The 288,358-nt window shown below is 42.5% G+C and overlaps 1 protein-coding gene across 1 annotated transcript; it reads left to right on the forward strand.

The window, feature by feature from the left end:
- Window positions 1-5,209: 5,209 nt before the first annotated feature.
- Window positions 5,210-240,398, forward strand: LOC106607558 (glutamate receptor ionotropic, kainate 2). Its single transcript, XM_014204602.2, has 17 exons — window positions 5,210-6,172; window positions 64,366-64,533; window positions 66,173-66,430; window positions 74,215-74,396; window positions 74,982-75,035; window positions 88,611-88,784; window positions 144,758-144,901; window positions 149,008-149,115; window positions 177,162-177,275; window positions 187,419-187,538; window positions 187,936-188,022; window positions 188,855-189,078; window positions 196,296-196,414; window positions 200,947-201,164; window positions 201,644-201,869; window positions 233,150-233,403; window positions 238,420-240,398. The coding sequence occupies exons 1-17, from the start codon at window positions 6,052-6,054 to the stop codon at window positions 238,582-238,584; spliced, it is 2,736 nt and encodes a 911-aa protein (XP_014060077.1). The 5' UTR covers window positions 5,210-6,051; the 3' UTR covers window positions 238,585-240,398.
- The last annotated feature ends 47,960 nt before the right edge of the window (window positions 240,399-288,358 follow it).

The raw sequence follows: 288,358 nt of genomic DNA on the forward strand, positions 1-288,358 counted from the left end.
CCGACTGAGGCGTGGGAGCCTGACAAACATGCTGAAGCAGGACGAAGGGTGGGCGCCGGCCTAGCCAAATGAGGCAAGAAGACCTCTCGAGTTAGCTAAGGTGTGGAAGCTCGAAGAGCTAGCTGAAGCACCCCCGGTTCCATCGGCGACAACACCTGGACCCGACGTCACTAACCAAACCAAAATCTCCCTGATGCTTCCTTTAGTGGTAACAGCATTCTGTGAGGATCGACGCTGGAGAGGAGAAGCAGGTACAGGGAGTGAACATTTAATAAACAACAGACATGAAACAGAACAGAAACAGCGTCGGGACAGCGGAAAAATACCGACATCAATGCTAACACAGGGAACAAACTGAGGAGCAGACAGATATAGAGGGGTAATCAACAAAGTAATTGATTCCAGGTGAGTCCAATATTGCACAGCAGCGCATAGTGATGGTGACAGGTGCGCATAATGAAGGGCAGCCTGTTGCCCTCAAGCGCCAGAGAGGGGGAGCTGGAGCAGGCATGACACTTACTGAATGTCTTACTGACTGTTTTACTTTCACGCCTGTGCATTGTGCATATTTGAATGTCATATCTATGATATTGTTTAGCCTATTTGTGTGTTACACGTGCTACGCCCGCTCCCTGGCAGGTCATCAATGTAAATAAGAAATTCTTCTTAATTGACTTATACAAATAAAGGTGAAATAAAAAACATTTATCTGCTCAGTTATGTGTTAGGGAAAATATAACCTTGCGCATTTGAAACGCTGATGAATTTTCATCTTTAGCATTACCTCTAGCATGTGTACTAAACAGAATACAGTAGCAGTAGCACTAGAAGGGCCCATTCAGCGTGTTGTGTTGCTACCGTAAATGATGAGCATGTTCTCTTTCAGGGTCTTCTCACCATTCACAGTGCATCAGTCTCCCATTTCCATGGTTTTCTTGCCTCTGTCATCACTGTGTCTCCAGCAGCTCATAGAGCGAGAGAGAGCGGGAGGGAGGGAGAGAGAGAGCGGGAGGGAGGGAGAGAGAGACAAAGAGATGGAGGGAGAGAGGGAAAAAGAAAGGGGGAGAGAGAGAGGGCTTTCCATGCATGTTATCTTTCCCTTAAAGTGGGAGGCTAGCGTCCCAACTCGACAACTTCCGATTAAATTGCAGAGCACCAAATTCAAATTAAATTACTATAAATATTTAACTTTCATGCAATCACAAGTGCAATACATCACAATAAAGCTTAACTTGTTGTTAATCCAGCCACCATGTCAGATTTCAAAAAGGCTTTACGGCGAAAGCAAACCATGCGATTATCTGAGGACAACGCGCAGCACACAAAACATTACAAACAGTTAGCAGCCAAGTAGCTTAATCACGAAAGTTAGAAATAGCAATAAAATGAATCCCTTACCTTTGAGGATCTTTGTATGGTTGCACTCACAAGACTCCCAGTTACACAATAAATGTTAGTTTTGTTCGATAAAGACCCTCTTTATATCCAAAAACCTCAATTTTGTTGGCGAGTTTTGTTCAGTAATCCAATGGCTCAAATGCGGTCACAAGAGGCAGACGAAAATTCCAAATAGTATCCGTAAAGTTCATAGAAACATGTCAAACGATGTTTATAAATCAATCCTCAGGTTGTTTTTAGCCTAAATAATCAATAATATTTCAACCGGACAATAGCTTCGTCAATATAAAAACAATTAAAGGCGCGCTCTCATGATTGCGCACTAAACAGGTTGGGGACTTTCCACTGGCCTCTCACTGAAACTGCTCCTTCTCCCTCATTTTTCAGAATAAAGGCCTGAAACAATGTCTAAAGACTGTTCACAGCTAGTGGAAGACATAGGGGACGGAATCTGGGTCCTATCCCTTTAAATGGTGGATTGTCTTTCCATGGAAAAACACCCATTTCGAAATAATAGCACTTCCTGGATGGATTTTCCTCAGGTTTTCACCTGCCATTTCAGTTCTGTTTTACTCACATACATTATTTTAACAGTTTTGGAAACTTTTGAGTGTTTTCTATCCAGATCTACCAATTATATGCATATCCTAGCTTCTGGGCCTGAGTAGCAGGCAGTTTACTTTGGGCATGCTTTTCATCCAAAATTCCAAATGCTGCCCCCTATCCCCCAAAAAGTTAAGAAAAGAAAGAAAAAGAGGAATTATTAGGGAGAGAGAGAGGGAGAAAGAAAAGGTTAGAGAGAGAGAGAGGAAGGCTTTCCATGTATGTTAACTTTCCCTTACCGTACCATAGGCTAAAAACCCTCCAAAACACATTATGGAAACTGTTTTAAACCCACAGTTGTTATTGGCCCAGTCACAATAGAGCCACTCCAATATTACAGTATTAATAAGTGGATTGGTACAAACAGACCTCATTGAACCCCTCTTCTAAAGCTACAGCCATGCCTGGATTTATCTACAGTCATCAGAACTACAAAATCCTAAATACACTGGGTTTATCTAGGCCCTCAAACGATTAGAACTACACAACCCAAAAATATACACTTCATTTGTGTATGCCCAAAAGCATTTAAAACTAGAAAATCCTAAAAGACATACTGGAATCATGTAGGCCTAGAAGTACAAATCCCCAAAAGACACAGAGGCATGCAGACTTCACCCTACTAGAGACCACAGGGCTAAAACTCAAAGACCACCCTCTGCTACACTCCATGTAATTCTACTTCATAAACATCATAACCCCAACCTTAACCCCACCATCAATCCTATTACACTAGCTGGATGGATGCACATTGCACAGATGTTCTCCAAATCTGGTTTTATGACGACATACCTGAAGTACCTCCATTACATGACAGAGGCCACTGTTTCACCAGAGGGGATTTACCAGTAGCAGATTTAGCATCATTTTCTCTCCATCAGTCGATGTCTTCTTACCTCGGCTCAGTAAGCATTCCTTTCACGCTGGGTGCAAGGCTCGGCAGGCTTAGCGAAACCCAGCTTTTTTCCATAATTATGCTAGTAGAACAGATGGTGGGATGGTGATTGCCTCGTTGTGTTTGATTTTCTCACATTGCAGTCAGAGTATCTGTTTTTAGACCCACGCAACCCAAAGCACATTCCCAACCCAGTGTTGTATGAACATTGACACTGCAACCCACGATCGTGTGTCTTTGGCAAACATATTTTGCTATCTAGATGTTTATATATTCACAATATGCTTGAATAGAGACCCATTGACTTTCCCAATGCTCTAGGGTTAAGAAGAAATGCCTTGGTTGATGTAATTATATTTGCATCTGATTAACCCACACTTGTTGCACCTTGGCTTCTGTTTCAAGGAAACACGCGCACTCTCACATGCGCACAATCACGCACACACACTCTCTCACACACACTCACACACACAGTGTAGTCTCTTTCTCTCTATCTCTCTCTCTCACACACACACACAGGCCAGTCATTCACTTCTTAACACTTGATACCACATACAATAACACTGTTCATCCAAAAAGTTATTTCATATATCCATCCATTCGGTGCTGAAGATTACGTCCGTCTCATCGCCACTCAACCCGTTCGTAGCAGGGCCTATTTGTTGTACTTACCGCGGCTCATCATCAAACCTGGCTGAATCTGAATCCACACTTGCAGGGCCCGGGAGCTGATAATGCGCACACTGTAAAATTCGACAAACCTTTGCGTGTACACTCCATGCCGATTGCAACTGTTTGAACTGCAGTTGTTGGAGTACTCACATAGAAACGTGATACTTGAAATAGACAGTAAACCATGAATGCTTAGCAATTATTGTGTTTCTATATCTACACAGATTGTAATCGGTTGTCAGGGATATATCTCTATTTGCAGTTAGTGCGTAAGGCTTTGGCTTTCTATTGCTGGAGTCGGTTGTGACATGGTTAATACACACGGAGCGAAGGCTTTTAAGTCTAAAGTGAAGTTATTTGCATATTGGTTAAATATTCGTGCCTCCGAGCACGTAATATCGATAGCTGTGTTATGGACTTGCTCCTCTCTGCCAATTTCAACTCTAACAATTATCTCAAGTCTTCCCCCTCTCAAGTTTGTACAATGAAATAAACAGTTATTCAACATTTGGTTAAAAGGCATATTTGTTTTTTCATCAAATGTCAGCAATGGCAACAGTAGACCAGCAATAGTTTCATATGCTGTAAGTCTGCGTGGCATGTTTCATAATACAACATTGGAAGCAGTTTTTATTGATTGGATTCTGAAGCCTAGAAGGAAAATATGCATTGTTCATATGACACAGCCCAATGATCAGAAAATAGCCACATTCCTTGTAAGCAAATGTAGCTACACTAATAATGAACAATCATAATAGCCTCGTCTCGGAATGTGTTCTATACTTACAATTTAGTCGCTTACTCAATTCATTGGATAAAAGCTCTTTTTTTACCCGCATGGCTTGTTCAACCGAATACCACATTTCTGAAAAGTTGGAAGGTAAACACATTACAAAATGGTGGTTGATTTTGCCTAATGAAGAGCTTGACTTGCCGTGGACCACTAACTGCCTAAGAGAAAATGTATGCTTGCTCAAAAAATGTGGTCGGAGGAGCCTTATGGGTGGTGTGACGCAATTTTGGGCCCTCCGGAGTCACGCAGAGGCCAAATTGAGCTCCACACCGCATCACCATGGCCTCTCAAAATGTGTAACAATGCAGAGGCCTCCGAATACCTCCCTAATTGACATGACTGGTTGACGGTAGGTGAGGGCAGTAGGTCCTGTATAAACACAAACTCACTTCCTTGACATCTTCCTTAACAACAGCTCTGCGCTGCTTCACGTATGAAGTATGAAAGCCCTGACTTCTGCGGAGGCCATATCACCGTGAATGCTGCATTGCCAATGTAGACGTCGGATTGACCTTGTTACAGAGCCCGCCACCAAACCTGGTTCAGTGCGGCGCTGTCCATGGTGCTGAAATTCACAGAGAGACAGCGAGTGGAGCTGAAATGACTAGTCAAGGGGCCGCTAGCGTTTTTCCCCACTTCTCTTCAAACAATGCTCAACTGCTTGTGTTTTAAAAGTATCATGTTTATTATTCAATATCACCACGTTCATTTACTGATGACAAAAAATAGACATAATACATGACGATCCAATTGATTTTGTCGCAAATTGGGACAATCTGTGAGTGAAATGAGGGTACTCATTGTAAAACTTAATGGTGTATGTGGAAGTGTTACTCTCCAGCCTATGAATAGGCTATAACACAGCAATGCAATTATTTTTGTGAAGGGGTAAACTGTTGCGGAGCCGCAAAATCCACCAGTAATGTCTCGCAGTCACATCATTACACTGTTTAAGATCTGGTGGAACAGTTTTGGTTTGTGTGGCTACTTGCAGAGCGATGTAAAAACGCACAGCACAAGCGTTACATAATTACAACGGGTGGGTGGATGACATTAGCCGAAGGAAATCATGCTGTTGTAAAATAGCAGCTCCTTTGGGATGCAGATAGGATCTGTGGCACACTGTTGTCGGCGGAACCTGTGACAATATCTCTTTTTCACACGCACGCACACACATTCTCTCTCTCTCTCTCTCTCTCTCTCTCTCTCACCCTTCCTCTTCTGTAGGCTCACTCTATCTGGCTCGCGCGCTCGAACTAACCTTGGTTCAACGTCAGAGGCTGTGCAGCAGTGCAGTATAATGGGAGCGTATGCAACCCAAAGTGCCTCATAGGCTGCTATCGCGATTCAGCTCTGCTTGGCGCTCTCTGCTCCTCTACAGACATACCTCCCGTGTGGATATCCGACTCCTCGTGTCTCACCTGAGCCAGGCGCCAGCCCTTGTATGAGCCTCCACCGGATTTGTACCGCCCGACATGGATGTCCCGCCATCTCGTGAACCGGAGGATAGTTTCTTGTCTTAGCCAAGTCGGGAATCAGGCCGGGACTGCTAATGGGTTTAGGGGAAGCTCGAGTGACCATGCCATGATCCTGCGACTGGGCTGCCGTCACCCTGCCGAACGACTGTAAACCAAATTCCGGGGGACTCAAACGCGTACGGGGGATCACCACTGTGCATTTTACAAACAACATGAAGATTACCTCCCGGCTGATAATTAGTCTTGTTTTCAGGTTCAACCTCAGGCTGCTGCTCTTGCTTCTGCTGCTGTTTCTTGGATACTCTCGCGGGATGCCACACGTTTTAAGATTTGGTAAGATACGTGTTGTTTGTAGAGACAAGTATTTGTGAACCTCTCATACACTGCAAAGAGGTTACCCTGAATTTGACAGTAATTTACAGGCAGTTCGGTGAATATGGTATCAAGCACGTAAGCCTGTATTATACTGTAAAAAAAAGTAAATGCTACTGTTATCGGAATTAATTATATTTAATTGAGGCGATGGGTTTGTATTTCTCAGTATTTTACTGAAATTACAAGGGGTTTGTGCAAGCAGATTGGCTGCTAACTGTTAACACATTACAGCATTTTGATGAATATTTGGTGTTCTATATCACTTGCACTTCTAGAGGCATTAACAAAGGCTTCCAAATTGGCAGCAACTACAGGGCAAAACAGACAAAAAGAACATCGAAAAATGCTCAACAATTTAAGGTTTAAGACTAGCTGCCACTCCAATCTGTCCCCTATCCATTTTAAATTGATGGGGCTCTATAACCACATGTAAGTTAAATTGGTATAGCATTCCCCCTCACGGGTGCAACAAATGTAGCCTCTTACAAGGCACGTCTCAAAATATGCAATGAGACAGAAACAACAATTCCATTCACCAACTAGTTGTCAAAAGGTTTTTGGCAATCAAAAAGATACAGTATATGGTACTGTATTATGTGGGGTGGAATTACAGTACCATTCGAAATACAGACATTTTCCCACAATGCACCATAATTTACAATATGATGCTGTAAAACGTTTCAGAGTTATTTTTTACTTTTAGTAATAACTAAAATAACTGCATAAATTACTGCTTTCCATTACAGTGTAGGCTATCTATTCATAGCATTCAATGGTTCAGGGAATGGCCCTGTTTGCTCTTTATGTACAATACCGTTCAAAAGTTTGGGTCACTTAGAAATGTCCTTGTTTTGAAAGAAAAGCATTTTTTGTCCTTTAAAATAACATCAAATTGATCAGAAATACAGTGTAGACAATTGTGGCTGGAAACGACGAAGCACACAGCGTTGTACGAGATCCTCAGTTTCTTGGCAAATTCTCATATGGAATAGCCTTCATTTCTCATAACAAGAATAGACTGATGAGTTTCAGAAGAAAGTTATTTGTTTCTGGCCATTTTGAGCCTGTAATCGAACCCACAAATGCTGATTCTCCGGATACTGAACTAATCTAAAGAAGTCCAGTTTTATTGCTTCTTTAATCAGGACAACAGTTTTCAGCTGTGTGAACATAATTGCAAAATGTATTTCTAATGATCAGTTAGCCTTTTAAAATGATAAACTTGGATTAGCTAACACAACGTGCCATTGGAACACATGAGTGATGGTTGTTGATAATGGCCCTCTGTACGCCTATGTAGAAATTCTATAAAAAATCTGCCGATTCCAGCTACAGTAGTCATTTACAACAATAATAATGTCTACACTGTATTTCTGATCACTTTTATGTTATTTTAATGGACATATTTTTTTGCTTTTCTTTCAAAAACAAGGACATTTGTAAGTGACCCGAAACTTTTGAACGGCAGTGTATGTTGGTTTCACGCTTTGGCAGTGGCACACTGTGTTGACCCTTTCTTCAAAGAGGAGGGATATGGTGATTTGGATACCTAAACATTAATTTGAAGGACAATGAGATTCATTACAGATTCAAATAGACATTTTAATCACATGCTTTTACTCCAAATTATGAAATTGCAGGCTTTTGCATGACCTCGAGGTCAAGGAAACAAGCATGTTCCCTGAATGGTCTGTATAAGTGCCCTTACACTGAGAAACAGTGTTGGTGGAATAACATGAGTTGAATGGCTGAGTTCCCTTATTGTGCTAACTCTGTCATAGGCCTATGTGAACCTGTTTAATCCAAATAGTCCATATCTATATGAAACAGCTTGAGGCAGAGCACCAAATCAAATCAAATCAAACTTTATATGGCTACTATTGTAGGATATTGGTCAGGCTTATAGTACCAGGGATGTATGAGATTCCGTCACGCAACAGGGTAAGATTTAATTTAGACAAAGGAAGCTTAATCCTTTTATTGGTCATAATTGTCTTTCATACAATTCAATTAAACTATAGGCTTGTCACGACTTCCACCGAAGTCATTTCCTCTCCTTGTTCAGGCGGCGTTCGGTGGTCGGCGTCACCGGTCTTCTAGCCATCGTCGATTCGATCCACTTTTCATTTTCCATTTGTTTTGTCATGTTTTCCTACACACCTGGTTTCCATTTCCCTCATTATTTGTTGTGTATTTAACCCTCTGTTCCCCCCATGTCTTTGTGTGGGGTTGTTTGTTGTAAGTGCTTGTGCACTTGTTTACTGGTGCGCGTCGGGTTTTTTGTACCCATATTCTTTTGTATGTTTATGCTGTTGGTTTTTGGATTAAACTGCTCCGGTTACTACCTAGTTCTGCTCTCCTGTGTCTGACTTCCCTGCCACCAGTTACGCACTCCTTTACAAGGCTAAATGAACACAGCAACTAGCCGACCAAAAGCTCCGGAACCATTTTTTATAATAGCTATCCATTGCTTTGGTGTTCACCTTAAGGCCAGGCACCACAGGCTGAAATTACATTTTTGTATCTACCTATCAATTTTGAGATTTGTTAGTATTTTGGACCAGTATCTGTCAAAAGTTTGGACACACCTACTCTTTCAAGGGTTTTTCTTTATTTGTACTATTTTCTACATTGTGGAATAATAGTGAAGACATCAAAACTATGAAATAACACATATGGAATCATGTAGTGTACGCACTATACACAAGCGTACACATGGATTTTGTACTGTATGTATGTGGTAGAGGTGGAGTAAGGGCCTGAGGGCACAGGGTCTGTGAATGTATTGTAATGTTTTTAAAATTGTATAAACTGCCTTAATTTTGCTGGACCCCAGGAAGAGTAGCTGCTGCCTTTGCAGCAGCTAATGGGGATCCATAATACATACAAATACAAAATTTAGTAACCAAAAAAATGTTAAACAAATCAAAATAGGGAAAAGGGGATACCCAGTCAGTTGTACAACTGAATGCCTTCAACTAAAATGTGTCTTCCACATTTAACCCAAATATATTTTATTGTAACATGTGCTCAATATGGCACACACACCTGTCACCATCGTTACGCGCACCTGCGTGTTGTCAGGCTCACCTGGACTCCATCACTGCCCTGATTACCTTATGTCACTCCCTTTGGTTCCTTCCCCAGGCATCATTGTTCCTGTTTCATGTCTGTGCGTTGTCCGTGTTTCTTGTTTTGTATTATTTCCGTTTATTTATTAAAACACTCACTCCCTGAACTTGCTTCCCGACTCTCAGCTCACGTTGTTACAGAATGACGCCTCAACTAAGGGAAGCATCATGGAGTGTATTTATTTTTTTGTTTTGGTGGGAATGACGTCGGGTCCGGGAGCCGCTACAGGCTCTTCATGCCTCAGACAGATCGCCAGGCTCCCCTGCCTCCGCCGGTTCGTCAGGCTCTCATACCTCAGCCGGATCGCCAGGCTCCCCTGCTACAGCTGGCTTGTCGGGCTTTCATGCCTTCACTAGATAGCCAGGCTCCCCTGCCTCAAACGGCTCGCCGGGCTTTCATGCCTTCACTGGACAGCCAGGCTCCCCTGCTTCCACCGGCTCGTCAGGCTCTCATGCCTCAGCCGGATCATCAGGCTCCCCTGCCTCAGCCGGTCTGTGAGGTTCCCGCACCCCAGTCGGCGACAAGTTCCCGTGCATCAGCAGGGGTGACCAACCAGCTTCACCTGGAATGCTTTTCCTACAGTCTTGAAGAAGTTCCCACATATACTGAGCACTTGTTGGCTGTTTTTCCTTCACTCTGTGGTCCAACTCATCCCAAACCATCATAATTAGGTTAAAGTCAGCTGATTGTGTAGGCCAGGTCATCTGATGCAGCACTCCATCACTCTCAATGGAGGTGTGTTGGGTCATTGTCCTGTTGAAAAACAAATGAGATGGGATGGCGTACCCCTGCAGAATGCTTTGGTAGCTATGCTGGTTAACCTCTTACATCTAGACGTTCCGCTAGCGGAACACCTGCTCCAATATCCAATAATTACATGCATATTCTAAAAATATTCAAAAAGCATAACAATTATTTTAAGAATTATAGATACAGAACTCCCTATGCACTCGATATGTCCGATTTTAAAATAGCTTTTCGGTGAAAGCACATTTTGCAATATTCTCAGTAGATAGCCCGGCATCACAGGGCTAGCTATTTAGACACCCAGCAACTTTAGCACTCACCAAAGTCAGATTTACTATAAGAAAAATGTTATTACCTTTGGTGTTCTTCGTCAGAATGCACTCCCAGGACTTCTACTTCAATAACAAATGTTGGTTTGGTCCCAAATAATCCATAATTATATCCAAATAGCGGCGTTTTGTTCGTGCGTTCAAGACACTATCCGAAAGGGTAAATAAGGGTGACGAGCATGGCGCATTTCGTGACAAAAAAATTCGAAATATTCCATTACCGTACTTCGAAGCATGTCAACCGCTGTTTAAAATCAATTTTTATGCAATTTTTCTCGTAAAAAAGCGATAATATTCCGACCGGGAATCTGCATTTAGGTAAACAGACGAAAGAAAATAAAGCATGGGGTCGACTCCGGCACGCGCCTAAGCCCATAGTACTCTGATCGGCCACTTGCCAAAAGCGATAATGTGTTTCAGCCAGAGGCTGCCTCGTTCAGCTTTTTTCCAGGCTCTGAGAGCCTATGGGAGCCGTAGGATGTGTCACGTTAGTGCAAAGATCCTCAGTCTTCAATAAAAAGAGCCCAGATGAACAACAACTTGTCAGACAGGCCACTTCCCATATAGAATCCTCTCAGGTTTTTGCCTGCCCTATGAGTTCTGTTATACTCACAGACACCATTCAAACAGTTTTAGAAACTTTGGGGTGTTTTCTATCCAAAGCCAATAATTATATGCATATTCTAGTGACTGGGCAGGAGTAGTAACCAGATTAAATCGGGTACGTTTTTTATCCAGCCGTGAAAATACTGCCCCTTAGCCATAACAGGTTAAATTAAGTGTGCCTTGATTTCTAAATAAATCACAGACAGAGTCACCTGCAAAGCAACCCTACACCATCAAACCTCCTCCTCCATGCTTCACGGTGGGAACCACACATGAGGAGATCATCGGTTCATTTACTCTGCGTCTCACAAAGACATGGCAGTTGGAAGCATAAATCTCAAATTTGGACTCAACAGACCAAAGGACAGATTTCCACCGGTCTAATGTCCATTGCTCATGTTTCTTGGCCCAAGCAAGTCTCTTATTATTATTGGTGTCCTTTAGTAGTGGTTTCTTTGCAGCAATTAGACCACGAAGGCCTGATTCTCGCAGTCTCTGAACAGTTGACGTTGAGATGTGTATGTTACTTGAACTAAGTGAAGCATTTACAGTTGAAGTCGGAAGTTTACATACTTAGGTTGGAGTCATTAAAACAAATGTCTTGTTAACAAACTATAGTTTTGGCAAGTCGGTTAGGTCATCTACTTTGTGCATGACACAAGACATTTTTCCAACAATTGTTTACAGACAGATTATTTCACTTATAATTCACTGTATCACAATTCCAGTGGGTCCGAAGTTTACATACACTAAGTTGACTGTGCATTTAAACAGCTTGGAAAATTCCAGAAAATTATGTCATGGCTTTAGAAGCTTCTGATAGGCTAATTGACATCACTTAAGTCAATTGGAGGTGTACCTGTGGATGTATTTCAAGGCCTAGCTTCAAACTCAGTGCCTCTTTGCTTGACATTATGGGAAAATCAAAAGAAATCAGCCAAGACCTCAGAAAAAATATTGTAGACCTCCACAAGTCTGGTTCATACTTGGGAGCAATTTCCAAACGCCTGAAGGTACCACGTTCATCTGTACAAACAATAGTATGCAGGTATAAACACCATGTGACCACACAGCCGTCATACCGCTCAGGAAGGAGATGCGTTCTGTCTCCTAGAGACTAACTTTGGTGTCTCCTAGAGACTACTTTGGTGTGAAAAGTGCAAATAAATCCCAGAACAACAGCAAAGGACCTTGTGAAGATGCTGGAGGAAATGGGTAAAAAGGTATGTTTATCCACAGTAAAACGAGTCCTATATCGACATAACCTGAAAGGCCGCTCAGCAAGGAAGCAGCCACTGCTCCAAAACCGCCATAAAAAAGCCAAGCTACGGTTTGCAACTGCACATGGGGACAAAGATCGTACTTTTTGGAGCAATGTCCTCTGGTCTGATGAAACAAAAATAGAACTGTTTGGCCATAATGACCATCGTTATGTTTGGAGGAAAAAGGGGGATGCTTGCAAGCTGAAGAACACCATCCCGACCTTGAGGCACGGGGGTGGCAGCATCACAAAATATAGATGGCATCATAACCTCTTACATCTAGACGTTCCGCTAGCGGAACACCTGCTCCAATATCCAATGATAGGCGTGGCGCGAATTACAAATTCCTCTAAAATCCGAAAACTTCAATTTTTCAAACATATGACTATTTTACAGCATTTTAAAGACAAGACTCTCGTTAATCTAACCACACTGTCCGATTTCAAAAAGGCTTTACAGCGAAAGCAAAACATTAGATTATGTCAGCAGAGTACCCAGCCAGAAATAATCAGACACCCATTTTCAAGCTAGCATATAATGTCACAAAAAACAAAACCACAGCTAAATGCAGCACTAACCTTTGATGATCTTCATCAGATGACAACCCTAGGACATTGTGTTATACAATATATGCATGTTTTGTTCAATCAAGTTCATATTTATATCAAAAAACAGCTTTTTACATTAGCATGTGACGTTCAGAACTAGCATACCCCCCGCAAACATCCGGTGAATTTACTAAATTACTCACGATAAACGTTCACAAAAAACATAACAATTATTTTAAGAATTATAGACAGGTGGAAATTATAGGCAATTAGCAAGACACCCCCAATAAAGGAGTGGCTCTGCAGGTGGGGACCACAGACCACTTCTCAGTTCCTATGCTTCCTGGCTGATGTTTTGGTCACTTTTGAATGCTGGCGGTGCTTTCACTCTAGTGGTAGCATGAGACGGAGTCTACAACCCACACAAGTGGCTCAGGTAGCGCAGCTCATCCAGGATGGCACATCAATGCGAGCTGTGGCAAGAAGGTTTGCTGTGTCTGTCAGCGTAGTGTCCAGAGCATGGAGGCGCTACCAGGAGACAGGCCAGTACATCAAGAGACGTGGAGGAGGCCGTAGAAGGGCAACAACCCAGCAGCAGGACCACTACCTCTGCCTTTGTGCAAGGAGGAGCAGGAGAAGCACTGCCAGAGCCCTGCAAAATGACCTCCAGCAGGCCACAAATGTGCATGTGTCTGCTCAAACGGTCAGAAACAGACTCCATGAGGGTGGTATGAGGGCCCGACGTCCACGGGTGGGGGTTGTGCTTACAGCCCAACACCGTGCAGGACGTTTGGCATTTGCCAGAGAACACCAAGATTGGCAAATTCGACACTGGCACCCTGTGCTCTTCACAGATGAAAGCAGGTTCACACTGAGCACGTGACAGACGTGACAGAGTCTGGAGACGCCGTGGAGAACGTTCTGCTGCCTGCAACATCTCCAGCATGACCGGTTTGGCGGTGGGTCAGTCATGGTGTGGGGTGGCATTTCTTTGGGGGGCCGCACAGCCCTCCATGTGCTCGCCAGAGGTAGCCTGACTGCCATTAGGTACCGAGATGAGATCCTCAGACCCCTTGTGAGACCATATGCTGGTGCGGTTGGCCCTGGGTTCCTCCTAATGCAAGACAATGCTAGACCTCATGTGGCTGGAGTGTGTCAGCAGTTCCTGCAAGAGGAAGGCATTGATGCTATGGACTGGCCCGCCCGTTCCCCAGACCTGAATCCAATTGAGCACATCTGGGACATCATGTCTCGCTCCATCCACCAACGCCACGTTGCACCACAGACTGTCCAGGAGTTGGCGGATGCTTTAGTCCAAGGTCTGGGAGGAGATCCCTCAGGAGACCATCCGCCACCTCATCAGGAGCATGCCCAGGCTTTGTAGGGAGGTCATACAGGCACGTGGAGGCCACACACACTACTGAGCTTCATTTTGACTTGTTTTAAGGACATTACATCAAAGTTGGATCAGCCTGTAGTGTGGTTTTCCACTTAAATTTTGAGTGTGACTCCAAATCCAGACCTCCATGGGTTGATAAATTGGATTTCCATTGATTATTTTTGTGTGATTTTGTTGTCAGCACATTCAACTATGTAAAGAAAAAAGTATTTAATAAGATTATTTCTTTCATTCAGATCTAGGATGTGTTGTTTAAGTGTTCCCTTTAATTTTTTTTAGCAGTATATATAGGCCTAAATAGCTAGTGTCTTGTCAGTCAATGTTTGCATGGTTGCGAGACCGTCTTCGAGTGATGCTGTTCTTCAAAGCATATTTATTTTTATGTTGACAACACACTCTGACAATCTTAATCCCCCCTGAGGCTCCTGTTTAAAAATCAGTCTGGGTCTGCATGAGCCGCCACTATGGCAACGGGATGTGCTATTGTTACTGCTGCAGCTTTCTCCTATATGTCCTCACACACTCACCGATTTACGGTCTCACACACTGTCTGACAGAGAGGCTGGCTCTGCATGCAAGCGTGCATGGTTGCCTGCATCAATAGCTCAGGAGAGATACACAGGCGATAGATCTCCATCTACACAGGTGATTCATGGCCATCTCTTGAGACTTCAGGGCTCAGCAGAGTGCTCGTTGGGACAGACACAACATTTTCCCTATGGACGAGGTCAGAGCGCAAATGCGCCACAAGGCATAATGTGCCGCTGGAAAGACTAGATAAAATGATCTACAAGTGGGAATGCTCGGATCAGCACCACAGCGAGCGGGCCTTGTTAATATTTCAAACGCTCTTTCATAATTTTGAGGCAAGGTTGAAAAAGTTCCACTATGTGAAACCGTTTGTCATTTCCCTTGAGACTATTTATATTTCTGGCTTTTTAAGGCCATATTTATCACTGTCGGTTTATCTTTCTTATCCCCTCTTTTGTTGCCAATACTGTGTTAGAGTGCAATATCAATGTCTGGTTGTGGAGGATATCTCTGTTTCACAAAGAATCTTGAGGAGCTGGGATCAAAAGCAGAGCTGATATGAGTGTTTTCTCTGCTGTTTCAATAGATATGGAGAGAGAGAAAGAAATCTAATGAGGAAACCAGAAGCAATAATACAATTTCCTCGCCTCAACTCTATTACTATAGCTGCTTGTTCAGCATTTCCTGCCTGGCTAGTCCTCTTGGTGGAGTCTGTGTACAGAGAGGTCAGTTCTCCTGTGGTGCTGTGTCCCTCTACTGCCCCACATCTACCTAAACACACACACACACACACACACACACACACACACACACACACACACACACACACACACACACACACTTACATTTGATTTCTACATGGTTCATATATATGTGTGCCTCATGCTGATAGTTCTGTATTTTGCTATGGATAAAAGCATGTTTTATGAATCCCTAATGTGCCAAATAAACAGAATATTTGTCAACCTTGACAGTTTTTTTGTTGCTTTCGATAAAGGCATATACCAAATTCAGCAACTAAATTACCACGTCAATTCCAACACTTCTCACTCTGCCCCTACTCGGATGGTATTGCGCCGTCCCAACCTTCGCTCTCTCTCTCCCGCTACTCTCTCCTCTTCCATCCTATCATCTCTTCCCTCTGCTCAAACCTTCTCCAACCTATCTCCTGATTCTGCCTCCTCAACCCTCCTCTCCTCCCTTTCTGCATCCTTTGATTTTCTCTGTCCCCTATCCTCCAGGCCGGCTCGGTCCTCCCCTCCTGCTCCGTGGCTTGACGACTCACTACGAGCTCACAGAACAGGGCTCCGGGCAGCCGAGCGGAAATGGAGGAAAACTCGCCTCCCTGCAGACCTGGCATCCTTTCACTCCCTCCTCTCTACATTCTCCTCTTCTGTCTCTGCTGCTAAAGCCACTTTCTACCACTCTAAATTCCAAGCATCTGCCTCTAACCCTAGGAAGCTCTTTGCTACCTTCTCCTCCCTCCTGAATCCTCCTCCCCCTCCCCCCTCCTCCCTCTCTGCGGATGACTTCGTCAACCATTTTGAAAAGAAGGTTGACGATATCCGATCCTCGTTTGCTAAGTCAAACGACACCGCTGGTCCTGCTCACACTGCCCTACCCTGTGCTTTGACCTCTTTCTTCCCTCTCTCTCCAGATGAAATCTTGCGTCTTGTGACGGCCGGCCGCCCAACAACCTGCCCACTTGACCCTATCCCCTCTTCTCTTCTCCAGACCATTTCCGGAGACCTTCTCCCCTACCTCACCTCGCTCATCAACTCATCCTTGACCGCTGGCTACGTCCCTTCCGTCTTCAAGAGAGCGAGAGTTGCACCCCTTCTGAAAAAACCTACACTCGATCCCTCCGATGTCAACAACTACAGACCAGTATCCCTTCTTTCTTTTCTCTCCAAAACTGTTGAACGTGCCGTCCTTGGCCAGCTCTCCTGCTATCTCTCTCAGAATTACCTTCTTGATCCTAATCAGTCAGGTTTCAAGACTGGGCATTCAACTGAGACTGCTCTTCTCTGTGTCACGGAGGCTCTCCGCACTGCTAAAGCTAACTCTCTCTCCTCTGCTCTCATCCTTCTAGACCTATCTGCTGCCTTTGATACTGTGAACCATCAGATCCTCCTCTCCACCCTCTCCGAGTTGGGCATCTCCGGCGCGGCCCACGCTTGGATTGCGTCCTACCTGACAGGTCGCTCCTACCAGGTGGCGTGGCGAGAATCTGTCTCCGCACCATGCGCTCTCACCACTGGTGTCCCCCAGGGCTCTGTTCTAGGCCTTCTCCTATTCTCGCTATACACCAAGTCACTTGGCTCTGTCATATCCTCACATGGTCTCTCCTGTCATTGCTATGCAGACGACACACAATTAATCTTCTCCTTTCCCCCTTCTGATAACCAGGCGGCGAATCGCATCTCTGCATGTCTGTCAGACATATCAGTGTGGATGACGGATCACCACCTCAAGCTGAACCTCGGCAAGACGGAGCTGCTCTTCCTCCCGGGGAAGGACTGCCCGTTCCATGATCTCGCCATCACGGTTGACAACTCCCTTGTGTCCTCCTCCCAGAGTGCTAAGAACCTTGGCGTGATCCTGGACAACACCCTGTCGTTCTCCACTAACATCAAGGCGGTGACCCGATCCTGTAGGTTCATGCTCTACAACATTCGCAGAGTACGACCCTGCCTCACACAGGAAGCGGCGCAGGTCCTAATCCAGGCACTTGTCATCTCCCGTCTGGATTACTGCAACTCGCTGTTGGCTGGGCTCCCTGCCTGTGCCATTAAACCCCTACAACTCATCCAGAACGCCGCAGCCCGTCTGGTGTTCAACCTTCCCAAGTTCTCTCACGTCACCCCGCTCCTCCGCTCTCTCCACTGGCTTCCAGTTGAAGCTCGCATCCGCTACAAGACCATGGTGATTGCCTACGGAGCTGTGAAGGGAACGGCACCTCCATACCTTCAGGCTCTGATCAGGCCCTACACCCAAACAAGGGCACTGCGTTCATCCACCTCTGGCTTGCTGGCCCCCCTACCTCTGAGGAAGCACAGTTCCCACTCAGCCCAGTCAAAACTGTTCGCTGCTCTGGCACCCCAATGGTGGAACAAGCTCCCTCACGACGCCAGGACAGCGGAGTCAATCACCACCTTCCGGAGACACCTGAAACCCCACCTCTTTAAGGAATACCTAGGATAGGATAAAGTAATCCTTCTAACCCCCCCCCTTAAAAGATTTAGATGCACTATTGTAAAGTGGTTGTTCCACTGGATATCATAAGGTAAATGCACCAATTTGTAAGTCGCTCTGGATAAGAGCGTCTGCTAAATTACTTAAATGTAAATGTAATTGAGCTCCCTCATTACATACAATGGTAGTTTGCTTGAATGACAAGTTAGTTATATGTGACAGACTGCCTTGATTCCATTTTATGTAGCAAAATTTGAAATTGTGTTTTTCCATTTTTCCATTAAATGTAAACAGAGACACAGAGCTACAAAATGGTATATCATTCACTGCATTTGAGGAACAATGGGAAAGTAATTCTGCTTTGAAAGTTGATAAACTTGTAACCTCACTTTTGGGAAAATGGGCTGTGAATGTTTTGTTGCTTACAGTGGTTCTTCTTTTAAAAGTTACGTCATACTGCAGCACACCTTGCGGGCTACCGCAGAATTCTATAGCACATTATTTAATTGTCAGCCATATCTATATCTAATGCTAGTTAGTGCTAGTTTGACCACCGGAGGGCATCATTGAGAAGCATTTGATAGCTTTCAATATTGGCTGTACTAGAGAATTTAAAACCTTTTTTTGTAAGAACATATTATATGGGATTGATCTTAATAAATGTAGCATAATTAATTTCATTAATATTATGTTGTTTCTATTCCAAGAAAAATGATAAACTAAACCCTCAGGGTTTCCGTTAGGATGGAATGGAATATATGGTGCTGTACAACATGACGGTCGGGAGTAGGCTACAATACTAAGAGCATAACATTTCCACACACTAATTGTTGTCTAACCAATACCCAAATGGAGATTCAGAGAAAATAAAAATCTAATTAATTTATCAAGACCAGTCCCCATGCTTGTCTCAGAACTGCGTGAAACGGTGCTGAAATAGTTAACCATACACGGGTAGGCTATTGTTTCAAATCCTATTATTTCTAACTTCAATATGCTTTTTAAATAAATAAGACCTACACCACTTTTAACAGCACATTACTCAACACTAGTGAGACTCATGTCGCCTACTGTAGACATACAGTATATCTAAAAAATGAAATTCAATGACGTGACTCTCCTCCAATAATTTCATTTAGAGGATTGGAGGATTCTAAATTAATTAAGGGGTATTTTTCGTTAATGCAAATCTGACCTGTGAGAATATCTAAGGGGCTTTTAAGAAATTCTAAATTAATCAATAATAATCGCTTTGTTTAAAAAATAACAATATTTTGGAGATGATTTAGTTTTGAAATAACCTAAAGTGAGCGAGATAAAGGCCATTCTTTAACATGGGGTGAGACATTGTTACTCCGTTAGGATTATATGGCGCTGTACAACATGACCATTTCCACACCCCAATCACAGTCAGAAGACAGTTGAAGAAACTTGAGTGGATTTATGGAAGGCTCTGTAAGACATATTATATATCAGGGTTCGTCAACTAGGTTTGGCCCCGGGCCAAGTTTTTTCTGAGCCAATAGTCGGCAGGCCAGAACATAATAAGTATATAATATTACCACAATTAATTGGCCTACGCTACAAATTTAACACATATGCTTAGTACATAATTCAGTGACAATAAGATGATGATTTTGATCTGATTACTCTCATAAAATCCCTATGTCTATCAGGTTTCAGATAGGACCCAGATGCAGACACGTTGAATAAACAATGGTTTAATAGTCCAAGAGGCAGGCAAGAGACAGGTCAAGGCAGGCAGGGGTCAATAATCTAGAGATGGGGAAAGGGTACAGGTCGGCAGGCAGGCTCAGGGTCAGGGTCAGGCAGAATGGTCAGGCAGGCGGGCTTAGTGTAAGGGCAGACAAGAGATCAAAACCGGGAGGATTAGGAAAAACCACAGACTAGGAAGAACAGGAAATCAGAAAACACGCAGGTAAGCTTGACAAGACAAGACAAACAGTGAACACAGGTATAAATTCACAAGGGATAATGGGGAAGATGCGCGACACCTGGAGGGGGGTGGAGACAATCACAAGGAGAGGTGAAACAGATCAGGGCGTGACAATCTCTATTCAATTATAATTTTTTTGGCTATTTCTTTGTGCTGTGATTGGTGGGGGAAAACAGGTCTACAGTACGTAGCCTACTGTAGGCTGCACTACTTTTTTTAAAGTCAACATTTGTTCAGAATAATTTGCTTGATAGCTAGATAAAATGTCGCTCTCAAAAAGTATCAGGAAGAATGTACAGAAGAATGTACAGAAAGATATATGTTCATCTCTACATCTTTTCCCATTGCCAAGCCAGTGTGTCTTATTTGCAATGAAAATATCGCTGTTTGCAAATAATTCCATCTCAGATGTAATTATGAATCTAAGCATAGAACTTTCAGTGGTATTGTCGCCCCATATCAAGGCCTGACGCAGAAACATTGAATCGTTAACTGCAAGCTGCACACACAGCTTTTTTTTATGACATATTCTGTAACTTAAACGGGTTAAATCTGCAGTTACAAGGAAGAGGGAAACAGTATTGGCCATGTTGGAGAAATTTGAGGCCTTCACTAGAAGCTTGAGTTGTTCGATTTGGACCAGGACGCAGCATTGTCACAGAGGTGATGGAAGATTTCATCAAGCAGCTGAGGGACAATTTATCCACCAGATTTAAAGACTACAGTATGCCCAAGGATATCATTGTGTTTGTACGTGATCCTCTCACAGTCCACTCAGGTGGAGAATATCCCTCCCTTGCTAAGAAAACTATACACTCGCTGGTGGAGGCCACAATTCAAACTGAGCTGATGAAATTTCAGATGTCGAGCCAAGTCAGGTATGCGCTCAGGAGTGCCGAGTCCCTGTGTGCGTTGTGGGTGGCATGCTCAGAGGACTGCAAGGCAATTCCATTGTGCTCCACTCGGGAGCCATGACCAATATGACCAATATATATTGTCCTGCTAATAGCCCATCCTAGAAACGTTGTTTGCAGAATTCACAGCCTGCTACGCTTGTGAAAAACAGGGTTAATAATACACTACCATTGAAAAGTTTGGGGTCACTTAGAAATGTCCTTGTTTTTAAATGAAAAGCAATTTCTTTGTCCATTAAAATAACATCAAATTGATCAGAAATACAGTCTGGACATTGTTAATGTTGTAAATGACTATTGTAGCTGGAATCGTCAGATTTCTTAAATGGAATATCTACATAGGTGTACAGAGGTCCATTATCAGCAACCATCACTCCTGTGTTCCAGTGTAGGCAGTGTAGGTTTAATCCTAGACACATAAAAAGTGGGATGTATACGGAGGGTATGGGGCAACAGAAGAAGAACAGCAGAGGGGCTAATGATCTAGTTGATTGGGAAAGGGCTGAAAAAGCGGGGGGGAAAGTTTGCCAGACTCCACCCGGAGGGGCAGGTCACAAGGGGACAGCCATACACTCTGCCTGAAACGATACCGGGGTGCCGGGGTCCGGTAGCGGTCCGCTTGTCGTCGATACCTGGAGGTGGTCTCTTCCAGGTATGGCAACAGCGGCGGACAAATAAAATCATATTTTATTGGTTAGCAGATGATAATGTGAGTGTAGCGAAATGCTTGTGCTTCTAGTTCTGACAGTGCACTAATATCTAACAAATAATCTAACAAATCCCCATCAAGTACCTAATACACACAAATCTAAAGGGGTGAATGAGAATATGTAGATAAGTATATGGATGAGCGATGGCCAAGCCGCATGGGCAAGGTGGAGTAGATGGTATAAAATACAGTCTATACATGTGATATGAGTAATGTAATATATGTGAACAATATTAAAGTGGCATTATTTAAAGTACCATTGTTTAAAGTGACTAATGATCCAGTCTCAATGTAGGCAGCAGCCTCTCTGTGTTATTGATTGCTGTTTAGAAGTCTGATGGCCTTGAGATTGAAGTTGTTTTTCAGTCTCTTGGTCCCAGCTTTGATGCACCTGAACTGACCTTGCCTTCTGGATGATAGCGGTGTGAACAGGCAGTTGTTATGGTGGTTATTGTCCTTGATCATCTTTTTGGCTTTCCTGTGACATTGGGTGCTTTAGGTGGCATGGAGAGCAGGTAGTTTTCCCCCGGTGATGCGTTGTGCAGACCGCACAACCCTCTGGAGAGCCTTGCAGTTGAGGGAGGTGCAGTTGCCGTACCAGGCTGTTATACAGCCCGACAGGATGCATCTGTAAAGTTTTGTCAGGGTTATGGGCGCTGATGCACCTTCTTCACCACACTGTCTGTGTGGGTGGACCATTTCAGTTTGTCTGTGATGTGTACCCCCAGGAACTTTAAACATTCCACCTTCTCCACTGCTGTCCCTTTAATGTAGATAGGGGGGTGCTCCCTCTGCTGTTTCCTGAAGTCCACGATCATCTCCATTGTTTTGTTGACGTTGAGTGAAAGGTTGTTTTCCTGACACCACACTCCCAGTGCCCTCACCTCCTCCCTGTAGGCTGTCTCGTCGTTGTTGGTGATCAGGCCCACTACCGTTGTGTCTTCTGCAAACTTGATGATTGAGTTGGAGGCATGCATGGCCACACAATCGTGGGTGAACAGGGATTACAGGAGATGGCTGAGCACACACCCTTGTGGGGCCCCAGTGTTGATGGTCAGTAAAGTGGAGATGTTGTTTCCTACCTTCACCACCTGGGGGCGGCCCGTCAGAAAGTCCAGGGCCCAGTTGCACAGGGCGGGGTTGAGACCCAGGTCCTCCAGCTTGATGATGAGCTTGGAGGGTACTATGGTGCTGAATGCTGAGCTGTAGTCAATGGACAGCATTCTTACGTAGGTATTCTTTGTGTCCAGATGGAATAGGGTAGTGTGCAGTGTGATGGCAAGTGCGTCATCTGTGGACCTGTTGGTGTGGTATGCAAACTGAAGTGGGTCTAGGGTGGCCGGTAAGGTGGTGGTGATATGATCTGTGACTAGCCTCTCGAAGCACTTCATGATGACAGAAGTAAGTGCTACAGGGTGGTAGTCATTTAGTTCAGTTATCTTTGCCTTCATGGGTACAAGAACAATGGTTGCCATGTTGAAGTATGTGGGAACAACAGACTGGGATAGGGAGCGATTGAATATGTCCGTAAACACACCAGCCAGCTGGTCTGCGCATGCTCTGAGGACGCGGCTAGGGATGCCAGCAGCCTTGCAAGGGTTAACAAGTTTAAATGTTTTACTCACGTCAGCCACAGAGAAGGAGAGGGGGGTATGCAGTCTTTATTAGTGAGCCGCGACGGTGGCACTGTATTATCCTCAAAGCGGGCAAAGAATGTGTTTAGTTTGTTTGGAAGCGTGACGTCGGTGTCCATGACGTGGCTGTTTATGTTTTTGTAGTCTGTGATTTCCTGTAGGCCCTGCCACATACATCACGTGTCTGAGCTGTTGAATTTCGACTCCACCTTGTCCCTGTACTGACATTTTGCTTGTTTGATTGCCTTTCGTAGGGAATAACTACACTGTTTAACTTCTCTAGGGCCGGCGGGACGAAATCGTCCCACCTACGTAACAGCCAGTGGAATCCTGTGGCGCGTTATTCAAATACCTTAGAAATGCTATTACTTCAATTTCTCAAACATATGACTATTTTACAGCTATTTAAAGACAAGACTCTCGTTAATCTAACCACACTGTCCGATTTCAAAAAGGCTTTACAACGAAAGAAAAACATTAGATTATGTCAGCAGAGTACCAAGCCAGAAATAATCAGACACCCATTTTTCAAGCTAGCATATAATGTCACAAAAACCCAGAAGACAGCTAAATGCAGCACTAACCTTTGATGATCTTCATCAGATGACAACCCTAGGACATTATGTTATACAATACATGCATGTTTTGTTCAATCAAGTTCATATTTATATCAAAAACCAGCTTTTTACATTAGCATGTGACGTTCAGAACTAGCATACCTCCCGCAAACTTCCGGGGAATTCGCTAACAATTTGCTAAATTACTCACGATAAACGTTCACAAAAAGCATAACAATTATTTTAAGAATTATAGATACAGAACTCCTCTATGCACTCGATATGTCCGATTTTAAAATAGCTTTTTGGTGAAAGCACATTTTGCAATATTCTAAGTACATAGCCCAGGCATCACGGGCTAGCTATTTAGACACCGACCAAGTTTAGCACTCACCAATATCAGATTTACTATTATAAAAGTTTGATTACCTTTTGTTGTCTTCGTCAGAATGCACTCCCAGGACTGCTACTTCAATAACAAATGTTGGTTTGGTCCAAAATAATCCATCGTTATATCCGAATAGCGGCGTTTTGTTCGTGCGTCCCAGACACTATCTGAAATGGTAAATCAGGGTCGTGCGCATGGCGCAATTCGTGACAAAAAAAATCTAAATATTCCATTACCGTACTTCGAAGCATGTCAACCGCTGTTTAAAATCCAATTTTTATGCCATTTTTCTCGTAAAAAGCGATAATATTCCGACCGGGAATGTCCATTTAGCTAAACAGAGGAAAGAAAACACAGCTTTCGGTCGACGCGGGCACGAGCCTGAGTCTCACAGTACTGTAACCAGCCACTACCCAAACGCGCTACTTTTTTTCAGCCAGAGCCTGCAAAGCCACGATTCTGCGTTTTGCCGCCTTCTGAGAGCCTATGGCAGCCGTAGGAAGTGTCAGGGGACAGCTAAGATCCTCACTCTTCAATAAACAGAGACAAGAAGAACGACACCTTGTCAGATAGGCCACTTCCTGCATGAAACCTTGTCAGGTTTTTGCCTGCCAAATGAGTTCTGTTATACTCACAGACACCATTCAAACAGTTTTAGAAACTTTAGGGTGTTTTCTATCCATATGTAATAAGTATATGCATATTCTAGTTACTGGGTAGGAGTGGTAACCAGATTAAATCGGGGAAAGGTTTTTATCCGGCGGTGTAAATACTGCCCCCTAGCCCTAACGGGTTAACTTTTTTGGGATAGGGGGCAGTCTTCGGAAGTTTGGATGACTGAGGTGCCCAAAGTAAACTGCCTGTTACTCAGGCCCAGAAGCTAGGATATGCATATAATTGGTAGATTTGGAAGTTTCCAAAACTGTTAAAATCATGTCTGTGAGTTTAACAGAACTGATATGGCAGGCAAAAACCTGAGGGAAAATCCATCCAGGAAGTGGGATATTTTTGATGTGTGTAGTTTTCAATTTAATGCCTATACAGTATGTATTGGGTTAGAATCCAGATTGTAGTTCCTATGGCTTCCACTAGATGTCAACAGTCTTTAGACATTGTTTCAAGCTTGTATTCTGAAAAATGAGGAAGAATGAGACCATTTTCTAAGTGGACTGTAGAATGAACCAGAGCTGTTTTGCGCACGTGACCGATTGCGCGCCGTTAGTTGTTTTTCCTTTCTATTGAAGACGCTATTGTACGGTTGAAATATTATCGATTATTTAGACAATAGACAACCTGAGGATTAATTATAAACATCGTTTGACATGTTTTCGACAAACTTTACCGGTACTATTAGGATGTATTTGTCTGCCTGTTTTGACCGCCTTTGAGCCAGTGGATTACTGAACAAAACGCGTTTTTGGGACATAAAGAGGAACTTTATCGAACAAAATGAACATGTATTGTGTAACAGGGACTCTTGTGAGTGAAACCAGATGAAGATCATCAAAGGTAAGTGATTCATTTTATCTCTATTTCTGACTTATGTGACTCCTCTACTTGACTTGAAAATGTTTCTATGCTTTTGTAAGCGGGGCGCTGTCCTCAGATAATCGCATGGTATGCTTTCGCCGTAAAGCCTTTTTGAAATCTGACACAGCGGCTGGATTAACAAGAAGTTAAGCTTTATTTTGATGTATGACACTTTGTATTTTCATGAATGTTAAATATGACTATTTCTGTAATTTTAATTTGGTGCTCTGCAATTTCACCGGATGTTGTCGAGGTGTGCCGCTAGCGGGACGCCTATCCTAAAAAGTTAAAATCCCCAGCTACAATAAATGCAGTCTCAGGATATATGGTTTCCAGTTTACATAGAGTCCAATGAAGTTCCTTGACGGCGGTCTTGGTGTTCGCTTGAGGGGGAATGTACACAGCTGTGACTATAACTGGCATTTGATTGTAAGGAATTCTTGGTCGGGTGAGCGGAAGGACTTGAGTTCCTGTATGTTGTTATGATTACACCATGAGTCTTTAATCATAAAGCATACACTCCCGCCCTTCCTCTTCCCAGAGAGGTGTTTATCTCTGTTGAGTTTGAGTTTATTTCATTTTTTTACAGGGACAGTGCACATTAATCAACGTTTCAGTAAAAGTGCAGGTTATTAAAAACAATATAGACAATCATTGAGCAGTGAGCACACGCAGAGTAACATAGGACAAAGAAGACATAGCATACAGACAGAGCAACATAGGACAAGCAAGACGTAGCATACAGACAACATAGAACAAAAAACAGCAAGACAAAATTCATAAAAGCAACAAAGTGTTTCCACACCTCACAAGCTAAAGACAACAGACAACATGAAAAGTGGCAATACACAGCTAGGGATTATGTTCACAAATCTGATTGACCTTTAGCCATGTCTTCATACATTTTGTGAAAGTGTGATATGTGGTGCAGTTATGTGTGTGGTGCAGTTATGTGTGTCTGATGGCAGTGTATTCCAGACATGGGAAGCTCTCACAGAGAAAGCGGATTTACTAAAGGTGCTTTTCCTTAAGGGAACTATACAGTCACCTCTCATGGCAGACCTTGTGGATCTGCTGCCATATGTTTGGGTTTTCTGTTTAACAAAAATACTGAGTGGAGGGGGAGCCAGGCCATTTAGGATTTTGAATACAAGACATGCGTCGGTGTATTGCACAAGATTTTCCCAGCTCAGGAGCTCATGCTTTTTGAGGATGTAACAGTGATGATGGCTATTGGGCTTCCTATCAAGCACTTTGAGAGCCTGTTTGTAGACAGACTGAATAGGTTTTAATGTTGTACAGCAAGCTTGGGCCCAACTCGTCAAGCAGTATATTACGTGGGGAGTATCATAGATTTGAAGTACAGTTTTGCTACCTCTGACGTCAAACAATTTCGTATAAATCGGAAATTAGCTAGGTTGAATTTGGTTATTTGAATTACCTTTTTCACATGCTTTTTAAAAGAGAGGTTGGAATCAAGTATGATGCCAAGGTACTTAAAATCAGACACCACCTGGAGCTTCTCCCCTGACACATAGACATCTGGCTCAGTAGCAATCTGTTGCCCTCTTTGTGAAGAACATGTAAAAAAAAAAATTCACATTGAGATGCAAACACGAGTCACTGAGCCACTTTGTAACCTTGACCATTACAGTAGTGAGTTCTTGTGCAGCTTGTTGTTTGTTCTTTGCATGCACATATATCACTGTATCATCTGCATTTGAACTCCAGACCCAGTACAGACAGAAGGCAGATCATTAATGTACAGGCTGAACAGGAGGGGCCCCAGTATTGACCCTTGGGGCACGCCCACATCATAGCTAAGAGTGGGCGACAGCTCATTGCTCACTCTGACACACTGAGTTCTGCCTTCAAGGTATGATTTCATCCATCTCAAGGCATCGGGGGAAAAGTTGAACTTGGACAATTTTGTGATGAGAATCTCATGGTTAACAGTATCAATAGCCTTCCTTAGGTCCAGAAACACAGCCCCAACAACGCCCCCTTTGTCCATCTTGGACTTCACATTTTCCAGAAGAAAGCAGTTGGCCGTTTCTGTGGAGTGTTTCGCTCTGAAGCCAAACTGCATAGAGTGTAATGTGAAGGGGCTGTTGTTGAGGTGGGCAATCAGTTGTTCTGCTACACACTTTTCAACAACCTTTGACACCACAAGTAGTAAACTAATGGGCCTGTAGTTACTCACCTCAGCAGGGTCGCCCGATGTAAAGATGGCCGTTATTATGGCCGACTTCCATACCCTTGGAAACACCCCCAGACCAATAGATGTGTTGGTGACCTTAGTAATGGGGCCAATGAGTGACTCTTTGTAGTTTTTAAGAAAGGTAGAGTCCAGCCCAAACACATCTTTGGCTTTAGAGTTCTTTAGTGAGCTAATCACCTTGTTCACCTTTGACTCAGAAACCTCCCTTATGATGAAGACAGGTTGAGCATCATTCACTAGCACTGAGCCCAATAAACCAGTGAAGGGGTTCTGTGTCAGTACCCTGACAGAGTCAATAAAGTAGGAATTGAAGGCTATTGCTATTTCGACTGCATCCTGTGTTAGATTGTTATTCACCATCATTTCTAGTCTTTTTGCAGTGTATGGTCTTTCCCTGTTAACTTTTTTAGATTCTCCCTGATCAATTTAGAATTTCCCTTTGCTTCACCAATTATGTTAATAAAAAAGTTTGCCTTGGCCTGTCTGATTTCTTTCATAACCTTATTTCTCAACATGGTAAACCTGCGTCTGTCATGCTCTAGTTTGGATCTTAGGGCTATTTTTAGAGCATCATCTCGTTCTTTCATCAATTTCCAGATTTCTCCATTTAGCCAAGGAAGAGTGCTTTTTTGGCCAGGTTTGGATTTGATTTTCTTTAGGAAACCATTTATTGTAGTCTGGATTGTGGATAGAAAAACCTGACTATCAGCTTCCACGTCTGTATAGGACAAGAGACTATTCCAGTTAATTCCCTTAATTGCGTTTTCAAAATAGTTTAATTCATTCTTAGGTATTCTTAGTTGATCCGGCTTTCTAACAGTAGAGAGGTTAAACCTGCTCTTAGACAGCTTTCTGGCTATAAGTGTCAGATTATGATCAGATAGCCCAGTAACCGTATTGAATGATTTAGTCACTCTCTCTGGTTTATTACTGAACACCAAATCAATCTGTGTTTTAGAACAACAAGTCACCCTGGTTGGCCCTTTAACTTGCTTTGTAAGGTCAAAGGTATTAGTGATCCGTTTGAGGGTTTTCCTACAAGACTTGTCTTCATAATTAATGTTAAAATCTCCCATTAAGATTACCTCCTTCCAAAAATCACATTCCCTAAGCATGTTGTTAAACTGATCAAAAAACACACTTTTGGTGGAAGGTGGCCTATACATTCCAATAAGGGTAAAAGACATTTGGGGAGACAGTGTAACGTTCAGGCCAATACATTGTAGTTCATTATCACATGACCACTCAATTTGTTTACATCGGATATGTTCTTTAATGTAAATCATCACACCCCCTCCTCTTCCTTCAATCCTGTCTCTCCTGAAAACATTGTAGCTAGGCACAATCAAAGCAGCATATGGAGAGTTTTTATGGAGCCATGTCTCTGAGAGGCAGAGGAAGTTAAGGTTGGAGTCTGTGAGTAGATGTTGAATTTGATCACTTTTTGGAATGACACTACGAATGTTCAAGTGCCCCCCTAGTAGTCCCTTGGGCTTAGCTCGTGGGTCCCAGATGACTCGAGAGTGATTGACACATTGAAAAAAGTTACATTTTCTGTGTTTTCTGATGGCTGGGTTTAGAACTTTTTGTTTCGTTTTGATTAGGGGCAGTTCGGTAGCGCAATTAACAATCATTCCCACCTGCACTGGATGCGGGGAACTAATTAAAACAGCTTGCGTACCAGAAGCAGAGTCAGGGATCGCATATTGTGACTTGGGTATGTTTGAAGTGTCAAAATCTATCCTGTTGGCGCGATGTATGGAGAAACCTAGTGGCTGAACTGATTCTGACAACATATCCAGAGAGAACCATGTTTCTGTGAAACAGGAAATGTTACAATCTCTGATGTCTCTCTGGAAGGCAACCCTTGCTCGAATTTCATCTACCTTGTTGTCAAGAGACTGGACATTGCGAGTAGTATACTCAGGAGCGGTGAGTGATGTGCACGTCTATGGAGCCTGACCAGAAGGCTGCTCCCTCTGACCGTTATGTGGTGCCGTTGTTTTGAGTCGTCTACTGGGATCAGATCCATTGTCCTGGGTGGTGGTCCGAACAAAGGATCCGCTTCGGGAAAGTCGTATTCCTGGTCGTAATGTTGGTAAGTTGACATTGCTCTTATATCCAATAGTTCCTTCCGGCTGTATGTAATAAGACTTAAGATTTCCTAGGGTAACAATATAAGAAATAATACATATAAATGAAATACTGCATAGTTTCCTAAGAATGCGAAGTGAGGCGACCATCTAAGTCAGCGCCATTTTCATCTGGGCCAAGGATATGCCAACCTCTTCCTCTTTCTCTGGGAAGAGCAGGGGCTGATACCCCAGGGAACACTCGAAAGGCGAGAGCCCAGAGGCAGAGCAGGGGAGGGTGTTGCGGGCGTATTCAACCCACACGAGTTGCTGGCTCGAGGTTGTGGCGTTGGTGGAGACAAGGCAGCGAAGAGTCGCCTCCAGGTCTTGATTGGCTCGCTCCAACTGACCGTTGGACTGAGGGTGGAACCAGGAGGACAGGCTGGTCGACGACCCAATGAGCAGCCTTCCAGAACCGGGACCAGAAATGAGGACCCCGGTCGAAGACCATGTCTACCGGGAGTCCATGGATCCAGAAGACTTGCCAAGGAGTCTTGTTCTGCGCACAGACCGTGCAGGCGGCGACGAACGCGGAGACGTCTGGAACCATGGTAGGCTACCAAAAGCGTTGCTGCACCAAGGCCAGGGTCTGACGGGAGCTTGGGTGGCAGGCAAGCCTGGACGAGTGAGTCCACTCCAGGACAGAGGAGTGGACAGCGTCAGGCACAAACATCTGGTTATGTGAATGCTGCGTCTCACACACATGCTTCCCTATTTCCCAGCTGAGTGCCGTCGCCAGACACAAAGTGGGAAGGATGGTCTCGGGGTCCAAGGGTGTAGGAAGCGAAGTACGGAGGAAGTGAAGTGGCCCGGGCCTTACTGAAAACCTACCGGAGGTCCTGGTACTCCATGGGTAGCCGTGCTTCACCATGATATCAACGAGACCCCGGTAGTCGATGCACGTGCGCAGGGTTTTGTCCTTCTTCTCCACAAAGAAGAACCCTGTGCCGGCGGGGGAGGCAGATGGACGGATACACCCAACAGCTAGGGAGTCCTCGATGTAGGTCTCCATAGCCTTGATCTCTGGACCCGACAGAGAGTAAAGTCATACTCGGGGCAGTGTGGTCCCTGAGAGAAGGTTGATCCCGCAGTCATAGGGATCTTCCTCCGTTGTGGAGGAAGTGAAGTGGCCCGGGCCTTGCTGAAAACCTCCCGGAGGTCCTGGTACACTGCGGGAATGGCGGAGAGGCCCGGGGCAACTTCCGAGCCCACAGAAAGATGTCCCAGGGCAGGCTGCGCTGACTTCAGACAATGGGCATGGCAGAAGGAGCTCCAGCCCATAATGGCACCAGCAGTCCAGTCGATGAGGGGATTGTGTCGCTGGAGACAAGAGACTCCCAATACCACAGGAGCCTGAGGGGACTTAATCAGCATCAATTGGATTGCCTTGCTGTGGTTCCCTGACACTTGCAGGTTGATGGGAGTGGCATTGTGAGTGACCCGGTCTATAGATCTCCCGTCCAGTGCTATAACGTCCATGGGAATGGAGAGGGGCTGAGTGGGGATGCCCAGCTCAGACGCCAGGGTAGCGTCCAAAAAACTCTCATCGGCCCAAGAGTCAATGAGTACCCGGAGAGATTTCGACTGATTCTCCCACAGCAGGATGGCATGTAAAGTGGTGCAAGTAAGGGGAGAAGAAATGTTCTCTGTATGGCCCACCAGAGTACTCGCCCCTTCTTGATGAGACTGGGTTTTTAATGGGCAGGTAGCTAAGAAATGTCCCGTAGATCTAGAATATAGACAGCTCTGGGTGTGGAGTCGGCATAAGCACTCAGCCGGAGTCAATCTAGCCCTGCCCAGGTGCATGGATTTCGAAGGAGGCGTGTCGGCAGCCCTCTGTGATTCCCGAGAGAACCCGGGTGACGTCGGGTTCACCCGGACACGTAGACTCCCCGTGTCTTCCAATGGTGGCTCCTTGCAGGGAGACAGCATTGTGGAGCTGGTCTGAGTCTGCTGGGTCAGTCATGCCCAGTTCGTACTATCAGAACTCAGGATAAGACCCAAATGCAGACAGCTAGAGTCACAGATGTTTATTGACCCAACAGGGGGCAGGCAAAAGACAGGTCAAAGGCAGGCAGAGGTCCGTAATCCAGGGCAGAGTCAATAAGATACAGAATAGTGTCGTGGAAATATTTTCACAAATACCGGAGCATGTGAGTTCAAATAGACTTTTTATTACTTCATAATAAAAAGCGAGCTGAATCATGAATACAACTGCCTTCCAGTCTTGGCACAGAATACTTATACATTTTTCCTCCTTACATCATACTAATAGTAACTCCTCTTAATGGCTCATCCCTTCTGGCATTTAGCCACCGTTATCATATTGCCTTCATATTAGGACATGCAACCTGTAGAGTCACAGAAATAGTTTCATGCATGTAAGACCATAGCAACAGACCTTGGCACTCTACAGAATTAACCAAAACATGTCATCCTGCTGACTCCACTGAAAGGGGAACCCCTGTTCTGGAAGAGACCCAAGAGGTGTAAACATAGTTGGCCATAACAGTTACAAGAATAACCACATGCATGTCTAATGGTGTCAAATGACCTAGAGCACATACACGTACACTAGGTTTTCTGGCTCCTTCTGAAATAAATAATTCCCACATATGTACTGAAAAATTCACAATAACAGCAGGCAGGCTCAGGGTCAGGACAGGCAGAGGTTCGTAAACGGGTCAGAGTCAGGCAGGTACGGAACGGCAGGCAGGCTCGGGGTCAGGTCAGGCAGAATGGTCAGAACCGGGGAAACTAGGAAACAGAACCCTGAGAAAGCAGGAAAATGGGAAAACACACTGGTAAGACCTGACAAGACAAACTGGCAACAGACAAACAGAGAACACAGATATAAATACACTGGGGATAATGAGGAAGATGGGCGACTGTGGAGGGAGGTGGAGACAAGCACAAAGACAGGTGAAACAGATCAGGGTGTGACATTTACAAACGCAACCAAAATGGTTACCTGCATAGTGGAGTCTTTTGTTAAGATAATGTATCTAGCTAGCTAGCTAGCTAAACAATGAACCGTAATCCCAACTCATGATGTGACTACCCTGCATGAATCTGCAGGCAGCTAACCAACCAGGTTCAAACTAGCCAAGCAAATGGCTCTGAGATACGAATAATAAGATCATACACATAACGAAAGGCTAGCGAGCCAGCCAGCTAATGTTAGCTAGCTAACAGTACACTTTAACCTCTATGGGCTAGGCGGGACGAATTCGTCCCACCTACGTAACAGCCAGTTGAAGCCTGTGGTGCGATTTTCAAATACCTTAAAAATCCTATTACTTCAATTTCTCAAACATATGACTATTTTACAGCTATTTAAAGACAAGACTCTCGTTAATCTAACCACACTGTCCGATTTCAAAAAGGCTTTACAACGAAAACAAAACATTAGATTATGTCAGCAGAGTACCAAGCCAGAAATAATCAGACACCCATTTTTCAAGCTAGCATATAATGTCACAAAAACCCAGAAGACAGCTAAATGCAGCACTAACCTTTGATGATCTTCATCAGATGACAACCCTAGGACATTATGTTATACAATACATGCATGCTTTGTTCAATCAAGTTCATATTTATATCAAAAAACAGCTTTTTACATTAGCATGTGACCTTCAGAACTAGCATACCCCTGCAAACTTCCGGCGAATTTACTAAATTACTCACGATAAACGTTCACAAAAAGCATAACAGTTATTTTAAGAATTATAGATACATTACTCCTCTATGCACTCGATATGTCCGATTTTAAAATAGCTTTTCGGTGAAAGCACATTTTGCAATATTCTAAGTACATAGCCCGGCATCACAGGGCTAGCTATTTAGACACCCAGCAGGTTTAGCACTTACCAATATCAGATTTACTATAAGAAAAATGGTCTTACCTTTCCTGTTCTTCGTCAGAATGCACTCCCAGGACTTCTACTTCAATAACAAATGTAGGTTTGGTCCAAAATAATCCATAGTTATGTTCCAACAGCGACGTTTTGTTCGTGCGTCCCAGACACTATCCCAATGGTAAATAACGGTCGCGCGCGCGGCGCATTTCGTGACAAAAGATTTCTAAATATTTAATTACCGTACTTCGAAGCATGTCAACCGCTGTTTAAAATCAATTTTTATGCCATTTTTCTCGTAAAAAAGCGATAATATTCCGACCGGGAATCTGCAATTAGATAAACAGCCGAAGGAAAATATATCACTGGGTCGAATCGGGCACGCGCCTAATTCCATTGTCCTCTGATGGGCCACTTGGAAAAGGCGATAATGTGTTTCAGCCTGAGGCTGCCTCGTCATCGTTCAGGTTTTTCCCGGGCTCTGAGAGCCTATTAGAGCCGTGGGAAATGTCACGTTACAGCTAAGATCCTGACTCTTCAATAAACAGAAGCAAGAACAACAACACCTTGTCAGACAGGCCACTTCCTGAATGAAACCTTCTCAGATTTTTGCCTGCCGAATGAGTTCTGTTATACTCACAGACACCATTCAAACAGTTTTAGAAACTTTAGGGTGTTTTCTATACATATGTAATAAGTATATGCATATTCTAGTTACTGGGTAGGAGTGGTAACCAGATTAAATCGGGTACGTTTTTTTATCCGGACGTGAAAATACTGCCCCCTATCCCAAACAGGTTAACTTGAAATGAAACCACTTCCTGTCAAATTGAGAGACATGTAATATCAAAAAATTTAGCTAGTAAGACTAATTTATCCGTATACATCATTGATGGATGTGTCTCCTATCGGAGGGCATGGTTCCCCTTAGTTTGAAGATGTAATCATGAGACAGGTGTTTTCTTCATCTCCTTAGCTATAATACTCAAATTACACTGATTTCAAAACTTGGTCCTCCAGAAAGTGGAGAGCAACACTTACGCAGTTTTACAACGTGAATTTGTTTTTAAAAAGACGCATTAGACAGGATTACCTACACATACTGACCAGCTCATATAGATAGAAGCGTAATATATGGCAAACCAATCAAAACTCATCTCTCGGCATGTCCAGCCCACTCATTATCATGGCTAGCAGGAAAGTTGCTGACTTTTTCTGTGGCTTAACCTCTCTGGGCTAGGCGGGACGAATTCGTCCCACCTACGTAACAGCCACTTGCAGCCTGTGGCGCGATTTTCAAAACATTAAAAATCCTATTACTTCAATTTCTCAAACATATGACTATTTTACAGCTATTTAAAGACAAGACTCTCGTTAATCTAACCACACTGTCCGATTTCAAAAAGGCTTTACAACGAAAGCAAAACATTAGATTATGTCAGCAGAGTACCAAGCCAGAAATAATCAGACACCCATTTTTCAAGCCAGCATATAATGTCACCAAAACCCAGAAGACAGCTAAATGCATCACTCACCTTTGATGATCTTCATCAGATGACAACCCTAGGACATTATGTTATACAATACATGCATGTTTTGTTCAATCAAGTTCATATTTATATCAAAAACCAGCTTTTTACATTAGCATGTGACGTTCAGAACTAGCATACTAGCAAACTTCCGGGGAATTCGCTAACATTTTACTAAATTACTCACGATAAACGTTCACAAAAAGCATAACAATTATTTTAAGAATTATAGATACAGACCTCCTCTATGCACTCGATATGTCCGATTTTAAAATAGCTTTTTGGTGAAAGCACATTTTGCAATATTCTAAGTACATAGCCCAGGCATCACGGGCTCGCTATTTAGACACCCGGCAAGTTTAGCACTCACCATAATCATATTTACTATTATAAAAGTTTGATTACCTTTTGTTGTCTTCGTCAGAATGCACACCCAGGACTGCTACTTCAATAACAAATGTTGGTTTGGTCCAAAATAATCCATCGTTATATCCGAATAGCGGCGTTTTGTTCGTGCGTTCCAGACACTATCCGAAATAGTAAAGAAGTGCATGGCGCAATTCGTGACAATAAAATTCTAAATATTCCATTACCGTACTTCGAAGCATGTCAACCGCTGTTTAAAACCAATTTTTATGCCATTTATCTCGTAGAAAAGCGATAATATTCCGACCGGGAATCTGCAATAAACTAAACAGCCGAATTAAAATACTCCACGGGGGCTAATCGCGCACGCGCCTCACTCCATTGTCACCTAATGGGACACTTGAATAAGATGATAATCTGTTTCAGCCTGAGGCTGCCTCGTCAACCTTCATGATTTTCCCGCGTCCTGAGAGCCTATTGGAGCCCTGGGAATTGTCACGTTACAGCTAAGATCCTTACTTTTCAATAAACAGATGCAAGACGCACGACTCCTTGTCAGACAGGCCACTTCCTGCATGAAACCTTGTCAGGTTTTTGCCTGCCATAGGAGTTCTGTTATACTCACAGACACCATTCAAACAGTTTTAGAAACTTCAGGGTGTTTTCTATCCAAACCTGAACAACAATATGCATATTCAAGCTTCTGAGTTGGTGTAGGAGGCAGTTAAAAATGGGCACATATTTTTTCCAAAATTCTCAATACTGCCCCCTAGCCCAAACAGGTTAACCAACTAGGCTTGTAACTTTTATTCATATTTACAGACAAGTTTGTCATGAAGGCAAATGAAAGGTCACATGTTCGAGAAGGCATTTCTGCAAAAACAAACACATTTTGATAAAAAATTCAAGCTTACGTTCAAACGGCTCTCCTGTGAAGTAGTGACCCGCAAAAGACGCCTAGTTTCCTGAAACGGGTCACATATTGTCCAGAAATGATGGTTCATCAAATGGCTTTGAAGCTAATTGAGCATCAAACAGCACTAGGTATATGGCTACTTTAGTACCTATTCTATATGAGATGTTGTGTGAATTGCTTTTAGTCATATTATCCTGCAATTGGTTGTGCACACCCACACACGTGCACACACACACATGCACACATGCACGCACACAGTGTAGCTGTAGCATGTTAGGTAATACAAACTAAGCACAGATACATTGCATATGGATGATCTAAATTGAGGCATCATCTGTAGGCCTACATATTTATGATCCTTTTTCCAAAGCTGTTTGGAATATCTCTGTTTGTCTTCCCCATACTAAGTGTTTTGTCATGCTTTCAATGCATGACTCACAGTTCAATTCTATTTCTCTCTCTCTCTCTTTCTCACTCTCAGTTTTACAAGCAGACACGTTTTCTATTCATCTCATCTCTCAACACAGAGCATCTATGGGAAAACGTGATCGCGATGACATTGAGCGAGTGCAGTAATTTCGATAACCAGGGAAACCAGGCTTCTGTAGAGCTCGAGAGTGGTACTTTTATACTATTATCTGTACCATCATTTCACTTAAGTGCCCAAAGCACATCCCCAGGATCTCAACAATGGCTGGAAGCAAAGTTTACGCTGTGAAACCTCATGTCGTTTTAAGGCTTTGCTTTGTTGATAAGAACACCCAAAACTCATTTTGTCTGTTTGTTTACTTTATTTTTATTTCAGCTAGGCCTACATATGATAGTCTTTTTTGGAGTATTTTTGGCTGATGCCATTTGAGATCTGTAATTGATATCACTTGTTAAGTCCACTTCAAATAGTGTAGATGAAGGGGTGCCATTCAGAGGGTGAATGGGCAAGACAAAAGATTTAGGTACCTTTGAACAGGGTATTGTAGTAGGTGCCAGGCGCACCGGTATGTGTCAAGAACTGCAACGCCGCTGTGTTTTTAAAGCTCAACTGTTTCCCGTATGTATCAAGAATGGTCCACCATCCAAAGGCCTTCCAGCCAACTTGAAACAACTGTGGGAAGCATTGGAGTGAACATGGGCCAGCATCCCTGTGGAACGCATTCAACAGCAACAGAGTCCATGCCCCGACGAATTGAAGCTGTTCTGAAGGGAAAAAGGGGGGTGTGCAACTAAATATTAGGAATGTGTTCTTAATGTTTGTACACTCAGTGTACATTTAAATAGGTACAAAGCTGCTTAAAATAGCCTATTCATATGTCGTTCCGCTCTAACCGGGCTTGCAGCTCACTCGCTTTAAGAAATAATTTCCGCGGTTTAAAAATACCCCAGACGAGGCTTTCAAGAACAAAGAGGGGGATCTGCGTTGCATTAAAATGAGGTGTCATGCGTGAGGCTTTTAAAGTTAACTGAATGAGAACGATCGGGATGGATTTCTCTATATGTGTTTATGGGCCTTTGAAGGGGCCCTTTGTGTGTGAGTATGTGTGTGTTATGCATTAGCTATAATGATTAATTGAAGGTCGGCACACTCCCCCTACTACCATTTTGAAATGGGAAATATCTATAAACTGTGAAATTAGATATACTGGAGTGCATGTTTTGGTGATTAGGGTTTTGTTTGAATGTGAATTAGGTAGAGTTGTATTGCTAAAGGATTAAGATTAAGTAACTTCTGGTTAGTTGATAAGTCAGATAAATGTACATGGAAGTGTTCATTAGGGCAGGGGCCAGCCAGTACAAAAATCACCCATACACACATAATCACCAGACATACACCCTGACCCTACACATCCTCCTTAGAGACAGGCAGTAGTGCTAGCTGACACATAACATTGGCAGTACAGTACAGCGTTTCTCAAGACCCAATCACCATCTCTTCAAATACAAATGCTAAAACACCACCGGAGATACAGCTCACCACTATAACTGTGCCTCTGTTCTAGCCATTTTGTTTCCCTCCCTGTTGTGCTGTCTATCTCCCAGAATCTTCTCTGCTGTCACAATCATTCAAAATAATAGATTTACCTTCCTTGAAAATCCATCTATACCACCAAAGATGACAATGTTGTATCTTGAAAAAAAGCATTGGAATTAAAAGTGATATGTTTAACCTATCAACCTGCTTCATTATTTATGTATTACCAGTTGATGAAGAACAACTCCAATTTCATACATCATTGAAAATTTGTCTTGAATGAGTAAGAATAAAAAAGTTAAAATAACTTCTTAGATCTGATGGAGACATTATACATCTCAGTACCTTATCAATTTATGATTTGTATCAATGTGGACGAGAGACAGGGGAGCAGGATCAGAGTATTTTTGCTGAGCAATGCAACGAAGCTGGATCATTCTGGAAATGATACCTGCTCTATCTACACGCTGCAAAGACTCCCTAACTCTTTGCCATTGTACACGATGGCCCATTTCTTGGAGACTTCCTTTGACCATTCTAAAGCCCGCATGGGGCATCCTTGCCTTAATGGCCCTGACTTTCTGGTCTAACTCTTCATCTGACATCAGAATAGCATTCCCTGACAGACATATTGTGTTCTTTCATCCTTCTGTAAAAAAAGCTAACTCATGAAATATGATTATATATCGACTATGAAACAAATAGGACATGGCCTGCTTATGAGTTGTCATGAAAGAAAGTTAGATGAATTCAACTGAAAATGGCAAGAACAGGCGTTCATAGCTAAATGCTTTTGGTTAGCTTGAGAATAATAATTGCATGATTTATCATTCTACGGTATGCATGTATCTATGTAATATAGTAGAATGTTATGAACCGACACTGAATCGTAGGAGCTAACTACTAGCTATGTAAAAGTTGGACAGAAGAACGCCCAGTGCTGCTTACCTGAGATGCCATCATCACACAGTATTTCTTCGTAGGTGTCCGCTATGACTTCCTTTGTGTCGGAAAGAAAGGCTGTATTGGTTGTAGCCAAACTGACACTCAAAAAATTGCCAAAATGGAGGGTGGTCAAATTAAATTGGAGTTTTGTTTTCAAATAAACATTTTGTTCTCAAATTATTTTGGGGTAATAAAATGCATAAAGTTTTGTGCTCTATTACAAAATATTTGATTGCAAATTTCTTTTTTTACTTTGAAGCCTCATTTTTGCTTTCAGAACAATTATTTTTTATTTCTCTACAAAAAGACATCCATTTGTTGCAAGTTGGAGAGGGGGGCTAATAGCTGAACAATAGCCTATTCAACCTTTACTAAAGAATAGTCTAATAGCCGAGCTAGGTGTGAAAAACCCCCGTCCTATCACAGACCAGATTTGCCCTAACGACCAAGAGGGAGTTAGAGCACTGATTATGCTTTTGGGTCCCAATGCACTACTGTGTCTCTAACTGACAATGAATGGGCAATATTAACCAAATAATAAACTGATAATTGTGCACGACTTCAAATGAAACAAGCAGGGAGCAGGTTTCGAACCCTCAACCTTCTTGCCCGAAGTCCAGCGTGCTATCGACTGTGCACCAAAAGCATGCTCAAGCCGCAGAGTTGATAGAGCGCGTCCTCCTGGTAGCTTGCTACTCAATGTAATAAAGTAATGACTTTTTAAATATTTTACCTTACACGTTATGTTGGCTGACAATTTGTTAGCTACGATGTCCTTACGAACCACATATCATATCATTACAGCAGTATGTACCGGTATGTTAGCTATCTACCTAACGTTGCCAGTATATTAACTATAGGCTATCTAACTACCCAATGTTTATTGACTTAATTATTCCCATCATTCTTTGCTTAGCTAAATGGTATCGTCGTTGTGCGTTCTCAATGGACATTTGGGAATTTTCGTAAATTTGTTCTGGCTATCTACTCCGATTTCAGAGCACTCTTGTCTGAGTGTACCAAAGCGCAGAATAATGAATTTACAAGCGCTCAACACCCGTTGAATATGGCCGGTGTCAGTAAACGTCGACAAAAAAGCGTGATTCAATTGTTTCCAGCAGCACAGTTACAGTCACCAACGCTCTGGTTAACATGAAAACTGCCTAACCAGCTCTGCTAGGGCAAGTAAAAGGGTCAGCGTGGTCTCATTTGTGTCTGGAAGTAGCTTGCAAGCTAGCCAACGTTAGCTTGGGTGCTTGACTGCCGTTGTAAGGCCAGAACGCTCAAATCAACCCTACTCCTCAGCCCGAACATCCAGTGTGCGCTCCGAGAGCGAAACGGTCTGAATTTACCCAGGGGGTTTTTCGTTTTTCATGGAATAGAAACCATAATATTAATCAAATGAATTAATCAAGTACCAGTCAAAGGTTTGGACACACCAACTCATTACAGGATTTTTCTATATTTTTACTATTTTCTACATTGTAGAATAATAGTGGAGACATCACAACTATGAAATAACACATATGGAATCAGTTAAGAACAAATTCTTATCTACAAGGACAGCCTACTCATTCCTCCCCATCTGGGAATTGAACCCCGGTTTCCAGCGTGCCCTCCCCGTCTCTGGTAATGCCGATATGGAAGACTATCAAATGCTTCTCAAAGATGCTCTCAGGTGGTCAAACTAGTACTAACTTGCATTAACAGAAAAAATGGCTGACAATTAAATGACGTACCACAGGATGCAGCGGCAGCCCGCAAGGTGTGCCACAGTATGACAGAACTTTTAAAGGAGGAACCACTGTACGATCAGAAAGCATTTTTCTCTTGAGTACATGGGGGGAGAGGAGAGTGTCTCGCTCATGACAACAGCAGGCCCCAGCGAGGGCACAGGAACAGGGGAGGCACTTTTATTATTCTCATATTTATCATGAAGATAATACGGTTTGACCAAAATCATGGTTTTATCTGACCCAAAAAATAGGATGTTCTAAATTCTATGGGCTAGGTGGGACGCTAGCGTAGCATGGCGCGAAATACAAAACAGCAAAAATCTCATAATTTCATTTTCTCAAACAATCAACTATTTTACACCATTTTAAAGATAAACTTCTCGTTAATCTAACCCCATCGTCCGATTTCAAAAAGGCTTTACGGCGAAGGCATAAAATTAGATTATGTTAGGACATAAACTTCACAAGAAAAACCACACAGCAATTTTCCAAACAAGGACATGAATCACAAAAACCAAAAATACAGCTACAATATTCACTAACTTTTGATGATCTTCATCAGATGGCACTCATAGGACTTCATGGTACACAATACATGTATGTTTTGCTCGATAAAGTTCATATTTATATCCAAAAACTCCATTTTACATTGGCGCGTGATGTTCAGAAAATGTATTCTCACCAAAACTCCCAGTGAATGAGCACATCAATTTACAAAAATACTCATCATAAACGTTGATAAAATTTACAACAGTTATTGAAAGAATTATAGATATACTTCTCCTTAATGCAACCGCTGTGTCAGATTTTAAAATAGCTTTACGGAGAAAGCACATTTTTCAATATTCTGAGTACATAGCTCAGCCATCAAAGCAAGCTAAACAGATACCCGCCAAGTTCTGGGGTCAACTAAACTCAGAATTACTATTATAAATATTCTCTTACCTTTGCTGATCTTCGTCAGAATGCACTTCCAGGACTCCTACTTCCACAAAAAATGTTATTTTTGTTCGAAATACTCCATATTTATGTCCAAATACCTCCGTTTTGTTCATGCGTCAAATAGTTCCATTACCGTTCGTAGAAACATGTCAAACATTGTTTACAAGCAATCCTTAGGGTCTTTTTAACATAAAACATCGATAATATTCCAACCGGACAATAGCGTATTCATTACAGAGGAAAAAGAAGGAGCGGCGTGCCAAATGTGCCCGCGCAAGTAAACAACTCACTGGTCCCAGGCAGTCCACTCATTGACTGAGCTCCTATTTTCTGCCCAGTAACAGGAGAAGGATGAAACACGTTTCTAAAGGCTGTTGACAGCCAATGGAAGCCTTAGGAAGTGCAACGTGACACCATAGACACTGTAGTTTTGATAGGGATTCAAAAGAAGAACTACAATTCTCAGATTTCCCACTTCCTGGTTCGATTTTTCTCAGGTTTTTGCCTGCCATATGAGTTCTGTTATACTCACAGACATCATTCAAACAGTTTTAGAAACTTCAGAGTGTTTTCTATCCAAATCTACTAATAATATGCAAATATTTGACTCTGGGCCCGAGTATTAGGCAGTTTACTCTGAAAATACTGCCCCCTATACATTAAAAAGTTAAAGGAAGGTGACAATGTAAAATGTGATCTTTCTAGGTTTACAGGCAGCCTTTGCATTTTTTTATGATCAGAATGCATTTTTCTCTTTAGCCTCTATGGGCTAGGTGGGACGCTAGCGTGCCACCCGTGGTGCACTCCATCAACAGCAGGTGCATTTCAAGAGCGGCAAATTTGAATCCAAATAAATGTCAAAATTCAAATTTTTCAAACATACAACTATTTTACACCCTTTGAAAGATAAACATCTCCTTAATCTAACCACGTTTTACGATTTCAAAAAGGTTTTACGGCGAAAGCATAAATTTAGAGTATGTTAGGACAGTACATTTACAAGAGTTGTGTGTAATGTTTTGTCAAGTCAAAGACAGGGTCACCAAAACCATAAAACCAGCTAAAATGATGCACTAACCTTTTACAATCTCCATCAGATGACACTCCTAGGACATTATGTTAGACAATGCATGCATTTTTAGTTCTATCAAGTTCATATTTATATCCAAAAACAGCGTTTTACTATGGCATTGATGTTGAGGAAATCGTTTCCCTCCAATAACCGGCAGTCAAGTCAGCGTCACAAATTAAATAATTAAAATTAGAAAACATTGGTAAAATATTATATTGTCATTTAAAGAATTATAGATTTACATCTCTTGAACGCAATCAACTTGCCAGATTTAAAAATAACCTTACTGGGAAATCACACTTTGCAATAATCTGAGCACTGCGCCCAGAAAAATACGGCGTTGCGATACAGACTAGACGTCATGTTGGGGAGATCTAAAATCGAAAATACTATGTAAATAATCCATTACCTTTGATTCTCTTCATCAGATGTCACTTCCAGGTATCACAGGTCCATAACGAATGTAGTTTTGTTAAAAAAAGCTCATCATTTATGTCCAAAAATCTCCGTCTTGTTAGCACATGATCTAAGCCAGCCGGACTTCTCGTCATGAACGAGGGGAAAAAATATATTTACGTTCGTTCAAACATGTCAAACGTTGTATAGCATAAATCATTAGGGCCTTTTTTAACCAGAACATGAATAATATTCAAGGTGGACGAATGCATTCTCTTTTATAACGTATTGGAACGAGGGTACCCAACATGAACTCGCGCTCCAGGTGTCTAATGGGACATCATCGTTCCATGGCTCTTGTTCGGTCACATCTCCCTCCAGAAGACTCAAAACACTTTGTAAAGGCTGGTGACATCTAGTGGAAGCAATAGGAAGTGCCAAAATATTCCTCAGCCCCTGTGTTTTTCAATGGGATAGGTTTAAAGGTAATACAACACATCAGGTATCCACTTCCTGTCAGAAAATGTCTCAGGGTTTTGCCTGCCAAATGAGTTCTGTTATACTCACAGACACCATTCAAACAGTTTTAGAAACTTTAGAGTGTTTTCTATCCATATATAATAAGTATATGCATATTCTAGTTACTGGGTAGGATTAGTAACCAGATTAAATCGGGTACATTTTTTTTATCCCGACGTGCAAATGCTGCCCCCTAGCCCTAACAGGTTAATATATGGGGGAGAGGAGAGTGTCTTGCGCATTACAAATCAAATCACATGTTATTAGTAACATGCGAGTCAATATGGAGGGGCACAGGTTTGTCGATGTAATTTGTACATGTAGGTAGGGGTAAAGCAACTATGCATAGATAATAAACAATGTGTAGCAGCAGTGTAGAACAAAGGGGGGGGGGGTCAATATAAATAGTCAGAGTGGCTAATTGATGGCTTGGCCTTTTGGACCTAGACATGGTGCTCCGGTACCACTCGCCGTGTGGTAGCAGAGAGAACAGTCTAAGAATTGGGTGACTGGAGTCTTTGACAATTTTTTGGGCCTTCCTCTGACACCGCCTAGCATATAGGTCCTGAATGGCAGGAAGCATGGCCCCACTGATGTACTGGGCTGTACGCACTACCCTTTGTAGCAATTGCCATACCAGGCGGTGATGCAAAATGAGGGGCCCCCGTGTTGAGGATCAGCGTGGCAGATGTGTTGTTGCCTACCCTTACCACCTGGGGGTGGCCGATTAGGATTCCAGGATCCAGTTGCAGAGGGAGGTGTTTAGTTCCAGGGTCCTTAGCTTAGTGATGCGCTTTGTGGGCACTATGGTGTTGAATGCTGAGCTGTAATCAATGAACAGCATTTTCACATCGGTGTTCCTTTTGTCCAGGTGGCAAAGGGCAGTGTGGAGTCTGATTGAGATTGCGTCATCTGTGGATTTGTTGGGGAGGTATGCGAATTGGAGTAGGTCTAAGGTTTCTGGGATGATGGTGCTGGTGTAAGCCATAACCAGCCTTTCAAAGTACTTTATGGCTACAGACATGAGTGCTACAGGGCGGTAGTTATTTAGGCATGTTACCGTCGCTTTCTTGGGCACAGGACCTATGGTGGTCTGCTTGAAACATGTAGGTATTACATACTCGGTCAGGGAGAGGTTGAAATTGTCAGTGAAGACACTTGCCAGTTGGTCTGCGCATGCTCTGAGTACACGTCCTGGTAATCCGTCTGGCCCTGCGGCCTTGTGAATTTTGAACTTTTTAAAGGTCTTGCTCAAATAGGCTACGGAGAGCGTGATCACACAATAGTCCGGAACAGCTGGTGCTCTCATGCATGCTTTGGTGTTGCTTGCCTCAACGCGAGGATAAATGGTCTGGTAGGTGTCTGGTAGGCTCGCATCACTGGGCAGCTCACGGCTGGGTTCCCCTTTGTAGTCCGTAATAGTTTGAAAGCTCAGCCACATCCGACAAGCGTCAGAGCCAGTGTAGTAGGATTCAATCTTAGTCCTGTATTGACACTTTGCCTATTTGATATTTCGTCTGAGGGCATAGCGGGATTTCTTATAAGCGTCAGGATTAGTGTCCCTCTCCTTGAAAGCGGCTGCTCAAACCTTTGGCTCTGTGCAGATATTGCCTGTAATCCATGGCTTCTGGTTGGTATATGTACGTATTGTCACTGTGGGGACGACGTCATCAATGCACTTATTGATGAAGCTGGTAACTGAGGTGATATACTCCTCAATGTCATTGGATGAATCTCGGAATATTCCTGTATGTGCTAGTAAAACAGTTTTGTATAATAAAACAGTCCCGCTCCTCCGCTCTCTCCACTGGCTTCCAGTTGAAGCTCGCATCCGCTACAAGACCATGGTGATTGCCTACGGAGCTGTGAAGGGAACGGCACCTCCATACCTTCAGGCTCTGATCAGGCCCTACACCCAAACAAGGGCACTGCGTTCATCCACCACTGGCCTGCTGGCCCCCCTACCTCTGAGGAAGCACAGTTCCCGCTCAGCCCAGTCAAAACTGTTCGCTGCTCTGGCACCCCAATGGTGGAACAAGCTCCCTCACGACGCCAGGACAGCGGAGTCAATCACCACCTTCCGGAGACACCTGAAACCCCACCTCTTTAAGGAATACCTAGGATAGGATAAAGTAATCCTTCTAACCCCCCCCCTTAAAAGATTTAGATGCACTATTGTAAAGTGGTTGTTCCACTGGGTATCATAAGGTGAATGCACCATTTTGTAAGTCGCTCTGGATAAGAGCGTCTGCTAAATGACTTAAATGTAAATGTAAATGTAATAGCATCCGCGTCATCTGACCACTTCCATCTTAAGCGAGTCACTGGTACTTCCTGCTTTAGTTTTTGCTTGTTAAGGAATCAGGAGGATATAACTATGGTCAGATTTGCCAAATGGAGGGTGAGGGAGAGCTTTGTTTGCGTCTCTGTGTGTGGAGTAAAGGTGGTTTAGAGTTTTTTCCTTCTGGTTGAACATGTGACATGCTGGTGGAAATTAGATACAACAGATTTAAGTTTGCCTGCATTAACTAGGAGCGCCGCTTCTGGATGAGCATTTTCTTGTTTGCTCATGGCCTTATACAGCTTGTTGATTGCAGTCTTAGTGCCAGCATCAGTTTGTGGTCATAAATAGACGGCTACAAAAAATATAGATTAAACTCTCTTTTGGTTATCATGAGGTACTTTGCATCTTGCGAGCAATACCTCGAGACTTCTTTTTATTAGACATCACGCACCAGCTGTTATTGACAAATAGACACACCCCCACCCATTGTCTTACCAGACGTAGCTGTTCTGTCCTGCCGATGCACGGAAAACCCAGCCAACTGTATATTATCCGTGTCGTCGTTCAGCCACAGTGAAACGTAAGATATTAACATTTTTAATGTCCCGTTGGTAGGATAGTCTCGAATGGAGATTATCCAGTTTATTCTCCAATGATTTCACTTTGACCAATAGAACGGATGGTAGAGGCAGGTTGTGTGTCGGCGTGCAACCGCAGGGTGCATGTGATGCTTGTAATGCTGTAGTGCCTAGGTAGAGGTTAGTTGCATGTCCGCTTACCATGTGCTTGCATACTCTTGCTTGCAGCTCGCTGCCGCCGGCTAACCCTTGTGGTGAATTGTGGAGCAGCTTTATGCACAAGTCTCCCCTTGCCGGTACAAAGCCTCTCCATGACCAAAACTCCTGTCGGGCCTCCTCGCGACGACACATGTTAATTGGTTGTCTTGAAACTCTAGGCTAACCGGCAGGGGATCTCGGGGGAGCAGCAGTGGGCCCCAGAGATGCATCTGTACAGGCCCACCTCTATGTGGACATGTCCTGGCAGCCATCAACCACTGTCCCAATGGCCTTGTTGGTTAGTCTGGTACGACAAAGGGGAGCACACCCTGAGAGAAAATTAAATAACTTCCTTTGCGTATGTATCCACTTCTGACCTCGGTGAAGCCATCAACCAAAACCGGACTAAAGTCTGGCAGCATTGGGGTGTCTGGTGATGGGGGCAGGAGTGAATGCACCGGGAGCCCTTAATCAGACCCCTGCACGCCAGCAGCACAGGGCTATTATGGTCACCAGCATCTGGGACTTGAGTGGCAGCTGCTCTCGGCAGACCCCTTTGTCACTGAGCAGCATGATTTAGGAGCCACACTGCTCACCCAAGCTGGGGAGAGGCCTAGAAAAAGTGGCCTAAAATTGCCCACTCAGTCCATCCCTGATAGGCTTCCGCACCTATCAGGACTTCCACTCAGCGGTCGAAAAATGCTAAAGAAAATAATTCCCTTGAAACTAGCAACATGGAACATCAGAACTCTTTTGGACACCGACGATAATTGCAATAGACCCCATCGGAGAACAGCTTTAATTGCTGCAGAACTAAGGCACAACAACATTGACATTGCTGCCTGAGTGAGACCAGGTTCTTGGAAGAAGGTTCCCTGAAAGAGGAGGGAGAAGGTTACACCTTCTTCTGGAAAGGTTACCCTCCTGGTTACCCTCCTACTGGCAATTAGGAACAGCCTTCTACCCAGTCTCACCGAAACACCTGTCGGCATAAATGAAAGACTCATATCCCTTTTCCCCCTAGCCAAGACGCGTTATGCTACTCTTATCAGTGCATATTCGCCAACGTTACCATCTGAAAATGAGGCAAAGGACTGCTTCTACCAGTCACTAGATGAGGCCCTTCACCGCATCCCCAGGAATGACAAGATCTTTCTGCTGGGTGACTTCAACGCTAAGGTGGGACAGAACAACAGGATATGAAGTGGATTGCTGGGTAGGTTTTGGTCTTGGCCAGGTCAATGACAATGGCATGAAACTGCTAACTCTATGTGCCGAGCACGATCTCATTGTCACTAACACCTTGTTCCAGCAGAATAACAAGTATAAAACAACATGGATGCACCCACGCTCCACACACTTCCACCTGATCAACTACGTCATAGTGAGACGTTCTGACACTAATGACGTCCTACTGACATGTGCCATGAGAGGTGCAGAATGCTAAACTCCAGGTGAGAATACGTCACCCCGAATGCAGAAGTCCAGTAAGAGGCGTCGCTCTGTATCTGGCTTGAGAAAGCCACAGTAAGGGATGAGTGCCATTGCTCTCTCGCTGAAAGGCTGAGGGAGACTGAGCCTCTTCTTAGTGCAGAGGACCCCATGGACCAGAAGTGGGCATCTATAAGCTCAGTGCTCTATCAGGCAGTGGCCCACTCCATTTGCTAAAGAGGTAGGAAATATTGGGACTGGTTCGATGAGAATCTCGGACACCATCATAATCTTATTGGACAATATGCACAAAGCGCACAGGGCAACTCTCAACAACTCCACATCTGCTACCCTTCGAAAGCAATGGTGTTCATTGGGCAAGGAAGTGCAAACAACCTTGCATGCTGTGCAGAACAAATGGTGGACGAATAAGGCACAGGAAATTCAGATTTATGGTGACAAATATGACATGCACAATTTATACAACTCAACTAAAGCTATCTATGGCCCTAGAAGTCGCTCCATTACCCCCATGAAAACAGCTGATGGTTTGACTCTCTTGAAGGACCAAAACCAGATCCTGATGAGGTGGGCTGACCACTTTGAAGCACTACTCAATCAGCATTCTCCTCCATCCTTGAAGAACTGTCTGTCCGTCCACCCGTTCAAGACCTCAACCATTCAGCATTCTTCCAAGAGGTGTTATCAGCTATCCGTTCCCTCAAGATCAACAAGACTCCTGGCGCTGACAGCATCCCGGCAGAGCTATTTAATAAGGGAGGTTACTTCTGCACCTGAACGCTCCGCCAGTAGATCGCTGAAGTTTGGGACCGGGAGATCGTCCCCCAACAGTGGCGGGATGTAAACATTGTCACCATCTACAGTGCCTTGCAAAAGTATTCATCCCTCTTGGCGTTTTTCCTATTTTAGTGCATTACAACCTGTACTTTAAATGTATTTTTATTTCGATTTCATGTAATGGACGTACACAAAATAGAAAAAAATGTTTATAAAAAATTGAAAAAAATCCTAAACGAAAAAGCGTGCATATGTATTTACCCCCTTTGCTATGAAGCCCCTAAATAAGATCTGGTGCAACCAATTACCTTCAGAAGTCACATAATTAGTTAAATAAAGTCCACCTGTGTGCCATATAAGTGTCACATGATCTGTCACATGATCTCAGTATATATACCCCTGTTCTGAAAGGCCCCAGAGTCTGCAAGACCACTAAGCAAGGGGCAGCACCAAGCAAGCAGTACCATGAAGACCAAGAAGCTCTCCAAACAGGTCAGGGACAAAGTTGTGGAGAAGTACAGATCAGGGTTGAGTTATAAAAACATATCTGAAACTTTGAACATCCCACGGAGCACCATTAAATCCATTATTAAAAAATTGAAGGAATATGGCACCACAACTAACCAGCCAAGAGAGGGCCGCCCACCAAAACTCACAGACCAGGCAAGGAGGGTAATAATCAGAGGAGCAGCAAAGACACCAAAGATAACCCTGAAGGAGCTACAAAGCTCCACAGCGGAGATTGGAGTATCGGTCCAAAGGACCACTTTAAGCTGTACACTCCATAGAGCTGGGCTTTACAGAAGAGTGACCAGAAAAAAAGCATTGCTTAAAGAAAAAAATTTGCAAACACATTTGGTGTTCGCCAAAAGGCATGTGGCAGACTCCCCAAAGGTACTCCGGTCAGATGAGACTAAAATTTAGCTTTTTCGCCATCAAGGAAAACGCTATGTCTGGAGCAAACCAAACACCTCTCATCCCCCCGAGAACACTATCCTATGGGGGATGTTTTTCATCAGCAGGGGCTGGAAAACTGGTCAGAATTGAAGGAATGATGGATGGTGCTAAATACAGGGAAATTCTTGAGGGAAACCTGTTTCAGTCTTCCAGAGGTTTGAGACTGGGATGGAGGTTCACCTTCCAGCAGGACAATGACCCTAAGCATACTGCTAAAGCAACATTCGAGTGATTTAAGGGGAAACATTTAAATGTCTTGGAATGGCCTTGTCAAAGCCCAGGCCTCAATCCAATTGAGAATCGGTGGTATAATTTAAAGATTGCTGTACACCAGCGGAACCCATCCAACTTGAAGGAGCTGGAGCAGTTTTTCCTTGAAGAATGGGCAAAACTCCCAGTGGCTAGATATGCCAAGCTTATAGAGACATACCCCAAGAGACTTGCAGCTGTAATTGCTACAAAACGTGGCTCTACAAAGTATTGATTTTGGGGGGGTGAATAGTTATGCACACTAAAGTTTTCTGTTTTTTTGTCTCATTTCTTGTTTGTTTCACAAAAAAAAAATATTTTGCATCTTCAAAGTGGTAGGCATGTTGTGTAAATCAAATGATACAAACACCCAAAAAATCAATTTAAATTCCAGGTTGTAAGGCAACAAAATAGGAAAAATGCCAAAGGGGGTGAATACTTTCGTAAGCCACTGTGTAAGAACAAGGGTGACAAGTCCATCTGCGGCAACACCCGGGGAATATCTCTTCTGGCTGTTGCCGGCAAGGTCCTGGCCAAGGTGATGCTCCACAGGCTGGTGAACAATATCACAGAGGAACTGCTGCCAGAGTCACAATGCGGCAACAGAAAGAGCAGGAGTACGGTCGGCATGATATTCAGGGCACGGCAACTTCAGGAGAAGTGCAGTGAACAACATCAGGACCTTTTCATGGCCTTCGACACTGTGAGCAGGGAACTACTATGGTGCAGTCTACTCAAATGTGGCTGTCCAGACAAATTTGTCAACATCCTTTGCCAGTTCCACGATGGGATGATGATGACCCATTTTTCAAGCTAGCATATAATGTCACATAAACCCAAACCACAGCTAAATGCAGCACTAACCTTTGATGATCTTCATCGGATGACACTCCTAGGACATTATGTTATACAATACATGCATGTTTTGTTCAATCAAGTTCATATTTATATCAAAAACCAGCTTTTCACATTAGCATGTGACTAGCATGTGACTAGCATTCCCACCGAACACTGCCGGTGAATTTACTAAATTACTCACGATAAACGTTCACAAAAAACATAACAATTATTTTAAGAATTATAGATACAGAACTCCTCTATGCACTCGATATGTTCGATTTTAAAATAGCTTTTCGGTGAAAGCACATTTTGCAATATTCTCAGTAGATAGCCCGGCATCACAGGGCTAGCTATTTAGACACCCAGCAAGTTTAGCACTCACCAAAGTCAGATTTACTATAAGAAAAATGTTATTACCTTTGCTGTTCTTCATCAGAATGCACTCCCAAGGACTTCTACTTCAATAACAAATGTTGGTTTGGTCCCAAATAATCCATTGTTATATCCAAATAGCGGCGTTTTGTTCGTGCGTTCAAGACACTATCCGAAAGGGTAAATATTCCATTACCGTACTTCGAAGCATGTCAACCGCTGTTTAAAATCAATTTTTATGCCATTTTTCTCGTAAAAAAGCGATAATATTCCGACCGGGAATCTGCGTTTAGGTAAAAAGAGGAAAGAAAATAAAGCATGGGGTCGACTCGTGCACGCGCCTAAGCCCATAGTACTCTGATCGGCCACTTGCCAAACGCGATAATGTGTTTCAGCCAGAGGCTGCCTCGATATCATTCAGCTTTTTCCCGGGCTCTGAGAGCCTATGGGAGCCGTAGGAAGTGTCACGTTATAGCAAAGATCCTCAGTCTTCAATAAAAAGAGCCAAGTTGAACAACAACTTGTCAGACAGGCCACTTCCTGCATAGAATCTTCTCAGGTTTTGGCCTGCCCTATGAGTTCTGTTATACTCACAGACACCATTCAAACAGTTTTAGAAACTTTAGGGTGTTTTCTATCCAAAGCCAATAATTATATGCATATTCTAGTTACTGGGCAGGAGTAGTAACCAGATTAAATCGGGCACGTTTTTTTATCCGGCCGTGTCAATACTGCCCCCTAGCCCTAACAGGTTAACATCTTCCTCATATGTGTCACCCAGCTTCTCCACAAGGAGCATGAGGACAGCAGTGGGGATGCGATGGACTTCAGGCTGGATGGAAACCTATTCAACATCAGGAGACTCCAAGCATCCACCAAGGTTTTAACAAAGCGGTTTCTTGAGCTGCAGTATGCTAATGACTGTGCTCTTGTGGCCCATACTCCGGAAGACCTTCAGTCCGTCCTTGTAGCGGCTGTGAAGGTCTATAGCAGGATGGGACTGTCTATCAACACCACTAAGACAAAGGTGGTCTACCAATGGAGATCCAGCCCTCCACCCACCATGCCTGTCTTCACCATTGAACACAAATCACTGGCAATAGTCCCGTCCTTCAAATACCTGGGCAGCATCCTCTCAGAGGACTGCAGCATCAACCTCGATATTCAAAATAAGATCAAGCAAGCATTAGCTGCCTTCGGGAAACTCAGACGCGGGGTCTTCCAAAACAGGAATCTCCACCTCCACACCAAAGTCATCGTCTATCAAGCCGTCTGCATCATCACACTTGTTTACAGCTATGAAGCCTGGGTCACTTACAGTCGCCACAACAAGCAGCTTGAGCGATTCCACATAAGATCCCTGCAGCGCATCCTGGGAATCACCTGGTGCAACCGTGTGCCCCGGACAGAAATACTTGCTAAGACCAACTGCAAGAGTATGGAGACCATGGTCACCCAAAACCAACTTTGCTGGCTTGGTCATGTCATTAAAATGTCACAGGAGCGCTTGCCGTAGAACATCCTGTATGGCCAGCTACATCTTGGCTGGTGGTCTGTATGGGGGCAGATGAAGTGATAAATAGGAAGTTTTAAAGAAAATGTGCTCTTTCTAGGTTTATAGGCACCCTTTCCATTTATTACGATCCATGATCTTGGTTGTTTAACTGATGTCAGAGTTGCATCAGTTCTCTTTGCTGATGGCGCGTTTGACTTTGAATGTGAGTTTGTGTGACCTCAGCTCAGCCTATCAGAGAACTGGGCCGGGGCCGGCCCATCTTAGTAGGGGTGCCGGCCTTTTCTCACGGATCAGCCAACGGCTCATAATAGATTAGTATGGAGTCCAGTTAGTCCCTCGTATTTGAATCCAGATAGTCCCTCACTGTTTTAGTCAGTTTTTTTCCCATTTGATGCTTAGTGAACACAACCATGATATTGAACATCCCATAGTAACTCAAAAAGTATTATAGTTGCATCTAGGGATACTCTAGATGCATCAAATTATGTATGCAACCCTTGGAAAAATGTCCAACAGAAAATTCTACTTTTCTAACTGATGATTTAAGACAGTGACGATAGCTTGGTTCCTCCGTTGGGGTTGTATCATCTGCAGATGTGATTTGTAGTCACGCATCTGCCTCACGCGCCTTGCTCTTTGTCACTGTCACTCAGTGGGGTCCCTATGGTTTCTTGGGTCAGAGGTCATGTGAGATTGTTTCAGTGAAACTGTCCATGGACTGGTGTGGCACTGTGTGGCTTGGAGTCAACTGAAGGTCAGGAATGGTGAAGGCATACGAGGGAACATCTGGCTAGCTCCCTCTTGCTCTCTCTCTCTCTCTCTCTCTCTCTCTCTCTCTCTCTCTTGCATATGTGATGTGGTGTACTGGGGAGGGGTTAGAGGGGAGAGGGATTCAGTGTAAGTGTACAGTAAGTGTAAGTCATTCAGGCATTCATACAGACAGACAGGCAGACATACCAAAGATTTTCTTTATTGAGACATCCTCAAGTATAAGCCAACAATTGGCCAACAATTGTTTACACACATACCATGCTCATGAAACCTCCCTAGAGTGACAGAAGAGAGGCAGCGACACAGACACAGACGGATAGAGGAGACAAAGAGAGAAGGAGAGAGGAGAAAGTGAGAGAGAGACAGAAAAATAGGGGAAAAAGAGAGGTGTAAATAAGTGAGAGGAGGGAGAACAGTGAGCTATAGTGAGAACCAGCGAAGAGAGAGAATCTCTGAAATTATTAAGTGTGTGTGTGTGTGTGTGTGTGTTTTTGTGTGTGTGTGCGTGCAAGTGTGTGTGTGTGCTTTTGCGTGCATATATAGAGTATAGCTAGATGTGTGTGTGTGCATGAGTACTTGCACGTGTGTGTGAGACAGATTATAAATAAAGAATGTCCCTGTGAATTAATACTAACTCTAAAACAGCCATGTGAGTTAGGGACAGCTCATTGTTTACTCCTGCTCTGCCCAATTACCTCTGCTGTTTTTAACACTACCACCATAGATATAGCAAATCCGACAGAATGTATTCAGCACTGCTAGATCTGCTCATGCTTTATAGATCAGGTTTACACATTGACTTCTTGCTACTGTAATCTATGTACACAGATCTACAGTATGTACTCTGCTGCATGTGTTAGTTTGATAGAGTCTGAGACAATGCATCATGTACACAGTGTGGTACGTGACGAAGCTGTACAGTGTGTGTGGGCGGAATGTGTGCCTGTGTGTGAGTGTGTGTGTGTGCATGCGTGCGTGCATGCGTGTGTGTGTTTGTTTACTCTATAACAGCTTTATGGCAGTAATTAAAAACAAAGTGATTTGTTCTGGAGGGAGAAACAAACGTTTAATTCAGAGAAGATAGCCTGTCATCTTAGTTGATAATGACACTAATTGGAGGTTGGCTATGATGTTGTTTGTTGCTCTGTTATTATTATTACTGTGTGTGTGTGTGTGTGTGTGTGCGTGCGTGCGTGCGTGTATTAATACCTCACAGAGTAACTCATTTTGGGCCATGTGTTTGGTTATAGGAATGATTTCCTGCATATTGATCGTATGATTTATTTTATTATTCAAATCAAATCACATTTTATTTGTCACATGCTTTGTAAACAGCAGGTATAGACTAACAGTGAAATGCTTACTTCCCCAAAAATGCAGAGGGAAAGAAAATAGAGAAATAATACAACATTAATAACACATAATAATAAAGGTAATAATAAATACACAATGAGTAACGATAACTTGGCTATATACACATGGTACCAGTACTGAGTTGATGTGCAGGGGTACAAGGTAATTGGGGTAAATATGTATACTGTATATAACTAGGAATAAAGATAGACAATAAACTGTAGCAGCAGCGTATGTGATGAGTCAAAACAGTTAGTACAAAAAGGATCAATACAGATAGTCCCAGTAGCTATTTAAATAACTATTTAGCAGTCTTATGGCTTGGGGGCAGAACCTGTTCAGGGTTCTGTTGGATCCAGACTTGGTACATCGATACTGAGAACAGTCTATGACTTGGGTGGGTGGAGTCTTTGATAATTTTTAGGACCTTTCTCTGACACCGCCTGGTATAGAGATGGCAGGGAGCTTGGCCCCAGTGATGTACTGGGCTATACGCACTACCCTCTGTAGGGCATTGCGGTCAGATGCCAAGCAGTGTTTCAGCCAATGAAAGATGCTCTCAATGGTGCAGCTGTATAACTTTTTGAGGATCTGAGGGCCCATGCTAAATCTTTTCAGTCTCCTGAAGGGGAAGAATAGTTGTCGTACCCTCTTCACAACTGTGTTGGTGTGTGTGGACCATGATTGATCCTTAGTGATGTGGACATAAACGAAGTTGAAGCTCTCAACCCACTCCACTACAGCACCGTTGATGTGAATGAAGGCGTGCTCAGCCCGCCGTTTACTGTAGTCCACAATCAGCTCCTTTGTGATGCTGGCATTGAGAGAGAGGTTGTTGTTCTGACACCACACTGGCAGGTCTCTGACCACTTCCCTATAGGCTGTCTCATTGTTGTAGGTAATCGGCAATCTTAATAATGGTGTTGGAGTCATGCAAGGCCACGCAGTCGTGGGTGTACAGGGAGTACAGCAGGGGACTAAGTAGCCACCCCTGAGGGGCCCCTGTGTTGATGGTCAGCGTGGTGGATGCGTTGTTGCCTGCCCTCACCACCTAAGGGTGGCCCATCAGGAAGTCCAGGATCCTGTTGCAGAGCGAGGTGTTCAGTCAGGTAGAGATTGAAAATGTCAGTAAAGAATATTCTACCAATATTCTTTTGGAATTTAGTCATGTAGTAACATTGGGTATGTATGTGCACTTAGACTTGCTGTAGACCTATTTCAAAGATAGGAAGTGTATAAACGCACGCACGCACGCACGCACGCACACACACACACACACACACACACACACAGACACACACACACACTATAGCACCCAGAGAGCAAATGCGTGAGACAGAAGTCAGTCAAAAAAGCATGTCCTCTCCTGCTGCCTGGTTACAGAGGCCCCATGTTGGCTGTGTCCCAAATGGCACCCTATTCCCTATAGGGAACCCATAAGGCTTTGGTAAAAAGTAATGTACTATGTAAGGCACTAGTCAAACTCATTCCACGCAGGGCTGAGTGTCAGCTGGTTTTTGCTCTTCCCTTGTACTTGATTGATGAATTAAGGTCATTAATTAGCAAGGAACTCCCCTCGCCTGGTTGAATAGGGTCCCATTTGTGACGCAGGCACTGAATCCCTCCTTAAACCAGGGTTAGAATGGTGATTTACCCCCAGGATTAGTGGTCTAAATTAGCAAGGGATGAGAGAGTGAAAGGCAGAACATTCACTTTCATTGACAGTGCCAATGATGTACTGTACAGTATGAATGTTATCTTTGTGTCCCAAGGCCACAGGAAAACTTTTATTCACTAGAAAGCCATACTGAAGAAGCTCACTTCAAAATGTGTCCTTTCACTGAATTCTATAAACAAGCAATTTAAACAGAGGCAATAGCCAAGTCAACCTCTCTGAACTCCATCTCTCCCATCCTCACAACACAAGCTTATCCTTGAGTGGATCCAGCTAATTGCATTCTCTTTCATACGAGGATAATTAACCATTCGCTTACATTGCAGCTATTCAGTCTATATAAGACCTTAATCGAACGCATATTAAGGGGACAAAAATGAATCTGTTGCGTTGTTACTTTTCATTAAAGAGAATTTGTGGGTTTGAAACAGAAGTCCATTTTTATATTCAATATTTTCTGCTTCAATTAGTATTTCACACCAGTTCTGTCTGTGCTGTTTGAATCATACACCATTCTATGAAACATTGATACACAGTTGGATATATAATTCTAGGAACTGCCTGGATTAGAAATGGTGCTCTATCAAATTCCTTTCATGGAAGTAGATTCCTTAAATTAATTTAATCCATAACCAAAATAATTATAATGCTAATTCATTCATGCATCCTTAGTCTTAGTAGCATGAGAGGGAGTAGAAAGAACCCTTTTACATGGAACGCAAAAGGGTTCTACCTGGAAACAAAAAGGGTTCTCCAAAGGATTATTTTATGGGGACAGCCGAATAAGCCTTTTAGGTTCCAAATAACACCTTTATTTCTAAGAGTGTACTTGTTTCCCCCTCAATGGGGCTTCTGATCTATCTTGCTCTGTGTTATAACTTGGGTTGCACATTTTGGGGAATATTCAAAGGTGAAACTTTCTGCGGGAATTAACGGGAATATATGGGAATTAATGAAAATATATGCAAATAAATATTCATACCATTTAAATGTAGATATTTTTTGCATTGGCTATATATACCATATCATATGAAGACAGAAACATAAACCTTTTACCTTATCATAAGTAGACATCATTGCAAATGATTAAATCCTTCCAATAGAAATAAAATAAAACTTGAACTTTAATTAAATGAGTTGACTCTTCACATGGGATGATTTCACTGAACAACAAAAGAAAGGATCCCCAACGTTTCCCAAAAACGTTTTCAATATACATCTGTAAAATAATGGTCTAGAAACTAAAGCTTTGGTTGTCTTCCTCTCAGGTGTCCATGTCTTCTCCCTGGACCTCCTCAATGTCCACCTCTTGAACATCATACTCTGAGGCCTCATCTTCACTGTCACTTTCCAACCTTGTTGAGGATGGCTCGTTGTCATGCTCAAAAAGCCCAACATTTGCCCGGATGGCCACCAATTTTTTAACCCTTGTATTGGTCAGCCTGTTGCGTGTTTTGGTGTTTGTGTTCCCAAACAAGGGCCAGTTGCGCTCTGAGGCGGCTAATGTTGGTGGGATTTGGAGGATGATGGAGGCAACAGGGGAAAGAGCCTCAGATCCACCAAGTCCCTTCCACCAGGTGGCTGATGAGATATGTTGGCACTACTGCCGTATTGCATCTCCATCCCAAAGCCCTTGCTTGGAAGTGTACTTTGCCAGACTGCCAAGAAACTTTCCCTCATCCAGGCCAAGGTGGCGAGACACGGTAGTGATGACACCATAGGCCTTGTTGATCTCTGCACCAGACAGGATGCTCTTGCCAGCATACTTGGGATCCAACATGTACGCTGCAGCGTGTATGGGCTTCAGGCAGAGGTCTTCACGCTTTTTGATGTATTTCAGAACTGCAGTTTCTTCTGCTTGGAGCAACAGTGAAGTGGGCAGGGCAGTACAGATTTCTTCTCTTAAATGTGCAAGCAGAGTCTGAACATCAGACAGGATGGCATTGTCTCCCTCGATCCGTGCAATGGCTACTGCTATAAGTTTCAGGAGTTTCAGGCTGCTTACCACTCTCTCCCAAAATACATCATCCAGGAGGATCCTCTTGATTGGGCTGTCCATATTGGCAGACTGTGATGTGGCCATTTCTTGGAGAGACTCCTTCCCCTCCAGGAGACTGTCAAACATGATGACAACACCACTCCAACGGGTGTTGCTGGGCAGCTTCAATGTGGTGCTCTTATTCTTCTCACTTTGCTTGGTGAGGTAGATTGCTGCTATAACTTGATGACCCTTCACATACCTAACCATTTCCTTGGCTCTCTTGTAGAGTGTATCCATTGTTTTCAGTGCCATGATGTCCTTGAGGAGCAGATTCAATGCATGAGCAGCACAGCCAATGGGTGTGATGTGAGGGTAGGACTCCTCCACTTTAGACCAAGCAGCCTTCATGTCCGCAGAATTGTCTGTCACCAGTGCAAATACCTTCTGTGGTCCAAGGTCATTGAAGACTGCTTCAGCTCATCTGCAATGTAGAGACCGGTATGTCTGTTGTCCATTGTGTCTGTGCTCTTGTAGAATACTGGTTGAGGGGTGGAGATGATGTAGTTAATTATTCCTTGCCCACGAACATTTGACCACCCATCAGAGATGATTGCAATACAGTCTGCTTTCTCTATGATTTGCTTGACCTTCACTTGAACTCTGCTGAACTCTACATCCAGCAAATTAGTAAATAAAGCATGTCTGGTTGGAGTGGTGTATGCTGAGCGAAGAAAATTCAGAAATCTCTTCCAATACACATTGCATGTGAACATCAGAACTGAACCAGTTGCATACACAGCTCGAGCAAGACATTCATCAGCCTTTCTCTGACTACGTTCCTCCATTTAGTAAAAACAACTTCAGATTCCAGGAGAACCATGAGCTGACACCATGAGGTGTCTGATTCATCATTTTCACCTTGAATAGAAGTAGAGGGACTTTTGTAAGAGGTTGCTTGTTGTGAGCCCTGAGGGAACTTTATACACTTGGCCAGATGTAGCTGCATCTTTGTTGCATTCTTCACATATGATTTGGTACAGTATTTGCAAATGTTCACAGTTTTTTCTTCTACATTAGCTGCAGTGAAATGTCTCCACACATCAGATAGTGCCTGTGGCATTTTCCTGTAATGGTGAGAATAAAATGAGTAAAAAAACACCAAATACAATTCCATGTACAGATAAATAGTTAAGCAGTTAGATTAAACAACTCTTTTGTAAGATAAATGTTTTAAAATGAAATATGTATGGAAACAGGTGAATTAACACCCCTCAGTTAGCAGGCTCAAGCAAGCTAAAACCCACATGATAGAAAAAACTAACTGGCAGAAATTGTTAACAAGTTATAAATGATTTAAACACACTTTGCTGTAGGCTACTGTTTACTAGTTAACAACAAATCATGTATGTCATATAAAATATATTCACCCCACCCAGTACTGTAATCAAAACTTACCAGAAAGCATGTAGTCCTTGGCTCAGACCGTGTAGTAGTGCGGGCTCAATAGCATCTCATTAGTGTGCAAGATCATGAGAATCAGCTGTACATGTGATGGAAGAATGCACTGTGCATGCAGAGGGTTGCAATTCCATTGAATTGGGGATAGTTTAACCAAAATATGCCACAAGACCTAGAATTGCCACATGTGTATCCCACAAAAAAACGGTTCACCGTTATAAGCTAACTGTTTTGAGGAATTTAAGAAAAATTCCCCAAATTCCAGGGCTTAAAACCTGTTGGGGCTAGGGGGCAGTATTGAGAATTTTGAAAAAAAAATATGTGCCCATTTTTAACTGCCTCCTACACCAACTCAGAAGCTAGGATATGCATATTATTAACAGATTTGGATAGAAAACACTCTGAATTCTCTAAAACTGTTTGAATGGTGTCTGTAAGTATAACAAAACTCATATGGCAGGCAAAAACCTGAGAAAAATACAACCAGGAAATGAGAATTTTGTGGCTGTACTATTTTCGAGTCATTGCTAATAGATCACACAGTGACAAGGATTCATTTCGCACTTCCTACGGCTTCCACTAGATGTCAACGATCTTTATAAAGTTTTTTGAAGCGTCTATGATGAACAGATACCGGATGACAAGGAAGAGAAGTTGACGTCCCTGGGATGTCGTCACTTCATTATTGCGCGCACCTGCGCGTTCATGTGAGTTCATGTGAGGCGCGACATTTTTCAAAAATAGTTTTTCAAGACACAGGAGAGGTCGGGTTGAAATATTACTGATGTTTCACGTTAAAAATGGCCCTAAAGTTTGATGCTAAACAACGTTTGACATGTTTGAACGAACGTAAATAGATTTTTTTTTGTTACTTTTCGTCGTGACTCCCCCCCCGCCCTACTTTTGAGTAGCCTACCGAAGCGCTAACGACATGGAACAACTTGGAGTTATTTGGACATAAATTATGAACTTTGTCGAAAGAAACCACATTTGTTGTGGACCTGGGATTCCTGGAAGTGCCTTCTGATCAAGATAATCAAAGGTAACGGATTATTGACAATAGTATTATTGATATTAGATGGTTACAAGATGGTGCTAACCTGTATATCCTAGCCTATTGTTCTTAGCACAGCACCCCGTTTATTGCAAAGTGTGATTTCCCAGTAAAGTTATTTTGAAATCTGGCAATGTGGTAGCATTTACGAGATGTTAGTCTATAATTCTTTGAATGACAATATTATAATTTACCAATGTTTTTGAATAGTAATTTTGTAAATGTAACCCTGTTCACCGGAAGCATTTGAGGGGAAAAAAATTCTGAATTTCACCGCTACTGTAAAATGCTGTTTTTGGATATAAATATGAACTTGATGGAACAAAAAATGCATGTATTGTATAACATAATGTCCTAGGAGTGTCATTTGATGAAGATTGTCAAAGGTTAGTGCATAATTTTAGCTGGTTATCTACTTTTGTTGACGCCTGTCTTTGAATTGACAAAACATTACACACAGCTATTTTCAATGTACTCTCCTAACATAACCTAACTTTATGCTTTCGCCTTAAAGCCTCTTTGAAATCGGACAATGTGGTTGGATTTAGGAGATGTTTATCTTTCAAATGGTGAAAAATAGTTGATTGTTTGAGAAATTGAAATTATTAGATTCTTGCAGTTTTGAATTTCCCGCCATGGTCTCTTGACAATAAATCCCAATACCGGGATCAGGTCCCCAACAGGTTTTAACCTCCCATGGAAATTTTCCGGAACAATTCCGGAAATTTACCCGAAAGTTTCCGACCCTTTGCAACCCTAATTATAACGCCCTCTCCAAGTCTCTATTAAAGAGACTGTATCCATAGCTTTTCCCCTCTATGCATAGCTTTTTCCCTGGCATGAAAGTGGAACTATAGTACAATGCAGGAAGCACTCATTTTGGGACTCACTGAGCAGGTCAAGTCAATTTGAAGGGGCATGTTGTAACTCCATGCAGGACTCTGTTCTCGTTAGTCACTGTAGCTTTCTAAGATCGCCTCTCTCAGTGATGCAATAGCTTGCAGTCCGATGTGTCAGTTAAGCATTTGTGATGTTCAATCCACAGAAGAATTGTGCATGGTGATGACAATTATCGATGAAGCCTTTAGCTGCTAGGGTCTGTTTCTTCTTCTCTCGGTCACTGCTTTTGCTCCTGCCACTGCTAGGAGGTCTTCTCTTTGTTCCCTCTCTCCCTCTATCTGTCCTCACTCCTTATCTTCCCATCTTCCTATGCTCTTTTGCTTTGGTCTCTCACATCACACTTTCTCTCCATCTCTCTTTCTCTCCTCCTTAAGTATTTCTCCCATTACAGAGTGTCTGGGACAGCGGGCTTTGGTCCTCTTTTATTTGCTCTCTCCCTCACTTCCTCTCACTCACTCCCTCTCTCTCATTCTTCCTCTCACTCCCTCTCTCTTTTTCCTCTGTCTCTACCTACTCTCTCTCTCTCTCTCTCTCTCTCTCTCTCTCTGCTATAATTGAATCAATAAACAGGCTTTAATGCTCAGTGAAACTCTTTCAGCTTGGATCACGTCAAACTCTCAGCTCGCCCAGGAAACAAAGCTATGGGGAAGAAACTTTGGACTCCTGAACTCTGGAATGACGCATCTGAAAATGTTTCTTTGAGTTTCATTCATCCTCCCCCTTTAGTCATTCAATTTGAAGTAATGAGTAAAGCTTTTGGGTGGTGCAGAACAGATCTAGTCAGATGTAGTCAAAGTCCATGCTCAGGGGTATGCTATTCCTTTGTTGAATGGTGGACTTTGAAATTTGAGGGGAGTTTACATATAAGTCTTTGGTTGATGGTACTATCATCTAATACATGAATGTTATTGGGATTATTAGGAGGTCTATGGATTATTTATTGAGGTATTTGGATGTTAAACTACTACTACATAATAACCTTATCTGTAATTGTTTTTAGAGTCCTTTCAATACTATACATTAGTTGCTGTCAATTCGGTTCATGATTCTGAACAGCATGAAAGCAAAGCATCTGGACAGCATTTTCCAATCATGGAGATTGTTAATAATTAAAAAGTTCAAAGGGGTTTAGTTCACTACTGAGAGAGAGAGAGAGACCTCCAATCACCATGGTAACTGCACTTCACTGAGAGGTCTGGACGGTGTGGGTGGAAGGATCCTTGGGCTGTTTATGGTAGTGCTAACCGTTAGCGGTCCACGGTCTACAAACTGAACCTCCCTGATAAGGTGTCTGAACTAGAAGGGAGAGAGAGGGAGTCATGACCCCTTAACTCACCTCCCGTCCCCTCCAATTATTGTTAATTACACAGACCAGTAAGTGAATGCAAATGCAGCTCTCCTCAGTTGACAGTCCAAAACACCATAATAAAGCTAGCTCTCTCTCCACTGCTCATATCAATTAACGCATGTCGATTATGACACCATTGTTTAATAGGAAAGGACATGAAGGGAGCTGAGAAAATAATAGTTACAATGTCCTGGGAAAGAGTATGCACAGCTATAATAGCCTTCACAATATCCATCATCTGCCCACACTTCAATGTCACATATGTTGTGTTGGAGGAGAATCCATTGTAATTATGGGAGGAGGAAATTGAGATTTAACCTTGTTATTCTTTCGCCTGTTCTTTTATCCTTCAGGAGGAATATTTGAATCCATCGAAAGTGGCCCGTCGGGAGCAGAAGAACTCGCCTTTAAATTTGCCTTGAACACAATCAACAGGAACCGCACCCTGCTGCCCAACACCACACTCACATATGACATTCAGAGAATAAACATCTTTGACAGCTTTGAGGCCTCCAGAAAAGGTGATTGGCTGAGGAGGATAGGAAGCAGACCTGGGGTGTGTTCATTAGTGCACATCGTAGCAAAATGTTTTGCATCGGTAAACTATTAGCAAAGAAAACAAGCCTTTCTTATTGGATATGTTCAGGTTAGTCCCTCCCTGTTATAGCCGTTTGCTTCTGTTTGGTTGCTAGTGAATACACCCTTGGGTTAAAATAAATTCTGATCGGTTGTTTGAGCCTGCCTGGAGTGTCAGATGGGCGGGGTTAGAATTTTTGGGACAATTCCACAACTAAAGTGCACACAGAATCCAGGTCTGAGAGAGAGAGAGAGAGAGAGAGAGAGAGAGAGAGAGAGAGAGAGAGAGAGAGAGAGAGAGAGAGAGAGAGAGAGAGAGAGAGAGAGAGAGAGAGAGAGAGAGAGAGAGAGAGAGAGAGAGAGAGAGAGAGAGAGAGAGAGAGAGAGAGAGAGAGAGAGAGATTCTTTTACTGTTTTTTTTCAACAGAACATTTTAGTACAAATGGTAGCCAAATGCTGAATTGTGAGTACAATTGATTGTACTAAAATACAATAAACAACAGATATAGGCAAAAATTATGTTGATTGTCAACTGTTCAGCATGCAAACCATGGCTGGGATGGTGCTGTAACGGAACCGTTCAGTCCTGCAGTGGATCAGTTCCAGTTTAGTTGAGGCGAAGGTCTGGTAGGGTGGGAGCATATGGCGGTAGGGATCAAAGTTGTGATTGGAAGACTTCACATGAATTATGATAGATTGAGTAAGGCTCCCTTGTTTATTAATGAATGAATGATTATTAATCTATCATGAAAAAAGGTTATCGTGAATAATTGCAAGAGGGTGGTCTAAATTATACAGGTTGTGATAGTAGGACAGCTACATCTGTTATTAGAATTGTGAATGCTGAGTATCTCTGGGAGTAGATATTTATGTTTGTTAATTTGTTTGTGGGAGATTGTGACAAAAAAATAAGGGTGTCTGTTTTTTTGCGGGCGTGAAATGTGGGAATATACATTTATTGAGAATGACTCCGATTAGCTGTTGAGAATTATTTTGCTGATGCTACCTACAAACTGATTGCATCTGATGTGCTCAATGAAGTTATATACAAGAAATATGGTTATAGTATTTGATTAGAAATGTTGTAATAAGTAAGTGACAAATGGCAACAAAAAAAGTATCAAGTTCAGGCTGAGAACTTATATTATAGTAAGCTTTATAGTCTAATTAGGTAAATCAAGATGCTATGTACTTACTCCAGTGTTGGGGAAGCTGCTCTGAAAATATAGTTTACAAAGCTACTGATTACCTTGCACTGGAACAAGTTAAGCTACACTAAAACTACCCTTAAGAAAAATCAAATTTATTTGAATTGAGTTCAACTACCACCAAGCTACTGCAAAATATAGTTAAATTACTAGTTGAAGTAGTTGAACATGGATACTGGTTACTAGTATCCATGTGATTCAATGCAAAGTGGGACCGATAGTCCTCTTGATTCAATGACATCCATCTTGATCTAATGAGGGATAGACTAGGGTCTTTCTTGATCAGTATTCCCATGGTGAATTGTGTGGACAGTAGAGCTGAGACGAGCCGAAGGCTTCCACCTAAACATAAATCTCTCTGCCTCCTACCCCCCAGCCTGTGACCAGTTGTCCTTGGGGGTGGCAGCCATCTTTGGCCCCTCCCACAGCTCATCAGCTAACGCAGTCCAGTCCATTTGTAATGCCCTGGGGGTGCCCCACATCCAGACCAAGTGGAAGCACCAGGTGTCGGACAACAGGGACTCGTACTATGTCAGCCTCTACCCAGACTTCCAGTCCCTCAGCCGGGCCATCCTGGAACTGGTCCACTTCTTCAAATGGAGGACGGTCACTGTGGTCTATGACGACAGCACAGGTACAGGTACAGATATCTTGGATGATTGATGATGATGATGATGAAGAAGATGATGATGATCAAATGGTGAAAGACAAAAAAAGATATGAGTATAAACTCAAACTGCTACTCAAACACAAACAAACCATTTTATCGGTGTTGTAGGTGTCCGAAAGGTTAGTAGCTTGAATGTTGCAGGTTTGAGTCTTGGGCTGGGCAATAAAAGCCTGAGATGAATTGTCATGCACTTGAGCAAGGTACTTATACCTTGCATAAGTCCAGGGGTTAAACCTGTTAGGGACAGACGTTCCGCTAGCAGAACGCCTCACCAATATCCAATGGTAGAGCGTGGCGCAAAATACAAATACCTCAAAAATGCTATAACTTCAATTTCTCAAACATATGACTATTTTACACCATTTTAAAGACAAGACTCTCGTTAATCTAACCACATTGTCCGATTTCAAAAAGGCTTTACAGCGAAAGCAAAACATTAGATTATGTCAGGAGAGTACCCTGCCAAAAATAATCACACAGCCATTTTCAAAGCAAGCATATATGACACAAAAACCAAAACCACAGCTAAATGCAGCACTAACCTTTGATGATCTTCATCAGATGACACTCCTAGGACATTATGTTATACAATACATGCATGTTTTGTTCAATCAAGTTGATATTTATATCAAAAACCAGCTTTTTACATTAGCATGTGATGTTCAGAACTAGCATACCCACCGCAAACTTCCGGTGAATTTACTAAATTACTCACGATAAACGTTCACAAAAAACATAACAATTATTTTAAGAATTATAGATACAGAACTCCTTTATGCAATCGCGGTGTCAGATTTTAAAATAGCTTTTCGGCGAAAGCACATTTTGCAATATTCTGAGTAGATAGCTCGGCCATCACAGGCTAGCTAATTTGACACCCACCAAGTTTGGTGCTCACTAAACTCGGAATTACTATAAGAAAAATTGGATTACCTTTGCTGTTCTTTGTCAGAATGCACTCCCAGGACTTCTACCTCAACAACAAATGTTGTTTTGGTTCAAAATAATCCATAGTTATATTGAAATAGCTCCGTTTTGTTCGTGCGTTGAGGTCACTATCCGAAGGGTGACGCGCAAGCGCATTTTGTGACAAAAAATTTCAAAATATTCCATTACCGTACTTCGAAGCATGTCAAACGCTGTTTAAAATCAATTTTTATGCTATTTTTCTCATAAAATAGCGATAATATTCCAACCGGGCGACGTTGTATTCATTCAAAGACTGAAAGAAAAACATGGAGTCGTCTCGTGGATGCGCATCTCCAGTGTCATTGTTCCCTGCCTGACCACTCAGAGACTGCAGAGACGTCATTCCACTTTCTGGCACCTTCTGAGAGCCAATGGAAGCCTTAGAAAATGTCACGTTACAGCAGAGATGCTGTATTTTTGATAGAGATGCCACAGAAGGAGAACAAATTGTCAGACAGGGCACTTCCTGTATGGAATCTTCTCAGGTTTTGGCCTGCCATATGAGTTCTGTTATACTCACAGACACCATTCAAACAGTTTTAGAAACTTTAGAGTGTTTTCTATCCAAATCTACTAATTGTATGCATATTGTAGTTTCTGGGCAGGAGTAGTAACCAGATTAAATCGGGTAAATTTTTTATCCGGCCGTGAAAATACTGCCCCCTATCCCAAACAGGTTAAATGTGCTCCTCCCAAAATGTGTATAGGTGCAGAAGAGTAGAACTGTTCTATTCTTTCCCCTAAGAGTTTAGCATTGAGTGTCTAGCCATGAAATCTTTAGCCCCCTCAAAGTCCTCCAGGTGGACTCCACGTCAAAACTGGAGCCCTCTACATGAGTGAGCAGCCCTGAAAAAACACATTGCCCAGAATCACCCTCTCCCCGAGTCTCCTCAGATTAATGCCATGCAGAATGAATGTGAAAGCTGACACCATCCATGAATAAAAGACAGACTCGTCCTTTGAGGGTCCTCATCCACTCCTGTATCCATCTGCCGGATCGCCTGCTGTGACTTTGCAAAGTGGCTCATGATGTACATTTTTACAAGCACAGTAATATTTTACACCGTTGAGTACTGTTATATTTTAACAAGGCCTACTGCATCCAAAGTGAGGGTGCTCATCGACTTGAGAGAGAAGACAACATATCGCAATGTCTGTCTCTTATTTTACGATCCTTCGGAAGGACAAGGTTGTCCACTTCATGGAACGTAATTACTTGTTGAACATACTGTGTTACAAATACATGGGTTGCATGGTGAGTCTATCGCCGAATATGTCCAATTGTGGTTTCTTCAGTTGACGTTCTGTATTTTTGGTCGCAATTTACGCGATAAATTGGTTCATGCCAACTGCCAGCCACAAAAGAAAATCAGCCAGGCTCTGTTACGCCCTCTTCCATATGGTAGCAATAAATGCAGAGGATGCGCACAGTGCAACAATATGACGAAGTGTGAATATTTCTGCCACCCCCACACAGGAAAACGGTTCCAAATAAATTTATGGACGTGTTTAATACGTCTTATTTATACACTTTTGTAGTGTTTGTGAAATGCATATTGTTATGTTTGGTAGAACTTATTTATTTTTCCTTTGCCTCCAACCCCTTTCCATGCGTGGAACGGATGTGGGTGAGGCTAGTTCTACATAGGGGTGCTGATTTAATTATTATTATTATTATTATTATTTAATTTATTCAATGGTGGAACAAGCTCCCTCACGACGCCAGGACAGCGGAGTCAATCACCACCTTCCGGAGACACCTGGAACCCCACCTCTTTAAGGAATACCTAGGATAGGATAAAGTAATCCTTCTAACCCCCCCCCCCCCCCCCTTAAAAGATTTAGATGCACTATTGTAAAGTGGTTGTTCCACTGGATATCATAAGGTGAATGCACCAATTTTTAAGTCGCTCTGGATAAGAGCGTCTGCTAAATGACTTAAATGTAAATGTAAATTTAATTTTTTTTCACAAAAGCTCTGACGAAGGCCGTGAGGCCGATACGTAAGTTTATTAAATATCAGTGATACTATCAAGAGCAGTGTGCATTTTCCTTCATCCTGTTTCAACTGTTGCCATGCACCTGCAAAAAGATTGCTCAGATGTGCAAGTGCCTTTTGAATTTTGTACAACTCTTTTTACTAAATTGGTGTCATGAGGTGTCTTACCCTGAATCACACATCGACCCCTAGCTCATACTGTCCTTTCAGAGGGCAATATGAAGCTACTACACCTATTCAATCTGGTTCTATCTACACAAGTGCATAGGGGCTAGATGTTGATTAGGGATTCAGTCTTACCTTTTACAATCAACTGGTACATCTAGTATGACCAAGAGGATAGATTAACCATCAGGATTTATTCTTCGGTGTTCCTTGAAATTAATGGCTCGTGATAGGGTGACCATGTTTTTGTCACATCCATTTCACTTTGCAGAGAGCCGCCACTGTAGCATGGTGACAGTGTATTAACCTTGGCTAAGGTCACGGTGAATGGTCCAACTCACCATCCACTGCAATGAGTCATCTGATTTGCCATTGTTCCACTCCTCCTCATTGTATTTGTCCTTATAGGCACAATATTCTCAATGTAGTGGACTGCTTTTGGACTAAGGCCCATAGGGCTCTGGTCAAAAGTAGTCAACTCTAAAGGGAATAAGGTGCAATTTGGGATGCATCCATTTATCATCACCCTCATCTCCATAACACCGTCCACTAGCTTGCATTGATTCCCCTAAAAAGGGCTCTAGGGAAGGTGTTAGACATTATTTAAAGGTAAGGTTACTCGAAACCAAGCCTGATGATAGTTTCTTCCTCGGGGGAGCATTTTTTAGGTTAACCTCTCTCGGGTATGTCCTAGTCAACAGCCAGTGGAATCGAGTGGCGCGATATTCAAAAACCTTAAAAATGCTACAACTTCAATTTCTCGAAAATATGACTATTTTACACCATTTTAAAGACAAGACTCTCGTTAATCTGACCACATTGTCCGATTTCAAAAAGCCTTTACAACGAAAGCAAAACATTAGATTATGTCAGGAGAGTACCCAGCCAGAAATAATCACACACCCATTTTTCAAGCTAGCATATAATGTCACAAAAACCAAAACCACAGCTAAATGCAGCACTAACCTTTGATGATCTTCATCAGATGACACTCCTAGGACATTATGTTATACAATACATGCATGTTTTGTTCAATCAAGTTCATATTTATATCAAAAACCAGCTTTTCACATTAGCATGTGACGTTCAGAACTAGCAAACATACCGAAAACTTCCGGTGAATTTAGTAAATTACTCACGATAAACGTTCACAAAAAACAAAACAATTATTTTAAGAATTATAGATACAGAACTCCTTTATGCAATCGTGGTGTCAGATTTTAAAATAGCTTTTCGGCAAAAGCACAATTTGCAATATTCTGAGTAGATAGCTTGCCATCACGGGCTAGCTAATTTGACACCCACCAAGTTTGGCGTTCACTAAACTCAGAATTACTATAAGAAAAATTTGATTACCTTTGCTGTTCTTCGTCAGAATGCACTCCCAGGACTTCTACTTCAACCACAAATGTTGTTTTGGTTCAAAATAATCCATAGTTATGTTCAAATATTCTCTGTTTTGTCCGTGCGTTCAGGTCCCTATCCGAACGGTGACGCGCGGACGCATGTCGTGACAATATTTTTTCAAAATATTACATTACCGTACTTCGAAGCATGTCAAACGCTGTTTAAAATCAATTTTTATGCGATTTTTCTCGTAAAATAGCGATAATAGAAAATGGTGTCTTCACGTGCATGTGCGCACCAGTCTCATTGTTCTCAGATCGACCACTATCCAAATCCCCTACTGTTTTTCGCCCAGGGACTGCAGAGTCATCATTCCCCGTTCTGGCGCCTTCTGAGAGCCTATGGGCGCCTTAGAAAATGTCACGTTACAGCAGAGATCCTCTGTTTTCGATAAAGAGGCTATAGAATGCCAAGAAATGGTCAGAGAGGGCACTTCCTGTATAGAATCTTCTCAGGTTCTGGCCTGCCATATGAGTTCTGTTATACTCACTGACACCATTCAAACAGTTTTAGAAACTTTAGGGTGTTTTCTATCCAAATCAAACAATTATATGCATATTCTAGTTTCTGGGCAGGAGTAATAAACAGATTAAATCGGGTACGTTTTTTATCCGGCCGTGAAAATACTGCCCAAGAGAGGTTAACACACCACCTCACAGTGACAGAGTCGGGGTGAGAGAGCCTGGGTGATGTCAACCACACACACACACACACACACACACACACACACACACACACACACACACACACACACACACACACACACACACACACACACACACACACACACACACACACACACACACACACACACAGTCTGTAATCACACAGCTCCATGCTCCAGGACGTTTATCCCTGATTGGAGCCTATCTGACGTTTGGCGGAAAGAACTATCAGAGGGGATAAAATAAAATATTTACACACAGCCCTCTGAGGATCGGGTAGGGAAAGTCAGAAGGCATTATCCAGAGCCCCACAAACATCGGCCCTGACAGTGTGTCCCAAATGCTGAGCTCCCCCCGGAACCATTTTCCGCTTAACGCCTCCCAAGTGTCTCTACGGAGCAAAACAGAGAAGGGAGAGATACCCTGGAGTATGGAATTTGGAAATACCTATCTTACTCACAAAAAACTGTAGTATTTACTTCTAATACGAAAGAACACATTCCTTATTCTTATTTCACAGCAATCCATATTGAAACTCCAGAGGGAGAATCATCCCAACAAAAAAGGTCTGAGTAGTCCAAAAGTGCTTCTTCAAAACCCCTTTCTTCTCTCTCCCAGACTCCGTCCCCATCCCATCAATTTTTAGACCCATGACAAGTAATAATTTCTACCATCAATCCAGCCCTATTTCATCCCAAGGCTCAGAAGTCCTCGGTGGAGAGGAGAAACTCATTGTAATCCCATCAGTCTCTCTCTGAGAGGTTTCAACTGAGTGCGGGTGGGAAAATGAAAGGTGCGGATTGTTGCTCAGTATGAGGCGGTGGTAAGGTTATATGGGGCCTCCCTAGTGGGGAGTAGTCAGGCAAACAGAGGCTCAAATCCGAACAGAACCTTGGGAGAGAGAAAGTGAGAATGGATTGACTGCGGCTTTCCAACACTAACATATTTAAGTCATTCCACGCTAGAATAGAGAGTGGTGTGTGAATGAGCATTTTTAAGGTGCTTCTTTGATGAAGCTGGACTCTGCTGATATATTGACTCTGTATATATTTAAGTCATTCAACGCTAGAATAGAGAGTGGTGTGTGAATGAGCATTTTTAAGGTGCTTCTTTGATGAAGCTGGACTCTGCTGATATATTGACTCTATATATTTAAGTCATTCCATGCTAGAATAGAGTGCAGTGTGTGAATTCTTCGATGAAGCTGGACTCTGCTGATGTAAAGTGCTTTTTGGTGTATGAGAAAGTATGTGTTGAGTTGGTACAGAGCTCTGTTGACAGTTCTTCAGTACTGTATCATGGGTGGCATTCTGAAGTCTTCCATTGACAACACTGAATGATTTGCAAGCGATCAGAAGAGTCAGAATACTGCCCTATGTGTATGTTTGACAAGTGTGAGTGGGACAATCAGATCAACTATGGAAGAGAGAGTGTCACGATCGTTATAATAAGTGGACCAAGGTGCAGCGTGAATAGAGCTCCACATATTTATTGAGGTGAAATTCAAACAACAAATAAATATATGAATGTGCAGTTCGTAGCGCACATAGCACTAAACACAAACAATATCCCACAACGCAGGTGGGAAAAGGACCACACTAAGTATGATCCCCAATTAGAGGCAACGATCATCAGCTGCCTCCAATTGGGAACCATACTCACACCAACATAGAAATTAAAGACTAGAACACCCCCTAGTCACGCCCTGACCTAAAACACCATAGAGAACCCCGAGGGCTCTCTATGGTCAGGGCGTGACAGTAACCCCCCCCAAAGGTGCGGACTCCGACCGCAAAACCTGAACCTGGATGGGGAGGGTTAGGGTGGGCAACTAGCATTTGTGGCGGCTCGAGTGCGGGACGTATCACCCGTTCAGACCACGGATCCGGCCATGAAGCTGGGCTGAACGCCATGCCTGGACTGGACACCGGAGCAGAGGAAGGCTCTGGCCATGGAGCAGGACTGGACGCCGTGCCTGGACTTGGCACCGGTGAAGAGGAAGGCTCCGGCCATGATACCGGCGCAGGAAGCTCTGGGCCGTGGACCATCACTGGAGGCTCTGGACTGTAGACCGTCGCTGGAGACTCAGGGCTGGTGACACACTCTTCAGGGCGAGTGCGGGGAGCCGGCACAGGACGTACCGGCCAGGGGAGGCACACTGGAGGCCTGGTGCGTGGAGCCGGCACAGGTTTCACCGGACTGATGACACACTCTTCAGGGCGAGTGCGGGGAGCCGGCACAGGACGTACTGGGCTGGGGAGACGCACTGGAGGCCTGGTGCGTGGAGCCGACACAGGTTTCACCGGACTGATGACACGCTCTTCAGGGCGAGTGCGGGGAGCCGGCACAGGACGTACCGGGCTGGGGAGGCGCACTGGAGGCCTGGTGCGTGGAGCTGGCACAGGTTTCACCGGACTGATGATGTATTTGGGCTGGTTTATTTTAAAGATTTGCATCTGAACTGTACTCCTTACCAATGACACTTATAGTAATTTCAATGTCATACATATTTTTCAAATAAGGTGTCCATTTCTGGTCTCCAGGTCTTATTCGGTTGCAGGAGCTGATCAAGGCACCATCCCGATACAACATTCGTTTGAAGATCCGACAGTTGCCGGCGGAGACCAAGGACGCCAAGCCACTTCTGAAAGAGATGAAGAAAGCAAAGGAGTTCCACGTGATCTTTGACTGCGACCACGAAATGGCCGCCTGGATCCTGAAACAGGTCAGTGTCTGTCTTAGGTCTTTCTCAGAAGCATTTTGAAATTCAGAGACGGGTTGGACTTTGACAGATTTCTTGGACTTGGAGATGTATTCATATGAATTGGCTCCAGAATGATCCCTCCTTGAATACCTCATACTTCTGGTTTCAGGTGCAGTACCTACAGTTTGGTCATTCATTTCCTGTTCATCTGAATCAGACTCATTTGGATATCTAATTTTCCTCGTTTATCTCCTTTTAGAATATTACAGTTCCATTACTGTGTTTCGATAATGAATGCTCTATGCCAAAATACAGTTTTAATTAGCAACTCTGCCTCTGCTCACAGGCATGTTTGAGACATTATGATTAATCTCTGCCACATTGTTAATGAGAAGTGCTCATATCTGTTACCAAAACACACATTTTCGGGCAGAGTAGATGACATTGTATTGTGTCGAGTGTTCAGTTTGCTAATTATATACAGCATTCCTACCAACATTGCATAAGGTAAGTTGTCCTCCATAAAAATGATTTACTCTGCACTCACACATGCTGTATATTTGTTTATGCACTTTGACCATAGTCAGTATTGTGGTTTTCCCACAGGCTCTAGCCATGGGAATGATGACGGAGTACTACCACTACATCTTCACCACCCTGGTATGTTCACCGACACCTTATTAAAATTTGTTTTCTTCCTGATCACTACTGTGTCCATATTAGGACTGCATCCATGGAAGTTGCTGATGCTGTCCTAATATGGACACCGTAATATGGACACACCTTCCCTGTGGCTCAGTTGGTAGAGCATGGTGTGTGCAACGCCAGGGTTGTGGGTTCGATTTCCACGGGGGGCCAGTACAAAAAAAAATGCATGAAATGAAAATGTAATGTATGTATTCACTACTGTAAGTCGCTCTGGATAAGAGCGTCTGCTAAAATTTAAAAAACGTAAAATGTAGAGGTCACATCATCATCTCCTTTATATTGCCACCTAAATACTTGGTCCTGGTGGCAGTGCATCTACAATGTGCTATTGAAGTCAAAAACATTTATAGACAAAATCCTTTAAAGACCAAGGGTTGAAAAGGATTATAGCTGTCAAAGTATCAGTCTAAACTCTTTCTTCGATAGCATTTTGTTGACTCTTTAACCTCTGGACGGGCTCGGGACGGACATCCAGCGAAAAATCCTATCGACATTAGCATAACAAAATTTAATATATATATTTTTTCAAATATAGGAGTATTTTATATCGTTTTATAGATACACCTCTCCTGAATCGAACCACGTTGTCCGATTTCAAAAAGGCTTTACAGCAAAAGCAAAACATTAGATTATGTTAGAGGAGTATATCGTAAAAGTAGCCACATAGCCATTTTCCGACCAACCACATGCATCACAAATAACCAAAAAACAGCTAAATGCAGCACTAACCTTTGACAATCTTCATCAGATGACACTCCTAGGACATCATGTTACACAATACATGCATTCTTTTGTTCGATAAAGTTCATATTTATATATAAAAACAGCATTTTACATCGGCGCGTGACGTTGACTAACTATTTTCCCTCAAATGCGTCCGGTGAAACAGCGCTACAATTTACTAAATTACTATTCGAAAACATTTTTAAAATGTAATATTGTCATTCTAAGATTTATAGATTAGCATCTCTTGAAAGCACCTGCAATGCCAGATTTAAAAATAACTTTACTGGGTAATCACACTTTGCGATAAAAGGGGATGCGATACTCAGAAAAAATAGGCTAGCAATACAGGTCAGCGCCATCTTGGAACAATCGCATATCAAATCTAGTCTTGTATACTATTGTCAATAATCCCTTACCTTTGATTATCTTCATCAGAAGGCACTTCCAGGATTCCCAGGTCCACAACAAATGTATTTTCGTTCGAAAAAGTGAATCCTTTATGTCTTCTTGTTAGCACGTTCTGAAGGCTGCACCAAAAGTACCGTCGTGCGCGGGACTCCTCTCTTACCAAAATGGATTTTTTTTAAATTTAAGTTTGTTCAAACATGTCAAACCTTGTATAACATAAATCTTTAGGGCCTTTTTCAACCAGAGCTCCAATAACATTCAAGGGGGACGATTGCATTGTCTTTCAAAACGTTTCGAAAGGGGAGGGTAGCCAGGGGCGCCGGCGTCATAATGGTGATGGCCCTCCCCATGTGACCACGTTCCACAGACTCTCATTCTGTCAGTTTTCACAGTAGAAGGCTCAAACCACTTTGTAAAGACTGGGGACATCTAGTGGAAGCAATAGGAAGTGCTCAATGAACCATAGCTCACGGTGTGACTTATAGGCAAAGTGATGAAGTTGAGTCCGCAATTCAGAATTCCACATCCTGTTACGATCTGTCTCGGGGTTTTGACTGCCATATGAGTTCTGTTACACTCACAGACACCATTCAAACAGTTTTAGAAACTTTAGGGTGTTTTCTATCCACAAGTATTAATTATATGCATATCCTAGCTTCTAAGTTTGAGTAGGAGGCCGTTTAAAATGGGCACGAATGTTTTTCAAAAATCGCAGTAGCGCCCCCTATCCTAGGCGACCGTCAAGAGGTTAAACAATGTTTAGCCATTCTCTACCCACCCCCAATCTGTTGTCCAAAAACCTCTAAAAGTTTTTATCAGGGAAACTAAAGCCACTTGATATGTTCGTCTATTCTGATTCATGGTGGAGATTGAAGTTCTCCAAAGTTCCTTTGATCCACCAAAGAGTCCTGCTGTTCTCACTGGATGAAAAGCCTGTCTCTCCTGGATGGAGAGTGATAATGGAATTTATAGGTTCAAGGTTTTGACTAAATGATTCCACCCTGAAAATGTATAAATGTATAATTCACTAATGTGTGTGCATAGGACAAGTTAAGAAAAAGAGGAACTGTTAACAGACAGCTTGTGGTAGACAACTTGTGACCACTGTGAAACTGATAACAGGAAGTAGATTTCCCCACCTAGGGAGGGGAGAAACCTTTAGGCTTGCAGTAGATTATGTAACATGGGGCAGGATATGATAAGCAATGTATGTGTTGAAGAAGACTTGTAAATAAGCATTGACAGTGTTAAAGAAGAGGAGGGGCATTTGTAAGGGGTATGACATATGGTATGACCAAATGTAAGGTATAAAAGGCTATGTGTTTTTATGATTGGCAGAGCTCTTTGAATAAAGAACTAACCTTTTGCAGACTTCTGGGACTTTGTCGAATTCTTCTATTAACCGGGGCCTTACAACCCCCGGGGAATTGGTCAAAGCATATAGTGAGTTTTGAGTTAATAACATTGGGATGAAAATTCTTGTGACAAGAGAGAGAACGAGAGACTGAGAGCTCAGATAATAGCTCAGACAGTATGAGGCTATTATCTTTTCGGTTCAATATGGCCCTGACAACAACTGGGCCTGTTGTCCTATTTGGATCATTATGGTTAAGGTTAGGACAAGGGTAGAGAAAGGCTGAATTTAAATCTGTTGTTATGGGCAAACTGTAAATAGAGCTGAGATTATAGTGCTGTTTCAGAGGCATGCTGTTACTTGTTAGTCTGGGTTCCTGCCTGTTCCAAGAACATAGGCCAGTTTGGCAAGGAGGTGGCGGTAGTGCTGGCCAATGCTGCAATACAACTGCTATCCAGGGTGTGTTGCCCTTACAGGAGTGCTGCAAACATTGTCTATTATGCTCCCTCGCACACGCATGTGTACACGCACATGCACACACACACTGTACACAAATACAACCTATAGACATCTACCTGGTCATAAGCCAGACATGTGGCTCGTTTGACTACTGCGATGTCCTTTCGCTTCCAACATGATAGATGGCAACACACCAAGGCCCTGCCTGGTAACCTTGAAAATGTTGGCTTGATCAAGGCCACTGTCTCTGCAACAATATGAAATGCCTCCTGAAAATACTTCCTAATGTACTGCCTCTCGTTGCTATTATTAGAGACTGTTAAAACATTCGCATGGAGAAAAACACCAGGAATAGGTGGCTTTTCCATAGAATTCTATTTAACATTTTGTGACAAGTAGCCCCCCGATTTACGCCAATGACAACATGCATGTCACTCAATTCAGTACTTCATAGCTCCATGTATCAAACTGTTTTTTTTTCAGTTATTTTAAAACCAGGAACATCTGGAGAGTCCCCTGCTGATCATAGACCCATACCCTAAATAAAATGTGACAATAAAAAAATAACAAAGCGTATAAGCAATAGAATGGCAAAAGTCTTACCAGACTTGATACATGTCAATCAAACAGGCTTTGTTAAAAATAGACACAAACAAATACAAGAACATGTTTCAGTTGAATACAATACGCAAAAAAAAACAAGATGTAGATTCATCAATAATGGCTGTTGATGCCGAAACGGCTTTAGAACGTCTTGAATTGCCTTTTCTTTTCAAAACTTTGGAAGAGTTCAACTTTCCAGCTGAAATAATAAATGTAATACAGATATTGTATAAATGTCCCAAAGCAAAAATATACACGAATAATACTGTACATTATCTGACGAAATTGCTGTAGAAAGGGCCATAAGATAGGGATGTCCCCTCTCCCCCCTATTGTTCACACTGGCAATTAAACTGCTTGAAGAAAGAATTAGACAGGACCCAAATGTAACATGTATCAGTTTTGGTAAACATGAATATTAACTAAACTTATTTGCAGACGATCTCTTGATATACCTGACCAATTTTGAAAACTCAATGCCCACTTTGCTCAAAATATTTTCAGAATACTCAAAATCTCAGGATATACAATTTACGTGAAAAAAATATATAATTATAATGGCAATAGGAAAAAGAAAAATAATAACTCATCATCTACAGATACCCTTTAAGGGGAACACAAAAAATATGAAAAACACAAATATATAATGATAATTTTATTCCATTACTCAACAATATGAAAGCAGATCTAATTAAATGGAATAATCTTCCCATGAATATTACAGGTAGAATAAACTTCTTTAGAATGGCATAGCTCCCAAAGTTTTTGTATTTATTTTTGGTAATACCAATTACCCCCCTGAAGACCCAGCTATCACAGTAGATCTGGGCCGATTCCGGCTGAGAGTTGGGGAACTCGGCTAAGAGTCAGACTTGGCTGGCGTCATGTAGCCCGAGTCTGGGCCGCCTTCAGCAGTATTACTTATGGCTAGGATGCAGGGATTGAGCTCGGGCCGATTCAGGTGTGAGTTATCTGGCATAAATGTATTACTTGGGGCTCGGACCGATTCTGGTGATAGTTATCTGGCCCAAATGTATTACTTGGGGCTCGGGCCAATTGGGGCTACTCTCTGGCAGATGATTACACAGGCTGCTATATAAATAACATTTAATAATGCATTTTTTCATATTTTGTCATTGTTTCTGTGATCAAACAATACAATTAACATTTAAATTAAATTCTTTAAGAGTTTTGTGTGGTATTTTAGTATTTTGATACTTTGGTCATAGACACTGCATCGCAGTGCAAATTGCGTTGCTACAGATGCTGGTTCGAGACCCGTGCCCGGGAGATCCATGAGGCGACGCCCAATTGGCCCAGCGTTGTCTGAGTTAGGGGAGGGTTTGGCCGGCTGGGATGTCCTTGTCCCTTCGCACTGTAGCGACTCCTGTGGCAGGCCAGGTACATGCACGCTAACACGGTCACCAGGTGTATGGTGTTTCCTCTGACACAAAATGTTTGTTTGTGGATGGGTAAAATTTGTATGTATAAAATGTATAATAGTAATATTTAAAATTACTATATCGGGTAATTTTGTATACATTTATTTAAATTTGCATCGGGTCGCTTATGGGGGGATTCTGGAAAGATTGAATTCCGGTAGACGGAAACGGCCTGATGTACTTGGGCCGATTCTGGGTAGTCATTCATTTTGTTTCCGGGCCGAGTCCGACACCCGATTCCGGGCCGATTCAATCAGTTCCGCCCCCCCCCCGGAAGAGGGACGCTTTTGGGCCAATTCCTCATTGCTAGCTCGGGACCTTCTTTAAAAATGTATACTCGGTCATAAGACTTCAATCAGTATCACTAGTGGCGCAGCGGTCTAAAGCAGTGCATCTCAGTGTCACTACAGTCCCTGGTTCAAATCCAGGCTGTATCACATTTGGTGGTGCACAATTGGCCCAGAGTCATCCAGGGTAGGCCTTCATTGTAAAATAAGAATTTGTTCTTAACTGTCTTGCCTAGTTTAAAAAATAAACAAATATATCTGGGCGAATAAAAAGGGAAGTCTTGCATCTTCCTAAGTCTGAGGGTGGTTTTAACCTTCCAGAATTGGAATTTTAATAATTCGCTACCCAAGGCTTTTACTTATGACATATAGTTAAATGCACTAAAGAGGAACAATGGGTACATATTATTTTTATGTGTCTATTTTCAAAGGATAAAGCTAAGAACATTAACAACTTCATAGTTAAGAAAGCTATAAGGATATGGAAGAAAATGAAACGTATTCTACAAGAATCAATATCAATATCACTGGAACAATCCTTGGATAGCTTTTCAGAAATGATAAATTGGTCCACATGGAACACTAAAGGCATAGGTGGAGTAAGTAGTGTTATACTATGCTATTATATTTGGTTATGTTATGTAGAATACAAATGAAATATTATGTGATCTTTCAAGACATTGATTCAGCTTTGATCTTACTTTACTAAATGAGCACCGTGAGAAGTGGCGCGTGCGCTCCGTCAGTAACACACCCCTGCTCCTGCAGCACCGAACGAGCTAATTGAGCCACACGTAGTTTACTCTTCTGCCTCGTGCAAAATTTGGTGATACAGAAAGGAGAGCCCACGTGTGAAAATCTGGGAATATTTGGCCAAGGAAACTTTTCTGGTTGGTCTCAGCTCTCATTGAATGTTAAACTGTGAGGAAGGGAGACTTAAAATGGGATTGAGTGAAGTACCTGCACATATTATGTTCAATGAGCAACTAATGAGCATGGAGAGACTCAAGTATGACATCATTACCTTATATCTTTTAGTCTAATATAGCTGTTTACTAACTTGTGTAGCTCTTCGTCAGAAGCATGCTTTTTGTAAGTAGTTAATCCCAACTGTCCTCTCCAAATGTATCTTGAATTTATCCTGAAAGGATTTGAGAAATGTGATTGGTTGACGCTAGGCCTATGACGTTGGCCTACCGTGTCACCTTGCTCTGTGCAGAATATCAGATCTTAACCTTTTACATCTAGATGTTCCGCTAGCGGAACACCTGCTCCAATATCCAATGATGGGCGTGGCGCAAAATACAAAGTCCTCGAAAATCCGAAAACTTCCATTTTTCAAACATATGACTATTTTACACCATTTTAAAGACAAGACTCTCCTTTATCTAACCACACTGTCCGATTTCAAAAAGGCTTTACAGCGAAAGCAAAACATTAGATTGTCAGCAGAGTACCCAGCCAGAAATAATCAGACACCCATTTTTCAAGCTATAATGTCACAAAAAACAAAACCACAGCTAAATGCAGCACTAACCTTTGAGGATCTTCATCAGATGACACTCCTAGGACATTATGTTATACAATACATGCATGTTTTGTTCAATCAAGTTCATATTTATATCAAAAAACAGCTTTTTACATTAGCATGTGACGTTCAGAACTAGCATTCCCACCGAACACTTCCGGTGAATTTACTAAATGACTCACGATAAACGTTCACAAAAAAAATAACAATTATTTTAAGAATTATAGATACAGAACTCCTTTATGCAATCGCGGTGTCCGATTTTAAAATAGCTTTTCGGTGAAAGCACATTTTGCAATATTCTGAGTAGATAGCCTGGCCATCATGGCTAGCTATTTTGACACCCACTAAGTTTGGTACTCACCAAACTCAGATTTACTATAAGAAAAATTGGATTACCTTTGCTGTTCTTCGTCAGAATGCACTCCCAGGACTTCTACTTCATCACCCAATGTTGTTTTGGTTCCAAATAATCCATAGTTATATCCAAATAGCGGCGTTTTGTTGTGCGTTCAAGACACTATCCGAATGGAAACGAAGGGTGACGAGCCCGGCGCGTTTCGTGACAAAAAATTTCAAAATATTCCATTACCGTACTTCGAAGTATGTCAAACGCTGTTTAAAATCCATTTTTATGTGATTTTTCTCGTAAAAAAGCGATAATATTCCGAGCGGGAGTCGTTGTTTTCGTTCAAAGACAGAGAAAGTAAAATGGACTCTTCTCGTGCACGCGTGCGCCAGTCTCATTGTTCTCAGATCGACCACTATCCAAATGCGCTACTGTTTTTCAGCCATGGCCTGCAAAGTCATCATTCAACGTTCTGGCGCCTTCTGAGAGCCTATGGGAGTGTTAGAAAATGTCACGTTACAGCAGAGATCCCTGTTTTGGATAGAGATGATCAAGAAGGCCAAGAAATGGTCAGAGAGGGCGCTTCCTGTTTGGAATCTTGATGGGGGTGTGAGCGTGCGGGTGTGGGCAGATGAGATATAGTCTTTGTTTGTGTGCGACTGTAAGTTGTTGTTCATATGTATAAGTAACTATTTGGACTGGAATAAAAATATTATATATACAGTACCAGTCAAAAGTTTGGACACTCCTACTCATTGCAGGGTCCTACATTGTTGAATATTAGTGAAGACATCAAAACTATGAAATAACAAATATGGAATCTTGTAGTAACCAAAAAGGTGTTTAAGAAATCAAAATATATTTTAAATTTGAGATTCTTCAAAGTAGCTACCCTTTGCCTTGATGAAAGCTTTGGACACTCTTGGCATTCTCTCAACCAGCTTCACGAGGTAGTCACCTGGAATGCATTTCAATTAACAGGTGTGCCTTGTTAAATGTTAAGTTGTGGAATTTCTTTCCTTCTTAATGCATTTCAGCCGATCAGTTGTGTTGTCATAAGGCAGGGGTAGTATACAGAAGATAGCCCTATATCGTAAAAGACCAAGTCAAAATTATGGAACAGCTCAAATAAGCAAGGAGAAATGACACTCGATGATTACTTTAAGACATGATGGTCAGTCAATCTGGAAAATGTCAAGAACTTTGAAAGTTTCTTCAAAGCAAATCAAAGGAAACTTTATTTGTCACATGCACCGAATACAACCTTACCGTGAAATGCTTACTTACAAGCCCTTAACCAACAATGCAGTTCAAGAGAGAGTTAAGAAAATATTTACCAAAGAAACAAAAGTAAAAAACAATAAAAAGTAACACAATAAAATAATATTAACGAGGCTACATACAGGGGTACCGGTACCGAGTCAGTGTGTGGGGGTACAGGTAAGTTGTAGGTAGGGGTGAAGTGACTATGCATAGATAATAAACAGCGAGTAGCAACAGTGTACAAAACAAATGGGGGGGGTCAATGTAAATAGTCCAGTGGCCATTTGATTAATTGTTCAGCAGTCTTATGGCTTGGGAGTAGAAGCTGTTAAGGGGCCTTTTGGTCCAAGACTTGACGTTCTGGTACCACTTGCCGTGCAGTAGCAAAGAAAACAGTCTATGACTTGGGTGACTGGAGTCTCTGAAAATGTTTTGTGCTTTCCTCTGACACCGCCTAGTATATAGGTCCTGGATGGCAGGAAGCTTGGCTCCAGTGATGTACTGGGCCGTACGCGTTACCCTCTGTAGCGCCTTACGGTCAGATGCTGAGCAGTTGCCATACCAGGCAGTGGGGGCCTGTACGGTACACATTTTCCTGTAGTCCACAATCAGCTCCTTTGCTTGCTCACAATGAGGGAGAGGTTGTTGTCCTGGCACCACACTGCCAGGTCTCTGGCCTCCTCTCTATAGGCTGTCTCATCGTTGTCGGTGATCAGGCCTACCACTGTTGTGTCGTCAGCAAAATTAATGATGGTGTTGGAGTCGTGTTTGGCCACACAGTCCCGGGTGACCAGGGAGTACAGGAGGGGACTAAGTACACACCCCTGAAGGACCCCAGTGTTAAGGGTCAGCGTGGCAGACGTGTGGTTGCATACCCTTACCACCTGGGGTCCTTAGCTTAGTGATGAGTTTTGTGGGCACTATGGTGTTGAACGCTGAGCTGTAGTCAATGAACAGCATTCTCACAGAAGTGTTGCATTTGTCCAGTTGGGAAAGGGCAGTGTGCATTGCGATTGAGATTGCGTCATCTGTGGATCTGTTGGGGCGGTATGTGAATTGGAGTGGGTCTAGGGTATCTGGGAGGATGCTGTTGATGATGGCCATGACCTGCCTTTCAAAGCACTTCATGGCTACTAACGTGAGTGCTATGGGGCGGTGATCATTTAGGCAGGTTACCTTCGCTTCCTTGGGAACAGGGGCTATAGTCGTATGCTTGAAACATTTAGGTATTACAGACTTGGTCAGGGAGAGGTTGTCAGTGAAGACACTTGCCAGTTTGTCCGTACATGCTTTGAGAACACGTCCTGGTCATCCGTCTGCCCCCGTGGCTTTATGAATGTTGACCTGTTTAAAGGTCTTGCTCACATCGGCTACCAAGCGCATTATCACACAGTCGTCCAGAACAGCTGGTGCTCTCATGCATGCTTCAGTGTTGCTTGCCTCGAAGTGTGCATAAAAGGCATTTAGCTCATCTGGTAGGCTCGCATTACTGGGCAGCTCACGTCTGGGTTTCCATTTTTAGTCTGTAATAGTTTTCAAGCCCTGCCACATACCACGATGTCAGAGCCGGTGTAGTAGGATTCAATCTTAATCCTGTATTGACGTTTTGCTTGTTTGATGGTTCGTCTGAGGGCATAGTGGGATTTCAAATAAGCGTCCGGATTAGTGTCCCGCTCCTTGAAAGCGGCAGCTCTAGCCTTTAGCTCGATGTTGATGTTGCCATTTTAATCCATGGCTTCTTGTTGGAATATGTATACTACCATTCAAAAGGTTGGGGCCACTTAGAAACGTCCTTCTTTTTGAAAGAAAAACTATTTTTTTTGTCCATTAAAATAACATAAAATTGATCAGTAATACAACTGTTAATGTTGTAAATGACTATTGTAGCTGGAAACGGATGACTTTTAATGGAATATCTACATAGGCGTACAAAGGCCCATTATCAGCACCCATCACTCCTGTGTTCCAATGGCACGTTGTGTTAGCTAATCCAAGTTTATCATTTTAAAAGACTAATTGACATTAGAAATCCTTTTGCAATTATGTTAGCACAGCTGAAAACTGTTGTATTGATTATCTTCTTATGGGCAGGTGGGACGGTAGCGTGAATATACAAAAATGTGAATATAGTTGAAGTCGGAAGTTCACATACACCTTAGCCAAACACATTTACACTCAGTTTTTCACAATTCCTGACACTTAATCCAAATAAACATTCCCTGTCTTAGGTCAGTTAGAATCACCACCTTATTTTAAGAATATGAAATGTCAGAATAATAGTAGAGACAATGATTTATTTCAGCTTTTATTTCTTTCATCACATTCACAGTGGGTGAGAAGTTTACATACACTCAATTAGTATGTGGTAGCATTGCCTTTAAATTGTTTAACCTTTCTGGCGCAGGTGTTCCGCTAGCGACCCACCTCGACAACATCCGGTGAAATTGCAGAGCGCGAAATTCAAAGTACAGAATTATAAATATTTAACTTTCATAAAATCACAAGTGTAATACATCAAAATAAAACTTCACTTCTTGTTAATCCAGCCCCTGTGTCAGATTTCAAAAAGGCTTCACGGTGAAAGCACACCATGCGATAATCTGAGGACAGCGCCCCGCATACAAAAGCGTGAAAAACATATTACAACCAGAGAGGTGCGCCACAAAAGTCAGAAATAGCAATATAATAAATATATAATAATAATATAATAAATGCCTGACCTTTGATGATCTTCTTCTGTTGGCACTCCAAAAGGTCGCAGATACATCACAAATGGTCCTTTTGTTCGATAATGTCCTTCTTTATATCCATAAAAACTCAGTTTAGCTGGAGCGCTTCAGTCAATAATCCACCCAGTTTCCCTCCATCAAAATGCATACAAAATGAATCCCAAACATTACTAATAAACTTTTCCAAACAAGTCAAACAACGTTTATAATCAAACCTTAGGTACCCTAATACGTAAATAAACGATAACATTTAAGACGGAGAATCGTTATTGTCTTTACCAGAGAAAAATACCAAAGAACGCACTCTTCCACGCGCTTGGAAACACTACAGCCAAAATGGGAGCCACCTACAAAAACTACAATTTCTGGCTCATTTTCCCAAACACCAGCATGAAACTCTTTCTATTGACTGTTGACATCTAGTGGAAGCCCTAGGATCTGCAATCTGGGAGGATTTCACCTTATAATAAAAGTGACAGCCATTGAAAACAGTGGTGGGCTGAATAGATTTTTTTTTGGAATGGTTTGTCCTCTGGGTTTTGCCTGCCAAATCAGTTCTGTTACACTCACAGACCTAATTTTAACAGTTTTAGAAACCTTAGAGTGTTTTATATCCAAACCTACAAACCTTCTATCCAAATGATATGCATATCCTAGCTTCTGGGCCTGAGTAACAGGAAGTTTACTTTGGGCATGCTTTTCATCCGGACGTGAAAATACTGCGCCCTACCCAAGAGAGGTTAAAGAAGCAATAAAACTGGCTTTCTTTAAACTAGTTGAGTATCTGGAGCATTAGCATTTGTGGGTTCAACTACAGGCTCAAAATGACTAGAAACAAATAACTTTCTTCTGAAACTCAGTCCATTCTTGTTCTGAGAAATGAAGGCTATTCCATGCGAGAAATTGCCAAGAAACTGAAGATCTCGTACAACGCTGTGTACTACTCCCTTCACAGAACTGCGCAAACTGGCTCTAACCAGAATAGAAAGAGGAGTGAGAGGTCCTGGTGCACAACTGAGCAAGAGAACAGGTACATTAGAGTATCTAGTTTGAGAAACAGACGCCACACAAGTCCTCAACTGGCAGCTTCAGTAAATAGTACCCGTAGAACACTAGTCTCAACATCAACAGTGAAGAGGCGACTCTGGATGAGGGATGAGTTGCAAAGAAAAAGCCATATCTCACACTGGCCAATAAAAATAAAAGATTTACATGGGCAAAAGAACACGGACACTGGACGCAGGACCTTTGCCTAGAAGTCCAGCATCCCGGAGTCGCTTCTTCAGTGTTGATGTTGTGACTTGCAGGTACTATATAATGAAGCTGCCAGTTGAGGACCTGTGAGTTTTAGTTCCAACCGCCATGTCTTTGTGAGACGCAGAGTAGGTGAACGGATGATCTCCACATGTGTGGTTCCCACCAGGAAGCCTGGAGGGGGGTGTGATGGTGTGGGGGTGCTTTGCTGATGACACTTTCTGTGATTCATTTGGAATTCAAGGCACACTTAACCAGCATAGTTACCACAGCATTCTGCAGTGATACGCCATCCCATCTAGTGGGACTATCATTTGTTTTTCAACAGGACAATGACCCAAAACACACCTCCAGGCTGTGTAAGGTCTATTTGACCAAGAAGGAGAGTGATGCCGTGCTGCATCAGATGAGCTGGCCTCCACGATCACCCGACCTCAACCCAATTGAGATGGTTTGGGATGAGTTGGACCGCAGAGTGAAGGAAAAGCAGCCCGCAAGTACTCAGTATATGTGGGAACTCCTTCAAGACTGTTGTAATGCATTCATCATGAAGCTGGTTGAGAGAATGCATGAGAGCCAGTTTCATCATAGCGCTTGATGGTTTTTGCGACTGCACTTGAAGAAACGTAAACATTTCTTGAACACTTCCGCATTGACTGATATGCATGTTTTAATGTAATGATGGTTTTTTGTTTCTTTTTCCTTATTTGAGCTTTTCTTGCCATAATGTGGACTTTGTCTTTTACCAAATAGGGCTATATCTGTATACCACCCCTACCTTGTCTCAACACAACTGATTGGCTAAAACGCATTAAGAAGGAAAGAAATTCCACAAATGAACTTTTAACAAGGCACACCTGTTAATTGAAATATATTCCAGGTGACTACGTCATGAAGCTAGTTGAGAGAATGCCAAGAGTGTGCAAAGCTGTCATCAAGGCAAAGGGTGGCTACTTTGAAGAATCTCAAAATAAAATATATTTTGACTTATTCTATAATATAAAACATAGTTAAAATAAAGAAAAACCCTGAAATGAGTAGGTGTGTCCAAACTGTTGACTTGTACTTTATATAAAATAATAATAATTAAGTATCAAGCATGAATCAGGCTATTTTTTATTTTAGGATCTTTTCGCTTTGGATATGGAGCCGTATCGGTACAGCGGAGTCAACCTGACAGGTTTCCGGATCCTAAACACTGAAAACTCTCAGGTGTCATCGATCATCGAGAAGTGGTCCATGGAACGCCTTCAAGCCCCACCTAAAGCGGACTCAGGCCTCCTGGACGGATTCATGACGGTACGATTGAAACTGCTTATGGCTCTGTTAAGCTGTGCATGCACAAACATGTTTATTACGATACTTAATCAAATTATATTGCTACATTCATGGGATTTTTCTAGTACAAGCACTTTGTAAAGCCATTGTGTATGGAATGGTCAGTTTATATGAAATGTGAAATATGAAAATGTAAGGAAAGAGTTACTTTATGGGTAACAGGACAGGATAGCCAGGGCTTTAGTCCAGGTGAGAGGCTCTCTGGGAGGGCACCAAGGCTGGGCAGTAATCCCGTCTGGAGCTTTGGGGCTGAAGCTCCTGGGTCTAAATGCTCTCTAATGAGACGATGTGGATGATAATGGACGTTTATCTGCACTCCTTCACTCGCCTCCTCTCTCCCTCTATCCGCTGGGAACACTGCCAAAATATGACAATCTGTCAGTGTAAGGAGAGAGAGAGCAAATTGGACGGTAATGATGGACTCTACTTTTTTTTCGGGGTGCCATCCAAAAAAGCCAGCAACGATGAGGTAATTTGAAAGTGAAAAAAAAGAAACATGGTCATTCAAGGTCTTTCTCTGTATTTATTTGTCTGAAACCGCCAATTACTTAATTTCGCTAGCATGATATGATGCCCCTGGGGAGATGTATGCCTGTGTTTTTCTGTTTGGTATCACTTTCCTCTGTCTGGGTATAGAATGGCAGTAAATACATGGTGAATCTTTAGAGATTCAGAAGCAGAAAAGCAATAACACAGGCTCAGAAACTGAAATATATGCTTGTGAATTGGAATTTAGTCTTAACCTTATCTTGCCTACTTGCTTATTGTTGCACAATGCGGAATATGATATCATGCCAAACTGTAGTTCTCTGTTTTTCATGGAAGCTGCAACCCCTAAACCAGAGCACATGCATGTCAAACACTGTATGCATGCTTAGTCAAAGCAAAGACACTGTAGGCTCTATAAGTATCCTTTCAATTGTATTATCCAATGCACAGTAAGCTGCATTCATTCGGGTAGGAATCTGCTCTGATGTCTTGCCAGAGAAAGACCCATTGCCACATAAGGAAGCATACCAACCCTAAAGCAATTCCCCTAGGCTTATACACAAGATTAAACAACAACGCTGTTATTCATGTATGCAAGGATTAAAGTTGCCACACCTATTTCGAGTAATTCCTATCCTAGAGCAAAAATTATTGTTCAGGTTCATTCTCGAAGGCTGAAGCAGGCTGCTAATACATATTTAGCAATTGAGGGTGGGAACATTGTGGTAATTTCCACATGTAGCAGAGAAATATCAAATAATAGGGCACTATTAGCCCATACAAATGCATTGAATAACAGATTCACTACATGGAACAACAAACAGTCCCCCAAAAAATCTAAACAAAGTTTTTTCTGAAGTGTCTGTCCTATATCTGAGAGATATAAGAAAGATCTGGATTCTTTGTTCTATTTTTTTACATGTATTTAACCCCTTATTTTTTACTCTAAACAGTCTCCATATATATTTCCATACATTTTTTCAACTGTTATCGGGGGACGTTCAGACGAGTCTTGTGAGTTCCATGGTAGTCCTAAAGCAAAACAACCAACATGTTCGAGAGAGTCTTACCTTTCCAATGAAGGGTCATATTAGTGTGTAGCCCAAACTGCTACAGACAGAAGTTGGCAGATCGGCTGTACCAAGACTCTTGTGTCCCAAGACTCTTGTGGGGGTCGTAGAGCCAAACCGTTCACATACGTTTTCGTGAGAAGACAGATTTTTGGGATGTCTCATGGTCTGACAAACACTGCTGTTGATCAGTCACCTTAAAAAGTAGATGCGGAAGGCCAACATAAGTAGATGCGGTCAATTGAGATGCAGCCCATAAAAAAAAAAGAATATCTCTAGCTTAAACTGACGGATTTTGCTGGATCCAATCAAGTTGTACAAACATCTCAAAGATGATCAATGGAAACAGGATGCACTTGAGCTCAATTTCGAGTCTCATAGCAGAAGGTGTGAATACTAATGTACATAAGGTATTTATGTTTTTTATTATTAATACATTTACAAACATTTCTAAAAACCTGTTTTTGCTTTGTCATTAACAGCTATAGTACCAATAGCATCCACCATGGCAGCAGGGGGGGCGGTAAATCCCAGCAACAAATAAATGTGTATTCTGGTTTATGGACACCTCTACAATCAGGAGCTCAAATTTCTTGGGAACGGAAATATTTAAAGATTAAATTAGATTTGACATATATGGCCACTCCTCCCCCTTTCTGTAATCTGTCACATTATGACAATGTACTTCGATGTCTTTATCAGAGACATAATAATTTAACCATGTTTCTGAGAGAGACAGAAGGTCAGAACATGAGTCCTGTACCCAAATGTCAATTGTGTCCATTTTTTAAATCATACTTTGCACATTTAGGTGTGTTAGCCTAACCTCCCTAAAGTCAGAGGGGATATTCAGCTCATTCCCATCAGAGCTAACAGGCATATGGTCATCTGCAGCTATTTGTTGAGTCAGCTGAGACTTTTCCAAGGTCCCTGGTTAACAACATGAAAGCAGAACAGACTGAGCATTTGACAGACCTCCCTCAAATAGCTGGATACAGGGGCTGGGGCGGGAACTGGGAGAGCAGTGTTGGCGGAGCTCAGTCCACCCGGATGAAGCTCCCGCCAAAGGAGTGGAACTGCTGCAGGGGACCGGAGTGGCTGCCAATGCTCCATTCTGGGTGTGCAAAGGAGGACTTGGTGTTTCTGTTGCAGGGTTGGGGGCTGCCATTTGGGGCAGGAGTGTCCGAGGCCTGTCATGGGGATGGGAGTAGAGTAGGCAGGGTAACCAAAACTAGCCTGGGAGGGAAGATGTGGGGAGAATTGAGGAGGGTGGTATGAAGAGCACTGTGGCGAAGCTCCAAACTCTCAGTATATTAGGGCTGATTATGAGAATGATACATGGTATGGACTGCATCATGTGGTGCACTACCCTCAACAGGGTAGTGGTTGGTGCTGTGTAGAGCTGGGCTGAGTTGAAGTGGGCCTGGTCTATTAGAGCTGTGCTGTGATGTGCCAGGTCTGGTAGAACTGTGCTGAGGCTGGCCTGGTCTGGTTTTCTGTGCTGTGATGGTCCGGGTCTGGTAGAGATGTGCTGTGATGGGCCGGTCTGGCAGAGCTGTGCTGAGGCAGGCCTGGTCTGGTAGAGATTTGCTGTGATGGAGCGGGTCTGGTTGATGATCTACACTGATTGAAGTTGATTTAACGATGGACATCAATATGTGATCATTGCTTTCACCTGGAACCCTAGACCCACTCCAGTTCGCATACCGCCCCAACAGATCCACAGATGAGGCAATCTCAATTGCACTCCACAGTGCCCTTTCCCACCTGGACAAAACAAACACCTATAGTACCAGTCAAAAGTTTGGACACTGCTACTCATTCCAAGGTTTTTCTTTAATTTTACAAATTTCTACATTGTGGAATAATAGTGAAGACATCAAAACAATAAAATAACACATATGGAATCATGTAGTAAAAAATTATGTAGTAAAAATGATTTGCCAGTAGATTGCCGACTTGATTCATGATGATGACTGCTAGCTAAGACATTGAAAGTATGATGTTGACGTGATCAGTCCAATCAAAGCTACCGTACATATAACGTGATTTGACGTCATTTTATCTGTGGCCAATGACCTTGAGCCTTCTTGGAAGGGCACTTGTAATATAACTCTATGGCAGGACCCAAAGGGCTAGAATTTTGGATGTCTATCCTTACTAAGGACTTCAACTTGGTGATGACGTAGTGTCCCCATGAGTGACAGAACACTGAGCCAATCACGGCGCAATGCTCATATTTTCTGCTGGAGAGCCCCACCACCACAGAAAGCACTGAGCTAGGCTAAAACATCTGCATTTTGGAGCTGCCTCACGCAAGAAAACAAAAAAAGAGACCGTGTTTGTATCTGGCTTTAATAACTCAATGATATATATATATTTTTTACATTGTTTGCAAACTGATATGTGATACGTATTAATAATGCCAAAATAACATGCAAACAGGCAAGCCCCAAATATATATATATATATATTTTATTGCTAAAAATGTGGGGCTCAAAACAGCCCTGAATGACGGGTTGCCTGAATGACGGGTCGCCACTGATCTGTACTTTACTTTACTATCTATATTTTTGACAACTTTTACGTTTACTCCACTACATTCCTAAAGAAAATAATGTACTTTTTACTCCATACATTTTCCCTGACACCCAAAAGTACTCATTACACTTTGAATGCTTCGCAGGACAGGAAAATTGACTAATTCATGCACTTATCAAGAGAACGTCCCTGGTCATCCTTACTGCCTCTGATCTGGCAGACTCACTAAAAACAAATGCTTTGTTTGTAAACTGTGCCCCTGGCTATCTGTAAATAAATAAAAAAGAAAATCGTGTTGTCTGGTTTGCTTAATATAAGGCATTTTAAATGATTTATACTTTTACTTTTGATACTTAAGTACATTTACAACCAAATAATTTTAATACTACTCAAGTAGTATTTTACTAGGTGATTTTTACTTTTACTTTAGTCATTTTCTTGTAAGTTATCTTCAGAAGAAAAGAAGGGAAAAGAAGGGTACTTTTTCCACCATTGGTTGGAATTGGCTTGGAGGGTTCGTGGGTGGCTTTTCACCATTTCTGTGGATTCATTGTTATAAAAAAGTATATGAATCCTATGAATTAAAATGGCCAGTTTGGGAACGATCATTTAGCTTAATTTGTCAGAGATATATATATTTTTTTTAACAAAATGATGTTGCATGAATACTAATCTTATCTGTTTCTGACTACAGAAAGCTTTTTCTTTTTTTTCTCCAGCAATTATTTTGACAATTCTTGCAACATATGCATGATCACACAGTAATGGTAATCACACACCATAATATACACACAACATTTAAGACACAACAACAATACTGCTCTATCCAACCCAAATCCAAACTTTTCAAAAACATTAACATCTACCTATTTTTTCTTTGTTCGTTCCTTGGAAATAACATCCTTTCATTGTTATATATTTTTATTTCCAAAAGAAAAATAGGAATAGAATCGGATTGGAAAAGGTGTTCTAAAATCAGTAGCACTTTCTACTGTGTGCCAGTAGCCTTCTGCCATCTTGAGGGGAATCAGTAAATTAGGAACGAACTGAAGGAAATGTACAAAACAAGCTTATATGACCTTCCAAAGTATCCCTAGCATCAAAGTATCCCTAACATCTCCACAATACAGTGTCCTTCACATTCTATTTCTGTGGTCCGTCAAGCCTCCCTAGCGCTTCTCTATATCCAGTGACCAGGCAACAGTTTTGTAGCAGATGGTTGCCAGGACAACACCATCCCAGAGTCACCTTGTGGTGTCATGGCTGATTGATAGACTGAAACAGAATGAGGAGGACGTCTATAGTCAGTCTCAGTAAAACATGCAGATATGCATGCAGTGTTTGGCTCACTATACTGGCCCCTGAATTGATGCAGTATATACTGTATAATCACATTACAGTTTTTCCTAATTGCTAAAACACAATTTTGCAAACTAGGCTGGTTTAATCAAAATACTTAACACAATTCACAAAACCACACACCCAAACTGCAAAATACCTCATATCCTGCAAAATGAAGCACTGCAACCAAAACTACATATAGCATTATCAAAATCAAACGTTTGCACGAAATGGCACAGACTTTGTTCATATTACCAGATTTTTGTCTAACCAACTACACACTGTTGGGCATAATGAAAAGCACTCTCATCTTTAGTATGCTTTGCCATAATACTAAAATAGTTCAAATTGTAGAAAATTCTTCAGATGCACAGAAATATTTGCAGATACACACACATGCTGTTGAAACATTTTTTTTTTTTTTTTTCACCAAACAAGTCAGTGCAACATATGCACAGCAGATATATTTACATTGGACTGAAGAAAAATATGTTCACCAAAAAACAGCAAACTGAAAAAGGAAATTGCAGAAAAAATGTGCAGAAAAAATATATAGGAGAAAAAAAAGAGGCAAGAAAAATAATTAGGCAGCATCTTGCCGCACAGCAGTGTCTGGCCACAACGCCTCATCCACATCACAGGCAATATCTTCCCTTGCCAGACATCGAGGGAAGAAGCGCCTTGAGTGCCTTATCCATCCCTGAATCGCACCCACATCAATCTCATCACATGCCTCTTCCATAGCCTGCATAAGAGGCATGCGCACAAAGGGCTGCCGGTCATATACCTTCCACCGCCATGCCGAAAATAACTCTTCTATGGGGTTCAGAAATAGTGAGTATGGTGGGAGGTATTGCACGAGAAATGATGGGTGGTCAGCAAACCAGTTTTGGACTGGGGCTGCACGATGAAAGCTCACGTTGTCCCATACTACAACGTACCGGGTTCTTTGATGGTCTGCATCATTCATATGCTCTGGTGGTATGAGAATGTTATGGAGTCTGTCCAGAAATGTGAGAATATGGGCTGTGTTGTATGGACCAAGGTTGGCATGACGGTGGAGGACACCATGCGTATTGGAAGCGTACATTGTAATGTTCCCACTACATTGGCCAGGAACATCTATAATGGCTCTGTGGCCAATGACGTTTCTCCCCCTTCTTCTGGTCTTTGCTAGGTTGAACACAGCCTCATCTATAAATATGAACTCATGTGGGATTGCATTAGCATCCATTTCCAGTACTCCCTGAAAACAAAGAACAAAAGCAGTCAATATGGTGTTATCCAGTACACTGGGAAACAATGTTGCGTGTAGTGTACTGCAGTCAATATTGTACTTACATCCACATATGCTCGTCTGACCTCTTTGTTTCTTTGAGAGTTTCTCTCAAACGGCACCTTATGAAGTTGTTTCATTCTGATTTGGTTTCGCTTGAGAATGTGAGCCAATGTGGACAGACTGACTCGTTGAATATGGTGTTGTCTTGGATGATGTGGCTTTGAATTTCTCGTAATCTGATTTCATTATTTTCCAAAACCAAGTTTACAGTGGCAGCTTCCTGTACCCCGGTGAACATTTGGCCCCTTCCACCACCATAGCTGCATCTCTCAGTCCTTTAGAAAAACAAAAAAACAGAGATATTACCCCCACAGTAGAGTAAATTCTACAGGAAATTTGTGCAGTTAGTATATGACATCAGCAATTCATGAAGTAAACAGGTGTCACCCAACTGATACACTATGACATGGGGTGTACTACATAGTGTGAAAGAAATGTTGGTTACATACCTGTACTCCAGTCTAAATGTCCGGATGACACAGGCGACAGTAAAACGGCTCAAGTTGGGCTGCACTCTCTGTCCAGCCTCTCACATTGTCAGCCCATGGTTGATGACATGATCAACTAAGGTTGCTCTGATTTCATTTGAAAGTTGTTGTCTTCTTTGGCCATGAAGTCCTCTACCAGCTCTACCCCTACCTCTCACTCTTCTTCCTCCTCTCATTCTCACCCTCCCTCTTCCTCTTCCTCTCTCTGCAACGACTTCCATTGTTATTGTAAAACAAAAGGTGCTCACCTGTGGTCTTTTCATAGTGCTTACTTCCTGATTGAAGTGGTAACAATTAACCATTGAGGTGTTTGGTCAGGTGGCACACGTATTGGCCAACTAGCTCATGTAGTGTCATTTTGAATGGCAGTGTTTTGAAATGGCAAACATGTGACTTTATGTCAGATTGTTGTGTCTTATGCAGAGAACCGTGTGCAGTGCATTTAAAAAGTGCCATTTTGAATTGCAAAATGTGTGTAAAGCAGAAAATGTGTTTAGACTTTTGGAGACTTGAGAAGAGGTTTTGCTCTCTGTGTGTCAGTTTAAATAATTGTGCTGTGCATGTCATTTTAGTGTGTTAGCAATTGGAAAAAACTGTAATGCTGAGTTCCCTGAGTTAGTCCAACAGTGTGTGAATGAACTCTGTATAATAAACTGTGTGTATTACTGTGTGTTTTCCTCAGCCAGGACAAGAAGCCCACACACAAAAGTGAATAACAGCATACAAACACACACACACACACACACACACACACACACACACACACACACACACACACACACACACACACACACACACACACACACACACACACACACACACACACACACACATACATTCTGTTTGGCAGATTGTCATGTTTCGATATTTATGACATGTATGAATGCATAAGAACAGGGATCATAATTACACCAACTTGTGTGTGCGTGTGTGTGTCCGCGCAAGTACGTGCGTGCAGATGCATGCAGGTAGGGATACTAAATAAACCAACTTGTGTGTTTTGGGTGGGTGTTTGTGTGTGTTTATGAATGCAGGTATGTGTTGGTAAATGTATGTGTGTGTGTGCCTGTACATGCGTGTGTGTTTGTACTGTATATGTGTGCATAATGAATTGCGATGCCACATTATACTTTATCCTCCAGCGACTGTTAGTGTTCCTCAGTGCTCTCAACCCCAAAGTCACAGTGTAGCTAAACAACACAGACATGTGCACCATGCTAACGAGGTGAAACGCTTAACAGGCTAAATGACTACAATAAAACCACACCTGGCCACACCACACCTATAAAAACCTGTCAACAACATCGTCCAGTTCAGCACACACATACATTGCATTGGCCAATAACTGTAAAAATGTCGTATTGACACAACACGATAGCGTAAACATCCCTCCTTTTTGTGACTGTGTGTGCGTTCCACCAGAGTATAGAGATACACTACAGCTATAGCGCCTCATCCAGTGCATCCAGTACAGTAAACACAGATGGATGGAGGGAGGGAGGGAGGGAGGGAGAACAAGCTCTCCTCCCAGTATTAACAAGCACTGCTGGGACCAGAGGAAAAGGAGAGAAGGAGAACCACCCACACAGTGAGAGATGGAGGAACCTGCTCTATATGGCAGCCACAGCTACAGCCACAGTCACGCTCTGATTAGCAGCGTTAACCTGAAACAAGCTGGAGGTTTGGTATGGAGGTAGATTGCTGACAAGATATTCCTGACAAAATATTGCAAATGAATCCTCCATAGTTTGGTGAGGGAGGAGGAAGAGGAGGATATGGGATATACTGGGTTTTACAACTACTCAATGCCGAGCAGGGGGAGATGTTCCCCCAGCACGAGGTGTCCTCGGGCGGGGAAGGACTTGGCACAGACCCTACCCTCCCTGGAACTTACATGGCTAGTTTCTAGCTTCCATACTCTCCATCCTTCCGTGCAAGGCCTTGAGCCCTCATGCAGCAACAGTTTACTGAATGGGGAAATGTAACGGAGCACTCCGGTTGCCATGGCAACCCATGCTCCGTTGATCTGAGTCCAACCTAAGCCCACCCTCTGTCAGGCTATAAAACAAGCAACGGTTTTGCGGACTGTGATGTGTGCTTTGAATCTTTTAGCTGGACTGGCGGGGTTCTTTGCGGCCATTACGGTTCCTGTGATGTGGCTCCTTTTAAAACAAATGACTGTGGAGTGCAGACACTCTCTGCCCTGTGCTGGGCGCCACCAGCTGGGCTTGGCAGAGCATCAACGTTATTAGCGGCACATGCACCTCACTCCAGAGAACCTTTGTGTGACGGAGAACACAGAGAGAGAGAGAGAGAGAGAGAGAGAAACCTTAGTCATCTTAGTATGCAGCACCAAGCAAATAGGTGTTACAAAATAGAGTATCAGAGAAAATCCAAAGCATCCCTCCTTGCTTCACACACACAGACACCCACACACATACACAGACACACACATCTCAAAAAGAGTATATGAGGAGAGTCATCCTGCTTGTTTTAAGGAGAGCGTGTCATGTGTGTTAGGTCTACAGCGACTGGCCTAGAGCCATCATCAGCTCAGAAGCACACAGTCACCCACTGACAGTCCTGACCCTCTTCTTCCTCCATCCCTCTCGCCTTAGCGGTTAAGAACCGAAAGGTCGCTGGTTTGAATCCCCAAGCCGGCAATGTGGAAACATCTGTTATTCTGCCATCCCGCAAGACAGTTAACCCCCAACAACCAACTGCTCCACGGTCGACAATGATACGGACGTCGATTAAGGCAGCGACCCGCACCTCTCTGATTCAGAGGGGTTGGGTTAAATGTGGAAGACATTTCAGTTGAATGCATTCAGTTGTGCAACTGAATGCATTCCCTTTCTTCTCTCACCACCCGTAGGAGCAGCCAGTGTTATCATTGTCATGGACTCTGACGAGTCCGATGTGAAGGATATACTGCTTTCCCGGGATCAAATCCTCATAATTTGCTAGGGGGCGGAGGTTGGGTTGCCTTCTGAGAATTTGTAGGTGAGCGAGTAAACCCCCACTGCCATCCGTTCTATTGGCAAACATGCAATCATTTGAAAATAAAATCGATGACCTACGAGCAAGATTAAACTACCAACGGGACATTTAAACTGTAATTTCTTATGTTTCACCGAGTCATGGCTGAACGACAACATGAATATCATACAACTGGTGGGTTATACACCGTGTTGGCAGGATAGAACAGCAGCCTCTGGTAAGGCAAGGGGTGATGGTCTATGTATATTTGTACACAACAGCTGGTGCACAATATCTAAGGAAGTCTCGAGGTTTTGTATCTCATGGTAAGCAGTAGACCGCACCATATACCTAGAAAGTTTTCATCTGTATTTTCCATAGATGTCTACATACCACCACAGACCGATGTTGGCACTAAGACCGCACTCAATGAGCTGTATATCGCCATAAGCAAACAGGAAAATGCTCATCCAGAGGCGCTGCTCCTAGTGGCCTGGGACTTTACTGCAGGGAAACTTAAATCCGTTTTACCAAATTTCTACCAGCAACCAGAGGGAAAAAATACTCTAGACCACCTTTACTCCACACACAGAGACACGTACAAAGCTCTCCCTCGCCCTCCATTTGGCAAATCTGACCATAATTCTATCCTTCTGATTCCTGCTAACAAGAAAAATTAAAGCAGGAAGCACTAGTGACTCGGTCAATAAAAAAGTGTTCAAATGAAACAGATATTAAGCTACAGGACTCTTTTGCTAGCACAGACTGGAATATGTTCAGGGATTCTTCTGATGGCATTGAGGAGGACACCACATCAGTTACTGGCTTCATCAATACGTGCACAGATGACGTCGCCCCCACAGTGACTGTACGTACATTCCCCAACCAGAAACCATGTATTACAGGCAACGTCCACACTGAGCTAAAGGGTAGAGCTAACGCTTTCAAGGAGCAGGAGAAACCCAGCTATGCCCTATGACGAACCATCAAACAGGCAGAGAGCATCAATATAGGACTAAGATCGAATCGTACTACACCAGCTCTGAAGCTCGTCGGATGTGGCAGGGCTCGCAAACTATTGCAGACTACAAACAGAAGCACAGCCGAGAGCTGCCCAGAGCCTATCAGACGAGCTAGATTACTTCTGTGTTCGCTTCGAGGCAAGTAGCACTGAAACATGAATGAGAACATCAGCTGTTCCAGACTACTGTGTGAACCCGCTCTCCACAGCCGATGTGAGTAAGACCTTTAAACAGGTCAACATTCACAAGGCCGCAGAGCCAGACGGATAACCAGGACGTGTACTCCGAGCATGCGCTGACCAACTGGCAAGTGTCTCCACTGACATTTTCAACCTCTCCCTGTCTGAGTCTGTAATAGACACATGTTTCAAGCAGACCACCATAGTCCATGTGCCCAAGAACAGTACGGTAACCTGCCTAAATGACTACTGACCCACAGCACTCACGCCTGTAGCCATGAAGTGCTTTGAAAGGCTGGTCATGGCTTTCATCAACACCATTATTCCAGCAACCCTAGACCCAACCTAGGGTGTGCTCAGTCCCCTCCGGTATTCCCTGTTCACTCATAATTGCATGGCCAGGCACAATTCCTACACCATTATTACGTTTACCAATGACACAACAGTGGTAGGCCTAATCACCGACAATGACGAGACAGCCTACAAGGAAGTGGTCAGAGACCTGGTCGTGTGGTGCCAGGACAACAACCTCGTCCTCAACGTGATCAAGACAAAGGAGATGATTGTGGACTACAGGAAAAGGAGGACCGAGCACGCCCCCATTCTCATCGACAGGGCTGTAGTGGAGCAAGTTGAGAGCTTCAAGTTCCTTGGTGTCCACATCACCAACAAACTAACATGGTCCAAGCACATCAAGACAGTCGTGAAGAGAGCACGACAAAACCTATTCCTCCTCAGGAGACTGAAAAGATTTGGCATGGGTCCTCAGATCCTCAAAAGGTTCTACAGCTGCACCATCGAGAGCATCCTGACTGATTGCATCACTGCCTGGTATGACAACTGCTCAGCCTCCGACCGCAAGACACTACAGAGGGTAATGCATGCGGCCCAGTACATCACTGGGGCCAAGCTTCCTGCCATCCAGGACCTCTATACCAGGCGGTGTCAGAGGAAGGCCCTAAAAATCAAGTCAAAGACTCCAGCCACCCTAGTCATAGACTGTTCTCTCTGCCACCGCATGGCAAGCGGTACCGGAGTGCCAAGACTAGGTCCTTGAGGCTTCTAAACAGCTTCTCCCCCTGAGACATAAGACTCCTGAACATCTAATCAAATGGCTACCCAGACTATTTGCATTGCCCCCCCCCCCCTTTACGCTGCTGCTACTCTCTGTTATTATCTATGCATAGTCACTTTGATAACTCTACCTACATGTACATATTACCTCAATTACCTCAACTAACCGGTGCACCCGCACATTGACTCTGTACTTGTTGACATTGACTCTGTACTGCTGCTCTTTAATTATTTGTTACTTTTATTTGTTATTTGTATTTTTTTATATATTTTTTTTAACTGCATTGTTGGTTAAGGGCTTGTAAGTAAGCATTTCACTGTAAGGTCTACACCTGCTGTATTCGGCGCATGTAACACATAAACATTGATTTGATTTAAGCACCTGCTAACTTCACTAGGCTAGCATGGAAGGGAGGTTGCATGGTTAAATGCCCTCTTAATCAGAGACAGGCTGGGTAGCATGATGCTAATTGGACAAAGGCCACGGAAGTGGGCATCGCTGCCAATAACACACTGTCCCCCGGAAGGGACTGGAAACGAGCTCTGAAATCTGGCAAGCCCCTTTGTCTAACTCAGTCGAATGAATGAACAAGCGAGCGGACGAACGAAAAAACACATGAGCTCTGTTCCTCAATGCCGATCTTCGATTCACTCTCCCTCACAAAGTGCTTTCCCTCTTCTTCTCTCTCTTTATCTCAGTATATCAAAATTGATGACTTGATTCTCTTTCTCTCTTTCTTCCAGGAAACAGATTGTTTTTTTCCCTGGGTTGCTTAATGAAGGGGCTGCTTATCCTTGATTCCCTATGCATCATATCAGTAAGCAAAAGGGAAAAACGAATTTCCGGTGGCAAAAGCAAATAACTACTTTGAGTAAGCAAAAGCGATGGGCTGCTCTGTTGTTACGGCATTTGGAAATACAATGTGATGAAGGGATTATGCAACAGAAAAGGAGATGGCATAGCCTTCTCATCCCCACGCTCTCACATTCAGCCTCAGCTCAGTTAAAAAGAGAGAATGGGGGGAGAGAGAGAGTGAACGAGAGTGGGGAGGAAGGGAGATAGAGACTGGGTAGAGAAAGGGAGGGAGAGAAGAAGAGAGAGAGCACAAGAGAGATAGAGACAGGTAGTGAGAGAATGAAAGAGAGAATTAAGTAAAAGAAAGGGGGAGAAGAGAAAAGGGTGATGCTGCTGCTCCAGTTTCAACTGTTCTGCCTGCGGCTACGGAACCCTGACCTGTTCACCGGACGTGCTTGTTGCACCCTCGACAACTACTATGATTATTATTATTTGACCATGCTGGTCATTTATGAACATTTTAACATCTTGACCATGTTCTGTTATAATATCCACCCGGCACAGCCAGAAGAGGACTGGCCACCCCTCATAGCCTGGTTCCTCTCTAGGTTTCTTCCTAGGTTTTTGGCCTTTCTAGGGAGTTTTTCCTAGGGAGTTTTTCCTAGCCACCGTGCTTCTTTCACATGCATTGCTTGCTGTTTGGGGTTTTAGGCTGGGTTTCTGTACAGCACTTTGAGATTTCAGCTGATGTACGAAGGGCTATATAAATACATTTGATTTGATTTGATTTGATTGTTGACCCCCCCAAAAAATACTTCCGGTAACTCCGGGGCTGTTTCCTGCCAAAACAATCTACCAGAGCCAATAGAGAGAAAGCTCTCGTCTTCTCTCTTATCTGCTAACAGCCCTGAAACAGCTCTGACATTCACCATAAATCACATTCATCATAAGATTTACGTCACATCAACGGTCTTTTGATGGTCAGAAAAACAGCATGTTACACTACTGTATGTACTTAGAGAACCATCAAGTCTCAGCAAGGAAATGTACACTGTGACATGTTTAGAAATAACTATTCTAGAATAGATGTAGAAATTGATAACCTAGACAATATTTTTCTCATAATGGAGATTGTCAAGAAATGTCACTTTGTCACTGTCTAGAAATAAAAATAAAATATATACTGAGTATACAAAACATTAAGATCATCTGCTCTTTCCATGACAAAGATTGACCAAGTGAATCCAGGTGAAAGCTATGATCCCTTATTGATGTCACTTGTTAAATCCACTTCAATCAGTGTAGATGAAGGAGAGGAGACAGGTTAAAGAATCATTGTTTAAGTCTTGATACAACTAAAACATGGATTGTGTATGTGGGCCATTCAGTGGGTGAATAGGCAAAACAAAATATAGTAGGTTTGTGTCAAGAACTGCAGTGCTGCTGTGTTTTTCACGCTCAACAGTTCCTTGTGTGTATCAACAATGATCCACAACCCAAAAGGACATCCGGCCAACTTGACACAACTGTGGGAAGCATTGGAGTCAACATTGGCCAGCATCGACCAGCATCCCTGTGGAATGCTTTTGACACCTTGTAGAGTCCATGGGGGGCTTAATGTTTTTTTACAATCAGTGTATGTAGTCGTATATAAAAGGGGTGGTGCAACTCAATATATGGAAGGTGTTCTTAATGTTTGGTATGCTGTGTGCATAGTTGCATAGGTAAACCAGACAAAATTCTACTTATTAGGAAAACTGTTCCCCTCGTTTTCATCATAGTACTTCTCCAGGTGCTACTGTATATGCTAAGAGCACAGTGATGTTTACCAAACACCTTCCAATAATAATAATAATCCCCATATTATTATAATGAGCCACTTTACCCCTTCCTGCCTCTACTATGCACTCCCTTGTTTACGTTTCCCCTGTACAAAGTAATATATGGTGTTGAGTGTACACTCACTTCCCTCCGAGGCAGTAGCTAGCTGGTGAGTCAGGGTGAATAGCAGGTCAGCAATGATGTCATTAGTGTTAAAGGGATATTTTGGGATTTTGGCAATGAAACCCTTTATCTACTTCCCCAGAGTCAAATGAACTAGTGGATACCATTTTATGTCTCTGCGTTGAGTTTGAAGGAAGTTTCTAACTAGCATTATAGCAATTGCTAGCATGCTAGCTGTTCCTTTAGACTTCCAGTCATTGTGCTGACACTAGATTTATGCAGCAGCCTCTAAAGTGCTAGTGATGGCTGTTTTACAGTCTGATGGCCTTGAGGTAGAAGCTGTTTTTCAGTCTCTTGGTCTTAGCTTTGATGCACCTGTACTGACCTCGCCTTCTGGATGAACAGCGGGGTGAACAGGCAGTGGCTCGGGTGGTTGATGTCCTTGATGATCTTTTTGGCCTTCCTGTGACATCGGGTGCTGTAGGTGTCCTGCAGGGCGGGTAGTTTACCCCCGGTAATGTGCTGGGCCGACCGCACCACCCTCTGGAGAGCCTTGCAGTTGCAGGCGGTGCAGTTGCATTCAATTGTGCATCTGTAAAAATGTGTGAGGGTTTTAGGTGACAAGCCAAATTTCTTTAGCCTCCTGATGTTGAAGAGGATCTGTTGCTCCTTCTTCACCACACTGTCTGTGTGGGTGGTCCATTTCAATTTGTCAGTGATGTGTACGCCAAGCTTTCCACCTTCTCCACTGCGGTCCCGTCGATGTAGATGGGCAGTGAACCCTCTGCTGTTTCCTGAAGTCCACGATCATCTCCTTTGCTTTGTTGACGTTGAGTGAGGAGTTGTTTTCCAAGCACCACACTCCCAGAGCCCTTACCTCCTCCCTGTAGGCTGTCTCATCGTTGTTGATAATCAAGCCTACTACTGTTGTGTCGTCTGCAAACTTGATGATTGAGTTGGAGGTGTGCTTGGCCATGCAGTCATTGGTGAACAGGGAGTACAGGAGAGGGCTGAGCACGCACCCTTGTGGGGCCGCAGTGTTGAAGATCAGCGGAGTGGAGGTGATGTATCCTACCTTCACCACCTGGGGGCGGTCATCAGGAAGTCCAGGACCCAGTCGCACAGGGCAGGGCTCAGACCTAGGGCCTCGAGCTTAACTTCTCTGGGCTAGGTGGGACGTGACCGTCCCACCTGCGGGACACACTATTCAACAGCCAGTGAAATAGCATGGCGCGAAATACAAAACAGCAAAAATCTCATAATTTCATTTTCTCAAACAATCAACTATTTTACACCATTTTAAAGATAAACTTCTCGTTAATCTAACCACATTGTCCGATTTGAAAAAGGCTTTACGGTGAAAGCATAAAATTAGATTATGTTAAGACATAAATTTCACAAGAAAAAGCACACAGCCATTTTCCAAGCAAGGACATGCATCACAAAAAACAAAAATTCAGCTAAAATATTCACTAACCTTTGATGATCTTCATCAGATGGCAGTCATAGGACTTCATGTTACACAATACATGTATGTTTTGCTCGATAAAGTTCATATTTATATCCAAAAACCCCATTTTACATTGGCGCGTGATGTTCAGAAAATGTATTCCCACCAAAACCTCCAGTGAATGTGCACATCAATTTACAAAAATACTCATCATAAACGTTGATAAAATTTACAACAGTTATTGAAAGAATTATAGATATACTTCTCCTTAACCTGTTAGGGCTAGGGGGCAGTATTTTCACGGCTGGATAAAAAACGTACCCGATTTAATCTGGTTACTAATCCTACCCAGTAACTAGAATATGCATATACTTATTATATATGGATAGAAAACACCCTAAAGTTTCTAAAACTGTTTGAATGGTGTCTGTGAGTATAACAGAACTCAAATGGCAGGTCAAAACCTGAGAGATTCCTTTACAGGAAGTTGCCTGTCTGACCATTTCTGGAACTTCTTTGCCATCTCTATCTTTTACTAAGGATCTCTGCTCTAACGTGACACTTCCTACGTCGTCCATAGGTGCTCAGAGCCCGGGAAAAACCTGAATGTCGTCATCCCAGCCCCAGGCTGAAACACATTATCGCCTTTCTCAAGTGGCCGATCAAGGGACTGTGGGCGTAGGCGCGTGACCTGACCGCCCCCGTCTTTGTGATTTTTTCCTCTGTTTGCCGAAAAGGAGATTCCCGGTCGGAATATTATCGCTTTTCTACGAGAAAAATGGCATAAAAATTTATTTTAAACAGCGGTTGACATGCTTCAAAGTACGGTAATGGAATATTTAGAATTTTTTTGTCACGAATTGCGCCATGCGCACGACCCTTCTTTATCATTTCGGACAGTGTCTGGAACGCACGAACAAAACGCCGCTATTCGGATATAACGATGGATTATTTTGGACCAAACCAACATTTGTTATTGAAGTAGCAGTCCTGGGAGTGCATTCTGACGAAGACAACAAAAGGTAATGAAACTTTTGTAATAGTAAATCGGAGTTTGATCAGGGCTAAACTTGGTCGGTGTCTAAATGGCTAGCCGTGATGGCTGGGCTATCTACTGAGAATATTGCAAAATGTGCTTTCACCGAAAAGCTATTTTAAAATCGGACATATCGAGTGCATAGAGGAGTTCTGTATCTATAATTCTTTAAATAATTGTTATGCTTTTTGTGAACGTTTATCGTGAGTAATTTAGTAAATTCACCGGATGTTTGCGGGGGGTATGCTAGTTCTGAACGTCACATGCTAATGTAAAAAGCTGTTTTTTGATATAAATATGAACTTGATTGAACAAAACATGCATGCATTGTATAACCACTTAGCAGTCTTATGGCTTGGGGGTAGAAGCTGTTCAGGGTCCTGTTGGTTCCAGACTTGGTGCAGAGAGAAGAGTCTATAACTTGGATGGCTGACAATTTTTAGGGCCTTCCTCTGACACTGCCTGGTATAGAAGTCCTGGATGGCAGGGAGCTCAGCCCTGGTGGTGTACTGGGCAGTATGCATTACCCTCTGTAGCGCCTTGCGGTCAGATGCCAAGCAGTTGCCATACCAAGCGGTGATGCATCCAGTCAAGATGCTGTCAGTGGTGCAGCTGTAGAACTTTTTGAGGATCTGACGGCCCATTCTGACTATTTTCAGCATCCTGAGGGGGAAGAGGTGTAGCATTATTCACGACTGTGTTTGTGTGGACCATGATAATTCCTTAGTGATGTGGACACCGAGGAACTTTAGTTAAATCGTTGAACTGTATACACACACACACCCACACACAGTAACAACAGTCAGACACACACACACACACACACACACACACACACACACACACACACACAGTCATTGACATACACACACACATACAGGACTCCGTAAGCTGTGGGAGGTGTGTTTTAGTATGAGGGGGGAGGGAACCGGTAAGGAGGGAAGGGGGGCATGTCATTATTCACCAAGTTGCGTTATCATGCAGGAATGATGAAATGATGCACCCAAGTGTGGACCGGGTGAGAATACTAATCGGACAGTGTGGTTAGATTAACGAGAGTCTTGTCTTTAAAATGGTGTAAAATAGTCATATGTTTGAAAAATTGAAGTTCTTGCATTTTTGAGGTATTTGAATAACGCGCCACGGGATTACACTGGCTGTTGAGTAGGTGGGACGCAAGCGTCCCACCTAGCCCATAGAGGTTAAACATTTCTTCAAGTGCAGCCACAAAAACATAAAGCGCTGTGATGAAACCACTACGGTTTCTTGGCAGCAATTTGACCATGAAGGCCTGATTCACTCAGTCTCCTCTGAACAGTTGATGTTGAGATGTGTCTATTACTTTAACACACACAGACACAGACACAGACACAGACACAGACACTCTTGGCAGCCAGCACTGTGGGGTTTGCGGTTTACCTAAATGAGGAAATTGTATGCGACTGAGACAGACGAGACATGTCTCTGGGCAGTGGGTTTAGCTATGGGACTTGGTCAAAAGTAATGCACTATAGAGAATACAACAGTTTTTGACAGGGACAGTGGAAGCTTGGAAAACCATAGAGCAGAATGGGTAGAGAGAGGGGGGGAGAGAGAGAGTCAGAGAAAAGACAGAAGAGGATCCAGAGGATTAGATGATGATGTTCACAGTCATCCTTCTCTTTTCAGATATCTGGACATGGTGCAATGAGCTGAATTGTACGAGAGAGCAAAGGGGAGAGAGAAAAAGATCCTCTGCAGCAGAGGTAACTCTGGTTCTTCCCCTCTCTCTACCCAGAGAGAGAGACAGAAAGAAAGATAGAGAGAGAAAAAGTTAGGCATTTTAGAGACACTGATCCCCACAGACACGCTAGCCTCACCCAACACGACGCCAAATCCCAAGGATGTTCCAAAAATGACTGTCTGGTTGTTCATCCACCTTGGGAGCAGCCAAAAACCATAGTCTCTTTGACACAGTAGACCCAAGCCAAGACTGGTTACACTGTACTGAGGGAACTCCGTACTCTGTACCTGGAAATTGGCTAATCAGGTTAGAATGGATGTAATTCCCATCAGCCCCATTAGTGAGTTTTGATTACGCAAACTGGGAAATGTTCCAGGTTGCCACTGAAAATAATATTGATGTATATACTGACTCTGTGACTGAGTTCATCAGGAAGTGCATAGAGGATGTTGTTCCCACCATGATGATTAGAACTTATCCAAACCAAAAACCGCTGAAAGATCACAGCATTTGCGCAAAACTGAAAGCGCGAACCACCGCATTTAACCGCAATCAAAGAGGCAAAACAACAGTACAGGGACAAAGTGGAGTCTCAATTCAATGGCTCAGACACGAGACATGTGGCAGGGTCTCCAGACAATCACGGATTATAAAGGGAAAGGACACCGACGCCTCGCTTCCAGATAAGCTGAACACCTTCTTCGCTCGCTTCGAATAAAACAGAAAGCCGCAGACGCGGGCCACCGCCACTCACGAGGACTGTGAGCTCTCCTTCTCTGTGGCAGACATGATAAAGACATTTAAGTGTGTTAACCCTCGCAAGGCTGCCGGCACAGACGGCATCCCAAGCCGCGTCCTCAGAGCATGTGCAGAACAGCTGAATGGAGTGTTTATGGACATATTCAATCTCTCTCTACCCCAGTCGGTTGTCCCCACTTGCTGCAAGATGTCAACCATTGTTCCTGTACCCAAGAATGCGAAGGTAACTGAACTAAATGACTATCGCCTCGTAGCGCTCATTTCTATTCTGATCCTCAACACAGGGTCTCCAGCCCCCTCCTGTTCACCCATGACTGCGTGGCCATGCACATATCCAACTCAATCATCAAGTTTGCAGATGACACAACAGTGGTAGGCCCCGAGTGGTGCCAGGAAAATAACCTCTTCCTCAATATCAACAAAATGAAGGAGCTGATCATGGACTTAAGGAGACAGCAGAGAGAGTACACCTACATCCACATTAATGGGGCCACAGTGGAGAGGGTGAAAAGCTTCAAGGTCCTCGGCGTGCACATCACTGACAACCTGAAAAGGTCCATCTACACAGACAGTGTGGTGAAGAAGGCTTAACAGCTCCTCTTCAACCTCAGGAGGCTCAATACATGTGGCTTGGCCTCTAAGGCCCTCATGAACTTCTACAGATGCACCTTTGAGAGCACCCTGTTGGGCTGTATCACCCACCGCCTGTTATGGCAATTGCACCGTCCGCAACAGCAGGGCTCTCCAGAAGGTAGTGAGGTCAGCCCAACGCATCAACAGGGGTAAAATTGCTTGCCCTCCAGGACATTTACAGCACCCGGTGTCACAGGAAGGCCAAGACGATCTAGCCACGCCCTGTTCACCCCACTACTATCTAGATGGTGGAGACAGTACAGGTGCATCAATTCTGGGACCGAGAGACAGAAGCTGTTTTTCAATCTCCAGGCAATCAGCCTTTAAATAGTCACAACTAGCGGGCCGTTGCGCATTACCCTGCCCTGAACCTTAATTACTGTTCATGGCCGGGTATAAATAGTCATTGAACACAGGTACTTTAATAATGTTTACATACTGTTTTATTCATTTCATATGCATATACTGTATTCTAGTCAAGGCTCATCCTATATAACTACTGCTGTACACATCTTTGCTATTCATATACTGTCCATAATGTCTATACACACCATCATATACATATATATTTATATTCCGGACTCAGACATTACTCGTCCTGATATTTCTTAATTTCTTAATTTATTTTGGGGGGATTTGTGTGTATTATTTTGTAATGTTCAGTATTACTGCACTGTTGGAGCTAGAAACATAAGCATTCTGCTGCATCTGCAAAATATGTGTACTCAACCAATAAAATTAGATTTTATTCGATTTTATTTGCATGACATGAACTTATGAGAGCATTGCATTGTCTGCTCAGCTATACTATATGAAATATGTTCACAGATGGCAGCATTACTCAAAAGCAGGTACACATTTTCCTAGGAGTGGTAGTAGGCCATTACAGTTAAGTCATGCACTTAAGACATTATACTGTTTCGCTCCAACCTTACCAAACCCTGATGTGTGTGTGTGTATCATAAAGATACAGAAGAAGAGAAAGGTGGAAAGAGAGAGAGAGAGTGACAGATGTACAGAGAGAGAGAGAGCTAGGGAGTTTTAGAGGTACGAAGAGAGAGAAGGGTGAAAGGAAAGAGGGGGTGGAAGAAAAAGAGAGAGAAGGAGAGAATTAAAGAAATGCAGTCACAGAGGTGCAGAGAGAGAGAGAGGGAGCTACATAGGCACATAAAAAGAGAGAAAGAAAGAAAGAAAGAAAGAAAGAAAGAAAGAAAGAAAGAAAGAAAGAAAGAAAGAAAGAAAGAAAGAAAGAAAGAAAGAAAGAAAGAAAGAATAGTGAAAGAGAGTTGCCAAGGCAGAACAAAGGTTGGGGTAGGGCCATAGCTAGCTAGCATTATTCCCTGGTACTGCTGCTCATTCCATGCACCAGTTCCGAAGTTCTACATCACCGGCCTTCTAGGCTTCAATGAACTGTCTAATTACGCACTCCTGGTTCCCATTTCCCCTGATTAGTAATTGTATATATGTGCCCTCTGTTTCCCTTTGTCCTGGTTGGTTATTGTTACCATGTCTGTTGGTCCTGTGAGTACCTGTGTTTTGGCTTTCGTGCTGCGTGTTTTGTACAATTGTTATTACGGGTCTCGTCCATTGTATTTAGAGGTTTTACCTCACTCTTTTGTTTGGGTTTTGTCCCTGTGTGTTTTGTATGTGTTTGTTTTGGTCTTCGTCCCTGTGCCTTTTCATGGCATGTTGTAATTGTGGGTGGAGAAATTAAACCCCCTATTACGTATTCCTGCGCCTGTCTCCAATCGTTCATACAACTATGACACTCTCTCCTCTCAGTGGGCCAAGATCACTTTCACTCAAAGCATTTAAAGGGCCTCACAGGACCCGGTAGCAGGGCTCTGTAATAAATATAGAGACTGTTTTAAATTGAATTCAGTCTTCCAGAGCTGTGAGCTATCATCTCTGATTATCTCACCCTTGATCTGGTCTGCATCCCAAATGACATCCTATTCCCTACATATGGCATTACTTTTTACCAGGGCCCTTAGGTCTCTGTTCAAATGTAGTGCGCTATTTGGGGAATAGGGTGCCATTTGGGATGCTACCACTGTCTTGTGTAGCTTGAAGTCAGCTTCTCCTTGTTTCCACCACAAAGGAATTTCAAAAGGGTTGTATTTTTACTGCAGTTAACATGGGATCAGTTAACATGCCTCCATCATATGAATGCTTGTTGCCTGGTTATGCATAAATTATCACAGCAATCTGTAAAACGTAACATGTCATGGAGGACATTTTGACCATGGAGTTTACATCTACTGGTATGTGGTTATCCTCTCTGGGGTATGTGGGACGCTAGTGTCCCACCGGCGGGACACACTCGCCAACAGCCAGTGAAATAGCAGGGTGCCAAATTCAAAACAACAAAAATCTCATAATTCAAATTTCTCAAACATACAACTATTATATCCCATTTTAAAGATACACTTCTCGTTAATCCAACCACAGTGTCCGATTTCAAAAAGGCTTTACGGCGAAAGCATAACATTAGATTATGTTAGGACAGCGCCTAGACAAGAAAAACACACAGCCATTTTCCAAGCAAGGAGAGGCGTCACAAAAAAACAAATACAGCTAAAATTAATCACTAACCTTCGATGATCTTCATCAGATGGCACTCATAGGACTTCATGTTACACAATACATGTATGTTTTGCTCGATAAAGTTCATATTTATATCCAAAAACCCCATTTTTACATTGGCGTGTAATGTTCAGAAATGTTTTGCCCCCCAAAACTTCCGGTAAATGAGCACATCAATTTACAGAAATACTCAAACATTGATAAAATATACAACTGTTATTCAAAGAATTATAGATACACTTCCTTAACGCAACCGCTGTGTCAGATTTCAAAAAAGCTTTACGGCGAAAGTAAACTTTGCAATAATCTGAGTACAGCGCTCAGACAATAAAAGAAGCCATACAGATACCTGCCATTTTGGAGTGAACAGAAGTCGGAAATAACATAAATATTGACTTACCTTGGATGATCTTCATCGGAATGCACTCCCAGGAATCCCAGTTCCACAATAAATGTTCAATAAAGTTCATCTTTATGTCCAAATACCACCATTTTGTTTGTGAGTTCAGTCAAGTAATCCAAATGCACTGTGCTCGCACAGTAAGTTCAGACAAAAAGTCAAAAAAGTTATATTACAGTTCTTAGAAACATGTCAAACGATGTATAGAATCAATCTTTAGGATGTTTTTATCATAAATCTTCCATAATATTCCAACCGGACAATTCCTTTGGAACATGGGAGTCTGCGCGATTGAGCTCATGTCATTTTCTCAGTCATCTGACTCCATATGCTCTTATTCTCACCCCATTCACAGTAGAAGCATGAAACAACGTTCTAAAGACTGTTGACATCTAGTGGAAGCCTTAGGAAGTGCAAAATGACCCCACAGACACTGTGTATTAGATAGGCAATCACTTGAAAAACTACAAACCTCAGATTTCCACACTTCCTGGTTGGATTTTTTTCTCATGCCTGCCATATGAGTTATGTTATACTCACAGACATCATTCAAACAGTTTTAGAAACTTCAGAGTGTTTTCTATCCAAATCTACTAATATGCATATCCTACCTTCTTGGCCTGAGTAGCAGGCAGTTTACTACGGGCACGCTTTTCATCCGGACGTCCCCGATGAAGATTATACTATAATGGCATTTCCATGTAAAAGGACCCATGAGCACCAACATGTGAAGTTCATAGGAGTATGTCAAATTAAAGCTAAGAGTCTACTTTTTTAATTTATTAAGGCATATATACATTTTGCAACCATTTTCCATCCTAAACATTAGGGATAAGCAAAGGCTTTCATTTCTGGTCAAACAGCTGGAAAAGAGGTCTTTGACAATCTACCAGAGAAAGTCTTAAAAGGTGTTAGAAATACATCAGTGCCTTCAAAAATTATTCATACCCCTTGACTTATTCCACAATTTGTTGTGTTACAGCCTGAATTCAAAATGGATTAAATGTTTTTTTCTCACCCATCTACAAACAATACCCCATAATGACAAAGTGAATAAATGTGTACAGATATCTAATTTACATAAGTATTCACACCAAAGTCAATACTTTGTAGAAGCACCTTTTGGCAGCGATTACAGCTGAGAGTCTTTCTGGGTAAATTTCCAAGAGTTTTCCACACATTTCCCCAGTATTTTCTAAATGTTGTCTCGTCGCTGAAACTCCCCAACAGGCTTGGGAGAGGTGAAAGTCGAATCATGCGTCCTCCGAAACATGACCCGCCAAACCACGCTCCTTAACACCAACCTGCTTAACCCGGAAGCCAGCTGCATCAATGTGTCAGAGGAAACACTGTATAACTGAAGACCGAAGTCAGCCTGTAGGCGCCTGGCCCGCCACAATAAGTCGCTAGAGCACAATGAGCCAAGTAAATCCCCCCCGGTCAAATCCTCCCCTAACCCAGATGACGCTCGGCCAATTGTGCGCTTCCCTATGGGACGGTCGGTTGTGACGCAGCCTGGAATCTAACTCGGCCCTGTAGTGATACCTCTAGCACTGCGATGCAGTGCCTTAGACCGCTGCTCCACTCAGGAGGCCTTATTTATAGTGTTTTTACTAAGAAAAACTATCAACTGATTAAAACTTCTAATTCTGTTACCAAATCAGTAACAGAATTACCCCAAAATCAGCAACGGATCAACAGCAATTGAATTGGCTACAATGGGAAATCATAGTAGTCACAAACTACAGTTGGGTCACCTGCTACTGTCCTCTCTTCCACTGGCATACTGTTATGTTCAGCTCATAGTGTCTCCTGCTACTGTCCTCCTTTCCACTGACATACTGTTATGTTCAGCTCATAGTGTTTCCTGCTACTGTCCTCTCTTCCACTGGCATACTGTTATGTTCAGCTCATAGTGTCTCCTGCTACTGTCCTCCCTTCCACTGACATACTGTTATGTTCAGCTCATAGTGTCTCCTGCTACTGTCCTCACTTCCACTGGCATACTGTTATGTTCAGCTCATAGTGTCTCCTGCTACTGTCCTCCCTTCCACTGGCATACTGTTATGTTCAGATCATAACTGATTTTTTTTCTCTCTTTCTGTCTTCTGGTGGTCAAAGTAAGTCTGTGAAAACAGTCTGGACAACCTCTCGCTCTCTCACCTCTCTCGCTCTCTCACCTCTCTCTCACCTCTCTCTCACCTCTCCCTGCTCTTACTGACACCTACCACCTACCCTCGTTCCATTTACTGTAACAAGCATCCACACCCACTGAGCACCGACCGACACATCAATGGATGATGAAAAGTAGTTGATTTGGTCAGTCTGCCCTGGCCGGACCAAATCTGAACGAATCATAGAAGTCTATGTTTCACAAGTTAGGACTGCAGAGTACACTACACTACGGTACATTAAAGTAAAGTGTAAAGTAAATAAAAGTACAGTAGAGTTCTGTACAGTACAGTAGAGCACACAAAGGTAGAGTACAGTATAATGTTTTGTACTGTACTGTACTCTACCGAACTGAACATATCTACAGTACATTACTGTACTAAACACTACTGTGCTGTGCTGTACAGTGAACTTGTGAAACAAAGATATCTATGACTGTTTCAGATTTGTTCTGGTCTGGGGGCAGGACTCTTAATTGCCAGTGTATAGAATAATACCCAAATATGCAAAAGAAGGATACTGCATATTTTAGCTTTGTGTACCTATTCAGGATACCTTACCATGAAAATAATTATATTCATATCCATAATTATGTATTTCTGGATAGTACAGATCAGGGACCCATGATGTAATTCTGCTACTGTAATTATGTTACCGGATGTAAATCCACTTCACCTACTGTAGTTCAATAACCAAAATATAAGTCAAGGTGTCATAGCTGACACCCCATTCTTTGTGCAGACATCTTTGAATGTTAATTCGGAGCAGATATTTAGAGGTTTTGGAAAACGCGGTTGCACAAAAAACTGAGGGAGATTTTACCATAAATCTGTTACCAAACTTTGCATCTGCACAGTTCTTTCAGTAAATGTGTTTTTGGGAAATGTTCTGTGTAAATTGATCAAAGTAATCCTTGTGCATAGAGTTTGGTTTTGGTATGGTTTGTTTAACTTTAAATTAAGTGTTTTTTGTTTTTGGCATACATTTGAAAGTGAAAAATGTTAAGTAAAAGTGTAATTCCGTTATTGTGGAATTGCCCATAACCACATATCTATAGATTATATGGTGGTTCTGATGATAGGGAACAAGACTGTGACAAAGGGAATGATGGGAGCTTGAAGCCAGCTATGTGACTGTGACCCCCCCCCCTGTCTCACCCTCCTTCCTTCTCCCTCTTCTGTCCCCCCTTCTCTTTCTCTCCCTCCTTCCTTCCCTCCCTCCATCCCTCTCTCTCTCCTTCCCTCCTCCTCGCTCTCTCTCCCTTCTATCCCTCCTCTCCTTTCTCCTCTCAAGCTGTCAGATAACATGGGGGCTTCTTTGTGCCTATAGAGATAAACTAGAAAATGGAGTAGCAGAGTTCTGCCGAGGCTGAGTCGACTCCCTGTTGTACACCCCGACCTTCTGCCTGACCCTCCTCTGATGAATCCATTTACAATGACATCTCCAAGGAGCTACGCCCTCAATAGCTTCAGTTCAATTGGAGTTTGGAAGTGGATGATTTCACTAGAGTTCATGTGGGATGGCAGAGGCAGGAGGCACTTCTCATTTTAGAAGGAGCAGCTTCTCGATGAGTCCAACCCAAAAAAATTCAAAGGCACTTGTCAACATGGAATTTGAGTTTTTTGGAGTTGATATGATTTGGATATAAGGATTAAATCAGACAATATAACAGTCAGTTAGCTCTAAACCTAACCAAAACTAGGAAGGGGACGAGTATGTAAAGAATGACGTGTATTCATAAATGAATCAGCTGGCATACAGAATCAAAGCAAAATTCCCCAAAATCAATATATAGGCTCGGTGTCTGAATCACAAATGAAAATGCAAAATCTTGTCTCTGATTTAGCTTATCAGCAATGCCTATCTCCCGATGAAAGTAAATGTTCAATTCAGTTCAGTCCCAAAGTCCAGCAGAAAAAAATCACAAGTAAGCAAAAATCTAAATAATCAGATGTTTGTTTACTCGCACCTGCCCGCAATTGTTAACCTCTCTAGGGTAGGTGGCACCAAATCGTCCCACCTACGTAACAGCCAGTGTAATCCCGTGGCGCGTTATTCAAAAACCTCAAAAATGCAAAAACTTCAATTTTTCAAACATATGACTATTTTACACCATTTTAAAGACAAGACTCTCGTTAATCTAACCACACTGTCCGATTTCAAAAAGGCTTTACAACGAAAGCAAAACATTAGATTATGTCAGCAGAGTACCCAGCCAGAAATAATCAGACACCCATTTTTCAAGCTAGCATATAATGTCACATAAACCCAAACCACAGCTAAATGCAGCACTAACCTTTGATCTTCATCAGATGACAACCCTAGGACATTATTATGAGGAATTATTATTTATATTATTACATTATTTATGAGGAAGCACAGTTCCCGCTCAGCCCAGTCAAAACTGTTCGCTGCTCTGGCACCCCAATGGTGGAACAAGCTCCCTCACGACGCCAGGACAGCGGAGTCAATCACCACCTTCCGGAGACACCTGAAACCCCACCTCTTTAAGGAATACCTAGGATAGGATAAAGTAATCCTTCTAACCCCCCCCCCCCTTAAAAGATTTAGATGCACTATTGTAAAGTGGTTGTTCCACTGAATATCATAAGGTGAATGCACCATTTTGTAAGTCGCTCTGGATAAGAGCGTCTGCTAAATGACTTAAATGTAATGTAATGTAAATGTAATTATGTTATACAATACATGCATGTTTTGTTCAATCAAGTTCATATTTATATCAAAAAACAGCTTTTTACATTAGCATGTGACTAGCATTCCCACCGAACACTGCCGGTGAATTTACTAAATTACTCACGATAAACGTTCACAAAAAGCATAACAATTATTTTAAGAATTATAGATACAGAACTCCTCTATGCACTCGATATGTCCGATTTTAAAATAGCTTTTCGGTGAAAGCACATTTTGCAATATTCTCAGTAGATAGCCCGCATCACAGGGCTAGCTATTTAGACACCCAGCAAGTTTAGCACTCACCAAAGTCAGATTTATGTATAAGAAAAATGTTATTACCTTTGCTGTCTTTGTCAGAATGCACTCCCAGGACTTCTACTTCAATAACAAATGTTGGTTTGGTTCAAAATAATCCATAGTTATATCCAAACAGCGGCGTTTTGTTTGTGCGTTGAAGACAATATCCGAAAGGGTAAATAAGGGTGACGAGCATCGCGCAATTCGTGACAAAAAAAATTCTAAATATTCCATTACCATACTTCGAAGCATGTCAACCGCTGTTTAAAATCAATTTTTATGCCATTTTTCTCATAAAAAAGCGATAATATTCCGACCGGGAATCTGCGTTTAGGTAAACAGACGAAAGAAAATAAAGCATTCGGTCAACTCGGGCACGCGCCTAAGCCCATAGTACTCTGATCGGCCACTTGCCAAAAGCGATAATGTGTTTCAGCCAGAGGCTGCCTCGATATCGTTCAGCTTTTTCCCGGGCTCTGAGAGCCTATGGGAGCCGTAGGAAGTGTCACGTTAGAGCAAAGATCCTCAGTCTTCAATGAAAAGAGCCAAGATGAAACACAACTTGTCAGACAGGCCACTTCCTGCATGGAATCTTCTCAGGTTTTGGCCTGCCATTTGAGTTCTGTTATACTCACAGACACCATTCAAACAGTTTTAGAAACTTTAGGGTGTTTTCTATCCAAAGCCAATAATTATATGCATATTCTAGTTACTGGGCAGGAGTAGTAACCAGATTAAATCGGGTACGTTTTTTATCCGGCCGTGTCAATACTGCCCCCTAGCCCTAACAGGTTAATAACCCATCCACAACCAAATCGACTCGTTTTGTAATTTATTGTGTCAAAATTGAACATGGAATAAAAGAAAGCCCGGAAGATCACGCCCCCTAATACAATTTTTACATTGCTTAGGGGGTGTGTTTACAGTTTAGGGATAGTGAGAAGGAAAGATGTCCTGTGGGAAACTGCATTTTTTCACTCGATCTGTCCAACTTATCACCTTGTTTTTAAACGATGAGAGAAGTGCTACACCTGGTGGAGAGAGATTGTAAGACAGAAATAATTGCTTTAAGTGTGCTGTACGTTACGGCATGACACGTCACGATGTAACGGAGGGTCCGTTTTTTTCAACTTTTCTTCAATACTATTGAGCCATTACCATGTCGATCAACGCTTGAATAGAAACGTAGTTCACACCACAGATTTTGAAGTCAACACATTCGCTACAGTCTCATTCGTTTTCTTTGCAGCCTCGTATGAATGTCGCGGTTGCGCACATTTGTACGGAATGGGGTGGGTTTACATTAGTTATCTAGGCCTACCTGGCTACTGGCTATAGTCATGCTAGCTAGTAGTATCAAGTTAGTCCCTCAACATGCTAGAAGATGAAGCTGCCAGGCCAGATCTACCTGCTGAAGAAATCCCTTAAATTGAATTGAAATTTAAAGAGGGAGAGAGAGAGAGAGAGAGGTTATGTTCCTGACTTAAGTAAGTTATATCTGTTCCAGATCTTGTAATGGATTACAGCAAGAAAATGGGTGGGTTTGACCATCCTGACAAACTGAGGAGCTATTAAAATTATGGAAGTATGTGTTTTGGGGGATGCTCAACATTGCTGTCATAAATGCATACTTTGTGTGGTGGACCCTGCAAAGGCCCCTTCCCAGAAACTGCAGGCACTGGTCCCTGAAGGCATTCAAAATTCAGCTTGTGTGTTCACTTTGTGATATGGCTACAGTGGCAGGTAGAGGGGAGCCAAGAGTGTGGCACCAGGGTGTGTGGACCGAGTTGTAACTCATTTGAAAGCAGGTGAAGTTTGAAGGGCACAAAAGTGTGGTGTGCATCCGGAGTGGACACAGGACAAAGAGCCTAGAAACCTCCTTTGGGTGCTCTAGGTGTTCTGTGCCACTTTGCAGGATGGGGCTGTGCTTCCAGAAGTTCCATGACATGTTGTAGGCTAAATGCAAACACTAAAGTGACAGTGTGAAATATGATTTTTTTCCATGAAATATGTTATTGTCACTGAACAGTTGTTTTTTGTCTTCTATCTTTATCTGTCTCTATCTAATACTTGTTGCATTCATTGAATTGTTGTCAAAGTAGGCTACTATTTTTAAATGTTGTGTCAGGCCTGGTCTTATTTAGATAGGTTACCTACATTTTGAAATAGTCTCTGAATTATCACGTTTCAGGTATGACCCAGATGCAGACAGTATTGAACAAACATTTATTTCTAATACAGGAGCATGCAAACGTCAGGTCAAAGGCAGGCAGGGGTCAATAATCCAGAGAGGGTGCAAAGGGTCCAGAACGGCGGGCAGGGTCAGGGCAGGCAGGGGTCAATAATCTAGTTAGGTGGGGCAAGGTACAGAATGGCAGGCAGGGTCAGGGCAGGCAGAACGGTCGAAACCGGGAAGGACTAGAAAACAGGAACAAGAAATATGCAGGAGCAGGGGAACAAACGCTGGTAGGTTTCACGAACAAAACGAACTGGCAACAGACAAACAGAGAACACAGTTATAAATACACAGGGGATAATGGGGAAAATGGGCGACACCTGGAGGGTGTCTAACATCTCTGAGACAAGCACAAAGACAAGTGAAACAGATCAGGGTGAGGCACTGAATAGTTGTTTGCATTTTTACATTGTTACAGAAGTAACAATGTGGTAAATTAACCTGTTGGGTCTAGGGGGCAGCATTTGCACGTCTGGATAAAAAAAATGTACCCGATTTAATCTGGTTACTAATCCTACCCAGTAACTAGAATATGCATATACTTATTATATATGGATAGAAAACACTCTAAAGTTTCCAAAACTGTTTGAATGGTGTCTGTGAGTATAACAGAACTCATTTGGCAGGCAAAACCCTGAGACATTTTCTGACAGGAAGTGGATACCTGATGTGTTGTATTGATTTTAAACCTATCCCATTGAAAAACACAGGGGTTTAGGAATATTTTGGCACTTCCTATTGCTTCCACTAGATGTCACCAGCCTTTACAAAGTGTTTTGAGTCTTCTGGAGGGAGATGTGACCGAACAAGAGCCATGGAACGGTGATGTCCCATTAGACACCTGGCGCGCTACTTCATGTTGGGTACCCTCGTTCCAATACGTTATAAAAGGCTATGCATTCGTCCACCTTGAATATTATTCATGTTCTGGTTAAAAAAGGCCCTAATGATTTATGCTATACAACGTTTGACATGTTTGAACGAACGGAAATATATTTTTCCCCTCGTTCATGACGAGAAGTCCGGCTGGCTTACATCATGTGCTAACGAGACGGAGATTTTTGGACATAAATGATGAGCTTTTTTGAACAAAACTACATTCGTTATGGACCTGTGATACCTGGAAGTGACATCTGATGAAGAGAATCAAAGGTAATGGATTATTTACATAGTATTTTCGATTTTAGATCTCCCCAACATGACGTCTAGTCTGTATCGCAACGCGTATTTTTCTGGGCACAGTGCTCAGATTATTGCAAAGTGTGATTTCCCAGTAAGGTTATTTTTAAATCTGGCAAGTTGATTGCGTTCAAAAGATGTAAATCTATAATTCTTTAAATGACAATATAATATTTTACCAATGTTTTCTAATTTTAATTATTTAATTTGTGACGCTGACTTGACTGCCGGTTATTGGAGGGAAACGATTTCCTCAACATCAATGCCATAGTAAAACGCTGTTTTTGTATATAAATATGAACTTGATAGAACTAAAAATGCATGCATTGTCTAACATAATGTCCTAGGAGTGTCATCTGATGGAGATTGTAAAAGGTTAGTGTATCATTTTAGCTGGTTTTATGGTTTTGGTGACCCTGTCTTTGACTTGACAAAACATTACACACAACTCTTGTAAATGTACTGTCCTAACATACTCTAAATTTATGCTTTCGCCGTAAAACCTTTTTGAAATCGTAAAACGTGGTTAGATTAAGGAGATGTTTATCTTTCAAATGGTGTAACATAGTTGTATTTTTGAAAAATTTGAATTTTGACATTTATTTGGATTCAAATTTGCCGCTCTTGAAATGCACCTGCTGTTGATGGAGTGCACCACAGGTGGCACGCTAGCGTCCCACCTAGCCCCAAGAGGTTAAATTGATTGGATATGATTTGGAAAGGCACACACCTGTCTATATAAGGTCCCACAGTTGACAGTGCATGTCAGATCAAAAACCAAGCCATGAGATCGAAGGAATTGTCCGTAGAGCTCCGAGACGAACTGTGTCGAGGCACAGATCTGGGGAAGGGTACCAAAACATTTCTGCAGCATTCAAGGTCCCGAAGAAAACAGTGGCCTCCATCAGTCTTAAATGGTAGAATTGTCCGTAGAGCTCCGAGACAGGATTGTATCGAGGCACAGATCTGGATAAGGATACCAAAACATTTCTGCTGCTTTCAAAGTCCCAAAGAACACAGTGGAAGAAGTTTGGAACCATCAAGACTCTTCCTAGAGCTGGCCGCCTGGCCAAACTGAGGAGAAGGGCCTTGGTCAGGCCGATGGTCACTCTGACAGAGCTCCAGAGTTCCTCTGTGGAGATGGGAGAACCTTCCAGAAGGACAACCATCTCTGCAGCTCTCCATCAAGCAGGCCTTTATGGTAGAGTGGGAATGAGGAACACAATTCTCTGGTCTGATGAAACCGGTGAAGCATGGTGGTGGCAGCATCATGCTGTAGGTGTCACGTGTGCTTCCTCTCTGCCTCTAGGTCACCAGGCAGCTCGTTATGGCGCACACCTGTCACCATCTTTACGCGCACCTGTGTGTCATCAGACTCACCTGGACTCCATCACCTCCCTGATTACCTTCCCTATATATGTCACTCCCTTTGGTTCCTTCCCCAGGTGTTATTGTTTCTGTTCCTGTGTCATGTCTGTGCGTTGTTCCTGTTTCATATTTTGTAGTTTGTTGTGTTAATATATTAAAGCACTCACTCCCTGAACTTGCTTCCCGACTCTCAGTGCACATCGTTACAGTAGGGATGTTTTTCAGCAGCAGGGACTGGGAGGCTATTCAGGATCGAGGGAAAGATGAACTAACCAAAGTACAGAGAGATCCTTGATGAAAACCTGCTCCAGAGAGCTCAGGACCTAATACTGGGGTGAAGGTTCACCTTCCAAGAGGACAATGACCTTAAACACACAGCCAAGACAATGCTGGAGTGGCTTCGAGACAAGTCTCTTAATGTCTTTGAGTGGCCCAGCCAGAGCCCAGACTTGAACCCGATCTAACATCTCTGGAGAGACGTGGAAATAGCTGCGCAGCGATGCTCCCCATCCAACCTGACAGAGCTTGGGCGGATCTGCAGAGAAAAATGGGAGAAACTCCACAAATACAAGTGTACCAATCTTACAGCGTCATACCCAAGAAGACTCGAGGTTGTAATCTCTGCCAAAGGTGCTTCAACAAAGTATGGAATAAAGGGTCTGAATACTTATGTAAACATGATATTTCCCTTTTTTAATTTTTAATACATTTGCAAAGATTCTGGGAAAAAAACAGTTTTTGCTTCGTCATTATGGGGTATTGTGTGTAGATTGACGAGCGAAAACGATTTAATAAATGTTAGTATAAGGCTGTAACCTAACAAAATGTGGAGAAAGTCAAGGGGTCTGAATAATTTCTGAATGCACCGTATAATATATTATACTTGGTACATTTTAAGTGAGTAATTTAGTTAAATTTACAACAATTTAAATACTTTAGTGTTTAATCAAATAACCAATGAACAGACGATACACAGACCAGTCAGATATGGAGGACTGATTTTATTTATTACATTTAAAAAAAAAATTTTTAGATAGGCCTACATTCCTGCTTTGAACTTCTGACATTTTGGTAGGCTATTTGTTAGTCAACTTGTCTATAATTACATACATGCAGCTTCTCTTCTGTCATTAGCCTACTTGTTACACTAGAAGAGTAAAATAAACCCTTGATCACCAGAATGTCATAAATGATAGAATGAATGCTATCTAGTTAATATCGGTAGACCTGAAGTCTTTCTCTTTCCTCTCATCTCTTATCTCTTCTCCCCTGCATCAAAGACGTTAAGGGATTGGGGAGAAAATGCAGTTAAAAAAAATCAATGGAAAAATGTAATGTGCAAAATTTCAAAATGACATTAGTTTGACTGGTTTTAAGCAAATGAAATGCTGTTAAAACGAACCAACATGTTTTTGATAAGATTTCAGGTCGGCTTGGAAGCATTTTTTATCTGGTTGAAATATGCCACTGATAAAGATAGCACCTTTACAGATGGTCCCTAACAGCGCATTCATTCTTTCAAGATGCTGAAATAAATAAATAATATTTCACCACTTCTGTTCCCAAGTAAAACTATACATTTGGTGTAGGCCTAACATTTTACTGCAAGAAATGCTTAATGTGAGATCTTATAGACCTAGAGGCGTGCCATTTTGAAGTCCCCGTCTTGTGACTGTCAAATTTGTATAGCACCTCACAATCATCACACATAACACTGCTATCATCCTCTTTCACAACTTCACCAAATCCTTTCCAAACATTAGACTATTCCTTTGGTCCTCCTTTCTATTTATTTTCATCTATCAATTTCGCAGCTTTTCTCTTGTTGAATTAAACTCTGACATTGTCCTTTTTGCGTCAGTGGATCGACGCATCACTAGTCCACACAAAGAAAATACAATATCCCTTACTAGTTTCCTAGTTTAAAATCATTTCTGACTTCAGCCTTTAGTCAAGTTGGCTTTGCACTACAAAGATTTTCTATTATATTGACAAGATACTCTTGAGTGACCACTCTAACAATGGAAATGCATGTCCTCAAAGATGGAAGGCAGGCGTGAGGAAGTGAGATCAGGTGGGACCATTTTAGCCAATGGGAGGGCAGATATGCATGTAAACAACATGCACAACTCCGATATAAAGTTTTTTTTTTTTTTAAGTGGCAGAAATGCCACATGCGTACACTTATATCAGTGCATTCATAACAACTTAATCATTGGCCTCCCGAGTGGCGCAGTGGTCCAAGTCACTGCACAACTGTGCCACTAGAGATTCTGGGTTCGAGTCCAGGCTCTGCCGACTGTGACTGGGAGACCCATGGGGTGCTGCACAATTGGCCCAGCGTCATCTGGGTTTGGCTGGCAGGGATTTCATTGTGCACTAGTGACTTCTGTGGCAGGCTGGGTGTAGTGGCTGGCTCCTGGGTTAAGTGTGCATTGTGTCAAAAGTTGGGTTGTGTTTTGGAGGACGCACAGCTCTCGACCTTCACCTCCCCCGAGTCTGAACGGGAGTGATGAGATAAGACTGTAACTACCAATTGGATACCATGAAATTGGGGAGAAAAAGGGTAAAAAAAATAAACAACCTAACTGTTGTGAAACTTATTTTTGATCAAATCATATTGCCTGTCTGTTTCTAGGATCATACACTCACATCGTATCATTCAGAGTGCACATGATATGGCATGTAGAGTGTGTTGTTTTGGAGTGGAGTTGACTGGCACTGTTGCCAATTGTGCCATCTGCAGCAGCGCCCGCTCTGCCCACGCTCTCCAGGGAGTGGGCATGGCTATCAGGAGCTATTAGTCTCCACGGTGACAAGCTGGCCGGCCAGAGAGCCTGATATTCCTCCAAAGGATTTTTATTTTATTTTTTTATTTTACGTTTATTTAACTAGGCAAGTCTGTTAAGAAAAAAATCGTATTTTCATTGACGCCCTAGGAACAGTGGGTTAACTGCCTTGTTCAGGGGCAGAAGGGATATGGAGAGGAAGTGGATGATGCAGCATATTAGTATTTTTTTTTAAATTCATTTTACACATTTGTAGCTAAGAGATTTCAGTGTGCTGTAGACTGCTAGATACAGTTGAAGTCGGAAGTTTACATACACCTTAGCCAAATACATTTAAACTCAGTTTTTCACAATTCCTGACATTTAATCCTAGTAAAAATGTCCTGTGTTAGGATCACCACTTTATTTTAAGAATATGAAATGTCAGAATAATAGTGGAGAGAATGATTGATTTATTTCAGCTTTTATTTCTTTCATCACATTCCCAGTGGGTCAGAAGTTTACATACACTCAATTAGTATTTGGTAGCTTTGCCTGTAAAATGTTTAACTTGGGTCAAACGTTTCGGGTAGCCTTCCACAAAGTTCCCACTATAAGTTGGGTGAATTTTGGCCCATTCCTCCTGACAGAGCTGGTGTAACTGAGTAAGGTTTGTAGGCCTCCTTGCTCGCACACGCTTTTTAAGTTCTGCCCACTAATTTTCTATGGGATTGAGGTCAAGGCTTGTGATGGTCACTCTAATACCTTGACTTAGTTGTCGTTAAGCCATTTTGCCACAACTTTGGAAGTATGCTTGGGGTCCATTTGCTTGGGGTATGCATTTGTGACCAAGCTTTAACTTCCTGACTGATGTCTTGAGATGTTGCTTCAATATATCCACATCATTTTCCTTCCAAATGTTGCCATCTATTTTGTGACGTGCACCAGTCCTTCCTGCAGCAAAGCACCCCCACAACATGATGCTGCCACCCCCGTGCTTCACGGTTGGGATGGTGTTCTTCGGCTTGGAAGCCTCCCCCTTTTTCCTCCAAACATAACGATGGCCATTATGGCCAAACAGTTCTATTTTTGTTTCATCAGACCAGAGGACATTTCTCCAAAAAGTACGATCTTTGTCCCCATGTGCAGTTGCAAACTGTAGTCTGGCATTTTTATGGTGGTTTTGGAGCAGTAGCTTCTTCCTTGCTGAGCAGCCTTTCAGGTTATATCGATATAGGACTCGTTTTACAGTGTGTATATATACTTTTGTACCCGTTTCCTCCAGCATCTTCACAAGGTCCTTTGCTGTTGTTCTGGGATTGATTTGTACATTTCGCACCAAAGTACGTTCATCTCTAGGAGACAGAACGCGTCTCCTTCCTGAGCGTTATGACGGCTGCGTGGTCCCATGGTGTTTATACTTGTGTACTATAGTTTGTACAGATGAACGTGGTACCTTCAGGCGTTTGGAAATTGCTCCCAAAGATGAACCAGACTTGTGGAGGTCTGATTTCTTTTGATTTTCCCATGATGTCAAGCAAAAAGCACCGAGTTCGAAGGTAGGCCTTGAAATACATCCACAGGTACACCTCCAGTTGACTCAAATTATTTCAATTAGCCCATCAGAAGCTTCTAAAGCCATGACATAATTTTCTGGAATTTTCCAAGCTGTTTAAAGGAACAGTCTACTTAGTGTATGTAAACTTCTGACCCACTGGAATTGTGATACTGTGAATTATAAGTGAAATAATCTGTCTGTAAACAATTGTTGGAAAAATGACTTGTGTCATGCACAAAGTAGATGCCCTAACCGACTTGCCAACACTATAGTTTGTTAACAAGAAATTGGTGGAGTGGTTGAAAAACGAGATTTAACTATGGGACCCCTTCCCGTTCTCATCCCGATAACGGGATTGCTTGACAAGATAGCATGGCGCGAAATTCAAATAATTTCAATTTCTCAAACAATCAACTATTTTACACCATTTGAAAGAAAAACATCTCCTTAATCCAACCACATTGTCCGATTTCAAAGAGGCTTTACAGCGAAAGCATAAAGTTAGATTATGTTAGGACAGTACATAGACCAAAAAATACACACAGCCATTTTCAATGCAAGGACAGGCGTCGCCAAAAGCAGAAAACCAGCTAAAATTATGCACTAACCTTTGACAATCTTCATCAGATGACACTCCTAGGACATTATGTTAGACAATACATGCATTTTTTGTTCTATCAAGTTCATATTTTTATCCAAAAACAGCATTTTACATTGGCGCGTGACGTTCAGAAAATGTATTTCCCCCAAAATTCCGGTGAATCAGCACTACAATTTACAGAAATACTCATCATAAACTTTGATAAAATATTAAACTGTTATTCAAAGAATTTTAGATTAACATCTCCTGAATGCAACCGCATTGACAGATTTCAAAATAACTTTACTTGGAAAGCACACTTTGCAATAATCTGAGTGCTGTACTCAGAAAAATACACTACGCAATACAGATAGCCGCCAATTTGGAGTCATCTAAATGCATAAATAGCATTAGAAATATTCACTTACCTTTAATAATCTTCATCAGAAGGCACTTCCAGGTATCCCAGGTCCACAACAAATGTTGTTTTGTTCGATAAAGTTCATAATTTATGTCCAAATAACTCGTAGGACGCACAAGGAAAATGTCACGACGAAAAGTAAAAAAAATCTATTTACGTTCGTTCAAACATGTCAAACGTTGTATAGCATCAATCTTTAGGGCCTTTATAACGTGAAACTTCAGTAATATTCCAACCGGACTCATGCATTGTCTTGAAGAATGTTTTGGAACAGAGCTACCTCTCACGTGAATGTGCACCAATGAACTGACATCCTTCCCTGGGTCACCAACTTCCCAGCCTTCTCATTCGGTCTCTGTTCATCATAGACGCCTCAAACAACTTTCTAAAGACTGTTGCCATCTAGTGGAAGCCTTAGCAAGTGCAAAATGAATCCTTAGTCACTGTGTGTGCGATTGGCAATGACTTGAAAAACCTACAGGCACCAGATTTTTCATTTCCTGGTTGTATTTTTCTCAGGTTTTTGCCTGCCATATGAGTTCTGTTATACTCACAGACACCATTCAAACAGTTTTAGAAACTTCAGAGTGTTTTCTATCCAAATCTACTAATAATATGCATATTATAGTTTCTGGGCCAGAGTAGTAACCTGTTTAAATTGGGTATGTTTTTCATCCGGCCGTGAAAATACTGCCCCCTAGCCCAGACAGGTTAATGACTCCAACCTAAGTGTATGTAAACTTCCGACTTCAACAGTATATTCTAGATAAATAAAAGTATCAAAGTCTGAAACAAAAACACATTTTAACAGTTCCAGTTTCCCCGCTTAGACTTCTGACTAGACGCACAAAACAGTACATTCATTATGGTGCAGTGTATTTGATGTTATATGGTCATATCCCTCTTTTTCATATATAGATGTATGATGCAGTGAATGTGATGAAATTATTTGCTAATTTATGGAATAAGGAAGTCATTGTTTTTCTTGATGGATGGTTGATGTCATTGTGTTCCAGTGACATCATAGAGTGCAAGGGTTGCCAGGGAACCAATCAACTTTTGGCCTTTATTAAAGCTGCAATACGTAACGTTTTGTATTTTGTTATGTTCAAAAGATCCAATAAGTCAATAGTGGTCATCCAATGGGATGCAACAGTAACAATGAACCGCTGTATTCACTGGTATTAATTTTCTCAGTCGGATCGGATTTAACCGGCAGATTTTGTACGTGTACAATAAGTGACTTGTTTTCCGTCAGTAAGGAGGCAGAGTGATTGCTAGCTAGCTGAGCCTATGGCCAACACTTTGCTAATGGCTAGCAAGACAGTTGCAAGGGGCAAACGACCTGACACAGCAACAACTACCTCTCCATCTAAGCCAAAGAAACAAAGACATTTGGAGAGCAGACAGGCAAAAGGGTAAAGCGATAGAGCCCTGGCCAAAATGAGTAAATCTCGGATTTGCATTCTCACAGTGGAGAGAACTAAGGGAGTTGAAGGGATTCACAACCGACCCAGAATTAGCATTTATTCAGCCAAAAAGATAAGACATAGCTAGCCAGATAATATATCTGGCTAGATATAAAGTGAAATTTTGCTATTTAGTTGTAAATATGTATGCAAGTAATATTTTTAATTACTTGTTTTGATTGTTGTCAAGCCATGTGTCAAATAGTTCGTATTAGCTAGCTAGCTAATGTTAGTTAGTAGCTTGTTTGCAGACTGCGGCGTTGGTTTGTTTCATTTGAATATAAAATGTTGCTTCTCTAGTTAGTTGTAACTAGTTACCTTGTGAATAACATTACTTGACCTTGTGTTATATTTCTGATGTCTGTGGTCTGTAATAGAGGTTGACCGATTATGAATTTATTTATTTTTTAAATCACCGATACCGATTATTGGAGGACCAAAAACCGCCGATACCAGTTAATCGGCCGAATTTTTTAAATCTATTTTTCTTTTTTTCTTTCTTTTTTTCCTTTTTTGTAATAATGACAATTACAACAATACTGAATGAACACTTATTTTAACTTAATATAATACATCAATAAAATCAATTTAGCCTCAAATAAGTAATGAAACATGTTCAATTTGGTTTAAATAATGCAAAAACAAAGTGTTGGAGAAGAAAGTAAAAGTGCAATATGTGCCATGTAAAAAAGCAAACGTTTAAGTTCCTTGCTCAGAACATGAGAACATATGAAAGCTGGTGGCTTCTTTTAACATGAGTCTTCAATATTCCCAGGTAAGACGTTTTAGGTTGTAGTTATTATAGGACTATTTCTCTCTATACCATTTGTATTTCATATACCTTTGAATATTGGATGTTCTTATAGGCACTTTAGTATTGCCAGTGTAACAGTATAGCTTCCGTCCCTCTCTTCGCCCCTACCTGGGCTCGAACCAGGAACACATCGACAACAGCCACCCTCGAAGCATTGTTACCCATCGCTCCACAAAAGCCACGGCCCTTGCAGAGCAAGGGGAACAACTACTCCAAGTCTCAGAGCGAGTGACGTCACCGATTGAAACGCTATTAGCGCGCACCCCGCTAACTAGCTAGCCATTTCACATCGGTTACGCCAGCCTAATCTCGGGAGTTGATAGGCTTGAAATCATAAACAGCTCAATGCTTGAAGAATTGCGAAGAGCTGCTGGCAAACGCACGAAAGTGTTGTTTGAATGAATGCTTACGAGCCTGCTGCTGCCTACCATCGCTGCCTACCATCGCTCAGTCAGACTGCTCTATCAAGCTTAATTATAAAATAATAACACACAAAAATACGAGCCTTTGGTCATTAATATGGTCGAATCCGGTAACTATAATTTCGAAAACAAAACCTTTATTCTTTCAGTGAAATACGGAACCGTTCCATATTTTATCTAACGGGTGGCATCCCTAAATCTAAATATTGCTGTTACATTCTACAACCTTCAATGTTATGTCATAATTATGTACAATTATGGCAAATTAATTACGGTCTTTGTTAGGAATAAATGGACTTCACACAGTTCGCAACGAGCCAGGCGGCCCAAACTGCTGCATATACCCTGACTGCTTGCACGGAACACAGGAGAAGTGACACAATTTCCCTAATTATAAGAAATTCATGTTAGCAGGCAATATTAACTAAATATGCAGGTTTAAAGATATATACTTGTGTATTGATTTTAAAGAAAGGCATTCATGTTTATGGTTAGGTGCAACGACAGTGCTAGATCATCACCTGTTTGGCGAAGTAGGCTGTGATTTGATGAGAAATTAACAGGCACCGCATCGATTATATGCAACGCAGGACACGCTAGATAAACTAGTAATATCATCAACCATGTGTAGTTAACTAGTGATTATGTGAAGATTGATTGTTTTTTATAAGTTCAATGCTAGCTAGCAACTTACCTTGGCTTCTTGCTGCCCTCACGTAACAGGTAATCAGCCTGCCATGCAGACTCCTCGTGGAGTGCAATGTAAGGCAGGTGGTTAGTGCGTTGGACTAACAAGGCAAAAATCTGTCGTTCTGCCCCTGAACAAGGGGCAGAACGAGGCCGTTCCTAGGCCGTCATTGAAAATAAGAATGTGTTCTTAACTGACTTGCCTAGTTAAATAAAAGTGTAAACATTTTATTTTTTTTAATCGGCCAAATCGGTGTCCAAAAATACCGATTTCCGATTGTTATGAACTTGAAATCGGCCCTAATTGATCGGCCATTCCGATTAATCGGTCGACCTCTAGTCTGATAACCACATGGGTATTGGCTAGCTAGTTACTTCAGGTCACTCAAAGTGTGGTGGCACGGAATAGCCACAAAGCCCAGTTCAGATACATAAGATGAGACACAACTCAACGTTTTGTTTGATCTGAACGGTCGGTTTTAGAACAAATCATGTCATTGGCTGGAGTATTCAAGATTCAACATGTCAACTTTAGCCAGTCTTGCGACGAGATGGATCCATTTGTGACTCGTTTCAGGAAACTAGGCGTATGTCGCACATCACTACTTCACAGAATCAGCATTTGAATGTAAACATACATTTTTCATAAAAATGCGTTTTTTGGCAGAAATGCCTTTGGAACGTGAACTTTCATGTGCCGTAATAATGAACTTGTATTCCATCCATAAATACGAATACAATTGTTAAATTACATGCCTAGTTGGTTTAGCCATGGAAAAAGTCAGGAACCTTCCCGCTAGCCATGATTGGCTGAGATAATGTATGGGCTGGACATGCCGGGAGATGAGATGAGAAGAGTTTGGATTGGTCTGCCTTGTAGCACTTCTGTCTATAATGTGAGCTGTTCGGTATGTGTTGACAGTCCTTTCTTCCGCACAGTTTTTTTAAGATATAACATTAGCCATCGAGAACTACAAATTTGCTACTTTTCTCAACAACATTGATGCCCTGAGTTTAGCAGGCACTATCGACAGATCAGTTGTTAAAAGTGATGGGCTACATTCTGCACACACCACAGTCAGTGTGAACCGGAGTGAATTGACACAAAGCTGGCCAAACAAGATGTAGCTACAAACAAAACATAATTAAATGGTTCCAGTCTGCCATGAAGCGTTCATCCATGTATGCAGGTCAGAGTATATTTTCCAGATATATGTTTCTAATTGTGTCAGAAAGGCGTTTTTATTGCAAGTTAAAGCGTACTGTTAGTTAGCTAGCAAACGTTAGCTTGCTGGCTCGCTAGCTAACATTACATGTATGATCTGTGTAGTAATATCATTAGAAACAGAAACCCATTTGCATTGCTAGTTATAGCCTAATGTTAGCTATCTAACATTGAACCTAGTTTGTTAGCTTTAGCTACCTGCAGATTTATACTACAGCTATGACAATGTTTGCATTGGTAGTAGTATGAGTTGGGGTTATGCCGGTTCATTGTTTAGCTAGCTAGCTAGCTACATGTCTAAACAAAAGACTCCACTTTGGCCTGATTATTACATGACCCATCAAATTAGCAGGTGTGTCTGTGGGTGATTACTGCCATCAATTGTATTTCATGAACATATGTACATGTCTAGACAATAGTGACCCATCCACTTAGCTAGATGTGGGTGAGGGGTGGATATAGCATTTCCTTCACATGTCCCATCAATTTAGAAAAGTGTGTTGGTTAAGCGTTATCTAATAACGATCAAAATTATGTGAAGTATTTGTATCTGGACGCTTTTGGTTGTTGATACTGCTACTACGCAAGTGCTATCACTGTACTGTTTACACCTTATGTATCCCGTGCATGTGACAAATAAACGTAGATTTTATTTGATATAGCGTGTGTTTACCATCTGGTCTCACATAAATCCTTAAAGAGATGTGTGGAGCTAAGGCTTAAGAGGGTGTGAACGATGCTGAATGGGTGTAGACAAAGAAGAGCTCTTTAGTAGGTGTACCAAAACATTCAAGTGCCATTTTCTCAAAAGTGGCAATATAAGTTTAGCAACTTTCAAAGCATAATGACTTTCCCGGTGTTCTTCAACTGCAGTGTATGATATACCATTTTCTATCTCTGAGTCTCTACTTTTATCCAATGTGAAAAACACAATTTCAAATTTTGCTACATAGGACCAAATCGAGGCAGTCGGTCATATTCAGCCATTCAAAGAACAGTGCGCTAACATTCTGTGTCCAGCTAAGCATCTAGCTAGCTATTTTTCTGTACATGCAGTACCAGTCAAAAGTTTGGACACACCTACTCATTCAAGGGTTTTTCTTTATTTTTACTATTTCTACATTGTAGAATAATAGTGAAGACATCCATACTATGAAATAACACATGGAATCACGTAGTAACCAAAAATCACGTAGTAACCAAAAAAATCACGTAGTAACCAAAATCACGTAGTAACCAAAAAATCTAAATATATTTTATATTTGAGATTCTTCAAAGTAGCCACCCTTTGTCTTTATGACAGCTTTGCACACTCTTGGCATTCTCTCAACCAGCTTCATGAGATAGTCACCTGGAATGCATTTCAATTAACAGGTGTCTCTTGTTAAACATTAATTTGTGGAATTTATTCCCTTCTTAATGCGTTTGAGCCAATCAGTTGTGTTGTGACAACGTAGGGTTGGTATACAGAAGATAGCCTTATTTGGTAAAAGAAAAAGTCCATATCATGGCAAGAACAGCTCCAATAAGCAAAGAGAAACGACAGTCCATCATTACTTTAAGACAAGAACTTTGAAAGTTAATTCAAGTGCAGGCGCAAAAACTATCACGTGCTATGAACCTGGCTCTCATGAAGACCGCCACAGGAAAGGATGACCTAGAGTTACCTCTGCTGTCCTTTGGTCTGATGAGTCCAAATTTCAGATTTTTGGTTCCAACCGCCATGTCTTTGTGAGACCCAGAGTAGGTGAACGGATGATCTCCGCATGTATGGTTCCCACTGTGAAGCATGTAGGAGGAGGTGTGACGGTGTGGAGGTGATTTGTTGGTGACACTGTTTGTGCTTAGTGCGACTATCATTTGCTTTTCAACAGGACAATGACCCAACAGACCTCCAGGCTGTGTAAGGGCTATTTGACCAAGAAGGATAGTGATGGAGTGCTACATCAGAGGACCTGGCCTCTGCAATCACCCAATGTTGACCTGTTACGGCTAGCGGAACCCCTCGACAATATCCGGTGAAATGGCAGAGCGTGAAATTCAAAACAAAATTATTACAAATATTTAACTTTCATGCATTCACAAGTGCAATACACCAAATTAAAGCTTAACTTCTTATTAATCTACCCATCGTGTCAGATTTCAAAAAGGCTTTACGGCGAAAGCACACCAATTGATTATGTTAGGTCAGCGCCTAGTCACAAAAAAAACATACAGCCATTTTCCAGCCAAAGACAGGAGTCACAAAAATCAGAAATAGAGATAAAATGTATCAGTAACCTTTGATGATCTTCATCAGATGGCACTCATAGGACTTCATGTTACACAATACATGTATGTTTTGTTCGATAAAGTTTTGTTCGATTCATATTTATATCCAAAAAATCTCAGTTTACATTGGCGCGTTATGTTCAGTAATGTTTTGCATCCAAAACTCTGGCGAATTTGCAGAGTGTCACGTCCTGACCAGTATAGGGGTTATTTGTATTTGTAGGTTGGTCAGGACGTGGCAGAGGGTATTTGTTTTATGTGGTTCGGGGGTTATGAGTATTGTAGAGGGGTGTTTTATTTATGTATTACGGAGTTTTGGTGTATGTTCTGGGTTTTGTATTCTAGGTTGGTTTTCTAGTTTGTTTATTTCTGTGTGGTCTGTGTGGCTCCCGATCAGGAACAGCTGTACGTCGTTGTTCCTGATTGGGAGTCATATATTAGTTGCGTGTTTTCACCTGGGGATTTGTGGGTAGTGTATTTCGCACTGCTAGTGATTATTGTAGCCTGTGAAACTGTCACCTGTCGTTCTTTGTTTATTGTTTTGTTTCGTGTTATCTTTATTCATTAAATATAATGATGAACATGCAACCCGCTGCGCCTTGGTCCTCTCTACAATACGACAGCCGTTACACAGAGAGCCACATCAATTTACAGAAATACTTATCATAAACTTTGATGAAATATACAAGTGTTTTGCATAGAATTAAAGATAAACTTCTTCTTAATGCAACCGCTTTGTCAGATTTCAAAAAAGCTTCACGGCGAAAGCACACCTTGCAATAATCTGAGTACAGCGCTCAGCCACCAAAACAAGCCATACAGATACCCGCCATGTTGTGGAGTCAACAGAAGTCAGAAATAGCATTATAAATATTCACTTACCTTTGATGATCTTCGTCGGAATGCACCCCCAGGAATCCCGGTTCCACAATAAATGTTTGTTTTGTTCGATAAAGTTCATCCTTATGTCCAAATACCTCCTTTTTGTTTGCGCGTTTATTTCACTAATCCAAATGCACAAGGCGCAGGCAGTAAGTCCAGACAAAAAGTAAAAAACGTTCCATTACAGTTCGTAGAAACATGTCAAACAATGTATATAATCAATCTTTAGGATGTTTTTATCATAAATCTTCAATAATATTCCAACCGGACAATTCCTTTGTCTTTAGAAATGAAAGGGAACGGAGCTTGTGCGCGATCAATAACTAAAGGCTTTCTGCTGAACCACCTACTGTGATTGCTCTTATTCGCTCCCCTTCCACAATAGAAGCCTGAAACAATGTTCTAAAGACTGTTGACATCTAGTGGAAGCCCTAGGAAGTGCAATATGACCGCATTTACACTGTATATTGGATAGGCAATCACTTGAAAAATTACAAACCTCAGATTTCCCACTTCCTGGTTGGATTTTTCTCAGGTTTTCGCCTGCCATATGAGTTATGTTATACAGACATCATTCAAACTGTTTTCTATCCAAATCTACTAATAATATGCATATCCTAGCTTCTGGGCCTGAGTAGCAGGCAGTTTACTCTGGGCACGCTTTTCATCCAAATGTGAATATACTGCCCCATAGCCCAAAGAGGTTAACCGAATTGAGATGGTTTTGGATGAGTTGGACCGCAGTGTGAAGGAATAGCAACCACCAAGTGCTCAGTATATGTGGGAAGTCCTTCAAGACCATTGGAAAAGCATTTCAGGTGAAGCTGGTTGAGAAAATGCCAAGAGTGTGCAAAGCTGTCATCAAGGCAAAGTGTGCCTACTTTGAAGAATCTCAAATATAAAGTAGATTTAGATTTGTTTAACAATTATTTGGTTAGTACATGATTCCATATGTGTTATTTCATAGGTTTGATGTCTTCACTATTATTCTACAATGTAGAAAATGGTAAAAATAAAGAAAAACCCTTGAATGAGTAGGTGTGTCCTAACTTTTGACTGGTACTGTAGTTCGCGTGGCTTGCTGACATTTCTGACAAGTACAATTACTGTACCCTGTTTCTGGTGCATGTATTTTATGACACTCATTTGCTACAATAAGTGTCGACTTTGTTTCAAAGTTTCGTCACAAAATTGTAAAATGGCACCGTTACATCAGAAACGTTCTCAACTGCACATTTTGTGTTCTTGATCTGAATGCCCTGTCTTGTACAACACTACTGTCATGACTTTCCCTCCTGGGTGAGGATCAAAGAGAGCCCCCCCACCTCTCTTCCACCAGATAGGAAAGGGGGGGGGGAGTTGGGCTAGTTTTATGACTTAACGACCGGTCGTAATCTTTCTCTCTCTCTTGCCTTTGCAGTATTGAGACTAGAATGTCTGAGTGTTACAACAGAGCAAGACTTTGTATACTTTAACATCAAGTTTGGACATTAAAACAATTTTTCTAACATAAATAATGTGGGAAATTGTTGGTGGGGCTCCAAACAATAATCATGTCAAATCAGTTGTTGTTTTGTGATATCGTTAAGGATGGTATAACTAAATAACTGTATCTTTGAAAGTGTATGCATTCAAGGGTTTACATCTAAATGTTGTAAACCTAATATGATTAAATATGGAACTATTTGTGAAAAGAAAGGCAAGATGATTTTAGCCTTCTAAATGAGATAATTGTTGTCATAGAAAGTTTTACCCAGTCAGTAACCACGCCCACTTGAGCACAGACATTATGCCAACAGGATGGAACGCCCTTTTTTTCCAGAGTGCATAAAAGGACTGCTAACAAAATGTACAGTAGACCAGTACATTGCCTGGTTGCTACTGGCATGTAAAATGGTTTAAAACTACTAGACCAGTATACATGCAGTGTGACTGACAGCGTGAGCTGAATTTTACGAATTGGTAAGGCCCTCTGAAACTCAACAGAGAAAAAGAAGAAGGCTAAGACATGCAGCTCTGCATGTCACATAGTCTAGGAAACTTGACCGAAGATGAGAAAATAAGAACATTTCCCTATCAAATGATCATTGGCACATCTGATGTATCCAGTCTAACGAACACTTCCAGAACAAAGAAAAGACTACTACTACAACTACTAAGGACATTGTGACATCTGGTGGACAACCAGAGACTTTCTGTCGAACTATTCATCACAGATGGATCAAGGGGTTTTCAACAGAGAGACAACAGACAAAGACATCTAAGCGTAAATATATGTTGCATTTCCAAATCCGAATGAGCGGTTGTTAGGGTGCTAAATATCCACATTCACGATGAGCATATTATTCAAGTGTTTGTACGATAGTTGAATTCCTTTGTCTCCCCTTCTCCTGCTCTTTCTTTCCCCACCCCATTCTTTGTGTATCCAGCCGTCATATCGGGTTAGTCCACTAGGGACTTTTCATTCCATTATGTTAGTAATCAATTCAACCTTTATGTATTTCTGTGGGATAATTTAGTTAGATAGTAATTAAGCCATTTTGTGTATCACTGTATCATCATTTAGACTAAGGATTGTGCAGATTTGAAGTCAATGACATTCAGAATGAGACTGAGATGAGGTGGTAATAATTAATGGTTGACTAATATGAAAACGATATATTCTTGAGTTAATTCAGGAAACAGTAACTCATTAACCTCTATGGGCTAGGTGGGACGCTAGCGTGCCACCCGTGGTGCACTCCATCAACAGCAGGTGCATTTCAAGAGCGGCAAATTTGAATCCAAATAAATGTCAAAATTCAAATTTTTCTAAAATACAACTATTTTACACCATTTGAAAGATAAACATCTCCTTAATCTAACCACGTTTTACGATTTCAAAAAGGTTTTACGGCGAAAGCATAAATTTAGAGTATGTTAGGACAGTACATTTACAAGAGTTGTGTGTAATGTTTTGTCAAGTCAAAGACAGGGTCACCAAAACCATAAAACCAGCTAAAATGATGCACTAACCTTTTACAATCTCCATCAGATGACACTCCTAGGACATTATGTTAGACAATGCATGCATTTTTAGTTCTATCAAGTTCATATTTATATCCAAAAACAGCGTTTTACTATGGCATTGATGTTGAGGAAATCGTTTCCCTCCAATAACCGGCAGTCAAGTCAGCGTCACAAATTAAATAATTAAAATTAGAAAACATTGGTAAAATATTATATTGTCATTTAAAGAATTATAGATTTACATCTCTTGAACGCAATCAACTTGCCAGATTTAAAAATAACCTTACTGGGAAATCACACTTTGCAATAATCTGAGCACTGCGCCCAGAAAAATACGCGTTGCGATACAGACTAGACGTCATGTTGGGGAGATCTAAAATCGAAAATACTATGTAAATAATCCATTACCTTTGATTCTCTTCATCAGATGTCACTTCCAGGTATCACAGGTCCATAACGAATGTAGTTTTGTTCAAAAAAGCTCATCATTTATGTCCAAAAATCTCCGTCTTGTTAGCACATGATCTAAGCCAGCCGGACTTCTCGTCATGAACGAGGGGAAAAAATATATTTCCGTTCGTTCAAACATGTCAAACGTTGTATAGCATAAATCATTAGGGCCTTTTTAACCAGAACATGAATAATATTCAAGGTGGACGAATGCATACTCTTTTATAACATATTGGAACGAGGGTACCCAACATGAACTCGCGCGCCAGGTGTCTAATGGGACATCATCGTTCCATGGCTCTTGTTCGGTCAGATCTCCCTCCAGAAGACTCAAAACACTTTGTAAAGGCTGGTGACATCTAGTGGAAGCAATAGGAAGTGCCAAAATATTCCTCAGCCCCTGTGTTTTTCAATGGGATAGGTTTAAAGTCAATACAACACATCAGGTATCCACTTCCTGTCAGAAAATGTCTCAGGGTTTTGCCTGCCAAATGAGTTCTGTTATACTCACAGACACCATTCAAACAGTTTTAGAAACTTTAGAGTGTTTTCTATCCATATATAATAAGTATATGCATATTCTAGTTACTGTGTAGGATTAGTAACCAGATTAAATCGGATACATTTTTTTTATCCAGACGTGCAAATGCTGCCCCCTAGCCCTAACAGGTTAAACCAACTTTTCCCGTGGTGCCCCAAGATTGCTAATAAGTTAATTATTGCATGATTAATTCAATAATTTTAATAATTAAGCATAGTTAATTGTTTGATAAAATAACCATCATCACATTAATGATAGTCACGACACTACATTATAAAAATATTTTATCTCTGATCTAGGTCAGGGATGGTGTGGTGGTTCATTTCTGCATTACAAAATGAGGAGAGTTACACACTTCACACACCAGTCAGAGTTATACTTAAACTACATCTTTAATAATAAGAGCTTTGCAATAGCACTTGACTTTCAATGATGCGCCATTTCTAATGAACCATTGAAAGTGACAACACAAAAGTACAAAGATCTTTTATAGCCAAGATACACCCCTCTCAACGTACATGACGAACCATAGATCTTAGGGGGAAAAAAGTAAAGACTTTTACTTGAGAGAGGAGTATCCCATAGCCAGATAGGATTCGCTATAAATTATCGTTCAGTTTGGTCCCTAAAACGATGTTCTAATCCCGTTCCTGGTACTTCATAGCACAAAAACACCGTCTTATCCAATGGCATAAATCAATTGATAACTCTAGACACTCCCATCTCAAGGAAACCCCCTCTTGACCCCACTCCTGGACAAGCTCACTGAGGGGAGTGAGCCTCTAGGTCATACACTATCCCAGGATAAGTGCAACATCAGAGAAGACATACAATGGTTCCAGACACTGCCATACACCTCCCCCCAATGCCAAAGGAGGGAGTGACTTGCGCACAGACATTGTGGAGAGAAGTAATTGGTTCCCCATTAATCACGCCATTCCTTCACATGGTTTAACCTCTATGGGCTAGGTGGGACGCTTGCGTCCCACCTACTCAACAGCCAGTTGAATCCTGTGGCGCGTTATTGAAATCCTTAGATATGCTATTACTTAAATTTTTCAAAAATATGACTATTTTACACCATTTTAAAGATAAGACTCTCGTTAATCTAACCACACTGTCCGATTTCAAAAAGGCTTTACAACGAAAACAAAACATTAGATTATGTCAGCAGAGTACCCAGCTAGAAATAATCAGACACCCATTTTTCAAGCTAGCATATAATGTCACATAAACCCAAACCACAGCTAAATGTAGCACTAACCTTTGATGATCTTCATCAGATGACAACCCTAGGACATTATGTTATACAATACATGCATGTTTTGTTCAATCAAGTTGATATTTATATCAAAAACCAGCTTTTAACATTAGCATGTGACTAGCATTCCCACCGAACACTGCCGGTGAATTTACTAAATTACTCACGATAAACGTTCACAAAAAGCATAACAATTATTTTAAGAATTATAGATACAGAACTCCTCTATGCACTCGATATGTCCGATTTTAAAATAGCTTTTCGGTGAAAGCCCATTTTGCAATATTCTCAGTAGATAGCCCGGCATCACAGGGCTAGCTATTTAGACACCCAGCAGGTTTAGCACTCATCAAAGTCAGATTTACTATAAGAACATTTTTATTACCTTTGTTGTCTTCATCAGAATGCACTCCCAGGACTTCTACTTCAATAACAAATGTTGGTTTGGTCCAAAATAATCCATCGTTATATCCAAACAGCGGCGTTTTGTTTGTGCGTTCTAGACACTATCCTAAAGGCTAAATAAGGGTGACGAGCATGGCGCAATTTGTGACAAAATAATTGTAAATATTCCATTACCGTACTTCGAAGCATGTCAACCGCTGTTTAAAATCAATTTTTATGCCATTTTTCTCATAAAAAAGCGATAATATTCCGACCGGGAATCTGCGTTTAGATAAACAGACAAAGGAAAAGAAAGCATTCGGTCGAAGCGGGCACGCGCCTAAGCCCATAGTACTCTGAGTGGCCACTTGCCAAAAGCGATAAAGTGTTTCAGCCAGAGCCTGCCTCGATATCGTTCAACTTTTTCCCGGGCTCTGAGACCCTATGGAAGACGTAGGAAGTGTCACGTTATTGCACAGATCCTGAGTCTTCAATAAAAAGAGCCAAGATGAAGCACTACTTCTCAGACAGGCCACTTCCTGCTTGAAATCTTCTCAGGTTTTGGCCTGCCATAGGAGTTCTGTTATACTCACAGACACCATTCAATCAGTTTTAGAAACTTTAGGGTGTTTTCTATCCAAAGCCAATAATTATATGCATATTCTAGTTACTGGGCAGGAGTAGTAACCAGATTAAATCGGGTACGTTTTTTATCCAGCCGTGTCAATACTGCCCCCTAGCCCTAACAGGTTAACAGATACATTCACAAATGAAGACAATGTTCCATACTGTCCTCTTCCCTTTCTGATATTCTGCATAGCACCAGGGATATGTGAAAGACAAGCCTGACCTCTCCCCTCTCTGGGCCCCAAGCGACTGAGCCCCAGCTGAAGGAAGAAGTGCAACTGCCAACACCAGAGTCCAAAGGGATACATTCTGATTCATCTGCCACATTGGTCAACTCCAACCCTCAGGGGCTTGATTGTTGTCACACTTTTGCCCCGGCTAACTCGTGACTCCAATAATCAACTAATGATGGTCTTCAGTTTAGAATGTAATTAGTTTAGTCAGGTGTGATCGTCAAGTGTGATAGAATAATATTTGGTGAGAATTAACTGTCTTTCAGCTAAAGGAGACTCTACAATAACAAGTCTGAAGTGTCTACTCATTGAAAACTGCAAAGGACTACACTGACATCCCAGAACTTCAGAAAGCAGTGTTGAGAAGACTGGGGTTACCAACCAGACTGATTCTCAGATCAGATGACCCAAGACTCCCTGGAATGCCACCACCAACAACGGCTGAGCTGCTAAAACTTAGAGGAGATGCTCGCCACACAACACGGGTGCAGTAAGCACACCTTTGAGCTGGGAAGGACCGGAGCTTTCCCTGCGGTCAGACTTGGTGGTTCCCGGGAAGTTTTACAACCTTCAGAAAACTGAACTTGTTGTTGAAAGAGGTGGGCCTGTAGCAAAACATATCAATCATATAAATAAGGGAGGTTTGTGTGGGCAACAATAAACTTTTGAGAAACAATACTTGTGCATTTTCTGTCTAGCATATAGTCATCATTATTGTACTTTTGGAATGTTTTAGAATTATTTTCTAAACTATTCTCTTTTCCTGGATATCTATGCTCTTGACAGTTTACACTTTAACTTAGCAAACCTACAGTTTGTTAGATATCCAGAAAGACGGATGGCCTACCCTTGTGTAAATACAGTACAAAATAAGTAAATCCAATTACACAGGTCAGGTCAAATAGTTTTATTAAGGAGATATACAAGGTAATCTCTGTAACTTTCCTCAAAATAACAAAAGCAAAGTGTAAGGGAAACATTCCGATAATGTACTGAACTGATATAACCCAGACAACAACAAAAAAAATCACACAAAAATTTACATAAAGATATCACCAAATCAAGTATTTTTCCTAATTGGGATCCAAATGAAGAATAAAATAAAGTAGTTGTGAAAAGTGTTAACCTGTTATGTAAACATACAGTACTTGGTAATAAATACATTGAAGATTGCAGTGGTTAAATGGCAGGAGTTGTGTGTAATAATGTGCAGGAGTCTCCCTGCAATTCATGCAGGTGCACCAGCGAGGTTGTCTGGAGACCCTAGGCTAGCTCTCCGGTACTCCATGATGTCAAACATCACTCCAGGTAGACGGGAAGCAGCCAGCTCCAGCACCTCTCCCCTTTCTTCAAAGGACAGTTCTTGCAATTTAAGCTGTAATGATAAGAAAAAAGTAACATGAAATTACAGAATGCAGCCGAATGTTGTGTGATATGATTATAATGTTGTGAAATGGCTAAATAGTACCACAGGTGAAATATTTTTTACTAACCATCATCTCGGCCAGCCTCTCTTCTTGCAGTCAGGCAGTCCTTTCAAGGTCTTCCTGTCCAATTCTTTCTTTCTGCAGCTCTGCCTGTGCCCCTGGATGGTCTACGGCTCTTCAAAACTGGAATCCTACAGAAAAAAAACATGTACACAACACTCATTAGGATTGTATGGTAATGTTCAATACATGGTCTTTTATGTATAAGCAATAAGGATTTTCATGCAGAACACATCTACAACACATCTTCATAGCCATAGCTCTCGAGAATCAAGGGGCTATCTCAGTAATGTTATTAGCTAGCTAGTATAGCTAGGAGTACAGCTTTGATGCACCTGTACTGACCTCACCTTCTGGATGGTAGTGGGGTGAACAGGCAGTGGCTCGGGTGGTTGTCCTTGATGATCTTTTTAGCCTTCCTGTGACATCGGGTGTTGTAGGTGTCCTGGAGGACAGGTAGTTTCCCCCCGGTGATGCGTTGTGAAGACCACACCACCCTCTGAAGAGCTTTGAGGTAGTGGGTGGTGCAGTTGCCGTAACAGGCGGTGATGCAGCCAGACAGGATGCTCTCAATTGTGCATCTGTAAAAGTTTGTGAGGGTTTTAGGTGACAAGCCCAATTTCTTCAGCCTCTTGAGGTTGAAGAGGCACTGTTGCGCCTTCTTCAACACACTGTCTGTGTGGGTGGACCATTTTAAGTTTGTCCATGATGTGTACGCCGAGGAAATTAAAACTTTCCACCTTCTCCACTGCTGTCCCGTCGATGTGGATAGGGGGGGGTGCTCCCTCTGCTGTTTCCTGAAGTCCACGATCATCTCCTTTGTTTTGTTGAGGTTGTGCTGACACCACACTGCAAGTGCCCTCACCTCCTCCCTGTAGGCTGTCTCATCATTGTTGGTAATCAAGCCCACTACTGTTATGTGCAAACTTGATGATTGAGTTGGAGGCGTGCATGAAGGGCAAAGGACTAACCTAAACCAAGGTTAGCAAGAGACACCTTTTGTCTCATGATGTAATAATGCTCTGACATATCTCTCTCTCTGTGCAGACGGACGCAGCGCTGATGTACGACGCGGTGCACGTGGTAGCGGTGGCAGTGCAGCAGTCGCAGCAGATCACTGTCAGCTCGCTGCAGTGCAACCGTCACAAACCCTGGCGCTTTGGAGCGCGCTTTATAAGCCTCATCAAAGAGGTACCGTAATACTTAACCTCTATGGGCTAGGTGGGACGCTAGCGTGCCACCCGTGGTGCACTCCATCAACAGCAGGTGCATTTCAAGAGCGGCAAATTTGAATCCAAATAAATGTCAAAATTCAAATTTTTCAAAAATACAACTATTTTACACCATTTGAAAGATAAACATCTCCTTAATCTAACCACGTTTTACGATTTCAAAAAGGTTTTACGGCGAAAGCATAAATTTAGAGTATGTTAGGACAGTACATTTACAAGAGTTGTGTGTAATGTTTTGTCAAGTCAAAGACAGGGTCACCAAAACCATAAAACCAGCTAAAATGATGCACTAACCTTTTACAATCTCCATCAGATGACACTCCTAGGACATTATGTTAGACAATGCATGCATTTTTAGTTCTATCAAGTTCATATTTATATCCAAAAACAGCGTTTTACTATGGCATTGATGTTGAGGAAATCGTTTCCCTCCAATAACCGGCAGTCAAGTCAGCGTCACAAATTAAATAATTAAAATTAGAAAACATTGGTAAAATATTATATTGTCATTTAAAGAATTATAGATTTACATCTCTTGAACGCAATCAACTTGCCAGATTTAAAAATAACCTTACTGGGAAATCACACTTTGCAATAATCTGAGCACTGCGCCCAGAAAAATACGGCGTTGCGATACAGACTAGACGTCATGTTGGGGAGATCTAAAATCGAAAATACTATGTAAATAATCCATTACCTTTGATTCTCTTCATCAGATGTCACTTCCAGGTATCACAGGTCCATAACGAATGTAGTTTTGTTCAAAAAAGCTCATCATTTATGTCCAAAAATCTCCGTCTTGTTAGCACATGATCTAAGCCAGCCGGACTTCTCGTCATGAACGAGGGGAAAAAAATATTTCCGTTCGTTCAAACATGTCAAACGTTGTATAGCATAAATCATTAGGGCCTTTTTTAACCAGAACATGAATAATATTCAAGGTGGACGAATGCATACTCTTTTATAACGTATTGGAACGAGGGTACCCAACATGAACTCGCGCGCCAGGTGTCTAATGGGACATCATCGTTCCATGGCTCTTGTTCGGTCAGATCTCCCTCCAGAAGACTCAAAACACTTTGTAAAGGCTGGTGACATCTAGTGGAAGCAATAGGAAGTGCCAAAATATTCCTCAGCCCCTGTGTTTTTCAATGGGATAGGTTTAAAGTCAATACAACACATCAGGTATCCACTTCCTGTCAGAAAATGTCTCAGGGTTTTGCCTGCCAAATGAGTTCTGTTATACTCACAGACACCATTCAAACAGTTTTAGAAACTTTAGAGTGTTTTCTATCCATATATAATAAGTATATGCATATTCTAGTTACAGGGTAGGATTAGTAACCAGATTAAATCGGGTACATTTTTTTTATCCAGACGTGCAAATGCTGCCCCCTAGCCCTAACAGGTTAAAATATTAGCGTTTCATTGACATAAAGTATAGGATGAATTGAGTAAGTATGACTTAATGTAATTAAGTTAATGACTATGGCTTGTGTTTAAGTTACCACTACTCAGTTTATTTAGTGACTCACCAAACACCAGTCTCAACATCAACAGTGAAGAGGTGACTCCGGGATACTGGACTTCTAGGCAGAGCAGCAAAGAAAAAGCCATGTCTCAGACTGGCCAATAAAAATAAAAGATTAAGATGGGCAAAAGAACGCAGACACAAGACAGAGGAACTCTGCCTAGAAAGCCAGCATCCCGGAGTCACCTCTTCACTGTTGACGTTGAGACTGGTGTTTAGTGAGTAATCAAGTTGCCAGTTGAGACTTCTGAGGCGTCTGTTTCTAAAACTAGACACTTTAATGTAGTTGTCGTCTTGCTCAGTTGTGCACCGGGGCCTCCCACTCCTTTTCTATTCTGGTTAGAGACAGTTTGCGCTGTTCTGTGAAGGGAGTAGTACACAGCATTGTACGAGATCTTCAGTTTCTTGGCAATTTCTCACATGGAATAGCCTTCATTTCTCAGAATAAGAATAGACTGAAGCGTTTCAGAAGAAAGTTATTTGTTTCTGGCCATTTTGAGCCTGTAATTCAACCCACAAATGCTGATGCTCCAGATACTCAACTAGTCTATAGAAGGCCAGTTTAATTGCTTCTTTAATCAGATCAACAGTTTGCAGCTGTGCTAACATAATTGCAAAAGGTATTTTTAATTAGCCTTTTAAAATGATTAACTTGGATTAGCTAACACAATGTGCCATTGGAACACAGGAGTGATGGTTGCTGATAATGGGCCTCTGTACGCCCACGTAGATATTCCATTAAAAGTCAGCCGTTTCCTGCTACAATATTCAGTTACAACACCAACAATGTCTACACTGTATTTCTGATCAATTTGATGCTATTTTAATGGACAAAAACTTGCTTTTCTTTCAAAAACAAGGACATTTCTAAGTGACCCCAAACTTTTGAACGGTAGTGTGTATATATACCTGTGTGTGTGTGTACAGTCGTGGGCAAAAGTTTTGAGAATGACACAAATATTAATTTCCACAAAGTTTGCTGCCTCAGTGTCTTTAGATATTTTTGTCAGATGTTACTATGGAATACTGACGTATAATTACAAGTGTTTCATAAGTGTCAAAGGCTTTTATTGACAAATACATGACGTTGATGCAACGAGTCAATATTTGCAGTGTTGACCATTCTTTTTCAAGACCTCTACAATCCGCGCTGGCATGCTGTCAATTAACTTCTGGGCCACATCCTGACTGATGGCAGCCCATTCTTGCAAAATCAATGCTTGGAGTTGGTCAGAATTTGTATTTTTTTGTTTGTCCACCCGCATCTTGAGGATTGACCACAAGTACTCAATGGGATTAAGGTCTGGGGAGTTTCTTGGCCATGGACCCAAAATATTGATGTTTCGTTCCCCGAGCCACTTAGTTATCACTTTTGCCTTATGGCAAGGTGCTCCATCATGCTGGAAAAGGCATTGTTCGTCACCAAACTGTTCCTGGATGGTTGGGAGAAGTTGCTCTCGGAGGATGTTTTGGTACCATCCTTTATTCATGGCTGTGTTCTTAGGCAAAATTGTGAGTGAGCCCACTCCCTTGGCTGAGAAGCAACCCCACACATGAATGGTCTCAGGATGCTTTACTGTTGGCATGACACAGGACTAATGGTAGCGCTCAGTTGTCTTCTTCGGACAAGCTTTTTTCCGGATGCCCCAAACAATCGGAAAGGGGATTCATCAGAGAAAATGACTTTACCCCTGTCCTCAGCAGTCCAATCCCTGTACCTTTTGCAGAATATCAGTCTGTCCCTGATGTTTTTCCTGGAGAGAAGTGGCTTCTTTGCTGCCCTTTTTGACACCAGGCCATCCTCCAAAAGTCTTTGCCTCACTGTGCGTGCAGATGCACTCACACCTGCCTGCTGCCATTCCTGAGCAAGCTCTGTACTGGTGGTGCCCAGATCCCGCAGCTGAATCAACTTTAGGAGACGGTCCTGGCGTTTGCTGGACTTTCTTGGGTGCCCTGAAGCCTTCTTCACCACAATGTAACCGCTCTCCTTGAAGTTCTTGATGATCCGATAAATGGTTGATTTAGGTGCAATCTTACTGGCACCAATATCCTTGCCTATTATATATATATACACATGTGTAATTGTTGTTTATTTATGTGTTCATTCAGGACTACAAAAGAGACCGTGGTCTCAGCATGTCTCCCTGTTTAAATACAAATGTACTGTCCCACCCCCACTTTAGTCTCTCATATCTCTCCCTGCGCTGTCTCTCTGATCCCCCAATCACTTTGAAGTAAAAATTCAAGCACAACCAACTTCACAGTGTAATGAACCCTAATACCTGTCAAACAAGCCTCTGTGGTGCTCGTCTCTATTGTCTCTTGTTGTATTTAAATACAGACAGTGTGGAGAGAGCCAGGCGGAAGGTCTAGCTAATTGAAATTAAAACATTGTAGGCTTTTGTTTTGTGGATCACAATATAATGAAAGAGCATGTGGTATTATGGGTAATTGAGGGATACAATTTGGACACATTGGACTTTGTTTTTGAGATGAATTAGGTGGTTGGTGTGCGTGTGTGTGCCCCTCTATAGGCCCATTGGGATGGCTTGACTGGACACATCCTCTTCAACAAAACTAACGGATTGAGGACAGACTTCGACCTGGACGTAATCAGTCTGAAGGAGGAAGGACTGGAAAAAGTGAGTTTGGGTGTGTGTGTGGGTCAGTGGTGGTCGGTGCCATTTCAGATTAGGAGGAGGATTTTTTTTATTAGCATGACCTTATTTCTATTACAGCATATTGGATGATTGTAATTCATATTCCATTCACCCAGCTCAACATAACATCGATAGGTTTAGGCTACTACACTATAGTCAAATTTGCCCTATACCCTTCATGAGGTTGCTACAATCTAGCCTACAAATTAAAGTTTATAACAAAGGTGCACAGGTCGACAGACAAATTGGAGTAATCAAGGTGACTGACAGTAACACATTCAATACTACCTTGCACACACTCGCATGCGTCTAGCTGATCTTGGGTGTAATCATTAGCCCAACTAAAACCAACATTTCTATTGGACAAAGTCAGGTACGTCCATCCCTGTTTTGTTCCATTTGCTTACATTTAAGAAAGGTTTTGCAAAGGAATTGACGGAATCAATATTCCCCTGATCAACTACACACACACTACACTTTAATAGCAGCCACGTACAGCATCATCACTTTGCTCATTGTATAATTCCTTCTCCCATCTACGCACTGTCCTCCTTTAACCTTTTCCCTTCAATTGTGGACTAAACTCACCAAGCCAAACCTTCATACCATAACCGCTAAACAGCCTACATCGTTGTCACCATATTAACTAACGTCATAGCCAACATAGCTACTAAAAATAGCCCGTTAGGAAACCCACAATCCCATCCATGTGTACAATCACGCAATACAGCGTAAAGCAAGCAGCTTACAACAAGCAGTTTAGCAGTAACACAGGTGGGCCCCGTAGGAAATACATTTATAAAACCGAAAGCTTACCTTGATTTGGAAGAGTTGCAGTGTTGGATAGCCTTGTCAGCTAGCTAGCATTCCTCTTTGTTTGAGTCAGGTTGTTGAGTTGGCTAAAATAGCTGCATTAGCTAGCTACGTAATTGAAATGTAAAATAAAAAGAATAAAAAATACAACTAAATATCATTTTCTCTCTCTGCTGCTTCTCCTTCATTTTTGAAGAAATCAATTTGTTCAAAACTCTTCAACAATTGTCTTTCTCTCTCTTTGAATCAACTCTTTGAGTCAATTGTTGAAAATAATGGCACCGGATGAGATGGCCGCCGTTTCACAGGCTCCTAACCAATTGTGGTATTGTGTGTGTTTTTTCGCATTATTTCTAACTTCTTTTGTACATGATGTTTCTGCCACCATCATAAGACCAAAAAGAGCATCTGGATATCAGAGCAGTGATTACTCACCTCGTACTGGACGAAGATTTTTCTTCAACAAGTCGGACGCAAATTATTTACTTCAGAAACTGGACAATGCCCAAATCCCTGTCATTTGCATGAAGAAGAGACGGAGATATGGGGGTCGTAGGTCAGGGTGCCTTGTAAGAATCCGACAGCAAGTGGGTAACCCGCCTCTACCATCAGTCCTATTAGCCAACACGCAATCATTGGATAATAATCTGGATGAGCTTCGATCAAGACTATCCTACCAACAGGACATTAACCTGTTAGGGCTAGGGGCAGTATTGACACGGCTGGATAAAAAACGTACCCGATTTAATCTGGTTACTACTCCTGCCCAGTAACTAGAATATGCATATAATTATTGGCTTTGGATAGAAAACACTCCAAAGTTTCTAAAACTGTTTGAATGGTGTCTGTGAGTATAACAGAACTCAAATGGCAGGTCAAAACCTGAGAAGATTCTGTACAGGAAGTACCCTGTCTGACCATTTCTTGGCCTTCTTTGCCATCTCTATCCATTACAAAGGATCTCTGCTGTTACGTGACACTTCCTACGGCTGCCTTAGGCTCTCAGAAGGTGGCAAAAAGCTGAATCGTGGCTTTGCAGGCTCTGGCTGAAAAAAAGTAGTGCGTTTGGGTAGTGGCTGGTTACAGTACTGTGAGACTCAGGCGCGTGCCCGCGTCGACCGAATGCTTTGTTTTCTTTCCTCTGTTTACCTAAACGGAGATTCCCGGTCGGAATATTATCGCTTTTTTTACGAGAAAAATTGCATAAAAATGGATTTTAAACAGCGGTTGACATGCTTCGAAGTACGGTAATGGAATATTTAGAATTTTTTTTGTCACGAATTGCGCCATGCTCGTAACCCTGATTTACCATTTTGGATAGTGTCTGGAACGCACGAACAAAACGCCGCTATTTGGATATAACAATGGATTATTTTGGACCAAACCAACATTTGTTATTGAAATAGCAGTCCTGGGAGTGCATTCTGACGAAGACAACAAAGGTAATCAAACTTTTGTAATAGTAAATCTGACTTTGGTCAGGGCTAAACTTGGTGGGTGTCTAAATGGCTAGCCGTGATGGCTGGGCTATCTACTTAGAATATTGCAAAATGTGCTTTCACCAAAAAGCTATTTTAAAATCGGACATATCGAGTGCATAGAGGAGTTCTGTATCTATAATTCTTAAAATAATTGTTATGTTTTTTGTGAACGTTTATCGTGAGTAATTTAGTAAATTGTTAGTAAATTCCCCGGAAGTTTGCGGGGGGTATGCTAGTTCTGAACGTCACATGCTACTGTAAAAAGCTGGTTTTTGATATAAATATGAACTTGATTGAACAAAACATGCATGTATTGTATAACATAATGTCCTAAGATTGTCATCTGATGAAGATCATCAAAGGTTAGTGCTGCATTTAGCTGTCTTCTGGGTTTTTGTGACATTATATGCTAGCTTGAAAAATGGGTGTCTGATTATTTCTGGCTGGGTACTCTGCTGACATAATCTAATGTTTTGCTTTCGTTGTAAAGCCTTTTTGAAATCGGACAATGTGGTTAGATTAACGAGAGTCTTATCTTTTTCAGAACTCCTTTATGCAATCGCGGTGTCAGATTTTAAAATAGCTTTTCGGCGAAAGCACATTTTGAAATATTCTGAGTACATAGCTCGGCCATCACGGCTAGCTATTTTGACACCCACCAAGTTTGGGACAACCTAAACTCAGAATTACTATTAGAAAAATTGGATTACCTTTGCTGTTCTTCGTCAGAATGCACTCCCAGGACTTCTACTTCAACAACAAATGTTGTTTTGGTTCCAAATAATATATAGTTATATTCAAATAGCTCCGTTTTGTTCGTGCGTTCAGGTCACTATCCGAAGGGTGACACGCGAGCACATTTCATGACAAAACATTTCAAAATATTCCATTACCGTACTTAGAAGCATGTCAAACGCTGTTTAAAATCAATTTTTATGCTATTTTTCTCGTAAAATAGCGATAATATTCCAACCGGGCAACGTTGTATTCATTCAAAGGCTGAAAGAAAAAAATGGAGTAGTCTCGTGACCGCGCATCTCCAGTGTCACTGTCCCCAGGCTGACCACTCACAAATTCTGGTGCTGTTCTTCGCCCAGAGATAGCAGACACCCCATTCCACTTTCTGGCGGCTTTAGAGAGCCAATGGAAGCCTTAGAAAATGTCACATTACAGCACAGATGCTGTATTTTCGATAGAGATGCAACAGAAGGACAACAAATTGTCAGACAGGGCACTTCCTGTATGGAATCTTCTCAGGTTTTGGCCTGCCATATGAGTTCTGTTATACTCACAGACACCATTCAAACTGTTTTAGAAACTTTAGAGTGTTCTCTATCCAAATCTAGTTATATGCATATTCTAGTTTCTGGGCAGGAGTAGTAACCAGATTAAATCGGGTACATTTTTTATCTGGCCGTGAAAATACTGCCCCCATCCCAAAGAAGTTAAGAAGCCTTTTGGAGCTCAGGTACCACTTTCCATGCGTTAGCAGAGAGAACAGTTTATGACTAGGGTGGCTGGAGTCTTTGGCAATTGTTTGGGCCTTCCTCTGACTCCACCATCTATAGAGCTCCTGGATGGCAGGAAGCTTGGCCCCAGTGATGTACTGGGTCGTACGCACTACCATCTGTAGTGCCTTGCGGTCGGAGGCTGAGCAGTTGCCATACCAGGCGGTGATGCAACCTGTCAGGATGCTCACAATGGTGCAGCTGTATAAGATACTTTTTTGTTAGACTTAGAATTTTTGTCAAAATGACTCATTTGGGCTTGAAGGGGGGGTCCCTCGAGGACATGCCTTTTCTAGTGATAAATAATTATAGGTTCTCCAGACCTCTTTCACAAACAGAATGAACAGAGATCGCAGTCACAGACACACACAAGTAAGCCGAGACAACTGATTAACAACTGTGTTCGTGTCTTAACCTGTTGTCTTAATGACTCATTTCTTAATTGGAAATCATTGGAAATCGTCATAAATGAGTCATTAGTGAAACCATTTATCAAGATTACATTTATACTAGTTATTCATTTACACTCAAAGACACTTTATATAAGCTCATGAATTATCAACTACATAATTTCAAGTGCTTCATGGTTTCACATTTGGACTCATTGTCTAGATATGGCATCCTCCAGCAGTCTCCTGTCAGAAGCGCAGTTCCGGTTTTCTGTTTGGATGTGTTCATTGAGCCTGTCACCACTTCATGTGGACACAACTTCTGCATGGCCTGCATCAGAAAGTACTGGGATGGTAATGGCCTGTGCCAGTGTCCACTGTTTAAGGATACATTCTACAGGAGATCTGAGCTTCGCATCAATACTTTCATTTCTGAGATTGCTCCTTCGTTCAGGAAGTCAGTTCAAGTAAAAGCTACAAGCAGCCCAGACCAAAGCCATGCCGGCCCTGGAGAAGTGGCCTATGATGTATGTACCGGGACGAAACTCAAGGCCCTGAAGTCATGCCTGGAGTACTTGACCTCTTACTGTGAGACTCACCTGCAGCCTCATCAGATAGCCCCAGCCCTGCAGACCTGAAGATGCACAGGCTGATCGACCCTGTGGAGAACCTGGAAAACAGGATTTGTAAGGAGCACGACAAACTCCTTGAGTTGTTCTGAAGGACTGACCAGACGCGTGTTCATTGGCAATTTTAGCATGTAAATCTTGGTGGGGCAAAAACAAAAAAAGTGGAATGCATGTCAGAAAAGCCACTACAAAACACAACACTAAACAATACATGAATTGCACTATAATGGTGACAAACGATGCCCACAAACCCACAAAGGGTCTACATAAAGCTGTCCCAACAGCAGTCCCAACACTAATACACCTGGCTATCAGAGGAGCCTTGTCTGGCAGCGAAACAGTTCATTCAGCCTCATTTACTTCCTTTAAAAAAAACATAGCTGATATGGCTGACTTGCTTAAACAAATGTGGTTTCTAATGACAATTGAAATGTACAAACTATGGCTTAAAGGGACGACAAGCAGATAAGAGGCAATCCGGACGTAACATTAGTCAATATAACAATGTTTAGTACTTTTTAAATGTACAGTGACAGAATTCAGAACATAGGCCATTCTTACAGTGCTCTCCCAATACACCAAGTTAGAACCGTAGGATGAAAAAAAGGGGCATATAAGACAGTGAAAGCTCTTACAATATTGTATGATTACATTTTCTCCGAAATAGGTTATATGCTACAGTAGAACAGTCAGAACTGTAGGCGAAGCCTGGAAGCCACTCATCTGGAAATGCTTTCCACTAGATGTTGGAACATTTTTGCAGGGACTTTTTCCATTCAGCCACAAGAGCATTAGTGAGGTCAGGCACTAATGTTGGGCGATTAGGGCTGGCTCGCAGTCGGCGTTCCAATTCTTCCCAAAGGTATTCGAGGGGGTTGAGTTCAGGGCTCTTTGCAGGCCAGTCAAGTTCTTTCACACCAATCTCGACAAGCCATTTCTGCAAGGGGGCATTTGTCATGCTGAAACACGAAAGGGCCTTCATCAAACTGTTACCACAACGTTGGAAGCACAGAATTGTCTGGAATGGCATTGTATGCTGTAGCGTTAAGATTTGTCTTCGCTGGAACTAAGGGGCCTAGCCCGAATCATGAAAAACAGCCCCAGACCATTATTGCCATATCTCAGACTGGCCAATAAAAATAAAAGATTAAGATGGGCAAAAGAACATAGACACTGGACAGAGGAACTCTGCCTAGAAGTCCAGAATCCCGGAGTCGCCTCTTCACTGTTGACGTTGAGACTAGTGTTTTGCGGGTACTATTTTAATGAAGCTGCCAGTTGAGGACTTGTGAGGGGTCTGCTTCTCAAACTAGACACTCTAATGAACTTGTCCTCTTGCTCAGTTTTGCACCAGGGCCTCCGTTTCCTCTTTCTATTCTGGTTAGAGCCAGTTTGCGCTGTTCTGTGAAGGGAGTAGTACACAGCATTGTACGAGATCTTCAGTTTCTTGGAAATTTCTCACATTGAATAGCTTTCATTTCTCAGAAAAAGAATTGACTGACGAGTTTCAGAAAAAATATCTTTGTTTCTGGCCATTTTGAGCCTGTAATCGAACCCACAAATGCTGATGCTCCAGATACTCAACTAGTCTAAAAAGGCCATTTTGCTTCTTTAATCAGGACAACAGTTTTCAGCTGTGCTATAATTTCAAAAGGGTTTTCTAATGATCAATTAGCCTTTTAAAATGATAAACTTGGATTAGCTAACACAACGTGCCATTGGAACACAGGAGTGATGGTTGCTGATAATGGGCCTCTGTACGCCTATGTAGATATTCCATAAAAAATCTGCCCTTTCCAGCTACAATAGTCATTTACAACATGAACAATGTCTACACTGTATTTCCGATCAATTTGATGTTATTTTAATGGACAAAAACAAGGACATTTCTAAGAGACCCCAAACTTTTGAACGGTAGTGTATATTTAAATATAAATACAGTGCCTTCGGAAAGTCTTCAGACCCCTTCACCTTTTTCCACATTTTGTTATGTTACAGCCACATTCTAAAATTGATTAAATAAAAATCCTCAGCAATACCCCATAATGACAAAGCGAAAACAGGTTTTCAGATATTTTTTCAGACCCTTTGCTATGAGATTTGAAATTGAGCTCAGGTGCATCCAGTTCCCCTTCCACAACTTGATTGGAGTCCACCTGTGGTAAATTCAATTGATTGGACATGATTTGGAAAGGCACACAATTGTCTATATAAGGTCCCACAGTTGACAGTGCATATCATAGCAAAAACCAAGCCATGAGGTCAAAGGAATTGTCCGTAGAGCTACAAGACAGCATTGTGTTGAGGCACAGCTCTGGGGAAGGGTACCCAAACATTTCTGCAGCATTGAAGGGCTCCAAGAACACAGTGGCTTCCATCATTCTTAAATGGAAGATGTTTAGAACCACCAAGACTCTTCCTAGAGCTGGCCGCCCAGCCAAACTGAGCAATCGGGGGTGAAGGGCCTTGGTCAGGGAGGTGACCAAGGACCCGATGGTCACTCTGACATAGCTCTAGAGTTTCTCTGTGGAGATGGGAGAACCTTCCAGAAGGACAACCAGCTCTACAGCACTCCACCAATCAGGCCTTTATGGTAGAGTGGCCAGACGGAAGCCACTCCTCAATAAAAGGCACATGAAAGCACGCTTGGAGTTTGTCTAAAGGACTCTCAGATTCATGAGAAACAAGATTCTCTCGTCTGATGAATCCAAGATTGAACTCTTTGGCCTGAATGCCAACCGTCATGTTTGGAGGAAACCTGGCACCATCCCTATGGTGAAGCATGGTGGTGGCAGCATCAAGCTGTGGGAATGTTTTTCAGTGGCAGGGACTGGGAAACTAGTCAGAATCAAGGGAAAGATGAACAGAGCAAAGTACAGAGAGATCCTTGATGAAAACCTGCTCTAGTGTGCTCAGGACTGGGGCGAAAGTTCACCTTCTAACAGCACAACGACCCTAAGCACACAGCCAAGACAACGCAGGAACTGCTTCCAGACAAGTCTCTGAATGCCCGGAGTTGAACCCGATCGAACACCTCTGGTGAGACCTGAAAATAGCTGTTCATCAAAGCTCCCCATCCAACCTGACAGAGCTTGAGAGGATCAACAGAGATGAATGGGAGAAACTCCCCAATTACAGGTGTGCCAAGCTTGTGTCATACCCAAGATGACTGAAAGCTGTAATCGCTGCCAAAGGAGCTACAACAAAGTACTGGGTAAAGGGTCTGAATACTCATGTAAATATATTTCAGTTTTAAAAATGTTATACATTTGAAACAATTTCTAAACCTGCTTTTGCTTTGTCATTATGGTATATTGTGTGTAGATTGAGTAAGGAAAACAATTTAATAAATGTATAATAAGTTTTAAACGTAACAAAATGTGGGAAAGTCAAGGAGAATGAATACTTTCTGAAGGCACTGTAAGGTATCTGTTTATTTTTAACATACAGTGGCAAGAAACAGTATGAACCCTTTGGAAACACCTGGATGTCTGCATAAATTGGTAATCAAATTTGATCTTATCTTCATCTAAGTCACAACAACAGACAAACACTATATATGATTAAATCATTTAAACATTCACGGTGTAGGTTGGAAAAGGTATGTGAACCCCTAGGCTAATTACTTCTCCAAAAGCTAGTTGGAGTCAGGAGTCAGCTAACCTGGAGTCCAATCAATGAGACAAGATTGGAGATGTTGGTTAGAGCTGCCTTGCCCTATAAAAAAACACTCACAAAATGTGAGTTTGCTATTCACAAGAAGCATTGCCTGATGTGAGTCATGCCTCTAACAAAGGAGATCTCAGAAGACCTAAGATTAGGAATTGTTAACTTGCATAAAGCTGGAAAGGGTTACAAAAGTATCTCTTAAAGCCTTGATGTTCATCAGTCCACGATAAGACAAATTGTCCATAAATGGAGAAAGTTAAGCACTGTTGCTACTCTTCCTAGGAGTGGCAGTCCTGCAAAGATGACTGCATGAGCACAGTGCAGAATGCTCAATGAGGTTAAGAATAATCCTAGTATAACAAGTATAACGATGAGAGTCGGGAAGCAAATTCAGGGAATGAATACATTTAATAAATAAAAGAACAAAACAAGAAACACAAACAGCGCACCAACATGAAACAGCAACAAAGACGACTGGGGAAGAAACCAAAGGGAGTGACATAAAGAGCAGGTAATCAAGCAGGTGATGGAGTCCAGGTGAGTGTCATTTTGCGCATAACACTGGTGACAGGTGTGCGCCCTAACGAGCAGCCTGGTAACCTAGAGGCCGGAGAGGGAGCACACATGACAGTACCCCCTCCCCGACGCACGGCTCCAGCCGCAGGACGCCGACCAAGATGACGATCCTGGGGATCAGGAGCGGACTGGTCACCTCTGCTAAGGCGCGGGAACCTGTTAATCCTGCTGCAGCGCGGGAGCATGACTACCTAGAGCGCCAGAGAGAGAGCGCATACGTGACAGTTTAAGCTCCCCGGCGCGTTCGGCTCCAGCCGCAGGACGCCAACCACAGGGACGATCCCGGGGACATAACCTCCACCACAAAAAAAACACTCCCTGATGCTTCCCTTTGTTGAGTCGTCAGTCTATAGCGATGTACGCTGAGAGTCAGGAAGCAAGTTCAGGGAGTGGAATACATTTAATAAATAAAAGAACAAAACAAGAAACACAAACAGCACGGACATGAAATAGCCACAATGACGACTGGGGAAGAAACCAAAGGGAGTGACATATAAAGAGCAGGTAGTCAAGGAGGTGATGGAATCCAGGTGAGTTTCATTATGAGCGTAACACTGGTGACAGGTGTTCGCCCTAACGAGCAGCCTGGTGACCTAGAGGCCGGAGAAGGAGCACACGTGACAACAAGATGGTGTTCATGGGAGGATACCACAAAAGAAGCCACTGCTGTCCAAAAGAAACATTGCTACATGTCTGAAGTTTGCAAAAGTGCACCTGGATGTTCCATAGCGCTACTGGCAAAATATTCAGTGGACAGATGAAATTATAGTTGAGTTGTTTGGAAGGCACACACAACACTATGTGTGGATAAAAAAAAGGCACAGCACACCAACATCAAAACCTCATCCTAACTGTAAAGTATGGTGGAGGGCGCATCATGGTTTGGGGCTGTTTTGCTGCCTCAGGGCCTGGACAGCTTGCTATCATTGACGGAATAATGAATTCCCAAGCTTATCAAGACATTTTGCAGGAGAATGTTAGGCTATCTGTTCGCTAATTGAAGCTCAACAGAATTTTGGTGATGCAACAGGACAACGACTCAAAACATGGAAGTAAATCAACCATAGAATGACTTCAACCAAAGAAAATACGCCTTCTGGAGTGGTCCAGTTGGAGTCCTGACCTCAACCCAATTGAGATGCTGTGGCATGACCTCAAGAGAGCAGTTCACACCAGATATCCCAAGAATATTGCTGAACTGAAACAGTTTTGTAAATAGGAATGGTCCAAAATTCCTCCTGACCGTTGTGCAGGTCTGATCCGCAACTACAGAAAATGTTTGGTTGAGGTTATTGCTGCCAAAGGAGGGTCAACCAGTCAGACTTTTTCCACCCTGCACTGTGAATGTTTACACAGTGTTTTCAATAAAGACATGAAAACGTATAATTGTTTGTGTAATTAGTTTAAGCAGACTGTGTCTATTGTTGTGACCTAGATGAAGATCAGATCAAATTGTATGACCAGTTTATGCAGAAATCCAGGTATTTTCAAAGGGTTCACATACTTTTTCTTGCCACTGTATTTGTTTTTGCTTTGTCATTATGGGTAATTGTGTGTAGATTTAGGATTTCTTTTATGTAATCCATTTTATAAGGCTGTAACGTAACAAAATGTAAATACTTTACGAATGCACTGTAAATATTTTACAGACAGAGCTGAGTACATTTCTTTTCAATATTGATGTCACAAATATATAATTTGTACTGGTTTTCTTTCTATAAAAAAATTAAAAATAATGAATCTTTCCCAGTGGTGTTACGCACTTTCAGCTGGCACTTGACGGGAGGCTTCCTGTTTGCTCCAACCAATGGTGTGCATGCACAATGTTGCTCTGGATCATGCAAACAGGTACGGGCTACAATTTGTTGTGCGTCCCCCACGCTTCTAAGACATCATCACGTCAACTGTTCCCGAGGCCTCTGTGCCCGTTTAGAGGGAGGGAATATCTTCTCGTCTGCAGACACAGACAATTCAAGTGGTTTCTATGTGAGATCCAGGACGGCTGGTACAGCCGGTATTTCCTGGGTATTGAAAGGGGTCAGGACTTTTTTTTCCCCTTCCGAGATTTATGTGTCCTCAGCAAGCATCTCAAATTTTGCACCTCCAAAATGCTCACAAACCAGCGGTTGTTACGGTCCATGTGTCCCGGCGATTGGTTCACCACCATCAACCAAAAGGATGCATAATTTCATGTGCCCCAGTTACAGAATATTTCTGAGGTTCAATTACGAGGCAATAGCCTACGAGTGTTTGGTCCTCCCGTTCGGCTTGTCCCTCTCACCTTGCATCTTTTCAAAGGTGATTGAGGCGGCTCTGGCATCCATTAGGGGCCAGGGTCTGAGGGTGTTGGCCTATCTGGACAATTGGCTAATATCAACAGTCAAGAGATCAAGCAGTGTTACACACATCCAGGGTGGTGTCCCATTTCCAGTAAAAAAAAGAAAAGGGGAATAAAGAGCTGTCTAACCCCATTGCAGTGCATTCAATTCCTGGATCTTTCCGTTGTGCGCACTGTACGTTTTCGCCAGTTCCTGTGCCTACTGGAGATGATGGCTTCTAAGATATTGGTCATTCGCCTGGGACTATCGCTTGGATGCATCTTGCCACCTAAACCAGTCCCCAACATGCCTTCGGGGGCCCAAGCCAAATATTTGGGAGGGCCAATCTGATGGCTAGAGGTTTACCTCCGAATGCTATTTCTACCATTCAGTCTGCTTGGGCGTCTTCCACGAGAGGGCTGTATGCGTAAAAGTGGCAAACGTTTGAGCTCTGAGGACAAGATAAAGAGCTGGTTCTCCACTTTTAAAAGTGTACTTGGCCGCTATTTCAGCATGTCATGTAGGAATTGATGGTTCCTATAAGGTGTATGTTGTGTCACGCCAGTCTGTAAACCTATCACACCCACATGGGGCTTGACGCTGGTTTTGGAGGCACAGTGTGCGGCCCCCTTTGAGCCTCTGGAGTCGGTGGATCTCCTACACAGCTTCCCTGCTCATGGCTATGGCCTTGGCTAATGTTGTTGGGGACCTCCACACATTATCCATACACTCTTCCTGTACACAGTTCGCCCTGGGCAACTCTAAGGTGACTCCAAATGTGGCCTTTGCCCCGAAAGTTATCCGTATGTCCTACGTGTCCTTAGATTTGAGCTATTTCTCTTTTCGCCTCCTCCTTTTGCTTCTGAGGAGCAACAAAGGATATCCAAATCAAATCAAACTTTGTCACTTGCGCTAAATACAACAAGTGTAGACTTTATTGTGAAATTCTTACTTTACAAGCCCTTAACCAACAGTGCAGTTCAAGAAGAGTTAAGAAAATATTTACCAAGTAGAATAAATAAAAAGTAATAATATAAAGTAACACAATAAGAATAACAATAACAAGGCTATATACAGGGGGCACCAGTACCGAGTCGGTGTGCGTGGGTACAGGTTAGTTGAAGTAATTTGTACATGTAGGTGGGGCGGCAGCTAGCCTAGTGGTTAGAGCGTTGGACTTGTACCCGATTCCCGAGCTGATAAGATAAAAATGTGTCGTTCTGTCCCTGAACAAGGCAGTGAACCCACTGTTCCTAGGCAGTCATTAAAAATAAGAATTTGTTCTTAACTGTCTTTCCTAGTTAAATAAAGGTTAAAAAGGTGGTTGTGAAGTCACTATGCATAGATAATAAACAGCGAGTAGCAGCAGCGTACAAAAGGGAGGGGCGGACAATATAAATTGTCCGGTGGCGATTTTATTAATTGTTCAGCAGTTTTATGGCTTAGAGGTAGACACTGTTGAGGAGCCTTTTGGTCCTAGACTTGGCGATCCGGTACCGCTTGCCATGCGGTAGCAGAAAAAAGTCTATAACTTGGGTGACTGCAGTCTCTGACAATTTTATAGGCTTTCCTCTGACACCGCCTATTATATAGGTCCTGGATGGCAGGAAGCTTGGCCCCAGGGATGTACTGGGCCGTTCGCACAACCCTCTGTAGCACCGTACGTCAGATGCCGAGCAGTTGCCATACCAGGCAGTGATGCAACTGGTCAGGATGCTCTCGATGTTGCAGCTGTATAAACTTTTGAGGATCTGGGGACCCTTGCCAAATCTTTTCAGTCTCCTGAGGGGGAAAAGGTTTTGTCGTGCCCTCTTCACGACTGTCTTGGTATGTTTAGACCATGATAGTTCATTGGTGATGTAGACACAAAGGAACTTGAAACTCTCGACCCGCTCAACTACAGCCCCATCGATGTTAATGGGGGCCTGTTCGGCCCACCTTTTCCTGTAGTCCACGATCAGCTCCTTTGTCTTGCTCACATTGAGGGAGAGGTTGTTGTCCTGGCACCACACTGCCAGTGTCTGACCTCCTCCCTATAGGCTGTCTCATCATTGTCAGTGATCAGTCCTACCACTGTTGTGTCGTCAGCAAACTTAATAATGGTGTTGGAGTCGTGTTTAGCCACGCAGTCGTGGGTGAACAGGTAATACAGGAGGGGACTAAGTACACCCCGGGGGGGGGCCCAGTGTTAAGGATCAGTGTGGCAGACATGTTGTTGCCTACTCTTACCACCTAGGGGTGGCCCGTCAGGAAGTCCAGGATCCAGTTGCAGAGGGAGGTGTTTAATCCCAGAGTCCTTAGCTTAGTGATGAACTTCGTGGGCACTATGGTATTGAACGCTGAGCTGTAGTCAATGAACAGCATTCTCACATAGGTGTTTCTTTTGTCCAGGTGAGAGAGGGCAGTGTGGAGTGCGATTGCATCATCTGTGGATCTGTTGGGGCGGTATGCAAATTGGAGTGGGCCTAGGGTGTCCGGGAGGATACTGTTGATGTGAGCCATGACCAGCCTTTCAAAGCACTTCATGGCTACCAACGTGAGTGCCACGGGGAGGTAATTATTTAGGCAGGTTACCTTCGCTTCCTTGGGCACAGGGACTACGGTGGTCTGCTTGAAACATGTCGGTATTACAGACTCGGTCAGGGAGAGGTTGAAAATGTAAGTGAAGACACTTGACAGTTGGTCCACGTGTGATTTGAGTAGACGTCCTGGTAATCCTTCTGGCCCAGCGGCTTTGTGAATGTTGACCTGTTTAAAGGTTTTGTTCACATCGGCTACCGAGAGCGTTATCATACAGTCATTCAGAACAGCTGGTGCTCTCGTGCATGCTTCAGTGTTGCTTGCCTCGAGGTGAGCATAAAAGGTATTTAGCTCGTCGGGTAGGCTTGCGTCACTGGGCAGCTTACGTCTGGGTTTCCCTTTGTAGTCCATAATACTTTTCAAGCCCTGCCACATCCGACGGGAGTCAGAGCCGGAGTAGAGGAATTCAATCTTAATCCTGTATTGACGCTTTGCTTGTTTGATGGTTCGTCTGAGGGCATAGCGGGATTTCTTATAAGCGTCCGGATTAGTCTCCCGCTCCTTGAAAGCGGCAGCTTTAGATCGATGCGGATGTTGCCTGTAATCCATGGCTTCTGGTTGGGATATGTATGTACATTCACTGTGGGGACGATGTCGTCGATGCAGTTATTGATGAAGCCGATGACTGAGGTGGTGTACTCCTCAATGCCATTGGATGAATCCCTGAACATATTCCAGTCTGTGCTAGCAGAACAATCCTGTAGTGTAGCATCCGCGTCATCTGACCACTTCCGTATTGAGCGAGTCACTGGTACTTCCTGCTTTAGTTTATGCTTGTAAGCAGGAACCAGGAGGATAGAATTATGGTCAGATATGCCAAATGGAGGGCGGTGGAGAGCTTTGTACGCATCTGTGCATGTGGAGTAAAGGTGGTCTAGGATTGTTTTTCCTCTGGTTGCACATGTGACCTGCTGGTAAAAATTGGGTAAAACTGATTTAAGTTTGCCTGCATTAAAGTCCCCGGCCACTAGGAGCGCCGCTTCTGGGTGAGCATTTTCTTCTTTGCTTATGGCCTTATAGAGAGCGGCCTTAGTTGAGAGAGGTCTTAGTGCCAGTTTTGTTCTGTGGTGGTAAATAGATGGCTACAAATAATATAGATGAACTCTCTAGGTAAATAGTGTGATCTACAGTTTATCGTAAGGTACTCTACCTCAGGCGAGCAAAACCTCAAGACTTCTTCAATATTACTCATCGCGCACCAGCTATTATTGACAAATAGACACACACCCCCACCCCTCGTCTTACCAGAGGTAGCGTCTCTGTTCTGCCTGTGCATGGAAAATCCTGCTAGCTCTACATTGTCCATATCGTTGTTCAGCCATGTCTCGGTGAAACATAAGCTGTTACAGTTTTTAATGTCCCGTTGGTAGGATAATCTTAATCGTAGATCATCAATTTTATTTTCCAATGATTGCACATTAGCAAGAAGAACGGATGGCAGTGGGAGTTTATCGCTTGCCTACGGATTCTCAAAAGGCTGCCTGATCTGCGGCCCCTTTTCCTGCGTCTTTTCTTCACACAAAAGGCAGGGGTCTGGGCCTCTTCCAGTGAAAGCAGGATATCCTTCTCGTCGGCCTCATTAAAGGAAAATGTTTCTTCCAGTCCGCTGTAAGTAATCGCTGTTCTGATGTCCAGAAGTTATTTTTGGTCATAAGAGATGGTAGCAGCAACATTATGTAAACAATAAGTAAGTTACACAAAATGCAAAAAAATGTACATGCCCTGTGTCTGGTGTGCGCTTTACGCATGTACATTGAAAGGATCTGGGATATCCAGTTATGTACCAGCTTTTTGTCTGTTTTGCTATTCTAGCTCAAGGAAGGCCACTCTCGAAACAGCGTCTCTCTCCCACTGGCATACAGCAGCAAGGGGCACCTGGCAGTGTACAGGGTCTCCAAAAGGGGTCTGGCAGCGTCTTGGGCTTTGTTTAAAGGGTTGACTGTAGGAGATATTTGTGCTGCTGCGAGTTTTGCATCACCACACACTTTTGTGAGGTTTTATCACTTGGATGTCTGTACTCACAGTGTAGCCCACAGTGTGCTTAACTTCTCTAGGGCCAGTGGGACGATTTCGTCCCACCTACGTAACAGCCAGTGGAATCCCGTGGCGCGTTATTCAAATACCTTAGAAATGCTATTACTTCAATTTCTCAAACATATGACTATTTTACACCATTTTAAAGACAAGACTCTCGTTAATCTAACCACACTGTCCGATTTCAAAAAGGCTTTACAACGAAAGCAAAACATTAGATAATGTCAGCAGAGTACCCAGCCAGAAATAATCAGACAACCATTTTTCAAGCTAGCATATAATGTCACATAAACCCAAACCACAGCTAAATGCAGCACTAACCTTTGATGATCTTCATCAGATGACAATCTTAGGACATTATGTTATACAATACATGCATGTTTTGTTCAATCAAGTTCATATTTATATCAAAAGCCAGCTTTTTACATTAGCATGTGACGTTCAGAACTAGCAAACTTCCGGTGAATTTACTCAATTACTCACGATAAACGTTCACAAAAAGCATAACAATTATTTTAAGAATTATAGATACAGAACTCCTCTATGCACTCGCTATGTCCGATTTTAAAATAGCTTTTCGGTGAAAGCACATTTTGCAATATTCTAAGTAGATAGCCCGGCATCACAGGGCTAGCTATTTACACACCCACCAAGTTTAGCCCTCACCAAAGTCAGATTTACTATAAGAAAAATGTTATTACCTTTGCTGTTCTTCGTCAGAATGCACTCCCAGGACTTCTACTTCAATAACAAATGTTGGTTTGGTTCAAAATAATCCATAGTTATATCCAAATAGCGGCGTTTTGTTCGTGCGTTCAAGACACTATCCGAAAGGGTAAAGAAGGGTGACGCGCCCGACGCGTTTCGTGACAAAAAAATTCAAAATATTCCATTACCATACTTCGAAGCATGTCAACCGCTGTTTAAAATAAATTTTTATGCTATTTTTCTCGTAAAAAAGCGATAATATTCCGACCGGGAGTCATTGTTTTCGTTCAAAGAGAGTGAAAGTAAACATGGTGTTGGCTCATGCATGCGCCTCCAGTCTCATTGTCCTCAGATCGACCACTTACAAAATGCGCTAATGTTTTTCAGCCAGGGCCTGCAAAGCCACCATTCATCTTTCTGGCACCTTCTGAGAGCCTATGGGAGCGTTAGAAAATGTCACGTCATGCCAGAAATCCCCTGTTTTGGTTAGAGATGATCAAGAAGGCCATGAAATGGTCAGAGAGAGAGCTTCCTGTTTGGAATCTTCTCAGGTTTTGGCCTGCCAAATGAGTTCTGTTATACTCACAGACACCATTCAAACAGTTTTAGAAACTTTAGGGTGTTTTCTATCCAAATCAAACAATTATATGCATGTTCTAGTTACTGGGCAGGAGTAGTAACCAGATTAAATTGGGTATGTTTTTTATCCGGCCGTGCAAATACTGCCCCCTATCTCCAACAGGTTAACCTCTACATCACCAGAGGAACAGAAGTGGAGTAGGATAAGGGTACGGCTAAAGGCTATAAGAACTGGTCATCTTGTGTTTTGGGAACAGAGAATAAAGGAGCAGATTTCTGGGCGTGGTAGAATAGATTCAGGGCATAATGCACAGACAATGGTATGGTAGGATGTGAGTACAGTGGAGGTAAACCTAGGCGTTGAGTGACGATGAGTGAGGTTTCGTCTCTGGAGGCACCAGTTAAGCCAGGTGAGGTCTCCGCATGTGTGTGGGGTGGGACAAAAAAGATATCTAAGGCATGTTGAGCGGGAATGAGAGCTCTACAGTGAAATAAAACATTAAGAACTAGCCAAGACAGCAGTATACAAGGCATATTAACATTAGAGAGAGACATAAAGCAATCACAGGTGTTGATCAGGAGAGATAAGACAACAATGGGTAAATGGCGATGAATGGGCAGAGCGGGTCAGTTAGGTACATACAGGACCTGAGTTCGAGGCTGGGGCCGACAGGTTAACCTCTTGGGGCTAGGTGGGATGCTAGCGTGCCACCCGTGGTGCACTCCATCAACAGCAGGTGCATTTCAAGAGCGGCAAATTTGAATCCAAATAAATGTCAAAATTCAAATTTTTCAAATATACAACTATTTTACACCATTTGAAAGATAAACATCTCCTTAATCTAACCACGTTTTACGATTTCAAAAAGGTTTTACGGCGAAAGCATAAATTTAGAGTATGTTAGGACAGTACATTTACAAGAGTTGTGTGTAATGTTTTGTCAAGTCAAAGACAGGGTCACCAAAACCATAAAACCAGCTAAAATGATGCACTAACCTTTTACAATCTCCATCAGATGACACTCCTAGGACATTATGTTAGACAATGCATGCATTTTTAGTTCTATCAAGTTCATATTTATATCCAAAAACAGCGTTTTACTATGGCATTGATGTTGAGGAAATCGTTTCCCTCCAATAACCGGCAGTCAAGTCAGCGTCACAAATTAAATAATTAAAATTAGAAAACATTGGTAAAATATTATATTGTCATTTAAAGAATTATAGATTTACATCTCTTGAACGCAATCAACTTGCCAGATTTAAAAATAACCTTACTGGGAAATCACACTTTGCAATAATCTGAGCACTGCGCCCAGAAAAATACGGCGTTGCGATACAGACTAGACGTCATGTTGGGGAGATCTAAAATCGAAAATACTATGTAAATAATCCATTACCTTTGATTCTCTTCATCAGATGTCACTTCCAGGTATCACAGGTCCATAACGAATGTAGTTTTGTTCAAAAAAGCTCATCATTTATGTCCAAAAATCTCCGTCTCGTTAGCACATGATGTAAGCCAGCCGGACTTCTCGTCATGAACGAGGGGAAAAAATATATTTCCGTTCGTTCAAACATGTCAAACGTTGTATAGCATAAATCATTAGGGCCTTTTTTAACCAGAACATGAATAATATTCAAGGTGGACGAATGCATACTCTTTTATAACGTATTGGAACGAGGGTACCCAACATGAACTCGCGCGCCAGGTGTCTAATGGGACATCATCGTTCCATGGCTCTTGTTCGGTCAGATCTCCCTCCAGAAGACTCAAAACACTTTGTAAAGGCTGGTGACATCTAGTGGAAGCAATAGGAAGTGCCAAAATATTCCTAAACCCCTGTGTTTTTCAATGGGATAGGTTTAAAGTCAATACAACACATCAGGTATCCACTTCCTGTCAGAAAATGTCTCAGGGTTTTGCCTGCCAAATGAGTTCTGTTATACTCACAGACACCATTCAAACAGTTTTGGAAACTTTAGAGTGTTTTCTATCCATATATAATAAGTATATGCATATTCTAGTTACTGGGTAGGATTAGTAACCAGATTAAATCGGGTACATTTTTTTTATCCAGACGTGCAAATGCTGCCCCCTAGACCCAACAGGTTAACAAAATGAGGTATTGTGTTATTTAAACAGTCCAGGGGGCATCAGCTTTGTAGCCTAGTGATCATAGGGTCAAAAGAGCAGCAATAGGTGGGTCAGGGTGCCGTTCGGTAGTCACTACTATGCTAGGCGAGCAGAGGACACAGCGTTCAGAAAAGCTAGCGGGCCGGGGCTAGTAGATGGTTCTTCGGCGACATCGTAACAGAATAGCCTGTTGAGACCACATCGGGCAATCACGTCGGCAGTCCAGTCGTGATGGATCAGCGGGGCTCCGTGACGACAATAAAGGGTCCAGGTCAATTGGCAAAGGAGGTATAGTAGCCCTAGAATTAGCTGGTATATGGGCTAGCTCGAGGCTAGCTCAAGGCTAGCTGTTGCTTGCTTCGGGACAGAGGCGTTAGCTAACAGTAGCCACTCGTTTGCAGCTAGCTAACTGAGGTGATCCTGTGTAATGATCCAGAGCGGCAGAAATGTGGTATAGAGAAGCAGTCTGATATGCTCTGGGTTGATATCGCACTGTGCAAACTGGCAGGTATTATCCGAGCTAAGGCTGGCTGATTACCGAGAAAAAGTTGAAGACCGCTAGCCGCTAGCCGTGCCTAACAAAGACTAGTAGCTAGCTAGTAGCTAGTTAGCTGGCTAGCTCCTGATGGAAGTTCCAGTTATAAGGAATAAAAATAGCAGAGTCATACCAGACTGGGTGAGGCGGGTTGCTGGAAGGTATATTTAGTTCCTAGATAGAAAATTTGATTATTAAGGATCCGCCCCTTTTTTTCAATTTTCCTAGGATCCGCCTAAAAGGACATACCCAAATCTAAATGCCTGTAGCTCAGGCCCTGAAGCAAGGATATGCATATTCTTGGTACCATTTGAAACGAAACACTTTGAATTTTGTGGAAATGTGAACGGAATGTAGGAGAATAACACAATAGATCTGGTAAAAGATAATACAAAGAAAAAACCAACCGTTCTTTTGTATTTTTTTTGTACCATCTTTGAAATGCAAGAGAAAGACCATAATGTATTATTCCAGCCCAGTCCAATTTAGATTTTGGCCACTAGATGGCAGCAGTGTATGTGCAAAGTTTTAGACTGATCCAATGAACCATTGTATTTATGTTCACGATTTTGTATCAAGACTGCCCAAATGTGCCTAATTTGTTTAATAAGTTTTCATGTTCCAAATTGTGCACTCTCCTCAAACAATAACGTGGTGTTCTTTCACTGTAATAGCTACTGTAAATTGGACAGTGCAGTTATATTAACAAGAATTTAAGCTTTCTGCCAATATCAGATATGTCTATGTCCTGGGAAATGTTACTTATTACCTAATGCTAATCGTATTAGCCTACGTTAGCTCAACCGTCCGGGGAAGGGACGCTGATCCCGAAGATGTTTAAGATATATATGAAAAAGACCGGCTATTTACACAGAATAAGACAAACACACACGTCCGACTGCTACGCCATCTTGGAGCTATTATACCCAGACAGCCGCACCTGGCGGGGTCAGGTGTGGGCGGTCTGCAATTAGCCATTTCATTTAGTATCTGTTGGGGTCGGCTTGTTGTACCAAAGATGACTGACTGAAAGGGAACGTAATGTTATGACTAGAACTACTGTTCCCTGAAGTAGGGAAACAAGGTATAACACCTGTTTGGCCCCCACGCCGCACGTTCCTGGGCCCGGTGAAGAGCGGTATTAAATTGAAGGAATGAATCAAAGCCTCTCGCTTATCACCTGTGGAAGGCGCGGATTTCATTGGTCTTGTCAAGCTTGATTGGAGATCCTTTCACCGAAGTCGCGAGAGTGCGACTCCCCATAGTATGTTGTGCCTTGTTTCCCTCCCGCAGGGAACAGTAGTTATACTCATAACGTTACGTTTTTACCATCACTTTTGCTGAAGTGAAACTATAAAAGGTTGCACAGAAAACGTTTTTCCTTCTCTGTGGACTTTTTGGATTTCGTTTTAATAATTATTCAGAAAGAACAGAGATCACAAAAACACACGGGCTTTATAACTAATTTAGGACAATAAAAATAAAAAATTCAACTCACACTTTAATTAAAATTCATGAATTATGAACTACATAAACTATCGAGAGCTACGTGAACCAAGGAATTTCTTCATGGTTTGTCATTGGTCTCTGTCTAGATATGGCGTCCTCCCGCTGTCTCCTGTCTGAAGAGCAGTTCCTGTCTGGATTTGTTCACTGAACCAGTCTCTACTTCATGTGGACATAACTTTTGCATGGCATGTATCAGAAAGTACTGGGACAGTAATGACCTGTGCCAGTGTCCAATGTATAAGGACAAAGTCTACAGGAGACTGAGCTTTGCATCAATACTATCATTTCTGAGATGGCTGCTCAGCTCAGGAAATCAGTTCAAGTGAAAGCTATCAGCAGCCCAGACCAAACCATGCTGAGCCTGAAGAAGTGGCCTGTGACATCTGTACTGGAACAGAGTTCTGCCTGGTCTGCCTGACCTCTTACTGTGAGACTCACCTGCAGCCTCATCAGATTGCACTAGTGCTAAAAAAAGACACAAGCTCATCGAAGCAGTAGAGAACCTGGATGACAGGATGTGTAAGGAGCGTGACAAACTCCTGGAGTTGTTCTGTAGGACTGACCAGACATGTGTTTGTGTCTTATGCAAGAAAACAGACCACAAGAGTCACTACACTGTGTTTCTAGAGGAAGACTATGGAAATAAAAAGGCTCAGCTGGGGCAAAAACAGGCAGAAGGGTTGCATATGATACTGAAGCCACTGCAGCAGGTTAAGGAGATCAAACACTCAGTAGAGCTCAGAAAGAGCATTGCAGAGAGAGAGAGATAGCAGATAGCAGCTCTTCACTGCTCTTGTACGCTCCACTGAGAGAAGCCAGGCTGAGCTCATTGAGGTGTTTAGGGTGAAGCAATAAGCTGCAGAGAAGCAGGCTGAAGGGCTCATTAACTGATTAAAGAGCTGGAGCAAAAAAATCCACGAGCTACAGAAGAGATGCACTATGCTGAAGCAGCTGTCACATAATGAGGACTGCCTCCAATTTCTCCACTTTTGGGTGGTGAACCATTCTTGATACACACAGGAAACTGTTGAGCGTGAAAAACCCAGCAGCGTTTCAGTTCTCAACACACTCGAAGCGTTACGTCTGGCATCTAAAACCATACCCCGTTCAAAGCCAATTAAATATTTTGTCTTGCCCATTCACCCTCTGAATGGCATACAGTGAGGGAAAAAAGTATTTGATCCCCTGCTGATTTTGTACGTTTGCCCACTGACAAAGAAATGATCAGTCTATAATTTTAATGGTAGGTTTATTTGAACAGTGAGAGACAGAATAACAACAACAAAAAATCCAGAAAAACGCATGTCAAAAATGTTATAAATTGATTTGCATTTTAATGAGGGAAATAACTATTTGACCCCCTCTCAATCAGAAAGATTTCTGGCTCCCAGGTGTCTTTTATACAGGTAACGAGCTGAGATTAGGAGCACACTCTTAAAGGGAGTGCTCCTAATCTCAGTTTCTTACCTGTATAAAAGACACCTGTCCACAGAAGCAATCAATCAATCAGATTTCAAACTCACCACCATGGCCAAGACCAAGGAGCTCTCCAAGGATGTCAAGGACAAGATTGTAGACCTACACAAGGCTGGAATTGGCTTTAAGACCATCACCAAGCAGCTTGGTGAGAAGGTGACAACAGTTGGTGCAATTATTCGCAAATGGAAGAAACACAAAAGAACTGTCAATCTCCCTCGGCCTGGGGCTCCATGCAAGATCTCACCTCGTGGAGTTGCAATGATCATGAGAACGGTGAGAAATCAGCCCAGAACTACACGGGAGGATCTTGTCAATAATCTCAAGGCAGCTGGGACCATAGTCACCAAGAAAGCAATTGGTAACACACTACGCCGTGAAGGACTGAAATCCTGCAGCGCCCGCAAGGTCCCCCTGCTCAAGAAAGCACATATACATGCCCGTCTGAAGTTTGCCAATGAGCATCTGAATGATTCAGAGGACAACTGGGTGAAAGTGTTGTGGTCAGATGAGACCAAAATTGAGGTCTTTGGCATCAACTCAACTCGCCGTGTTTGGAGGAGGAGGAATGCTGCCTATGACCCCAAGAACACCATCCCCACCGTCAAACATGGAGGTGGAAAAATTATGCTTTGGGGGTGTTTTTCTGCTAAGGGGACAGGACAACTTCACCGCATCAAAGGGATGATGGACGGGGCCATGTACCGTCAAATCTTGGGTGAGAACCTCCTTCCCTCAGCCAGGGCATTGAAAATGGGTCGTGGAAGGGTATTCCAGCATGACAATGACCCAAAACACACAGCCAAGGCAACAAAGGAGTGGCTCAAGAAGAAGCACATTAAGGTCCTGGAGTGGCCTAACCAGTCTCCAGACCTTAATCCCATAGACAATCTGTGAAGGGAGCTGAAGGTTCGAGTTGCCAAACATCAGCCTCGAAACCTTAATGACTTGGAGAAGATCTGCAAAGAGGAGTGGGACAAAATCCCTCCTGAGATGTGTGGAAACCTGGTGGCACACTGCAAGAAACATCTGACCTCTGTGATTGCCAACAAGGGTTTTGCCACCAAGTACTAAGTCGTGTTTTGCAGAGGTCTCAAATACTTATTTCCCCTCATTAAAATGCAAATCAATTCATAACATTTTTGACATGCGTTTTTCTGGATTTTTTGTTGTTGTTATTCTGTCTCTCACTGTTCAAATTAACCTACCATTAAAATTATAGACTGATCATTTCTTTGTCAGTGGGCAAACATACAAAATCAGCAGGGGATCAAACAGTTTTTTCCCTCACTGTAAATACACAATCAATGTCTCAGTTGTCTCAAGGATTAAAAATCCTTCTTTTACCTTTCTCCTCCCCTTCAGAGTGATTGAGGTGGATTTAACAAGTGACATCAATGTGGGATCATAGCTTTCACCTGAATTCATCTGGTCATTCTAGGTCATGGAAAGAGCAGGTGTTCTTATTAATGTTTTGTACACTGTGTATCTCTCTATTATGCCAAACCCACTTGCTTCAGGTCATCAATATGTCTTTGCTTGGTAAAGCCCCGCCTTATCTCAGCTCACTGGTCACCATAGCAACACCCACCCATAGCACGCACTCCAGCAGCTATATTTCACTAGTCATCCTCAAAGCCAACACTTCCTTTGGCCGTCTTTCCTTACAGTTCTCTGCTGCCAATGACTGGAACCAATTTTAAAAATCACTGAAGATGGAGTCTTATATCTCCCTCTCTAAGTTTAAGCATCAGTTGTCAGAGCAGCTTACCAATCACTCTACCTGTACACAGCAAATCTGTAAATAACACACCCAACTACCTCATCCCCATATTATTACTTACCCTCTTGCTCTTTTGGATCCCAGTATCTCTACTTGCACATCATCATCTGCACATCTTTCACTCCATGTGTAATTATTTCGCCTCTATGGCCTATTTATTGAGATCCCCAAAGATTGGAAAGCTTCCGCGGTCATCCCCCTCTTAAAACGGGGAGACACTCTAGACTCAAACTGCTACAGACCTATATCTATCCTACCCTGCCTTTCTATGGTCTTCGAAAGCCAAGTTAACAAACAGATCACCGACCATTTCGAATCCCACCGTACCTTCTCCGCTATGCAATCTGGTTTCCAAGCTAGTCACGGGTGCACCTCAGCCACGCTCAAGGTCCTAAATGATATCATAACCACCATCAATAAGAGACAATACTGTGCAGCTGTATTCATCACCCTGGCCAAGGCTTTCGACTCTGTCAATCACCATATTCTTATCGGCAGACTCAACAGCCTTGGTTTCTCAAAGGACTGCCTAGCCTGGATCACCAACTACTTCTCTGACAAAGTGTGTCAATTCGGAGGGCCGGTTGTCCGGACCTCTGGCAGTCTCTATTGGGGTGCCACAGGGTTCAATTCTCGGGCCGACTCTTTTCTCTGTATACATCAATGATGTCGCTCTTGCTGCTGGTGATTCTCTGATCCACCTCTACGCAGACGACACCATTCTGTAAACTTCTGGCCTTTCTTTGGACACTGTGTTAACTAACCTCCAGAGGAGCTTCAATGCCATACATACAACTCTCCTTCCGTGGCCTCCAACTGCTCTTAAATGCAAGCAAAACTAAATGCATGCTCTTCAACTGAACGCTGCCCACACCTACCCACCCGTCCAGCATCACTACTCTGGACGGTTCTGACTTAGAATATGTGGACAACTACAAATACCTAGGTGTCTAGTTAGACTGTAAACTCTCCTTCCAGACTCACATTAAGCATCTCCAATCCAAAATGAAATCTAGAATCGGCTTCCTATTTCACAACAACGCATCCTTCCCTCATGCTGCCAAACATACCCTCGTAAAACTGACTATCCTACCGATCCTTGACTTCGGCAATGTCATTTACAAAATAGCCTCCCACACACTACTCAGCAAATTGGATGCAGTCTATCACAGTACCATCCGTTTTGTCACCAAAGCCCCATATACCACCCACACTGCGACCTGTATGCTCTCGTTGGCTGGCCCTCGATTCATGTCCGTCGCCAAACCCACTGGCTCCAGGTCATCTATAAGTCGTTGCTAGGTAAAGCCCCGCCTTATCTCAGCTCACTGGTCACCATAGCAGCAACCACCCACAGCACGCGCTCCAGCAGGTATATTTCACTGGTCACCCCCAAAGCCAATTCCTCCTTCAGCCACCTTTCCTTCCAGTTCTCTGCTGCCAATGACTGTAACGAACTGCAAAAATCACTGAAGCTGGAGACTCATATCTCCCTCACTAGCTTTAAGCACCAGCTGTCAGAGTAGCTCACAGATCACTGCACCTGTACATAGCCAATCTGTAAATAGCCCATCCAACTACCTCATCACCATATTGTTAATTATTTTATTTATTTTGCTCCTTTGCACCCCAGTACTGCTACTTGCACACTCATCTTCTGCACATCTATCACCCCAGTGTTTAATATGCCATACTGTAATAATTTCGCCACTAAGGACTATTTATTGCCTCACCCCCCTTATCCTACCTCATTTGCACACACTGTATATAGACTTTCTCTATTGTATTATTGACTATATGTTTGTTTATTCCATGTGTAACTCTGTGTTGTTGTTTGTGTCGCACTGCCTTCTTTGATCTTTGCCAGGTCGCAGTTGTAAATGAGAACTTGTCTCAACTAGCCTACCTGGTTAAATAAAGGTGAAATAAAAAAAATAAAAAATAAAAATGCGCGGGAATAATTTGGAACAGATTTCTAAAATGAAAATCACTTGGAGCTGACCCTGATACAGCACACCCCACTCTCATTCTGTCTGAGGACAGTAAAGAAGTATACAACCAGAAGACAGAATCTCATTGAAAACCCCAAAAGAGTCTGTGTCCTAGGAAAGAAGGGCTTCTCTGGGCAATTTTACTATGAGGTGCAGGTCAAGGGCAAGACTGATTGGGGTTTAGGAGTGACAAAAGAGTCCAACAGGAAGAGAAACATTTGCCTGAGACTTGAGAATGGCTACTGGACAATATGACCGAGGAAGGGAAATTAGCATGAAGCCATTGATAAACCTGCTGTCCCACTCCTCCTGAGAGAGAAGCCCCAGAAGGTGGGAGTGTTTTTCGATTGTGAGGAGGGTCAGGTGTCCTTCTATGATGTGGAGGTTAGATCTCATACAGTATCTACTCTTTCACTGGCTATACCTTCACTGAGGCACTACCCATACTTTGGCCCCAAGCCCAATGATGGTGGTAAAAACTGCCCCCCTGATCATCACTCTTGTCAATCAAACAGTTAGAATTGTAGCTTTTTATTTTTAAAAAGTGATTTATAAAAAGAAAATGCTTCATTAAATCGCTCAATTATCAAGCACAACAAAATACATACATATATCATTGAATAAATATGAATGTTCTAATTGTTTGTGTATTTGAATTTTCATATTCAAATCCAACTTGTAAAATAAGAAAATTTGCAGCCCCCTCTGCTCCTTTCATATTTATTTTGAACCTGACAAACTCCCCAGTCCCTGCTGGTGATAGCATACCCATATTGCGATCCTGCCACCACAATACTTGAAAAGACAGGCTTTCCTGGCTTTTGTGTTGTAGGCTTTTGTGTTGTATTGGATTTTTTATTTATGCCCCCAAAATATTTTTTTTATGTGTTGTCTTGCCTTATTACATAACGGCCTTGTTGCAAACAGAATGAAAGATTTGGAGTGGATTTTTTAACACATGCTTCCTTTTAAATTTGCCATACAGGCCAGTAATGTGGAGTGAATGCAGTGTTGTTGATTGTCTGTATTTTCAATCAATACATCTTAATTTATATTTTTTTATTAATTTGGAAAATGTTCTATAATTTGTCGTTTACTTTGAAAATGTGGAGTAGGTTGTGTAGATTGGTAGGAATAATCAAATGTAATCCCTTTTTAGATTACATTTTAAGGCATTAAAATGTGAAGACCGTGCAAGGAGTGTGTAGACTTTATACCACTGGTGCGTGTGTGTGTTCACAACTCATGTCTCTCTGTGTATGCATATACAGTACCATTTTATCATATGAGGGGATCATATGTTTCCCCAACAGATTGGAACATGGGACCCTCCCAGTGGGCTGAACATGACAGAGAACCACAAGAGCAAGACGACTAACATCACTGACTCTCTGGCTAACAAATCCCTCCGCGTCTCCACCATACTGGTAAACATACATTTGGCTAGTTCTCTTTCTTTCTGCGGCCTCACATATGCACACAGCAGGATCACTGAAGTCATGACGACTGAGAGGAGAGATTGAATCAGTTGTGTACCCAATCAAAAAACGACAAATGGGTAAAATAATATGTTAGGGAGAAAATGCACCCAAAACAACTCATTCCTTTAATTTACAGTGTTAAATAGCACTAATATGTGAGAACAATATTTTTTGTGTACAAATGTTTCATTTTGGCGATATAAAATGGCGATGTAAAATCGCCTAAACAAACTGCACTATCAATTTAGGAGTCTACAATCTCACCATGTTCAACCTGCAGATCGATGTTCCCCACAGGGTGGATTTTGACATTCGCAGCGGCAGATATACTTTTGAGGAGATGGGAAACATTGCCCATGCTACGCTAATGGGCCGCGCGGTGCATTCTGGGCGAATCTGGGACAAGGAGTTCATGGTAGTCTATTGGGCGCTAGCTCAAAAACCTTACATTATCATGAATTTCATCAACAAGAAGTACAACATTACAAATCTTTTCCGAGATGTGAGATAATTAACTTGCTGTCTGTAATATCGTATAGCTTTGGAATTGTGACATTACGTACTTTCGAGGAAAATAGGCATGTTTCTCGACATATGAGAGGGGATTCGTTTAGCAACCGCATGACATAGCATGACAGTCTGCTGTGTGGGGTCGACAGTCTGACAGTCTGCTGTGTAGGGTCGACAGTCTGCTGTGTGGGGTGTTACACGTTCCTTCATTCATTGGGTTCCTATCTCCTTTCTATTTATCTCTGTGAATGGCACCATGCAATGCACCCTGGTCAAAAAATGTGCTAAACCCGCCGTTAAATGACAAATATTTCGAGGCAGGAATATCGCTAAAATATGATCAATAGCTCATTCGAGAGAAGACCTCCTCCCGAGTTATGACATCGGCCAGTATTGAAATCTGACATGCATGATGGACATTTTTGTGATCTAAAAGTCGTAGTCCTATTAACTTCCAGTGTAGTGAGATTGACTTTATCACAGTGCTACATCATACCGGACGGATTTCTTGCAGCTTGAACGCCAATAGCTCTGATAAAGACACAAAACATGAAATTACCCAGGGAATCGATAGAACATAGAGATGCACAAAAACAATATATCATTCAAAATGGGTGAACCTTTCCTTTAATTGTGTAGATAATCCTCTAAGAAAACCAATGGTCCAAACCTCATGTCTGTGTCATAATCTGTATTTACCCTTGTAGAATGGCCAAAATTAGGATGATTAAATCAATGCAGGCCAGAGAAAAAAATTTGAAAAATTGCTTTGTATCTGCTAGGCTGGATGCTGTGCGAGAATTAAGGCTAACATTGAACTGGTCATCTTTCTTCTTGAATCCAGAGGACATAAAACATATACACATATACACTACCATTCATAAGTTTGGGGTCACTTAGAAATGTCCTTGTTTTCCATGAAAACATACATGAAATGAGTTGCAAAATGAATAGGAAATATAGTCAAGATGTTGACATGGTTAGAAATAAGGATTTTTAATTGAAATAATAATTGTGTCCTTCAAACTTTGCTTTCGTCAAAGAATCCTCCATTTGCAGCAATTATAGCTTTGCACACCTTTGGCATTCTAGTTCTCAATTTATTGAGGTAATCTGAAGAGATTTCACCCCATGCTTCCTGAAGCACCTCCCACAAATTGGATTGGTTTGATGGGCACTTCTTACATACCATACGGTCAAGATGCTCCCACAACAGCTCAATAGGGTTGAGATCCAGTGACTGTGCTCTCCACTCCATTATAGACAGAATACCAGCTGACTGCGCTTCTTCCCTAAATAGTTATTGCATAGTTTGTAGCTTTGGGTCATTGTCCTGTTGTAGGAGGAAATTGGCTCCAATTAAGTGCCGTCCACAGAGTATAGCGTTGCAAAATGGAGTGATAGCCTTCCTTCTTCAAGATCTCTTTTACCATGTACAAATCTCCCACTTTACCACCACCAAAGCACCCCCAAACAATCACATAGCCTCCACCATGCTTGACAGATGGCGTCAAGCACACCTCCAGCATATTTTCATTTTTTCTGCATCTCACGAATGTTCTTCTTTGTGATCCAAACTCCTCAAACTTAGATTCGTCTGTCCGTAACACTTTTTCCCAATCTTCCTCTGTCCAGTGTCTGTGTTCTTTTGCCCATCTTAATCTTTTATTTTTATTGGCCAGTCTGAGATATGGCTTTTTCTTTGCAACTCTGCCTAGAAGGGCAGCATCCCAGTCCCTCCCTCCCAGGCCTCTTCACTGTTGACGTTGAGACTGGTGTTTTGCGGGTACTATTTAATGAAGCTGCTCGTTGAGGACTTGTGTAGGCGTCTGTTTCTCAAACTAGACCCTCTAATGTACTTGTCCTCTTGCTCAGTTTTGCACCAGGGCCTCCCACTCCTCTTTCTATTCTGGTTAGAGACAGTTTGCGCTGTTCTGTGAAGGGAGTAGTACACAGCATTGTACAAGATCTTCAGTTTCTTGGCAATGTCTCACATGGAATAGCCTTCATTTCTCAGAAGAAGAATAGACTGACGAGTTTCAGAAGAAATGTCTTTGTTTCTGGCTATTTTGAGCCTGTAATCGAACCCACAAATGCTGATGCTCCAGATACTCTATAAAAGGCCAGTTTTATTGCTTCTTTAATCATAACAACGGATTTCAGCTGTGCTAACATAATTGCAAAAGGGTTTTCTAATGATCAATTAGCCTTTTAAAATTATCGACTTGGATTAGCTAACACAACGTGCCATTGGAACACAGGAGTGATGGTTGCTGATAATGGGCTCTGTACGCCTATGTAGATGCTTGATAAAATATCTGCCATTTCCAGCTACAATAGTAATTTACAACATTAACAATGTCTACACTGAATTTCTGATCAATTTGATGTTATTTTAATGGACCAAAAATGAGCTTATCTTTCAAAAACAAGGGCATTTCTAAGTGACCTCAAATTTTGAACAGTTGTGTAGAAGTAAGATTTTGAGACATAACATGTATTATTTTCATATTTTAGTGCTTTTCTTAATGCACAATTCCTGTTCTTTTTAGAAGTTAACTCACAAAAACAAGCATATCTCTGTGAAATGTAAATTAGGCACTGAGCGTACTTTTATTTTCAAAGCCTTTTACATTTAATTCAGCTCGTGTCATGCTAATTTAGCTTTTTGCGACCCACGGAAACAACTTTGCAGACAACCACCACAACATGTAAAATTCTAAAGTTGTTGCGAGAAAGCAGCACCGCTCTGTCAACAGAGCTCGGTGCTTATTATCGGATGTATTAGGTTACGAAGTCCGACTTTTTGGATATAATGTTAATCCTATGTTAGAGAAAGACTACTGAATAATTCAGAACATAAAGAATATTATTTGTCTTTGTCACGATTACCAGGATCAGTAGAGAGGCAGAGTCAGGTGCAGGAGACAGAGGTCCGGAGTAATAGTGGGTTTTAATAGAAAATCCGGGAACAACACAAGAAGCCGAAAGGCACAGGGCGCACATAAATTCAACTCGGGAAAACACGTTCCCAAAACAAAAGACGCACGGGCGCAGCCCGGTAAATATAATTAACAACGAGCGCAGCACTCACTCACAACTGTCCAGAGTTGACATAAAACAATCCCGCACGAAATCCTGAACTGAAAAGACACACTAAGTAACCTAACTAATGACAGACAAGAAACAGGTGTGGATCAGACAGACAAAACCAAAAGACACAGAAACATAGATCGGTGGCCGCTAGTAGGCCAGCGACGATGACCGCTGAGCGCCGCCTGACCGAGGAGGGGCGCCACCTTCTGTGGATACTGTGACAGTACCCCTCCACGCGCCGACGCCGGCCTCGGGGACGACCCGGAGGGCGAGGCGCCGGTCGATCCGGGCGGAGACGGTGGAATTCCTGCAGCATAGCTGGATCCAGAACGTCCACCGCCGGAACCCAGCACCTCTCCTCTGGACCGTACCCCTCCCAGTCCACGAGGTACTGCAGGCCCCCTACCCGACGTCGGGAATCCAGGATGGCCTGGACTGTGTACGCCGGGGCCCCCCCGATGTCCGGGGGGGACCTCCCGCACCTCAGCGTCCTGCAGCGGACCAGCTACCACCGGCCTGAGGAGAGACACATGAAACGAGGGGTTAATGCGGTAATATGTAGGAAGTTGTAACCTATAACACACCTCGTTTATTCTCCTCAGGACTTTGAACGGCCCCACAAATCGCGGACCCAGCTTCCGGCAGGGCAGGCGGAGGGGCAGGTTCCGGGTCGAGAGCCAGACTCTGTCCCCCGGGTTAAACACGGGGGCCTCACTGCGGTGGCGGTCAGCGCTCTCCTTGTGTCGTTCTCCAGCCCTCTTTAGACAATCCTGGACAGCATTCCAGGTCTCCTTTGAGCGCTGGACCCATTCCTCCACCGCAGGAGCCTCTGTCTGGCTCTGTTGCCATGGCACCAGGACCGGCTGATAACCTAACACAACCTGGAAGGGTGACAGGTTAGTAGAGGAGTGGCGCTGAGAGTTCTGGGCCATCTCGGCCCATGGCACGAACCGCGCCCACTCCCCTGGCTGGTCCTGGCAATACGACCGCAGAAACCTGCCTACATCCTGGTTAATGCGCTCTACCTGCCCATTACTCTCGGGGTGGAAACCCGAGGTCAGGCTGACCGAGACCCCCAGCCTCTCCATAAACGACCTCCACACCCTGGACGTGAACTGGGGACCCCGATCAGATACGATGTCCTCGGGCACCCCGTAGTGCCGGAAGACGGGTGAATAGGGCCTCCGCGGTCTGTAGGGCCGTAGGAAGACCGGGCAAAGGGAGCAGACGGCAGGACTTCGAGAACCGATCCACAACAACCAGGATCGTGGTGTTCCCCTGAGACGGCGGGAGATCCGTGAGGAAATCCACCGAGAGGTGAGACCAAGGTCGTTGTGGAACGGGGAGGGGCTGTAGTTTCCCTCGCGGCAGGTGCCTAGGAGCCTTGCACTGGGCGCACACCGAACAGGAAGAGACATAATGACGAACATCCTCAACCAAGATGGGCCACCAGTACCTCCCCTTCAGGCCCCGCACTGTCCGTTCCACCCCAGGATGACCCGAGGAGGGTAGAGTGTGGGACCATCGGATCAGGCGATCGCGAACACCAAGCGGAACGTATTTCAGACCCACGGGACATTGAGGTGGAGTGGGTTCTGACTGGCCCGCCCGCTCGATGTCCGCATCCACCTCCCATACCACCGGTGCCACCAGACAGGAGGCGGGGAGTATGGGAGTAGGATTGATGGTCCGCTCCTCGGTGTCGTAGAGATGCAACAGTGCGTCAGCCTTTCCGGTTCCGGGAACCTGGAATGTACGAGAGGGTAAATTGAAACCTCGTAAAGAACATGGCCCACCTGGCTTGATGAGGATTAAGTCTCCTCGCTGCCCGGATATACTCCAGATTACGGTGGTCGGTCCAGATGAGAAAAGGGTGACGTGCCCCCTCAAGCCAATGTCTCCACGCCGTCAAAGCCTTGACCACTGCTAACAGCTCCCGGTCCCCCACATCATAGTTGCGCTCCGCCGGGCTCAGCCTCTTAGAAAATAATGCACAGGGGCGAAGCTTCGGAGGAGCGCCCGAACGCTGCGACAGCACTGCTCCTACCCCAGCCTCGGACGCGTCTACCACCACTATGAATGGCAAAGAATTGTCCGGATGTGCCAGCACAGGAGCGTTGGTAAACAGAACCTTCAGATGATGGAAGGCTCTGTCCGCCTCTGCCGACCACCGTAGCCGCACCGGACCCCCCTTCATCAGGGAGGTAATGGGAGCCGCCACCTGGCCAAAACCCCGGATAAACCTCCGGTAATAATTGGCGAACCCCAAGAACCGCTGCACCTCCTTCACAGTGGTTGGGGTTGGCCAATTACGCACTGCCGTAACGCGGTCACATTCCATCACCACCCCCGAGGTGGAAATGCGATATCCCAGAAAAGAGACGGCTCATTTGGAGAACTCACATTTCTCAGCCTTGACGTATAGGTTATGCTCCAGCAGCCGCCCAAGCACTTTACGCACCAGAGACACATGCTCGGTGCGTGTGGTGGAGTAGATCAGGATGTCATCGATGTACACCACCACACCCTGCCCGAGCATGTCCCTAAGGACCTCGTCCACAAAGGATTGGAAGACGGCGGGAGCATTTTTTAACCCATACGGCATGACGAGGTACTCATAATGGCCCGATGTGGTACTAAATGCGGTTTTCCACTCGTCTCCATCTCGGATACGCACCAGGTTATACGCGCTCCTGAGATCTAATTTTGTGAAGAAGCGCGCCCCGTGAAATGACTCCACTGCCATAGCAATGAGAGGTAGTGTCACGATTCCCACCGACGGTGGCGCCCCCTCCTGCTCGGGTGGCGCTCGGCGGTCGTCGTCACCGGCATATTAGCTGCCACCAATTCCCTTTTGCTTTTCCCTTTTTTTATTTTGTGACACCTGTGGTCAATTAGCCATTAGAGGGGCTATTTAGTTTAGCTGGCCCGCTCCTGTTCGTGCGGGATTAATGATTGTTTCTTGTCAGACGGCTTATGTTCGTGTCGACGTTGTTGGACGCCGTATTAATTTTCTCCCCTGTGTGTGGGAACATTTGTTTTTTGTGTGAGTGTATATTAAAAACACCACTACCCTGTGTTCGCTGCTTCCTGCGCCTCATTCCTCCTCCACGATTACCAAGCCGTAACAGGTAGCGGGTAACTTAAACCCACTGTGATAGCATTTAGACCTCTATAGTCAATGCACGGGCGCAGACCTTCCTCCTTCTTCTTCACAAAAAAGAAGCTTGAGGAGACGGGTGACTTAGATGGCCGAATGTATCCCTGTCTCAAGGACTCAGCGACGTATGTCTCCATAGCCGCTGTCTCCTCCTGAGACAGAGGATACACGTGACTCCTAGGAAGGGCCGCATCGGCCTGGAGGTTTATCGCACAATCCCCTCGTCGATGGGGGGGTAATTGAGTCGCCTTCGTCTTACTGAAGGCGATAGCCAAATCGGCATATTCTGAGGGAATGCGCACGGTGGAGACTTGGTCTGGACTTTCCACCGTGGTTGCACCGATGGAAACTCCTATGCACCTACCTGAGCACTCCCTCGACCACCCCTTAAGAGCCCTCTGCCTCCACGAAATCTGAGGGTTGTGAGTGGCTAGCCAGGGGATTCCCAGTACCACCGGAAACGCCGGGGAGTCAATGAGGAATAAGCTGATACGTTCCTCATGGCCCCCCCACGTCATCATAACCAGTGGCACAGTGACCTCCCCCACTTGGCCGGACCCTAGCGGTCGACTATCTAGGGCGTGCACAGGGAAGGGGTGGTCCAGCTGAACCAGGGGAATCCCTAACTTCTTAGCTAACCCACAGTCCATAAAACTCCCAGCTGCACCTGAATCGACTAGTGCCTTATACTGGAAGTGAAGGAAAAATCTGAAAAACAAACTGAGGTGTACATGTGGTCGACAGGGGGCTCTGGGTGTGGCTGGTGCTGACTCACCTGGGGGGTCTCCCAGCAATTTAATGGGTATTTACCAACATTTCGGCATCACTGTACCTTCCTCAGGGTAATGTCTTGAATACTTGAACCAGGTTATTGTAGACACACAGTGCAATTAGTGTAACCAATGACAGTAGTGAGGGGTGTGTCATAATGATTAAGTGAATTAAAATTAATTAGTGAAACTGTTAAAAAATAGTATATGGCATATTAAATATATTAGGCTATTGTTATCATATAGAAACATATTGTACATCATATTTGCGTCAACATACATTATTGTTTCATTCAATTTCACATAATAATTTCGTATTTCATTTTTGTTACATGTAATCTTTTGGTTCAACCTTAATATATAATGAACATCAACAGGGGGAACATGTTAGGTATGCGCTAATAAGATGTAAAAATTATTTTTCAATTTATATGACTTGTTCATATAGGAAAATGTGGTCATAAGAAGGGCCTGAGATCAAAGTCAATATTCAGACCACTATGGGTCAATGTTTTTTGAGAGGATATCCAGTAAGCCTCCCTTTGTAGTAGTAGGATCTTGATGTTACCTCCTCTCCCCCAAATGTAATGCATGCATATAGGCCTACTGAAGCTCTGATTAGCTATGGCGCACCAGTCTGAGTCCAGTCCTGGACAAGACTGATATGTTTTTATTAGGTTTTATTTACTGCAGTGTCTATAAATTGTCCAAACGCACAACCACTTTCCTACTCTATATTGCTATAGAATCTTCACCAATGCTTTACTTTCGTCATCCCCAAACTTTTTATGAAAATGTGAAAATGACCATATCTAAGTGCTTGCTTGTCAGACAATGTAAAAAAAAAAAAAAAAGTCAAATTCTTACTGGGGGTGTACAGTAAATTTGGAAAGTATTCAGACCCCTTGACTTCTTCCACATTTTGTTACGTTACAGCCGTATTCTAAAATTGATTGAATCGTTTTTTTCCCTCATCAATCTACACACAATACCCCATACTGACAAAGCAAAAACAGGTATTTAGACATTATTGCAAATGTATTAAAATGAAAAAATGAAATATAACATTTACAAAAGTATTCACTCTTTACTCAGTACTTTGTTGAAGCTCCTTTGGCAGAAATTACAGCCTTGAGTCTTCTTGTGTATGACGCTACAAGCTTGGCACACCTGTATTTGGGGAGTTTCTCCCATTCTTCTCTGCAAATCCTCTCAAGATCTGTCAGGTTGGATGGGGAGCGTCGCTGCATTGCTATTTTCAGGTCTCTCCAGAGATGTTTGATCGGGTTCAAGTCCGCGCTCTGGCTGGGCCACTCAAGGACATTCAGAGACTTGTCACGAAGCAACATGTACGTTGTCTTGGCTGTGTGCTTAGGGTCATTGTCCTGTTGGAAGGTGAACCTTCGCCCCAGTATGAGGTCCTGAGTGCTCTGGAGCAGGTTTTCATCAAGGATCTCTCTGTACTTTGCTCTGTTCATCTTTCCCTCAATCCTGACTAGTCTCCCCGTGCCTGCCACTGAAAAACATCCCCACAGCATGATGCTGCCACCACCATGCTTCGCCGTTAGGATGGCCCCAGATTTCCTCCAGACATGACACTTGGCATTCAGGCCAAGGAGTTCAATCTTGGTTTTATCAGACCAGAGAATCTTGATTCTCATGGTCTGAGAGTCCTTTAGGTGCCTTTTGGCAAACTCCAAGCTGTCTGGTGCCTTTTACTGAGGAGTGGCTTCCGTCTGGCAACTCTACAATCATTGCCTCATTGGTGAAGTGCTGCAGAGATGGTTGTCCTTCTGGAAGGTTCTTCGATATCCACAGAGGCAATCTGGAGCTCTGTCAGAGTGACCATCGGGCTCTTGGTCACCTCCCTGACCAATGCCCTTCTCCCCCGATTGCACAGTTTGGCCAGCTCTAGGAAGAATCTTGGTGGTTCCAAACTTCCATTTAAGAATGATGGAGGCCACTGTGTTCTTGGGGTCCTTCAATGCTGCAGACATGGTGCCCTTCCCCAGATCTGTGCCTTGACACAATCCTTTTTAATAAGGCTGAAGCGTAACAAAATGTGGAAAAAGGGAAGGGGTCTGAATACAGATTTGAATATAATTTCAGGTTTCTAAAACGCTGTCAGTTCCACTTTAACCGCTAGGCTACCTGCTGCCCCATAGCTGGAGTATGATGTTTGTTTTTCTCTGCTCTCTTTTGACATCATTCTCTTTCTTGTCCTTTTTTGCCACTCTTTGTTGCCGTCCTGCTCTGCTTTATGATCTGTGTTTTCTCATTCCTACCTCTACCTCTCTATCGCCTCCTACCGCCTCCCTTTGTCTTTACCCCCTTCATTTGCCTCTCCCTCCTTTCTTCTTCTCCTTCTATCATTCTCCTTGGTCTTTTCTCATCCCCCTCTCTCTACTCATACCCCCTCCCTTTGCCTCTTCCTCCTTTCCACCTGTCTCTCTCTGCCTCTCTCCCCTTTTCCACCCTCTCCCTCCTTTCTTTCTCCTTCCTCTTTCACTCTACCTTCTCCCCATCCCTCCCACCCCCATCTTTCCTTAACAGGTGGAGCCCTATGTGATGTTCAAGAAGTCCGACAAGCCGCTGTACGGAAACGACCGCTTCGAGGGCTATTGCATTGACCTGCTCCGCGAGCTCTCTGGGATCCTGGGCTTTCACTATGAGGTGAGTGGCTTTCCATATGGCTCAGTTGCTAGAGCATGGGGCTTGCAATGCCAGGGTTGTGGGTTTGATCTCCATGGGGGAACAGTATGAAAATGAATACACATACTACTACACGTGTCTACTGAATGGCATATATTATTTTTGTTGTTGTTACTTTTATAATTAATAGCTTCCCTGTGGCTCAGTTGGTAAAGCATGGTGTCTGCAACACCAGGGTTGTGGGTTCGATTCCCACGGGGGGCCACGGGGGGCCAGTACAAAAAAGAGAAAAAAAAAGAAATGCATGAAATGAAATGTATGCATTCACTACTGTAAGTCGCTCTGGATAAGAGCGTCTGCTAAATGACTAAAATATAAAATGTAAATGTAATATCACTGTTATTATTATTATTATTAGGTGCGCCTGGTGGAGGACGGCAAGTATGGGGCGCTGGAGGAGAGCACGGGCCAGTGGAATGGCATGGTCAGGGAGCTCATGGACCACGTGAGTGGAGGAGTGTACTGTCATGGTTCCCATCTTGGTTATTGGTGTGTCGCTGTGGTGATGAACATACGGTTTGGCAGATAATGGATACAATGGAGAATGGGCTTTGAATAGGTCCAGAGGTTTTGACTTTATAGGGTCTGTTTGGGTCTACAGTGCACCAATTATAATAAGGATGCTTTTTAGTCCTTTGACTTCCCAGTTCCCACCAAGTCTTGCACATTTCTCATATTGCATATTTATTTAGCGAGGTAAGTCATTGAGAACAAGTTTTAAATTTAAGCAATATGGCCAGAGCGCGTTGTGCCTGGATACACCCCTTAGCTGTGGCACAGTATGTTAGTCATATACCACAAACTCCCTTATTGCTATTACAAACTGGTTACCAACATAAACAGAACAGTAAACAAGTAATTTTGTGACATACCCGTGGTATATTGTCTGATGTACCACGACTTTCAGCCAATCAGCATCCAGGACCTAACTAATTTACAATAACAACCTAGTTTAAATGACTTCACTGATTTTCCCTTGTCCTTCTAGGATCTTCAACACATTCTCAGTGACTGGTCAAAGTGTTGACAGAGAGGAGATCCTATATCTGATTCTTGCAAGCCCCAGTTTCTACTGTGATACCACAGCCCCTGATTGGATCGACTATCTCCACCCCAGAATCTAGGTCCAAATTGTATTGGTTCTAATTTGATACCATATCCCCTAATTGGTGGACTAAACCCACCTCCCAATGTATGTCCTAATTTGATTGGTTTTGATGTGATACCACTGCTTCTGATTGGTGGACTCCAATTCCTTCCCCGATCTCTGTCCACAGAAAGCAGACCTAGTGGTGGCTCCTTTGGCCATTACCTATGTGAGGGAGAAGGTCATCGACTTCTCCAAGCCCTTCATGACCCTGGGGATAAGTATCCTCTACCGCAAGCCCAATGGAACCAACCCGGGTGTCTTTTCCTTCCTCAACCCCCTCTCAACCGATATCTGGATGTATATTCTGCTGGCTTACTTGGGTGTCAGTTGTGTGCTGTTTGTCATAGCCAGGTAACATGCATCCCTCACCGCTCGCTTACACAAACCAGACAGTGGCTTTTCTCTCCGTCTTACGATACTAGTACAAGCCCAGAGTGTGAAGTTATTCTACCTGTGAGACAAACTCTGTGCCCCACAGGAAAGCTTTGACAGTGTGTGAATTAAGTCTGGCTGACTGAGGCAGCACATATGCCCTTAAGCTCATGTAAAGCTATCTTATGTAAAGTACTGTGGACATGCCCTGGCTTAACCCCAGACTGAGGGAAATATGAAACAATCGAGTGAGGTAGAGCTAAAGCACTGTATAAGTAACCTATGGCCTTGCCCGGCCTTTGGTTATATATTGGTTTGTTCAGTGTTAGGAGCTGAGTACAGTGTGTTTATACGGCTATTATAAGTAGAGTAAGACTTATTTTTCTGGTTGCAAAAAATACATCTTGTAATCTGACATTTCTGCATCCATAAAACCAGTTTACAACAACAATATGACACCATTATGACATCCCATGCTCAATGTTACCCGCTTTTTGGTAGAATTCCCCTGGAGCCTTTACTAATCCTATGTAGAAAAGTGTTCATTAACCCCGAACTCTGGGGTGCCAGCTGTTGATTGTTATTTGGTTTGACCCCAAGAGTTTTGTGGTTAATATACATTTTCCAAATGTTACTGGCCTTTTGATCACCTGAAAGGAAGGCAACAACTGTCACCTAAGTTGGTTCAGAATATGCACTTATTTTATTGTCATCTTTATCAAAGGTATGTTGGGTAAGTTTCTCTATATTTTCAATGTCGCCTTTACATGGTTTTAAGTTTACACAGTAAACGCAGTAAAATTAACTCAGATATAGCTGCAACATTGTCTGCGTACAAGCATGTTTGTGTGTCAACATTATGTGTGTATGAAAGTGTGCTTATTATAACAGATTCACTTATTGTAACAAACTTCCTTAACCACACTCTAGTGATGAATAACCTTGCTTGAAACATGATGTCTTAGAGGCTTTAGCTCAGCAGGCTTAAACAGTGCTATGGCAATTAAGGAAACCTGGGTTTATCAGATAACTATTCCTCTCTCTCCTCCATATGGGTGTTGATGTGCAATAGCTCTAAGCCTGATGTACTGATTTCTGCCCAGGCGTCAACTTGCTCTCTCATAATTGTAGTATTGACCTACAAACAGATTGATTGGTTAAGTTCCTATATGTGAAGGATATTGTTTTCTTTAATCCCTTACAAATAGAGTCGGTAGTGTAGCCATAGATGGAGATATGTCAGTAGTAAAGCAGTAAACTTCAGATCTCTAAGGATTTAAAAGCTCATTCCACCCACATCTGAAGGGCTAAAAGGAAGTATTTTCCTATAATCGCCAGAATTCAAATTTTTCATATTAAAAAACTGTTTCCTCCAACATTTTGTTATTTCTTTGCTCTTTCTTTATTCACTCAGAGGGTGTTCTCAATCACAGAACACATACGTACACAGTCGCAAAATATATCACAGAAAACTTGGACAATGCATGTGACATTCACAATAAGGCCCCTGTCATTACATGTAAACATGTAATTGCTCCTCATGCCAGCTTACACACTAGATAAGTATATATCACAGTGTCACCTCAGGCTCTCTCGTCTCGCACACACACACTGTCTCCTTGTAACCGCTGGCGACCGTGCGCCTGCCGCACAATGTCCCCCACACACACACACACACTATATCTCTCTCTCTCTCTTACACACCTCTCCTCAGATGCCCTGAGACAAGTAAAGAAACCAATCTATAAAGCTGGCTAGAGTAATTTAATCCAGCAGACAGATGATAGGAGGGTGCCTGTTGGGTTATTGTGACCCTGGATAGGAGAGGATGATGAGAGAAGAGGAGGAGAAGAGGCAGAGGAATCCTTTTGTTATTCTGTGTGGAACTCGGCATGTCCCCTGTGTGTGTGTGTGTGTGTGTGTGTGTGTGTGTGTGTGTGTGTGTGTGTGTGTGTGTGTGTGTGTGTGTGTGTGTGTGTGTGTGTGTGTGTGTGTGTGTGTGAGTGTATTTGTGTCAAATCAAATCAAACTTTATTTGTCACATGTGCCGAATACAACAAGTGTAGACCTTACCTTGAAATGCTTACTTATAAGCCCTTAACCAACAGTGCAGTTTAAGAAGAGTTAAGAAAAATATTTACAAAAAAAAACTAAAGTAAAAAAGAAATAATAATACAAAGTAACACAATAAAATAACAACAACAAGGCTATATACAGGGGACACCGGTACCGAGTCAGTGTGCGGGGATACAGGTTAGTTGAGGTAATTTGGACATGTAGGTAGTGGTGAAGTGACTATGGGGGGGGGGGGGGTCAATGTAAATAGTCCGGTAGCCATTTGATTGATTATTCAGCAGTTTTATGGCTTGGGGGTAGACGCTGTTAAGGAGCCTTTTGGTCCTAGACTTGGCGCTCCAGTACCGCTTGCCATGCGGTAGCAGAGAAAACAATCTATGATTTGGGTGACTGGAGTCTTTGACAATTCTATGGGCTTTCCTCTGACACCGCCTATTATATAGGTCCTGGATGGCAGGAAGCTTGGCCCCAGTGATGTACTGGGCCATACGGACAACCCTCTGTAGCGCCTTATGGTCAGATGCTGAGCAGTTGCCATACCAGACAGTGATGCAACCAGTCAGGATGCTCTCGATGGTGCAGCTGTAGAACTTTTAGAGGATCTGGGGACCCATGCCAAATCTTTTCAGTCTCCTGAGGGGAAAAGGTTTTGTCGTGCCCTCTTCACAACTGGCATGGTGTGTTTGGACCATGATAGTTCTTTGGTGATGTGGACACCAAGGAAATTGAAACTCTCGACTCGCTGGACTACAGCCCCGTCGATGTTAATGGAGGCCTGTTCGGCCCGGCTTTTTCTGTAGTCCACGATCAGCTCCTTTGTCTTGCTCACATTGAGGGAGAGGTTGTTGTCCTGGTACCACACTGCAAGTTCTCTGACCTCCTCTATAGGCTGTCTCATCATTGTCAGTGATCAGGCATACCACTGTTGTGTTGTCAGCAAACTTAATGATGGTGTTGGAGTCATGTTTGGCTACGCAGTCTTGGGTGAACAGGGAGTACAGGAGGGGACTAAGTACACACCCCTGAGGGGCCCCAGTGTTGAGGATCAGCGTGGCAGACGTGTTGTTGCCTACCCTTACCACCTGGGGGCAGCCCGTCAGGAAGTCCAGGATCCAGTTGCAGAGGGAGGTGTTTAGTCCCAGGGTCCTTAGCTTAGTGATGAGCTTCGTGGGAACTATGGTTTTGAACGCTGAGCTGTAGTCAATGAACAGCATTCTCACATAGGTGTTCATTTTGTCCAGGTGGGAAAGGGCAGTGTGGAGTGTGATTGAGATGATGTCATCTGTGGATCTGTTGGGGTGGTATGCAAATTGGAGTGGGTCTAGGGTATCCAGGATGCTGCTGTTGATGTGAGCCATGACCAGCCCTTCAAAGCACTTCACGGCTACAGATGTGAGTGCTACAGGGAGGTAGTCATTTAGGTATTTTACCTTCGCTTCCTTGGGCTCAGGGACTATGGTGGTCTGCTTGAAACATGTAGGTATTACAGACTCGGCCAGGGAGAGGTTGAACATGTCAGTGAAGACCCTTGTCAGTTGCTTTGAGTACATGTCCTGGGAGTCCGTCTGGCCCTGCGGCTTTGTGAATGTTGACCTGTTTAAAGGTCTTGCTCACATCGGCTACCGAGAGCATTATCACACAGTCATCCAGAACAGCTGGTGCTCCCATACATGCTTCAGTGTTGCTTGCTTCGAAGCGAGTATAAAAGGCATTTAGCTTGTCTGGTAGGCTTGTGTCACTGGGCAGCTTGCGTCACTGGGTTTCCCTTTGTAGTCTGTATTAGTTTTCAAGCCCTGTCACATCCGACGAGCGTCAGAGCCGGTGTAGTAGGATTCAATCTTAATCCTGTATTGACTCTTTGCCTGTTTGATGGTTCATCTGAGAGCATAGCGTGATTTCTTATTAGCGTCCGGATTAGTCTCCCGCTCCTTGAAAGCGGCAGCTCTAGCCTTTAGCTCGATGCAGATGTTGCCTGTAATCCATGGCTTCTGGTTGGAATATGTACGTACGGTCACTGTGGGGACGACGTCGTCGATGCAAAAAATGTAAAATAAAGACACACCCCTCGTATTACTAGACGTAGCTTCTTCTCTGTTCTGCCGGTGCATAGAATATCCCGCCAGCTCTATATTACCCATGTCGTCATTCAGTCACGACTTAGTGAAACATAAAATAATACTGTTTTTAATGTTCTATTGGTTGGATAATCGTAATCGTAGGTCAATATTTTCCAATGATTACATGTTAGCGAGTAGAACGGATGGCAGTGGGAATTTACTCGCTCGCCTACGGATTCTCAGAAGGCAGCCTGATCTGCGTCCTCTTTTCCTCCATCTTTTCTTTACGCCAATGACCGGGATTTGGGCCTGTTCCTTGGAAAGCAGTATATCCTTCTCGTCAGACTCGTTAAAGGAAAAAGCTTCTTCCAGTTTGTGGTGAGTAATCGCTGTTCTGATGTCCAGAATTATTTTTGGTCATAAGCGACGGTAACAGCAACATTATGTACAAAATAAGTAAAAAAATAATTTACAAACAATGCAAAACAACTAACAAAATAGCACAGTTGGTTAGGATCATGTAAAACGTCAGGAATTCCTCTTCGGTGCCATCTTAACTTTGTGTGTGTGTGCAGTGACCTTACGCTCCCGTGTTGGACACTTCTGTGTGCAGAACAAGACCCAGGGAAATGCAGGGTCGGAACACAGACCGAAAGGTCACACAGAGAAACGTCACGCACACAATCGGTTCCTTTCACACACACAGTTTCACACTGTCACACAATTTCACATAACACACAGCACTACAGGGGACATTGAGCGGCGCACGGTCTCTGGCGTTTACAAGTCGACAGAGCTCATTGACATTCCGGCCAATCAGGTGGCCAAGGAAGTATTAAAGCGTGACATCACAGCCATGTCCAGAGAAATGATTCCCATGTGGAGTGTATATGGAGCAGCAGTAAAGAAAAGGCTAAATTATTCACATCCCAAAAGGCATCCTATTCCCTCTACAGTGCACTACTTTTGAACATAAAGCTCTGGTCAGAAGTTGTGCACTATTTAGGGAACAGGGTACGGTTTGGAATGCATCCACGTAGCAAACTCTTTTTTAAATAAATAGTCCATAAATGGCCCGCAATTCATAATCTTTGTGGAATAAACTTTTCTTTATACAGAGAACCATAAACACTTAGCGAAGTAATTCTGATTACAGTTTACAATGTATGCTAATCAGGGATGTAGTGGTAAACACAAAGGTTGGTAAATGCTCAACAACATTAATCCAAACAACACTAACTTGGTGTAATAGGTGCATAAAAAACTATTTTTTACATGCATTTAACCTCCATTACTTCGCTGATCCTATTCACGGAAGCAAACAGCATAGCTTAGTATATATCAATGTCAAACATCATACTACTAGGAATCTCCATACTACTAGGAATTTATTTAGGAATTTATTCTGAAACAATGAGCAGGACATTAAACCTGGGCTGTGTTCCAATCTCTATACTATCATACCACTTAGAGTACATTCATTTTAGTGGTATTATGGAGATTGGAACAAAGCCCTGATGTTTTTTTTCAAACCCCCAGCCCCATGGGTGTCTATAGCTCTCTGTATGTTTGATGTTGTGTAGGTGACGATTGCCACAATCACGTTTAAGGTAAGACCCAGGTGCAGACAGTGTCGAAATAACAAAAGTTTATTATTAGAACAGGGGCAGGCAAAAGGACAGGTCAAGGGCAGGCAGAGGTCAGTAATCCAGATAGGTGGGCAAAGGTACAGGACAGCAGGCAGGGTCAGGTCAGGCAGAGGTCAGTAATCCAGATAGGTGGGGCAAAGGTACAGGACGGCAGGCAGGATCAGGGCAGGCAGGCAGGAATGGTCAAAACCAGGAAACAAGAAAACAGGAACTATAAGGAATACCTGGGATAGGATTAAGTAATCCTTCTAAACCCCCCCCCCAAAAAAAAAGATATAGATGTACTATTGTAAAGTGGTTGTTCCACTGGATATCATAAGGTGAATGCACCAATTTGTAAGTCGCTCTCGATAAGAGCGTCTGCTAAATGACGTAAATGTAAATGTAAATATCAAAGACAGGAGCAAGGGGAAAAAAAACGCTGGTAGGCTTGACGAACAAAACGAACTGTCAACAAACAAACAGAGAACACCGGTATAAATACACAGGGGTTATTGGGGAAGATGGGCGACACCTGGAGGGGGGTGGAGACAGTCACCCTATTCGCATCTGCCAAAGAATTATACAAATATGAGCCGGGTGCTCTGCTCTTCCCTCCACTCCTCTAGCACAAACTCAATCAGGTTCTGATGCTTAATGCTAACCCAATTGCCCACTACTAATGTGACTCCACTCTCACTTAAGATAATAAATTAGGAATATCCCTGGTCGCCCTTAGGGGGCAGAGAATCAAGGAGGGAGAGAGGGAGGGAAGCAGTGATGGGGAGGAAAAGGGGAGAGGGTGAATCAGGCAATGGAGGGGGAGCAGGATTAGACATGCACAAGGAAGTCTATGGATGGAAGAAGGCATATTGGCTGAATTAGGGAGGGGTGATGGGGTCTCAAAGCACCAGGGGGAATCAGAAAGGATCCTCCAGTCGATAAATCTCAATGAGCTCCATAGATGATCAGGGATGGGGACATTATCTCCAGTGACAATGTTATTACACTCCATCGATTGGGCCTCTCACAACAAACTGAAAGCATTTGAATACGTCAATATGTTGGAGGAAAGGGTAAATGATTTGTGTCTGGTGTCGAGAGGAGCGAGGGACCCAAAGGGCATAGTAAAGGATCATAGGAGCTTCTATTGTTTTGGTCGCCTTACAATAACACGATTTTCACATCATGTTTTTGTCTGTTTAGGGAAGCTCGAACGTTGTTTGTTTTTTAATGTAAAGGTATTGTGTGTGATATATTGGACACAGGAGAGATTGTCGAGGAGATGGGGTGTGTGTCAAAAGCAGTCGGCCGGATTTGAACCCATGCCAACACCGACGGATGTGTGCTGTAGGCACAAACCACTAGACCATCCTGGCCATGAATGTTATTTTGTTTGACTGATCTTAGTGTCTGTGTGCTCTCTCCACCACAGGTTTAGCCCGTACGAGTGGTACAACCCCCATCCGTGCAACCCAGACTCGGACGTGGTGGAAAACAATTTTACGTTGCTCAATAGTTTCTGGTTCGGCATCGGGGCTCTCATGCAGCAAGGTAGTTGCCTCAGCCTGCTGGTGCTGTGGCTATCTCCGTGTCCCACTCTCTCTGGGGTCCAAGGTTTTAGGCCAGGCTCCGGGCGACACAGGGGCCTCTGGGTGTGTGCTGCATGGTGGTAAAAAAAGAGTCATGAAGCATTTTTAATAGGGCTTAGAAAGGGTTTATGAAGGCACCATTTAACCTTAAAAGTTGTAGTTAGGTTAAAGTGGGAACAAGAATAATGTTGCTACCTCGTTTTCTGATCAAAATGAATGTACAGAGGAAGCTGGAGAGGAAAATATACTGAACATAAAAATAAACGCAACATGTAAAGTGTTGGTCCCATGTTTCGTGAGCTGAAATAAAAGATCCCAGAAATGTTCCATATGCACAAAAAGCTTATTTCTCTCAAATGTTGTGCTCAAATTTGTTTATATCCCTGTTGGTGAGCATTTATCCTATCCCAAGAAAATCCTTCTACCTAACAGGTATGGCATATCAAAAAGCTTAAACAGCATGATCATTACACAGGTGCACCTTGTGCTAGTGACAATAAAAAGGCCACTTTAAAATGTGCAGTATTGTTACACAGCAAAATGCCACATATATCTCAAGTTTTGTGGAAGCCTGCAATTGGCATGCTGACTGCAGGAATGTCCACCACAGCTGTTGCCAGAGAATGTAATGTTAATTTCTTTACCATAGGCTGCCTCCAACATTGTTTTAGAGAATTTGTCAGTACATCCAACTGACCTCACAACTGCAGACCACATGTAACCACACCAGCCCAGCACCTCCACATCCGGCTTCTTCACCTGCGGGATCTTCTGAGACCATCCACCCGGACATCTGATGAATCTGTGGGTGTGCAAAACTGAAGAATTTCTGCACAAACTGTCAGAAACCGTATCAGGGAAGCTCATCTGTGTGCTTGTCTTCCTCACTAGGGTCTTGACTGCAGTTCAGCGTTGTAACCGACTTCAGTGGGAAGATGCTCACCTTCGATGGCCACTGGCACGCTGGAGAAGTGTGCTCTTCACGGATGAATCTCAATTTCAACTGTACCGGGCAGATGACATGGCGTCTTGTTAGCGAGTGATGTGCTGTTGTCAACATTGTGAAGAGAGTGCCCCATGGTAGCAGTGGGGTTATGGTATGGGCAGGCATAAGCTACGGACAATGCACACAATTGCTTTTTATCGATGGCAATTTGAATGCACAGAGATATCGTGACGAGGTCCTGAGGCTCGTTGTCGTGCCATTCATCGACCGCCATCACCTCATGTTTCAGCATGATAATGTATGGCCCCATGTCGCAAGGATCTGTACACAATTCCTGGAAGCTGAAAATGTCCCAGTTCTTTCCGGACCAGACATTTCACCCATTGAGCATGTTTGGGTTGCCCTGGATCGACGTGTATGACAGGGTGTTCCGGTTCCCGCCAACATCCAGAAACTTCGCACAGCCATTGAAGAGGAGTGGGACAACATTCCACAGGCCACAATCAACAGCCTGATCAACTCTATGTGAAGGAGATGTGTCACGCTTTATAAGGAAAATGGTGATCACACCAGATACTGACTAGTTTTCTGATCCATGTCTCTACCTTTCTTTTAAGGTATCTGTGACCAACAGATTCATACCTGTATTCCCAGTAATGTAAAATCCATAGATTAGGGACTAATGAATTTATTTCAATTGACTGATTTCCTTATATGAGCTGTAACTCAGTCAAATCTTTGACATTTGGGCATGTTGCGTTTACATAATTGCTCAGTGTATATTATTTCAAATTATTATTATTTGACATATTTTGTGCTAAGTTATTGTTATAGTGAAGGTGTCTCCTTTAGTGTTATTGCAACTGAATGAACATACAAGTTATAGTCCTTATTGGAGTAGTAACTTTGTGTAGCGACTGTGACAGCCATTTACATTCAGATTGGTTCCTCTATTCTTGAAAGATAATTGCAGAGAAATTCAGTTACTATACAGTTGAAGTCAGAAGTTTACATACACTTAGGTTGGAGTCATTAAATCTTGTTTTTCAACCACTCCACAAATTTCTTGTTAACAAACTATAGTTTTGGCAAGTCGGGTAGGACATCTACTTTGTGCATGACACAAGTCATTTTTCCAACAATTGTTTACAGACACATTATTTCACTTATAATTCACTGCATCACAATTCCAGTGGGTCAGAAGTTTATATATACTAAGTTGACTGTGCCTTTAAACAGCTTGGAAAATTCCAGAAAATGATGTCATGGCATTAGAAGCTTCTGATAGGCTAATTGACATACTTTGAGTCAATTGGAGGTGTACCTGTGGATGTATTTCAAGGCCTACCTTCAAACTCAGTGCATCTTTGCTTGACATCATGGGAAAATCAAAGTAAATCATCCAAGACCTCAGAATAAAAATTGTAGACCTCCACAAATCTGGTTCTCATCCTTGGGCGCAATTTCCAAACGCCTGGACGTACCACATTCATCTGTGCAAACAATAGTATGCAAGTATAAACACCACGGGACCACGCAGCCATCATACTGCTCAGGAAGGAGACGCGTTCTGTCTCCTAGAGATGAATGTACTTTGGTGCGAAAAGTGCAAATCAATCCCAGAATAACAGCAAAGGACCTTGTGAAGATGCTGGAGGAAACTGGTACAAAAGTATCTATAGCCACAGTAAAACGAGTCCTATATCGACATAACCTTAAAGGCCGCTCAGCAAGGAAGAGGCCACTGCTCCAAAACCGCCATAAAAAAGCCAGACTACAGTTTGCGACTGCACATGGGGACAAAGATCGCACTTTTTGGAGAAATATCCTCTGGTCTGATGAAACAAAAATAGAACTGTTTGGCCATAATGACCATCGTTATGTTTGGAGGAAAAAGGGGGAGGCTTGCAAGCCGAAGAACACCATACCAACCGTGAAACACGGGGATGGCAGCATCATGTTGTGGGGGTGCTTTGCTGCAGGAGGGACTAGTGCACTTCACAAAATAGATGGCATCATGAGGTATGAAAATGATGTGGATATATTGAAGCAACATCTCAAGACATCAGTTAGGAAGTTAAAACTTGGTCGCAAATGGGTCTTCCAAATGGACAATGATTCCAAGCACACTTCCAAAGTTGTGGCAAAATTTATTAAGGACAAGAAAGTCAAGGTATTGGAGTGGCCATCACAAAGCCCTGACTTCAATCCCATAGAAAATTTGGGATGGAACTGAAAAAGTGTGTGCGAGCAAGGAGGCCTACAAACCTGACTCAGTTACACCAGCTCTGTCAGGAGGAATGGGCCAAAATTCACCCAACTTATTGTGGGAAGCTTGTGGAAGGCTACCCGAAATGTTTGATCCAATTTAAACAATTTAAATGCAATGCTACAAAATACTAATTGAATGTATGTAATACTTCTGACCCACTGGGAATAGGATGAAAGAAATAAAAGCTGAAATAAATAATTCTCTACTATTATTCTGACATTTCACATTATTAAAATAAAGTGGTGATCCTAACTGACCTAAAACAGGGATTTTTACTAGGATTAAATGTCAATAATTGTGAAAAACCGAGTTTAAATATATTTGGCTAAGGTGTATGTATGTAAACTTCCGACTTCAACTGTATATAGATTAAATGGGGTTGCATTGCAAACCTCCCACCACTATAAAACAATTATAATAATTGGTGTGTAACAGATACCCTTTCCATATGACTGAGCAGAGTCTGTGCTGGCCTGGTTCTGCATCCACCCTAGTTGCTGTAACCATGCTGATGATAAGGACAAAGTGAAAGTAAAATATCAAAACATGTTTGGGTAAGTGTGAAAAGGAGAATGACGAACCAGTGAACGAACTAGCCTTTAGGTATAACTTATCTCTTACCAACTAGCCATGCTGCACTTATTCAACAAGAACAGCTTCATGTCAGGTGCCACTACCCAGAGTCCTCTCCCATTGCCCGCAACAAATTGCCCATAGAGTAGTGGGACGTGGGGTCAGGATGTGAGGTTACCTTGGATACATGACAGTCAGACCCAACCAAGTTGTCAGTTTCCACTAAAGTTTTTGTTGTGAAATGTAAATGTGTAACTTTAAAGAAGTGAATGATTTGTGTTGATGGACGGTAAGTTAAATGAGTATACCTTTAGGACCAGTTTCCTGGACCCAGATGAATCCTATTTTAAGGGCTAAAACGCTCTGTCAATGGATATTCACCATTCAACATGCTTTTTAGTCGAGGAGTAGGCTTAATCTGGGTCCATGAAACCAACCACCTACTGTCCAACTCCCAATACATAATGGAGAGGCTTAAGTACAACACATAGCAACCTTTCTTGCTAATCAACGGACAGTCCCAGTGGCCTGGATTGAAGTCCCACTCAGGATACCCCGGATGATCCACAGAGCACAATATAACCCCTCACTAAGTCCTTTGTGGATGCTGCCTATGTCGACATCTTCTCCATACACCCTTGCTGTAACTTCTGGAATTCTATGTCTCCAATCCTTACACCCCTATCCTCCCCTCCATACCCAGGCTCAGAGCTCATGCCTAAGGCCCTGTCCACCCGGATCGTGGGGGGCATCTGGTGGTTCTTCACCCTCATTATCATCTCCTCCTACACGGCCAACCTGGCTGCCTTCCTCACCGTGGAGCGCATGGAGTCACCCATCGACTCAGTCGATGACCTGGCCAAACAGACCAAGATCCTGTACGGAGTGGTGGAGGACGGATCTACAATGACCTTTTTCAAGGTAGCTAGCTAACCATTGGGCTCACTGCGATAAGTGGTCTTCTGCGGTGTTGTAGTTGTGGGTATCACTCAAATAGCAATCTGCTGTATGGAAAGACCGCAAGAAAATATAATAAACCCCTCAGTTCAAGGTACTAAAAAAGTATTGGCCATGTACTCTTATAATCTCCACCGGGCACAGCCAAAAGAGGACTGGCCACCCCTCTGAGCCTGGTTCCTCTTTAGGGTTCTTCCTAAGTTCCTTCCTTTCTAGGGAGTTTTTCCTAGCCACTGTGCTTCTACATCTGCATTGCTTGCTCTTTTGGGTTTTAGGCTGAGTATAAGCACTTTGTGACATCTGCTGATGTAAAAATTGCTTTATAAATCAATTTTATTGATTGATTGACACTGGAAAGGCCAGTGCTATATGAACCAAATCAATTCTTATTAGAAGAGGTGGATTTCATTAATCTTCCTTTTCTTCCTCCGTTGGTTTGACAGAAGACGAAGATCTCCACTTACGACAAGATGTGGGAGTTCATGAAGAGCCGGCGAACGTCTGTGATTGTGAAAAACATAGACACGGGCATCCAGCGCGTGCTCACCTCCGACTACGCTTTCCTCATGGAGTCCACAACCATTGAGTTTGTCACCCAGCGCAACTGCAACCTTACCCAGATAGGGGGCCTCATCGACTCCAAGGCCTACGGAGTGGGAACACCCATGGGTAACGCATATTGTCCTTATAGTCTATAATAGTCTATATCGCACACATCGCTTTTATCACCTATATCGCTAAAATTGTCCACACCCTTCATATCTCCTATATCACCCATAACTCCTATATCACCCATATCTCCTATATTGCCCATTTTGACCATATCACCGACATCGCCCATCAGCCATGTCACGTTCTATCTGTCAATGACCATGTATATCAGGGCAAGCAGATAAAGGTTGGAGTTTGGAGGGTTGAGACAGATATGGCTAATGTACTGTATGCATACTTGAAAGGGTAGAAGAATGAAGTGTTATGACTGAGTTTGGGAGGTAAGGGTTAAAGTGAAGGGGAAATGGACAATAATATTTATAGGAATTCTACACAGAATCTAGTATTTCCCCACACGTTAAGACAATTGTACGGATTGACATTTGAAAATACCATGCCTGACATAGATAGCTACAGGATCACAATTCAGTTTTTTCTCTGGCATTTCAGTTGGTATGTGTAAACACTGTTCCACTTGACACATACAGTGCATCATAATACACCAGACATACCCAGCCTTTTGTGTTGGGGCAACATTTTTGCCTGGCATATAAAGATTATGTACCACAGAGAAGGTTCTGGGTCCGTATTCCTGGAGCATCTCAGAGTATGATTGCTGATCTAAGATCAGTTTTAACTTTTGGATAATAATGAACAAGATCACATGGAAAGGGGTACCAAATTCTAGATCAGCTCTCCTACTCTCAGTCGCTTTATACGTACGGCCCATAATGTACAGTGCCTTCGGAAAGTATTCAGACCCCTTGACTTTTTCCACATTTTGTTACGTTCCTGGCTTATTCTAAAATTGATTAAATATTTATTTTTTTCTCAGCAATCTACACACAATACCCCATAATGACAAAGCGAAAACAGTTTTGCAGAAATGTTGAAAATTACTGAAAATTCCTGCACAGCCAGAAGAGGACTGGCCACCCCTCATAGCCTGGTTCCTCTCTAGGTTTCTTCCTAGGTTCTGGCCTTTCTAGGAAGTTTTTCCTAGCCACCGTGCTTCTACACCTGCATTGCTTGCTGTTTGGGGTTTTAGGCTGGGTTTCTGTACAGCACTTTGTGACATCATCTGATGTAAGAAGGGCTTTAGAAATAAATTTGATTTGATAACAAAATGTGGAAAAAATCAAAGGGTTTGAATACTTTCCGAAGGCCCTGGTGGGAAAGCTGTTGCTAGTGTTTTCTAATCCCAGTGTCACTGGGGTTATTGTGTTCATGATGAGGCCGCAGGGACCACTGCTACCCCTGGGGTTCGATCCCAGGCTGTGTCACAGCCAGCCCTGACTGGGAGCCGCATAGGGCGATGCACAATTGGCCCAGCGCCATCTGGGTTAGGAGAGGGTTTGGCCAGAGGGCTTTCCTTGGCTCATCGCGCTCTATCGACTCCTTGTGGCGGGCCGGGTGCCTGCAAGCTGTCGTCAGTCAAACGATTTTTATTTCGACACATTGGTGCGACTATCTTCCAGGTTAAGCGAGCAGTGTATTATGAAGCAGCGTGGCTTGATGGGTCATGTTTTGGAGGACACGTATCTCGACCTTCACCTCTCCCGAGCCCGTTGCAGCGATGCGAAAAATTGGGTAAAATTACAAAATAATCATTTAAAAAAGGAATTCCATCACACACATTGCTAAATTATCTCCTATTGCATGCCTGATGTGACGTGTTTTTTCTTCTAAATATCTATTAATAAAAGTTAAATATTAGCTTTTATAAGTGAAATATTAGCAATTGTCTGAAGCCGAAAAAGACAGGAAATTCAAAAGCTCATTTGACCTAACATGCTTTCATCTTTAGCAGTTTGAACTACTGCTAAAGTACTGTAGCTTTACTGATCTACTATACTTCAACAGATGTACTCACATTGGATGGGTTGATTAGGATTCAAACCTTCTCTCAAACAGCCTAATACATGCTTTTAGAGTAGGTTTACCCCAATAATCTACTTGGTAATATAAACATATTTCAATCCCATTCCACTCATTTAAACATTATGGGGACCTTTTCCCAGACAGAGATTAAGCCTAGTTCTGGATAAAAAATCAAGATTAATGGAAAATCTAAATTATTTAGGGTCCAAGACTAGGTGTAATCTGTGTCTGCAAAACCACTCCTTAACCCTACATTTGACCAAGCCTTATCCATAAGGTGACTGAGACAAGGTAGTTGACAGCATTTGTACATACAGTATTTTGAAGCTATACATGGTTTAGGTTCCTGTTATAAACAATGGAGTAATGCAACCTTATATTTTGGGTTATGATAGCGTAAGACAGTTGCGCTGTGCACTTGAAACATTTATAAGTTATAGTATTTAAAGGGTAAATTTGTAATTGCTTAATATATATTTTTATTTTACAATTATTTACACACACCCATTGATTCTTTAAGAATATAACTTATATAATAAATGCCTCATGAGATTAGTCCAATTGTCATATCCCATCAGAACAATGTAATTAGAAACCAACACTGTTTAGCCTCGGAATATGGTTAAAATGTTAATTTTGTATCCATAGAGCTATCGATGAATTTGAAAGTGGTTACATTATTATTATTTCTCCACCACCAATTATTTCGCTTTTTACCAAACAGTGGTGGGGTGTTGGCTTTGTTGTTGTTTGAACTGCAGATTGAACCAATGGGTATATCAAGATTAGGAATGTTGAACAGAATCCCAGATGGCAGATTGCGTGTCTTACATTAACAAAAACATGTTTACATTAACTGGTACATTAATGGTGTAAACCTACTCTAAGAGTATGTATTAAGCTGTTTGAGAGAAGGTTGAATCCTAATCAACCCGTTCAATGTACTTCAACCCGTTGAAGTAAAGCTTCAGTACTCTAGCAGTAGTCAAGCTGCTTATAATGAAAGCCTTGTTAGTACATAGTTCAAATTAGCTTTTGAATTGCCTGTCTTTTTTTCGACTTCAAACAAAAGCTAATATTTCACTTAAAACATTGTTTTTTGTATTCATTTGCAGGGTTTTTTCCCAGAAGGTCTGATAATAGTCCTGCCACCAAACATTATTACTATGCATTATAACTATTTGAAGTTGCAGTGGCATTAAATACTTAAGTAAAAATACTTCAAATCAAAGTTTATTTGTCACGTGCGCCAAATACAACATATGTAGACCTTAGTGAAATGCTTACTTACAAGCCCTTAACCAACAGTGCAGTTTTTAAGTAAAAAAAAGGTATTAGGTAACAATAGATAAGTAAAGAAATTTTAGAAAACAGTAAAATGACAGTGAAAATAACAGTAGTGAGGCTGTATACAGGTGGTAACGGTACAGAGTCAATGTGCGAGTGCACCGGTTAGTCGGGCTATTTGAGGTATTATGTACATGTACGATTAGTAAGGCTAGGCTTCCCGCTAGCGGGACAACTTCTGGTGAAACTGGAGGGTGCGCAATTCAAATAAATAATCATACAAATTATGGATATTAAACATTTATGTACACACAAGTGTCTTATATCGGTTAAAAGCTTAAAGTCTTGTTAAAACCTCTTCAGCGTCTGATCCCGTTAGCGGGATCAAAATCCAGCGAAAAATCATATCGCCAATTAGCATTAAAAAAAAATCATAATTAAAAAAAAAAAAAATAATATATATATTTTTTTTTTATAGATACACCTCTCCTGAATCGACCCACGTCGTCCGATTTCAAAAAGGTTTTACAGGAAAAGCAAATCATTACATTATATTAGATGAGTCCATCGTAAAAAGCAGCTTCATAGCCATTTTCCGACCAACCACTTGCATCACATATAATCAAAAAACAGCTAAATGCAGCACTAACCTTTTACAAACTTCATCAGATGGCACCCCTAGGACATCATGTTATACAATGCATGCATTCTTTTGTTCAATAAAGGTCATATTTATATATAAAAACAGCATTTTACATCTCTGTCTGACGTTGACTACATAATTTCCCCTCAAAAGCGTCCCGGTAAACAATGCTACATTTCCCTAAATTACTATACTATAACGATTTTTTAAATGTATATTGTCAATCTAACATTTATAGATGAATATCTCTTGAGAACACCCGTCATACCAGATTTTAAATTAACTTTACTGGGTAATCACACTTTGCGATAAAAGGAGATGCGATACTCAGAAAATTAGCTAATATACAGAGCTCGGCGCCATCTTGGAAAGAATCTCATGTCACATCTTATCTTCTATAATATTGTCAATAATCGCCTACCTTTAGTTGTCTTCATCAGAAAGCATCCCAGGTCCACAACAGATGTATTTTCGGTCAAAAAGTCCATACTTCACGTTCCATTAGCCTGATGTTGGTAGCGCGTCCTATGGCTCTCTCCAAGCGCAGCTCTGAAGTTCATAATAAATGCAATGCTCGCGCATGTAGGTTCGTTCAAACATGTCAAACGTTGTATAAAATAAATCTTCAGGGCCTCTAACACCAAGAGAGCCAATAAGATTCGAGGGGGATGATGTCATGGCCTTTAAAACCGTATCCAAAGGTGGGGGCAGACATGGCCGCCGGCGTCATAATGGTGATGGCCCATCCCCTGTGACCAATTTCAAACTCGTGTCATTCACTGAGTTTTGACTCTATAAGGCTCAAACCACTGTGAAAGGACTGGCGACATCTAGTGGAAGCAATAGGAAGTGCTCACTGAACCATGGTTAACGGTGTGATTAATAAGGAAAGATGAGAAGTCAAGTCCACAATTCAGAATTCCACTTCCTGTTTCAATCGGTCTCGGGGTTTTGACTGCCATTTGAGTTCTGTTATACTCACAGACACCATTCAAACAGTTTTAGAAACTTTAGAGTGTTTTCTATCCATATATAATAAGTATATGCATGCCCTATCTTCTGAGTTTGATTAGTAGGCCGTTGAAAATGGGAACGATTTTTTTTCAAAATGCGCTGTGGCGCCCCCTATCCTACGGTATCCTCAAGAGACTGCACTGTCTGATTTACAGTAGGCTTTACAGCGAAAGCATGCCATGCAATTGTTTGATGACGGCGCCCCACCGGCAGAGGTTTCATAAATTCACAAATAGCGATTAAATATTCACTTACTTTTTGAAAATCTTCCTCTGATTTGTCATCCAAAGGGTCCCAGCTACAACATGTAGTGTCATTTTGTTAGATAAAATTAATCTTTATATCCCAAAAAGTCTGTTTAGTTGGCGCCATCGATTTGAGTAATCCACTCGTTCAACATGCAGAGAAAGGAATCCAAAAATCTACCCCTAAACTTTGTTAAAACAAGTCAAAATATGTTTCTATTTAATCCACAGATACCTTAAAATGTAATTAAACTATAATATTTCATACGGAAAGAAGTATGTTCAATAGGAAAGCGATATTAGCAGGTGCATGTCCTCTTTGTCGTGGGCGCATACACGAATTTCCAAGTCTGCGTCCCTGTACTAAAACTCATTATTCTTCCTTGTTTTGGAAGAAACAAGTCGGAAACCTTGAACAAAGACTACTGACACCCAGAGGAAGGCATAGTAATTGCATACTGGGAGCTAGATTTAATTTTTTACCTATACGTTCCATTAGAAGAGCATGGGCTCTCAAAGAAAAAAAAGGGCTGGTTGGGTTTACTTTGGATTTTCTCCTACCATATCTATTGTGTTATAGTCTCCTACATTATTTTAACATTTCTACAAACGTCAGAGCGTTTTCTTTCCAATGGTACCAATTATATACATATCCTAGTTTCAGGGCCTGAGCAACAGGCAGTTTCCTTTGGGCACGTCAGTCAGGCGGAAATTGACAAAAATAATAATAAAATAATATAATAATAGTTTTAAAGTGATGATAGATGATAAACATAGAGTAGCAGCAGCGTAAAAGAGAGGTTGGGGGGGGGGGTGACGACGACGACACAATGCATAGTCCGGGTAGCTATTTAATTAGCTGTTCAGGAGTCTTATGGCTTGGGGTAAAAGCTGTTGAGGAGTCTTTTGGTCCTAGACTTGGCGCTCCGGTACCTCTTGCCATGCGATAGCACAGAGAACAGTCTATGACTGGGGTGGCTGGAGTCTTTGAACATTTTTAGGGCCTTCCTCTGACACCGCCTGGTATAGAGGTCCTGGATGGCAGGAAGCTTGGCCCCAGTGATGTACTGGGCCGTACGCACTACCCTCTGTAGTGCCTTGCTGTCGGAGGCTGAGCAGTTGCCGTACCAGGCAGTGATGCAACCAGTCAGGAGGCTCTCGATGTTGCAGCTGTAGAACCTTTTGAGGATCTGAGGACCCATGCCAAATCTTTTTAGTTTCCTGAGGGGGAACATGCTTTGTCGTGCCCCCTTCACGATTGTCTTGGTGTGTTTGGACCATTCTAGTTTGTTGGTGATGTGAACACCAAGGAACTTGAAGCTCTCAACTTGCTCCACTACAGCTCCGTTGATGAGAATGGGAGCATGCTCGGTCCTCCTTTTCCTGTAGTCCACAATCATCTCCTTTGGCCTGATTAAGTTGAGGTATAGGTTGTTATTCTGGCACCACCTAGCCAAGTCTCTCACCTCCTCCCTACAGGCTGTGTCATTGTTGTCAGTGATCAGGCCTACCACTGTTGAGTTAAGGATCAGCGTGGCAGATGTGTTGTTACCTACCCTTACCAGCTGGTGGCGGCCCATCAGAAAGTCCAGGATTCCAGTTGCAGAGGGAGGTGTTTAGTCCCAGGATCCTTAGCTTAGTGATGAGCTTTGAGGGCACGATGGTGTTGAACACTGAGCTGTAGTCAGTGAATAGCATTCTCACGTAGGTGTTCCTTTTGTCCAGGTGGGAAATAGAGATAGCATCATCTGTGGATCTGTTTGAGCGGTATGCAAATTGGAGTGGGTCTAGGGTTTCTGGGATAATGGTGTTAATGTGAGTCATGACCAGCCTTTCAAAGCACTTCATGGCTACGGACGTGAGTGCTACGGTTCTGTAGTCATTTAGGCAGGTTATCTTAGTGTTCTTGGGCGTAGGGACTATGGTGGTCTGCTTGAAACATGTTGGTATTACAGACATGTTGAAAATGTCAGTGACGACACCTGCCAGTTGGTCAGCACATGCCTGGAGCACCCGTCCTGGTAATCCGTCTGGCCCAGCGGCCTTGTGAATGTTGACTTGTTTAAAGGTTTTACTCACGTCGGCTGTGGAGAGCGTGATCACACAGTCGTCCAGAACAGCTGATGATCTCTTGCATGCCTCAGTGTTGGTTGCCTTGAAGCGAGCATAGAAGTGATTCAGCTCGTCTGGAAGACTCGTGTCACTGGGCAGCTCACGGCTGTGCTTCCCTTTGTAGTCTGTAATAGTTTGCAGGCCTTGCCACAGCCGATGAGCGTCGGAGCCGATGTAGTACGATTCAATCTTAGTCCTGTATTGGCACTTTGCTTGTTTGATGGTTCATCTGAGGGCATAGCGGGATTTCTTGTAAGCGTCCGGGTTAGAGTCCCGCTCCTTGAAGGCGGCAGCTCAACCCTTTAGCTCAGTGAGGATGTTGCCTGTAATCCATGGCTACTGGTTGGGGTATGTACATGCAGTCACTGTGGGGATGACGTCATCAATGCACTTATTGATGAAGCCAGTGACTGATGTGGTGTACTCCTCAATGCCATCGGAGGAATCCCTGTGCTAGCAAAACAGTCCTGTAGTTTAGCATCTGCGTCATCTGACCACTTCTTTATTGGCCGTGTCACTGGTGCTTCCTGCTTTAGTTGTTGCTTGTAAGCAGGAATCAAGAGGATAGAATTAGGGTCAGATTTGCCAAATGAGGGGGAGGGAGAGCTTTATATGCATCTCTGTGTGTGGTGTAAAGGTGGTCTAAAGTTTTTTTCCTCTTGTTGCACATTTAACATGCTGATAGAAATTAGGTAAGACTGATTTCAGTTTTCCTGCATTAAAGTCTAGTTCCGCCATTTTCTGTTTGCTTATTTCCTTATACAGCTGACTGAGTGCGGTCTTAGTGCCAGCATTCGTCTGTGGTGGTAAATAAACAGCCACAAAAAAATATAAATGAAACTCTCTTGGCAAATAGTGTGGTCTACAGCTTATCATAAGATACTGCACTTCAGGCGAGCAAAATCTAGACACTTCCTTAGATTTCATGCACTAGCTGTTGTTTGCAAATATACACAGACCGCCCCCCCCCCGTGCTGTTCTATCTAGCCGGTGCAGCGTATATCCCGTCAGCTGAATGCTATCCATGTCGTCATTCAGCCACGATTCGTTGAAACATAAAATATTACAGTTTTTAATGTCCCGTTGGTAGGATATTCGTGATCGTACCTCGTCTAATTTATAGTCCAATGATTGTACTTTGGCAAGTAATATTGATGGTAAAGGCAGATTTCCCACACGCCATCGGCAGATCCTTACAGGGCACCCCGCCCTGTGTCTTCTATACCTGCGTTACTTTCTCCTGCCAATGATGGGGATATTGGCCTTGTCGGGTGACTGAAGTACATCCTGTGCGTCCTGCTTGTTGAAGAAAACATCTTTGTCTAATCCGAGGTGAGTGATCGCTGTCCTGATATCCAGAAGCTATTTTTTGCCGTAAGATACGGTGACAGAAACATTATGTACAAAATAAGTTACAAATAACGAGAAAAAACACATAATAGCACAATTGGTTAGGCGCCCGTAAACAGCTGCCATTTCTTCCGGTGCCAGTAGTTTTTTTGAGTATGTGTACTTTATTTTACCATTTATATTTTTGACAACTTGGAAAATGGTCCAATTCACACACTTCTCAAGAGAACATCCCTGGTCATCCCTTTTGCATCTCATCTGGCGGACTCACCAAGCACACATGCTTCATTTGTAAATGATGTCTGAGTGTTGGAGAGTGCCCCTGGCTATACATAAATAAAAAAAACAAGAATAGTGCCATCTGGTTTGCTTAATATAAGGAACTGTAATTTTTTTATACTTTTACTTTTGATATTTAAGTATATTTTTCCAATTACATTTACTTTTGATACTTAAGTATATTTCAAACCAAATACTTTTAGACTTTTATTCAAGTAGTATTTTACTGGGTGACTTTCACTTTTACTTGAGTCATTTTCTTTTAAGGTATCTTTACTTTTAAGTATGACAATAGGGTACCTTTTCCACCACTGCGAAATAGCATAAAACAACATGGCTGTCAATGGTTGGTTTTCTAAATAGTACAGATCTTTAACAGTTTAAGCTACAGACACTAGACCAGCTGTAAAAAGGTATTACAATTACATAGCTAGTTAATGCCTACATTTACATAAAAGGAATACATTTACCAGAGTACCTAACTTCCCCATGAACGATTTTCTCAATATCATAACAAAACACTGATACACTGATAGACAAGGACAGTCACACTAATTGAAAATACAACGATATACAGACTATACAACAACAAAAATACACCACCTGTGGGCCGGCAGTTGGCAAATCCTGATATACGGTCAAGTTGGTTCAGACAGTATGACGGGGAGAGGTAAGTGAGGCCAAATGTAAGATTAGAGCCATTATGATAGATGTGTGGCAGAAGAGGTGGGAGAGCAAGCCCAAGGGCTGGCATTTATATGCCCTCCAAAGAAATGTTGGCGGACCAAGATTCAAAGGTTAGATTAGGAAGGAAGAGGTGGTGTTTGCTCGGTTGCGCCATTGACATCTGGTTGGCAAGCATGTAAATGGTTTGTGTACGGAGGGTATGCTTGATGAAACAGTAAAGCATGTATTCATGTATTGTAGTAAGTACCAGTATTTGGAAGAGAGGGAAAGTTTGATGTGTAGTGTTATTGAGGTTGGATGGGGATGGGTGTGGTTTGGAAGGGATTTGGCGGAGAGTTTGTTAGAAGTTAGTAGTTCCCTTTTTTAGTAGTGCAGGGTTAGGTAGGTGTCAAGGCTGGCTCAAGGAAGCAGGAGAGGTAGAGTCAAGCGCAGGAGACAGTAAATTCTTGAACACACTTTAATCCGTATGTACAAAAATAAAGATAGTCCAAACACGGTAAGGTAGGGCGTCAAACAGTATCGCGCTCCAAAACCCTTGTAGACGTCACAAAATGGGACGCAGCCCATAAATACCTCTGCGGTGATCAAACACAAAACCAACCACAGGGAAAAACACACGTTCCTCAAGAACCACAAAACCTGACAAGGAACATAATCACGCACAAACACAGACATACCTCGCTAAACTAAATAACCCCCCCTACTAATAACTAACCCAAAACAGGTGCGTGCCTACCTAGACCTAACCAACAGAAAGTGAAACAAAAAGGATCGATGGCAGCTAGTAGGCCGGCGACGACGACCGCCGAGCGCCGCCCGGTCGAGGAGGGGCGCCACCATCCGTCGGTGTCGTGACAGTAGGAGAGTTTCGTTTTTCTTAATGTTTGTTTGTTTATTCATGTAGTCTGTAAGCTGTGATTGACTACATACAGCTGAAGTCGGAAGTTTACATACACTTAGGTTGGAGTCATTAAAACTTGTTTTTCAACCACTCCACAAATTTCTTGTTAACAAACTATAGTTTTGGCATGTCAGTTAGGACTTCTACTTTGTGCATGACAGGTCGAATGGCAAGAATTGTGCAAGCTAACAGGCGAGCCAAAAACAGGCAAATAATGGCGAAATAGAACAGTGGTGCAGAACGGCATCTCGGAACGCAAAACTCGTTGGTCCTAGTCACTTATGGGCTATTGCAGCAGGAAACCACACCAGGTTCCACTCCTATCAGCTAAAAACCAGAAGAAGCGGCTCCAGTGGGCCTGCAATCACCAACACTGGACAATTGATGAGTAGAAAAACATTGCCAGGTCCAACAAATCCCGGTTCCTGTTGCGTCATGCTGAAGACAGTTAGGATTGTGGTGTAAGAAGCATGAATCCATTGCCCCATCCTGCCTGGTATCAACAGTACAGGCTGATGGAGGTGGTGTAATGGTGTGGGGAATGTTTTCCTGGCACGCGTTAGGTCCCTTGATACCAATTGAGCAATGTTTAAATGCCACACCTTGTAGAATCCATGCCCCAAAGAATTCAAACCTGAACTAAACTCAGCAAAAAAAGAAACGCCCCTTTTTCAGGACCCTGTCTTTCAAAGATAATTCGTATAAATCCAAATAACTTCACCAATCTTTATTGTAAAGAGTTTAAACACTGTTTCCCATGCTTGTTCAATGAACCATAAACAATTAATCAACAAGCACCTGTGGAACGGTCGTTAAGAAATTAACAGCTTACAGACTGTAGGCAATTAAGGTCACAGTTATGAAAACTTAGGACACTAAAGAGGCCTTTCTACTGACTCTGAAAAACACCAAAAGAAAGATGCCCAGGATCCCTGCTCATCTGCGTGAACGTGCCTTAGGCATGCTGCAAGGAGGTATGAGGACTTCAGATGTGGCCAGGGCAATAAATTGCAATGTCCGTACTGTGAGATGCCGAAGACAGCGATACAAGGAGACAGAACGGACATCTGATCATCCTCACAGTGGCAGACCATGTGTAACAACACCTGCACAGGATCAGTACATCCGAACATCACACCTGCGGGACAGGTACAGGATGGCAACAACAACTGCCCGAGTTACCCCAGGAACGCACAATCCCTCTATCAGTGCTCAGACTGTCCGCAATTGGCTGAGAGAGGCTGGACTGAGAGCTTGTAGGCCTGTTTTAAGGCAGGTCCTCACCAGACATCACCGGCAACAACATCGCCTATGGGCACAAACTCACCGTCGCTGGACCAGACAGGACTTGCAAAAAGTGCTCTTCACTGATGAGTCACGGTTTTGTCTCACCAGGGGTGATGGTTGGATTCGCATTTATCGTTGAAGGAATGAGCGTTACACTGAGGCCTGTGCTCTGGAGCGGGATCGATTTGGAGGTGGAGGGTCCGTCATGGTCTGGGTCTGGGGTGGTGTGTCACAGCATCATCGGACTGAGCTTGTAGTCATTTCAGGCAATCTCAACGCTGTGCATTACAGGGAAGACATCCTCCTCCATCATTTGGTACCCTTCCTGCACGCTCATCCTGACATGACCCTCCAGCATGACAATGCCACCAGCCAGACTGCTTGTTCTGTGCGTGATTTCCTGCAAGACAGGAATGTCAGTGTTCTGCCATGGCCAGCGAAGAGCCTCGGATCTCAATCCCATTGAGCACATCTGGGACATGTTGGATCGGAGGGTGAGGGCTAGGGCCATTCCCCCCAGAAATGTCCAGGAACTTGCAGTTGCCTTGGTGGAAGAGTGGGGTAACATCTCACAGCAAGAACTGGCAAATCTGGTGCAGTCCATGAGGATGCACTGCAGTACTTAATGCAGTTCTCAGTTGTTGAATCTTATGTTCATACAAATATTTACACATCTTAAGTTTGCTGAAAATAAACGCAGTTGACAGTGAGAGGACGTTTCTTTTTTGCTGAGTTTAGATGTACCTAATAAACTGGCCACTGAGTGTATTTCATGATGTGTAACATGTGCAATGATGTGCCAAATCTTGATTTAGTGACTATTATAGGGTAAGCATAGGAATAAGTCGCCTCAATATTTGTAACTATCGGTTATATCATCAGTTTTGTAGAATAATTCTCATGTTAAGGCATCAATCAGCAGTAGAAACAATAAGAAAGCCGTCACCCCACCCCTGATTCAACTGAGGTATGTGGCTGGAGAAATGTAACCTTCCTATGGATGCAAGTTATCCATGATAACAAAAATATAGTTTTAACCATATTTTGAGTCTATATAGTATTTGTTTACATATGTTGGGTTCTGATAGGGTACGACAGCTACCGCATCTATAAGTTATATTCTTCAAGAATAAATGGGTGCATATCATTCATTTATAAGTCCAAAAATGTTTGTAGCAACTGCTGATTGCCACTAAGGTTAGAGGGAGAATGGTGATCTGTGAGCAGTGCTTCCTTTCTTTTGATCCTATCAGAATGGACACAGACCTCAATGACGCACTTAGCGAACATTCTCTCTGCATGGTGTTTTGGAAAATGCATGTTACATCTTCGGCCGTTGTAGGAAAGATGCATTGTTAAAACACTCGTAAGTCTATATTCCATCGCTATCGGGAAACCGGCCCTGGCTAGCTACAGACTGGCGACCTTCGGTCTCTGCTTTGGCAATGCCACACCGTTATCAACTAGCTACAGGCTTGCTAGTTAGCTTTACATTCCTCCTGCTAGTAGCCAATAATAGTTTTTCCTGTCAGCAAACACGTCTAGGTCCTAAAAGTTATGACATTAGCTAACTAGCCAGTTATTTAGCCAGCTAGCTAGCTATTTATGATTATACATTGATTTGACCTAGCTAGTTAACGTTATCCACCAGAGAGACATTCAGGTCTTAGCTACGATTCCCAGCTAGTTGCCTAATGTTAGTTGTAAACAGCCGAGTTGATTTCCTATTTTTAAAAGTACTTGAAGAGATGAATAACTAGCTAATTAACATTGGTATTAGAAAGCTCTATTTGTTTCTCGCAGTCTAGATCTGATATGAAGTTTTTTGTAATAGTTTTCTAGATCAAGGATATCAATATCCACCTTTTATCTATCAACACATTTGAAAATACAGTACAACTCCAATACAAGTAAGTACAGAATAATATTTTTTTGTACATTTACCATTTTCTCAATATTTCTACTCAATTTATACTGGAAACCTGCCTTTATCTATGTATGTGGGTGTGTGTGTGTAATAATGTGTACATCTCCCACCAATGTGACACCCCCAGGTTCGAACCCGCTTTGAGAAGGTTCTGGAGGTGGTGACCCACTACACCCCTGGCTACATGGAGGAGATGGAGTCTATCTTTGACCAATCACAGGAGAAGGAGAGGAATAGGATCACCAACAATGAGAGGTACGCTACTCCTGCAGTCATACTGTTACTAGGAGGGTGTGTGTGGATGTGGGTGGACAAACTGAGCTCGTGTAAGAACACCCACAGACCGGCCATGCCCACTGACACACGCACACAGCGGGCTAATGGAAGTCAATGGGAGTGTACTGTAATATGTGATGATGTAGACTTCATCCCCTTTGTTATTATCAGTTAGGCTAATGTAGTGAACAGTGTTACAAGCTAATGTAGCAGACTGTATAACAGTAGTGTATGGTCAAACAATGTGACCAATATTAGAGACTGCTGGAGGGTAATATACTGGACCGGCCTGCCTTGTTGTTCAATGGAGTCTAATGAAACCTCTCTTTCAGGAGTGGGCACCAAAACAGTAAATAAGAGTTTACATCTGGGTCTCACCTTGTGCCCTTATAGTCTATGTACAGTTGAAGTTGGAAGTTTACATACACTTAGGTTGGAGTCATTAAAACACATTTTTGCAACCACTCCAAATATTTCTACTATAGTTTTGGCAAGTCAGTTAGGACATCTACTTTGTGCATGACACAAGTAATTTTTCCAACAATTGTTTACAGACAGATTATTTCACTTATAATTCCCTGTCTCACAATTCCAGTGGGTCAGATGTTTACATACACTAAGTTCACTGTGCTTTTAAACAGCTTGGGAAATTCCAGAAAATGATGTCATGGCTTTAGACGCTTCTGATACTTTGAGTCAATTTGAGGTGTACCTGTGGATGTATTTCAAGGCCTACCTTCAAACTCAGTGCCTCTTTGCTTGACATCATGGGAAAATCAAAAGAAATCAGCCGAGACCTCAGAAACAAATTGTAGACCTCCACAAGTCTGGTTCATCCTTGGGAGCAATTTCTAAATACCTGAAGGTACCACGTTCATCTGTACAAACAATGGTACGCAAATATAAACTCCATGGGACCACGCAGCCGTCATAATGCTCAGGAAGGAGACGCATTCTGTCTCCTAGAGATGAACGTACTTTGGTGCGAAAAGTGCAAATCAATCCCAGAACAATAGCAAAGGACCTTGTGAAGATGCTGCAGGAAACAGGTACAAAAGTATCTATAGCCACAGTAAAACGAGTCCTATATCGACATAACCTGAAAGGCCGCTCAGCATGGAAGAAGCCACTGCTCCAAACCCGCCATAAAAAAGCCAGACTACGGTTTGCAACTGCACATGGGGACAAAGATCGTACTTTTTGGAGAAATATCCTCTGGTTTGACGAAACAAAAATAGAACTGTTACGCCATAAAGTTATGTTTGGAGGAAAAAGAGGGAGGCTTGCAAGCTGAAGAACACCATCCCAACCGTGAAGCACGGGGGTGGCAGCATCATGTTGTGGGGATGCTTTGCTGCAGGAGAGACTGGTGCACTTCACAAAATAGATGGCATCATGAGGAAATAAAATGATCTGGATATATTGAAGACATCAGTCAGGAAGTTAAAGCTTGGTCGCAAATGGGTGTTCCAAATGGACAATGACCCCAAGCATACTTCCAATGTTGTGGCAAAATGGCTTAAGGACAACAAAGTCAAGGTATTGGAGAGGCCATCGTAAAGCCCTGACCTCAATCCCATAGAAAATATGTGGGCAGAACTGAAAAAGCGTGTGCGAGCAAGGAGGCCTACAAACCTGACTCAGTTACACCAGCTCTGTTAGGAGGAATGGGCCAAAATTCACCCAACCTATTGTGGGAAGCTTGTGGAAAGCTACCCAAAATGTTTGACCCAAGTTAAACATTTTAAAGGCAATGCTACCAAATACTAATTGAATGTATGTAAACTGCTGACCCACGGGGAATGTGATGACAGAAATAAAACCTGAAATAAATCATTCTCTATACTATTATTCTGACATTTCACATTATTAAAATAAAGTGGTGACCTGACCTAAAACAGGGAATGTTTACTAGGATTAAATGTCAGGAATTGTGAAAAACTCAGTTTATATGTATTTGGCTAAGTTGTATGTAAACTTCCGACTTCAACTGTACATTAGCATAGGCTATGCTGCAGCAAATGTAGGTCTACCTTTCACAATACAGTGATGAGATCATAGGTCCACAAACTGAGATGGGCTGTCGGCCCCCACCCTGAGCGTTGATAATTCATCATGCGGTGACCAGAGAGAAGGCCGTAGAGAATACAGATTTAGACATTGCATATAATTTAACAGTTCCATTTCACGTCATGCTGTTCATATAAATAATTTATTATAATATACCGGTTTCTCACAGTTACTTATCCCGGAGAAAGGGAGTGGTTTTGGGTTGTAAATCTCGGTAACTGGGTTCCCGCCATTCAACCCTATTCCTCACCTCGCCTCTCCCAGGCTACCGTATGTGGACACTATCCAACTCTGTGAACACATTGACTATACTTCAATGGATGTTTGTTACGTGTACCTGTTTGCTTTCTTTGCCGACCACAAGCATGTAGGTTAGATATGAGAGCATTGCTTGGTTTTTAAAAAGTTTCAATGATGCTACCGTTTACAAACAAAGTAATTGTGACATCATTTATGTTTTTCAGGTGATTCTCTAGAGGACTCTATTCCTCGGAATGCGATTAGTTTAATCAGGTGTGTTAGCTGGGGTAGTGGAAAAAGTGTGACACCAATCAGGCCCCTGAGGGCTGGAGTACCACGTTGAGGATGACCAGATCGATATGGAACCAACAGACTCAACACAAGATCCAGCTTGATCTGATACAGGTCTCTCCTGGAGAGTTACCGTCTTGTAGGTTTTGTCCAACCCTTATCTAGTGTACCTGATTCTAATAACTAACTGGTTGATAAGCTATAGGAGTGTAACTCTCCAGCAGATCTGAACCTCCACCTAGTCCCCACACCCTTTTCTCTTGTAATCTCGCTCACTCTACTATAGCTGTCTTTGGTGATTGGACTGAGAGGGGTGTAAACACAGACAGCTTGCAGCTACCACATTTAACAATGTGATTCACTCACCATTACATCATCATTTAAAATAAAGAATAATATTTGTTTAATGTTCTTGTTTGTTTGTACTAAGGAGGTCCAGTGGGTTAAAAATATGAACGGTACTGATGACTGTATTACACTCATCTTGGTATGGTTGACTTGAGAATAATATTGTGTTTTTGTATTGTAATACTTTCTGTTACTGGTCTCATCACCTGTTGCTTGCATTTCAATAGCTAAGTTATTTATGAATTACACACAGGGGCACCTCTTTCCTTTTAGGGGACCTTAGCAAGATTTAGTTGTGGGCCACCCACCTACATTTTACATTTGTCGTTTAGCAGATGCTCTTTTCCAGAGTGACATACATGAGCAGTTAAGTCCCTTGCTCAAGGGCACATCAACAGATTATTCACCTAGTGGGCTCAGGGATTTAGGGAAATGGGAGACAAAGGGCTGTGAGAAATAGGTTTAATCCTAGACACATGAAAAGTGGGATGTATACGGAGGGTACGGGGCAACAGAAGAACAGCAGAGAAGCTAAGAATCTTGGAGATGGGGAAAGGGCCGATTAAACAGGGGGACAGTTTGCGGGACTCTACCCGGAGGGGCAGATCCCAAGTGGACAGCCATACCCTCTGCCTGAGATGATAACGGGGAGCCGGGGTCCTGTGGTGGTCCGCCTGTCATCGATTCCTGGAGGTGGTTGTGGTGTCTTGACTATCATCAATGTGTTTGACTGTTATTTTATACAATAATTACATACCACATTCAATTATTACACTATTAAATTAATCATATAACAATTAGTTACAGTGCCTTGCGAAAGTATTCGGCCCCCTTGAACTTTTCGACCTTTTGCCACATTTCAGGCTTCAAACATAAAGATATAAAACTGTAATTTTTTGTGAAGAATCAACAACAAGTGGGACACAATCATGAAGTGGAACGAAATTTATTGGATATTTCAAACTTTTTTAACAAATAAAAAACTGAAAAATTGGGCGTGCAAAATTATTCAGCCCCCTTAAGTTAATACTTTGTAGCGCCACCTTTTGCTGCGATTACAGCTGTAAGTCGCTTGGGGTATGTCTCTATCAGTTTTGCACATCGAGAGACTGACATTTTTGCCCATTCCTCCTTGCAAAACAGCTCGAGCTCAGTGAGGTTGGATGGAGAGCGTTTGTGAACAGCAGTTTTCAGTTCTTTCCACAGATTCTCGATTGGATTCAGGTCTGGACTTTGACTTGGCCATTCTAACACCTGGATATGTTTATTTGTGAACCATTCCATTGTAGATTTTGCTTTATGTTTTGGATCATTGTCTTGTTGGAAGACAAATCTCCGTCCCAGTCTCAGGTCTTTTGCAGACTCCATCAGGTTTTCTTCCAGAATGGTCCTGTATTTGGCTCCATCCATCTTCCCATCAATTTTAACCATCTTCCCTGCCCCTGCTGAAGAAAAGCAGGCCCAAACCATGATGCTGCCACCACCATGTTTGACAGTGGGGATGGTGTGTTCAGGGTGATGAGCTGTGTTGCTTTTACGCCAAACATAACGTTTTGCATTGTTGCCAAAAAGTTCGATTTTGGTTTCATCTGACCAGAGCACCTTCTTCCACATGTTTGGTGTGTCTCCCAGGTGGCTAGTGGCAAACTTTAAACGACACTTTTTATGGATATCTTTAAGAAATGGCTTTCTTCTTGCCACTCTTCCATAAAGGCCAGATTTGTGCAGTATACGACTGATTGTTGTCCTATGGACAGAGTCTCCCACCTCAGCTGTAGATCTCTGCAGTTCATCCAGAGTGATCATGGGCCTCTTGGCTGCATCTCTGATCAGTCTTCTCCTTGAATGAGCTGAAAGTTTATAGGGACGGCCGGGTCTTCGTAGATTTGCAGTGGTCTGATACTCCTTCCATTTCAATATTATCGCTTGCACAGTGCTCCTTGGGATGTTTAAAGCTTGGGAAATCTTTTTGTATCCAAATCCGGCTTTAAACTTCTCCACAACAGTATCTCGGACCTGCCTGGTGTGTTCCTTGTTCTTCATGATGCTCTCTGCGCTTTAAACGGACCTCTGAGACTATCACAGAGCAGGTGCATTTATACGGAGACTTGATTACACACAGGTGGATTCTATTTATCATCATTAGTCATTTAGGTCAACATTGGATCATTCAGAGATCCTCACTGAACTTCTGGAGAGAGTTTGCTGCACTGAAAGTAAAGGGGCTGAATAATTTTGCACGCCCAATTTTTCCGTTTTTTATTTGTTAAAAAAGTTTGAAATATCCAATAAATTTCGTTCCACTTCATGATTGTGTCCCACTTGTTGTTGATTCTTCACAGAAAATTACAGTTTTATATCTTTATGTTTGAAGCCTGAAATGTGGCAAAAGGTCGAAAAGTTCAAGGGGGCTGAATACTTTCGCAAGGCACTGTAAGTAGTAATCTAGGACACCACGGGAAAGTTTATTTAACGAGTTACTATCTCCTGACTAAACTCTAAAGATATAAATATTTTTTACATCAGTCACAGTCAATTAATTCTTATTTGCCTTAAGTCTCATTCTGAATGTCGCAAAACCCCTGCAACGAACCCTAGCATAAATGATGAATCAGCGATATACAAATTGGCTTAATTATTTATTTACTAACTAAATAATCACACAGAATGACATAAACACACAAACAAGATAGCTTACACATGGTATAGTTATTGGTTACTAACACTATGCAATGAAAGGTCCCTAGTGGACTCAACCAATATGACGGCTTGTTACACAAAATGGCGGATTCAAAAGAGAGGGAATGGGAGAGACCAAGGTCTTCCACTATCGTACATACAGCTGATAACTATGCTCATGGAAATGCAAATACTTAGCACATGAATGGTCACTCATTCAAAATAATTGCAATGTACATATTTACATGTGTATGTCTTTGCTGTCTCTCTGTTGAAAACAGTTGATCCATCTACGGGGAGTAATTCAACAGAAAGTCTCTGGTTGTCCACCAAAGGTCACCATGCCCTTTGCAGTTGTAGTAAGTTTTGGAGTGTGTGTCAGAGCGGATCCTCCATAGGTCTACCCCGCATTGTTCAGCGGGCTCTGTTCGTTAGAATAGAGGTATCTATGGTGGTGAGAGTAAATTGTTCTTTATCTTCTCGTCTTTGGTCGAGTTTACTAGACTAAAGTACTTAAACAGCTGCAGACTGAATGTGTGTAGTCTTCTTCTTCTTCGAGAGAGTTTCAGAGTTTCTAATCATTCCATACCTTTCAGCTCACGCTGTCGGTCACGCTGGTCTAATGTAGAGCTAGAACCATTTAAACACGCCCATAGCAACCCGGCAATGTACTGGTCTCTAGAGATTTAAATTCCTACCATTTCAACGTGCAGCCACGCTCCACGTTTTTCTGGTTTCATAGAGTCAACCATCCATGTCATCTGGTTCAACACTGTCTGCCTGCTTGGTCTTTAGTCTTGTAATTTTCTTAACCATTTGTAATGTATTCAGCTGGCACTGAGCGTAACTGGTCTATAGAGTTCTTCAGCGGGTCCTTTTAAACACTTGGGGAAAAAGGGTGTTCCATTACGTTTGGCGTAATGTCTGTGTTCACGTGGGCGTGGTTACTGACTGGATAAACTTTACATGAAAAAATATTTTCTCATTTAGAAGGCCAAGATCACATTTCATCTTCTCACAAATAGTTTAATGTGTAATCCTATAAGTTCCACAACATTTGGATGTAAACCTGACAACTGGGAAATATTCTCATTCAGAGATACAGTTATGTTGTTATACCGTCCTTAATGAGATCCCAAAACAACAACTGATCTGACATAATTGGAACCAATGGACCATTCCAACTGTTTGGATTACAAAAATATTGCTTCATTATCCAATCTTGGATGTTACAGTACTACATAATCTCTCTGTTGTAACAAAGAGATTTTTAACTTCCATTTCTGCGGGAGAGAGAGGGTGCTGTATAGTGGACCTACTGTAACCTGATCCTTCAGATCTACACAGGAGAGTCATAACATGGTCTTGAGAAGAGCCGACCGGGCTCTCTTCCAGGTATGGCGACAGTGGCAGACGAACATCTGGGCCGAGGGTATGCTGACCTCTTCCTCTTGCTCCGGGAAGAGCAGGGCTGATATCCCAGAGAACATTCAAAAGGCGAGAGACCAGTGGCTGAGCAAGGGAGGGTGTTGCGCGTATACTCTACCTACACGAGCTGATGTCTCCAGGTGGTGGGATTGGCGGAGACTAGGCAGCGAAGAATCATCTCTGAGAGAACTCGGACAACATCGGATCCAATTGGAAATGTGGGCTTCGGGGATTTCCGGGATTCCTCCCGAGGAGAGGTGGAAATCGAGGACGAACGTCGGCGACAAGGAACAGACTCCCTTTCCCTCCTATGTCCCCCTAGCTGCCCATCAATCCAGATTGTCAAGGCTATGAGGGAGTCGAGGTCCAGGGGCAGCTCCCAGGCTGTGAGCTCGTCTTTAATTCACCTCCGATAATCCGTGAAGGAACGCGTCGAACAGGGCTTCTTCAGGTAACCATGTTTGTCAGAGGAAGAACAATGATTCCAAGCACCACCCTCCTTTTGAAGCTTCCAGTCTGTTATTCGAACTCAATCAGCATGACAGAGTGATCTGCAGCCTTGTCCTCGTCAACACTCACACCTGTGTTAACGAGAGAATCACTGACATGATGTCAGTTGGTCCTTTTGTGGCAGGGCTGAAATGCAGTGGAAACGTTTTTTGGGGATTCAGTTAATTTGCATGGCAAAGAGAGACTTTGCAATTATTTGCAATTCATCTGATCACTCTTCATATCATTCTGGAGTATATGCAAATTGCCATCATACAAACTGAGGCAGCGGACTTTGTGAAAATTAATATTTGTGTCATTCTCAAAACTTTTGGCCACGACTGTAGTAGAATGACAACTTACATGCAGTTGTTGTCGACAACAGCTGAAGAGAGATCCTCTGCTAGTTGGGTTACTAGTTTGGTTACTGCCAGACTGAGCAAAACATAGATAGTGTGTTTAAAGTCATGTAATGATTCATTCGTAAAGGTCTAAGCCAAATAAACAAATATTTGATAAAATATTGAATTTGTTCTTTACATCTATAGCCCAGAGAAACACATTGAATAAACCCATTCATAAATGTCAAAAAAGACAATCGAAATATAAATCATAAGAAACAAGGACTTTACGTATGTGTCCTATATCTAGGAGATATAAGAAAGCTCAGGAAATATACACTACCGTTCAAAACTTTGGAGTCACTTAGAAATGTTTCTTGTTTTTGAAAGAAAAGCAAATTTTTTGTTGATTGAAATAACATCAAATTGATCAGAAATACAGTGTAGACATTGTTAATGTAAATTACTATTGTAGCTGGAAACTGCAGATTTTTTTATAGAATATCTACATAGGTGTACAGAGGCCCATCGTCAGCAACCATCACTCCTGTGTTCCAATGGCACGTTGTGTTAGCTAATCCAAGTTGATCATTTTAAAAGGCTAAGTGATCATTAGAAAACCATTTTGCAATTATGTTAGCACAGCTGAAAACTGTTGTAGTGATTAAAGAAGCAATAAAACTGTCCTTATTTAGACTAGTTGAGTATCTGGAAAATCAGCATTTGTTGGTTAGATTACAGGCTCAAATTGGCCAGAAACAAATAACTTCCTTCTGAAACTCATCAGTCTATTCTTGTTCTGAGAAGTGAAGGCTATTCCATGCGAGAAATTGCCCAAAAACTGAAGGTCTCATACAACGCTGTGTACTACTCCCTTCACAGAACAGCGCAAACAGGCTTTAACCAGAATAGAAAGAGGAGTGGGAGGCCCCGGTGCACAACTGAGCAAGAGGACAAGTATATTAGAGTGTCTAGTTTGAGAAACAGACGCCTCACAAGTCCTCAAGTTGCAGCTTCATTAACCTGTTGAGGACAGACGTTCCGATAGCGGAACCCTGTTCCGCCTGCGGAACCCCTAGCCAGCAGCCAATGGCATCGCACGGCGCGAAATACAAAACCAACTAAAATACCACAATTACATTTTCTCAAACAATCAACTATTTTACACCATTTTAAAGATAAGACTCTCGTTAATCTAACCACATTGTCCGATTTCAAAAAGGCTTTACAGCGAAAGCAAAACATTAGATTATGTTAGGAGAGTACATAGACACAAATAATCACACAGCCATTTTCCAAGCAAGCATATATGTCACATAAACCCAAACCACAGCTAAATGCAGCACTAACCTTTGATGATCTTCATAAGATGACACTCCTAGGACATTATGTTATACAATACATGCATGTTTTGTTCAATCAAGTTCATATTTATATCGAAAAACAGCTTTTTACATTAGCATGTGATGTTCAGAACTAGCATACCCACGGAAAACGTCTGGTGAATTTACTAAATTACTCATGATAAACGTTAACAAAATACATAACAATTATTTTAAGAATTATAGATACAGAACTCCTTTATGCAATCGCTATGTCCGATTTTAAAATAGCTTTTCGATGAAAGCACATTTTGCAATATTCTGAGTACATAGCTCGGCCATCACGGCTAGCTATTTTGACATCTGCCAACTTCGGGGTCACCTAAACTCAGAATTACTATTAGAAAAATTGGATTACCTTTGCTGTTCTTCGTCAAAATGCACTCCCAGGACTTCTACTTCAACAACAAAGGTTGTTTTGGTTCCAAATAATCCATAGTTATATCCAAATACTTCCGTTTGTTCGTGCGTTCAGGTCACTATCACAAGCGCACACACAAGCGCATTTCGTGACAAAAAATGTGTAAATATTCCATTACTGTACTTAGAAGCATGTCAAACGCTGTTTAAAATACATTTTTATGCTATTTTTCTCGTAAAATAGCGATAATATTCCAACCGGACAACGTTGTATTCATTCAAAGACTGAAAGAAAAACATGGCGAGTTCTCGTGACCGCGCATCTCCAGTCTCACTGTCCCCAGGCTGACCACATACAAACTCTGCTCCTATACTTTGCCCAGAGACAGCAGACAGCAGACACCCCATTCCACCTTCTGGTGGCTTTAGAGAGCCAATGGAAGCCTTAGAAAGTGTCACGTTACAGCACAGATGCTGTAATGTCGATAGAGATGCAACAGAAGGACAACAAATTGTCAGACAGGGCACTTCCTGCATGGAATCTTCTCAGGTTTTGGCCTGCCATATGAGGTCTGTTATCCTCACAGACACCATTCAAACAGTTTTAGAAACTTTAGAGTGTTATCTATCCAAATCGACTAATTATATGCATATTCTAGTTTCTGGGCAGGAGTAGTAACCAGATTAAATCGGGTACGTTTTTTATCCGGCCGTGAAAATACTGCCCCCTATCCCAAAGAAGTTAAATAGTACCCGCAAAACACCAGTCTCAACGTCAACAGTAACGAGGTGACTCCGGGATTCTGGCCTTCTAGGCAGAGTTCCTCTGTCCAGCGTTTGTGTTCTTTTGCCAGTCTTATTCTTTTCTTTTTATTGGCCAGTCTGAGATATGGCTTTTCTTTGCAAATCTGCCCACTCCAGGACTGCAGAGCGGACCGCGTCAAGCACGAACATCCGGTTATCTGGTCCCCCCCCCCCCGGGGTTCGGCTGGGAACACTGCGCCTCCCGAACCTGCTTCCCTACACCCCAGCTGAGTGCCATCGCCAGGCATGAGGTGGGAAGGATGGTCTCAGTTTCCGGGGTAGTTTCCGGGGTAGTAGTCGTAGGACTACAGCGTTGTGACAGCGCATCCGGCTTGACATTCTTGGATCTCGGCCGGTAGGAGAGGGAGAAGTTGAACCGGGTGAACAGTAGGGCCCACCTAGCCTGCCTGGAATTGAGGCGCTTGGCTGTGTGGAGATATTCCAGGTTCTTGTGGTCGGTCCACACAATGAATGGATGTTCCGCCCCCTCCAGCCATTGCCTCCATTCCTCCAACGATATCTTCACTGCGAGAAGCTCACGATTCCTCACATCATAGTTCCTCTCTGTGCTGTTGAGGCAGTGGGAGAAGAAGGCGCAGGGATGTAACTTGCGGTCCAGGGCAGACCCCTGGGACAGGACAGCCCCCACTCCAACATTCGAAGCATCGGCCTCCACCACGAACTGGCAAGACGGGTCAGGATTAACTAAGATGGGAGCTGTGGTGAAGCGGTGTTTGAGATCCCGGAATACCCGGTCAGCAGCTGGGGACCACGTGAACGGAACCTTGGGAGATGAGTGCAGACAGGGGGGAGGCCAGGGTGCTGTAGCCCCGGATAAAGCGGAAATAAAAGTTGGCGAAACCCTCCGGACCCAACAGAGAGTACAGTCGCCCCCGGTGCGGAGTGGTGCCTGGAAGAAGATCAATCCCGCAGACATATGGTCGTTGCGGTATCAGCGAAGGGGCCCATGCCTTACTGAACACCTCCTGGAGGTCCTGGTACTCCACGGGAATGGCTGAGAGGTCTGGGGCAACTTCCAAGGCCCCAGGAAGACATCCCGGGGCAGGCTGCGCTGACTTCAGGCAATGTGCGTGGCTCCAGCCCATGATGTCACCGGCAGATCAGTCAATGAGGAGATTGTGTCGCTGGAGCCAGGAGAATCCCAATACCACGGGAAGCTGAGGAGACTTAACAAGCAGGAGCTGGATTGTCTCGCTGTGGTTCCCTGACACACGTCAGTTGATGGGGGTGGTATTGTGGGTGACCGGGCCTATAGAGCGCCCGTCCAATGCTCTAATGTCCATGGGAATGGAGAGGAGCTGAGTGGGAATATCCAGATCAGAAGCCAGGGCAGCGTCCATAACGCTCTCATCGGCCCCAGAGTCGATGAGTACCTGGAGAGATTGGACTGGTTCCCCCACAGCAACATGACATGAAAAGGGATGCGAGTAAGGGGAGAGGAAAAGTTCTCTGTATGGCCCACCAGAGTACTAGCTCCTACCGGTGAGCCTGGTCTTTTAGTGAACAGGTGAAGACGAAATTACCAGTAGTCCTGCAAAACAGGCAGCTCTTAGTGTGAAGCCTGTATAGTCGTTCAGCTGGAGACAGCCTAGCTCTGCCTAGTTGCATGGGCTCGGGTAGAGGTGGATCAGCAGTCTTCGGAGGCTCCCGGGGGAACTTGGGTAGCCTCGGGTTTTCTCAACAACGGAGCCATCGGGGACTTCCAGGGATACCTTGGAGGCGAGGTGGGATCCTTGGACGGGCGACTGAAATTTAATCTCCTTCCTTCGTTTCCGTAGTCGCCCATCAATCCGAATGGTCAAGGCGATGAGCGAGTCGAGATCCATCAGTAGTTCCCAGGCAACGAGCTCATCCTTTACTTCCTCCGAAACTCCGTACAGGAACATGTCGAACAGTGCTTCCAGGTTGCAGGCACTCTCAGCTGCCAACGTGCGGAAATCCACTATGTAGTTTGCCACACTGCGAGAGTCTTGCCGAAGCTGGTGTAGCTTCCGGGCAGCCTCTCTCCCGGGCAATGGTGCATCGAAAAACCTTCTTTACCTCTGCAACGAACTCCTCCAGACTAAAGCATATGGCCGACTGTTGTTCCCATACTGCCGTAGCCCAGGCGAGAGCCCTCCCGGACATCAGCACGATGAAGTACGCTATCTTAGAGAGGTCCGAGGGGAAGGAGGAAGGCTGCAGCTCGATGATTAGTGAACACTGAGCGAGAAACGCCCGACAGGTACCCGACTCTCCATTGAAGCACTCTGGGTGCAGACAGTGTCGAAGAATCAAAAGTTTATTTCTAACACAAGGGCAGGCAAACGACAGGTCAAAGGGAGGCAGGGGTCAGTACTCCAGAGCAGGTGCAAATGGTCCAGAACGGCAGGCAGTCTCAGGGTCAGGGAAGGCAGGGGTCAATAATCCAGTGAGGTGGGGCAAGGTATAGAACGGCAGGCAGGCTCAGGGCAGGCAGAAGGGTCAAAACCAGGAAGGACTAGAAAACAGGAGCAAGAACAGACAGGAGCAGGGGAACAAACGCTGGTAGGTTTTACAAAACCAAACGAATTGGCAACAGAAACAGAGAACACAGGTATAAATACACAGGGGATAATGGGGAAGATCGGTGACACATGGAGCGGGGTGGAGACCAGCACAAAGACAGGTTTATCAGCTCAGGGTGTGCCAATATGTTTGTATGAACCTTGATGTTTGCCACTCAGACCTCGGCAACAATGTTGCAAAATATTCATTCGATCTTCCCCCTGCCATAGAAAGCAAACGGTGTCGGATGTCTTCTAGCCGTTTTTCTGACCAGGCAAATCATGCAGCAGCATCATTAATATGGATATAAATGTCAATGTAAAACAGCTGAAGCAAATTAAAAGGGAATGTTAGCTGTCATTTCAGAGTTTGATGTAACTTGGTTAGCTTTTGTTAGCTGTTGTTTTCTAAAATCCCCATTACACTCTGTTGTAGGGATAAAACCCTCAAGGTTTTTTGCCTTCACTGGGTATATACGTATATTTATAAACTGAGTGGTTCGATCCCTGAATTCTGATTGGCTGACAGCTGTGGTATATCAGACTGTATACCATGGATATGACAAAACAGGTATTTGGTAACCAGTTTATAATAGCAATAAGCACCTCTGGGGTTTGTGGTATATGACCAATATACCACGGCTAAGGGCTGTGTCCAGGCACTCTGTGTTGCGTCGTGCGCAGGAATATCCCCCCCCCCAATCATGAATCATTTGAAGCTGAGAAGAGTCAGGAAACTTAGAAAACTGGTTGGATCCTTGGGCTCAAGTTCACCACGTGACGGGGATGGTGGATGGGTGCAATCCCATGACTCAGGATCAGAAGGTTGTGTGTTTGATCTCAGTCAGGGATGCTGTTTTTGTACAATTTTGTTAACCCTATCCCAAACATTAACCCTTACCATAACCATTCGGAATGAGTGCCTAAACTTAACCTTTAACTTCGAAATTTGATGTTTGAAGAAATAGAACGATACAGGGCAACAGGAGCAACAAAACCACACCTAATTCTGCAGTGAGACTGTGAGAGCTTGTTGAACCAATCATCCAATCAAGGTCTCTGTAACAGTCGGAGATCAGAAAGGCTCTCAATACTGTCGAGCAGAGTAGATGAAAATATGACGGATAGTGATAGATGAAATGAAGAAAGATGGAGAGATGGAGATGGAAGGAGGGGGGTGTAGAGGGAAGCATAGGACCCAATAGTCAACTGTCTACAGAACAAAATCCTCTGTGGTGCCTTTTTTACCTGGGGGCTTCTTACAAGCATTACACATACACACATGCATGCCCACACATACACACATACGTATGCATTCACACACGCACCCGCACACACACGCAAACACACACAATCACACACACAATCCACTTAGCACCAACAAATTGAGAAAAAAGGATCCTAGCCTGAAGAAGTTTAATAATCATATTATAAAAACACTAACATGGTTTCAAGTTGGTGTTCATTAATGAAATATAAATAAAATCTGGCTGCGTCAGAGGGAGACTGTGTGTGTGTGTGTGTGTGTGTGTGTGTGTGTGTGTGTGTGTGTGTGTGTGTGTGTGTGTGTGTGTGTGTGTGTGTGTGTGTGTCTAGTAGCTGCCTAGGCCGTTGAAGTGTTGTGCTCTGGAATAGGGAGAGGGGAGGGAGGCAGCAGTCCTACTCGGTAACCTCGGAGTGATTACTTTTCTTTCGATCACTGAGGCTCCTGCTGTGTCCTAATACGCTGCCCCTAATTCCAGCGTTCTCCCACTGTCTGCAGATTTGGGGAGTTGGCACACGCATATGGACGCACACACACACACACTGTGAACCCCCTACTGGGCTCTTCTGTTTATGTACACCATTTATGACACACACACACACACACAGTGGTTATTCATGAGAATCAACGGGAGCTCTGCTCCTCCGGAACACAAAGCCCAGTGTCGCCAACGCCTTTTAGTGTTGTAATGCCCGCTTGAGAACGAGATGCTAATTCTGTAGCCTGTCTCCAAGATACTGTGAGGATTAGCGATGAATAGGAGGACGGAGGACTTACAAGGGAGTGTTTCTATGAAGACACCACAATAGCATGACAGGTTATGCTCATAAACTAAAGAGGCCCACAAGTTGATCCCCATACCCACACAGCAAATTGGTCTGTGTAAAAATGTTGATGTTGAGGTAAAAAGATTCTAGTGGCGTTAACGCCAGTGGGATTGAAATTGACGCCACCTGCGGTGAATAAATGAAGTGTTAATTGAATCACAGTGGAATCAACACCACATGGCGTTGTTGTTACTCTACTGCATTGAGTTAATTTCCGTTAACCCTCTCCGAGTGAAAAAGACATGGGAGGGACCTCAATATCATATTTCCCAGCATGCTTTGTTGCAGATTGCTTTTTAGAATAGTTTGTTTTAATATCTTTGTTTCTGCATGCATTGATTGATTAAATGATCTTATACTACACAAAGATAAATAACATACATTTCTCTAAACTAAACTAATCCCGTTATTGAGATTGTTGTTCCAGTTAATTTAAAACATTTTATAAATATTTTTTTATTTTATCTTTATTTAACTAGGCAAGTCAATTAAGAAAATTCATATTTACAACGATGGCCTACCCCAGCCAAACCTGGATGACGCTGGGCCTATTGTGCGCTGCCGAATGGGACTCCCAATCACGGCCAGATGTGATACAGCCTGGATATGAACCAGGGACTGTAGTGACACCTCTTGCTCTGAGATGCAGTGCCTTAGACCGCTGCGCCACTAGGTAGTCTCATTTATTATTCTTCCCTACCTTGGCAGTCATTCTGACTGCAGATTGCAGGTGAATAAAAGTTCAAATTGTTGGATATCCTAACTCTGGCTGGATTCCAATAGGAATGATATCACACTTCGCAAGTCAGCATAATGTGACTTGCTGATGTGGCCTGCAAACCAGGAGTTTCAGACCACTGTGTTAGGGTAAGACTATAGGTTGTCCGGGTATGGTATTGTCAAGAACGGTAATGTATTGTCATAAAAAAAAAACATGTTATGATAGAATATTCCCTTAGGCACTCACTTGGTGAAGGCTACAGGACTGAAAGCCATTGAATGCAACAATCATGTCTCTGTTACTAGTTATGGGTGGTACTGAAAAGGCACCCTAGGAAATAAATATACAAATAAGGCTTTACACGCAACAGTGTTAAAACAACACACAAAATGTAGTTACTGTAACACCACAGGTTTTAATTCCCTAACACTGAGAAAGTGTCATAGCATCAGCTCTAATAAAGTTTAAATTTACTGTAAGTCAGAATTTGCAACACCCACGGTGTTAGGGACCCAACACTCTTGAGGGTGTTATTTATCAACACTTTGAAAGTGTTAGTTTAACACTACTTGAGATGGTCACATAATTTCTAAGAAAGTGTTCAATTTAACACTGTGGGGTGTTAAAATTATGATCGCAAATTTGCTGTGCACCATTGCATGCAAAACAATTGCAATTGAACAATACCTTTGAATTAAGATAAAATCAAATAAGATAAGATTAATACTTTATTGATCCCCAAAGGGGAAATTTGTCAACATGCATTTATTCACTTAATAAGCCAATTTGATGTAAAAAAAAAAATGTATCTTTCTTACTACATTTTCTGATCTTCTGTCCTTTTTGTCCCTGCAAGCTCTCTGTGCTGGGACAAAATCGCCATGGCCATAGCATGCTATATGATAGATAGCATGAATAATGCATAGTCTTTGAATTAATTAACTTCATAACAAATTCATTCACTCTATGACATTTTATTTATACTGAACAAAAATGTAAATGCAACATGCAACAATTTGAAAGCTTTTACTGAGTTAAGGTTCATATATGGAAATCAGTCAATTGAAATAAATTCATTAGGCCCTAATCTATGGATTTCACGACTGGGCAGGGGCGCAGTCATGGTTTGGCCTGGGAGGGCATGGGCCCACCCACTTGTGAGCCAGATCCGCCCACTGGGGAGTCAGGCCCAGCCAATCAGAATGAGTTTTAGCCACTAAAGGGCTTTATTACAGACAGAAATACTCCTTAGTTTCATCAGCTATCCGGGGGGCTGGTCTCGGATTATCCCACAGGTGAAGAAGCCGAAATATGGAGGTCCTATTTAATCAGCTTCTTGATATGCCACACCTGTCAGACGGGTGGATTATCTTGGCAAAGGAGAAATGCTCACTAACAGGGATGAGAAATTAGCTTTTTGTGCATATGGACCATTTCTGGGATCTTTTATTTCAGCTCATGAAACATGGGACCAACAATTTACATGTTGAGTTTATATTTTTTGTTCAGTATATATAGTTTTTGATCATCTGATTTTCTGTCCTTTTTGTTCCCCGCAGGGTCTCCGTACCGGGACAAGATCACCATAGCGATCCTGCAACTACAGGAAGAAGGGAAGTTGCACATGATGAAGGAGAAGTGGTGGAGGGGGAACGGCTGTCCGGAGGATGAGAAGAATAAGGAGGCCAGCGCTCTGGGTGTGCAGAACATCGGGGGTATCTTCATTGTGCTGGCCGCAGGGCTGGTGCTGTCTTTGTTCGTGGCCGTTGGGGAGGTCCTGTACAAGTCTAAACAGAACGCAGAGCTAGAGAAGGTGAGGTTTATTTAGCCTTAATAACCTCTTACATCTAGACGTTCCGCTAGCGGAACACCTGCTCCAATATCCAATGATAGGCGTGGCGCGAATTACAAATTCCTCAAAAATACAAAAACTTCAATTTTTCAAACATATAACTATTTCACAGCATTTTAAAGACAAGACTCTCCTTTATCTAACCACACTGTCCGATTTCAAAAAGGCTTTACAGCGAAAGCAAAACATTAGATTATGTCAGCAGAGTACCCAGCCAGAAATAATCACACACCCATTTTTCAAGCTAGCTTATAATGTCACAAAAACCCAGAAGACAGCTAAATGCAGCACTAACCTTTGATGATCTTCATCAGATGACAACCCTAGGACATTATGTTATACAATGCATGCATGTTTTGTTCAATCAAGTTCATATTTATATCAAAAACCAGCTTTTTACATTAGCATGTGACGTTCAGAACTAGCATACCCCCCGCAAACTTCCGGGGAATTTACTAACAATTTACTAAATTACTCACGATAAACGTTCACAAAAAGCATAACAATTATTTTAAGAATTATAGATACAGAACTCCTCTATGCACTCGATATGTCCGATTTTAAAATAGCTTTTTGGTGAAAGCACATTTTGCAATATTCTAAGTACATAGCCCAGCCATCACGGGCTAGCTATTTAGACACCCAGCAAGTTTAGCCTTCACCAAAATCAGATTTACTATAACAAAAATGTTATTACCTTTGTTGTCTTCTTCAGAATGCACTCCCAGGACTGCTACTTCAATAACAAATGTTGGTTTGGTCCCAAATAATCCATCGTTATATCCGAATAGCGGCGTTTTGTTCGTGCGTTCCAGAAACTATCCGAAATGGTAAATCAGGGTCGCGCGCATGGCGCAATTCGTGACAAAAATTTTCTAAATATTCCATTACCGTACTTCGAAGCATGTCAACCGCTGTTTAAAATACATTTTTATGCAATTTATCTTGTAAAAAAGCGATAATATTCCGACCGGGAATCTCCTTTTCGGCAAACAGAGGAAAAATCACAAAGACGGGGGCGGCCAGGGCACGCGCCTAAGCCCACAGTCCCTTGATCGGCCACTTGAGAAAGGCGATAATGTGTTTCAGCCTGGGGCTGGGATGACGACATTCAGGTTTTTCCCGGGCTCTGAGCGCCCATGGAAGACGTAGGAAGTGTCACGTTAGAGCAGAGATCCTTTGTAAAAGATAGAGATGGCAAAGAAGTTCAAGAAATGGTCAGACAGGCCACTTCCTGTAAAGGAATCTCTCAGGTTTTGACCTGCCATTTGAGTTTTGTTATACTCACAGACACCATTCAAACAGTTTTAGAAACTTTGGAGTGTTTTCTATCCAAAGCCAATAATTATGTGCATATTCTAGTTACTGGACAGGAGTAGTAACCAGATTAAATCGGGTACGTTTTTTATCCAGCCGTGAAAATACTGCCCCCTAGCCATAACAGGTTAAAGAGACTTTGTCAAATATTTATAAAGTCTGCTGAAATGCTATGTAGATCAGGGCTCTCCAACCCTGTTCCTGGAGAGCTACCATCCTGCAGGTGTTTTGCTACCAACCCTAATCTAGTACCTGTTTCTGAAAATTAGCTGGTTAATAAGTGCTCAGGGCTCCCGAGTGGCACAGCGATCTAAGGCACTGCATCTCAGTGCAAGAGGTGTCACTACAGTCCCTGGTTCAAATCCAGGCTGTGTCACATCCGGCTGTGATTGGGAGCACAATTGTCCCAGCGTCATCCGGGTTTGGCCGGAGTAGGCCATCATTGTAAATAAGAATTTGTTCTCAACTGACTTGCCTAGTTCAAATAAAATTGTATTGGTCACATGCAGATGTTAATGCGATTGTAGCGAAATGCTTGTGCTTCTAGTTCCGACAGTGCAGTAAAATCTAACAAGTAATCTAACAATTCCACAACAACTACCTAATACACACAAATCTAAAGGGATGGAATAAGAATATGTACATATAAATATATGGATGAGCGATGACTGAGCAGCATAGGCAAGATGCAATAGATGGTATAAAATACAGTATATGAGATGAGTAATGTACGTTAACATTATTAAAGTAGCATTTTTAAAGTGAATAGTGATCCATTGATTAAAGTGGCCAATGATTTGAGTCTGTATATAGGCAGTGTCAGTGATGGCTGTTTAACAGTCTGATGGCCTTGAGATAGAAGCTGTTTTTCAGTCTCTCAGTCCCAGCTTTGATGCACCTGTACTGATCTCGCCTTCTAGATGGTAGTGGGGTGAACAGGCAGTGGCTCGGGTGGTTGTTGTCCTTGACGATCTTTTTGGCCTTCCTGTGACATCGGGTGGTGTAGGTGTCCTGGAGGGCAGGTAGTTTGCTCCCGGTGATGTTTTGCAGACTGCACCACCCTCTGGAGAGCCTTGCGGTTGAGGGCGGTACCATGCGGTGATACAACCCAACAGGATGCGCTCAGTTGTGCATCTGTAAATGTTTGTGAGGGTTTTAGGTGACAATACAAATTTCTTCAGCCTCCTGATGTTGAAGAGACGCTGTTGCACCTTCTTCACCACACTGTCTGTGTGGGTGGACCATTTCAGTTTGTCCGTGATGTGATAAATAAAGGTTATTTACAACTGGGGTTGGAGCACTCCAGAAACAGGGTTGGAGAGCCCTGATCTAGATGCTTCCCAAACCATGTATTAGTGTTGGGAAAGCTTCTCTGATAACAAATTACTTCACACTGGATGAAGTTAAGCTACACTAAAGCACTTGAATCTAAAACTGAAATGACATAGACCACATATTGAAGGAACAGATCACTCTGGTTCTGGAGTCAGATGTTAGGGCTAGGGGGCAGTATTTGCACGGCTGGATAAAAAAATATACCCGATTTAATCTGGTTACTAATCCTACCCAGTAACTAGAATATGCATATACTTATTAGATATGGATAGAAAACACTCTAAAGTTTCTAAAACTGTTTGAATGGTGTCTGTGAGTATAACAGAACTCATTTGGCAGGCAAAACCCTGAGACATTTTCTGACAGGAAGTGGATACCTGATGTGTTGTATTACCTTTAAACCTATGCCATTGAAAAACACAGGGGCTGAGGAATATTTTGGCACTTCCTATTGCTTCCACTAGATGTCACCAGCCTTTACAAAGTGTTTTGAGTCTTCTGGAGGGAGATCTGACCGAACAAGAGCCATGGAACGATGATGGCCCATTAGACACATGGCGCGCGAGTTCATGTTGGGTACCCTCGTTCCAATACGTTATAAAAGAGAATGCATTCGTCCACCTTGAATATTATTCATGTTCTGGTTAAAAAAGGCCCTAATGATTTATGCTATACAACGTTTGACATGTTTGAACGAACGGAAATATATTTTTTCCCCTCGTTCATGAAGTGAAGTCCGGCGGGCTTAGATCATGTGCTAACAAGACGGAGATTTTTGGACATATAGATGAGCTTTTTTGAACAAAACTACATTCGTTATGGACCTGTGATACCTGGAAGTGACATCTGATGAAGAGAATCAAAGGTAATGGATTATTTACATAGTATTTTCGATTTTAGATCTCCCCAACATGACGGCTAGTCTGTATCGCAACGCGTATTTTTCTGGGCGCAGTGCTCAGATTATTGCAAAGTGTGATTTCCCAGTAAGGTTATTTTTAAATCTGGCAAGTTGATTGCGTTCAAGAGATGTAAATCTATAATTCTTTAAATGACAATATAATATTTTACCAATGTTTTCTAATTTTAATTATTTAATTTGTGGTGCTGACTTGACTGCCGGTTATTGGAGGGAAACGATTTCCTCAACATCAATGCCATAGTAAAACGCTGTTTTTGGATATAAATATGAACTTGATAGAACTAAAAATGCATGCATTGTCTAACATAATGTCCTAGGAGTGTCATCTGATGGAGATTGTAAAAGGTTAGTGCATCATTTTAGCTGGTTTTATGGTTTTGGTGACCCTGTCTTTGAATTGACAAAACATTACACACAACTCTTGTAAATGTACTGTCCTAACATACTCTAAATTTATGCTTTCGCCGTAAAACCTTTTTGAAATCGTAAAACGTGGTTAGATTAAGGAGATGTTTATCTTTCAAAGGGTGTAAAATAGTTGTATGTTTGAAAAATTTGAATTTTGACATTTATTTGGATTCAAATTTGCCGCTCTTGAAATGCACCTGCTGTTGATGGAGTGCACCACGGGTGGGACGCTTGCGTCCCACCTAGCCCATAGAGGTTAACATAATGTGTAATTTAGCCTATTAAACACAAAATCGTCCAATTTAGAATGCCTACTTCACCCATATCTTCTGTTATTTTTTCACAAAAAAAGGTAGTGTGTAGTTCCAGTAGTTAGCTACACCTCTACATGGCAAAAAAAGTAATTAACTACTGAAAACACTACAAATATTTGAATGTTGTTTAACGCCAGGCACCAAAGGCTGAAATGACATTTTTGCATCTACCTATCAATTTGGAGATTTGTTGGTATTTTGGTCCATTAAAATGAAGTATTTTCAAAAAGTAAACATTTTGCCATAGAAATGTAAAAAACTTGATGAAAATGTAATTTTCTTTAGTTTATCATACTGTATTGTAATGTTTAAAAAAAAATTATAAACAGACTTAATTTTGCTGGACCCCAGGAAGAGTAGCTCATGGGGATCCATAACAAATAAAAAGACCGTCAATGTATTTTAATGCATTTTAACCACTTTAAAATTGACATACATCAATATTTTCAAAGTTCACTACATTAAATGACACATAATTTAAAATCCCATTTCATAGAGAATGTTACAGACTATATTTAGTAATTTACCATTTACCAGTGGGTTAGAGCATGGTATTGACAACTCTAGCGTTGTTCTTGCATGGACCACATACTGTATACTGACTATATCTGTCAGTTAATGTTGCCAGTTCTGTCCGTATTTTGCTCTCTACCTCCCTCTCCCCTCCTTCCCCTTCTTCAGCGCTCTTTCTGCAGTGCAATGCTGGAAGAGCTACGTGGCTCCCTGAAGTGCCAGCGGCGGCTCAAGCAGAAGCCGCAGCCACCAGTCATCGTCAAGACTGAGGAGGTCATCAACATGCACACATTTAACGACAGGAGACTGCCAGGCAAGGAGACCATGGCGTGATTGGGGTCGAAGGTCAAAAATAGCCCTGAAAAAATCTAAACACAGCCAGAAGATTTGGATGGCTTGAATGAACGTTAATGTAATGTTAACGTAACCTGAAACTATATTGCATTGGCCCCCAGCTTTGGTAGTATGGTAGACATGTTTCCTGTGGAAATGTAGATGTGTGGACATAACTGGAGATGATGCGTCACCTCATGGTGGCCAACAGTTTTCGAGAGGGACTTCTGCAGGCGACAAGTTGAAGGATTGTGAGAATGATGAATCTTTGAGATGGATCTCGATAGGGACCCGAAGAGGAGAACTCAAAATGCATGTCTGTTGAGACTGCCTTTGAGTTCACTTCACAGTCAGTGACTTCGCACACCCACACATGCACACACACCTGTTCAGAGCATCACACTGTATCTTGAGACCATAACACCCTAAGAAATTAGTCGATGTTGTTTTTTTCTGTTGATGTCATTTACACTTTTGTCAAATCTCCATGTGTGTGTGTCCAGTTGATAAAAAAGGAGCTCATATAACAGGTTGTTATGATAAGGAATGTTACAAAGTGCCAAAATGTTGAATAAGAACTGTATGAAGAAAATAGAGGTGATAAAATATGTATTTATTTTATTTGTAATCATTGATTTGGCTTGACCTCCCTAATACTCATTGTTTATCTTCTGTAATGCGTTTATCGTGCCAAGTTCGGGCGACATAAAGCACTGACATATTACTTTCAATGCCTCCACAAACATGCTGTACGGTGTCAAAAATCACATTACAGTCTGTCATTTTGAGTTAATATCTACTGTTTAAAGGCAAGATTTAAAAAAAAAAAAATGTTTTTGTATACGGACAAAGTTTTGTAGTACTTTCTATCAGTCTAGCATTCTCTGTGGACTTCACATATGTAGCAGGTGGGAGCCCCCCTCCACCCTCATTCTGACTACAGGTGATTCAGGGGTACCCCCGATCTGGGGTCTCCGGGGGCCCCTCACTGTGCCATGCTCTCTCTCTCCTCTGTCGTCCATCCTGTCTCCTCAATAGGGCCCATGTTTCTGTTGTGAGATGACAAGCATATCTGGACGTTCTAGAGCTGCCCTCATCTCCCTACTAAACCTTGCTTACATACTGTAGCTGTACAGTGGCTGTGTCTCAATAGTTTTAACTTTCCATTCCTTGTGTACTTTCCTCTATGACCACTGATACTGTAGGACATGACAGGTGGAAGCAATATAGCAGAAACCTATCCAGTCTTTTATCTATCAGTGGTCATGAAGGATGAGCGTTCGGTCAGAGCGCTCATTCAGAGTAGGGTGAAGTTGCCCGTAGATGCTGATCTTGGGGGTCTTTTGCATTTTCACACTAATGGTTAAGTGTAGGATTGGGGGAGGGGAAGCTGATCCTACATCTGTACCTAGGGGAAACTTCATCCTGGAGTGTCTCAATCAATCCCAAAGGGGTCCATCCCCAGAAAAGAAAATACAAAATACAAGGTCCATGTTTCTTAAAATATTTATTCTGTACATTAATAAATTAATGTAGAATTTGAGTAATTTCAAGAAACCATTCATAAAATATACAGGGGGAGACCTACTTCATAGACTTTTCTTTTTTTTACCAGTATTGCTTGTCATTTTCTACCCTGCTAGATTCAGTGGTACAAAGTTTAAATGGTTGAATAATTTGGAAGATTCATCAGAAAATATCCAACTGTATTGTCAACCAAAAAACAAGATAACAGAATGCATTTGACATTGATGCAAGGTTTTACAAAAAAATGTAATCATTAAAAAAGTAATAACTATTAATTTGTTTCCAAACTTTTGATACTAGAGTTCTCTTTGTGTGTGTGTGTGCGTGCGTGCGTGCCTGAGATCAAATCAATTGTGTCAACTAAGTAAAATATCTGTTCTCCCCACACCAGCCTTACAGTGGACAGCCACTGGCTGGGAACAACATCAGAGAACAGTTACTTATCAGAGGGGGAGGGGTGTAGTAATGTAATTTTATTATGAAATGTATTGATTTGTTTATGAGAAGAGTACCTATACACAGTGGTACCACTTTACATGGAGGGTACTTACCAACTACATAAGGTTTTATAACACATTCATAACCCAAACATACCACATTCATAAGCAGTACAAAGTTATGAAATGCATATGTCCACAACTGTAGGTTTATGCTGTTTGTTATGTATTGAGGTTGGAAAAAAAGTATGTTTATGCACTGCTTATGAATCCAATATGCAATATAACATGAATGTGTTATAACGTCTATATGTAGGTAAGCTTCAGCTAAAGTGGTACCAAATAAGCACATACATACCTCCCCTCTGGCGTGAACGTCCCTGAAGACGGCCAGGAAGTGGTGCACTTGTTTCCTGCTTGGGGATTTGTAGTCCTCCACTACGATTGGGTGAGAAGTGAGCTGGGGGCAGGCCCTAAGGGCTCTCTTGGTGGACCAGGTGTCTGAAGCCACACTCCACCTGCCACTGCCGGTGGGCTCTGTGAATACATCTCCCAGAATGCACTGTGGGATATGGGTCATTGTGTTATATCCTCTCCGCAGCCACTGAGCCCATAGGTGTTTAACATGCCTCCCAGGATACATTTTTATAACCAGCGGGATTACTGTTTTATCTATGGTGTTGCATCACCACCACTATGGATGTCATGTATTAACGAAAATCATGCATAACATATAAATAAGGGATACAGTGAGGGAAAAAACTATTTGATCCCCTGATGATTTTGTACGACAAAGAAATGATCAGTCTATAATTTTAATAGTACGTTTATTTGAACAGTGAGAGACAGAATAACAACAACAAAAATCCAGAAAAACGCATCAAAAATGTTATAAATTGATTTGCATTTTAATGAGGGAAATAAGTATTTGACCCCTCTGCAAAACATGACTTAGTACTTGGTGGCAAAACCCTTGTTGGCAATCACAGAGGTCAGACGTTTCTTGTAGTTGGCCACCAGGTTTGCACACATCTCAGGAGGGATTTTGTCCCACTCCTCTTTGCAGATCTTCTCCAAGTTATTAAGGTTTCGAGGCTGACGTTTGGCAACTCCAACCTTCAGCTCCCTCCACAGATTTTTCTATGGGATTAAGGTCTGGAGACTGGCTAGGCCACTCCAGGACCTTAATGTGCTTCTTCTTGAGCTACTCCTTTGTTGCCTTGGCTGTGTGTTTTGGGTGATTGTCATGCTGGAATACCCTTCCACGACCCATTTTCAATGCCCTGGCTGAGGGAAGGAGGTTCTCACCCAAGATTTGACGGTGCATGGCCCCGTCCATCGTCCCTTTGATGCGGTGAAGTTGTCCTGTCCCCTTAGCAGAAAAACACCCCCAAAGCATAATGTTTCCACCTCCATGTTTGACGGTGGGGATGGTGTTCTTGGGGTCATAGGCAGCATTCCTCCTCCTCCAAACACGGCGAGTTGAGTTGATGCCAAAGAGCTCCATTTTGGTCTCATCTAACCACAACACTTTCACCCAGTTGTCCTCTGAATCAATCAGATGTTCATTGGCAAAGTTCAGACGGGGGGCATGTATATGTGCTTTCTAGAGCAGGGGGACCTTGCAGGCGCTGCAGGATTTCAGTCCTTTACGGCGTAGTGTGTTACCAATTGTTTTCTTGGTGACTATGGTCCCAGCTGCCTTGAGATCATTGACAAGATCCTCCCGTGTAGTTCGGGGCTGATTCCTCACCGTTCTCATGATCATTGCAACTCCACGACGTGAGATCTTGCATGGAGCCCCAGGCCGAGGGAGATTGACAGTTCTTTTGTGTTTCTTCCATTTGCGAATAATCGCACCAACTGTTGTCACCTTCTCACCAAGCTGCTTGGTGATGGTCTTGTAGCCCATTCCAGCCTTGTGTAGGTCTACAATCTTGTCCCTGACATCCTTGGAGAGCTCTTTGGTCTTGGCCATGGTGGAGAGTTTGGAATCTGAGTAATTGATTGCTTCTGTGGACAGGTGTCCTTTATACAGGTAACAAACTGAGAATAGGAGCATTCCCTTTAAAATCAATTTTTCTCGTAGAAATGCGATAATTTTCCAACCGGACAATAGCGTATTCATTTCAGAAGAAAAATAAGGAAAGGCACGCTCGCGTGACAACGCATTTCCAATCCCTTTGTCCTCCAGCAGTCCACTCAGTAACTGAGCTCCTCAAAAAAAACTGCCCGGTTACTGGATACGTATGAAACAACTTTCGGAGGGCTTTTGACAGCCAATGGAAGCCTTAGGAAGTGCAACGTGACCCCTAAGTATTTGTAGTTTCTCTAGGGATTCAAAAGTAGAACTACAATTCTCAGACCTTACACTTCCTGGTTGAAATTTCCTCAGGTTTTTGCCTGCCATATGAGTTGTGTTATACTCACAGACACCATTCAAACAGTTTTAGAAACTTCAGAGTGTTTTCTATCCAAATCTACTAATAATATGCATATTCTATTTCCTTGGCAAGAGTAGTAACTAGTTTAAATTGGGTATGTTTTTCATCCGGCCGTGAAAATACTGCCCCCTAGCCCCAAGAGGTTATTAAGAGTGTGCTCCTAATCTCAGCTCGTTACCTGTATGAAAGACACCTGGGAGCCAGAAATCTTTCTGATTGAGAGGGGGTGAAATACTTATTTCCCTCATTAAAATGCAAATCATTTTATAACATTTTTGACGTGGTTTTCTGGATTTTTTTGTTGTTATTCTGTCTCTCATTGTTCAAATAAACCTACCATTAAAATGAATGACTGATCATTTCTTTATCAGTGGGCAAACATACAAAATCAGCAGGGGATCAAATACTTTTTTCCCTCACTGTAATGGAAATAGTCTCTGTCTGTCTCTTTATCTGTCTGTTTACATCTATGCTCATCCATCCATCTTCACGTCTGTTTGTCTGTCAGTCAGTCTGTCCATTTGTGCAGCCGCTGAGGTAAAGTGTAATCTGACAAGTGGATTTTTTGAAGGTTGTTATTTCTCCCATCAAATGGGCGGCAGTTCAGGGGTTTTCTGAAAGTGTACATTCTGAAATTAATGATTAAAAGCGTTTTCCAAGGCACAACAACAGAGAGCAACAGGAACGGACATCGCCACCCGCTCTGCCCTCCAAAATGACAGGGAAGGTCAGAGAAGGCATTCAGTGGAGAGCGAGTCCGTCACACTTATTTCCGTCACATTATGGCTTCTCTGTGGGCTGCTATTGGGAAAGTACCCTTGTGAACGTATCGTCATTACACACAAACAGGCAGGATAAAGGGGTTTTGAATGATATCAAGTGCCGTATATGTCTTTAATTTAATAATGTGTGTTCCCAATTGGTAGGCCATGACCAAGAAGAAAATGAACAGTTCAGAGAAGAAAACTGGCATTTCTCAATTTAGCTATGCTACAATGACTACTCAGAGTAGTACAATGTATATCATTCTAAAAACCAGGAAAAATGGCCTGAACTATCTTTTGATTTGTTTTGGTAGGTTGGAAGGACACAAGTGATGCAACTTAAATATGTCAGCACATAGTGACTTTGAATACTTCATTAGGATAGATTTCCAAGTCAGTCTCAAACAATGCATGCATGACAACACCTTTCTCAGCCATTTTCTGTCTGTTAATATGCTTTTCCTCCATTTTGGGATGGTTCAGCATTTTCAATATGAAAATGCAATAAAAAGGGTGATTGCTGCAGCAGCTAGCTGAGCTAGGCAGGCACTGTTGGTTTAAATGTGATGATTTGGTACGCATTAGGGGTTTTCTTAGCAGTAGCATGTGTCTGAGCAGAGATAGCATGGGGACAATGGTGGAGGAGCCATTAGGCCCACACAAAGAAATCAAATTGATTTAAAAGGACTCTATGTGTGTGTGTGTGTGTGTGTGTGTGTGTGTGTGTGTGTGTGTGTGTGTGTGTGTGTGTGTGTGTGTGTGTGTGTTTGTTTTGCTTGCCTGCCTGCCCCTGTGTCTGCGCGCATGTGTGTGTCTGCCCTTGTGTGTGTTTGTCTGCAGTATTCACTGTTCCTGCATGGGGGTTAATATATTTCCCACACATGCTCAGGGGATGGATAAAGCTCCTAACTCCCCTCACATAGGAATCTAAATTTAAAAAAATGTGTATTTGTTTATTCTTCCTGTGGCAGATGTGATGTGGTGAGATGGCAGCAGAGTGGGAGAACACAGCTTGCTAAATGATTCACGTTAGCTACTAGTACTTCTACACATTGTCCCAATGGAGCCTTTTATTTAGTGTTTGTTTTATGTGGAAACGTCTAATGTGCGCCAGCCGCCTAGACAGCTCCGTCTTGCATCTGACACTAGCTTGTTAGATCTGTCTGCCTACTCTCCTTGACAGCTAGAGTGGTGGACTGGGAGGGCTACTGGGACAGCTAGACGTTTTATTTCTAGGATTTATAAATCTGAATTTAGTTGTTTATTTAGACTGGCTGAGGTAAACAGGTGGTCAATTCGAAATGCTGCATAGTCCAACTTTATTTTACACAAAACAATTGCACAACATGTATTTTACAGACCTGTGTCAAAAACTTCAGCTGTGCTTGGACCAATGGAATAGTCTCAAAAGTGCAAACTCAATACTTATTCGACATACATATTTGACCCAGTTCTGGTATCTTATTTTGTTGATCAACTGAAATTGATGGATCATGTTTTTTGCAAATATTAGCTTTTGTCTGAAGCCGAAAAATACAGGAAATTCAAAACCTAATTTAACCTAACAATGTGACATGGTGAGGTTGGACCCAGGTGCAGAGAAGAGACCAGACGAGGAATCAGTGGTTAAGGATAAACATAATACTTTACTAAGAAACGGTAATGGAAGGATCACAGTAACACTGGGAAAACAACAAACACTGTCTCGAAATCTCACTCAGGAGATAAATGCACACGGCACACAATTCAAGCTTCAGCAAAGGACAACAGAAAACACACCTCTTTTAAAAGGGAAATCATAATGAGTAAATAGGACACACATAAGTGTCGTTAATGTCTCTAGGACAGTCTTCACTCGCTCATTTAAACATTATGTGGAGGTTTCCCCGGACACAGATTAAGCCTATTCCTAGACTAAAAAACAAGATTGATAGAAAATCTCCAGCCTATAGGTTGGCATGCTTTCTCTCTATATGCAGCTATTAACCATTTCACGCGTGAGTTACAAATATCTCTAACAGTTTTTTTATACTCGTGATGTCAGAATGGACTCCAAAATGTGATTGCTATGCAACAGGATAGTTAACCCGGTAACCCAGTTGCCCTCAAACCAAGAGAAGCTGCCTACTAATTATTTACAGTCTATATTTCAACTTATCAATCTAACAAGTTTTATTTTCTAACAACAGTTTGAATTGAGGTGTGTTCTGCCTCCTCATTAATTCACATAGAAGTAGCCCATTTCACTGTTGCGGACAATTTTCTTTTACTTTTAGGTTTGTGTTTATTGTGTGTATTGTTGTGAATTGTTAGATATTACTGCACTGTTGCATTTCGCTACAACCGCAATAACATCTGCTAAACATGTGTATGTGACCAATACAATTTGATTTGATTTGATGTTTGGTCTTGAACAAACTTTTCCCACGGGCACATTTTGTGTCTGGTGCTCGCATTGCGTTAATTGTTGTTTTCCTTACAAATGATAACTTTGGACATGTGTGCATTCCTATCCAAGTGCCTTATTTTCTGTATATCATGTTGTCGTTTCTATTGTAGCTTACAGTACAGTGAGGGGAAAAAGTATTTGATCCCTGCTGATTTTGTACGTTTGCCCACTGACAAAGAAATGATCAGTCTATAATGTTAATGACAGGTTTATTTGAACAGTGAGAGACAGAATAACAACAAAAAAATCAAGAAAAATGCATCTCAAAAATGTTATAAATTGATTTGCATTTTAATGAGGGAAATAAGTATTTGACCCCTATCGTGCCTGTTGCGCTCCCTCGCTTCGTACCAGCGCCTCTCAGCTATCGCCGCCTCGATCTCCCACTGCGGGCGGCGATACTCCCCAGCCTGAGCCCACGGTCCACCTCCGTCGAGCAATTCCTTCCATCTCCAGGAATCCTGAACGCACCTCTCCATCTCCTCCAAAGTCCAGGAGTCCATATTTCCCCTCTCCTGGTGCTTCTCCTTCCTCCGCTGCTTGGTCCGTTGTTGGTGGGGGATTCTGTAACGGCTGTCTGTGGAAGTAGACCAAGGTGCAGCGGAGTTAGTGTTCATCTTGAGTTTTAATTTACGAACGAACACGATACAACAAAACAAGAAAACCGACAGCCAAACAGTACTGTCAGGTGCAAGACACTAAACAGAAACAATCCCCCACAAAACCCAAAGGAAAAACAGGCTCCTTATGTGTGACTCCCAATCAGCAACAACGAACTACAGCTGTGCCTGATTGGGAGCCACACATGGCCCAAAACAAAGAAATACAAAAACATAGAAAAATTAACATAGGACGCCCACCCCATGTAACACCCTGGCCTAACCAAAATAAAGAACAAAAACCCCTCTCTATGGCCAGGGCTTTACACCTTTACAGAGCCAGAGGAGGACATGGACAGACAGGGTGGCCACTGGAGACCCTCAGGCTGGAGATATACAGGAGCTGAGGTGGTAGCTCTGTGGACCAATTAGAATAAGCTACTAGGTCCTTGTATGTCTGTGTAAGAAACAACTTTTACTTCAGGGTCCTGAAATCGGAGTAAACAATTGGATGTTTACGACCCCAAAAAAGAAAACAAAAGTGATGTGACTGTAAAACGTGTTGACACAGGTAGAGGCCACATTTCTCTGTCATGTCTGGGCTCATAGCTGCTGGCTGGGTGGTGTGGGAACAGAACAGAACAGGGGCCATGTTTACTGTGAGGAGCCATACACCACAGGAAACATCACAGAGAGATGGCTCTACTGAGGGATAACATCTGGGGCCATAAAACACATTGAAGATCAAACGGTGAGAATGAATAGAGCACAATAATGACAACAAACAATTACCCCAATAGACAATAGATAAGAGTTCCCTCCAGTTGTAGTTTGACCAGTTGAGAGATGCCTTCCATCTCTAGAGAAGATTGCAGTAACCAATAGCTGTTGACAGTAAGGCTCTATATTGAAGGCAGCTAACATTACAGAAGCTCAACGGAGTAATCTAGAAGATTAAAGTATTTGCTTGTAATGAAATAAAAGGCTTGTGGAGTGTTAGTATGATAATTACTTTTGAATGAGAGTCCTAACCCGGAAGCCTATTTGAACTGAATGGAAATGTTCAGCTGACAAACTAATGTATTTCAGATTGTAACATCATTTTGAGATAACTGATATATCACTACATCACACAATGTCATCCAAAAAATAGAAATATCTGATACTTTGTCCTTACATATGAGAATTTCCCCAATACAGTTTAAAGAAAGAAAAAAAAAAGAATATCACAACAAAACATGTGATGTGTGTGGCCCTATAGGAGCATGCCAAGTCTTTCATTTCGATTGAAAAGTTCCACAAACTGAGAATTATCCCTTATGAAATAAGAGCAGGCTTGGTAGAGCTATTGTTCTATTTCTGTTTGTTTGAGTCTCTTCTATTGTGTGTTGCTCTCTCCAGAACCGTTCTTACTTCTGACGAACAGCGTCTGCAACAGGGTCAAACCCAAAGTCTCTGGTGGCACAGCTGCAATGCAGTGCTTTAGACCACTGCACCACCCGTGAGGCCCTCTAGGAAGAGTCTTGCTGGTTCCAAACTTCTTCCATTTAAGACTGATCGAGGCCACTGTGTTCTTGAGGACCTTCAATAGAGCAGACGTTTTTTGGTACCCTTCCCCAGATCTGTGCCTCGACAGAATCCTGTCTCGAAGCTCTACGGACAATTCCTTCGACCTCATGACTTGGTTTTTGCTCTGACATGCACTGTCAACTGTGGGACCTTTTATAGACAGGTGTGTGTCTTTCCAAATCATGTCCAGTCAATTGAATTTATCACAGGTGGACTTCAATCAAGTTGTAGAATCATCTCAGGGATGATCAATGGAAACAGGATGTACCTGAGCTCAATTTCGAGTCTCATAGCAAAGGGTCTGAATACTTATGTAAATCGGGTATTTCTGTTTTTGTTTTTTTATACATTTGCAAACATTTCGAAAAACCTGTTTTCGCTTTGTCATTATGGGGTATTGTGTGTAGATGGATGAGGGAAAACATTTATTTAACCAATTTTAAAATATATCTGTGCGTAACAAAATGTGGAAAAAGTCAAGGGGTCTGAATACATTCCAAATGCACTTTATCTATGGAGCATAATGTATTTACAGTTTTATTCACATGTTTGGTGCCAAATCATGCATTTCAATTACTGCATACATTGTAATGGACACCAATGATGTGTATAAAATACTTTTTTGAGGATTGTACTGATTATGATGAACTAATGCTAAGCTATTTGCCAGATGTTTGTGGGCCATCTTTGTTGGCATTATACAATGCATTCTGGGTGTCACGTAAATGTCTGTCCACAGATGTTAAAAGAAAATGAGGTGAAGGAATGGTTTACTCATCTTTGGTGTATCCACCTCCAGAAGTGAATGATCGTAGATGCCACACCCCCTTCAACATGCATACTGCAGACCAAACTTATCTTGTCTCCTCTTCTTATCTTCTTCTTCTTCGTCTTATTCTTATCCACACATGCAGTGACCTCACCTGGCTTAAATGGTGCCTCTAGAGACAAAACCTCTCTCATCATCAATCAGTGCCTAAGCTTACCTCCACTGTATTCACATCCTACCACACCATAGTCTGTACATTATGCCTTGAATCTATTCTTCCATGCCCAGAAATCTGCTCCTTTTACTCTTTGTTCCGAACGCACTAGACAACCAATTCTTTTAGCCTTTAGCTGTACTCTAATCCTACTCCTCCTCTGTTCCTCTGGTGTTGTAGATGTTAACCCAGGCCCTGCAGCCCCCAGCATCACTCCCATTCCCCAGGCGCTCTAATTTGTTGACTTCTGTAACTGTAAAAGCCTTGGTTCCATGCATGTTAACATTAGAAGACTCCTCCCTAAGTTTGTTTTATTCACTGCTTTAGCACACCCTGCCAACCCGGATGTCCTAGCCATGTCTAATTCCTGGTTTAGGAAGGCCACCAAAAATCCTGAAATTTCCATCCTTAACTATAACATTTTCCAACAAGATAGGACTGCCAAAGGGGGCGGAGTTGCAATCTACTGCAGAGATAGCCTGCAGAGTTCTGTCATACTATCCAGGTCTGTGCCCAAACAATTTGAGCTTCTACTTTTAAAAATCCACCTTTCCAGAAACAAGTCTCTCACCGTTGTTATAGACACCCTTCAGCCCCCAGCTGTGCCCTGGGACATGTTAACACCCCGGCCATCCTACAATCTGAGATAGATGCCCTCAATCTCACACAAATTATCAAGGAACCTACCCGGTACAACCCTAAATCCGTAACCATGGGCACCCACTTAGATATCATCCTGACCAACTTGCCCTCTAAATACACCTCTGCTGTCTTCAACCAGGATCTCAGCAATCACTGCCTCGTTGCCTGCATGCGTAATGGGTCCGCAGTCAAATGACCACTCCTCATCACTGTCAAACGCTCCCTAAAACACTTCAGTGAGCAGGCCTTTCTAATCGACCTGGCCCGGGTATCCTGGAAGGATATTGACCTCATTCCGTCAGTAGAGGATGCCTGGTTGCTCTTCAAAAGTGCTTTCCTCACCATCTTAAATAAGCATGACCCATTCAAAAAATGTAGAAATAAGAACAGATATAGCCCTTGGTTCACTCCAGACTTGACTGCCCTTGACCAGCACAAAAACATCCTGTAGAGTTCTGCATTAGCATCGAATAGCCCCCACGATATGCAACTTTTCAGGGAAGTCAGTAGCCAATATACTCAGTCAGTTAGGAAAGCTAAGGCTAGCTTTTTCAAACAGAAATATGCTTCCTGTAGCACTAATTCCAAAAAGTTTTGGGACACTGTAAAGTCCATGGAGAATAACAGCACCTCCTCCCAGCTGCCGACTGCACTGAGGATAGGAAACACTGTCACCACTGATAAATCTACTATAATTGATCATTTCAATAAGCATTTTTCTATGGCATGGCCATGCTTTCCTCCTGGCTATGCCTACTCCGGCCAACATCTCAGCACCCCCTGCAGCAACTTGCCCAAGACCTACATGCTTTTCCTTCAACCAAATCCAGACAGCTGATGTTCTGAAAGAGCTGCAAAATCTGGATCCCCACAAATCAGCTGGGCTAGACAATCTGGACCCTCTCAACCCCTATTACTACCCTATTCAACCTCTCTTTTGTATTGTCTGAGATCCCCAAAGATTGGAAAGCTGCCGCGGTCATCCCCCTCTTCAAAGGGGAGACACTCTAGACCCAAACTGTTATAGATCTATATCCATCCTGCCCTGCCTTTCTAAAATCTTCGAAAGCCAAGTTAACAAACAGATCACCGACCATTTCGAATCCCACCATACCTTTTCCAATATGGAATCTGGTTATCGAGCTGGTCATGTGTGCACCTCAGGCACGCTCAAGGTCCTAAACGATATCATACATAAACACCATCGATAAAAGACAGTACTGTGCAGCAGTCTTCATCAAACTGGCCAAGGCTTTTGACTCTGTCATTCACCGCATTCTTATCGGCAGACTCAATAGCCTTGGCTTCTCAAATGACTGCCTCGCCTGGTTCACCAACTACTTCTCAAACAGAGTTCAGTGTGTAAAATCGGAGGGTCGGTTGTCCGGACCACTGGCAGTCTCTATGGGGGTGCCACAGGGTTCAATTCTCAGGCCGACTCTTTTCTCTGTATATATCAATAATGTCGCTCTTGCTGCTGGTGATTCTCTGATCCACCTCTACGCAGACGACACCATTCTGTATGCATCTGGCCCTTCATTGGACACTGTGCTAATAAACCTCCAAACGAGCTTCAACACCATACAACTCTCCTTCCGTGGCCTCCATCTGCTTTTAAATGCTAGTAAAACTAAGTGCATGCTCTTCAACCCATCGCTGCCCGCACCCTCCCGCCCGACTAGCATCATCACTCTGGACGGTTCTGACCTAGAATATGTGGACAACTACAAATACCTAGGTGTCTGGTTAGACTGTAAACTCTCCTTCCAGACTCACATTAAGCATCTCCAATCCAAAATTAAATCTAGAATCGGCTTCCTACTTCTCAACAAAGCCTCCTTTACTCATTCTGCCAAACATACCCTCGTAAAACTGACAATCCTGCGGATCCTTGACATTGGCGATGTCATTTACAAAATAGCCCCCAACACTCTACTCAGCAAACTGGATGTAGTCTATCACAGTGCCATCCGTTTTGTCACCAAAGCCCCATATAATACTGTCACAAAAAATGTCGTACTCGTCACAGAAAATGTCGTACTGGAGAGAAGAGGACCAAGACGCAGCGGGAATATGGATACTCATGGTTTTAATTTAAAAAAAAGGAGTAAAGCATCCACTTGACAAAACAATAAAGATGACAACAGCAACAGTTCTGCAGGCTATTAAACGCAGTGCAAAAACAACTACCCACAACCCCAAAGAAAAACACACACACCTATATAGGACTTCCAATCAAAGGCAACTCAACACACCTGCCTTCAATTGGAAGTCCCAATCACCAACAAACATTCACACACACAAAACTGCCACGTCCTGACCCCAAAACTAATACAATAGCTCCATCTGCTGGTCAGGACGTGACAAATACCCACCACTGCGACCTGTATGCTCTCGTTGGTTGGCCCTCACTACATATCCGTCGCCAAACCCACTGGCTCCAGGTCATCTATAAGTCTTTGCAAGGTAAAGCCCCGCCATATCTCAGCTCACTGGTCACCATAGCAACACCAACCCGTAGCATGCACTCCAGCAGGTATATTGCGCTGGTCATCCCCAAAGCCAACACTTCCTTTGGCCGCCTTTCCTTCAAGTTCTCTGCTGCCAATGACTGGAATTGCAAAAATCACTGAAGCTGGAGTCTTATATCTCCCTGTCAGAGCAACTTACCGATCACTGTACCTGTACACAGCCAATCTGTAAATAGCACACCCAACTACCTCATCCCCATATTATTACTTACCCTCTTGCTCTTTTGCACCCCAGTATTTCTACTTGCACTTCATCATCTGCACATCTATCACTCCAGTAGTAATGCTAAATTGTAATTATTTTGCCTCTATGGCCTATTTATTGCCTACCTCCCTACTCTTCTACATTTGCACACACTGTACATAGATTTTTCTATTTTTCTTTTCTATTGTGTTGTTGATTGTATGTTTGTTGATGTGTAACTCTGTGTTGTTGTTTTTCTCGCACCGCTTTGCTTTGTCTTGGCCAGGTTGCAGTTGTAAATGAGAACTTGTTCTAAACTGGCCTACCTGGTTAAATAAAGGTGAAATAAATAAATAAATCTTTGGTTGACACAAAAAAACCACCGTAGTTGCACGCACAAACTACCCATCGTCGGATTACTAAATTATTTATATTAACCCGTGGTGCAACGAATTGTAAATAGTAATTGCTATTTGCTAATTCATATTGTGGTTTCTGTCAGCCGAGAGTTAGCTAAATATGACTGCTCGTGTTGCATAAATCTTTCCTCAATTAGCGCTAGGACTAATGTAGCCTACATTTTCCGGTTTGGATGATTGTGTTATGCTATTGCTACTTCTGTGAATGTCTGAACATTACATCCAAATATAAACTGGTCACATTCAGTACATAACTTTGTAAGGACTGTGTTTGTGCAAAATGTTTCTGTGAAAAAACAGTGTGGCCAGCTCAAACGCAGGCTGAAACTGGACGGTCTTAATACGCATTCTAATCATACCGGTTTGAGCGTATGCTGCAAGGACCACTGTAGAATGATCACACCGTTTGTTAGTACATGTCAAAGGGTTAATAGGCTATATTTATAATAGATAAATAAATAATTTGGTTGGTGCTTATATTTGTCCTATTTCACACGTGTACACGTATGTATTAAAACACATGTGTGAATTGGAAATGTGTGTTTTGCATTTCCCAACTCAGAGAATGGGGTCACAGCCAGGGTCTTTTATTATTAATGGGCTAGGCATCCCGCTAGCGGGACAACTTCCGGTGAAACTGGAGGGCGCGTAATTCAAATAAATAATCATACAAATTATGGCTATTAAACATTTATATACATACAAGTGTCTTATATCGCTTGAAAGCATACATTTTTGTTAATCTTACTGCACTGCCCGATTTACAGTAGCCATTACAGCGAAAGCATGCCATGCGATTGTTTGAGGACGGCGGCCCACATAAAAATATTTTATGGCACAGGTTTCATAAATTCACAAATAGCGATTAAATATTCACTTACTTTTTGAAAATCTTCCTCTGATTTGTCATCCAAAGGGTCCCAACTATAACATGTAGTGTCGTTTTGTTGGATAAAATCCTTCATTATATCCCAAAAAGTCAGTTTAGTTGGCACCATCGATTTGAGTAATCCACTCGTTCAACATGCAGAAAAAGGAATCTGAAAATCTACCCCTAAACTTTGTTTCAACAAGTCAAAATACATTTCTATTTACTCCTCAGATACCCTAAAATGTAATCAAACTATAATATTTCTTACAGAAAGAAGTATGTTCAATAGGAAACCAATTTTAGCAGGTGCAAAAAAAAACGATCTGGTTGTTTTTCTTTGGGTTTTCTCCTACCATATCTATTGTGTTATATTCTCCTACATTAATTTAACATTTCTACAAACGTGTTTTCTTTCCAATGGTACCAATTATATGCATATCTTGGCTTCAGGGCCTGAGCAACAGGCAGTTTACTTTTGGCACGTCATTCAGGCGGAGAAAAAAGGGGCCTAGCCCTAATTAAAAATGTTCTTAGTAGTACAGGATTAGGTAGGAGGGTTTAGTATAATAATTTTGTATGTACACTGTGATTGACTACACACTCCAGGTGGCATTTTGAGTAGTGGAATGGTTTAGATTTTTGGTATATCCACCTCCCGGAGGAAGAGGGCGCTTTCAGTCACGCGGCTTGGGGCTCAACCTGTGGTATGCTTTGTTCTCCGAGGGGGTGCCGCTAAAAGGGGTGATCAGTGGGGTAGCTTTGAGTGTAGAGGTGGATCAAATTAAAATATTCCAAGTGTTTGTGACGCCCGCCGTTTGGTGAGACATAGACCCGCAAAGGCGAGACTGAGAATACCCTGTTTGCCTTGCTGAGCTTTGACACAGAGTTTCTACCTGATAAGGACAGGTTAGGTTATATTTGCTATTCTGTGAGGGACTATGTTCCAAACCTGCAACAATGCTTTAGGTGCCAAGGATTCATACACGTTGCAGCAGTGTGTAGAAGGGAGATCCCACAATATGAGAAATGCACAGGAGGGCATAGTCAGAGGGATTGTACAGTTGGGATAGGAAACGCACTGTATGTCAACTCTGGAGGTGACCATGCAGCTGGGGGTCTGAAGTGCCCTGTGAGAGAGAGACAGGTTGAGATTGCCAGAGTTCAAGTGGAGCAGAATGTTTGCTATGCTGAGGCAGTAAAGGGAGTAGAGGATAGCCCAAGTGTGAATGATTCGATTGTGAGGCCCCCAGTGAGTAGGCCTGTAGAGAGAGAGCCAGAGAGGATGAGATTTAGTAAGGTTGGATTTCTTGCATTCATAGCCATGGGGATCAACTGCACTGCAATGATGGAGTGGAAATTGCAGAAGATCGATGTGGTAGTCACAGCAGCAGACAAATATTTGGGTGTGAGAGATTTTGGTGCAGAAGATCTACAGGAAGTTTTGAGAGAAGGTGTGTCTCGCTAACAACGTTAAAATGCTGAACATTGCAGAACTAGCAAGTTAACGTTAGCTAGATAGCCTGCTAGGTTAGGTAATATTTGAACATTGATAGCTAGCTAGCGAACTATTTAATATGACTATATCCCTCCCCATAAGATACAAAGATAGCTAGTTTGAAAGGGCTTTCAGCCATTGTAACCAAATAATTATTTGTATTCCCTTTTTAATCTACGTTAACGTTGTAGCTAGCTAGACAATATTAGCGAGTTAAGTTAGAGAACGGTGCCATTGTATTTCCGATATTAGTGGACACAAATTAACTACCTATCTAGTTAGCTAACTTTAGGTAACAGACAACCAAACTAGCCAAGTTATCTTGCTACTTGGCTGTCAAGCTACAGACTTGCAACATTTGTCAACATGACAGAGTTAACTGACTACGGAGCTTACTAGTAAGCATTACATTCCTCCTGCTCTGGAGACCTGTACACATTGGATACACCAATGACTTGTAACTTACAGGTCTCCCGGGGGGAAGAGGCTATAATTTTAGCTGACGTTACCAATAATAGTACCAATAACTGCTGTCTAGGTCCTACAAGTTATGACATTAGGTACCTAGTCAGTTACTTAGCTAGCTAGCTATTTATGACTATGCCAGAAATACTAATATATCTGTCTATATATTGCTTTAACCTGTTATGGATAGGGGGCAGTATTTTCACGGCCGGATAAAAAACGTACCCGATTTAATCTGGTTATTACTCCTGCCCAGAAACTAGAATATGCTTATAATTAGTAGATTTGGATAGAAAACACCCTAAAGTTTCTAAAACTGTTTGAATGGTGTCTGTGAGTATAACAGAACTCATATGGCAGGCCCTCATATGGGAAGTGCCCTGTCTGACCATTTCTTGGCCTTCTGTAGCCTCTTTATCGAAAATAGAGGATCTCTGCTGTAACGTGACATTTTCTAAGGCTCCCATAGGCTCTCAGAAGGCGCCAGAACGTGGAATGATAACTCTGCAGTCCCTGGGCGAAAAACAGTAGGGGTTTTGGAGAGTGATCCTTCTGAGAACAATGACACTGGTGCGCGCGTGCATGTGAAGACTCCATTTTCTTATTTCAGTGTTTGAATGGATACAACGTCTCCCGGTTGGAATATTATCGCTATTTTACGAGGAAAATCGCATAAAAATTGATTTTAAACAGCGTTTGACATGCTTCGAAGTACGGTAATGGAATATTTTGAAATTTCTTGTCACGAAACGCGCCGGCGCGTCACCCTTCGGATAGTGATTTGAACGCACGAACAAAACTGAGCTATTTGGATATAACTATGGATTATTTGGAACCAAAACAACATTGGGTGTTGAAGTAGAAGTCCTGGGAGTGCATTCTGATGAAGAACAGAAAAGGTAATCCAATTTTTCTTATAGTAAATCTGAGTTTGGTGAGTGCCAAACTTGGTGGGTGTCAAAATAGCTAGCCGTGATGGCCGGGCTATCTACTCAGAATATTGCAAAATGTGCTTTCATCGAAAAGCTATTTTAAAATCGGACACCGCGATTGCATAAAGGAGTTCTGTATCTATAATTATTTAAAAAATTGTTATGTTTTTTGTGAACATTTATCGTGAGTAATTTAGTAAATTCACCGGAAGTTTTCGGTGGGTATGCTAGTTCTGAACAAAACATGCATGTATTGTATAACATAATGTCCTAGGAGTGTCATCTGATGAAGATGGTTAGTGCCGCATTTAGCTGTGGTTTTGGTTTTTGTGACATTATATGCTAGCTTGAAAAATGGGTGTGTGATTATTTCTGGCTCGGTACTCTCCTGACATAATCTAATGTTTTGCTTTCGTTGTAAAGCCTTTTTGAAATCGGACAATGTTGTTAGATAAAGGAGAGTCTTGTCTTTAAAATGGTGTAAAATAGTCATATGTTTGAAAAATTGAAGTTTTTGCATTTTTGAGGTATTTGTATTTCGCACCACGCTATACCATTGGATATTGGTGAGGCGTTCCGCTAGCGGCACGTCTGTCCCTAACCTGGCTAGTTAATATTATCAGCCAGAGAGACATTCTCCTTCCACTTCTCTGGCCTAGAAGGGCCTTGTTTTAGTCTATATCTTGTATATAGAAACCACTGATGAAGAGCTCATCATTTCATGGATGTGTAAGACGGAAGTCTAAATCTTTGATCATTTTTTGATGATATGACCTGACCATTATCTAAAACAGGAAATCAAGACAGAAGGAAAACAACTACTTGTTTTCATACATCATCAGAGTGCGCAGCTGAACATTGAATGCTGGAAAACACTTGGTTAGTTATTTTTGATTAAAACCAAACCGCTATTCATTAAATAGGAATATCTAACTAGTTTTTGTGTGGATTCTTTTGACAGCTAGGACCGCTATTTCATGTCCCAGAATCCCACCTAAACAGACAGGTTGAAGCCTGCTTGATAGATTCACTAAGCTGCTAGCCATCAAGCTAATGAAGTTCGTACCAGATGAGTTTTGCAATGGAAACCTCTTTGTCTGGAGAAATAAATTAACGGTTCCAGCGGTGTATGGGCTGTATCTACTACGCTTTGTTTCGGGACAAACCGGATCACTCGGAGTTCCAATGCAGCGCTTGTTGGATGTATCTCCGCCTTGTCATTTGTCGTTATCTGACTGCCTTTCCCGGAGCTCCCCCATATGATAGCAGAGTCGAAGGAGCACAGCAAGAGGAGCAATGCAATCAATGATGGTCACATGTCACGAGCCGTGGAAACCGAAGAGTCTTTACTCCCAACGAGAGGCCCGGAGCGGATACAAACAGCTTCGCCGTCCTGGAGCCTAATCTTCTTGCACCTTTGTCGCTGGGGTGCCTGTGTCTGGGGCTGCAGTGCCTACTACCACGATTTATAAGTCGACATCAGCAACCTTCCGTCCCTGTTCTGGAACGAGCGAGGCTTCTCCAGCTGTCGGAGGTCTGCACCAGGCGTCGGGAGCAACGGGCTCAAGTTATCCTGTGAAGTGTGGGAGTGGGTGGATTTCCACATCATTCTCAGCAGCTGTGATTTTGGGCAGCTCCATGGTAAGAAATGTGACTGTTCCTACCCCAGAGCTCGAGTAAATTACATTACTAAGCTGCTCTCGAATGTATTACGTCAGGACATGGAAATCGATTCTATCGTAGTCCATGTGGGTTTTAATTACATCTAGACGTTCCGCTAGCGGAACACCTGCTCCAATATCCAATGATAGGCGTGGCGCGAATTACAAATTCCTCAAAAATACAAAAACTTAAATTTTTCAAACATATGACTATTTCACAGCATTTTAAAGACAAGACTCTCCTTTATCTAACCACACTGTCCGATTTCAAAAAGGCTTTACAGCGAAAGCAAAACATTAGATTATGTCAGCAGAGTACCCAGCCAGAAATAATCAGACACCCATTTTTCAAGCTAGCATATAATGTCACAAAAACCCAGAAGACAGCTAAATGCAGCACTAACCTTTGATGATCTTCATCAGATGACACACCTAGGACATTATGTTATACAATACATGCATGTTTTGTTCAATCAAGTTCATATTTATATCAAAAAACTGCTTTTTACATTAGCATGTGACGTTCAGAACTAGCAAACTTCCGGGGAATTTACTAACAATTTACTAAATTACTCACGATAAACGTTCACAAAAAGCATAACAATTATTTTAAGAATTATAGATACAGAACTCTTCTATGCACTCGATATGTCCGATTTTAAAATAGCTTTTTGGTGAAAGCACATTTTGCAATATTCTAAGTACATAGCCCAGCCATCACGGGCTAGCTATTTAGACACCCGGCAAGTTTAGCCTTCACCAAAATCAGATTTACTATTACAAAAGTTTGATTACCTTTTGTTGTCTTCATCAGAATGCACTCCCAGGACTGCTACTTCAATAAAAAATGTTGGTTTGGTCCAAAATAATCCATCGTTATATCCGAATAGCGGCGTTTTGTTCGTGCGTTCCAGAAACTATCCGAAATGGTAAATCAGGGTCGTGCGCATGGCGCATTTCGTGACAAAAAAATTCTAAATATTCCATGACCGTACTTCAAAGCATGTCAACCGCTGTTTAAAATCAATTTTTATGCAATTTATCTCGTAAAAAAAGCGATAATATTCAGACCGGGAATCTCCTTTTTGGCAAACAGAGGAAAAATCACAAAGACGGGGGCACCCAGTGCACGCGCCTAAGCCCACAGTCCCTTGATCAGCCACTTGAGAAAGGCGATAAAGTGTTTCAGCCTGGGGCTGGAATGACGACATTCAGGTTTTTCCCGGGCTCTGAGAGCCTATTGGAGCCGTGGGAAGTGTCACGTTACCACAGAGATCCTTTGTAATTGAATGAGATGTCAAAGAAAGACAATAAATGGTCAGACAGGCCACTTCCTGTAAAGGAATCTCTCAGGTTTTGACCTGCCATTTGAGTTCTGTTATACTCACAGACACCATTCAAACAGTTTTAGAAACTTTGGAGTGTTTTCTATCCAAAGCCAATAATTATATGCATATTCTAGTTACTGGGCAGGAGTAGTAACCAGATTAAATCGGGTACGTTTTTTATCCAGTCATGAAAATACTGCCCCCTAGCCATAACAGGTTAATGACATTATGAAGGGCAGTTCTGAACAGTTGAAACTGGATTTTAAAGAGCTGATTTAATCTCTGCTCGACACTAACAAAAGACCCATCATATCTGGCCCTCTGTCATCTCTGAATTGTGGCATTGAATGCTTTAGCAGGAATCTTTCTCTTCACAACTGGCTACATGATTATTGCAGCTCAATGGGTGTAATTTTTGTTGACAATTTTGATACCTTTTGGAAACAAAAGGAGGATGGGATCATTTGGGTTCCTGGATCCTTTCACAGCATTATAAGGCTGCTGTAACGGCCGTCGTTGAAGAGAGAAGGGGACCAAGGCACAGCGGGTTGCGTGCTCATCATTATTATTTTATTTAATTAAAGTGAACACGAAAACAAGAAACAAAGAACGACAGACCGACAGTTTCACAGGCTATAATAACAGCAGTGCAAAATACAACTACCCACAATCAACCAGGTGAAAACAAGCTCCCTATATATGACTCTCAATCAGGAACAACGATGTACAGCTGTTCCTGATCGAGAGCCACACAGACCAACAAAGAAATATACAAACTAGAAAAACCTAGAATACCCAAAACAAGAACATAGACCAAAACCCCGGAACACATAAATAAAACACCCCTCTACATACACATAACACCCGAACCACATAAAACAAATACCCCCTGCCACGTCCTGACCAAACTACAATAACAAATAACCCCTATTACTGGTCAGGACGTGACAGTGCCCCCCCCCCAAAGGTGTAGACCCCGTATGCACCTCAACAAAAAAACAAAAAATAAACCCCCAGCTAAAGGGAGGGAAGGGAGGGTGGCTGCCGTCAACGACGGCTCCTGTGCTACACCCCACCTCCCCAAACCTCCTACAGTGGAGGTGGCTTAGGCTCGGGCCTAAGACCACCCCCTGACCAGTCCACTCCTCCCAAATACCTAGGCCTGACTCGTGTCACTGTAGACCCTGGACTGTAGGGCGACTCATTCGGTGCCGGGCCGTAGGCAGACTCACTCGGTGCCGGGCCGTAGGCAGACTCACTCGGTGCCGGGCCGTAGGCAGACTCACTCGATGCCGGGCCGTAGGCAGACTCACTCGGTGCCGGGCCGTAGGCAGACTCACTCGGTGCCGGACCGTAGGCAGACTCACTCGGTGCCGGACCGTAGGCAGACTCACTCGGTGCCGGACTGTAGGCAGACTCACTCGGTGTCGGACTGTGCGTGCGTATGGGCGAGATCATGCGCACTTCAGCATACCTCGGCGCTCTCCACTCCATACGTTCCCCATCATACCCACGGGGAGCTGGCTTAGGGCTCACCCTTGGCCCAGCCAAACTACCCGTGTGCCCCCCACAAAAAAAATATTGGGGGTGCCTCTCCGGCTTCCTCGCCAACCGTGTTCCCCAGTAGCGTTCCCGGTCCTCACCAGACTTCCTCCATGGGCCCTCTCCGGCCAGCTGTTCCTGATCGAGAGCCACACAGACCAACAAAGAAATATACAAACTAGAAAAACCTTGAATACCCAAAACAAGAACATACACCAAAACCCCGGAACACATAAATAAAACACCCTTCTACATACACATAACCCCCGAACCACATAAAACAAATACCCCCTGCCACGTCCTGACAAAACTACAATAACAAATAACCCCTATTACTGGTCAGGATGTGACAGCTGCGTTGACACAATGACTTATTAATGACCCAAGCCCAGCTCAGTTAATCCCTACCATTGTGATGCAGAGTTGTAATATGGCTGCAAATGTACATTACACCAGGGGCGTTGGTAAACACAATGTAAGTAACCTAATTTATGTCCCTCTAACTATCCTTAATGCCTCTGCTGATCATACAGCTATTGTATGCAGTAATTCATACAGCTATTGTAGGCAGTAATCATGTGCTTATGAACCAGATTTATACTGTTAGCTCTGAGCTGGTGTGCCCTAGGAGGAAGTCCACTGTGTGCAGCTCACCCTGCACTAACATAAATAACATGAGCATATCTACTTCTGCTAAGCTTCCCAGTAAAGGAAAAAAATAAGTAAGCTTCCCAGAAGAAAAGTCCTCAAAAAAGCCCACGTTAACATATGTAGCTTAAGAAATAAGGTTCATGAAATCAATAATTTGCTAGTAACAGATGACATTCATATTCTGACTATCTCTGAAACTCACTTAGATAATCCCTTTGATGATACAGTGGTAGCAATACAAGGTTATAACATTTACAGAATATATAGAAATGCCAATGGTGCAGGTGTTGCTGTTTATATTCAGAACCACATTCATGTAAAGATTAGAGAGGATCTCATGTTAAATATGTTTGAAGTAATATGGCTACAGGTTAATTTGCCTCAGCTAAAGCCCGTTTTGGTGCGAAGCTGCTATAGACCACCAATTGCTAACAGTTAGTATCTGGATAATATGTGTGAAATGCTTGATAATGTATGTGATATGAACAGAGAGAGATATTTTCTGGGTGATTTAAATATTGACTGGCTTTCATCAAGCTGCCCACTCAAGAAAAAGCTTCAAACTGTAACCAGGACCTGCAACCTGGCTCCGGTTATCAGTCAACCTACCAGGGTAGTTACAAACAGCACAGGAATGAAATCAACAACATGTATTGATCACATTTTTAATAGTGCTGCAGAAATGTGCTTGACAGCAGTATCCAGTATCCAGGTCCATCGGATGTAGTGATCACAATATAGTAGTCATATATATACACTACAAAACTCAATGTATGACCTCTTATACTATGCTATTGATGTAAAGAATATTGGTTGGTCTGTGGTGTGTAATGAGGAGCAAGCAGACACTGCACTTGACACATATTCCAGTACTAATAAGCATGCACCTATTAACAAAATGACTGTAAAAACAGGATTTGAAAAATGGTATGGTTAAGAGGGATGAGGCAAAAGGAATGGCAAATAAGTCTGGCTGCACAACCGATTGGCAAACATATTGCAAATTGAGAAATCATGTGACCAAACTGAATAAAAACAAGAAGAAACTACACTATGAAACAATGATAAATTACATAAAGAATGATAGTAAAGCTTTGGAACACCTTAAATGAAATTTTGGGAAAAAAGCTAACTCAGCTCCATCATTCATTGAATCAGATGGCTCATTCATCACAAAACCAACTGATATTGCTAACTACTTTAATTATTTTTTCATTGGCAAGATTAGCAAATTTCGGCATGACATACCAGCAACAAACTCTGACACTACACAAAAAATATATTGTTTTCTATCAACAATGACAAGCCACCGGGGTCTGACAACTTGGATGGAAAATTACTGAGGATAATAGAGGACGATATTGCCACTCCTATTTGCGATATTTTCAATTTAAGCCTACTAGAAAGTGTGTTCCCCCAGGTTTCGAGGGAAGCAAAAGTCATTAAGATATCTAAGAATAGTAAAGCCCCCTTTACTGGCTCAAGTAGCCAACCAATCAGCCTGTAACCAACCCTTAGTAAACTATTTCAAAAATTGTGTTTGACAAGATACAATACTATTTTACAGTAAACAAATTGACAACAAACTTTCAGCATGCTTATAGGGAAGAAGATTCAACAAGCACAGCACTTACACAAATGACTGATGATTGGCTGAGAGAAATCGATGCTAAAAATATTTTGGGGACTGTTTTGTTAGACTTCAGTGCGGCTTTTGACATTATCGATCATAGTCTGCTGCTGGAAAAACTTATGTGTTATGGCTTTACACCCTCTGCTATATTGTGGATGAAGAGTTACCTGTCTAACAGAACACAGAGGGTGTTCTTTAATGGAAGCCTCTCCAACATAATCCAGGTAGAATCAGGAATTCCCCAGGGCAGCTGTCTAGGCCCATTATTTTTTTCAATCTTTACTAATGACATGCCACTGGCTTTGAGTAAAGCTCAACACTCAACACTATAAATGTCAGCTACTACAGCAACTGAAATGACTGCAACACTTAAAGAGTTGCAGTTAGTTTCAGAGTGGTTGGCAAGGAATAATTTAGTCCTAAATATTTCTAAAACTAAAAGCATTACATTTGGGACAAATCATTCACTAAACCCTAAACCTTAATTAAATCTTGCAATAAATAATGTGAAAATTGAGCAAGTTGAGGTGACTAAACTGCTTGGAGTAACCCTGGATTGTAAACTGTCATGGTCAAAAAATATTGATGCAACAGTAGCTAAGATGGGGAGAAGTATGTCCATAATAAAGCATTGCTTTACCTTCTTAACAGCACAATCAACAAGGCAGGTCGTACAGGCCCTAATTTTGTCACACCTGGACTACTGTTCAGTCGTGTTGTCAGGTTCCACAAAAAGGGACTCAGGAAAACTGCAATTGGCTCAGAACAGGGCAGCACGGCTGGCCCTTGGATGCACACAGAGAGCTAACGTTAATAAGATGTATGTCAATCTCTCCTTGCTCAAAGTGGAAGAGAGATTGACTTCACCACTACTTGTATTTATGAAAGGTATTGACATGTTGAATGCACCGAGTTGTTTGTTTGATCTACTGGCACACAGCTCGGACACCCATGCATACCCCACAAGACATGCCACAAGAGGTCTCTTCACAGTCCCCAAGTCCAGAACAGATTAAGGGAAGTGCACAGTACTACATAGAGCCATGACTACATGGAAATCTATTCCACATCAAGTAACTAATGCAAGCACCACATCAAGTAACTAATGCAAGCAGTAAAATTTGATTTAAAAATACACTTCATGGAACAGCGGGGACTGTGAAGCAACACAAACATAGGCACAGACACATGCACACACACACATGATAACACTATATGCACTATACACACACGTTCACATGCACTGTAGATATCTGGTAGTGGTGGAGTAGGAGCTTGAGGGCACACAGTGTGTTGTGAAATCTGTGAATGTATTGTTGGTAGAGCATGGTGTTTGCAACGCCAGGGTTGTGGGTTCGATTCCCACGGGGGACCAGTACAGAGAAAACATTTATGAAATGTATGCATGCACTACTGTAAGTCGCTCTGGATAAGAGCGTCTGCTAAATGACTAAAATGTAAATGTAATGTAAATGTAATTTTAAAATTCTATAAACTGCCTTAATTTTGCTGGACCCCAGGAATAGCTGCTGGCTTGGCAGCTATAATGGGGATCCATAATAAATAATGGCAGCTTGGCAGCTATAATAGGGATCCATAATAAATACAAATACAAATACTAGTCTTAGCTACGATTCCTAGCTAGTTGTCTTATGCTAGCTGTAAACAGCCGAGTTGACTTCCTATTTTAAAAGGGCTTGATGAGTAGAATATCTAGCTACCGAGCTAATTTACATTATTGTCCGCCAACACATTTGAACGTACTGTACAGCCCCAATCAAAGTAAGTACAGAATTAAAAAAACAATATTGTACATTTACACTTTTCTCAATATTGTAATAACATGATGTTCTACTGGAAACGTGCTTTTATTTATGTACGTTGGTGTGTGTAATAATGTATACACCTCCCTCCAATGAGACACGCCCAGGTGCTAGCCCACTTTGAGAAGGTTCTGGAGGAGGTGATCCGCTTCACCCCTCGCTACATTCCATATTACTGATTGGTTTGTTAATTGTTTGTAGATAGTGTTAGTATATGGTTGATTTGCAGTTGTGTTTGTGTGTGTGTATGCATTCAGACACAGCAATCAGCTTGTTGGGGTTGAACTGGGAGCACAGTGCTGTAGCGGAGGGACGGAGGAGAAGGCAACAGAGAGGGCTTCATCCTGAGCCCTACACTACAAGGAGTTTTCGAGCTACCTTTGGTCAACTCTGGGTTCAACTTTGCCTGGAAACCCGACATTGAATTGCATTGAATACTACGCTAATTTCTGCTCTACATAGAATTCAATGCAATTCAATGTCGGGTTTCCAGGCAAGGTTAAACAGGATAACAGGTACCATGAAAGTGGATCACCTTTTAGCCAGGTACATTTTTACGGCAACAAATCCTTCAGAATTAACCTGCACCGGGGCAGGCTAACTAAAGGTTAGCTCCATTTATCCTGAATGAAGTGTCTGAGCCACGAGTAGAAGACCAATGAAATCAGATGCCCTCCCGCTCACAAAGATTGAGTCATCATCCCCTTCATTTTGTGAAGACGACAGATTCAATATTTTATTAATCAAATGTTTTTGTGTGTAAAGAAATAGTCATGTCAAAAGACTATCGCTAGTGTACCCATGAGTTTAATAGTCAAATTGCCTGGGTTAGAATTTCCAAAACTCTCCTATGGATTATGTCTGTGGCCACAATGCAACAAGCTGTTCCACAGATAGAAGGGAGTGGGAAAAAGGTGCTAGTACATTGATAAGCACACCAAAGATGAATCAGATGCACTAGATTAGGTTTGGAGAAAAGCTCCAAGACGGTAACTCTCCAGGGGAGACCTGTATCACAAGGTTTCCCAAACTCGGTCCTGGGGCTCCCTTGGATGTACATTTTGGTTTTTGCCCTAGCACTACACAATGGATCAAATCATCAACACTTGATTATAATTGGATCATTTGAATCGGCTGTGTAGTGCTATGGCAATAACAAAAATGTGCACCCCTTTGGGTCCCCAAGACCAGGATCATGAAATGCTGTTCTATCTAGACTAATCACATTCCCCACAAGCATTTCGCTACACTCGCAATAACATCTGCTAACCATGTGTATGTGACCAAAAAAATTTGATTTGATTTGACCTCTCCCAGGCTACTGTATGTGGACATGATCCAACTCTGTGAACACATTGACTATACTTCAATGGATGTTTGTTACATGTACCTGTTTGCCTTCTTTGCAGTAAAAAAAAAAAGTTTGTGTTGTTACAGTTTGCAAACAAAGTAATTGTGACACTATTTATGTTTGTCACGTCATCATGGTAACAGTCTATCGTAGAGATGGGCAATTCTAGTTCTTGGAATGCAATTAGCTTAATAATGTTAGTTAGCTGGAGCTGGGGAAAAAGTGTGACACCTATCAGTCCCCCGAGTACCATGAGGTGGATTACCAGAAGAAGATGCAGTCAACAGACTTGTCACAAGATCCAGCATGATCTGATACAGCAGCCCCCCCCCCCCAGTGTATAATGCTAATGCAAAAACAGTATATCTTCCCCCACTCTCCCTTTCCCACACTGGGCACAAATAAGATATCCTCTGTTCACAAACACACAACTGTTCTCCTTGACTAGCTGTAGCTAGCTGTAGAGTGAGCTTACAACACGTTCTTAACTTGTAAGTGATCACGTATTAATGTATGTCTGTGATTCCTCTCGTGCCCCACCTGCCCTCAGCACTATTCATTTATGTCGCCTCTCTCTTAGACCATAGTACTGTACTCCCTAGTCTTGCCTTCATTGTTCTTCAGTTAAATGAGGTGGTGGTAAACTACACATCCATATACAGTGGCTTGCAAAAGTATTCACTCCCCTTGGCATTATTCCTATTTTGTTTCCTTACAACCTAGAATTAAAATTGATGGGGGGGGGGTTGTATCATTTGATTTACACAACATGCCTACCACTTTGAAGAAACAAACAAGAAACAAGACAAAAAAAAGAGAACTTGAGCGTGCATAACTATTCACCCCCCCAAAGTCAATACTTTGTAGAGGCACTTTTTGCAGCAATTACAGCTGCAAGTCTCTTGGGGTATGTCTCTATAAGCTTGGCACATCTAGCCACTGGGATTTTTTTCCCATTCTTCAAGGCAAAACTGCTCCAGCTTCTTCAAGTTGAATGGGTTCCGCTGGTGCACAGCAATCTTTAAGTTATAGCACAGATTATCAGTTGGATTGAGGTCTGGGATTTGACAAGGCCATTCCAAGACATTTAAATGTTTCCCCTTAAACCACTCGAGTGTTGCTTTAGCAGTATGCTTAGGGTCATTGTCCTCCTGGAAGGTGAACCTCCGTCCCAGTCTCAAATCTCTGGAAGACTGAAACAGGTTTCCCTCAAGAATTTCCCTGTATTTAGCGCCATCCATCATTCCTTCAATTCTGACCAGTTTCCCAGTCCCTGCCGATGAAAAACATCCCCCCAGCATGTTGCTGCCACCACCATGCTTCACTGTGGGGATGGTGTTCTCAGGGTGATGAGAGGTGTTGGGTTTGCGCTAGACATTGCGTTTTCCTTGATGGCCAAAAAGCTCAATTTTAGTTTCATCTGACCAGAGTACCCTCTTCCATAGGCTTGGGGAGTCTCCCTCATATCTTTTGGCGAACACCAAATGTGTTTGCTTATTTTTTTTCTCTTTAAGCAATGGCTTTTTTCTGGTCACTCTTCCGTAAAGCCCAGCTCTGTGGAGTGTACAGATTAAAATGGTCCTATGGACAGATCTCCGCTGTGGAGCTTTGCAGCTCCTTCAGGGTTATCTTTGGTCTCTTTGTTGTCTCTCTGATTAATGCCCTCCTTGCCTGGTCCGTGAGTTTTGGTAGGCGGCCCTCTCTTGGCAGGTTTGTTGTGGTGCCATATTCTTTCCATTTTTTTAAATAATGGATTTAATGGTGCTCCATGGGATGTTCAAAGTTTCTGATATTTTATTTTAATCCAACCCTGATCTGTACTTCTCCACAACTTTGTCACTGACCTGTTTGGAGAGCTCCTTGGTCTTCATGGTGCCGCTTGCTTGATGGTGCCCCTTACACAGGTGGACTTTATTTAACTAATTATGTGACTTTTGAAGGTAATTGGTTGCACCAGATCTTATTTAGGGGCTTCATAGTAAAGGGGGTGAATAGATATGTATGCACAACCTTTCCAGGATTTTTGTGGTTTTTTGAAAATATGGATACAAGTAATTTTTTTCATTTCACTTCACCAATTTGGACTATTTTGTGTATGTCCATTACATGAAATCCAAATAAAAATCCATTTAAACTACAGGTTGTAACAAAATAGGAAAAACGCCAAGGGGGATGAATACTTTTGCAAGGCACTGTGCACATTAAATACACATTATTATACACAACAATACATGAAAAGCAAAACAATCATAAAAACAATCATAAAAAACAGACACATTCTTTAGTAAAAAGATCCACAACAGGCATCTGAAATGCCCTAGAGGCACCAATTAATTCTATGTTAAAGTGCATTGGAGGTCATTCCACACTTAAATGTGCAAAAAAACTAAAGGCAGATCTACCCAACTCAGTGGAGATGGAAGAGATCTCCAGAGTTAGCCATCCCCGAGACCGGGTCGGGTACTGTATCTTCTACGTCTGTAAGTTAACAATAAAGCACGTTCCGGTGGATGTTTATGCAGGAGGGCTTTATAACAAAAAGAGTGTAATGCATTGATCTACGAGACTTCAAATATTGCCAGCCTACTTTCTGATAAAAATGCAGTAATGTGTACTGAACCTATCGCCCATAATAAAGTGTTGTCCGCTATGATAAACTGCATCCAATGGCTTCAATACAGTGGCAGCTGCATTCACATATACAATATCTCCATAGTCTATAACCGGTATGAATATTTAATGAAATGCATGACCTATTCCTAAAAAAAAGCAAATTCTTAATTTCTTAAAGGGCCAGTGCAGTCAAAAACTTTATTTTGCTGTGTTTTATATATATTTCCACACTATGAGGTTGGAATAATACTGTGAAATTGTGAAAATGATGATAATGCCCTTTTAGTGTAAGAGCTGTTTGAAAAGACCGCCTGGAATTTCAGGAAGATCTGAGATAATACCCCAATAAGAATTATAGTTCCAAACTTCTCTGCCAATAACAGCTACTTTTCAGTTTTTCCCTCCCCACTCAGGTGGTCTTAGCAAAATTGTTGCTTGAGAAATTGTTCTTTGCTAAGAAGCTATTTTTGTTAATTTTGACAATTTTTATTGAAAATAATAAAAGTGAGATAAAACTGTCATCATTGGACCTTTAACTAACTCATCAACATGCTTTTTGAAAGATAGCTTTTCTTCAATCCAGATGCCCAGATATTTATTAGCGAGGACATGATCAATGAGGTTATCATCCAATTGCATAAATCCTCAGATACATTTTTATGTGATTTAGAGAATAACATACAGTGCCTTCGGAAAGAATTCATACCCCTTGACTTATTCCACATTTTGTTGTGTTACAGCCTGAATTCAGTACCCCATAATGACAAAATGAAAACATGTTTTCACACTCCTGAATCAACATGTGAAAAACAACAATGAAAACATGAATTCACACCCCTGAGTCAACACGTTAGAATCAACTTTGGATGTAGCTGTGAGTCTTTCTGGGTAAGTCTCTAAGAGCTTTGCACACCTGGATTGTGTAATATTTTCACATTCTATTTAAAGTTATTCAAGCTCTGTCAAGTTGGTTGTTAGACAGCCATTTTCAGCCATTTTCAAGTCTTGCCATACATTTGTAAGCGGATTTAAGTCTAAACTGTAACTAGGCCACTCAGAAACGTTCAATGTTGTCTTGGTAACAACTCCAATGTATATTTGGCCTTGTGTTTTAGGTTACTGTCCTGCTGAAAGTTAAATTTGTCTTCCAGTGTCTGTTGGAATGCAGACTGAACCAGGTTTTCCTCTAGAATTTTGCCTGTTCTTAGCTCTATTCCATTTCTTTTGATCCTAAAACAACTTCCTAGTCCTTCCTGATGACATAACATGATGCAGCCACCACCATGCTTGAAAATATGAAGAGTGGTACTCAGTGATGTGTCGTGTAGGATTTGACCCAAACATAATGCTTTATATTCAGGACATAAAGTTAATCTCTTTGCCATATTTTTTGCTGTTTTACTTTAGTGCCTTATTGCAAACAGGATGCAAGTTTTGGAATATTTTTTATTCTGCACAAGCGTCTATCTTTTCACTCTGTCATTTAGGTTTGTATTTTGGAGTAACTACAATGTTGTTGATCCATCCTCAGTTGTCTCCTATCACAGCCATTAAACTCTGTAACTGTTTTAAAGTCACCATTGTTGAGCACTTCCCTTCCTCTTCGGCACCTGGGTTAAGAGTGACGTCTATATCTTTGTAGTGACTGGGTGTATTGATACACCATACAAAGTTTAACTAGAACTTCACCATACTCAAAGGGAGGTTCACAGGTGCCCTTCTTTGCGAGGCATTGGATAACCTCCCTGGTCTTCGTGATTGAATCTGTGTGTCACGTCCTGACCAGTAAAGGGGCTGTTTGTTATTGTAGTTTGGTCAGGGCGTGGCAGGGGGTATTTGTTTAGAGTGTTTCGGGGTTTGTTGGGCTATGTTCTTTGTTAGTCTATTTCTATGTTAGTTCTAGTATGTCTATTTCTATGTGGTGTTTATTGGGTTGACCTTCAATTGGAAGCAGCTGCTCCTCGTTGCTTCTAATTGAAGGTCCTATTTAAGAGGGGTGTTTTTTCTATGGGATTTGTGGGTAGTTGTTTCCTGTTTTGTGTTCGTGCACCTGACAGGACTGTTTAGTGTTGTTTGTTGTTTTTGTATACGTGTTTCTTTTGTTTTCCTTCTTCAAAATAAAAAAAGATGAGTTTACACGTTCCCGCTGCGTTTTGGTCCAATCCCTACGACGCCCGTGACAGAACTACCCACCACCAACAGACCAAGCAGCGGAGGAAGGAGCAGCAGCAGAGCTATAAGGAATCATGGACATGGGAGCAGATACTAGCGGGAGAAGGACCATGGAGGAAGGCTGGAGAGGACCGGGAACATTAGGTGGGTACACGACTGGCAAGGAAGCCTGAGAGGCAGCCCCAATAATTTTTTGGGGGGGCACACGGGAAGATTGGCTAGGTCAGGCAATAGACCTGAGCCAACTTCCCGTGCTTATTATGGGGAGCAACGGATCATGAGAGGACCGGTGTATGCGGAAGTGCGCACGATCTCGCCCATACGCACGCACAGTCCGGTGCGAGCGATCCCAGCTCCTCGCAAGTGCCGTGCTAGAGTGGGCATCCAGCCGGGTAGGAGTATGCCTGCACAGCACATCTGGCCACCAGTGCGCCTCCTAGGCCCTGGCTACCCTACGCCTGCTCTACGCCATCTGGCCTCTGCACAGCCCAGTTCGCCCTGTGCCAGCACTCCGCTCGTGCAGGGCTACTGTTACCATCCAGCCAGGACGGGTTGTGCAGGCGGTGCGCTCCAGACCGCCGGTGCCTACTCATGACCCAGTGTATCCAGTTCCCGCTCCTCGCACTAGCCTTGAGGTGCGTGTTTCCAGTCTGGCACCTCCAAAGCCAGCACCACGCATCAGGCCTCCAGTGCGTCAGCCCAGTCCAGTACGTCCTGTTCCCGCTCCTCGCACTAGCCTTGGGGTGCGTGTCTCCAGTCTGGTACCTCCAGTACCAGCCCCACGCACCAGGCCTCCAGTGCATCAGCCCAGTCCAGTTCATCCTGCTCCTGCTCCTCTCACTAGCCCTGTGGTGCGTGTCCCTAGTCTGGCGCCTCCAAAGCCAGCCCCACGCATCAGGCCTTCAGTGCACAGTCCCCGTCCAGAGCTTCCGATGACAGTTCCCCGTCCAGAGCTTCCGATGACAGTTCCCGGTCCAGAGCTTCCGACGACAGTTCCCCGTCCAGAGCTTCCGACGACAGTTCCCCGTCCAGAGCTTCCGACGACAGTTCCCCGTCCAGAGCTTCCGGCGACAGTTCCCCTTCCAGAGATGGCCCACAGTTCAGAGCCTGCAGAGACGGCCCACAGTCCGGAGCCAGCAGAGACGGCCCACAGTCCGGAGCCAGCAGAGACGGCCCACAGTCCGGAGCCAGCAGAGACGGCCCACAGTCCGGAGCCAGCAGAGACGGCCCACAGTCCGGAGCCAGCAGAGACGGCCCACAGTCCGGGGCCAGCAGAGAAGGCCCACAGTCCGGGGCCAGCAGAGACGGCCCACAGTCCGGGGCCAGCAGAGACGGCCCTCCAGTCCGGAGCTCCCAGAGTCGCCCTCCAGTCCGGAGCTCCCAGAGTCGCCCTCCAGTCCGGAGCTCCCAGAGTCGCCCTCCAGTCCGGAGCTCCCAGAGTCGCCCTCCAGTCCGGAGCTCCCAGAGTCGCCCTCCAGTCCGGAGCTCCCAGAGTCGCCCTCCAGTCCGGAGCTCCCAGAGTCGCCCTCCAGTCCGGAGCTCCCAGAGTCGCCCTCCAGTCCGAGGTCTTCAGCGATGCGCCTTAGTCCTCAGACTTCGGGAGGGGTAAATAATAATAAGCAGTTAGCGGGGTGGACAGGTTAGGTTGGGGAGTAAGGCCGGAGCCTGAGCCACCTCCATAGTAGGAGGTTGGGGAGGGGGGGGGGTGTAGCACAAGAACCGTCGGTGACGGTGGCCACCCTCCCTTCCCTCCCTTTAGTTAGGGGATTATTTTTGTATTGGGGTTTATTTTGTGGTTTTTAGTGTTTTTTTTAAGGTGCGTCCGGGGTCTGCACCTTTGGGGGGGGTACTGTCACGTCCTGACCAGTAAAGGGGCTGTTTGTTATTGTAGTTTGGTCAGGGCGTGGCAGGGGGTATTTGTTTAGTGTTTCGGGGTTTTTGGGCTATGTTCTTTGTTAGTCTATTTCTATGTTAGTTCTAGTATGTCTATTTCTATGTGGTGTTTATTGGGTTGACCTTCAATTGGAAGCAGCTGCTCCTCGTTCCTTCTAATTGAAGGTCCTATTTAAGAGGGGTGTTTTTTCTATGGGATTTGTGGGTAGTTGTTTCCTGTTTTGTGTTCGTGCACCTGACATGACTGTTTAGTGTTGTTTGTTGTTTTTGTATACGTGTTTCTTTTGTTTTCCTTCTTCAAAATAAAAAAAGATGAGTTTACACGTTCCCGCTGCGTTTTGGTCCATCCCTACGACGCCCGTGACACTGTGTTTGAAATTCACTGCTCGACTGAGGGACGTTACAGATAATTGTACGTGTGGGGTACAGAGATGATACAAAAATAATGGTCCATGCAACTTATGTGACTTGTTAAGCAAATTTTTACTCCTGAACTTATTTAGGCTTGCCATAACAAAGGGGTTGAATATTTATTGACTTAAGACATTTCAGCTTCACATTTTTTATTAATTTGTATTAAAAAAAATATATATATATAATTCCGCTTTGACATTATGAGGTATTGTGTGTTGGCCAGGAGCTATGTTTCCATCCAATTGGCGACAGTTTTTCATGTGAATATTCTAATGTTCGCATAATGAAAATATGCAATTATTTCACAATTTTCCCACCAAGGTGTGTTTTCATCAAACCGTCTCAGTGTGTGATGATGTAGTGCACACAAAATGTACTTTTTCGCTTATGTTTTCAAGTACCGAATAAAAATCGAATGTTCAATGTATTTCCATTGGATTTTCAATGGCAGTCGAGCATCAATCATCATGTCACCAGAATAAGACCCTTGACATTTAACTGAAAGGAGCATCAAGCTCATACCATGCACTTTCACTAAACTGTGAAGCTCATAATAACTTATTTCATCTGTAGCCAAATTTTAACTGCATGGTTTCCCAAGTCGTTTCTTCGTTACATTACTTCGATATGATGGTTATTATATCAATGGAGGCAATAGTACACACAACAGTGTCATCTGCATACAGGTGTATATACATTTATTTTGCAGATAGACCAACATTGTTTATATAGACAGTAAAAAGTACAGGACCTAAAATCGATCCCAGTGGGACACCTTTCGTAATATCAAGGAGACCTGACTTAACACAATCAGAAAAGTAAATTTCAAAACAATTACAATGACGGCTGATTCATACCGATTGCAGACAATCTTTGAATCAATACAGAGTGGTCAACAGTATCGAAAGCCTTCGATAAGTCAAACAGGGCAACACAGTGCTTCCTCCTATTCATACCCTTTATCACATAATCTAACACCAAGGTTGTAGCAGAGATGGTACTATGACCCAGCCTGAAACCAGACTAGTGATCACTTAGAATACATCTTGCAGCTAGGAAGGATAAAAGCTGACAGTTTACTAATGACTCCAAAAAAATTCTAGGCAAGGGTTAGACCAACGGAGTCTCCATATTTTCGGGATTCACAATAGAACTTATAGCACTTGTTGAGTTATTCACTAGCTGCCGGGTTAACAGAAGTATTGCCGGATTGACGGGTATTCCGGGAAGTTACAGGAACATAAATTAGGCTACTTACGTTGGCCGCACTTTGAATAGACATGGTTTCCATATCCTCTGTTGCTCATTTTGACAGGGAGGACTGGAGAACTAACAGACCCGGTCCTTCAGTCTATAAAAGAGTTTGCTGGAAATAATCCTGGAACCCCTGCGGTTAGGGTGAATTCTATCTCTTTTAAAAAGTCCTGGTTGCTCCAATACAAATTGTCACAAAAGGAAATATTCTTGTTATTGCAAATTTCCTTGAGGGCAACAAGAAGGCTGAAACGTTCAGAACCCCTTCGGTAGCATGGGAGGGGACCAGAGAGGGGGGGAGGGGGGACAGATCAACGTAGGAGTCCCTCAAGACCATCATGTGATTCACCTGGGCTGCAGCTAGGTTGGTGAAGTTTGATAGCAGGTCTTGCTTCTGCTGCAGCTGAGCTAACAACTGGAGAATTTCTTCCCAAAGCTGTTTGATGGTGATGCATTTAGGGCAGGCGTACCCCTGTCCATCGATCAGTTTCACCTTTTCTACCTCCTTCTGCGTAGAAATCATCTTGCACCTATCGCATTTGGGCCCAGCCATATATAAAAACGCCGGTAGGCCAGTGGAATCCCATCTCGGGTCAGGTTGGAGTGGGCCCAGCCATATATAGAAACACCGAGAGGCCAGTGGCATCCCAGCTCGGGTCAGGTTGGAGTGGTCCCAGCCATATATAAAAACACCGGGAGGCCAGTGGCATCCCATCTCGGGTCAGGTTGGAGTCGGCCCAGCCATATATAAAAACACCTGTAGGCCAGTGGCATCCCAGCTCGGGTCAGGTTGGAGTGGTCCCAGCCATATATAAAAACACCGGGAGGCCAGTGGCATCCCATCTCGGGTCAGGTTGGAGTCGGCCCAGCCATATATAAAAACACCTGTAGGCCAGTGGCATCCCAGCTCGGGTCAGGTTGGAGTGGGCCTAGCCACAAGGGCTAACCGCGACGTGAGCTTGTAAGATGGTGTGGATAAAAACGCTAACCCAAACAATACAAATAAATAAAACAATTGTATGTTAGGCTAAAACAAACAAAGAATTCACACGCCAAACAAATACAAAAACACAGGCAACACACCAACGGAGTGAGTCATCTGAATGACTAGTGACTGGCAAGGGTGAATGAACAGTCCACAGACACTCCATAGACAGTCAGACTAACATATGGGTAGGAGCCTAACCACAGCTCAGAGTTCAATTTGAGTTTATTGCTTCTTGTCTTTTAGGACAAGATCAGCTTAAAAACACATATTTGTCTTTTCTCTCTTTCATAAGATACAGATAGCTATTTGCATCATACAGTATGTTGTTGAGTGTAATTGCAGTCTACCCAACAATAGTAGAGTGAGTGATAACAGATGAGGGAGCACCAAATATTTGGACCCTGCCTTGCAGAGAGCGCCTAAATACCTATACCACAAAAGCCTGAGCCTCAAGTAGGTATAATATACTGAACAAAAATATAAATGCAACAATTTCAAAAATGTTACTGAGTTACAGCTCATTTAAGGAAATCAGTCAATTGAAATAAATGATTTAGGCCCTAATCTATGGATTTTACATGACTGGGCAGAGGCGCAGCCATGGCTGAGCCTGGGAGGGCATAGGCCCACCCACTTGGGCGCCAGGACCACCCACTGGGGAGCCAGGACCTGCAAATCAGAATTTGTTTTTCACCATAAAAAAGGGCTTTATTACAGACAGAAATACTCCTCAGTTTCATCAGCTGTCTGGGTGGCTGGTCTCAGATGATCCAACAGGTGAAGAAGCCGGATGTGGAGGTGGTTACACGTGGTCTGCAGTTGTGAGGCCGGTTGAACATACTGCCAAATTCTCAAAAATGATGTTAAGACAGTTTATGGTAGAGAAATTAACATCCAATTCTCTGGCAACAGCTCTGGTGGACATTCCTGCAGTCAGCTTGCCAAGTGCACGTCCCTTCAAAACTTGAGACATCTATGGCATTGTGTTGTGTGACAAAACTGCACATTTTAGAGTGGCCTTTTATTGTCCCCAGCACAAGGTGTACCTGTGTAATGATCATGCTGTTTAATCAGCTTCTAGATATGCCACACCTGTCAGGTGGATGGATTATCTTGGCAATGGAGAAATGCTCACTAACAGTGATGTAAACAAATTTGTGGGATTTTTTTCAGCTCATGAAACATGGGAGAAAAAAAATACAGAAAAAAAAGTAAAAGGAAACAATGTTGGGTTCTTCTTCATAATATAAGTGTTTATTATTCATAATTTCTCATGATGAGCTGAAAAACCATAAAAATGTGATTTTTTTCCTGTGTTTGAGGTAGGGGAAGAGTGGATCCGAAGGTCCCCAGTCTGAATCCTGCCTTAGCCAGAAGTAACGTTTCTAAACAACCACTATGGTCTCCTAAAGTGTTATTATTTTTCACATTGCTGAATTTAAGATCACCTGAGTTATGGAAGTGTGGAAGAGTATTAGGGCCAAGTGAAGTGAAAAATGAATAAACAGTGATGGGTAGTGGTACTTGGATTATAATTTTTTGCATGATAGTACTTCAAAAAAGTAGCAATATTTAGAGAATAAAGTCAACATTTTGAGAATAAAGTCTCAGTTTTATATCAACATTAATGTAGGATATCTGGTTAAGTGCATGTCTCCCTGGCTCCCTATTGCTGTGCGTGCCACCATTGAAATACCTGACTTTGATGACCTGGTGAAAAGAAAATCCTTGCTCTTTTAGCACGTAATAATCATATTAGTCTAAGTATTAGGACCTGGAAAAGGTTGTGCCACAGATTCTTTACAGAAGGAGGAACAGTGATGGGCAGGTTGTATGTGTGGGCGGTAAAAGTAGGGGCAAAACAAACAAATGGCCATCAATCTAATGATCTAATCTACTCGTTCAAACAGGCGTCACTGCGCACTCACGCTTATCAATCTAATGATCTAATAACTCTCTCACACACAGACCAAGTATCCCCCTGGTAATTTCAGTCTATAGGCATACACTCTTCTAACGGCCATGGTGCATTTGAGCACAAACAAAAAGCTTTCTTGGCACTGTCACTGAGTGCGAAGAGAATTGGGGTTGAGTCACTGTCAGTCTGCTCTCCGAATTCGCTACAACATTCAGCTGCGTAGCCTAGGCGAACACCATTCAAAAAATCTGTGCATAATGGCAACTATTAACGACCCTAACCATGGTGCTTTACTAACAGTAGTATTCCCCCTTATGGCAACTATCCTTCTAATGACTATAGGCTAGTAGGCTACGTGAGCACACCCAATAAAAATATTTATTTTAGCATGCTGGAGACCTGGGGCTATGTGTGTGTATGTCCCATGTCAAGCTGCTCTCCAAATTCTCTACAACACCGCTATTTTGCAGCCCATTATAAACTATAGCGGCACACTAGATTGAGTACCCTAACCTGTAGGCTAATCGTACATTACAGTGTGCAAGTGAAAGTAAATTATAGGCCTATCCAACGGCTGCGGGAGGAATGAACAATGAAGCAGGGGTTTTACCTAAGTGTCTGTGGGAGGAGAGGCAACTCAAGGACCACTCCTTCATGCACAAACCAGCTAATCTGAGGCGCTGTTTGAATAAATTCTGGATGCATTTTCCGTTTCTTGAAATAATCATTGATCTAAATGTAGGCCTATTAAATAAATGATGATTGGCTACATAGGGTATAAAGAAATAATCACTGATCTGACATGACTTGGTTGGTAGCCTAGCGTAATATTTCCTTTCACTATCCATCTGTCCGTCTTCAAGGGTGGGAGGAATGAAGGATGCATCGGTTATCTCCCAAAACAGGGGCATTGTCTCCTTTATAGGCAATTTTATTTTCAGTTATAACGCTAATTTATGCTACCACTTGTTCACCTTATAGAGGCTACTGGCTAGACCTGCTGGCTGTTAGGTTACAATAATAGAATGTACAATTACCGTCACAGACAAAGCTTTACCCAAACCCCTGCCACAATGCTCCGTGGCAAGGTCCATGACAGCGGTTTGGGGGCTGCTCTTGAGCCCAACAGGATGCGGAATCCTTCTCCACGCAATCCGTGACCTACATTCACAAGATAACAAGCATAGGCCTATGAGGCTACTTCATTGGAGGTACATACATAAAACACCATGCCATTAAGCACTCATTTGTAAATTAACCTTTCGTTTCGACATATAGGCTGCTGGCCTAGCTGTTACTCTCTACAATATACTATGCAAGGTGTTGGCATAAGCAGGGGATTGAGAATAACATTGTAGCGAATTCAAAGGGCACCATGTCTGCACTCAACTCCATGTCTCTTCGCAGTCTGACAACGCGCAACAACCTGGTCTAAGAGCATTTTGTATTATTCTGTACTAAATCCGGGATATCCATTTAGTATGATAAGTTACGTTTCGTATAGTATGTATTAATTTGTGGATGTCAATCACCCATTTTGTATGACATGTTACGAATTACAATTCGTAGTATATGTTACGAAGTGCAAAACGTATAATATGTTACGTTACGAATTCTAGCTAGGTGGCTAGGTTGCAAAAGTTAGCTAGCTTGCTAACGTTAGCTAGGCTAGGGTTTAGGATTAGGAGTTAGGTTAAAGGGTTAAGGTTAGGGGATGGGTTAGCTAACATGCTAAGTAGTTGCAAAATAACTAAAAAGTAGAAAGTAGTTGAAAAGTTGCTAATTAGCTACAAAAGCTAAAGTTGTCCGAGATGAGATTCAAACTCGCAACCTTTGAGTTGCTAGACATTCCCGTTATATGCCTACCCATCCACCCTGACCAACCACCCTACTTTCGTTTTTCCTTAATTAACCATCTGTCTTATGTAGCAATACCAAACGTAACATATTATACTAAATGGAAATGTCACAGATTTACATACAGAATAATATGAAGTGCCCTGAGACCAGGTTGAGCACCATGGCCGTTGCTTTGGGGATATGGTGTGTGTGTGTGTGTGTGTGTGTGTGTGTGTGTGTGTGCGTGTGCGTGTGTGTGTGTGTGTGTGTGTGAGGGGGGGGGGGTCACACACACACACAGTTAACCAAATCGCCTACTTTTATCAAAATATAACTACTCCTTTATTCTCGACATTTTGACTTCATTCTTGAAATTACATTGAGTTTAATCTCAAAATACCACTTTATTTTCAAAATATTGCCACTTTTTGAAAGTACTACCATGCAACAAAGTCACAAATCTAAGTACCACAACTGTCACATCCTGACCAGTTTAGGTATTATTTGTATTGTAGTTTGGTCAGGATGTGGCAGAGGGTATTTGTTTTGGTTGGTTCGGGGTGGTTGGTTGTGTTTAGGGTGTGTGATTTGTTAGTTCTGGGTGTTGGGTATGTTCTAGGTTGTATTTTCCACGTTATGTCTAGTTTAGTTTTTCTATGTTTAGGTTTGGGTGTGGACTCTCAATTGGAGGCAGGTGTTTCTATTTTCCTCTGATTGAGAGTCCTATATATAGGTATGTGTTTGGGGTTGTTAAATGTGGGTAGCTGTATTTCGCTCTGATAGTATCTGTTTCGCCTGTGAAACTGACGGTCTGTCGTTCTTTGTTTTCTGTGTTCACATTTAGTTATTAAAATATAATGATGAACATGCAACCCACTGCGCCTTGGTCCTCTCTACCCAACGACACCCATTACAACAACCCATTGCCATTTTTATTTCATTTTTTCTCTTCACTTGACCTTAATACTCTTCTGTACCTGAGTTAATGAGTGACTCAAACATTACAACAAAATTAATGGGCTAAAAAACCTAGCTAAAAAATGTTAGCTGGCATGGGCTAGTTGATCTGGACATTTCTCACAAGTCACAAGCTCTCTAAGATCTGCAGTGAGTAACAGAGGAAAACGAAATTGCAGCTTATGCAATCTACTATTACAACTTTCATTAGTAAGTTAAAAGCAGGACTGAGTTCCTTAAAACCAAAAAATTATATTAGTTAAAAAATGACAGTGTGTTATGTACTGAGGTTCCTCTTAGCAGAGGAGAGCATTTATAGAGACTCTAGCAGAGCTGGCAGTGCCCTGATAGACAGCAGAGGCAGTGGTGGTCTTCACAGAAGCTATAGCAGAGGGGGTCTGGGAGAAAGGCCAGGTGGTTTTCAGAGGCCCATAGCAGGGTTGGAGAGGGGCCGGGAGAAAGGGGAAATGGTGGAAGATTATAAGTCGCTCTGGATAAGAGCGTCTGCTAAAGGACTAAAATGTAAATATAACCTAATATGAACATTATTTGAGGGTAAGCAGTATTAAAAACAAATATATGAAATCAAACAAGCTCTTGACAGGTTAAGCTATATCATATTTCCCGGAACAGGCTTCCTAGGCACATCATGCAGAAATTATAAAGGAAATAAATAAATATGAATAGTAATACCGACAATATGGTCATGTGATGAGAGAAAAATACCAATAGGTACAGTAAGCAGAGGAGAAATACTTTTGACAGGTGACTTGGTTATCTGAATCAGCGTTCTATCATGGCAGGAAAAATTGTCCACTGCAGGTCCATGGACAACTCTGCTGCCATGACGGAACACTGATTCAAACAGTCCTTTTGACAGGTGACTTGGTTTTCTCATTTGCTCATTGTGTCTATTGTTTTTTTTCTCTCTTATCACATGACCTAATTGTCCGTATTACTATTCATATACATGTGTTTCTTTAATTTCTTTATTTCCTTTCTGCATGATGTGCCTAGATAGCCTGTTTGGGTAAATATGAGGAACCTCAGTACATAACACACTGGCATTTCTTAACTAATATCATTACATCCAGGCTCTTCGAGATTGCGCAGATTGAAAATCTCGCTAGTTATCTCGCTAAACTGCATATTTTAAGAATAGCCTAATTGATAAATAACTTGCTGTGCATAGATCTCCCCCGAAACATGAATATTGAGCCTTATATGAAAACATGTCTTTTTAGATACCTTGCTTTGAAGTATCCTACCTTATCCATGTGATAACTGATTTATTGAATGAGGGAATAATCATTTTATAAAGACAAAAGTATTTGGTTGTAATGTTGAAAAAGCTAAGCCTGCACACCCAAGAGCTCCAGATGGAGGGTTGACCACATGTTGACAACATGTGACTAACACAGTAGTTCTATATGGGGGCTAAGTGCCTTGATCAAGGGCACAGCTGCAGGAGGTGGAAGCGTGGCTTGAGTGAAAAAGTTTGGGAGCTCCTGCATTAAGACATGTCAGAAACAAAACTGTGTGTCAGTGTTTTTGATATGATGAAGATATTGTGAGTAATTATATTCATCTATTCATGTCTTGTTTTGCATTCTGATGTCTTTTTCATCATAGATGGTAGTCTTCTGAATGACTTCGCCACCACCACTGACTTCTCTGCTGCCCGCTGCACCCAGGCTGCCGCCACTACAGTCCAACCTGCTTCCTCCAGTGACAAGTCTGCTACCACCAGTACCTGCCTGACACCAGCACCTGGCCTGCTTCACCCACAGCCCAGTCTGCTGCCAGCAAACTCCACCAATGCAAAAAATGTATTTGTTTGATAAGTGGCAATACATCACTAGTTTCCACATAGACTGTACTGTATTCCAGCCCTTTTTTATATTCTTTCTAAAATTAGGGGCTCGATTCAAATCAGATCGAACGTTAACCCGCGGTTGTTTGTGTCAACAAACCACTCCCTTCCACTTTAGAAGTTCAAACGGAATTTAAATCCTATCAGTGTGTGTGTGTGTAATGTTTAATGTTTGTCATTAATAAACATCTTTCTATATTTCAACAAATTCTTTGAATTACTTTTGATTGTACAATAACTCAAATATGTGGCTCTCAGAGTAAATTATCATACTGTACATGTGATGTATTTATAATTACAATCAGGTAATATGTAGTCCATTGAATATGATTGAATATGTCCGTAAACACACCAGCCAGCTGGTCTGCGCATGCCTTGAGGATGTGGCTAGGGATGCTGTCTGGGCCAGAAGCCTTGCGAGGGTTAACACGTTTGAATGTTTTACTCACATCATCCAAGGAGAAGTGGGCTCTGTTGACTGTGGTGGTAGGAGAAACAGCAAGTTCTGGCCATGCGCATGCACCATTCTTCAGAATAAAGAAAGTGCCAGAACTTTGCAGACGTAAACTTGTGTCCATTCTTTTTACTATTACAGTAACAGAACTTCCAAACTTACTAATATCGAAAGAATATGTAATAACATGCTATTTAACAACTTAGTCAAGGTATTATCACGTTAGGAAAAGTTTTGTGTTGGTTTTGTGTCAAACTGAGTGAGAGAAGAACGTGATTTACAATGACTGAGAGTATGTGTAGCTTGACACTAGCTGAGGTAAAAACGATTTACAAGTTACAGAGACTATGTTTACTGAGTAGTTTACTTGTACTGGATTTTGTCTAGGAGATTTTATAAAGAATCCATTTGTTAGGGATTTCTGAGTTCGTTTTACATGTTGTTGGTTTTGTGTGAAATTGTGCTCACGAGCTGGTAAACTGTCCGCTCACGCTCAGTCTGGAGCGTGGACTTTTAGTGCAGACAGTATGGGTGCATGAGAGAGAGACGATTTTACGGAGGTGCTACTATCTTAAAGCTGAATGTATTGTAGTCAGTTTTTTGTATTGGTTGCGGTATGTAGAAAAACATTCAGTTTTTTTGGTCTTCATATATAAGTGTTTCTATTGTATGAATGTTAAATACATATTGGTTTTCGTGTGACATCATACTAGAAGATAGGGTTATTTGTGGAACATTGTTTTATTCTGATTTAGGTAAAGTGCATTTATGTTGTGTAATTTAAAGTGTACACTTGTTTGATGTGAAATGTTTTAAAAATACAACAAGAAAATAGACAAGTAAACCAGAGAAAAAAAACATTCTTCAGAATAAAGAAATCGCCAGAACTTTGCAGACTTAAAACTTGTGTCCGTCCTTTTTACTATTACAGGCCACCTCAGCTACAGACTGAGGCCGGTAACACAACCATAATTGTTCCATTAACTCAGGTGATCTTAAATTCACCAATGTGAAAATAATAACACTGAGACCACAGTGGTTGTTTAGAAATGTTATTTCTGTTATTTTTTCGAACTGTGGACCTTTGGGCCCACTCTTCGCCTTCCTAAATCACAGGGGGGAATTAACAAAACGTTCATTGTTTTTCAGCTTATAATAAATAAGGAATAATAAACACTTACAGTATATTATGAAGAAGAACCCTAAATGTTTCCCTTTTCCTTATTTTTCCAACTTTTTCCCCTCACATCCTTTCTGGGACTTATTGGTCTTTTTAGACATCTGAAAGCAACAGGATGAATGTATCACTGTACCACATGAACAATTAGCAATACATTTGTTATTGGGAAATGTGTCAGTATTCAAGCAAGTAGGCTAATAAGGTATCATGGCAAATTAGTCAACTCTTAGGCTATATCAGCCAGGCTATCTCATGGACTCATTTTAATTCATAAACAAATTACTTATATATGTAACTGTAGTTTGTCCCCTGGATATGAAAGCATTATCAAACAATGCTAGCTATAGCAAGTGTAACGTTACTGTAACTTACCCTTACCATGCTAGCTAGCTAGCTGGCCAGGCATCTAAGTTCATTAAGCAGCTGCTATTGATAGTTAGCAGTTGCTATTTAAGTTCTACTGTTGGAAAACAAGTTGGCTCTTGTTAATATCACCATTGCAGTATAATTTATGTTTTTAATCTTACCGTGTGGTATGAAAAGCTGATAGTCCAGAAGAAAGTTGGAGAAGGTTCTGTCTTGATGTGCACTGACTGGACATCCCTTTTTTCCAGGTGGTTGGCTGACTCAACAAATAGCGTCACACCCCTCCATCTTTCAAAAGATGGAGTGGTGCAACCACTGATGTATAGGGTGCGACGGTATTGGCTGTCCTCCTTTCAGAAGCAGAAGCTATACCCGATTGGCTTATGAAACATGGACAACTGGACGGTTATTGGACATGTTTGACAGCCTTACGTGAGTTAAGTGGCACCAAACGCTCTTACCAACTGAGCAATACAAGCAGTAGGCAGTACATTGCTCACATGCATGCTAACATTGCTATTTGTAAGTATAAGCACATACAAGATGCAAGGGGTGCATTATGTCCACTTTTTGGGGAGTCTTCATGAACTTCACACTCTTAGAAAAAAAGGTGCTATCTAGAACCTAAAAGGGTACTTCAGCTGTCCCCATAGGAGAACCCTTTGAAAACCCCTTTTCAGTTCCAGGTAGAACCCTTTTGGTTCCAGGTAGAACCTTATTGGGTTCCATGTAAAATCCTTTCCACAGAGGGTTCTACATGGAACCCAAGAGTTATACTTGGAAACAAAAAGGGTTCTACCTGGAAACAAAAATAGTTATCCTATGGGCACTGCCGAAGAACCCTTTTGGAACCCTGTTTTCTAAGAGAGTAATTCTCCTCTTCTCCCTTAGTTATTCACTCACACACTATTCCATCTATCCCAGTGTTAGAGGAATGCATTAGGCCTAGCCGACGCTCCACTCTTTCATCCTGTCCTCCACTTTAAAGTCATTTCTCCCCACTCAGAGGGAGCCAAATAGAGAGAAGATGTAGATCCTCTCATCTCTTTCTCCTATTTTCCTCTGCCTCTTTGATCCTTCTTTCAACATGGATTCTAATGGGAGAGAAAACCTGGACACAAATGGGTTTTTCTTCCCTTTCTGAGCCTGGGTTTTCATATTGAAATTGTCCAGCAATGACTCCTTAATAACCTTTATGTTTAGATAAAAAGGAATACATGGACATGGGTTACTATGATTATTCAAAGTGGAGACTAATGACGAATATATTATTCAAGGTGGACTTGTAAAAACAAGAGCCCAGCATGCTGTCATAGCTGCAAGTATGAGGTGAGGTCGCTGACACATGGCTGTGTGCGCTTGTGTGTGTGTGTGTGTGTGTGTGTGTGTGTGTGTGTGTGTGTGTGTGTGTGTGTGTGTGTGTGTGTGTGTGTGTGTGTGTGTGTGTGTGCGTGCTCATTTTAGCCTGTCTTGGAACAGTCAGCGCTTCTGATTTATCTTCTATTCCCTGAGTGTGGGCTCCAGGTACCTCGCTGCAAAGGTTAAAACATAGAGTCTGCAGGCATGATTACAAAGGTCAACATGTTGCTTAGGAATGAGGGATAGCGCTATGAGAGAGAGAGAATTAAGTAATCTGCTCATCTCTTGGCTAGATGTGTATAGGCAAGGAAATAGTTAACAAATATTACTACTTTACTTTATATAGGCTATCCTTACAGCAACCAGAATGCTTAATCCCAAATGGCACCTTATTCCCCAATTAGGGCTCTGGTCAAAAGTAGTGCACTATATAGGGAATAGGGTGCCATTTGGGCCACAGTTAAGGACAAGAGAAAAAAGCAAATCTCCTATTAAATAAAAGCAGACCATAGACCATTGCCTGGGGAATAGAAACAACTCTATAAAGAAACAATGACGTCTATGGTGAGTCACAGATGTGTCTGGGTGATAAATTTGCCTTGGCTGCTGTGTCCTTCAGAGTGAGGAATAGAATGTCACAACGGCACTCTCTTACCCTCTAGTGCAGGAACGGCAAAATGACAGAATTGTGTGTGTGATAAGAACAAATCATGTATAGACATACACTATCATTCACAAGTGTGGGGTCACTTAGAAATGTCATTGTTTTTGAAAGAAAAGCAAAAAAAATTCTCCATTAAAATAACATCAAATTGATCAGAAATACAGTGTAGACATTGTTAATGTTGTAAATGACTATTGTAGCTGGAAACGGCAGATTTTTTTAATGGAATATCTACATAGGCGTACAGAGGCCCATTATCAGCAACCATCACTCCTGTGTTCCAATGGCACGTTGTGTTAGCTAATCCAAGTTTATAATTTTAAAAGGCTAACTGATCATTAGAAAACCCTTTTGCAATTATATTAGCACAGCTGAAAACTGTTGTCCTGATTAAAGAAACAATAAAACTGGCCTTCTTTAGACTAGTTGAGTATCTGGAGCATCAGCATTTGTGGGTTCAATTAGAGGCTCAAAATGGCCAGAAACAAAGAACTTCCTTCTGAAACTCGTCAGTCTATTCTTGTTCGGAGAAATTAAGGCTATTCCATGCGAAATTGCCAAGAAACTGAAGATCTCGTACAACGCTGTGTACTACTCCCTTCACAGAACAGCGCAAACTGGCTCTAACCAGAATAGAAAGAGGAGTGGGAGGCCACGGTGCACAACTGAGCAAGAGGACAAGTACATTAGAGTGTCTAGTTTGAGAAACAGACACCTCACAAGTCCTCAACTGGCAGCTTCATTAAATAGTCCCGGCAAAACACCAGTCTTAACGTCAACAGTGAAGAGGTGACTCCGGGATGCTGGCCTTTTAAGCAGAGTTCCTCTGTCCAGTGTCTGTGTTCTTTTGCCCATCTTAATCTTTTATTTTCATTGGCCAGTCTGAGATATGGCTTTTTCTTTGCAGCTCTGCCTAGAAGGACAGCATCCCGGAGTCGCCACTTCAATGTTGACGTTGAGACGGGTGTTTTGCGGGTACTATTTAATGAAGCTGCCAGTTGAGGACTTGTGGGGCATTTGTTTCTCAAACTAGACACTCTAATGTACTTGTCCTCTTGCTTAGTTACTCAGCTAGTCTAAAGAAGGACAGTTTTATTGCTTCTTTAATCAGGACAACAGTTTTTAGCTGTGCTAACGTAATTGCAAAAGGGTTTTCTAATGATCAATTAGCCTTTTAAAATTATCAACTTGGATTAGCTAACACAACGTGCCATTGGAACACAGGAGTGATGGTTGCTGATAATGGGCCTCTGTATGCCAATGTAGATATTCCATTAAAAATCTGCCGTTTCCAGCTACAATAGTCATTTACAACATCAACAATGTCTCCACTGTATTTCTGATCAATTTCATGTTATTTTAATGGGCAAAAAAATTGCTTTTCTTTCAAAAATAAGGACATTTCTAAGTGAACCCAAACGTTTGAACGGTCGTGTATACAGTACCAGTCAAAAGTTTGGACACCTACTCATTCAAGGGTTTTTATTTATTTTTACTATTTTCTACATTGTAGAATAATAGTGAAGACAT

The sequence above is a fragment of the Salmo salar genome, chromosome ssa06 (genome assembly GCF_905237065.1).
Source record: "Salmo salar chromosome ssa06, Ssal_v3.1, whole genome shotgun sequence".
Classification (NCBI taxonomy): Eukaryota; Metazoa; Chordata; class Actinopteri; order Salmoniformes; family Salmonidae; genus Salmo; species Salmo salar.

What these genes read in the sequence shown, in the direction of transcription:
- LOC106607558 (XM_014204602.2), top strand. Translation starts at nt 6,052, where the DNA reads ATGAAGATTACCTCCCGGCTGATAATTAGTCTTGTTTTCAGGTTCAAC. An exon ending in CCGCCTGGATCCTGAAACAG is followed by an intron (nt 74,397 to 74,981) that starts GTCAGTGTCTGT and finishes GTTTTCCCACAG; the next exon opens with GCTCTAGCCATGGGAATGAT. An exon ending in CTACAATGACCTTTTTCAAG is followed by an intron (nt 201,165 to 201,643) that starts GTAGCTAGCTAA and finishes TTGGTTTGACAG; the next exon opens with AAGACGAAGATCTCCACTTA.